At 38.5% G+C, this 288358-nt stretch overlaps 13 protein-coding genes and 3 pseudogenes across 18 annotated transcripts; 8 read left to right on the top strand and 8 right to left on the bottom strand.

Annotated features, from left to right (window-relative positions):
- The first annotated feature begins 4966 nt into the window (after window positions 1–4966).
- Window positions 4967–10881, top strand: ABCG25 (ATP-binding cassette family G25). The gene is made up of 4 exons (XM_077392592.1): window positions 4967–5225; window positions 5744–6551; window positions 9235–9378; window positions 9721–10881. The coding sequence occupies exons 1-4, from the start codon at window positions 5130–5132 to the stop codon at window positions 10572–10574; spliced, it is 1902 nt and encodes a 633-aa protein (XP_077248707.1). The 5' UTR covers window positions 4967–5129; the 3' UTR covers window positions 10575–10881.
- Window positions 10882–20082: 9201 nt separating this feature from the next.
- On the bottom strand, window positions 20083–20752 carry LOC143888815 (uncharacterized). Its single transcript, XM_077393211.1, has 2 exons — window positions 20315–20752; window positions 20083–20154 (listed from the first exon to the last, which is right to left on the bottom strand). Exons 1-2 carry the CDS (start codon window positions 20750–20752, stop codon window positions 20083–20085), a joined length of 510 nt encoding a protein of 169 aa, XP_077249326.1.
- A 2550-nt stretch (window positions 20753–23302) lies between these two features.
- On the bottom strand, window positions 23303–25277 carry LOC143888814 (uncharacterized). The gene is made up of 2 exons (XM_077393210.1): window positions 23487–25277; window positions 23303–23353 (listed from the first exon to the last, which is right to left on the bottom strand). Exons 1-2 carry the CDS (start codon window positions 25275–25277, stop codon window positions 23303–23305), a joined length of 1842 nt encoding a protein of 613 aa, XP_077249325.1.
- Window positions 25278–37733: 12456 nt separating this feature from the next.
- Window positions 37734–38403, bottom strand: LOC143888813 (uncharacterized). The gene is made up of 2 exons (XM_077393209.1): window positions 37966–38403; window positions 37734–37805 (listed from the first exon to the last, which is right to left on the bottom strand). Exons 1-2 carry the CDS (start codon window positions 38401–38403, stop codon window positions 37734–37736), a joined length of 510 nt encoding a protein of 169 aa, XP_077249324.1.
- Window positions 38404–40952: 2549 nt separating this feature from the next.
- On the bottom strand, window positions 40953–42927 carry LOC143888811 (uncharacterized). The gene is made up of 2 exons (XM_077393208.1): window positions 41137–42927; window positions 40953–41003 (listed from the first exon to the last, which is right to left on the bottom strand). Exons 1-2 carry the CDS (start codon window positions 42925–42927, stop codon window positions 40953–40955), a joined length of 1842 nt encoding a protein of 613 aa, XP_077249323.1.
- Window positions 42928–63253: 20326 nt separating this feature from the next.
- RPS17 (ribosomal protein S17) lies at window positions 63254–63940 on the bottom strand. The gene has a single exon (XM_077391459.1). The coding sequence runs from the start codon at window positions 63910–63912 to the stop codon at window positions 63448–63450; it is 465 nt and encodes a 154-aa protein (XP_077247574.1). The 5' UTR covers window positions 63913–63940; the 3' UTR covers window positions 63254–63447.
- A 28650-nt stretch (window positions 63941–92590) lies between these two features.
- LOC143888810 (cystathionine beta-lyase, chloroplastic-like) lies at window positions 92591–113212 on the top strand. Its single transcript, XM_077393207.1, has 10 exons — window positions 92591–92812; window positions 103828–103898; window positions 104028–104119; window positions 104209–104267; window positions 105036–105132; window positions 105245–105326; window positions 108663–108780; window positions 112014–112121; window positions 112190–112274; window positions 113037–113212. The coding sequence occupies exons 1-10, from the start codon at window positions 92591–92593 to the stop codon at window positions 113210–113212; spliced, it is 1110 nt and encodes a 369-aa protein (XP_077249322.1).
- A 6497-nt stretch (window positions 113213–119709) lies between these two features.
- Window positions 119710–134893, top strand: LOC143888231 (protein PSK SIMULATOR 1-like). 3 transcript variants are annotated; one of them, XM_077392591.1, is made up of 13 exons: window positions 119710–119857; window positions 120401–120780; window positions 125456–125781; window positions 125902–125994; window positions 126088–126178; window positions 126492–126585; window positions 128323–128420; window positions 128789–128858; window positions 130680–130780; window positions 133173–133289; window positions 133486–133562; window positions 133680–133724; window positions 133806–134893. In XM_077392591.1, exons 2-13 carry the CDS (start codon window positions 120436–120438, stop codon window positions 134332–134334), a joined length of 1986 nt encoding a protein of 661 aa, XP_077248706.1. In that variant the 5' UTR covers window positions 119710–119857; window positions 120401–120435; the 3' UTR covers window positions 134335–134893. The 3 variants fall into 3 exon arrangements, with proteins under 3 accessions (XP_077248706.1, XP_077248705.1, XP_077248704.1); XM_077392590.1 differs by having other exon boundaries at window positions 119712–119857; window positions 120156–120780; XM_077392589.1 differs by lacking the exon at window positions 119710–119857 and having other exon boundaries at window positions 119921–120780.
- A 4508-nt stretch (window positions 134894–139401) lies between these two features.
- On the top strand, window positions 139402–140247 carry LOC143888232 (dirigent protein 22 pseudogene; annotated as a pseudogene).
- Window positions 140248–142981: 2734 nt separating this feature from the next.
- On the top strand, window positions 142982–143736 carry LOC143887358 (dirigent protein 22 pseudogene; annotated as a pseudogene).
- A 1564-nt stretch (window positions 143737–145300) lies between these two features.
- On the bottom strand, window positions 145301–160792 carry LOC143888230 (zinc finger transcription factor YY1-like). Of its 2 annotated transcripts, XR_013254510.1 has the most exons (8): window positions 160517–160792; window positions 160294–160352; window positions 159400–159599; window positions 149891–149980; window positions 147497–147640; window positions 145638–146188; window positions 145491–145560; window positions 145301–145400 (listed from the first exon to the last, which is right to left on the bottom strand). XR_013254510.1 is itself a non-coding variant. In XM_077392588.1 (7 exons), the coding sequence occupies exons 1-6, from the start codon at window positions 160723–160725 to the stop codon at window positions 145661–145663; spliced, it is 1230 nt and encodes a 409-aa protein (XP_077248703.1). In that variant the 5' UTR covers window positions 160726–160792; the 3' UTR covers window positions 145359–145560; window positions 145638–145660. The 2 variants fall into 2 exon arrangements, 1 of the variants encoding a protein (XP_077248703.1); XM_077392588.1 differs by having other exon boundaries at window positions 145359–145560.
- A 1073-nt stretch (window positions 160793–161865) lies between these two features.
- LOC143888229 (transportin-1-like) lies at window positions 161866–219763 on the bottom strand. Of its 2 annotated transcripts, XM_077392587.1 has the most exons (29): window positions 219405–219754; window positions 211041–211328; window positions 209046–209135; window positions 208869–208946; window positions 208680–208760; window positions 205652–205702; window positions 205244–205329; window positions 204881–204947; window positions 204659–204715; window positions 204384–204413; window positions 204203–204262; window positions 203127–203240; window positions 200682–200795; window positions 190827–190925; window positions 187627–187752; window positions 187430–187504; window positions 187155–187226; window positions 181438–181548; window positions 175985–176068; window positions 175207–175314; window positions 171338–171439; window positions 171160–171222; window positions 171005–171079; window positions 166296–166367; window positions 166072–166196; window positions 164689–164740; window positions 163882–163950; window positions 163716–163775; window positions 161866–162654 (listed from the first exon to the last, which is right to left on the bottom strand). In XM_077392587.1, exons 1-29 carry the CDS (start codon window positions 219573–219575, stop codon window positions 162568–162570), a joined length of 2667 nt encoding a protein of 888 aa, XP_077248702.1. In that variant the 5' UTR covers window positions 219576–219754; the 3' UTR covers window positions 161866–162567. The 2 variants fall into 2 exon arrangements, 1 of the variants encoding a protein (XP_077248702.1); XR_013254509.1 differs by lacking the exons at window positions 161866–162654; window positions 163716–163775; window positions 163882–163950 and having other exon boundaries at window positions 170974–171079; window positions 219405–219763.
- LOC143887904 (serine/threonine-protein kinase AFC1 pseudogene) lies at window positions 212380–213486 on the bottom strand (annotated as a pseudogene).
- An 8735-nt stretch (window positions 219764–228498) lies between the features above and the next one.
- PTP1 (protein tyrosine phosphatase 1) lies at window positions 228499–256990 on the top strand. 2 transcript variants are annotated; one of them, XM_077392586.1, is made up of 9 exons: window positions 228499–228846; window positions 238483–238579; window positions 238723–238805; window positions 238953–239093; window positions 240842–240976; window positions 255547–255695; window positions 255788–255929; window positions 256353–256441; window positions 256574–256990. In XM_077392586.1, the coding sequence occupies exons 1-8, from the start codon at window positions 228658–228660 to the stop codon at window positions 256422–256424; spliced, it is 1008 nt and encodes a 335-aa protein (XP_077248701.1). In that variant the 5' UTR covers window positions 228499–228657; the 3' UTR covers window positions 256425–256441; window positions 256574–256990. The 2 variants fall into 2 exon arrangements, with proteins under 2 accessions (XP_077248701.1, XP_077248700.1); XM_077392585.1 differs by having other exon boundaries at window positions 256549–256990.
- Window positions 256991–266592: 9602 nt separating this feature from the next.
- On the top strand, window positions 266593–268992 carry LOC143888227 (myb-related protein 308-like). Its single transcript, XM_077392584.1, has 3 exons — window positions 266593–266951; window positions 267686–267815; window positions 268405–268992. The coding sequence occupies exons 1-3, from the start codon at window positions 266819–266821 to the stop codon at window positions 268919–268921; spliced, it is 780 nt and encodes a 259-aa protein (XP_077248699.1). The 5' UTR covers window positions 266593–266818; the 3' UTR covers window positions 268922–268992.
- A 9520-nt stretch (window positions 268993–278512) lies between these two features.
- On the top strand, window positions 278513–287867 carry PDIL5-2 (PDI-like 5-2). The gene is made up of 5 exons (XM_077392583.1): window positions 278513–278837; window positions 282976–283079; window positions 283236–283609; window positions 284335–284642; window positions 287340–287867. The coding sequence occupies exons 1-5, from the start codon at window positions 278631–278633 to the stop codon at window positions 287658–287660; spliced, it is 1314 nt and encodes a 437-aa protein (XP_077248698.1). The 5' UTR covers window positions 278513–278630; the 3' UTR covers window positions 287661–287867.
- The last annotated feature ends 491 nt before the right edge of the window (window positions 287868–288358 follow it).

The following is a 288358-nucleotide window of genomic DNA, read 5'->3' as shown; positions in this document are numbered from 1 at the left end:
AGAGAAAATTGCCTTGAAAGACACATCCTTTGGAAAACAAGATACATAGAAGTTGGTGGGAGAATACTCTAACTCTATAGATAGAGTGTAAATCATTGAAAATTAAGAAGAAAAATACTTAAATTCTCCTTCTCCAATAGTACTCCGATTCAAATTCTGCGCTCTCTAAGTCTCTTCCTATTATTATTTTCAAGTGCTCTTGTTGACTTTATCCCTACCCATATTATTATTTTTGTTTATTTTTGTGTGTTTGATTCATTGTTAATCAATGGATTACAGCCATTGATTTTACAAGAGTGTACGTGCCGTGCATTGTATCCTAAGGGCAAAAATTCCAAGAGTCACTTGCATTTATTTTTCATATATAATACTTTTGTGGAGAAATCTTTTAATTTAATTATTATGACATATTTATTCCTCCAATCACCATCATTTTCAAATCCGTTCACCGCCTTAGTCTATTTCCCCAACAATTTTAAGACAACAGAAATTCCTATTCCAATGACAATTCGAAGTGTGAAGCTTCCTATTGTTAAGTTTGATATGGCCTCTACTTCAAGCGATAGGATCTGAAAATTCATTACTTCTTGACAATGCAAAAGGTGGCATATGTGCTTCAAATATCATATCCAGATAGTTCTTTGGATAATGAAGGCGGATCTTCAAGTGATAACACAAAGAATGATACTTGTACGCAGGAACAAATAAAGTGGTAGGAAGATGACTACATATGTCGAAACACCTTTCTCAATGCAATGCCAGATACTCCCTTCGACATTCTATACCTTCTCAACTCTGCATCGGAAATGTGGAATGCGCTTCATGAGAGGTTTGTCACCGAACATGCTGGAAATCGCTCTTACTTGATTAACAGGTATATTGAATTTAAAATAATAGCTGAGAATCCTATACTTGGGCAAGTTCATGAAATGCAATGTATATATCAAGATATAGCGGTGATAGACAGACTAATGACTGAGGACTTTTAAGCTTTGAATATTGTTGGAAAACTTCCACCTAATGCACAAACTTTAGAAATTATTTTCTGTTAGAAATTTTAAAGCAAAACGTTACTTTTAGTGTAAAATTTGGAGGAAAGATTCAAAATTGAAAGATCCCTTCAAAAGCAATTGTCTTTTGTGGTTTAGGGGGGCTTGAACCAAAGACCAAAGGGTGTGTGGAGAGGGTTCTCAAATCAAAACCAAAGACCAAAGGGTGTGTGGAGAGGGTTCTCAAATCAAATGCAAAAACTTTAGTCCCACATTGGAACTTTTGAGAGAATTTTACATCCATATAAGAGGTGGAGTGGGATGAAAGGCTCGAGCCTTTTAGGGGCATTGTAATTTGTTGGGTGACCCAGTTTTATATTAACTAGAGTGCATATATACACATACACGCATGCGTATCGAGCCGTGGCTCGGGCTCCTGGTCCGGGTTTGGGTTTGGATAAATTAAAATATCTTTTTGACAAAATTAGATTTGATTTTTTATTAAATCCTAAATTAGTTTTTATTGTCCCTAACTTTGTTTTTGTTAATGGCACCCATTAGAGGAGAACCATTTCAAATCTCCAAAAGTCAGAAAAAGTGACTATTGGGAGATAAACGTTTTAGCCAGTTAATGAGTGTTTATTTCTCCTCAACAATCACATTTTCTCTCTATAGAAGAGAGATGCCAGCACTGTTTTGAAATAGATCTACACACACAAACACATATTGTTTGCTATGGTTTTACACATAGATATCTAGATTTCCCTCCCTCCTCCTTTCGTTCCATGTCTGAGCACAGTTTCAAGGTGGTTCTAAGTATATTAGTCAGTGAGTGCATGTGGACTGGAGCGTTGTTTGGGCTGTTTTATCTTGGAGCGTCGATTCGTGGATTCCGGTTGTACAGAAGGGGGTGGATACAATTCTTGAGGAGAGTGCCATATGTCATGACTCAGCCTTCCTTCCTTAATCATCAACAATATCTAATTTTTAGAAAGGGTTTTCATCAAAACGAGAAGTGCAATCTATTTTTTCCAAGTTTTATTTCAATTCTAGAATTTTTAAGATTACACAGTTTTAGGTCCGAGTAACCAAGTTAGGTCCAACTTTCATCAGTTCCTCTTTATATCATCAGTTCCAACAACCTTAAGAACTGTAGTAATCCGATCCCTTATATCTGCAACATTTTCATAAACTAATACTTTATGTAATGGAAATTGTTAATCAAAATGAATGTGTATGGTTTATGAAAAGTCTTATTGGTTTTCTAGGATGGTTCTTACTTGTCGAAAATGTAAAAGTCATTGTATGTTTTCTAGAGTTCTTAATGTCTAGGGTAGATTATCAAATAGTCAATGGGGAGTTCTTATGATGTTGCTTAGGATACCTAAAAGACTCATGGGACTACAACAAAGTGTTTAATGTATGTAGCAATTTTAGGAGTGTTTTTTTATCTTTATGTATAAAGTCACTCGTGTAGAGATTGTAAGGTAAAAGAGTAAAACTTCAAGGGTAAAGGTTCAAGGGAGAAGAAGTGTGAAGATTCCAAGGAAAAAAGGTTAAAGAACATAGTCACTTCTAAGTTGTTTCGATAAATAAAACTTCTTTTATTTTGGTGTTTTATTTATGTTTTTATTGGAGCTCTATACTGCCATTTGGCCATGTACTTCCAATCTCCCTCATATGATCACAACATTCAATAATCGATCCATCTAATTGGGGCGGCGTCATGAAAAAAAAAAAAAAACCCATGATTTCCAACATGGCCTAAATGTAGACATTTTCAGAATTATGTAGGAAAGATAGCCTTAACCATTGATATTTGAAATTTTGAGAACTATTTTTGAGTCAAACTGATTAATTAGATTAAAATATCTGGCTACCGTGTTTTAATAATTGCACTAAGTCATCTTGTCTTTTATTATTTAAACAGCTGTCAAAGGTTATTACAGTTCCCAAAAAGTTCTCAGCAGCCAAATAAAACAAAAAAGACAAGCTGAGTTTGTGCAATTATTAAAACATAGTAGTCTCAATATCCCAAAATCAATTATCAAAATGTAAAGCGAGCATGGCTTCAGTACCATTTCAAAGGTAATATCACTTTGTGGAAGGTTCAGGATCATGGAGACTTAAATAAAAAGAGTAACAAAGTTAAGGCAGAAATGACGAATGATGCACATTTTAATAGGCAAAAGAAATAGCAATTAGATCATCACTAATCTTCTAATCGCTAGGATAGTTCTTTGTATAGCAATCCAGATGGTGGCCCATCAGATCGATCGATCCAACGCTCCTAATCAATGCACAGAGCAAAGAAGCAATACAAAGTGGGTTTTTTATTTTTATTTTTTTCCATACATTTAAGAAGGGGACACGGTTGTCATTCTAATAAATACTAAGACAGAGTTGTATTTTCGACATGGAAACATCACAAGATTTACATGTGCCAGAGCCAGATTGCCAGTGCCAAAATCTCGCAAATATCAGTTAAAGGAGAAGAAGGTCATCTTTATGGAAAGTGACATTAGCACAATCATGTTTTGATAATTGCACAAACTCAGTTTGTCTTTTCTTTTCTAATCGGCTTCTAAGAGCTTTTTGGGGACTATAATAATCTTTGTCAGCTCTTTAAATAATAAAGACAACATGATTAGAGCAATTATTAAGGGAAATGATATCACACAACCATCTTTTGATTTTTCACTAACTCATCTTGTCTTTTAGTATTTAAAGAGTTGCAGAGCATATTAGAGTTCCCAAAAAAGCTCTCACAAGCTAATTAAAGGGAAAAAAAAGAAACTGGGTTTCCGTAATTACTAAAGGGATTTGCCAGGGATCATCGTACAAGGCATTTTGCATGTCAGCTGTTGCATGAAAAAGCAGCCACCTCATTAATAAGACAAAATTGTTGAAAATTTTGCCTATGTAACTGGTCTCACATGCAACAGCCGCCCCACGAAATACCTTCTGCGATGGTCCCTATCAAATCCCACTATAGTATTAAAACATAGTTGTGGTGATATCATTTGAGAGAAATTATATAATGACCGACGATGAGAATGTAAAAAGGCGGGTAGAGACAAAACCTGATGCCTTGGTTCAAAGTAAGAAAAAGAGCTTTCTCTTAGATTAAAAATCAAGAGAGAGATGATTTTCTCTTTCCGCCCTTTATAATCTCACGGTCGGTATCGTGTAAGTTCTCATCATTTGAGTCTTTTCCCTTATTAAAAACATCATTGTGCTGATATCATTTCCTTTTTTAAACTACGAGATATGTAGGAAAGTAGTTTTACAAGTTCATAAGCCAATAAATTGCTAGGCAATTTCGTAGAAAGCCATTTGGCAGCTGGGTTTTGCAAGTGAGAACACCCAGCTCAGATGAATTGAATGAATAAGACAAAAGCTACCAAAAAAGTGAAAGCGTGTGGCTTTTCTAAAATGCAAAAGCCTGCCTCGAAATGGCTTTCCGCAAAATTGCCTAGCAAATCCCTGCGATCGATATTTCAATTTCTTCGGAAACGGAAAATATCATGTCACGATATTTTGGGGATATTCGGCCGCTTTTCGGAAGTGGGTAGCACGTTCCGTGCTCACGCCACGAGCCGTATCGAGAAGACACGCGTCCATGCTTTACGATCGGTGGCGGGTCCCACACCATCAAAAGCAGAATGGCAGACGATGACGTGGTGCTTCAGGAAGCCACCACGAGACCAGGGGTGGATCCATTGAATATAGTGGGTTAGTAAATAAGAGGAAAGTGAGTGGAAATATAAAAAAATAGACTCCCATGAAATCAATGCATGCCTTTGTTAATTGCCACGCTGTCATAAGTTCCTTCCCTAAAACCTAGTTTTGGGAGCGATGGAACTGCCACGTAGCACTTGCGCTGTGGCCGTTTCGGTTTGACGTGGCAAGCATTGGAGCCCTTAAGTGTATAAATATAAGCAAGGGCGAGAGCAGGGGAAATCTATTTCTCTGTATAACTTTCTATCCATTGTTGTTAGCTTTGTATTATTGCTTCTCTCTTTCCCCTTTCTATTCTATCTTCTTCTTGTGTTTGTGTGTGTGTGTGTGTGAGAGAGAGAGAGAGAGAGAGAGAGAGAGAGAGAGAGAGAGAGAGAGAGAGAGAGAGAGAGAGAGAGCATGCCTTTGTTTGATGGAGAGGATGGCAGTGGCCAATCGGACGTCCGAGATATGGAGTCTATAATCTTATCTACTAACTATCCGATCACTCTCAAGGTATGGATGAAAGAAAGAGCTTTAGTTTCTTTAAAGAGGGTGGTGGCCTTACTAAAGATCGATCTAATCAATGATATTATGTTAGCTTGTAACCTCTTTGCCTCTCTTTTCTTTCTTTGTTTTTGTCAAAAACTTGTTATTTAATAGGAACTCAGAGTTATATCTGAAATACTGAATTACCCAGCTGCTGTTCCGTTGCATATTTCCTATTTTTTTCCCCATAAGCCGAGTTAGGTATGTGGTCACTGAGTTTGACTCGGCAAGACTTTGATATGTGAGATAAGATTTATAAATAGTAAGGTTAGCAAATTTTCATTCATTACTATAAGAGACCCCCCAACTGTCATTTTCTCTGGGTCTTTTAAGAGGTCTGTCAATGTACACAAAACCACCACTTTTCTAAGATTTTCTTTTGATGTTTGGGGTCCTTGCCAAACCCCAGCTTACCTACTAAAACAATGATATTAAGCGTTCTACTAGATTTGATACAAGGAAAAAAATTTCCTTCTGTTTTGCAGTTTGTTGACATCATTTATCGCGTAAAATTCGGAACAAAAACTACTGAGAAAATCTCAGGCTGGAAAGTAGAGCAAAAATCTATGGAGGAACGAACGATTCTAGACAAGATAACGGGAATGGTATCTCCGGGGAATCTCCTAGCAATCCTCGGCCCTTCCGGCAGCGGAAAGTCTACGCTTTTAAACATTCTCGCAGGACGACTCACCGGAAATTACACGGGCACTGTCTCCGTCAACGGGCGTCCTCTATCAAAATCCACATCAAGAAATATCGGTTTTGTCACACAAGATGACACACTCTACCCTCATCTCACCGTTAAAGAAACACTAGTCTTTTGCTCCTTGCTTAGGCTCCCCAAAACATTGTCCAAGAATGAGAAAATAAGGATGGCTGAATCGGTAATTACTGAGTTGGGATTGGGCAAATGTGAGAATACTATAGTGGGGAATAGTTTTATAAGGGGGGTGTCTGGGGGAGAAAGGAAGAGGGTGAGTATAGGGCATGAGATGTTGATGAACCCTAGTTTGATTCTTTTGGATGAACCCACATCGGGTTTGGACTCGACCGCGGCTCATAGGATGGTTATGACCTTGAAGGGTATGGCTCAGAAGGGTAAGACTCTGGTTACGTCTATGCACCAGCCTTCTAGCCAAGTTTATCAGATGTTCGACTCGGTTTTGTTGCTCTCTGAGGGTAATTGTCTCTACTTCGGACAGGGTTCTAAGGCCATTGAGTACTTTTCTTCAGTTGGGTTCTCTCCTTCCTTCCCTATGAACCCTGCAGACTTCATGCTTGATCTTGCAAATGGTTAGTTATCTCTCTCTCTCTCTCTCTCTCAAACGGTTGACTTGACTCGGTCTGAGTCGACTCAGAGGGCCGAGTTGGTCTTTTTCTTTTTTGGCACATAGAGAAGAACTAATAATGGTCATAATCAGCCACTTTTAATGTCTTTTTCTGGAAGTGTTAGTGTGGGACTTCATAGTGGACCCCACCATTCTTACTGACTCGGTCTGAGTCTACTCAGTGAGCCGAGTTAGTGTTTTTTCTTTTTTTGGCACAGAGAGAACTGATAATAGTAATAATCCACCGCCTTTTCTGTCTTTTTTAAAGAAGTGGGATTTCATAGTGGCCCCCACCATTTATATTGCCCAAAGATTAGGCCAAACAAGTGGGTTTGATTGCAACGTACATCGGCGCTGGGTGTCGCTGGTGATTAAAAGGTGCGTAAATATCACTTCCCCAAACAAGCCATCGTAAATGGGAAGTGAAATAATGGCCCCCTTTCCTTCCCTGGGCGTGCCCCATTTAGAGTACTTATGACTACATTTTCACACTAAACGGGGGTGGCCCAGGGAAGAAAAGGTGGCAGATATATGATTTCCCCTCGTGAGATCCAATAATATGTGTTATTTGTCATTGAATGTGAGCCGTTGCATGTAAGTAATTTTGGCCGTCGATCTATATTCAGCGACAAAAAAACACGTTGTTTGGTGTTTACAATTGGATGATTGGGTTGATTTTTAAGTCCTAAAAGATCCTAAGCTAGGCTTATCAAGTGCACGGTAATGATAAGTCAAGGACGAGGCCAAGCATGCCTCTTTTGAATTTTATCAAATGAAAAACTAAAGAGTGTGGGAATATCACTTTTCTTACTATATATATATATATATATATATGGAGCTCTCTGTGTTTTTTTTATTAACTTCTTCTCTTTCATGGGATATGGTCTCGCCTTTGCACACCCTTACACCCCTATTTTTTAGTGGATAAAACCTATCCTTCTTTTTTCTAATTTTCTTTTATAAAGCTTCCACAATTCACATTAAAAGGGGTGTGAATTATACTACAAGGGGTGCGAATTTATCATTACCCTTTATATATTTATTTATTTTTGTGAGAGTTCCATTAAGTGGGAAATAATGCTCTATTGCATTCCACGCGTCACTTGGACGGCTAGGAACGCATTTTAACATTTCGCCTTTTTTTACACTTCGACCACCTGTTTTAACTCTTCTAAATCTTTTTAGGCTCTGTTTACTTGTTTTTCCGAAAAAGGAAAAGAAAATGTTTATCGGGAGATCATGTACCAATGAACATACATTATTTGAGATCCTAAGATGCTAAAGGGCCCCATCCCAAGTCAAACATATGATCCTTGAGACAAAAAAGGTATTTTCTTATTCAACATGGACCCACAAGCACCCAACCAGATCAACGGCTCAATCACTAGAAGGCGGTTTCAAAGTATTATAATGGGACCCACAATAGAGACGAATCAATAGATATGCTCACTGTCAATATATTTTAAGTAATTATGTTGGTGGGAAGCATTTTTGACTACTGTTTTCTGCTTATAAAATTTCATTTCAAAGCAATATGGTTTTTTTAATTTGATTTTCGTTGGTAGCATGATAGTCCCGTGGAAAAGATGACGAAATGAGTGGCGTGAGAGAGCATCTATCTTTCTTTTCTTTGCATTTTATATAGGGAATTCATATATTCTCCCACTTTTCTTCCCGGGGCCACCCCCCTTTACTAGAGTAAAAAGGCAAGTCATAGATACACTAGAGCAGGTCGCCCGGAGAAGAAAAGGGGGAGAATATTTCAATCAGTTCCCTTTATATATCTCCATTGAAGGGAAAGAATTAATAAAAAATAAAGATATTGGATATATCTTATATTGGGTCGATGGACCAAACTTTGATACTACTGATTGCACAAACTAGGTTTGTCTTTTCTGTTTTAATTGGAGTCTGGGACATTTTGGGAACTGTAGTAACCTGCAGTTAGTGTAATGATTAAAACATGGTAGTGCTATTTTTAAAATAGGAAGAAGAATTTCCGAATCCCCAGCGTAAGGTACCGAGGCTTCTTTGGCTTTTTCCGCAATCCCTCGCTTTGATATTTCCACTCCTCTAAGTAGAAGGCAGTGCACCTATCATCATCATCTCCCAACGAAAAGGATGGTACTCCAATATCGAAATCTAAGTGGGAAATGTCACGAGGCCTTTTTAAATTGATGACTTGCTCCATAACACTACATATATGGTTAAAATATTAGTGAGTATGACTGTGTGAGGTGCATTTTTAAGTGAGTAAAATTGTCCAATGCAATGGATGTTAAAGTGTTTGATCCTTGTAATCTTCTATTGGAAAAATTGCCAATGGGGGACACCAAAATACAAGAATTGTGAAGGGGGGCGACACACTTTTGAAAAATTATTAAAGAAGGACGAAATGGGGGTTATTATCAACCCTCTTTAACAATTTTTCAAAATTGTGGCCCCCATCACAATTCTTGTATTTTGGTGTCCCCCGTTGGGAATTTTTCCTAATCTATTTTATTGGGGATTTATTAAGGCAATCTCACGGAAAGCCATTTCGTGGCTTGCTTGACTCATCTGGGGTAGCTGTTTTCTGCTCCAAAAGTGAGCCACAAAATGTTTATTGATAATTAACTTTGGCTAATTAAGGTAGTTTTTTTCAACAGGCGTTGCTCAGGTGGATTATCAAGGTGACGCTGAGAAATCCAATGTAAGACAGTCCCTTTTGTCGTCCTACAACAACGTGTTAGGTCCAATGGTGAAGGTCTGGATCGACGGTGACATCACGGCCAAAGATAGAGCCCCAAGCGGTAGGAAATCATGAATTTTTTTTCTCACAAGGGCCCATCACCGCTAATTACACCCACGGGTGTAAGACAACTTCCCTCTCACTGGGTAGGATATTGCCGACCATGAGTCACCTAAGTCATCAACTACTCCAATCATTCTCTCCCAAAGTCCCTAATGCACATGTCACGAAATTAACAGACACCTATTTGAAAATCAGTTTATTTACACATGGTGATCTTCACTAACGGCCACGATAAGATCATCATGATTCAAAAGCAAGAGTAGAGCCACACACACAACAACAAACAAACTAATTATGAAAACCTAATTTTCTTCTTTATCACGCTTTCTTCTTTAATCAGGGAGCCTAAGATCAAGTGAGGAAGAGAAGAGAACCAACAACAGCATAAGCTGGTTCAACCAATTCACCATCCTCCTCCAAAGAGGCATCAAAGAGAGAAGACATGAATCCTTCAACTCTCTCAGAGTTGTCCAAGTACTCGCGGCCGCAATATTATCTGGCTCAATGTGGTGGCACTCCGACATTCACAACGTCCATGACCGCCTCGGCCTCCTTTTCTTCATCTCAATCTTCTGGGGAGTCTTCCCCGCCTTCAACTCAGTCTTCACCTTCCCCCAAGAACGTGCAATCTTCATCAAAGAAAGATCCTCTGGAATGTACACTCTCTCCTCTTATTTCACAGCCCAAATGGCCGGGGACTTGCCCATGGAACTCATCCTTCCCACAGTCTTCATTACAATTTGTTACTGGATGGCAGGGCTTAGGCCCGATGCTGCTGCATTTCTACAAACACTTGGTGTGCTTCTAGGCTACGTGCTCGTGGCTCAGGGTTTAGGGCTCGCACTTGGGGCAGCTATCATGGATGCTAAACAAGCGTCCACCGTGGTTACTGTTACTATGCTGGCATTTCTTCTTACTGGTGGGTTTTATGTGCAGAAGGTCCATGCTTTCTTGGCTTGGCTCAAGTACGGTTCGTTTACGTTCTACTGCTACAAATTGCTTATTGGGGTGCAATATGGGGAAGGGAAAGTGAGTGCTTTGTTGGGTTGTTCACAACATGGAATGATGAACAATGCTGCTTGTGGGTTTGTTGCTGAGGAGGTTAGTCCAGGGTTAAGCGTTTGCGCTTTGGTTGTGATGTTTGTTGGGTACAGGTTACTGGCTTACACTGCTCTCAGACGAATCAAAGCGTGATTAGCAGAAACAAGGACACAAGGACTGGGCTCTTTGGGTAATGACTTGCGAGAGCAACCCAAGCCAGCTTCCAACTAAACCAACTATTTTACATAACTTTAAGAGCTGCCTACGTACCCAAAAGTGGGATCAAGCCTATGTTTGTTACTCACGGAGGTGGTTGTTATTCAAGACATTGGAACCATCTTCCTCTTTCCTCAGCTATAGCTTTGTAGATTTAATGAAAGTACTCTTTCCATATATTTCCTAAGGATTTATTTGTAATTAAGAGTATGCTTCCTAAAATTAGGGAAGTTTGTTTCTATTCTACACTTCTTAGGAATTTCCTCGCAAGAAAAACATTCCAACATAAAAAAAGTTTCTTAGGAAAATTTTATCTTCCTAAAATTTAGAGCAAAGTGATATGATTATGGCTAATTTTGAGGGACCTCATAAATTGAAGGTCCTCCAAGTAAAATTGAATAGGGTTGATTCAAGTTATCTTTTTCGTGTGTATAAAAATAAGGAAATTTAGAAATATTTTTCCTTTCCAAGCTTTCCCAAAAAATTCCTGCCTACCAAACCCAAAACCGTGTCTACGTGCACACAGAGGAGGACCGACCCGGCCTTGAGTCTGTTTTACACTTTACCCCTGTGGACCCCGATCCGAGAGAGGCGGCGGTGGACGTGTGCCCCCACGCGAGTCAGTCTCAGGATCATCCACGTGAATGGAGAGCTCTACCAAGGAACTCTCGAAAGAAGAAATGCCTCTCACAGCATGAGTGGCGATATAAAAGGTGAGATACCTCTCAATTCGGGGACTAGCCCAGATTCGAGGCGTACCTTAAACAAAGAAGAGTCGCCATCCAAGGAAAAAAACAAATGGGCCCTGGATCCCATACTATGCTCTGTTGCAACGGATAACCAGAGATATAAAATAAGGTTCGTGCCTGGTTACGAATTCGGAAGGTCTAAAGAGCACCTCATCCGCCCAAGTGCAAACACCTGGTCTCTTATGCCATTTACTTAATAATTTTGAAGAGTTTTGGACGAGAATCATATGAAATGGGAACACAAATCTCCGAGAAGACGTCTATCTAATCATGCATGTCTCGGAGGAATAATAAACACACATAAAAGAAATAAAAGTGTCACCTGAGAATAACTAGGTTATGAATGTCAAACCTAAATTGGTGTCTAAGTTCTGATGAACAAACACATGCATGACATACCAAAAAAGTATAAGGTCTGCGCAATAAAATAAGAAAACACTGCAAAACATAGAAAATGACTCGATACCATACAACCCTAAGACTCTAATCTATACCTAGGCCCGAGTCTTTAGATGATCTGATGTTCATCCAAAGAAGCCTACGTATCCCTGCCTCCACGAGAATCAAGGCAACGTAGTTCTTCGCACCTATTCTAAGCTATGATGCCTAAGACATCTAGACCTCTATCCTAGACTCGATCTAAAAGACCAGACTAGTTCTTAAAGCTTCTTGTGTGATTATTTAAATTCCAATGGATTGTAGATTTTAGGACACCCTATATGCCTTAACTAAATGCAGGTTAGCCCTCAGCTAATGCAGGTGGTTCCTATAATCTATGTGTAGCTAGGCTGTACGCCCTAAGGGAAACAATGGGATCACTAGCGTATCCAAGACTTAATCATCAGTCGGCGATATGAATCGCCAACGGACTGGACGGAGGCGCTCCTATAACTCTAGGACAAACTCCTAACTCTAACACAAACACAAACAAACCACACAACACATCAAAGACAAACTCAAAACTCTAAAACTCTTTATCTAGGACAAACTACTAACTCTAGAGGAAGATCTTGTTGAAAACAAGGTTTTGAAGATTTTTGGTATTTTTTCTTAAAATGGGTAAATGATTTATTTACAAAGGTTTGGCTGGACCTGAGATAAGAATCTCAAGCTGCACTACGTACCTCGTGGAAGAGGATCAAGCCAACGTAGTTCGAAACAGAATTCCTAACTACTCTCCTAATGACTCAAGATTTTTGAGATTTTTGGTTTTTCAGATGTTTTTGTTGTTTTTAAGTGTTTTTGACTCGAGGGGAATAAATCCTATCATCATAAGGGGAGGACAGACTCCCGATATCCCGCAAAGGTTGGACAGCATCCTATGCTTTGCGGGGGAAAAGAACAGAAACACAGCTCTGCAAGGGTTGGACAGCATCCTATACCTTGCAGGAGCGGACAGAAAAAACATGATACGATGAGAGGTTGGATAAAATCCTAACTCCTATGATGATAGAATTTGATTCCTGAACAAGAGGACTGACTCTCTAGACTAAGGACGGATTCCTATGCTAGTGGGCTATCAAACTAAGATAAAGCTCAACAAGTAACAAGGAAAAGAGACCTTGCGCATATTTAACAAAGGTAAAAACATCCAGCCGGGCCGGACAGCTACCTAGCCCTAGGGTGCAACAAATGTGCAACCCAATACCCATAAGGGTAAGGGGTATGTTGCCAAGCCGAGTAGGATGTTCTCCCAAAACCAAATGATGTACAAAGAGGAGGTTTAGCAAGAAAATGAGACTAGGTAAGTCTCTTAGACACAGAGGTGGGATAGAGAAAATACTAACAAGGAAAAAGAGACCTTGTGCATATTTGGCAAAGGTAAAACACCCAGCCGGGCCGGACAGCTACCTAGCCCTAGGGTGCAACAAATGTGCAACCCAATACCCATAAGGGTAAGGGGTATGTTGCCAAGCCGGGTAGGGTGCTCTCCCAAAACCAAACGACGCACAAAAAGGAGGGTTTAAGACCTATGAGACTAGAGGTAGTCTTCTAGAGGTTAACTCAGGTTGATTCATTAATGAGACAATGCCTGTCTCCAAAGATTTGGATCTAAAAGACTAGGCAAGTCTTTTGAGAAAATAGAATGCTATTCGGACTGCGCAAGTCCCCTAGAGATGGGCTTGGGCTAGCGCCTTCATAGCCCTACAAGAAAAGGGGATTCTAATATCTAAAGAAAATTAACAGCAATCTATAAGACTGTGTTAGTCTATCAAAGAGAGAAGAAAAAGCTGCCAGATAATTGCAAATTTCACTCTATTTTTATAAAAATAAATCAAGTGCTAAGCAAAGAAGAATTTTCAATAAGAAAACAATACACAATCTAAAGCAATCATAAAATGATAAACATCATTAATTAGTCCAGACCAGCCGCTGGATAGCCTAATAAAGTAAAATAAAACAATATCAAACACTTCTAAACCAACCACAAACCCCAATACGGGGACTCCAATGAAATCAGATGATGCCAAAGTAATCATCTGATATCATATACACATGATAATATTTCTAATCCCGCCTTGAGATCAGACAGTACTCATGTCGATGATATCGAATAGAGTAGTCATCTGATCTCCTTCTTCCTATTAACAATTCATTTAAAATAAAAGAGAAATAAATATCATAAACTTCTAGATAGTCTCACCTGAATAATCCATTCATTACAATCTTCAAACCCTAACTCAAAGCTTAGTATAAGAGAAGAATATTTAAATTTTTAACAGATTATAGAAATGCATCAAATGATATTTCCAATTTATTGAAAGAAGCATTTATTTAATATAGCTAACCAGTCAAGTGCAACTAGATTTAAAATATGATGGTCGCTAGATCAGTGAATGAATTCTCTATTTTGGAAGATCTTTCCTTTTTCCTTTAAATAAGAGTAATAAAAAAATAAAATAAAAAAAAAAGATGTGAGAGTTGTACATTTTAAACAAGTGTTAGGGGCTGCTATGGTATTGCTATTATGAGTCAATCCACACAAAGAAGCAGTTGTCCAAAAAGATAAGACAAGGTGGCCCAATGCTCTCAACAGAACACGACTGTGTTGACATATTTTTGCAAAGAAAAGAATTACAATAATGGGAGTTATGTTTATGTAGTTAAGAAAACATAACTATTATAGTATCAACTATCAATATGCTAGAATATGTAATTCATAGAGAGATAAAAAAAAAAGAAAATCATTTGAACCATACAATTGCCTAAAACATGAATAATTTGATGCTTTTCGATTAATTTCAAACATGCCATCTCTCTGAAACTAAATAATGATTGTCAAATATTTCTAAGCATTCCATACGCATCATAAAAATTCTCAACCACGGATTCATTACTGTATCATGATTCTAGAGTGAAGTGATTGCTAGTGATTCAAATTCTCATTTCTCAATTCAAAGAATCGTGTATAAAATGAGACATTCTATCCAAAACCACAAAATGAACCTAAAAAAGAACCTAACAGTTGATGGAAAAAAAAAATCACTGGTCAATAGACCATTAAACCAAGAGCAACACCCTTAAGAAACAAATCCAATATGATACTATGTTCTATTTCTCATGTCTACTGGCTTAATCTATTCCCCTATATATGGAAGGATATGAGCAAGAATCCAAGATTAACTTAAGCACTTAAAATTGAAATCATATATACTAAAAAAATAATAATAATAATTAGAAATCTAACATAGAACCTGGAATTAGATCTAACATTTAAAGCTCTTCAATGACTGCTGATGGAGATAAAACTGATGGAGATAAAAACATGATCTTAAAAAAAAAAAATTACAAATCAATACTCTGTTAAAAACATGATTTGAATTTGTAATGAAGATTACCTCTTTAACGACTGCTGATGGAGACAAAAATGATAACCTTTGCCGGAGCACGGATGAGATAGCCGGAGAAGGGAAATTTCGAACGTTTGCCGAAATCCAGCCGGAGAAAATGGGAAAGAAGAGATTAGGGTTTCAGATCACCGGTTGAATTACCAGCAAAGTTGATCGGAGAAATCGGAGAAGAAGAAATCCGCCGGAGGAGGATCGGAGCCGGAAGTTGCAGAGGAGTTAGGGTTTCAGTTGATTTTGGAGAAGAAGGTTGGATCCAAGCTGTAGCAGTGGAGGTTGGAGCAGAGGATGGAGTGGATGGCCGGATTTCGTGGAGATCCGCCAGATTCCGCCGAGTATCCTTGCCGGATCTCGCCGGAGAAGAAGACTGAGAGCCTTCTCTCTCTCTCTGCTATTGAACGGAAAAATGAGAGCCCCCTGCTAACCCCAATCAATCAGCTATTTATAGAATTTTTCTCTTTTCTCTCTCAGAATTTGGGGAAACAGAAACCCTAGCTTCTTAGAGGAGATCATTGATCTGCCGGAGTTTCAGATTTCGTCGGAAAAGACGATCGGAGATGGATCGGAGTTGACGGATCTCGGATCTGAAGAGATAGCCGGAAAGGATTGCTTGGAGAAGATGCCAGAGAAGATGGAAGCCGCCGGAATCCGATCGGATTCTTGCCGGAGAAAGGAAAACACGGATTCTCTTTCTCTGCAACTCACTCTCTCTCTCTCTCTACCTGAAGATCTGAAGGAGAAGATGCTGCTAACCGGAGAAGAAGGAGATGACCGGATCTCATGGAGATCTGCCGGATTCCGGCGGGATATTTAGGAAAAAATCAACGAAAATATCGCCGGAATTTGGTCGGAGATGGTCGAAAAAACAGAGATCTGTTTTCTCTCACTAGAAAACCGAGAGCTTCTCTCTCTAGGAAATGCTAAAAAAAATCGCCATTTTTCTTCTTTTTCTAAATGAGCTTAAGTTTTTATTTATTTATAGAAAATGGTGGAATTGATATTTACACTCAAATTGATAGGCGCACAAATGTGCGACCCTATCAGGATAATGCACCCCTGCTTCCTGATAACTGTACAAACTCCGCTTGTCTTTTCCGAATTTTTTTGTCAGATTTTTCTGAAATTCTGCCAGGACATTTCTAAGGTCCTAAGGCTTCTAAAAATGTATTCATGGGCATTTAGGGGCTTGATTTGACTTGGATTTTTCCTAAAATACAAGGTTTTTAGGGGAAAATGAAAATTTAGTGGGCCACCCTTCATTGCACTATACATGCTCTCTCAGCCCGATTGCTGGGCAAACGAGCTCAGATCAAGATGAAATTTTGCAGGGGGTTAGAAGAGACCCTCATCCAGCCTAGGATGAAGTTTGGAACCCTAATGCTGAGATTCGGATGGATTTGGCACGAGCCGGGAAGGTTTAGGGCTTAGTCAAAATGGGGTGTCTACAGATGCCCCTCTTTGGCAGAGCGTGCTTGTCGCGCGAATGTCAAAGCTGAACAGACGTCACATTTTGACTAGCCCCAAAATTGATTTAGAGAACGGGATGGAGAAAATGACTTGGTGAAGGTTGGATTATAAAAGGGTTGGTTTGTTAGGAATGTTGGTTTTCTGCTCAGAGGCGGATGGTTTTATGCTCAGAGGCAAAATGGTTTATGCACGGAGGTTGAAAGGTTTTAGCTTAGATGCTAGGGAATTTTAGCTCGGAGGCCTGAGTCTTTGCACAGAGGCTTGTTTCTATGTTCAAAATCATGGTTTTATGCTCAGAGGCGAGGATTTATGCTTGGAAGCAAGGTTTTATGCTCAAAGGCAAGGATTTATGCTCGGAGGCAAGGAATTTATGCTCGGAGGCAGAATTTAAGCTTGGAAACAAGGAATTTATGCTCGGAGGCAATGATTTATGCTCGGAGGCAAGGATTTTATGCTCGGAGGCAGGGTTTTACGCTCGGAGGCACGGATTTATGCTCGGAGGCAAGGAATTTATGCTCGGAGGCAGGGAATTATACTCGGAGGCAATGGGTTTATGCTCGGAGGCAGAATTTTTATGCTTAGAGGCAGGATTTTATGCTCGGAGGCAGGGTTTTATGCTCGGAGGCAGGGAATTATGCTCAGAGGCAAGGAATTTATGCATAAAAGCTTGATTTTTAGCTCGGAGGCTAAATGGTTTATGCACAGATGCAGATGATTTAATTTGAATGCTTGGTTTATTTACATTTTGTGGATAGAAACTCCACTGGGGATTATGAGATAGATTTTCAATAAGATGATAAGAAAGACTCTCAGAGGAATTTGACCAAAAACTCTACTGAACCTCTTCTTATCTTCATTTAATGAAATTAATTATCTCAATTATCAGAGTTCACTTGATATCTTTTATAACCTGAACAGGTTATAAAAGATGCCCCTAGTACGAATTTACTTCCATGACAAATTCGTAGGAAAACAAACATAGGGAACATTGTAGAAAAGGTTTTCATTTCCTGAATTTTTGAAGTTACAAATCTTTTCAAATACAACAGACTGAATCTGATAATTTTCTTCTCTTTCTGTCCGCTGCCAATACTTCGAATGGTCTGAGTACTATCCTTCTGAACTCTGCTCTGCTCTGTATCACTTTCGAGAATCTACAACCTCATCATTTTTCTATCACTCCAACCTTGGAGAGACATTGACCACACAGGACTCCCCACACAAGACCTTGGAGTTTAACCCTGACTTTGACAAGGACTGAACTGTGACTAACAACAAAAGAAGACTTTGACCATGACATGACTTGGGTTCTAAGAGAAACTGAATCTGCTTTTCAGCCTGATAAGTATTTTAAAATGGTACAGTCTACCACTTCTTAGAATCTTTCGAAAACCGTATTTAAAGGTATTTCATCCCTCTTTTCAGGTTTTCCGTCATGGTTATTATCCCTTTGGTTTGCTTAGTCTCAACTCCTTAGCTTATAGAGTGTCAGAAGAATCTCTACTGGCGCTTACTCAGACTTCAGAGTAATGCCTTAGAAGAAATAAAAGTCTTGCTGGCATTCAGAGGTTTTATCTTTTTGAAGTCACTGCCATGACCAAATCACCTTTTCAGGTTTTTGATTTGGCGGACCGCATGCCTTATTTTTTTTTGCCTGGACTGTCTGCCCTTGCAGATTTTCCATCCAGCAGGCTTTGCACCTTGATTTTTGCCTAAGCCGCCCTTTCGGGTTTTCAACTTAGCAGGTGAATGACCCTAATTTTTGCCTAGACCGCCCTTTCGGTTTTTCAGTCTAGCGGGTCTAAGACTCCATCATTTTTTCTTTCTTTCTGTTTCTCTACAAACCTGGACCTAAAATACACCAGAAGGACTTTTAGGTAGGCTTGGGGTTCAAACAAGTTACATATTGGTGATTTTTCATGTATTTGACCGAATCTGGCCCTCCAGACTGCCTACGTATCCCCAAAGAAAATGGGAATCAGGTCCGCGTAGTTCGCCCATTTTTTGGGGTTTCAAGGATTTTTTGTTTTGTTCTTTTCTTTCATATTTTCAAGGATTTGAAAGATTTGAAAGATTTGAAGAATTTGACCGAACCCGAATTAATCAGGTGGCCTACGTATCCTGTAAAAAGGAATCAGGTCAGAACGTAGTTCAAGCTTACTATCTTTTATGACGCAAGTCATAAAAGATGCCCCTGGTTTGTGTTTGTCAAGAAAAAGGGATTTTTTTTTTGTTATAGGCCCAAAGGGTTTGCAAACGGTATTTTGACTTTTGGGTTGTTAGCTTTTGGCTCTGATCGATCAAGGATGGCCTCCTTGTGTATTTAAGCATGATATTTTTTTAGTTGGTCCAGATTTGTAGGTTCTGTTAATTTTTCACCATTTTCATTGAGGAGTCTTACGGCTTTTCCAGGCAGGACTTCATCAACAATGTAAGGACCAGACCAGTTTGGCCTGAATTTTCCTCTGGGATCGAACACCGGTGCTCGATAAGATTTTAAGACGAGATCTCCTGGTTTCAGGTCTCGAACCTTGACTTTCTTATTGAATGCCCTTTCGATTCTTCTCTGATACCCTTGGATGTGGTATAAGGCTCTGAGCATCTTTTCATCAATCATCTGCAATTCATCATGTCTGGCTTTGGCCCACTCAGACTCTGGCAGATTCGCTTCCATCATAACTCTTAAAGACGGGATTCTCACTTCAACAGGGAGGACCGCTTCCATTCCGTAAACTAGAGAGTACGGAGTTACACCTGTAGATGATCTGATCGACGTCCTGTAAGCCCACAAAGCATACGGGAGTTTATTCGACCAATCCTTATAAGTTTCTGTCATTTTGCTAATAATAACCTTGATGTTCTTATTAGCTGCCTCTACAGCACCATTTGTCTGCGGTCTGTAAGGAGATGACTTATGATGCTTGATTTTAAATTCTTCGCACAGGTGCACTACCTCTTTCTTGAAGTGAGATCCATTGTCAGAAATCAACTCATGAGGTACTCCATATCTGCAAATGATGTTTGCACGGATGAACTTCGCAACTGTATTGGAAGTTATGGAAGCATATGAAGCAGCTTCTATCCACTTCGTGAAATAGTCAATGGCCACCAAGATGTACTCGTGCCCACTTGACGACTTAGGATAGACTTTGCCAATGATATCAATCCCCCATACTGAAAATGGCCATGGCGAGGTCATAGAATGCAGCTCTGACGGAGGCACATGAATAAGATTCGCATAGACTTGGCATTTATGACATTTCTTCACAAATGCGAAACAATCTGTTTCCATTGAGGGCCAATAGAAACCGAGTCTAAGGATCTTCCTTGATAGCATTTTACCGTTCATGTGAGGACCACAAACACCTTCATGTGTTTGTTCTATGAGCTCCGCAGCCCGATCTTCATCAACGCACAGAAGCTGAATCCCATCAAAGGATCTTCTGTACAATTCTTCACCACAAATGATGAAGTTAGCGGCGAATCTCTGAAGAGTTTTTCTCTCTTTGCTGGAAGCTTCAGGGGGATGCCCCTTGCCTGAAATGAGATTTCGGATATCAGTATACCACGGTTTTCCATCTGGACATCGCGCTGATATTTCAATGGCATTTACATGCGCTGGAGCCCATTGCGACCTCACAGCTAAAGGCTGGACCTCCATTGTCTCAGAAATATCCAACATCGAGGCTAAAGTAGCCAAGGCGTCTGCAAAATGATTCTTGTTTCTCGACAGATGGGTAAATGTGATACTCTTGAATTTCTTGGCCAGAGACTCGAGATAGAAATTATACGGGATTAATTTTGATTCTCTTGTCTTCCAATTACCATTGGTTTGACAAATTATCAGAATTGAATCTCCAAATACATCAATCTCTTGGACTTTCAAAATTAAAGCTGCCTCAAGTCCTGCGATACAAGCTTCGTACTCTGCCATGTTATTTGTACATTCGAATTGTAACTTGATGGATATCGGGATATATTCTTTCTTGGGAGATACAAGCACTGCTCCTATTCCTTGTCCTCGATTGTTTACGGCTCCATCAAAGTACATTGTCCATCTGGTACTTGGAATTTCTTCTTCAAGTTCCATGATCTCTTCATCAGGAAATTCAGCCTTCAGAAAAGCATTCTCCTCAACAGGAGCATCAGCTAGCTGCTCAGCAATAACCCGTCCTTTGACAGATTTCTGAGTGACGTATGTGATGTCAAACTCAGATAACAATAGCAACCACCTTGCAGTTCTTCCTGTAAGGGCGGGCTTCTCGAATAAGTACTTCAACGGATCCATCCGTGAAAGCAGAAATACCTTATTCGACAAGAGATAATGTCTTAGTCTTTGAGTCGCCCAGACTAATGCTAGACAAGTCTTTTCCAAGATAGTGTACTTTATCTCGTACTCTAGCATTTTCTTGCTGATGTAGTAGATAGGCTTCTCCTTCTTAGATCCTACATCTTGCTGAGCAAGCATACAACCCATTGCTGTATCTGTGATGGACAAATACATCAACAATGGTTGACCAGGAATGACTGGGGATAAGACAGGAGGCAAAGACAAACACTGCTTGACCTTTTCAAATGCTTCCTGACATTCTTCATTCCATTTCTTGGAGGAATTCTTTTTCAATAATTTGAAGATGGGTTCACATGTCATAGTTAAATGAGATATGAATCTCCTCAAGTATTGCACCTTGCCAAGGAACCCACGAATTTGCTTTTCCGTCTTTGGTGGTTGCATTTCTTGGATAGCCTTGATTTTCTGAGGGTCCACTTCGATTCCTCTTTCACTGACCATGAATCCAAGCAACTTCCCTGACGTGACCCCAAATACACATTTATTTGGGTTTAAGCGAAGTTGAAACTTTCGGATTCGCTCAAAGAACTTTCTCAAAGCGACTGTATGCTCTGGCCGAGTCCTGCCTTTGACAATCATGTCATCGACATAGACCTCGACCTCCTTATGAATCATGTCATGAAGAAGAGTAGTCGCAGCTCTCTGATAGGTGGCACCAGCATTCTTGAGACCAAACGGCATCACTCGGTAACAGTATGTACCCCATTGAGTAATAAATGCCGTCTTCATCATATCCTCAGGCGCCATCTTGATCTGATTGTAGCCTGAAAACCCATCCATGAAAGATAACAGAGCATGTCCAGCAGTGTTGTCTACCAGGATATCGATGTTCGGAAGAGGAAAGTCATCTTTTGGGCTCGCCTTAATTCAGATCTCTGAAATCAACGCACATCATGACTTTTCCATCTTTCTTGGGCACAGGAACTATATTTGCAAGCCATTCGGGATATTCCACTACTTCAATGAATTTTACTTCAAGTAGTTTCTTCACCTCATCATGAACCTTTAACTCCCATTCTGTCTTGAGTTTTCGGAGTTTTTGCTTCTTCGGCTTGATGCCCGGAATTAGAGGTAATTTGTGTTGCACAATGTCTTCACTCAATCCCGGCATGTCATCGTAAGACCAAGCAAAAACCTCCTTAAACTCTTTTAGCAAAGTGATTAATTCTTCGCGTTCCTCAGGAGATAAAGTTTTGCCAATCCGAATCTCCCGAATTAAGGTTTCATCACCTATATTTACAGTCTCAATTTCTTCTTCGAGTGGTTTTGCTCGGCGAATCTCCTCTTGTTGAATCATGTATTTGATTTCAAGAGGAGTTTCGTCAGCTTCCTCGTTTGAGGGGGAGTCTTGATTATTATTATTATTATTTATTTGATCAGGCTTTGAAGCAGAATCAGAAACAGAATTAGAAATAAAGACAGGATCGTACACAAATGAGTCTTTTATTTCTTTTGCAGAATTGATGATTACATCGAATGATTCACCCACATCGGGCGTTACAGACTCAGAATTCAAATGAAATGACATGTCGACATCAGTATCAACATAGACAGGACTATGTACAAATGAAGAATCAGCGAAAACATCCTCTGACTGAGACTTGACAGGGACTGACTCTTCACCATCTTCGAGAACCACTCCAACCCCTATGGTACCTGCATTAAAAGAAAAGTTAGAAATGACAGACTTTGGGTTGAACTCAGAAACTGACACGTTTTTTGAAATGACTGACTCTTTTGAAAGGACTGGACTATACTGGAGGACTACTTGGGGTATAACCTGTGCGGTCCAATTGTCTAAAGGTCCAGTAGCTGGAGTAATGCAGCTTTCGGGGCTCACGAAAGGCACATCTCCTCCAATCATAGCGATGATTGGGGCCTCGACCTGATATAGGGAGTCTAGGAGATGCGGCTCAATATTTTCTACCCAATCTGTAGCTGATTTTTCTGCTATCGCTGGCAAGGTAAACTGCTCACTGTAAAAGTCTTCTGGTAACTCATCTGTGAAGAAGATCTCTAACCCTGGAAGCCTTTTCCCAGTCTTATCGCACCAGGTCTCAGAAAAACCATAGAACGGACAGTCTGCCCCTTCTCTTCTGAATCGGCCGTTCATAATCATGCTGTACGGTCCTGTCGAAAATTCTATACCCCGACGACGGCATTCAGCCCTCTTCAACATATACTTTCTCATTTCTTGAACCTCTTTTCGGGTTGGCTGATATCCTAACCCGAATAAGCCATCTACTGCTTTCAACTCTGGCCACTCAGTTGGGCCCTGTAGATTTCTTCCCAGGCCAGCTCCTGGGACATAACCATATTTTCTCATTATCTTTACTACTTGAGTGTTTGTGCTTGAGAGGAACATTATTTCTTCATTCATTGCTTCCCCAAAGGAAATAGTAGAGACTTCTAAAGAAAAGCCGGTTAAACTAACATCTATTGATTTTTCAGTGATCAATTCAGATGTTATTTGACCAATTTCCGGTTCAGGGTCGCCTCGCACTGTGATCACCCGATTGTTTCGGACGAATTTCAATTTTTGATGAAGTGTGGAAGGAACGACTCCAACTTTATGAAGCCACGGCCGGCCAAGCAGGAGAAAGAAAGATGTTTTGATGTCAAGAACCTGAAACTCTATCTCGAAAGTTTCACCTCCTATTTCGACTTCTGTGGCGAGTGTCCCGATGACATCTCTTCTGGTTCTGTCATATGCCAATATCCCCTGTTCCGACGGGATAAAATCGGCTGGCCCAAATCCCAGGGTAGTGGCGGTGCTTAAAGGACATACATTTAAAGCTGACCCATTATCCACTAATATCTCGGGGACCCTCTTCTTGTTGCACAGTATGGTGATACGGAGAGGTCTTGTGTGATCTCTTCCTTCTTGAGGCAGATCCTCATCAGTAAATGACAATGTTCTAGAAACCCTGGCCATTGCCACGAGATTGACCAACTCATCGGGGGTAATTTCAACTGATACTTGAGAGGCATTTAATTCTCGAAGCACAACCTGTCTGTGTTTCGGTGATGCCATTAGTAAACCCCAGATGGACACGTTAGCTTGTGTCTTCTTCAGTTGTTTCAACAAATTTTCTTCCTCTTCATCCACAGTCTGCTTCTGTTTCAGATTCTCTGCAGCTCTTACAACTTCAGCAGGATTTTCTGCTCTGAGTTCTGCAGGCTTGAAGACACGACCACCTCGTGTGACATGGCGGAGCTCGTCACACTGATCTTCCAGAAGCAACAAGTCTTCTTCTTCCAATCTTAAAACATAAGGGATCTTTTCTTTCATCTCTTCCTCCTCCTCACTCTTGAGGACATAAGAACAAGAACACTCAGAGGATCCTGTTAATCCTTCGTCTAGAGGGGATAGTATATAAGGTTTCTTGTTTTCGATCGCTTCATCTTCATCATCCCATCTCAGAACATACGGTCTATCAGAAATAACCGCACAAATACGGGAGTGATCTAAGAGGATTTCTTCAGTGAAAATGGCATACACGTTCGGGGGAGGCATTGCATGTGTAGGCAATGGGTTTCGAGTGACGTTCGGTGCTTCAACGGCAAGATCCTTTGCTTCTATCATGTCTTGGATCTTGTGTCTTAAAGCCATGCATTTGTCAGTCAAATGCCCTGAATTCTGATGATAATCGCAGTATTGGTCCTTCCTCCAATACTTGGGCAAAGGGTTAGGAAGCTCTCTAGGTTCCAACAAAGTGATTTTTTTATCTCTCAGTAACTTCTTCAAAGCCACTGATAAGGAGTAAGGGAGAGGGTCGAACTGACGAAAGACCTTCTTTTCCATCGGCCTCCTGACCTCGGTCACCGTTCTGGATGGTGGTCGGTCATAACCTGGTGGTCTGGCATAACTGGGAGGCCCGGTATAGTTAACACTGTGCACCTCCTTCGGTGCCACAATAGGTCTTTTTCCCTCTCTCACATCAGACGAAGGTCTTGATCTCAGCCCCTTGGACAAAGCATCTTCGATTTGAGTTCCGGTTTTGATTAGAAAATCAAAATCAATGAAGTACTGGATTGCCATGTGGTGATAGTATTGAGATGATAAGTTTTTCACAACAATCTTGATCTGCTCTGAGTCAGGCAAACGGTGAGTCATCTGCGCTGCCTTTCGCCTCCATCGGCGAATGAAAGAAGTGAAGGTTTCATTGTGCCCTTGTTTCAGCGCCTTCAGATCTCTTTTTGTCACATCTATTCCCTCCTCCATGGAGAATTGCTCAACAAATCTATTGGCAATATCCTCCAGAGTTCTGATCTCTTCGGTTTTCAAGCTTAAAAACCATTTCTTTGCTGTTCCAGTAAGAGATCTAGGGAAAAGAAGAGCAATCTGCTCTGGAGTAAGCCCATGCTGCGAGGAATAAGGGCTTTCAGATGACTCTTGGGACATCCTGTCCCATCATACTTATCATGATCCGGCATCTTGAAATTAGGAGGTAGCACAACTCCCGGTATTATCATATACTCGGCCATGTTTAATTTTTTCGGACCCTGCATTTTCATGCTCTCCATCTCCTGGGCCATCTTATCCAACCTATCGACTATCCCCTTGCCTTTATCCAGATGGGGGAGACAGTTCTCTTCTTCATATTGCTCGTCATCAGAGTTGTCAAAGACTGGCAACACAGGAGGCTGAGCCATCATAGGAGGTGGGCGAGGCATGATTGGGGTTTGCTGAGGTGCAGGATTTTTGGAAGTAGATTCTCTGTCACTCTTTAATCGGGCTATTTCTTCATTAATGGTACTCAATTGTAACATTATAGCTTTCATCATCTCATTGGTGTCCATACTATTTTGCCCATTCTCTGCCATCATTTCAGGGGTTGGTTGGACTGGTGAAAGTATTTCTTGAAAATTCAAGGAAGGCGATAAAGGAGAAGTAAAAGAAAAAGGTGACAAGGATTGTCGGCTCAGCCTGGAATCAGATGTCTGACGGGACCAGGTTGGTTTTGAAACAAGGATTTTCTTAGGAGCAATGGCTGCTCAATCAAGAATCCTGAAATGGAAGTATAATCACTAGATTAAAATTTTGATAATCGAGATAAACTATCTTGATCAAACAATGACAAAAGAAACAAAAACACACTTTCATTAATAAAATCCAAATTGTGATTACAACGGATGGAAAAAAAATAATCTCTGATCACAGCTGGATAAACAGACTGACAAGAATGGGAAATGCAGAAATCGGAATAACAAAACATGATATGGATCTTCAAGGTTCCTCAATCCGAGCTCTCCGGCTTGCGGGCTCTTCCGATATTTCTCCACGTCGGAATTTGCGAGATAAACCTAACCTCCTTTCTATATTTTTGTTTCCCCAAGCAGCCACAATGGATCGGACGAGATCAGGAGTAAGATCTTCACAAAGAGGAGGGACTATGATTCCGGGAGGACATGGAATTCCCGTAATCTGATGGAGAATTCGAATGGGTGCATAAAAAGAAGATTTCTCGGTACCCATGAGGTAAACAAATGAATGCGGGTAAGTGCTAGTAAAAACATGGAAACATGAATGACTTACCCAGCGAAACTGGCTCTCCTCTACATGTTGTAACCAATTGTGCCATTCATCAATGGACTGAGGTTGGTTGGCTATTGGTTTCCATGTATGGAAATTCTTCAGGGTATACGGATTTTGTTTTTGTCGCTGAAGAATTTGAAATTTTTCACCAAGCCAGACATACAACAACTTCACACACCCACAGAAATTGTCTTTGATATTTTGGGAAGCAATAAGATCTAGTCCCAAAAAGGTCTCTGCTAACATGGTAGGAATGGGATTCCTCCCTTTGTTAATTTGGTCTACCACAGTTAACAAGGTTAACGGAGCAACACGAGGGTTTTTCCGAATGACATATCGCGCAAAGACACTAAAAATCAAAGCATTGCGTCGACAACTCTGAAAACGAGAGTTAGTAGGATCGACGTTTTCAGAAAAAAGGGTGATGAGGTTTTGAACTTGTACACACGTATCCGTTAAGCATGAAAGTGCATCAACGGTTTGATTTTTGAATAGCTTGCAAAAAATGGAATGAAAGGAATCTATGTTCGAAGATTGTATCCAAAGTCCATCTGTTGGGAGCTCTAATAAAGCACACCAATCTTCGAATATAGGACAAAGCTCGAATGATCCAAATCGAAAAACATGAAGATTAGGATCCCAGAATCTAGCGGCTGCTTGGAGAAACTTCCAATTTATATCGGAAACACTTAAATGACTGAAGGCACAGATGAACCGATCAGCCATACTCCTATCCGAGGATTCTAGCGGAAGAGCCTCAATAGTCTCGCTTATCCAGCCTTTCAACAAATTATTCGCCATGATTTAACCTAAACACAAAGAATAGGATGGGATAATTAGGGAATGGAGAATAACTTGGAATAAACAAAGAATAAAGATGGACTTAACCAATAATCACAAGAAGGATATAATTGGCGACATCAAATGTTCCATTGATGATCAAAGATGATCAGAAACTCAGGGAAGAGACCACGGTCATAAAATGACAAAAGTAGATCATAGACCGGATCTAAATCTGAAAGGTGGACGACAAAAATGTACGATCAAGAAGATCAATAATGATAGACTATGGTCATAGAGACAGCAGACAGGCTATCTACCATATCTAAGACAGGACGAACAATAATTTGAGTAATACAACAAAAGAATGGATAAATGAGGCTTGAATTTAAAGGATGAAAACAGGTAATACTTATCATCATTAGGTCAAGGAATAAACCATAGCTATGAGTGTGACAGGTAGAAGACACTAGCTAGGTTTAGATCTGAGAGATGAATATACACGACTGATTGATTCAAGCTAGGAATCTCTACTAGAAAGTAGGTCCTAATCTTATATCAAAAGATATATGGACAAAATCTCCATGACTAAAGCAAAAGATAGGCCACGACCATGAGAGGGCAAGTAAAAGCCACTGGTCGGGTCTAGATCCGAAGAACAGACTGATATGACTAATTTGATTAGATAAGGAAGCCTCACTAATGAGTAGGCTCTAATCTGATAATCAAAATATAGATATATACATATATATCCTAACCAGGGGCACCAGCCCTAAATATGATCCCATAGAGTCAAGAAGCTTGACTCAAGACAGACATGTGAGTGTATTAGGACTGCGTCTGTAGCCACATAAGGTGAACTGCAATAATCTACGGATAGGACATGGCTCCTAAATCTAAGCTCCAACATGTGTAAGCAACACATGTTCGTCCTTATATGAATGCAATATATATATAAGCACATGCAGATCCTAATTGGGTTTTACTAAATCAACATATATATCCATGTACATAATATATGTAAAATGAAAGTAGAGCTCCGGACTCTATCAGGTACTATGCATATGATCCATACTTTAAGTATATAACACAAGTACACCGAGTGTTATATACAATATGCTTCATTGCTCAACGGCTGCTGTAAACACAAGTACACCGAGTGTTTACGACTGCAGCACTGGCGCATAGCTTGGTAATAGATACAACAGCACCATCTGGATAGTGATATCCCATGAGGCACGCATTATATCTATCCCGTGGAGCCAATAATAAGAAAATCAATAAAAGAAAATAAAGAACAAAATGATGTATGCTGTGCAATGTGTGAATCCCTTGTTTTAAACACCTATCTGGTGCCCCTGGATTCTAAGCAATTACATTCCCATTTATAATGATTTTAGCTCAAAATTCTTCAAAATTAATAACAAATGGCATTTTAACAGAGTTAGGCAATGTTCCAAGAACTCCCCAGCAGAGTCGCCAGCCTGTGGACCCCGATCCGAGAGAGGCGGCGGTGGACGTGTGCCCCCACGCGAGTCAGTCTCAGGATCATCCACGTGAATGGAGAGCTCTACCAAGGAACTCTCGAAAGAAGAAATGCCTCTCACAGCATGAGTGGCGATATAAAAGGTGAGATACCTCTCAATTCGGGGACTAGCCCAGATTCGAGGCGTACCTTAAACAAAGAAGAGTCGCCATCCAAGGAAAAAAACAAATGGGCCCTGGATCCCATACTATGCTCTGTTGCAACGGATAACCAGAGATATAAAATAAGGTTCGTGCCTGGTTACGAATTCGGAAGGTCTAAAGAGCACCTCATCCGCCCAAGTGCAAACACCTGGTCTCTTATGCCATTTACTTAATAATTTTGAAGAGTTTTGGACGAGAATCATATGAAATGGGAACACAAATCTCCGAGAAGACGTCTATCTAATCATGCATGTCTCGGAGGAATAATAAACACACATAAAAGAAATAAAAGTGTCACCTGAGAATAACTAGGTTATGAATGTCAAACCTAAATTGGTGTCTAAGTTCTGATGAACAAACACATGCATGACATACCAAAAAAGTATAAGGTCTGCGCAATAAAATAAGAAAACACTGCAAAACATAGAAAATGACTCGATACCATACAACCCTAAGACTCTAATCTATACCTAGGCCCGAGTCTTTAGATGATCTGATGTTCATCCAAAGAAGCCTACGTATCCCTGCCTCCACGAGAATCAAGGCAACGTAGTTCTTCGCACCTATTCTAAGCTATGATGCCTAAGACATCTAGACCTCTATCCTAGACTCGATCTAAAAGACCAGACTAGTTCTTAAAGCTTCTTGTGTGATTATTTAAATTCCAATGGATTGTAGATTTTAGGACACCCTATATGCCTTAACTAAATGCAGGTTAGCCCTCAGCTAATGCAGGTGGTTCCTATAATCTATGTGTAGCTAGGCTGTACGCCATAAGGGAAACAATGGGATCACTAGCGTATCCAAGACTTAATCATCAGTCGGCGATATGAATCGCCAACGGACTGGACGGAGGCGCTCCTATAACTCTAGGACAAACTCCTAACTCTAACACAAACACAAACAAACCACACAACACATCAAAGACAAACTCAAAACTCTAAAACTCTTTATCTAGGACAAACTACTAACTCTAGAGGAAGATCTTGTTGAAAACAAGGTTTTGAAGATTTTTGGTATTTTTTCTTAAAATGGGTAAATGATTTATTTACAAAGGTTTGGCTGGACCTGAGATAAGAATCTCAAGCTGCACTACGTACCTCGTGGAAGAGGATCAAGCCAACGTAGTTCGAAACAGAATTCCTAACTACTCTCCTAATGACTCAAGATTTTTGAGATTTTTGGTTTTTCAGATGTTTTTGTTGTTTTTAAGTGTTTTTGACTCGAGGGGAATAAATCCTATCATCATAAGGGGAGGACAGACTCCCGATATCCCGCAAAGGTTGGACAGCATCCTATGCTTTGCGGGGGAAAAGAACAGAAACACAGCTCTGCAAGGGTTGGACAGCATCCTATACCTTGTAGGAGCGGACAGAAAAAACATGATACGATGAGAGGTTGGATAAAATCCTAACTCCTATGATGATAGAATTTGATTCCTGAACAAGAGGACTGACTCTCTAGACTAAGGACGGATTCCTATGCTAGTGGGCTATCAAACTAAGATAAAGCTCAACAAGTAACAAGGAAAAGAGACCTTGCGCATATTTAGCAAAGGTAAAAACATCCAGCCGGGCCGGACAGCTACCTAGCCCTAGGGTGCAACAAATGTGCAACCCAATACCCATAAGGGTAAGGGGTATGTTGCCAAGCCGAGTAGGATGTTCTCCCAAAACCAAATGATGTACAAAGAGGAGGTTTAGCAAGAAAATGAGACTAGGTAAGTCTCTTAGACACAGAGGTGGGATAGAGAAAATACTAACAAGGAAAAAGAGACCTTGTGCATATTTGGCAAAGGTAAAACACCCAGCCGGGCCGGACAGCTACCTAGCCCTAGGGTGCAACAAATGTGCAACCCAATACCCATAAGGGTAAGGGGTATGTTGCCAAGCCGGGTAGGGTGCTCTCCCAAAACCAAACGACGCACAAAAAGGAGGGTTTAAGACCTATGAGACTAGAGGTAGTCTTCTAGAGGTTAACTCAGGTTGATTCATTAATGAGACAATGCCTGTCTCCAAAGATTTGGATCTAAAAGACTAGGCAAGTCTTTTGAGAAAATAGAATGCTATTCGGACTGCGCAAGTCCCCTAGAGATGGGCTTGGGCTAGCGCCTTCATAGCCCTACAAGAAAAGGGGATTCTAATATCTAAAGAAAATTAACAGCAATCTATAAGACTGTGTTAGTCTATCAAAGAGAGAAGAAAAAGCTGCCAGATAATTGCAAATTTCACTCTATTTTTATAAAAATAAATCAAGTGCTAAGCAAAGAAGAATTTTCAATAAGAAAACAATACACAATCTAAAGCAATCATAAAATGATAAACATCATTAATTAGTCCAGACCAGCCGCTGGATAGCCTAATAAAGTAAAATAAAACAATATCAAACACTTCTAAACCAACCACAAACCCCAATACGGGGACTCCAATGAAATCAGATGATGCCAAAGTAATCATCTGATATCATATACACATGATAATATTTCTAATCCCGCCTTGAGATCAGACAGTACTCATGTCGATGATATCGAATAGAGTAGTCATCTGATCTCCTTCTTCCTATTAACAATTCATTTAAAATAAAAGAGAAATAAATATCATAAACTTCTAGATAGTCTCACCTGAATAATCCATTCATTACAATCTTCAAACCCTAACTCAAAGCTTAGTATAAGAGAAGAATATTTAAATTTTTAACAGATTATAGAAATGCATCAAATGATATTTCCAATTTATTGAAAGAAGCATTTATTTAATATAGCTAACCAGTCAAGTGCAACTAGATTTAAAATATGATGGTCGCTAGATCAGTGAATGAATTCTCTATTTTGGAAGATCTTTCCTTTTTCCTTTAAATAAGAGTAATAAAAAAATAAAATAAAAAAAAAAGATGTGAGAGTTGTACATTTTAAACAAGTGTTAGGGGCTGCTATGGTATTGCTATTATGAGTCAATCCACACAAAGAAGCAGTTGTCCAAAAAGATAAGACAAGGTGGCCCAATGCTCTCAACAGAACACGACTGTGTTGACATATTTTTGCAAAGAAAAGAATTACAATAATGGGAGTTATGTTTATGTAGTTAAGAAAACATAACTATTATAGTATCAACTATCAATATGCTAGAATATGTAATTCATAGAGAGATAAAAAAAAAAGAAAATCATTTGAACCATACAATTGCCTAAAACATGAATAATTTGATGCTTTTCGATTAATTTCAAACATGCCATCTCTCTGAAACTAAATAATGATTGTCAAATATTTTTAAGCATTCCATACGCATCATAAAAATTCTCAACCACGGATTCATTGCTGTATCATGATTCTAGAGTGAAGTGATTGCTAGTGATTCAAATTCTCATTTCTCAATTCAAAGAATCGTGTATAAAATGAGACATTCTATCCAAAACCACAAAATGAACCTAAAAAAGAACCTAACAGTTGATGGAAAAAAAAAATCACTGGTCAATAGACCATTAAACCAAGAGCAACACCCTTAAGAAACAAATCCAATATGATACTATGTTCTATTTCTCATGTCTACTGGCTTAATCTATTCCCCTATATATGGAAGGATATGAGCAAGAATCCAAGATTAACTTAAGCACTTAAAATTGAAATCATATATACTAAAAAAAAAATAATAATAATTAGAAATCTAACATAGGACCTGGAATTAGATCTAACATTTAAAGCTCTTCAATGACTGCTGATGGAGATAAAACTGATGGAGATAAAAACATGATCTTAAAAAAAAAAAATTACAAATCAATACTCTGTTAAAAACATGATTTGAATTTGTAATGAAGATTACCTCTTTAACGACTGCTGATGGAGACAAAAATGATAACCTTTGCCGGAGCACGGATGAGATAGCCGGAGAAGGGAAATTTCGAACGTTTGCCGAAATCCAGCCGGAGAAAATGGGAAAGAAGAGATTAGGGTTTCAGATCACCGGTTGAATTACCAGCAAAGTTGATCGGAGAAATCGGAGAAGAAGAAATCCGCCGGAGGAGGATCGGAGCCGGAAGTTGCAGAGGAGTTAGGGTTTCAGTTGATTTTGGAGAAGAAGGTTGGATCCAAGCTGTAGCAGTGGAGGTTGGAGCAGAGGATGGAGTGGATGGCCGGATTTCGTGGAGATCCGCCAGATTCCGCCGAGTATCCTTGCCGGATCTCGCCGGAGAAGAAGACTGAGAGCCTTCTCTCTCTCTCTGCTATTGAACGGAAAAATGAGAGCCCCCTGCTAACCCCAATCAATCAGCTATTTATAGAATTTTTCTCTTTTCTCTCTCAGAATTTGGGGAAACAGAAACCCTAGCTTCTTAGAGGAGATCATTGATCTGCCGGAGTTTCAGATTTCGTCGGAAAAGACGATCGGAGATGGATCGGAGTTGACGGATCTCGGATCTGAAGAGATAGCCGGAAAGGATTGCTTGGAGAAGATGCCAGAGAAGATGGAAGCCGCCGGAATCCGATCGGATTCTTGCCGGAGAAAGGAAAACACGGATTCTCTTTCTCTGCAACTCACTCTCTCTCTCTCTCTACCTGAAGATCTGAAGGAGAAGATGCTGCTAACCGGAGAAGAAGGAGATGACCGGATCTCATGGAGATCTGCCGGATTCCGGCGGGATATTTAGGAAAAAATCAACGAAAATATCGCCGGAATTTGGTCGGAGATGGTCGGAAAAACAGAGATCTGTTTTCTCTCACTAGAAAACCGAGAGCTTCTCTCTCTAGGAAATGCTAAAAAAAATCGCCATTTTTCTTCTTTTTCTAAATGAGCTTAAGTTTTTTATTTATTTATAGAAAATGGTGGAATTGATATTTACACTCAAATTGATAGGCGCACAAATGTGCGACCCTATCAGGATAATGCACCCCTGCTTCCTGATAACTGTACAAACTCCGCTTGTCTTTTCCGAATTTTTTTGTCAGATTTTTCTGAAATTCTGCCAGGACATTTCTAAGGTCCTAAGGCTTCTAAAAATGTATTCATGGGCATTTAGGGGCTTGATTTGACTTGGATTTTTCCTAAAATACAAGGTTTTTAGGGGAAAATGAAAATTTAGTGGGCCACCCTTCATTGCACTATACATGCTCTCTCAGCCCGATTGCTGGGCAAACGAGCTCAGATCAAGATGAAATTTTGCAGGGGGTTAGAAGAGACCCTCATCCAGCCTAGGATGAAGTTTGGAACCCTAATGCTGAGATTCGGATGGATTTGGCACGAGCCGGGAAGGTTTAGGGCTTAGTCAAAATGGGGTGTCTACAGATGCCCCTCTTTGGCAGAGCGTGCTTGTCGCGCGAATGTCAAAGCTGAACAGACGTCACATTTTGACTAGCCCCAAAATTGATTTAGAGAACGGGATGGAGAAAATGACTTGGTGAAGGTTGGATTATAAAAGGGTTGGTTTGTTAGGAATGTTGGTTTTCTGCTCAGAGGCGGATGGTTTTATGCTCAGAGGCAAAATGGTTTATGCACGGAGGTTGAAAGGTTTTAGCTTAGATGCTAGGGAATTTTAGCTCGGAGGCCTGAGTCTTTGCACAGAGGCTTGTTTCTATGTTCAAAATCATGGTTTTATGCTCAGAGGCGAGGATTTATGCTTGGAAGCAAGGTTTTATGCTCAAAGGCAAGGATTTATGCTCGGAGGCAAGGAATTTATGCTCGGAGGCAGAATTTAAGCTTGGAAACAAGGAATTTATGCTCGGAGGCAATGATTTATGCTCGGAGGCAAGGATTTTATGCTCGGAGGCAGGGTTTTACGCTCGGAGGCACGGATTTATGCTCGGAGGCAAGGAATTTATGCTCGGAGGCAGGGAATTATACTCGGAGGCAATGGGTTTATGCTCGGAGGCAGAATTTTTATGCTTAGAGGCAGGATTTTATGCTCGGAGGCAGGGTTTTATGCTCGGAGGCAGGGAATTATGCTCAGAGGCAAGGAATTTATGCATAAAAGCTTGATTTTTAGCTCGGAGGCTAAATGGTTTATGCACAGATGCAGATGATTTAATTTGAATGCTTGGTTTATTTACATTTTGTGGATAGAAACTCCACTGGGGATTATGAGATAGATTTTCAATAAGATGATAAGAAAGACTCTCAGAGGAATTTGACCAAAAACTCTACTGAACCTCTTCTTATCTTCATTTAATGAAATTAATTATCTCAATTATCAGAGTTCACTTGATATCTTTTATAACCTGAACAGGTTATAAAAGATGCCCCTAGTACGAATTTACTTCCATGACAAATTCGTAGGAAAACAAACATAGGGAACATTGTAGAAAAGGTTTTCATTTCCTGAATTTTTGAAGTTACAAATCTTTTCAAATACAACAGACTGAATCTGATAATTTTCTTCTCTTTCTGTCCGCTGCCAATACTTCGAATGGTCTGAGTACTATCCTTCTGAACTCTGCTCTGCTCTGTATCACTTTCGAGAATCTACAACCTCATCATTTTTCTATCACTCCAACCTTGGAGAGACATTGACCACACAGGACTCCCCACACAAGACCTTGGAGTTTAACCCTGACTTTGACAAGGACTGAACTGTGACTAACAACAAAAGAAGACTTTGACCATGACATGACTTGGGTTCTAAGAGAAACTGAATCTGCTTTTCAGCCTGATAAGTATTTTAAAATGGTACAGTCTACCACTTCTTAGAATCTTTCGAAAACCGTATTTAAAGGTATTTCATCCCTCTTTTCAGGTTTTCCGTCATGGTTATTATCCCTTTGGTTTGCTTAGTCTCAACTCCTTAGCTTATAGAGTGTCAGAAGAATCTCTACTGGCGCTTACTCAGACTTCAGAGTAATGCCTTAGAAGAAATAAAAGTCTTGCTGGCATTCAGAGGTTTTATCTTTTTGAAGTCACTGCCATGACCAAATCACCTTTTCAGGTTTTTGATTTGGCGGACCGCATGCCTTATTTGTTTTTGCCTGGACTGTCTGCCCTTGCAGATTTTCCATCCAGCAGGCTTTGCACCTTGATTTTTGCCTAAGCCGCCCTTTCGGGTTTTCAACTTAGCAGGTGAATGACCCTAATTTTTGCCTAGACCGCCCTTTCGGTTTTTCAGTCTAGCGGGTCTAAGACTCCATCATTTTTTCTTTCTTTCTGTTTCTCTACAAACCTGGACCTAAAATACACCAGAAGGACTTTTAGGTAGGCTTGGGGTTCAAACAAGTTACATATTGGTGATTTTTCATGTATTTGACCGAATCTGGCCCTCCAGACTGCCTACGTATCCCCAAAGAAAATGGGAATCAGGTCCGCGTAGTTCGCCCATTTTTTGGGGTTTCAAGGATTTTTTGTTTTGTTCTTTTCTTTCATATTTTCAAGGATTTGAAAGATTTGAAAGATTTGAAGAATTTGACCGAACCCGAATTAATCAGGTGGCCTACGTATCCTGTAAAAAGGAATCAGGTCAGAACGTAGTTCAAGCTTACTATCTTTTATGACGCAAGTCATAAAAGATGCCCCTGGTTTGTGTTTGTCAAGAAAAAGGGATTTTTTTTTTGTTATAGGCCCAAAGGGTTTGCAAACGGTATTTTGACTTTTGGGTTGTTAGCTTTTGGCTCTGATCGATCAAGGATGGCCTCCTTGTGTATTTAAGCATGATATTTTTTTAGTTGGTCCAGATTTGTAGGTTCTGTTAATTTTTCACCATTTTCATTGAGGAGTCTTACGGCTTTTCCAGGCAGGACTTCATCAACAATGTAAGGACCAGACCAGTTTGGCCTGAATTTTCCTCTGGGATCGAACACCGGTGCTCGATAAGATTTTAAGACGAGATCTCCTGGTTTCAGGTCTCGAACCTTGACTTTCTTATTGAATGCCCTTTCGATTCTTCTCTGATACCCTTGGATGTGGTATAAGGCTCTGAGCATCTTTTCATCAATCATCTGCAATTCATCATGTCTGGCTTTGGCCCACTCAGACTCTGGCAGATTCGCTTCCATCATAACTCTTAAAGACGGGATTCTCACTTCAACAGGGAGGACCGCTTCCATTCCGTAAACTAGAGAGTACGGAGTTACACCTGTAGATGATCTGATCGACGTCCTGTAAGCCCACAAAGCATACGGGAGTTTATTCGACCAATCCTTATAAGTTTCTGTCATTTTGCTAATAATAACCTTGATGTTCTTATTAGCTGCCTCTACAGCACCATTTGTCTGCGGTCTGTAAGGAGATGACTTATGATGCTTGATTTTAAATTCTTCGCACAGGTGCACTACCTCTTTCTTGAAGTGAGATCCATTGTCAGAAATCAACTCATGAGGTACTCCATATCTGCAAATGATGTTTGCACGGATGAACTTCGCAACTGTATTGGAAGTTATGGAAGCATATGAAGCAGCTTCTATCCACTTCGTGAAATAGTCAATGGCCACCAAGATGTACTCGTGCCCACTTGACGACTTAGGATAGACTTTGCCAATGATATCAATCCCCCATACTGAAAATGGCCATGGCGAGGTCATAGAATGCAGCTCTGACGGAGGCACATGAATAAGATTCGCATAGACTTGGCATTTATGACATTTCTTCACAAATGCGAAACAATCTGTTTCCATTGAGGGCCAATAGAAACCGAGTCTAAGGATCTTCCTTGATAGCATTTTACCGTTCATGTGAGGACCACAAACACCTTCATGTGTTTGTTCTATGAGCTCCGCAGCCCGATCTTCATCAACGCACAGAAGCTGAATCCCATCAAAGGATCTTCTGTACAATTCTTCACCACAAATGATGAAGTTAGCGGCGAATCTCTGAAGAGTTTTTCTCTCTTTGCTGGAAGCTTCAGGGGGATGCCCCTTGCCTGAAATGAGATTTCGGATATCAGTATACCACGGTTTTCCATCTGGACATCGCGCTGATATTTCAATGGCATTTACATGCGCTGGAGCCCATTGCGACCTCACAGCTAAAGGCTGGACCTCCATTGTCTCAGAAATATCCAACATCGAGGCTAAAGTAGCCAAGGCGTCTGCAAAATGATTCTTGTTTCTCGACAGATGGGTAAATGTGATACTCTTGAATTTCTTGGCCAGAGACTCGAGATAGAAATTATACGGGATTAATTTTGATTCTCTTGTCTTCCAATTACCATTGGTTTGACAAATTATCAGAATTGAATCTCCAAATACATCAATCTCTTGGACTTTCAAAATTAAAGCTGCCTCAAGTCCTGCGATACAAGCTTCGTACTCTGCCATGTTATTTGTACATTCGAATTGTAACTTGATGGATATCGGGATATATTCTTTCTTGGGAGATACAAGCACTGCTCCTATTCCTTGTCCTCGATTGTTTACGGCTCCATCAAAGTACATTGTCCATCTGGTACTTGGAATTTCTTCTTCAAGTTCCATGATCTCTTCATCAGGAAATTCAGCCTTCAGAAAAGCATTCTCCTCAACAGGAGCATCAGCTAGCTGCTCAGCAATAACCCGTCCTTTGACAGATTTCTGAGTGACGTATGTGATGTCAAACTCAGATAACAATAGCAACCACCTTGCAGTTCTTCCTGTAAGGGCGGGCTTCTCGAATAAGTACTTCAACGGATCCATCCGTGAAAGCAGAAATACCTTATTCGACAAGAGATAATGTCTTAGTCTTTGAGTCGCCCAGACTAATGCTAGACAAGTCTTTTCCAAGATAGTGTACTTTATCTCGTACTCTAGCATTTTCTTGCTGATGTAGTAGATAGGCTTCTCCTTCTTAGATCCTACATCTTGCTGAGCAAGCATACAACCCATTGCTGTATCTGTGATGGACAAATACATCAACAATGGTTGACCAGGAATGACTGGGGATAAGACAGGAGGCAAAGACAAACACTGCTTGACCTTTTCAAATGCTTCCTGACATTCTTCATTCCATTTCTTGGAGGAATTCTTTTTCAATAATTTGAAGATGGGTTCACATGTCATAGTTAAATGAGATATGAATCTCCTCAAGTATTGCACCTTGCCAAGGAACCCACGAATTTGCTTTTCCGTCTTTGGTGGTTGCATTTCTTGGATAGCCTTGATTTTCTGAGGGTCCACTTCGATTCCTCTTTCACTGACCATGAATCCAAGCAACTTCCCTGACGTGACCCCAAATACACATTTATTTGGGTTTAAGCGAAGTTGAAACTTTCGGATTCGCTCAAAGAACTTTCTCAAAGCGACTGTATGCTCTGGCCGAGTCCTGCCTTTGACAATCATGTCATCGACATAGACCTCGACCTCCTTATGAATCATGTCATGAAGAAGAGTAGTCACAGCTCTCTGATAGGTGGCACCAGCATTCTTGAGACCAAACGGCATCACTCGGTAACAGTATGTACCCCATTGAGTAATAAATGCCGTCTTCATCATATCCTCAGGCGCCATCTTGATCTGATTGTAGCCTGAAAACCCATCCATGAAAGATAACAGAGCATGTCCAGCAGTGTTGTCTACCAGGATATCGATGTTCGGAAGAGGAAAGTCATCTTTTGGGCTCGCCTTATTCAGATCTCTGAAATCAACGCACATCATGACTTTTCCATCTTTCTTGGGCACAGGAACTATATTTGCAAGCCATTCGGGATATTCCACTACTTCAATGAATTTTACTTCAAGTAGTTTCTTCACCTCATCATGAACCTTTAACTCCCATTCTGTCTTGAGTTTTCGGAGTTTTTGCTTCTTCGGCTTGATGCCCGGAATTAGAGGTAATTTGTGTTGCACAATGTCCTCACTCAATCCCGGCATGTCATCGTAAGACCAAGCAAAAACCTCCTTAAACTCTTTTAGCAAAGTGATTAATTCTTCGCGTTCCTCAGGAGATAAAGTTTTGCCAATCCGAATCTCCCGAATTAAGGTTTCATCACCTATATTTACAGTCTCAATTTCTTCTTCGAGTGGTTTTGCTCGGCGAATCTCCTCTTGTTGAATCATGTATTTGATTTCAAGAGGAGTTTCGTCAGCTTCCTCGTTTGAGGGGGAGTCTTGATTATTATTATTATTATTTATTTGATCAGGCTTTGAAGCAGAATCAGAAACAGAATTAGAAATAAAGACAGGATCGTACACAAATGAGTCTTTTATTTCTTTTGCAGAATTGATGATTACATCGAATGATTCACCCACATCGGGCGTTACAGACTCAGAATTCAAATGAAATGACATGTCGACATCAGTATCAACATAGACAGGACTATGTACAAATGAAGAATCAGCGAAAACATCCTCTGACTGAGACTTGACAGGGACTGACTCTTCACCATCTTCGAGAACCACTCCAACCCCTATGGTACCTGCATTAAAAGAAAAGTTAGAAATGACAGACTTTGGGTTGAACTCAGAAACTGACACGTTTTTTGAAATGACTGACTCTTTTGAAAGGACTGGACTATACTGGAGGACTACTTGGGGTATAACCTGTGCGGTCCAATTGTCTAAAGGTCCAGTAGCTGGAGTAATGCAGCTTTCGGGGCTCACGAAAGGCACATCTCCTCCAATCATAGCGATGATTGGGGCCTCGACCTGATATAGGGAGTCTAGGAGATGCGGCTCAATATTTTCTACCCAATCTGTAGCTGATTTTTCTGCTATCGCTGGCAAGGTAAACTGCTCACTGTAAAAGTCTTCTGGTAACTCATCTGTGAAGAAGATCTCTAACCCTGGAAGCCTTTTCCCAGTCTTATCGCACCAGGTCTCAGAAAAACCATAGAACGGACAGTCTGCCCCTTCTCTTCTGAATCGGCCGTTCATAATCATGTTGTACGGTCCTGTCGAAAATTCTATACCCCGACGACGGCATTCAGCCCTCTTCAACATATACTTTCTCATTTCTTGAACCTCTTTTCGGGTTGGCTGATATCCTAACCCGAATAAGCCATCTACTGCTTTCAACTCTGGCCACTCAGTTGGGCCCTGTAGATTTCTTCCCAGGCCAGCTCCTGGGACATAACCATATTTTCTCATTATCTTTACTACTTGAGTGTTTGTGCTTGAGAGGAACATTATTTCTTCATTCATTGCTTCCCCAAAGGAAATAGTAGAGACTTCTAAAGAAAAGCCGGTTAAACTAACATCTATTGATTTTTCAGTGATCAATTCAGATGTTATTTGACCAATTTCCGGTTCAGGGTCGCCTCGCACTGTGATCACCCGATTGTTTCGGACGAATTTCAATTTTTGATGAAGTGTGGAAGGAACGACTCCAACTTTATGAAGCCACGGCCGGCCAAGCAGGAGAAAGAAAGATGTTTTGATGTCAAGAACCTGAAACTCTATCTCGAAAGTTTCACCTCCTATTTCGACTTCTGTGGCGAGTGTCCCGATGACATCTCTTCTGGTTCTGTCATATGCCAATATCCCCTGTTCCGACGGGATAAAATCGGCTGGCCCAAATCCCAAGGTAGTGGCGGTGCTTAAAGGACATACATTTAAAGCTGACCCATTATCCACTAATATCTCGGGGACCCTCTTCTTGTTGCACAGTATGGTGATACGGAGAGGTCTTGTGTGATCTCTTCCTTCTTGAGGCAGATCCTCATCAGTAAATGACAATGTTCTAGAAACCCTGGCCATTGCCACGAGATTGACCAACTCATCGGGGGTAATTTCAACTGATACTTGAGAGGCATTTAATTCTCGAAGCACAACCTGTCTGTGTTTCGGTGATGCCATTAGTAAACCCCAGATGGACACGTTAGCTTGTGTCTTCTTCAGTTGTTTCAACAAATTTTCTTCCTCTTCATCCACAGTCTGCTTCTGTTTCAGATTCTCTGCAGCTCTTACAACTTCAGCAGGATTTTCTGCTCTGAGTTCTGCAGGCTTGAAGACACGACCACCTCGTGTGACATGGCGGAGCTCGTCACACTGATCTTCCAGAAGCAACAAGTCTTCTTCTTCCAATCTTAAAACATAAGGGATCTTTTCTTTCATCTCTTCCTCCTCCTCACTCTTGAGGACATAAGAACAAGAACACTCAGAGGATCCTGTTAATCCTTCGTCTAGAGGGGATAGTATATAAGATTTCTTGTTTTCGATCGCTTCATCTTCATCATCCCATCTCAGAACATACGGTCTATCAGAAATAACCGCACAAATACGGGAGTGATCTAAGAGGATTTCTTCAGTGAAAATGGCATACACGTTCGGGGGAGGCATTGCATGTGTAGGCAATGGGTTTCGAGTGACGTTCGGTGCTTCAACGGCAAGATCCTTTGCTTCTATCATGTCTTGGATCTTGTGTCTTAAAGCCATGCATTTGTCAGTCAAATGCCCTGAATTCTGATGATAATCGCAGTATTGGTCCTTCCTCCAATACTTGGGCAAAGGGTTAGGAAGCTCTCTAGGTTCCAACAAAGTGATTTTTTTATCTCTCAGTAACTTCTTCAAAGCCACTGATAAGGAGTAAGGGAGAGGGTCGAACTGACGAAAGACCTTCTTTTCCATCGGCCTCCTGACCTCGGTCACCGTTCTGGATGGTGGTCGGTCATAACCTGGTGGTCTGGCATAACTGGGAGGCCCGGTATAGTTAACACTGTGCACCTCCTTCGGTGCCACAATAGGTCTTTTTCCCTCTCTCACATCAGACGAAGGTCTTGATCTCAGCCCCTTGGACAAAGCATCTTCGATTTGAGTTCCGGTTTTGATTAGAAAATCAAAATCAATGAAGTACTGGATTGCCATGTGGTGATAGTATTGAGATGATAAGTTTTTCACAACAATCTTGATCTGCTCTGAGTCAGGCAAACGGTGAGTCATCTGCGCTGCCTTTCGCCTCCATCGGCGAATGAAAGAAGTGAAGGTTTCATTGTGCCCTTGTTTCAGCGCCTTCAGATCTCTTTTTGTCACATCTATTCCCTCCTCCATGGAGAATTGCTCAACAAATCTATTGGCAATATCCTCCAGAGTTCTGATCTCTTCGGTTTTCAAGCTTAAAAACCATTTCTTTGCTGTTCCAGTAAGAGATCTAGGGAAAAGAAGAGCAATCTGCTCTGGAGTAAGCCCATGCTGCGAGGAATAAGGGCTTTCAGATGACTCTTGGGACATCCTGTCCCATCATACTTATCATGATCCGGCATCTTGAAATTAGGAGGTAGCACAACTCCCGGTATTATCATATACTCGGCCATGTTTAATTTTTTCGGACCCTGCATTTTCATGCTCTCCATCTCCTGGGCCATCTTATCCAACCTATCGACTATCCCCTTGCCTTTATCCAGATGGGGGAGACAGTTCTCTTCTTCATATTGCTCGTCATCAGAGTTGTCAAAGACTGGCAACACAGGAGGCTGAGCCATCATAGGAGGTGGGCGAGGCATGATTGGGGTTTGCTGAGGTGCAGGATTTTTGGAAGTAGATTCTCTGTCACTCTTTAATCGGGCTATTTCTTCATTAATGGTACTCAATTGTAACATTATAGCTTTCATCATCTCATTGGTGTCCATACTATTTTGCCCATTCTCTGCCATCATTTCAGGGGTTGGTTGGACTGGTGAAAGTATTTCTTGAAAATTCAAGGAAGGCGATAAAGGAGAAGTAAAAGAAAAAGGTGACAAGGATTGTCGGCTCAGCCTGGAATCAGATGTCTGACGGGACCAGGTTGGTTTTGAAACAAGGATTTTCTTAGGAGCAATGGCTGCTCAATCAAGAATCCTGAAATGGAAGTATAATCACTAGATTAAAATTTTGATAATCGAGATAAACTATCTTGATCAAACAATGACAAAAGAAACAAAAACACACTTTCATTAATAAAATCCAAATTGTGATTACAACGGATGGAAAAAAAATAATCTCTGATCACAGCTGGATAAACAGACTGACAAGAATGGGAAATGCAGAAATCGGAATAACAAAACATGATATGGATCTTCAAGGTTCCTCAATCCGAGCTCTCCGGCTTGCGGGCTCTTCCGATATTTCTCCACGTCGGAATTTGCGAGATAAACCTAACCTCCTTTCTATATTTTTGTTTCCCCAAGCAGCCACAATGGATCGGACGAGATCAGGAGTAAGATCTTCACAAAGAGGAGGGACTATGATTCCGGGAGGACATGGAATTCCCGTAATCTGATGGAGAATTCGAATGGGTGCATAAAAAGAAGATTTCTCGGTACCCATGAGGTAAACAAATGAATGCGGGTAAGTGCTAGTAAAAACATGGAAACATGAATGACTTACCCAGCGAAACTGGCTCTCCTCTACATGTTGTAACCAATTGTGCCATTCATCAATGGACTGAGGTTGGTTGGCTATTGGTTTCCATGTATGGAAATTCTTCAGGGTATACGGATTTTGTTTTTGTCGCTGAAGAATTTGAAATTTTTCACCAAGCCAGACATACAACAACTTCACACACCCACAGAAATTGTCTTTGATATTTTGGGAAGCAATAAGATCTAGTCCCAAAAAGGTCTCTGCTAACATGGTAGGAATGGGATTCCTCCCTTTGTTAATTTGGTCTACCACAGTTAACAAGGTTAACGGAGCAACACGAGGGTTTTTCCGAATGACATATCGCGCAAAGACACTAAAAATCAAAGCATTGCGTCGACAACTCTGAAAACGAGAGTTAGTAGGATCGACGTTTTCAGAAAAAAGGGTGATGAGGTTTTGAACTTGTACACACGTATCCGTTAAGCATGAAAGTGCATCAACGGTTTGATTTTTGAATAGCTTGCAAAAAATGGAATGAAAGGAATCTATGTTCGAAGATTGTATCCAAAGTCCATCTGTTGGGAGCTCTAATAAAGCACACCAATCTTCGAATATAGGACAAAGCTCGAATGATCCAAATCGAAAAACATGAAGATTAGGATCCCAGAATCTAGCGGCTGCTTGGAGAAACTTCCAATTTATATCGGAAACACTTAAATGACTGAAGGCACAGATGAACCGATCAGCCATACTCCTATCCGAGGATTCTAGCGGAAGAGCCTCAATAGTCTCGCTTATCCAGCCTTTCAACAAATTATTCGCCATGATTTAACCTAAACACAAAGAATAGGATGGGATAATTAGGGAATGGAGAATAACTTGGAATAAACAAAGAATAAAGATGGACTTAACCAATAATCACAAGAAGGATATAATTGGCGACATCAAATGTTCCATTGATGATCAAAGATGATCAGAAACTCAGGGAAGAGACCACGGTCATAAAATGACAAAAGTAGATCATAGACCGGATCTAAATCTGAAAGGTGGACGACAAAAATGTACGATCAAGAAGATCAATAATGATAGACTATGGTCATAGAGACAGCAGACAGGCTATCTACCATATCTAAGACAGGACGAACAATAATTTGAGTAATACAACAAAAGAATGGATAAATGAGGCTTGAATTTAAAGGATGAAAACAGGTAATACTTATCATCATTAGGTCAAGGAATAAACCATAGCTATGAGTGTGACAGGTAGAAGCCACTAGCTAGGTTTAGATCTGAGAGATGAATATACACGACTGATTGATTCAAGCTAGGAATCTCTACTAGAAAGTAGGTCCTAATCTTATATCAAAAGATATATGGACAAAATCTCCATGACTAAAGCAAAAGATAGGCCACGACCATGAGAGGGCAAGTAAAAGCCACTGGTCGGGTCTAGATCCGAAGAACAGACTGATATGACTAATTTGATTAGATAAGGAAGCCTCACTAATGAGTAGGCTCTAATCTGATAATCAAAATATAGATATATACATATATATCCTAACCAGGGGCACCAGCCCTAAATATGATCCCATAGAGTCAAGAAGCTTGACTCAAGACAGACATGTGAGTGTATTAGGACTGCGTCTGTAGCCACATAAGGTGAACTGCAATAATCTACGGATAGGACATGGCTCCTAAATCTAAGCTCCAACATGTGTAAGCAACACATGTTCGTCCTTATATGAATGCAATATATATATAAGCACATGCAGATCCTAATTGGGTTTTACTAAATCAACATATATATCCATGTACATAATATATGTAAAATGAAAGTAGAGCTCCGGACTCTATCAGGTACTATGCATATGATCCATACTTTAAGTATATAACACAAGTACACCGAGTGTTATATACAATATGCTTCATTGCTCACCGGCTGCTGTAAACACAAGTACACCGAGTGTTTACGACTGCAGCACTGGCGCATAGCTTGGTAATAGATACAACAGCACCATCTGGATAGTGATATCCCATGAGGCACGCATTATATCTATCCCGTGGAGCCAATAATAAGAAAATCAATAAAAGAAAATAAAGAACAAAATGATGTATGCTGTGCAATGTGTGAATCCCTTGTTTTAAACACCTATCTGGTGCCCCTGGATTCTAAGCAATTACATTCCCATTTATAATGATTTTAGCTCAAAATTCTTCAAAATTAATAACAAATGGCATTTTAACAGAGTTAGGCAATGTTCCAAGAACTCCCCAGCAGAGTCGCCAGCCTGTGGACCCCGATCCGAGAGAGGCGGCGGTGGACGTGTGCCCCCACGCGAGTCAGTCTCAGGATCATCCACGTGAATGGAGAGCTCTACCAAGGAACTCTCGAAAGAAGAAATGCCTCTCACAGCATGAGTGGCGATATAAAAGGTGAGATACCTCTCAATTCGGGGACTAGCCCAGATTCGAGGCGTACCTTAAACAAAGAAGAGTCGCCATCCAAGGAAAAAAACAAATGGGCCCTGGATCCCATACTATGCTCTGTTGCAACGGATAACCAGAGATATAAAATAAGGTTCGTGCCTGGTTATGAATTCGGAAGGTCTAAAGAGCACCTCATCCGCCCAAGTGCAAACACCTGGTCTCTTATGCCATTTACTTAATAATTTTGAAGAGTTTTGGACGAGAATCATATGAAATGGGAACACAAATCTCCGAGAAGACGTCTATCTAATCATGCATGTCTCGGAGGAATAATAAACACACATAAAAGAAATAAAAGTGTCACCTGAGAATAACTAGGTTATGAATGTCAAACCTAAATTGGTGTCTAAGTTCTGATGAACAAACACATGCATGACATACCAAAAAAGTATAAGGTCTGCGCAATAAAATAAGAAAACACTGCAAAACATAGAAAATGACTCGATACCATACAACCCTAAGACTCTAATCTATACCTAGGCCCGAGTCTTTAGATGATCTGATGTTCATCCAAAGAAGCCTACGTATCCCTGCCTCCACGAGAATCAAGGCAACGTAGTTCTTCGCACCTATTCTAAGCTATGATGCCTAAGACATCTAGACCTCTATCCTAGACTCGATCTAAAAGACCAGACTAGTTCTTAAAGCTTCTTGTGTGATTATTTAAATTCCAATGGATTGTAGATTTTAGGACACCCTATATGCCTTAACTAAATGCAGGTTAGCCCTCAGCTAATGCAGGTGGTTCCTATAATCTATGTGTAGCTAGGCTGTACGCCATAAGGGAAACAATGGGATCACTAGCGTATCCAAGACTTAATCATCAGTCGGCGATATGAATCGCCAACGGACTGGACGGAGGCGCTCCTATAACTCTAGGACAAACTCCTAACTCTAACACAAACACAAACAAACCACACAACACATCAAAGACAAACTCAAAACTCTAAAACTCTTTATCTAGGACAAACTACTAACTCTAGAGGAAGATCTTGTTGAAAACAAGGTTTTGAAGATTTTTGGTATTTTTTCTTAAAATGGGTAAATGATTTATTTACAAAGGTTTGGCTGGACCTGAGATAAGAATCTCAAGCTGCACTACGTACCTCGTGGAAGAGGATCAAGCCAACGTAGTTCGAAACAGAATTCCTAACTACTCTCCTAATGACTCAAGATTTTTGAGATTTTTGGTTTTTCAGATGTTTTTGTTGTTTTTAAGTGTTTTTGACTCGAGGGGAATAAATCCTATCATCATAAGGGGAGGACAGACTCCCGATATCCCGCAAAGGTTGGACAGCATCCTATGCTTTGCGGGGGAAAAGAACAGAAACACAGCTCTGCAAGGGTTGGACAGCATCCTATACCTTGTAGGAGCGGACAGAAAAAACATGATACGATGAGAGGTTGGATAAAATCCTAACTCCTATGATGATAGAATTTGATTCCTGAACAAGAGGACTGACTCTCTAGACTAAGGACGGATTCCTATGCTAGTGGGCTATCAAACTAAGATAAAGCTCAACAAGTAACAAGGAAAAGAGACCTTGCGCATATTTAGCAAAGGTAAAAACATCCAGCCGGGCCGGACAGCTACCTAGCCCTAGGGTGCAACAAATGTGCAACCCAATACCCATAAGGGTAAGGGGTATGTTGCCAAGCCGAGTAGGATGTTCTCCCAAAACCAAATGATGTACAAAGAGGAGGTTTAGCAAGAAAATGAGACTAGGTAAGTCTCTTAGACACAGAGGTGGGATAGAGAAAATACTAACAAGGAAAAAGAGACCTTGTGCATATTTGGCAAAGGTAAAACACCCAGCCGGGCCGGACAGCTACCTAGCCCTAGGGTGCAACAAATGTGCAACCCAATACCCATAAGGGTAAGGGGTATGTTGCCAAGCCGGGTAGGGTGCTCTCCCAAAACCAAACGACGCACAAAAAGGAGGGTTTAAGACCTATGAGACTAGAGGTAGTCTTCTAGAGGTTAACTCAGGTTGATTCATTAATGAGACAATGCCTGTCTCCAAAGATTTGGATCTAAAAGACTAGGCAAGTCTTTTGAGAAAATAGAATGCTATTCGGACTGCGCAAGTCCCCTAGAGATGGGCTTGGGCTAGCGCCTTCATAGCCCTACAAGAAAAGGGGATTCTAATATCTAAAGAAAATTAACAGCAATCTATAAGACTGTGTTAGTCTATCAAAGAGAGAAGAAAAAGCTGCCAGATAATTGCAAATTTCACTCTATTTTTATAAAAATAAATCAAGTGCTAAGCAAAGAAGAATTTTCAATAAGAAAACAATACACAATCTAAAGCAATCATAAAATGATAAACATCATTAATTAGTCCAGACCAGCCGCTGGATAGCCTAATAAAGTAAAATAAAACAATATCAAACACTTCTAAACCAACCACAAACCCCAATACGGGGACTCCAATGAAATCAGATGATGCCAAAGTAATCATCTGATATCATATACACATGATAATATTTCTAATCCCGCCTTGAGATCAGACAGTACTCATGTCGATGATATCGAATAGAGTAGTCATCTGATCTCCTTCTTCCTATTAACAATTCATTTAAAATAAAAGAGAAATAAATATCATAAACTTCTAGATAGTCTCACCTGAATAATCCATTCATTACAATCTTCAAACCCTAACTCAAAGCTTAGTATAAGAGAAGAATATTTAAATTTTTAACAGATTATAGAAATGCATCAAATGATATTTCCAATTTATTGAAAGAAGCATTTATTTAATATAGCTAACCAGTCAAGTGCAACTAGATTTAAAATATGATGGTCGCTAGATCAGTGAATGAATTCTCTATTTTGGAAGATCTTTCCTTTTTCCTTTAAATAAGAGTAATAAAAAAATAAAAAATAAAAAAAAAGATGTGAGAGTTGTACATTTTAAACAAGTGTTAGGGGCTGCTATGGTATTGCTATTATGAGTCAATCCACACAAAGAAGCAGTTGTCCAAAAAGATAAGACAAGGTGGCCCAATGCTCTCAACAGAACACGACTGTGTTGACATATTTTTGCAAAGAAAAGAATTACAATAATGGGAGTTATGTTTATGTAGTTAAGAAAACATAACTATTATAGTATCAACTATCAATATGCTAGAATATGTAATTCATAGAGAGATAAAAAAAAAAGAAAATCATTTGAACCATACAATTGCCTAAAACATGAATAATTTGATGCTTTTCGATTAATTTCAAACATGCCATCTCTCTGAAACTAAATAATGATTGTCAAATATTTTTAAGCATTCCATACGCATCATAAAAATTCTCAACCACGGATTCATTGCTGTATCATGATTCTAGAGTGAAGTGATTGCTAGTGATTCAAATTCTCATTTCTCAATTCAAAGAATCGTGTATAAAATGAGACATTCTATCCAAAACCACAAAATGAACCTAAAAAAGAACCTAACAGTTGATGGAAAAAAAAAATCACTGGTCAATAGACCATTAAACCAAGAGCAACACCCTTAAGAAACAAATCCAATATGATACTATGTTCTATTTCTCATGTCTACTGGCTTAATCTATTCCCCTATATATGGAAGGATATGAGCAAGAATCCAAGATTAACTTAAGCACTTAAAATTGAAATCATATATACTAAAAAAAAAATAATAATAATTAGAAATCTAACATAGGACCTGGAATTAGATCTAACATTTAAAGCTCTTCAATGACTGCTGATGGAGATAAAACTGATGGAGATAAAAACATGATCTTAAAAAAAAAAAATTACAAATCAATACTCTGTTAAAAACATGATTTGAATTTGTAATGAAGATTACCTCTTTAACGACTGCTGATGGAGACAAAAATGATAACCTTTGCCGGAGCACGGATGAGATAGCCGGAGAAGGGAAATTTCGAACGTTTGCCGAAATCCAGCCGGAGAAAATGGGAAAGAAGAGATTAGGGTTTCAGATCACCGGTTGAATTACCAGCAAAGTTGATCGGAGAAATCGGAGAAGAAGAAATCCGCCGGAGGAGGATCGGAGCCGGAAGTTGCAGAGGAGTTAGGGTTTCAGTTGATTTTGGAGAAGAAGGTTGGATCCAAGCTGTAGCAGTGGAGGTTGGAGCAGAGGATGGAGTGGATGGCCGGATTTCGTGGAGATCCGCCAGATTCCGCCGAGTATCCTTGCCGGATCTCGCCGGAGAAGAAGACTGAGAGCCTTCTCTCTCTCTCTGCTATTGAACGGAAAAATGAGAGCCCCCTGCTAACCCCAATCAATCAGCTATTTATAGAATTTTTCTCTTTTCTCTCTCAGAATTTGGGGAAACAGAAACCCTAGCTTCTTAGAGGAGATCATTGATCTGCCGGAGTTTCAGATTTCGTCGGAAAAGACGATCGGAGATGGATCGGAGTTGACGGATCTCGGATCTGAAGAGATAGCCGGAAAGGATTGCTTGGAGAAGATGCCAGAGAAGATGGAAGCCGCCGGAATCCGATCGGATTCTTGCCGGAGAAAGGAAAACACGGATTCTCTTTCTCTGCAACTCACTCTCTCTCTCTCTCTACCTGAAGATCTGAAGGAGAAGATGCTGCTAACCGGAGAAGAAGGAGATGACCGGATCTCATGGAGATCTGCCGGATTCCGGCGGGATATTTAGGAAAAAATCAACGAAAATATCGCCGGAATTTGGTCGGAGATGGTCGGAAAAACAGAGATCTGTTTTCTCTCACTAGAAAACCGAGAGCTTCTCTCTCTAGGAAATGCTAAAAAAAATCGCCATTTTTCTTCTTTTTCTAAATGAGCTTAACTTTTTTATTTATTTATAGAAAATGGTGGAATTGATATTTACACTCAAATTGATAGGCGCACAAATGTGCGACCCTATCAGGATAATGCACCCCTGCTTCCTGATAACTGTACAAACTCCGCTTGTCTTTTCCGAATTTTTTTGTCAGATTTTTCTGAAATTCTGCCAGGACATTTCTAAGGTCCTAAGGCTTCTAAAAATGTATTCATGGGCATTTAGGGGCTTGATTTGACTTGGATTTTTCCTAAAATACAAGGTTTTTAGGGGAAAATGAAAATTTAGTGGGCCACCCTTCATTGCACTATACATGCTCTTTCAGCCCGATTGCTGGGCAAACGAGCTCAGATCAAGATGAAATTTTGCAGGGGGTTAGAAGAGACCCTCATCCAGCCTAGGATGAAGTTTGGAACCCTAATGCTGAGATTCGGATGGATTTGGCACGAGCCGGGAAGGTTTAGGGCTTAGTCAAAATGGGGTGTCTACAACCCCTGACCCGGAAATGAATATTTGATGATCTGGGAAATTAATATTGAACACAGCTATGAGAAAAACATGATGAATCACTTTGAGGGAAAAAAACTTGACCAATGCATTGCTCCACACATTTTTTTAGTTGGTTTTGACATGTAACATAGACACATGCACTACAAACATAGACTCAGACACACTCAAACACACAGATAGACACTCCCAAACATATCTAATTAAACTTTGTTGAATCTCTCAAAGTAGATCCATGGTGTCTTATATAGAGCTTTTATAGAAACAAATGGGATTAAGAAGATGAAATGTATTGTGTATGATCCTTCTCATGCAATTAAATCGTGTAATTATTATACCTAAAGTGGGATGGTGTCGCTTCCATCCCACTAGGTTTCGATGTTTCAACAGTTCCCAGTCAGCACTAGAGTATTTGCACTAGGGTTAATCAGGGCCGGGCCGGCCCAATCAGGGCGGGTTAGGGCTGTGCCGAGCCCTGCAAGGCGGGCATTGGGTTGAGGATTCTTAGGTCCTGATCAGGATCAGGGAGGGTTAGGGCCAAGAAATTAGGACCCAGGGTTGGGCCAGGGTTTTGAAAAACCCGACCCAACCCGACCCTGTTGTAGCCCTAATGTTGATTGAAAGAAGATGGCATAGCTTCTAGAGAATTCTAAAGCAAAAAGGCCATCTAGGTCATTGATGGTAAATGAATGGCTCAGATCAATTTTCCAACTTAGGGTTATATAAAAATCTAAAATGCAATTAAAAGATGGGACTTCTAAGGTTTGCAAGGAGAAGAAGAGAGAGGAGAAAGGAAGAGGCCGAGACACCATTCTGGCATTCCTTGGTGCCCCGTGGCCCCCACAAAAATCCACTGCCATCCCTCTCCACCTTCTCACGGCCACCTCCATCACCGCCAGTCACGTTCATATCTAACCTAATCCCCATCTCCATCCCTATTTCTCTTCATCTTCCACCATCAGTACTCCCACTTCCCCTGTTCAAAATAGCCCAAACTCATTCCATCATATACACGAAAAAAGAAAAAAATAAAAAACCCAAAGACTACTACCAACACCATCATCCATCCCCACCACATCTCTCTCTAGACCTAGCAAAATGGCACCCGTACAGGGGGGTATACCCGGCCCGTAGGTAAATTTGCGGGTACGGGTACCTATTTTGTAACGACCCGATTTCCGTCGAGTCGCTACGAGCAAAAGAACGCAAAAATCATAGAAATAATTTTTTTTTTTTTTATACGCAGCAACCACGATAGAATCTTATTCCAACTTAATATGTCTTACCATAACAATTTCAATACTCATACTTCAAAAGAAAAGCGAAGTTTTAAATTACCAAAGTCCAAACTAAATAAAGTCTTGATAGAAATAAAAATGGTAAATGACGCAAGACGTCAAAATGCAAAAACCCCAGAAACGAACTCTCTGATCACACAGTCCCTTATCCCAAGGTTCCTTCATTTGCAAATGCTCCACCATCTAACGCCTCAACCCCTGTGGTGGAGTAAACAACGTCAGAGCAGGGTCCTCCAGAGACCAAGCAGAGTAAGAGAGACAATATAAAAAGTACAGGCAATATAATCCAGATCCTTAATAATATCTAGGAACAATAATAAAGACTGAAATAAATTACAATATCCACGGCAATATAAATAAAAGGAGTGGTAATAATTCAAATTTATACTATGTATGCAACAATTTTATAAATTGAGACAGCACATTCCCCACGTACATCCGGCTTTTCCCCACTTTATTTTTCTGTCAGTTCTTTTCTGACTTTCCCATTTTTTTTTTCTTTTTGCCGGTGTCCTTGGCGCACGACTACCCACTACCCCTGTCTAAAGGTAGTGGCGTTATGGACTCGGATTTCGGTCTCGCATTTAATGCCGAGCCGTTTCGGGGATACTATCCCTTTCTGGATGGTTTGCCAACGAAAGGCTGTACACGCTTCTCGCGTTGGCCTTTGGACCTTAGGTCCCAGGATGATACCACCACACCCTTAATTTCTCCTTCACTCTCCCCCATGTATGATATGCAATTAAGAATTTAAGTACATTACCTTTGCCTTCCTTCCTGCATTACTTCGCATAAGATTTTAGAACAAATCATTTTTCATTTCAATTCATTTGATTCCAGCCAAGCAAGTATAAATTAACTAAGCAGGTATTAATAAGGCAAAATTTATAAGTAGAGCTACATTGCATAGACAAGTTATATTGAAAACTATTACAAGGCAAGGTCTAGCTGTCACCTGCCTTCTTTCATTTTTTTAAACCCGGAGATGTGTGAGATTAAGATGGCCCCTTTATGTGGGAGAGGGAAGTAGTAGGCCTGTAGATCAATTATTTAAAAAAAAAATTATAAACGTCACTGATGAGATCTTAACCCTACATAAAATTACATAAAATTTGTACTAAGAGGGCTGCTAGCGTAGAATTGATTTATTGAAAATTATACAAGAAAAGTCATTTTGTAGAATTTATTAGGAACTGATAAAACTGTGTATTACCACTTTTTAGGAAATTAAAAGTCCTTTATATAGGTTTTATTTGTGACCAAAAGTACAAAAATGCAGGAACAGACGTATGTCTTTTTTTTTTCTTTTTTTTCTTCTTTTTTTTAAAACAACGAATAAACAAATAGGGGGGGTGTCCCAAGGTAAAAACAAGGGCATAAGCATGTACATATTTCGTTCTTTCTTTTCTCTTTCTGCCTTGCTTTATTCGATTACAGCATCTCTAATTTCATTTTAACGAAGATAAGGGTTTTTGCAGGTGATTAAATCGTGAGATTTGGCACGGAAAAATCGTGGAATCGATATGGTTAATGTATAAATCATTTTATTTATTTTATTTTTCCTTTTTGCATCTGCTTCTTTGGTTTGCAGAAACCCTATTTCTATTTTTAACGAGATGAGGTTTTGCAGGTTTAAACATGAAATAGAGTATGAAGAAATCAAAAAATGGAATGGGTAAGGTATAAATCACTTTATTTATTTTTCTCATTTTGCATCTTGCTTCCTTTGATTATAAAATCCATGTATTTCTTTTTAACACAGATTGGGTTTTTGCAGGTGATGAAATCGTGAGATTTGAGCATGGAGAAAAATGTGAAACGAGATGGGTAATGTATAAATCATTTATTTATTTTCCTTTTTGTATCTTGCTTTGTTAGCTGCAAAAACCCTAATTTATTTTAACGTGGATGTGGTTTTCTGCAGGTTTTTGGAGCTTGAGATATAGGGCATGGCAAAATTCGTGAAATTGAAATGGGTTTTACAGAATAACAAGAAGGGTTTCATCGCATACACAGTTTTGGGGATGAAATTCCATGATTTCAAAAATTTGATGAAGAAGATGCAAGGGATTTCAAGAAATTAAAAAAAATCAACATACCTCTCGGTGGCGATGAATGGGGAAAACGAAGAATCAAGATGGGATTCTCGTCCAAGAACCGTCCGAGCCTCTCTTTTCTTCCTCTCTCTCTCACTGTATTCTTTCCCCTCTTCTTCTCTTGATTTTGCTCTTAACAATGAGGTATGTAATTGATTTGGGAGAGATTTTTATGTATTTCTAAGCAAGGATGGATGTTACCACCAAATAAATTCGATCCATAAAGAAATCTTCCGTTTTGCCCATATTTTTCTAAAATTTTGAGATCGTGCTTTCCTTCCTCATAATTTCCAACGGTTTTTCCTTTTAATTGATACTAGTCTTTTTAATTTAGTCATCAAATGCCCCTAATTACTTCCCTTAATTATGAATAATGAACAGCTTAATGCAGTTTTTAGATTTAATTTTAGATTTAATGAGGGTAGTCTTTACATATTTCCCTACCCGTCAAAAAATATACCCGTACCCACTCATACCCGTGACCAGCGGGTGGGTCTGGGTCGGGCCCCGGTGCCTGTGGGTTGCCCGCGGGTTACATACCTAGGGTTAGTAAATACTAAAAAACAGTAGACAAAAGTCGATTCATTTGTTTTTTTCTTCACTTCTCTCCTTCCCTCTCTAACCAATCACCAGTGACAAAACAAGAGACTAAGAAAGTTGGAGTAATGGAGAAGAAGACCACCACTTCGCTGCAGCCACCACCTCTCCCATCTCCGGCCACCGTCGACAGCCACGCCGCCGCCAAACCGCCTGTCCTATCACCGCCTTCACCACCTCTACCCATGCAAATCCTAACCCAACTTTGCCGCTATCACCATCCGCCTCTAACCACCACCATCCGCCACCGGCCCAATTGCCATTGAACCCCTACTTCATCTGCCATCTCCCCAAACCCTAACACCAAAACCCAAAGTCCCGAATCCACTCATAAATTATAAACCCATCAAAACCCTAATCGATTAGATCCCCTTAATTAGAAATAATTGACAACACTAGAATGACCTTTACTAGAATTATCCTCATCAAGATTCAACAATTAGGTAATTTACATTTTGTGCAGTAGAAAAGTTGCTGGGCAATAGAACTATAGAAGGGCTTCTACATCTCCTGAGAAAGATAAAGCTTGTAAAAATCAAAACATAAAAAAAAATTCAAAAAAAAAAATTGCCGGGTTACCCGCGGGTTTACCCAACCCGCGCGGGTTGGGTCTAGGTACATAAAAAACCTACCCGTAGAATCACAGGTATTTTTTACCCGTACCCGCCGGTATCGTACCCGCACGGGTCGTACCCGTACCCGTGCGGGTTACCTGTTTGCCGGGTCTCTCTCTCTCTCTCTGCATTTGTTTTAAAAGGAAGAAGAGGATCTCATATATTTTAGGGTTTGAGTGTTGATTTTGAGAAGAGAAGGTAGATGTCTAGTTTTAGGGTTTGAAAAATTCATTCAAGGAGTAAGAAGGGGAAGAAAGATAAATTGCTGCAATAAAATGTTCGAATTTACCGGATAAACGGATACGGATAATATCCGAATTCGAACAATATCCGTCGGAATCGAATTTGGTAATAGATATTAAATATCCGTTGAATTCGAATCCGAATCCGGATAGTGTATACTGTAATCGAATTCAGATATAGCCATATCCGATTCGAATTCAATCCGTTTACACCCCTATCTGGAGGTAAGCAGAGAAAAGGAGAGAATCCGCATAGAAGAATTGGGAGATAAAGTGTCAGAAACAACTATGTAGAGGGTGAATGGAGAGTAAGTTGTTAATAGTTATTTGTAAGTGTCCATTCTCACATCGATTATGCTAGGCAATCCATAATTTAAAAACTCCCCCGCGTCATCATGGACTCTCTCGAGTTGACTCCCTTTTACCGTGGCCGCATTTTACATTTTGCCTCCGTGTTCCGCATCATGTCCTACAGTGTCAATAAAAACTCTTTTGACCCTCCCGAATTATGACCGTGTCAACCGAGTACTCAGCAGCATCAATCAAGTACTTGAAGGCATTGTGCCGAGTCAACTAGGATTTTCTTCGGCCGTGTTCCGTACTGCATCCGTGTTTTTAATCACCAAGGCACATTAATTGCTTTGGCCTTTTCTCGGGTGTTCCAAAGAGTACTATTGAATTGGAGTAGTGGACTGTTATACAAAGTGGTTCAGCCTATATCGAGACTAGTACTTTTTGCACTTGTTTGGCACATTTGGGAGGAGAGGAACAATAGTGTATACAAATAGAAAAGAAAAGTTGGGGAAAATCTCATTAGAAATCAAGATCGATCTCAAGTGGTAGATTGTTGCTCTCTTTTTCAGGATCAGCTGGAATGTACAACATTAACGAGGCTGAAGCAAAAACACTTCTTCGGGGTTTAAGATGGTAAGCAAATAGAATCTTGGACCCCTGATTATTGAAGGTGATTCAGCTAACGTTTTAGAATGGGCAAGTAACAAATCAAGTGGTCCTTCGAATTCTGATTCATATCTTTAATATGGAAATCTCCAATGCCATTAAAGAAGCAAAAGATATAGTGGACTGTCATGCTAAAGGGGATGTTCATAGAGATGTTTTAGCTTTGGAACAATCTCTGCTCCCTAAGGTAATTTTTTTTTTCATTTAATAAAGTGCCTTTGTTATTGTTCAAGGGAAAAAATGAAGAACAACGATAAGAAAAAGAAGTTCCTGCATTTGAATAGTGAAAACACCTCAATTCACCAAACAAGAGAAACATTTTTAGTATTTGTTCTCACTCCCTGAATCTAACTTCAACATTCCCACCCTATTAATTACACACCACATTTTGATGTGGGAAATCGATATTGCGCTTGGACCATCCATCTCACCCAATTCACCTTTCCCATGATAGTACATCTTCACAACCAACAATTTTTATATGCCCCCTCACCAAATGTGCTCCTTTAGACTCTGTTTGGATGCCAATTGCATGGGAGCCTTAAGCAACCCCAAGCAAAATAATGCACTTTTTGATGTTTGTTTGCCAATTTAGCATCACAATCCATTGAGACTACCAAACAAGAATCATATTTAATTATTGCTTGTTTGGTGATGTGGTGCCCATGAGCTCTCCTTTTCTCTTTCTCTCTCTTCCCTCTCTTTATTCTCTTTCTATATATTGGTAATGACACCCCCTCCCATTACTTACGAGATTGGAAACCAAACACTGCTTATCACTATTCTAGCAGGTAAATCCTTTGTACATCAAACATTACAAAAGTTTGTCTCCTCCCTAGTGACTACTTATACCACTAATCAACACGGTATCCATCTGCATCCAAACAGAGCTTTATCGAATGAACACACTTGTCAAGCACAATTCTGACCAGAAATGCATTCTTGAGTATTGTGAAGACGTGAACACCCTTGGTGAATGTGCTTCATTTCCTAGTGTGAGTCATCACAATTAAATTACTCTGATCCTTTTGCAAGCATCTAACCAACAAGGTCCTCCATAACTATGCACTATTATAACATCATAATCATGAACAACACATCCCAAACCCACCTATCTGACATTTCCAATGCTCTTGTAAAATTAAGGCACAAAATACCAATTGAATGGAAAAACAAAGCCCGTTTGATAGGAGGGCTCCTGAAACAATGCACACAAGATTCAAGTCGACATTGGCCTAAAAAGAGGAGATTTTTTTAGACACCTCTCTTTTCAAAAGTTATACTTTTTTCTTATTAGCAAAATGCTCCAAATACCAGAAGAGAAAACTTCTTGGAAGGATCCCAAAATATTCATCCCCTCCACCCTTCAACAAATAGATCTCAGAGCAGTCCTAGCCAGCCAAAGAAGGTAGCTATTCAACAACGGATTCAAGAGGCCACAAATGGGTCGAATTCTCTGAAAAGAGGGCCATTGACCCAAAAGTTTGGTCTCACGGTCCCTATATAACCCACAAATGGAAATACAGTCTCACTCCTTTTTGCCCCATCTAGAAGACTAGCCTCGAAAAAGGGCACAAAAGGCCTCCAGATGGATTTAAGAGGGCTAATCTACCAAAGCCATTAGAGATAGGTATGCAACCGGATTGCAAAATAAGCCGAGGAGGTGCAAATCCGGAGAGGCCTTTCTTCTAAGGGTGGTATCACGTTCTAAACCAGTTCCAATTCCCCCCGTAAACGGATGACGATTCCAATTCTAGTGTTTGTGGAAGCGCTGGAATTTATTTATGGAATAAATCGTGATTCCCATTCTAGTGTTTGGTACTGTGTAGAAAACGTCGGAATGGAATCAACTTTCAATAATTATTTCAATCAATAATCGCCAAATGCTATCCCCTGTCAAATGGTCATCAATTGTTATTGTTAACATAAATCAGAACTCAGAAGAAATTAAAAAAAAAAATCATTTTTAATGGCTTGCAATGATCAGGATGCCAAAGCCACGATTCCAATCCTAGCTTACCAAACCAAAAAATTAAAAAAGCAAAATATCACAATTACAGAAAATCTAAAATAGAGACAGAGAGATACCCATATTTGGGTTTCAACCAGAGAGAGCAACCCATATGTAGGTTTCAACTAGAAGCAATCAGATTGAGACTCATATTTGGGTTTGAGAGAGAGATTTCTCTTTGCATTTTTTAACTTTCTTCTAGTAGAAGGGGGAGGGGTTAGTTTTCCAGTGCTGAGAAAGAAGAAGATGAGCGCGAATCTGGTACCTTCCAACTCACATGGCAACATCGAAGATCAAATTTCGCAACACATGCTGTAGAAAATCAGAGAAATACTTCTCAACACAGATCGAACACGATGTGCAACAAAATAGCAAAAGAACGATGCAGAGAAACACAATCACATAAAAAACACAAGATTTTACGTGGTTCGGCACTGCCTCCGTTCACGGGGGGAAGATTTTCACTATTTCGGTCTAGGGTTACAAAGTCTCTTCTTCTTGGCCAAGAATACACAAAAGAATAAAAACCTAATCCCGCAACCCTAACATGTGGCTTATATATCAACGCCACTACCCGCGTGTGCGTCGCGCACATTAGTCCGTCAGGGTCCTGTAGAATACAAGACATCTGCACAACACGTGCAATGCAAGCCTCTCTTCGAGCAAGAGGTTCTCTCTTCTTCCCTTCAAAATTCCACTTTTTAAGGAAACAGAGGAATCTCAAAACAGAAAAATTCCCAATTCACAAGAAAATCCGAATTTCTGATGAAAGATGGCAACTAATCTGTTCGAAATCCTGAAATAAAAACAGAGGAACGGAAAAACACCAAAACCCAATATAGAGAGAGATGCATACCCACCTGGTTTGATTTGTAGGGCAACCAAACGAAAGAGGAGAGGAAGATGACGACGTTATTTTAGAAGCTGGAGAGGGACGGAGGTTTGAAAACCTAATATTGGAAGCAAGGTAAAAAAAAAATCGAGCAAATATCGATATTATCTTTACGCCGTTTTTTTATCTGATTCTGGGAATCATAATACCTCCCCTATAGGTGGGTATCACATCCCACCCGATATTCCGTTCTTTTTTCCGCTCGGGGTCATGCGTCTTTTCTCATTCCATTTAGTCAAATGAAACCAAACAACGGAATCGCGTAAATTGGTTTCAGATACCAATACCTATTCCCGATTCTGACGAACCAAACGCACCCTAATAGGTTCCTAGGTTTGTATACCAACTAAAGGAGCTCATTTAAAAAAAAAATTTCTGCATGTAGCAGCCCATGCCTAGTGCTTACTAGCTACCCATCACCCATCCACTAAAAAGATCCTACATTATTTTCCATCTAGAATCAAAACATCTTGCTATAACAATTATGAACATTTATCTAACCCTTACCTGTCAATATGTTCGATCTCTATCCCATCCAAACACCTGAGCTTACAACCTTCTCATCACCATGTTCTAATGTATAATTCCTTTAGGGCATGCTTGGCAAGAAATATTATTACCCACAACTCAACGTAAGCTTCAGAGATCCACCACCACTAGCAAACAAAGACAGCTTAAAAGTTTGAAGGACATGGTATCTCCCTAACTCAACATTCCTTTACTCATACACACTTCACTTAAATATCAATTCCATATATGATTTAAGACTGTATGGGTCTACGGAAGGGTATCAGTTATACAATTTTGAGGAGTTTTCACAAGAAAATAACTTGCCGAAATTTTAACTATTGAGTCTCAATTTCCAACTAGGAGACAACCCAGAGTCTTTTTAACTATAGAGTCTCAATTTCCAACCAGGAGTCAACCCAAAGTCTTTTTAACTATGGAGTCCCAAATTTCAACCAAGAGTCCCTTATCCAAAATCATCGCATCAAAATAGCATAGGAAGCACCTTACATCAAAAAATTCCATCAACATAATTTCATCTCTCCTACATAGAACGGGTGCTAAAACCTCCATTTTCTATGGAGTAACCATTTACCCATAATTCCTTCGACAAGGATCATGCTTGGGCAATTGATGGCATGCTACCCAGCGAAGTCTCATCAAATCAGATTCTTTGCAAGACCCAACATTGTAAAAGTAACTAGCAAATTTAGTCTCACTTGCTTCCTAATCGATCTTACTAAGGGGAACTTCCTAATACATGATCTCTTCTTTTCAAGTGGATTTCTTAAAGATCGCATTGATCACATGAGCACCAACTTGGACATTTGATGCTTCTCCAGCATTTAGCATTTCTATCCAAATAAAATACTTCAAAGGCCCAATAAAGTACAGATAATTAGAAAAACAAAAAAGTTTCACTTGCTTCCTACTACTTCCTAGTTCCTACCAAGGGGAGCTTCCTTCCATATGGCCTCACATTTCCAAATGGCCTTTTTAATGATCTCAGTGACCCCATGAGTCCCATCTAGGGATGAAAATATAATATAGAGAACGCATGGACTGGTGGGAAACAATCAACATAACATGACGGGATCAAATGAAAGAAAAGAAATCAATATAACATCAAAATTCAAGATTAACAATATTGGTCTAATAAATGATGATCAAGGCAACAAACTTAAGCTCCTGCATCAAAGTATAAACAAGCTTTTAGTAAGCAAAGAGTAACAGCAAATTCAACAGGGTGTCCCAAAAAATAAAGAGCCACATCCAACTTCTAACGGTCACGGTAGAACAACATTATGTTGTTAGTGTGAACATGATTATAAAGAGCCACATAATAAAGGTAGAGAGGTATACCAATCATATTGAAGGGTTGAGGATCTTTGAAGCTGAATGCTCTGCCCAAATAGAGGAGGATATAAGACCAAATTTATAGAGGAAAATGGGGAAAACAAAGAACAAATGTGAATCACCAAAAGAATTTCATCACCGAAGATGAAATTGAATGTAGATCTACACTTAATGTCGAGTGAATCAACCCAACCAAGCATGAAACCATTCACTGCAAAATCTCATCAATGTGGGTTCACAATGAATCTACCTCTTAATTCATATTTTGAAATGAGAACAGGCTGTGGGTTAAGATCATAGATAATCAATTCCAAACTGACACGCAGGAAAAAATCCGAATTTGGCTCTTTCAAGCCATCAAGGCAACAAAAAAATCCAATCCAATATGGAGGCAATCCGAACTCATGGAACACTTGTGTAATTACAGGTATTGGGTGTGAACATTACAGTCCAACAGTTTTAGATAATGTAAATGAGTAAGGAGATAGAAATTCTCAATATCCAATTAATCCTACCCAATAGCTGTAATCCATGCCCAGATGCTAGCGACACGCAAGACCCACTTCTGTTACAAAACCAGAACGACCAAATACACAAAAGAACCACAATATAACATCACCAATTCAGAAAATTCTACCACTCAAAACACTAAAAAAAATCCATATAGTTCAAACACAAGCTAAAACCAAAAGGCATAAACTACTTTGAGCAAAACCCAACTCAATCTACATAAGAAACATAACAAGTACCCATCCCAATAACACTAACATTGTTTTTAACATCAAACAAACCAAAATGCCCATCAACAAACAAGGACACAAAAGATAGAAAAACCAAAAAAAAACAAGAGATGGGTTTCGTTACAATCGATTGTCTAATTCTGCTGAGACTCCATTGGAATCATAAGCTCTTCTGGCACGGCCTCGACGGGTTTCGGCACCTTTCTCGCCATTACAGGTACTGCAACGAAGGCCTTGGTCTTGCTGATGGGTCTACTCTTTTCCAATTGTACGAAATCCCCAACCTTGAACTGGTTTTCAGGATCATGGGCTTGGTATTTCTTCTTCTTCCTAACCCTCCTCTTGTATTTTGGATGGGGTGCGAGTCGAACCACCTCCACCGCAACAGTCTTGTTATTGGTGGCACAAACTACTCTCCCCTGCATTTTTTTCATGGCTCGAATGGTGGGGAGAAAATTAGGGTTTGGGGGAGTTTGGGAGAGGGAAGAAGTGGGTTTTGGAGGGAGAGTGAGGGAAGAAGATCCATGGAGGAAAGGGCAGGTTTTGGGGGATTTCAATGGAGGGATTTGGAGAAGAGGGGAAAGGTTGAAGGAGAACATGGTGCTTCTTATCTTTGGGGATGAGGTTTTGCTTCTATTTGAAGGTGTGGGTGTGTATAATTACGACATTGCCCTTGCTGAGAGGAATGGTATGTTTGGACCTGGGCCCACCCAACACATGTGGCACACCAATTTGATGATTTGGACTGTTGATGTTGTGGTCCACCACAGGATTAAGGCCAAAGTGGAAGGAGATCTTATTAGGGTACCAATATAGATTCAGTATTAATTAGTGTCTATTGAGCATATAAGTATGATACCTATGCTAGTAGACTCCATGCCTAAAGGCTTGCCATGTATCAGGCATAGGATTGGTAGATATGTCTAAGTGGGGATTTGATGGTTTAGACCAAGGAAGCATGAATCAAACCCTGCATTGGGGAATTGTGATTCCGAATCGGGAATCTCAACGCTTCCCCAAAAAGTGGGAATTGTGCCTCCCCAAAATGAGAACGCGCTCCTATGTCACTTCCCATCGTTTTAATTTTATGGGAATCACAAAAATGAAAAACATGCTTCCCGCTTCCCACAATCCCGCTTCGCTTCCCGCTCAGAGAACCTTGGTTTAGACATTTGTATTGTGATCATATTTACGTTTTGATTCTTATATTTACACTATTTGTTGCTCTATTAATGCTATGTGCATATTAGTGGATGTTACAAAAGAAGTAGAATATCATTAAATGACATAAGGATGTCCATTTGTCTCCATATATTCATGTTTGTGAAGGTGTTAATTCCGTTATCATGGATCATTTAGAAGGCTGGATGAATAATCTAATGATTATATGATCTCTTGTGTGTAGCTTCATTGAGCAGAATGTTTACAAAATTATTTGGATATGAATTGGGCATATATTGTATGATTATCATATAGTATCTATAGGTTACGACCTATGCGGCTAAGTGGAAGAATGTGAAAAAGTTTGCAACTTTGTTGTGGCCTTGGCCTTGCCCAAGATGGGCAAACATGTTTTTAGGAGCTCGTCATTCATGGTCTTTAGAAGCTTGCCTTTCACTGATCGATATACTTGGCAACTTTCTAAGCTAGGTGATAGAGGAAACTTTAACATCAAGTCTATTCTTGGGAAAGGTAGAGCTTAAAGCCCCTCTTCCCGCATTAATTAGAAAAAGCCACCCCAAATAAGAGAGATTTTCCTGTCATTTCTTAGGGAAGAGAAGGGCTTAGGCTAGCTTGGACACATCCAAAGCTAAAAACTGAAGGGTAAAGTGAGTAAAAGCCACCAACACAAGAGAAGTGATGTCAAACAGTAAGAGCTTGTATTTGCATTAAAAATTGTTTCATTTGATTAGCATGGCCAAGGAGCATTATAAAAGTCTCCTAAGAACTCTAGAAATTTAAGTGGATGGCTGTCGTTAACATATGAAAGCCGAAACTATTACCGAGTAAGATTTTTTAAGGCATCTCCTTGGTTGGAATTTGTGTTAATATATTTAAGAATCCATGTTGTGAAAAACCCCCCAATAGCAATCTACGATTTCAAGAGCTTGGTTCGGCAAAGCCTACATTCACGGCAGAGAGGCTGACATGAAAATCCACTATAGAAACAGGAGATTACATGAGAAGGTCAGTATCTCTCACCAAAACCCCAAGAAACCTAGTATACCCTTTTCCCCTTTTGAGCTCTCAACCCTCTTCTTAGATAAGAGTACGAACATAAGACCTACAATCCCTTTATATAAAGCGGGCCAAAACTTACTCAAATCAGGTTAAATCACTTAAAATGGGCAGGGCTGAATAATTAAACAGAACGCATCCGGGTCACAGAATATTTCAGACCCCAACCGGGTTTAATTCAAAACACCTAACTCAACAATATAATTCCACTTAAACAATGGAAAAAACTTTGACTGAACCATCATCTTCATGGTGGATATTTTCAAAGTCTCTGATTGAGATTTAGACATCGGCTGAAGGTGCTTTTTCTGATAGCATTGGAAGTTACTAGAGAGAACCGAAAGCACTTTGTCAAATGGCCTACCTTCGCATATCACTTGCATCAGATTCAACAACTTCAAGATGTGCCTCGATTACATAACATGAACCTGCATGCTTATGCTGGTAAAATTCAAATTGTTTATCATAGTACTTACTGCCCTGGTGATGGGCATTTTTTTACACCAAATAAAATATCATCGATTGTTATCTGGTGAAATTGAATGTAAATTTAGACACTGTTGGTTAAATAATGGGCAAGTACATTTGTGGGCTCTGAGCTTCGTCGCACCGCGGACATCTTTCAGGCCCAGTTCTCTACTATGGTCCCTTTTTATTGGGTATTTTGCTGATTTTAAATGTCTAAAAGGACATCTTTCGGACTACCTTATATAGAAGATCATTCCTGGATTGGGTTTTAGGGATCCATAACTTTGCGAAAAGGCCAAAATTGAAAATTAGTTTGCTGTTAGCAAGCTCGTTTGCCATTTGCATTAGAAATCCGGTGGTATAAGTAAAACATTAGTAAAGACAATGTGTGGTTGGAGAATTAAACAAAACTTCAAACAACTATAGACTTGGCAGTTAATAATCGTGGAAAAATAAGTCTCGTACCCTATTCAGTTCATATATCTTGTACCCAATTCAGTTCATATATAAATTTCAGTAAGAGAACATAAATGAAGTGGTGCGATCATAAAACAAAGAAAACATTGAGGAAGACAATGGTATTCAATAAGAGTCCGTAGTATCGGAATAAAGTAGTAATAACATGGAATTCTTATTTAGGTTAAGGATTAGCATGGAATCCCTTCTGATTCATATAAATCAAACACCTTTGATTGCATCTATTGAAAATAACTAAAGCTGTCATTGTATTTATCCCAGATAGGACTTTTCAGTTCCTTTTCGATCTCAAAGATGCTGCAACCATATTGTCTTGATAATGCACTCGTGGTTGTTATTATACTTAACAACCACGAGTGCATTACTTTACATGGTATCAGACAATCAGATCTTGTTCGATCGCGCCTACTCAAGTTCATTTATGTAAAGCCAACTTTTAATCTAATATTATAACATATACTAGATCTTTGGAAATCCATAGTCCATAGAACAATCAACAATGGATTTTAGCTCTAACCCATTTCAGGGCATAGAAAAAAGAAATCTAAAATGAGTTCAAAATGCAGAAAATAAGAGAGAAATAATAATTCAGTAAGGCTCCATTTCTTTCGATTTACATCCATTTTTAGCTTGAAGAAAGGGAGCCTAAAGAAAAAAGATCAGTTGCAGATGGAGCCCAAATTGCGAATCACAGTGGCAGGATGCTGCATTAGTTGCTGTAATGACATGCTCTTCTCAAGAACTACATGGGAATAAGTGCTGGGATAGTAGCAATAAACTCTAGGCGGGTCTTGAAGGACACCATCCCACCCAACGTCTTTAGAGTCAAAATGGGTCAGTGGCTTTTTGTGCTTGGGTATAGTCTGAGGGTCAGAGGGGAGAAGGTTAGGGTTTGGGCGATAGTATAGACATTACCTATATTATTCTCCAAACTCTAATCCTCTCCCCTCTGACTATTCTGAACCAAAAGCCACTAGTAGGGTTGCAACAGGGTCGGGTTGGGCCGAGTTTTTCAAAACCCTAACCCAACCTTGGATCCCATTATTTTAGCCTTGACCCGCCCTGATTCTAAGTCAGTTCCAAAAAATCTCAACCCAATACCCGCGCTACAGGGCTCAGCCCAACCCTTGCACACCCTGATTGGGTCGGATAGGACCGGGCAATTATACATGTTTTAGGTTTATATTACTGTCAAAATACTTCCACACGATCTATTTGATATATGTGATTTTTGGTCACATAAATACATAACCAAAACCAAATAGATCGAAAAATGAGAACAGAAAAATCAATTTCCAATACAACATTACAACGTGAAAACAGTGGTATGCTAATTGGCACCAATAAATGAAGAGAAATGAGGTTGTTGCATATAATTTGAGAATGAGATAAAAAATACATTTATGTAAAAGTGTAAATAGGGTCGGGTCGGGTTGGCCCTAGGTATCAACTCTTAGCCCAACCTGACCCTGAGTCAGGGCCTAAAAAATGAACCCAAGGGTTGGAAAATCTAGCCAAAACCCTGTTCGGGCTCAGGACGGGTCAAGGCTCACACGGCCAAACTTGCACCCCTAGCCACTAGCATAGGGCATGATGGCGAATCCATCCCTATGATCCCTACGTTTTTTTCCCCACATGAGTTTTGAAAGACATAGGCATTTTGTACTCCCACTACAACCTGTGAACACTTGCTCTCGTAGAGTTTTTATATGATGAAAGGCCTTAGAGTCCATTATTTTTCAAAAAATACATAGATCAGATGGTTAGGACTTAGGACCTACGGAAATGATTTTTGGGGCACAACCTATTTAGGTTTTGTCCCATCTTATGGACGGTTTGAATCATCCTATGTATGGTGTGTGCCGTATGGTACTTTTTTGAAAAATAATGGACTCTAAGGCCTCTCATCATATAAAAACTCACTAATTGATTTCTCTTGATATAGGTGAGTGAGGAGTGACGTAACCAAAACAAGAGAGTGCATATAACTTTTTAAGTACCGGAAGTTTTTCCCTTTCGACAAATACCATCTATTTACTGAATTCTCTCTTTTATAGGTGTGTTGAATGAGAAATGCAAAAAAAATCTGTAAAAACTTAAACTGACCCGGTAAGGTACGTTTCTAAAATTATGCATGCTAAAAAGTAGGATTCTAGATACCTACTTGTTCGGCAAGGCTTCTCATTCTCGCCTCATGAGGAGCCTTGCCAAACACATTTACAAAAAGTATCTTGGGTCGATAACTCTCTATCTCTCTTTCCTCTTACCTTTTTATTGTAGAGTTTCTATTTCTGTTTTCCAGTGTAAAATTAATAGAGGGAAACTCCTCTCTCTTTATCAATGATAATTTTAAGAGTTTTCTGTTAGGGTTCTGGATGCTCAACCAAAATTAGCTTTCTTCTTTCTTTCTGAAAGTGAAAGAAAAATCAATGGGGGTGGGCTGAACTTCCCACAGCCATCATGGTTCTCATTCTCTATCGGCTATCCCTCAAAGATCATATCCGTTGCGGTGCTGTATGCATGCGGTGGAGAGCGATAATGACAGAGAATCCTCACCCAGCATCTCAATTACCATGGCTTCTGCTCTACCAGGCTCAAATCGGCGAGACACGGAGTTTTTGCAGCCCATACGACAGCAAAGTTTACGAGTTCAAGTTGCCAGAGGCTCGTGGAGCTTATTGCTGTGGATCTTCTGGTCAGTGGATAATAATGATCTCCGGAGATCTGGTAAAGAATGGGGTTAAAGACTATTTTCTCTTGAACCCGTTTTCAAGAACCAAAATCCAGCTTCCATGCAAAATTTTATTCCATAAAATGTTACATCAAGATTACGTTCAATACCCATGTTACATCAAGAAGGCAATGGTATTTTCTCCACCCACTTTTGATAAAACCATGGAGAACTGTGTAGTTGTGGTCCTTTCTCATTGTGGAAGATTATTCTCCTATCGAATTGGAGAAAAAAAATGGACTTCCATTGGAAAAAAAGATTGTGAGTACGATGATTTCATATTCTATAAGGGAAATTTTTATGCCATAACTGTTAGTGGGGATCTTGGGACTTCTAATCTGGTACCCAAGCGTAGACATTGGAGACAGTGGTGCAGTGTTGTGTCAGAATTACCACCCAAACTAATGCAGTTGATCAAACTGAAAGACGGTAAGCAAAGGATGTAAGATCTTATGTGGTCAATCATTGATCTAAGATCGACGGTCTAGATTGAAGAATGAGATTAAATGTGAAATTACTGGAGTTACCTGTTTCCAAAGTGATTAGTTAAGGGTATAAGGGTAATCAGTGCATCTCATCCCTATCGAGACATGGATGATTAGTGTAGCTTTAGATTAGCAATTGTATCCGTTGATTAAATAGATTAAGTCAATTAGAGTTCTATTGTGGGCGTGACTCTAGGAGATCTTTATCTATAAGTAAAGGGGATGGTCTCTGCTACCGTCTAACCTGTCATAAAGAGATCTCCCCCACGAGAGATCAGGCAAACTAGAGAGGCAGTAGAAGATCATCCCGTTTGATCCACCACCATGGGAGATCGAGGTAAGTTTCATATTCCTTTTGTATTCTAGTATATTTGCACGGCTTCATATGCATAGTACTAAACGATCTAAAGTCAACAAAGGATACAACGCTTCTATTTGATAGAATCATATGGAGATTTGCTGGTTATTTTAGGATATTGCTTTCCACCAGCATATGCTAGTAAAACCTCTCATGTTTTCAAACTATATTGCAGTTTTCCGAAGTTGGTTTTGTTGGAAAGCATAGGTTACACCACCAGGTTCTTGGGGGACAGCTGCTCCGTGTTGACATTCAATGGGAACTGCACTTGTTTAATTCAAGGTGAAATTTGGGGACGGGATCTAAGGATGTTTTACTTAGAGAAGTACGCGATCAAGCAACATTTTGGAAGGTATCAATATCCCCCTCGGCTTCGCAATCCTTCGAAGCATTCAAACTTTTGGGTTAAACCACATCCATAGGAAGACCTTGTCCTTAGTTTATTTTTCTATTTTTAAGTAAGATTTAAGATTTAAATTGAATTTGTCTTCTTCTTTTTATTGTGCTCGAAGGGGTTTGATTTTCTCACAAAAGGGTTCTTTGATTGCCAAATTTCTTATTTGGATGCGATTCTAATTTTGGCAACTCCATGGTTTGAGAAGAAATCAAACTCATTCTACATTGGTATCTTCTCTTTTTGCAGAGGAAATAAAAATCGTTGACAGGTTTCTTAGGGCGCTGATATTCTCTCTCTCCCCCCCCCCCCCCTGGGCTGGCTAAATTATTCTCACCATTTGACCGCTCTCTCTCTCTCTCTCTCTCTCTCTCTCTCTCTCTCTCTCTCTCTCTCCCTCTCTCCACACACACAACAGGAACAGTTGGTGGGCCCAACAGAAACCATTGGTGGAATGGTGGGCCCATCTTTGAACAACGTAGGCCCCGCCCATACCACACTATATATAGGATAATCCAAACCGTCTATTTGATGGGCCATAAACGTAAATAGGTTGCGTCCCAAAATATTTTTCCATAGGCAGATCCTAGCCCTCCGATCTAAATAGAAACTACATCTTATGCAACCTCTATAGATTGTAGGGTATTGATCGAGATGATTTTTGGGGCACAACCTATTTACATTGTGGCCCATCAAATGGAAATGGACAGCTCGGATCATCCAATGGTCTGGACGGTACACTTCATTTTCAAAAATATGGGTGGGGCCTAAATTGGTACGAACCACACCATAGGATGATCCAAACCATGGACGGCTTGGATCATTCTATGTTGTGGACGGTACGCTTCAATTTGAAAAATATCGGTGGGGCCTACGATTGGGCCTTAAAGTTAGTGTACGACCAACTCCATAGGATTATCCAAACCATGGACGGCTTGGATCATCGTATGTTGTGAACGGGCCTTAATGTTACTGTACGACCACAGGATGATCCAAACCATTCATTTGATGGGCCAACCCTTTTGGGGGCACAACCCATTTACGTTATGGCCCATCAAATGGACGGCTCGGATCATCCTATGGTCTGGATGGTACACTTCATTTTCAAAAATATGGGTGGGGCCTAAATTGGGCCTTAATGCTACTGTACGAACCACACCATAGGAGGATCCAAACCATGGACGGCTTGGATCATCCTATGTTGTGGACGGTACGCTTCGATTTGAAAAAAATCAGTGGAGCCTACGATTGGGTCTTAATGTTACTGTACTACCAACTCCATAGGATTATCCAAACCATGGACGGCTTGGATCGTCCTATGTTGTGGACGGGCCTTAATGTTACTTTACGACCAACTCCATAGAATGATCCAAACCATTCATTTGATGGGCCACAATGTAAATAGGTTGTGCCCCAAAAATCATTTCCATAGGATGATCACAACCCTACAATCTATAGAGGTTGCATAAGATGTAGTTTCTATTTAGATCGGAGGGCTAGGATCAGCCTATGGAAATCTTATTTTGGGACGCAACCTATTTACATTTATGGCCCATCAAATGGACGGTTTGGATTATCCTGCGATGGTATGGGTGGGGCCTACGTTGTTTAAAGATGGGCCCACCATTCCACCAACGGTTTCTGTTGGGCCCACCAACTGTTCCTGTTGTTTGTGTGTCTGTGGAGAGAGAGAGAGAGAGAGAGAGAGAGAGAGAAAGTGACACATCCTAACGTTTAACGTTAGCCAGCCGTCAAGGGGGGAAATAGCCTAAGGGGGGCGGGGGGAATATCAGCGCCCTTTTTTTAACTTTAATATGAAAGAAGGATATTAGAGTTATTTTTTCTAATGGGTGTCTTGATAAAACTGGTAGGTCGGCATATTTATTTCACGTGTGAATTTGAGTTGGGTAGCCTGAAAGTTCAAGCAATAATCTACATTGGGCCAGTGTTTGGACCAAATTTAAGCTTACTCAAGTTGGGTTTGGGCCAATTCCTACTATTATAGTCAGAGAAATGATAAATTGAAGGGGTGCCCTTTCAAAAAAACTAGCTACAAGGGTTCTCCTATTGCTCCCTTTCAACATTGCATTTATTGTTGCATTAATCTTACACTTACCTGTTTCATTTTCATATTTTTTCTGTAGGAAGTGATGTATTTCGCCCCCTTGTATTCTTTGTCCAATCCCCTCTTAAGTGTTTTATGACTGCCCCATTACACTACAAACGGGTGACCTAAGGGTAAAATATTTCATTTACCCTTTTTGTACCCTCATAAATAAAATTTGTTGAGATGGACCAATGCGGGAGACCTTGTAGCTGGTTTTAGCAAGGAAGCTAAGATGGACCAATAGGGGTGGCCTTGTTGCTGGTTTTTCCGAGGGCGCCTTTCAGTTTATCATTCCTCTCATAGTTATTGTCCTCTAATATTAGCTCACATCCTTATATCGCTTTTAATATATTATTGGTTAATTTATAATGAACATCATATTCTTTATATATATTTGAGTCTTTCATGATGCAACATACTGGTATTATATTTATCTTCCTCTAATAATAGATTCACAATTTTCTGTATCTTTAAATAGTCTATTGCATTGTTTCAACGCAAATGTAGGTTAAAACACGACCAAAACAAATCCTAGTGGGTATGACTCAGTCGAGTACTCGGTTGACATGATGAGTTCTTAGTTGAGTCAAAGGAGTTTTAATTGACTTTTTAATTAAAAAGGTGTACAAGACTCGAAGAGAAACAATAACGCGGCCATGGTAAAAAATAAATAAAACGTAGTCAACTTGAGGGACCCCACAATGACATGGGGGAGTTTTTAAACTATGATCCATTGATTAATTTACATTTTAGGGTCGGAAATGCAGAATACCACAAGTGAATACTCACTATAGCGATTTACTTATGGTGACATTTTAATTTTTTTACGGTAGCTCATATGGTATTTGTTACCTATTCATGTTTTTTTTGCTCCCTATTTTTTCATTTAAAGTTGGTATGTATATACTCGCAATGTTTAATTATCACCCTTCTATTACAATATATATTTTATTGAAAATGTAGTTGTATATTGAAATTGAGCGTAATTATAAAAATAAGGGATAATTACATTTACACCCCCTCTAGTTTCTGACATATCCACTTCCACCCCTATAGTTCAAAACGTGACAAATACATCCCCGTAGTTCAATTTGTTTAAGGTTTGCCCCCTCAGCTGAAGGTTCGTCCATAGATTGAAGGGTTAGGATGATCCGATGGAGCTGATTTTTTGGGCACACCCTATCTATGTCAGGACCCATCAAATGAACGCTTTGGATCATCCAAATAATGTGGGCCCATACCCGAATCCAAACACTACCAAAAAATCATCCAAATAATGTGGACCCACATTATTTGGATGATCCAAAGCGTTCATTTGATGGGTCCTGACATAGATAGGGTGTGCCCAAAAAATCAGCTCCATTGGATCATCCTAACCCTTCAATCTATGGACGAACCTTCAGTTGAGGGGGCAAACCTTAAACAAATTGAAACTATAGGGGTGTATTTGTCATGTTTTAAACTATAGCGGTGGATGTGGATGTGTTAGAAACTAGAGGGGGTGTAAATGTAATTTTCCCTAAAAATAAATATTTAATAGCAAGTATTAGCTCGTATCTAAGTCCCTACAAATAAACAACGATGATATAATAGTATATGTATCTAAAATAATCAATAATAACTTATTGCGTAGTAATAATTCACCACCTTGTAGGCTAAATTCACCCCCCTTACCAGTTGTAGCTCAGCCACAACCTGTACAACGCTACTACAAACTTGCTCTCTCTCTCTCTCTCTCTCTCTCTCTCTCTCTCCCTCCCCCCCCCCCCCCCCCCCAAAATGAACAGTTGGGAGGCCCAAGAATTTTTTTTTTAAATCCTTGAAGAAGGAATCCCCTACCCATATTTTTGAAAATGAACTGTAAATGGGCCACAATGTAAATAAGTTGTGCCCAGAAAAATCATTTCCATAGATGATCCTAGCCCTCCAATCTAAAAAGAAACTGCATATTATGGAAACCTCTGTAGATCGGATTGTGCCCAGAAAAAACATTTCCATAGAGGATTCTAGCCCTCCGATCTAAAAAGAAACTGCATATTATGGATTCCTCTGTAGATTGGATCGTATGGAAATGATCCTTTGATCTATAAATAAGATCAAAGAGATAGGATCATCCAATGAAGATGACTTCCGTGGTAGGAAATATTTATGCTAGGGTCTACTAATTGAATTGTTTAGATCTTTGAAGAAGGTGGACACCACTTGATTTTGAAAAAAAAATGCGTGCACTTCCGTACAAACACCATATAACACATATTTATTAGACAATTCATTGCAACCTTTATTCCAACTTGTTGCAGACCCGTGCGATGCACGGGGCGGCCAAAAAAGAATGCTTTATAGCTTATTTTTTGAAAAAGCTAATTAATAGGAGCAGTTTTCACACTAACTGAATTAATAGGAATTTCAAAAGCTAATTAATAGGGATGTCTCTTAAAAAAAAATTGAGAGTGATTTTCTAACTGAATTAATAGGAATTTCAAAAGCTAATTAATAGGGGTGTCTCTCAAAAAAATTTGAGAGTGATTTCTCTCCTAGATGATTTGTTTATCGTTAAAATTAATAACCTAATGAATAGGGGCATGTTTCATATGAAGAGAATTAATAGGAGACGATTATGTTACTTGAACCAAAAGTAACTTATTTTTAAAAAGAGCAAAGTGTTCATAAAAAATCTAGTAGATATGAACCAACACAAACGAATAGAAAGAAATAAAGAATAATAGAAGTAACGTATCTTGGGACTGAGTAGATGAGATGGAATATCCCACCTAATAAGCCTTGTAAAACTGCTTAGAATATCCATCGGTTTAAGGGGCTGCTGTTGGATCAAATATCAAGGGTGGAGCCTTTTTCAAGGTGGGCCCCACCCATTCTCTCACAGTACTCCCTCCCTTCTCTATTATGAACACTTGAGATCTTTGAAAAAAGAGCACACCATAAATAGTGCATCTTAAAATATATAAAAAATCACATGAGGTCACTTTATTCGAAGATCCAAACCGTTCATTTGTTGCGACCCACCATACAGGGCCTTGCCCAAAAAATAATCACCCTAATATGATCCTAACTCTTCAAACTATAGAGATTTTTATATGAGCAGTTGTCGTATTAGCAAAAAAATATATATATAAAAAAAGGGCAGTGATAAATCGACTCCCCAAATGGATAAAGTGACTCCCCATGTGTCTATCTCTCTCCTCTTTCTCTCTCTAACCTAGAGGAGAGAGAAAGACACATGGGGAGTCGATTTATCACTCCCAAAAAAATAGCTACTTTTTCAAATCTCGTTGGTGATAAGAGAAATATAAATTATGGCATTAAATTATAGAATTCCTTTCTATACACAGAAATACAGTGTATATTACCATTTCTCTTTAAAATGAGCTACACATAGAAGCTGCCATGTATCCCCAAATGGATAAATTGACTCCCCATGTGTCTATCTCTCCTCTTTCTCTCTCTAACCTAGAGGAGAGAGAAAGACACATGGGGAGTCGATTTATCACTCCAAAAAAAAAAGCTACTTTTTCTAATCTCGTTGGTGATAAGAGAAATATAAATTATGGCATTAAATTATAGAATTCCTTTCTATACACAGAAATACAGTGTATATTACCCTTTCTCTTTAAAATGAGCTACACATAGAAGCTGCATGTATAGGGGGGACACATGGCAGCACCACGTTGTCCCACATTCAGCTTTACTTATATATAATTAGATTAGATTAGATTAGATTAGATATGGAGACGATTTTCAGGTAAAAGCCTATTTATATTGAGCCAAAGTATTTTTCAAAGTTGACTCTACAGCCCACACCATAGATGATCGAAACCATCAATTCAATTGATGGGCCACAATGTAAATAGCTTGTGCCCCAAAAAATGATTTCCATAGGATGATCAGAACCCTCTGACCTATAGAGGGTGGGGCTAAGTTCATCCTATAGTGGTAATTTTTTGGGGCACAAGCAAATGGACGGTTTGGATCATCCTGTGGTGTGAGCCGCACAGTTCATTTTGAAAAAAAATGGGTAGGGCCTGCCTTCTTAAAAAGTTTAGGGACATGATAAATGCGCCGATTCTGAATATCTTCATATGCTTACTGCTGGAAAGGGGAGCTGTATATGTTTTTCCATATTTATAGCTATTCACAAAATCTTTATGAGAAGAATTAACATAACTTGGGAGTTCTTTCTGTCTCGCAAGACTATCTATGACAGAAAAAAAAAAAAGCATGACCAAGCCAAAAAATTGCTTGAAAAAGTGTCCCTTGTGGATCATCCTTAGCTGCCATAGTCATTACCTTCATCCTATCATCATCAAAAGCATACAGCCCCCCATGCTCCCTGCCTTTACTCATAAGTTTCCCCTGAGGTCCTTCACCACAAATGCATTAGGAGTGAATTCAAATTAGCATTGTAAATCCTTTGTAAATTGACCAACTCTCCTGGTTCTGAATATGATCCAAGCTCTGATCAATCGGCACAGAGCCCGCCCAATACGGCACTACCTGCTACCGGCCGGAGAGGAAGGCGAAGTCTCTTAGTTCCCCCTCTTCTCTATCCGGCCCCACCTTTCTATTCGATCCAATTTCCACCAGTCTTTTCTTTTGCTCCCCTCTAAGCTGCCAACTATCGGTCCAATAGTTCCCCAATCAATGGATCCAAGCCCGAGGTAAGCATCTGAACAAGAGGAAGGGTAATCATCAGAACCAAGAACCAGCTAATCTCCATCTCCATATTCGAGTCCATCGACAGAATCCACTGCTTCTTCCCCTTGCGATTCACCGGAACTGAAGCAATCAAATGAACATCCATCTGCCTCTTCTATATCTTTGTCTTCGATACCTGGGCTGGTGACACCTCTTCTGGTCCATCATCCAATGCAGTGGAAGCCCGGAAGTGAAAAGTGTCTACCTGGGCAGCGACGAGTGAAGCATCTCATTCGAGTTCTCCATTTGTGACCAATGAACCTCCATCTGACCCACCGGAAGAAGCTAATAAGCAGCATAGGCCCCCATAAGTAGCTCTATCTGACCTGTGTCAGTGCATCAATGACTAAAGAGGGTCGTGAGAAGAATTCAATGGGTCGTGTATTGGGGTGGGTGTCCCTATTAATTATCACTTCCCTTATCAAAAATTGGAGGGATGACATCACACTACAAGAAAAAAGGTGATTACCGGCGTTAACAAAAAACGTCCCTAAAACTATATATACACTAGCGTTCATAAACAAAACGACGGTGAAGGGTTATTTCCGCGCTGCTAACTTCTCACGCCCAAAAAGATACCTGTATATATTTACCGACATTTACTGAACGTCGCTACATATATGTATTCACCAACGTTTTGTGAATAAAACGTCGGTAATCAATTTGGTAATTGTGTTGGGAAATACTGACGTTAGATAGCTATCGGTGAAGTAAGAACCACCGACGATATTAATTGAACGTCGGTGAATCAAATAAAGATTAAAGTCGATCAAAAGTCGATCCTGTTTTCGCACACGCGCGCCATTTTAATTTTCCCACAGACCCTTCGAAATTGAAACCCTAGAAAGACCCTTTTTCCCCTCCAAATTGAAATCCTCAAGACTCCCTATTTCGTATCACCTATTTTTTTTGTTTTTAGGGCTTTCTGAAGTAGAGGTTGGCAAGGGTTTTTAGGGTTTGAAGGAAGAAGAAGAGGTTTTGGAACCCCCAAAACACGGCCTCCACCACCACCTCTATCTCCGTGCCTCTCCACCACGACTAGCCACAAACCCCATCCCAAAGTCAGGGATCAAACCATTCCACCTCCATCAGACCCCATTTTTTTCTGGAAATACCCCCAAACCGATTTAGCATCATCTAGAAATCACTTTAATTTGAGCAACAACGAGTATTTTGTCATTTGTTTATGTTGTTCACAGATCATCGTGCTTCCTTCCAACAAGAAGAAGACAACGAAATAGGTAACATCCCTCTCATTCTTCCTTTCTAATTCCACTCTTATTTTGTCATTTGTTTATGTTGTTTACAGATCCCCTTTCGGACTTCTATTTGCTTTCTATTTTCTTAATACCTAGTCGTTTGCTGATGTCTTTGATCCTTGCTATTTGATCTCTGTTTTTGTCTTTGTATCGTCTGTGTTGCATTCATTTCTCTCTCAATTTCAAAAAGTGTAAGAGGAAGATGATAATAGAGTGGATGATGAGATAATATATTTCAGTTTTTGGTTCGAAGTTTTGGGCAGTGATAAATTCACACTCATTTGAGATCTGGCTGGGTATGAGCATTTTTTAGTTGTTCAGGGTTTCAAGAGAAAAAATGTTCCAGCAAGAGAAAAAATTTAAGATCTGGTTGGGTATGAGCATTTCTTAGTTGTGAGGGCTTGATAAATGTTCCATTCTTAGTTGTGAGGGCTTTATTTTAATGCATTTACTCATATTTTTAGCTTTTATATATATATATATATATATATATATATATATATAGTTTAAAAGTCATTGTTCGATTTTATTCAGTCTAGCTAGGGTTTCTTCTAATGCATTTAATATTTTGATTCTTTTTTCGTGTTTCAGTTTGGGGTTTATCATCTGTTGTTTCATGTCAATATGGGTTTTTTTAGGGATTATCAATGAGTTTTCTTTTTCAAACCAATGGAATTGGGTTTTTTTCTTCTTATTATCATGGGGTATTTTTAATGGTAGAATGTGGGAACTATTTTCATATAATAATTTGGGTTTTTCTAGGAATTATCATGGGTGATTTTGAAACTTTTATGGGGTTTCTGTTGGGATTTTCATGGGTTGTTATTTTTCAAACGAATATCATGATTTTTGTCTTCTAAATGTGTCTTATTCACCTGCAAATCTTTTCTCACCATTTCTCCCAATGGGTTGATCATCTTCCTCACTGTTTTACTGCTGGTCTGGGATCAATAATTGAGGTAAAAACAAGGTTAGTTCTCTTTCACCCTCTTGTTGTTATCCCTATAAAGCATGCCATTTGGGGGCCAATCGAATTAGTGATTATAGCACCTATGAAGAACCAAATCAGTTGGGTGATTTCAGGATAGCTTTTTTGCGAGTTTTGCCCTTGGTTGTGTGATCACAAATGGTGTTGGTCTTGCATCCTACCCTATTGACACCGTTCGTAGAAGAATGATGATAACCTCTGGTGTAGCCGTTAAGTACAAGAGCTCCATGGATGCATTCTCTCAAATCCTTCAAAAAGAAGGGGCTAAATCTCTGTTCAAAGGGGCGGATGCAAATATCCTACCTGCTATTGCCGGTGTTGGTGTGCTCGCTGGTTATGACAAGTTATAGATGATTGTGCTTGGGAAGAAGTATGGATCTGGAGGTGGCTAATTGGTATTTGTCCCTCTTTATCTTTTAGCTAATGTTGATGAAAAACTACCTCTTTTTGGTGATTGGCATCGAATAAATTAGCTTTAGCGGGAGCTGAACCGTAATTTTTGGTTAAAATTGTATCCCATATTACATGTATTATAGGTTGTTTGTATAATAAGATTGTATCCCATTGTAGTGTGAGATTCAATGCCATTGTAGATTGAGGTTGTTTGAATGCCATATTACAGGTTGTATCCCAATACGATGGATTGTAGTGTGAGGTTGTTAGAATGCCATATTACAGGTTGTATCCCAATAAAGAGATTTAAAAAAAAATCAATATTTACCGACGGTCAGGACCGTCGGTGATTCTCACAATCAAACTACGGCCATACTGTGGACCCCGATCCGAGAACGGCGGTGAGGGAACAAGTCCCTACCACCCTCTGGATCATCCACGTGTGAAGGAGAGCTCTACCAAGGAACTCTCAAAACGAATGCCACCCTCATAGCATAGTACGAGTGGCGATATAAAAAGAAAGAGATATGTCTCGATCCGGAGCCAAGGCTCGAAACCAAGACATACCTGAAATAAACTCAGAGTCGCCATCCATGGATATGCCATGGAACCCTAAAATCAAATCCTCTGTGCAATGGATAACCAGAAATATATATGAGTTCGTGCCTGGTTACGAATGGGGAAGGTCTGAGAGCACCCCCAATTCGTCCGAGTGCAAACACTTGGTCTCTTATGCCATTTTTATTAACTCCAAAGAAGTTTGGGTAAAAATCATGTGAAATGGGAACAATCCTCAGGAGTCGTCTACCTAAGCATGCATTTCCTGAGGATAAAGATAATAAACACATATAAAATAAAATGAAAGATGTGTCCCCTAAGCATAGCTAGGTTATGAGTGACATGCCTAATGGGTGTCTAAGTTCTGATGTGCAAACACATGCAAGCTATAGCTAAAGGTATAGTATCAGTACAAGAAAGTAAGAAAACACATCAAAACATAAAATACAAATCAATCATATATATATATGACAGGACAGAACAAATCCTAACTCTAATGCGACCTGACTCGGACCAAGATGGCCGTCCATCCCAACTGCTCTACGTATCCCGGCCTCAGGAAGAATCGGAGTCCACGTAGTTCGATGACCTATTCTAACTACGATGCCTAACCATCTAGAACCACTAACCTAGACTCGATCCACTAGACTTGACTGATTTTTAAAGCTTTTTGTATAACTGCTTAAATTCATGTGAATTGTAATTTTTAGGACTCTCTATATGTCCTAACTAATGCAAGTTGATTAGCCTTAAGCTAATGCAGGTGGGTCCTATAACCTATGTGTATCTAGGCTGTACAACCTAATGAAAACCATGGGCTGACTATATGCTTCCTAGTCTAGCCATCGGTTCGACTAAATGTCAAACTGATCGACTCGAGGCCTCCTAACTCTAGGGACACTCACACGACAGGACACACCATATCAAACAAATCAGGATAGACTCCTAACTCTAAAACAAACCAAACGGCTAGGATGGACTCCTAACTCTAGGGGAAGATCTCTTTGAAAAAGGTTTTGAAGAAGTTTTTGCATTTTTGGAAAGTTTGACAAATTTATTTTTAAAGGTTTGGCTGGACTTGGGATAAAGATCCCAAGCTGCACTACGTACCTCGTGAAAGATGATCAAGCCAACGTAGTTCGAAACGAACTCTCCTAATTACTATTTTTAAAACACTCAACACTTTAGATTTCTTTTGGGGTTTTCAAATGTTTTTTTTTTATGTTTTAAATTTCTAATGTTTTTGAGTTTTAAATATATTCAATGTTTTTGGGTTTTAAAGCTTTTCAAATATTTTTGGATTTCAAATTTCTGATGTTTTTAGATTTTTAATTTATGATTTCACCCTTTTGGTCAGAGACGTAAGGGAAAATGCAAAGCAACACCCTAGGGTCAAACCCTAGGGCTAACGGGGGAAACCCCTAAACAAAATAAGCTAACTATCAAGAATGACGAAATGATCTAAGACCCAAAAGGCAAAGCTCTAATGAGACTGGACAAGTCTCAGACAAACAAGAGTGACTACAACACTAAGGAGAAACTCCTAAAAACAACTATAGAAAAGGGGAAAATGAGTCAAAGACTCTCTAATATCGCTATCAAAGGACGAGTGAATCAAAGACTCTCTAACAATGCCATCCAAAGGACGAGTGAGCCAAAAGCTCTCTAATACTACAACTTAAAGGAAGAATGAGTCAAAGACTCTCTAATACTACCACTAGAAAGGATAAATGAGTCAAAGACTCTCTAACACTCAATAAAAGGGGACGAATAAGACATAACATGTCTTCTAACTCAAAAGAGAGACAAACCGGGAAGGTTCTATAAATGAGGCACTGTATGCCTCCAATGGGAAAAGGCGGACTCTAAGCCACGAGGCTTGCTCTCAGAGGAGAGCTGCCTAACGAGACAAAGAGTGTCTCCTATGATGAAACTCGCTAATAAGACCACAATGGTCTCCTAAATGAGGAAGAGAAACTATCATCTAAAGGTTTCTAAAAAGACTAGAGAAGTCTACTAAAATAGAGAGGGGGACATTACTTGGACCAAGCAAGTCTCCGGAGGTTGGGCTTGCTCTATAGAGACACAAATTGTCTCTCTAAAGGGGAGGCTCCGACTATCGTCCTCATTGCCCTTACCTAAACAAATTTTACAATTTCAAAGGTAAAGAATACTTGCAAAACAAAAGAAATAATGTGAATCACAAAGAGGAGCTACATATACTTACACTATAGTATTCTCACAACAACATCATACTTGTCTTGCTACATCTTAATCAGTTCAGATATCAACTTAATCGGAAATATGTTGCATTAGAAACCATTGTCAAAAGAAAGTGAAACTGATTTAGAAAAATGCAAAGTAATAGAGGCATATCATAAATTTATGATAGTATAAATACTGTGTTAACTGTTAACACAATATAAGACCAAAAGGATATAAAGACAATGCTAAAAGGAATATACAAATTCTGCAAATGAACATGTATAGCTCAATGAACTCAAGCAGATGTGCCCAACTAGATCGTTTATTACCATTTTAAGCAGCCTAAGTGATGACTAATCATGGCAACATTCATATCTGTAAATCAAAATATTCTTATAGTTATTACACCATTTCTAATAATATGAAATTAGTGTACTGGATATTCTCAAATCAACCAGATAGCGTTGACATCATTCTTAAGTGAACTGTAATAAGCAAGGAAACCTTCCTAAAAAGTATTCTCATCATGCTTTGAGGGTTACTATGCTATCATTCAAAGGCCAAGATCACTCAATAAATCTATAAAGAAGAACAATTATCGCGGAAACTCTTATTTCTCTATATGATGGAGAAGTACCATGAACAACCTCTACATGCATAAGCGGCACAAAAGGAAAAGAGCATTACATACAATTCTTAGAAACACTGCTTTGATAACCACTCAGGGTCTATTTCTAAGACCCTTCTACAAGGATTACAATGTATAAATATGGTTCGAACAATAGTAATGCAATTGGTGAGTAAACCAACGAATGCAATAAACTGTCTTCATTCTTTACAGATCTAAGAAATGACATATTTGAAAATAAATACTCCTTGATCTTTAATATCATTTGGACCTTTGCTACTATTAAAACATGATAGTGTCACTCTTAGTTTATACAAGAATAGCTACAGACACTACCCTGTTTTAACAAACAAAATTTCAAATCTACTTTATAACCAAAATCCTACAGTGTCTTATCAAGGTTATAAACTTGCTGAAATAGACACTTCTCATACACATTTCAGATTTAAACAAAAATGGATCATCCTTTTAAAATAAGGTAGGATTAAACATATGACCTTTTTCATTATCCGTGAATCCCAAGTAAAACAGAATTACCAAAATTTGATTATCAAATAAATTGCTGAAACTTGTAAAATAGTCTATGCATCTCATTCTTCTTCTTCTTCTTTTTCTTCTTTTTTTAACCCAAAATCACAAATCCTAGACCATGTAACCTGTTAGGACAACAATTATGTAATGAAGGACAACAGATGCGCTTTTTTAGCTCAACTAAAAATCACAATTTCAAAGTAATGAAATTATGGGACAACAGATATACGATTTAGCTCAACTAAAAATCACAATTTCAAAGTAATGAAATTATGGGACAACAGATATGTGATTATGGACAGCAGATACGCCTTTTAGCTCGACTAAAAAAATCACAATTTCAAAGTAATGAAATTATGGGACAGCAGATATGTGATTATGGACAGCAGATACGCCTTTTAGCTCGACTAAAAAATCACAATTTCAAAGTAATGAAATTATGGGACAGCAGATATGTGATTATGGACAGCAGATACGCTTTTTAGCTTAACTAAAAATCACAATTTCAAAGTAATGAAATTATGGGACAGCAGATATACGATTTAGCTCAACTAAAAATCACAATTTCAAAGTAATGAAATTATGGGACAGCAGATATGTGCAACTGTGAAATGCATGAGCATACGGTATAACAACTGTGTCATAATATCATCATTTTAGAGCATGATAAAATTTGCTTTCTCATTGCAACTTTAGGATCAGATCATGAATTAATCAATGTAAATGATCACCTAAAATGCAATCTGACACCAGTCCATCTATTCAGTAATGTCCTAAACACTTCAATTGCTACAAGGTAATTTCGGGCAGTGCTATCCTAAACAAAAACAAGAATAAAAATAAGATTTATAAAATAAATCTTTTACTCATCAAACGAATTTCAAATATTTAGTACTCTTTTCAAGGACAGCAACCATACAGCTCATTTGACTCCCAAATTCCAAACAAGCTCAATGTATACAGTTGAAATGAAAATTCGATACAACCCCATGAGAATGAGAACAGATTTTCTATGCAATGTTTACAGAGGTACATTGGCAAAGGAATTCCAATAGACAAACAAAAAGGTTATTGCTACCCAATCCTTTTTATTTACATAACCATCAAGGGGTCACTTCAATACACCAAAATCAATTTTTAGACAACAAATAACTTGGACATTTATCAAGCTTTAGCATTTTAAGATCAAATCTAAGGTAACTACTAAAAATAAAGCTTACTTATCCTCATCCATTATATTTTTTTTTTCCTGTGATGACAAAGAAAATACGCACACACACTCGTTTATACACGTAAAAGACACACAACATAGGCTCTCTGACATATACATCCAAGAATTTCAGCACACCTCAACTGAGCTACAATCATACACCTGAAATGTACATAGGTGACAGATTGCCACATTATGAGTGACCTTTCGCAGCTATTTTCAAATGGAACTACAGCCCACTAATATTAAATGAATCTCACGGATCACAAAATCTCATCCACAAATCCAACAGTGAACAACTAGAGAAAATTACCACAAATTACAAAAGCCTTATTACAAAACCCAAACAATGAACTAATCATTTGCTGCTAACTAAACATTATACGAAAACAGATCTAGATTATAGAAGAAGTATCACAATTTTTAACTAAAGATCATGACCGTGTATCACCAAATAAAGGTCTCAAAGAAGACTTTTCATCTACAGATCAAAACATTTTGCAATTCCCGATAACTTGAGACTGAAATCAATATAAGCTCATTCACCGATTATCCAATAACTAGGATATGATAAATCATAGCATAGTAACATGCTTGGAACTCAAATTTCCATAAATAAATAATATATATATATATATATATATATATATATATATATATATATATAAGCAAACTTACCTCCTAAAGCCTCTTCTACCTCTCCAATTTTAACCTCGGAAATGCTCAGATCCAAATGAATTGAAGGCCGATGATGATTAAGATCTGCTGAAGCATCAGATCCAAGGCTCTAGGGTTTAGATCTATCAATGGACAATAAGGATCTAGGATATTGGATGGAAAATGAAAGCTAGATCGGATTTAAGATCGTAATGGTCGGATCTAGTTTCACAACTCAGATCTAGGGTTTCGAATGTAGAAAATGGGGTTTATATGAAGGACATGATGACAAATCTTGAAGGAGAAGATCATGGAAAGGTTTTTAATGGAGGAAATTAATAGATTGGGGTTGGATCGGATCTCAGGTGAGATCAATAAGAAATTTGATTTTCTAGATCCAGATCTACTCTCTTTCTTAATCTCTCTCAGATCTTTCAAATAATATTTTGAGCAAGAACAAGAGTAGAACTAAATCATTTAGAAAAATAAAAGATATCTGACCTGAGAAGAAGAATTCCACCGAAAAATAATTGGAGATCCACCGAAGTATGACCGGAGCTAGATCGGAGAAAAAAGAAAAACCCAAATCTCTCTCTCTCTCTCTCTTTCTCTCTCTCTCTCTCTCTCTCTCTCTCTCTCTCTCTCTCTCTCTCTCTCTCTCTCTCTCTCTCTCTCTCTCTCTCTCGGATCGGAGGTTGGATCTCCGACTAATGATCGGAGGAACGATCGGTGGAGGGAAAAGAAAAAAAAATGAAAGAAAACCCAAATCACTCTCTACTCTCGCTCTCTCTTTTCTCTGCTTTTTTTCAACGAGAATGAACAGTCCTCCCCCCCTTCTTCGCGATTTTTTTATATATTAAAAATGAGGGTGTTGATATCCGCACTACCCATTTGATGGGCCCACAAATGTTGATGGGCGCGCGAATCAAACCCAACCCGGACGGAATTATGCACCCCCCTTTTATATGAAAATGATATATTTGCCTTGTTTTTCCCGCGGACAACCCCCTTTTCAGATAATTCACCCCCCCTATGCCCTTCTACTACGCCTCCTTCTCGGCTCGTTCACTGAGCAAACGCGCCCGGATCTCGACGAAATTTTACAAAGACTTATGGGAGATCTCAAGCTACTCCAGGGTTCAATTTGAGACCCCAACTCACTGATTTGACGCGGCTTCGCACAAGTGACGCAAACTCGGGTCCGGTCAAAATGGGGTGTCTACACATACATCTTCAGCAACGGTCACAAAACGTCGGTGTTCATACCAACGTTCACAGAACGTCGCAGAATTAGCATATTCACCGATGGTCCTAAACTGTCGGTATATTCACCGACACTCACAAAATGTTGCTAAATTTGATATTCACCGATGGTCTTTAGCTTCAGTGTAGTTACCGACGCTCAAAAAAACGTCGCTGAATAAGGTATTCACCGATGGTCCAAAACATTGCTGTATTAACCGTCGCTAAAGACATGTATCGAAAGGCTCATGTGGATCTTTTAATGACGGTCTTGACCGTTGGTGTAATATTACATACACCAACGGTTTACTTAAAACGTCGGTGATAGCCTTAACACCAACATTTGTTTTCTATTTTTAACAACGGTCATAAACGCCGGTATTAATGGTAGCACTGACGCTTTGCAATAAACGTCGGTAAATACCTTTAGGCACGGTAGTATCAGTGACGTTCACTAAAAGTGTCGGGGTAAGTTACACCGACATTCATTGGTATATGCACCGACGTTCATGACCGTCGGTGAATGTCACTTTTCTTGTAGTGTCATTTTTCTTATACTTATCTAAGTTTGATTGGTTGCTTCTCTTATCTTAGTTGCCATTGGTTGTTGAAATTTCCTTTAATTTTGATTGGTTTTTGAGAGGATTTGCTGATACTTTCCTTTTATCTCTTTCTCGATGACATCATTTTTCTTATCCTTCTTATCTTACTTTGATTGGTTTCTTCTCTTATTTTAGTTGACATTGGCTGTTGAAATTTCCTTTAATTTTTGATTGGTTCTTGAGAGGATTTGCTGATATCTCTTTCTTTATAAAAAGAGAGAGATACGTGTGCAAGAGAAGAGAATTGGTGTAGAAAAGCTTTCGATTTTGTGGTTGTGTTCTTGATTTTCCTTCTTGTTTGAGCTATTGAAGAAGATGTGGGATGTAAAAAACCAAGTTGCGAACTTGGTTTTTTACATCCCACTTCTTTTTTTGGTAGCAATGGCGGCAGGGAAGCATCGAATCACTCTCTCAACTCTCCTTCTCTTCAAATTCTCTCTCGTCTTTATTTGATTTTCTATTCAAAGGAGTCTTTTCAGATTTTTGTTGTCTTCTGTAATGAGAAAGAGAGTGGCCTGATCTTAGCTCTAGTTTTGTTTTGTTTTCCTTTCAGGTAAGTAGAAGAGAGAGAGAGCAGAATCCAGAGATTTGCGCTCAATTGCGAAATTTGGGGGCGATTTTGATGAATTGCGAAATTTTGGACTTTCCCTCATTCATTCATGTTGAATCAATCAATACATTAATTTTTTTCTGTAATTTTCACTAATTCGGTTGATATTTGGAGATTGTGAAGAACCCCAAACAACATTTCTAACATTACCAATTGCATCAAGGTGGTCTGCATCCTGAACAACCCCAAACTCTAGAGAAGAACTTCCATGTGCAATCTCTGCAAGTTCACCTTTGAAACCTGAAATTAAATGGTAAAAAAAACAGCTCATACTCCAGACATTAACACAACTTTGCAATTCAAAACACAATTAAAAGAGAGAGAGAAACATTTAATCCATGGCAGATTCTAGAAAGTATTAAAGGGCAAAATGGTTGTTAAAAGGAATTTTTTAAGTTTTTATATGGTGGCCGACCGTGAAAACAACAAGGGCAAAGTGTCAAAACTCTGCCCCTTATTTTTTATCTAAGTGGAAAGTAAAAAAAGGGGCTTTGACCAGGATAAAAAACAAGGGTCGGCCACTCTGCCCTTTTTGTTTTCACGGTCGGCCACCATATAAATTCTCGTTTTAGTCCTCAAAAGTCAAAACTTCTGGCTAAGAAACCATTATGAAGTTTTTCTCCATTAGGATCGCTGCAGGTCAAAGCACTTCTTTTCGGCATTCCCAGTTGGAGAAGATTCCACAGATCCTAACACACTGTTTAAAACAATAATACCCTAAAAATTAGCATGTAGACGGGGATAGATGCAAAAATGGTGAGAGAATAGACATTTCCCTGTTGATTATGCTTCGAAAACTGCCTTTTTCATTGAATAATTGGAATTTTGGAATGCGAAAGGGCTAAAATCAAGGGAATAGGAAAAGACGCCACATAAGAAGTATAATAAGAAGAAGCTGCCTACTTCGGTAAGGTTGAAGCAGACGAAAGAGCATATATGGGGGGTTTGTGTGAGAGAAAATGGAAACGTTATTAACAGGGAAGTTAAAAATGTGATTTAATGGGATTTGTGTGCCACATTGTACCGTTTTGGAAATGAATCACCCAAGGGAAATGGAATTCGTTTTCTAAAGGAGATAGTGCCACATAAATGAGAGGTTGAATAGGAAACGGTAGTTTCTACGTGGGAGAGAAACGTGGGAATAGAAAATTACTGAAGATTTCCAAATTAATCTAAAAACTGCTAAGGCAAATATTGTTCTTTTGTTTCACCCATTAATAGTCCTGGACAGTAGAAAACAAAAGAAATCAGCTCAACAGGACTCAAATGATCCACGATTATTTCATTTGAAAGACAGAGGAAGGTATTATTAACTAAACAAGGGCAAAAATCATCTCTTAACAAGAAAAAAGGGGGAATGAAGTCCCAAAATTAATGAAAATTATTCCCACCATTTCTCTGTACAAGTTCCAAAGCCTTCCAGCCTCCTCTTCCATGGGTTTATCAAGCTTCTGGCCAAAACATACTCTCCCTCTAACACTCTTCATCGATTGGTTCATATGCTTTCAAATTCCCGAACCACTGAACCGAGGCTCGTAATCCAACAGAACTGCAAAAGTCCATCCCTCTACTCGAGCACACCTCATCAAAATCCCTTCAAGGATGCCGAATAAACATAGTTATTTTTCATATTGCCCACAAAATCACAAAATCACTATTCAAATAAAACATAAACCCAAAAAATAAGCACAAAATCTCAATAAGAAAGGACAGAACACTGCTATAATTCTGAGATTCTGAGAACTATAAAAAAAGGAAAACCCATTACACCTTCTAAACACTAAAAAGAGCATGCATAAACCCATTACACCACACAATCAAAATAATCTACCCACTGAATCCGAAGCTTGAATTTCCTGGAGGGGCTGTAGCACACTTCTCTCCACGTGTGATTAGGGTGACACCCTTGATATTTGATACAACTACACCCTCTTAAATATCAACGGTGGCAGTGGCACTTATGCTGTACCCCCATTAGACGGAGCGTACCCCCCATTAGGCGGAGCAATTTGCGTACTCCACATGCACCATATAATTTAATTTTGGGATTTGCTAGGGGCATCTCAAAAGGCATTTTACCGACGGCGGGCTACCTGGTGCATGATGATTCATGGCTGCTCTCATTTGCAACAGCCCATCCGCGAAATGCGTTTTGCCATGGTCCCTAACAAATCCTCTTTAATTTTACTCATTTAATGTTCGAGGAATGCTAAACTTAAGGGCACCCGTGCAACTATCAGCCGTATGGGTGCCCCAATTGGATCCATGTCAACAACTGCTTTTTTATTATAGCACTAAACGAATAATAAATGCGCTTTGACAATGTGGCACCCTTTAGTGTAGCTCTCTCTCTCTCTCTCTCTCTCTCTCTCTCTCACACAGTAAAAATAGAGACATGGGCTCAATACACTATACAAATATCAATGGTCTCAATTTTCTAGGAATTATGATACTTTAAGTCGAGGGTCTAGGATCTCCTGGGAGAGTTGGGACCCAATCTATATCCTTGATGGGACTAACAAGATCAACCGTCCACAATCACCACACCCACTTTAAGAAGTGCACATTAAGAAATGGGGAAATAATATATTTGCCCTCTTTCTTCACGGGGCCACCTTCTTTATAAAGACTGGTCATAAACATTAGGGGTGGCCAGAACCGAACCAGAACCGAAGAACCGAATCGGAACCGAAGAACCGAACCGGAACCGAACTGTAAAAAAATATTTTTGGTCCGGTTCGGTTCCACTGATGAAGAACCGAAAAATTTCGGTTCGGTTCCGGGTCTAATGTTCTCGGTTCGGTTCCGGAACCGAAGAACCGAACTTTGAATATATATATATATATATAATATTTTTATATTCTATTATATATATACTTAATAATATAAATTACTTATAATATTAATAAGTAATAGTTAATACTATTCTTATAATAAGAAAGTAACTTATATTATAACTTTAATTAAAAGTTTTTATAAATTATAATTAATAATTAATAATTATCCATTAGAACCGAAGAACCGAACCGGACCGAACCGATTATTTTCGGTCCGGTTCGGTTCGGTCCTACTGTGTACTACGGTTCGGTTCGGTTCTTACGGTTCATGGAACCGAGAACCGAGAACCGAAAAAAAATGAACCGAGAACGAGAACCGAACCGGTTGGCCACCCCTAATAAACATAGTTAGTAAAACTTTTGTGAGGAAGTCTAAACTGAAAAAAGACTAGTCATAAACATAGTTATTTAAGAGGGTGTAGTTGTTCAGTCTACAATCCTCAACTTTTTTAACATGTTTGTAGGTTTGTCGTTTAACAACAGGCCATTCGCGAAATGCCATGGACGCTAGCAAATCCCTTAATACTTTGTTTCATACTTTTTGGGCATGTTTGGCCGCCAAGAAAAAAACGACAAATCGCCATCTCGAAGTGTAAATTGGAGAGAAATCAGGAAACAAAATCCCCAAGACAACGCTCCAATGAAGATAATTTGTTAAAAACCAGGAAATGATTGATCTGGAAGACAAAAAAAACCTTGTTTTGTTTAGGGAAACGTTTAAAATGCGTTTTAAACATATTAAATGCACTTTATTTAACCGTTTTTAACTACTGAGTTTTAGTCAATACCGTATTAAACTTCAATTTTTCCCGTCCCTTTTTTTGGCCATATCACAAATACACAATAGGTGGCTGGCCCAGGGAAAAAAAGGGGGCAATATATCATTAAAAAATGAAAGGGTCCTAAGGTGGGCTCTGCATTCCGTCATTTTCAAATGACAATGTTTTCCTTAACTCTCCCTCCACGGCTCCACCACTCTTACCATTTCTCCCCACACTCCTTGTTTTCAATAACGACACCCCAAAACTCTCCCTTCCTTTCCCATTCCTTATTTTCACCACTGCCCATATCTTACCAGTCCCTTCCATTTCCATCCCGAATTTTCACCTCTTCCCATTTCTTACAACTCCTTTAACCTACCAAAATTAAAGCAAAGTTGAAAACCAAAACCTTATTTATTCACAGAACACTAGCAAACCAAAGAGAGTGAACACTAACAAATCAGAGAGAGTGAGTGAGAAAAGCACAGCCATTTATCTTCTCTCATTTTTGTTCCCTCAAACCAAATGGAGTCTGAAATTTCATTCCCCATCCGAAGAAAACCCTCTTCTCTCCATAACAAATCTTTCTCTTACTCATTTCCTTCACCTTCTTCCTCTTCCCAATCTTCCTCTTCTTCTTCTTCCAACCAAGATTCTCCCATGAGTCCAACATCTCTCCTTTTATTCTCCGGTGTCCCTTTCTCATGGGAAAAACACCCTGGAATCCCCAAACAATCCAACTCCCCTTCTTCCAATCAAAACCCTTCTCTAGATCTGCTTCCTCTTCCTCCGGCCGCTCCATCGAAGAAGAAAATTCTTGAAACAATGACTGTCGGAAGAGACCCATTCATCGCCGCCCTCATGGAATGCTCCAAAGACCACCAAAGGCTAGGACCGCCCGGCGACTGTTGGAAGTCCGCCAAAGTCTCGAGATCTCTCAGCGACAGATTTGGGTTCATTGATCTTTACAGTTCTTGCAAGAATACGTGTACTGTTGCGGAGTCCATGGTCTATCTTCCACGGTCGAGCCAGCCGTCTTACAATCCGGTGAAACGCCACTCATTCTGAGTAGTAAATTAGTTCTATTACTAGATGGTACAAAAGTGAGAGTGCAATCGTACCAGTACAAATGCACTATATCCTTTCAGTACTTCGACGTTACGCAGGTGTGATCATACTTGGACTAGATCCTATCAATACTAGAGTTAAAGTTAAGTGTGCTTGTGCCAAAGTAGTACTAGGATGGGTGACCTATTGGGGTGTCAAATAAATAGGAATAAGTTCGGATTTTGCTGGTGTATTTTTCTCATAATCCCTTCCTCGAATCAATCCAGTGAGAGATTTTTATCCTTTTTTCTGAATTTGACATGTGATTTTGTTTCTATCATGGTATCTTTGAATTATTTTTTGTACAGTTCATGGTTTTTTTTATGTTATAAGAGTTAAGAATTGAGTAAAAAATTGAAGACTCTGACGCGTTTGGGAGACTTTGAGACTTAGAAAAATTGAAATTCTGTCTGGTTGTGAAAATGGCAATCAAGCATCTCTGAAACCCAGTCTGTATTCTACTACTTCACTGAACAACCCCTCTCGTTTTTTGTTACTTCCACCTTTTTTCAATATATTATGAACTGTACCGTCGGTTGGTTAGGACTCGTTGGGAAATGTCGGTATGTATATGTCAGACAATGGAAGAAGAGTCAAAAAAAAAAGAAAAAGAAGAGAGAGAACAAAAGCCTGATCCGGGCCCACTCAATGATGTCCGCATGATCTAGTCCCTTCAATTGGTGGGCCCAGCGATGGAGATGGCCTATGATGGCGATTATTCGAGAAAAGTCAGGAATGTTCCTTTCTTTTTCTTGGGTTTGATGCATTTTCCTTTTTTTTTGGGTGGAAAAGAAATGAATCGAGCACGGAATTTCATCATAGTGTTTTACTTTTCATTAGGCTCATAATATGGAATCATGACTCCTAAGTGGAGCATATGGCAATTTTTAAAAATTTAAAGGGCAATGATTCTGGGAGAAGTGCTGGTAATGACTATTGATCGTGTGGCTAGAAATGGGCGGTGACTTTTATGTTATGTTCTCTCTATAGTGGGCCCTCACGAGTGAATGATTTTGATAGTGTTGGTTTTTTGGGGGATGGGGTGGGGCCTGCCCACTTGCCCAGGGCAATTTATTAGGAAAATTTTTTCTTTCTTGGAAAAATGTTGGAGAACTTTTTCTTGAGAAAAAATTGTATGTTGTTTGGTTGTATTTTCTTGAATTTTTTTCCTCTAAATACTGCTGAATTTTTGTGATCAGAACCGTTCGATTGGTAATATAGTCATGGATAGCAATGGCTTGAAAACCACAGTAATAAATGTGGACAATTTGTCAGCTTGGAGTTTCCATCTTGATGGAACTCATGTGATAAATGGACTACATCCTTGGCTCGTTGTAGTTGCCATGTCTATTGTGATTAAAGACACTAACATAGAAAACAAATACAAGGGCTGCTCTCAAAAAGGGGAATCTGTTTTGGGTCTGTTTCTTTGGATGTAAAATGGGCGTAAAACAACTTTTACACCTATGTTAAGTGAAAAAATGGGGGAAGTGATATATCCGCCCCTTTTGATCACCAGGAACACCCCCTGTCAGTCTTTGTGGCAATCAGGGGCATTGAATTCTTCTGACATAAGTACAACAGCCCCTCTTTAGTCATTGATACACTCACAGGCGGTGTTCCTGGTGATCAAAAGGGGCGGATATATCATTTCCCCCATATGGGCGTAAAGTTTGTTTTACATCCCCATTTGTTAAAAAAAGGACTCCTCATGTATATGTGTGTGCAAGAAAAGAGAGAGAGCTCGAATCATTTAAAATGGCCAAACCAGTGGTGATTTTCACTTCTTTATTTTAATTAATATCAAGTAATTACATAAAAAGTATGAATTTACACCCAAAAAAAAACTCCTTAAATCCAAATGATGACTAAAGACGGTTTTTTAAGGTATACATATTGGGATGGGAGATATGGTGTAAATTCTCTTCTATTTTTTTTTTTTTTTCAGATTATAGTCGGACTTTCTGTTAGAAAATATGAGATCCAACCATTGTATTGGGTGTAAATCTCACCATTGGATCATCTTAGTGGTAGATTGCACCCTTAATAAATCTTGACCGTTTATTATATCGTACGGCCGTGGCTTATGCGACGAACCTCTTTCCACTATGTCGTGACGCATGTGAAACAGCCTCATATTAAAAATTAAAGTAATTTTCATTAGAATACAAAAGCGTACAACTCATCTTCCGTGGTATAGTGCGTCCCACTTTTGATTGATCTAAACCATTCACTTTGTAGGCATTGCCTTGTATATCTTCTATCGCTCCCAAAAAAAAAAAAATAGAGACTTCTTTCAAAATATATTTTTAGGGCATATGAGCAGATCTTATTTAATTTTTTATATTTATATATTTATCCGACATCCCGGAACAATATTTTTGAATGCTTATGTTGAGTTAGCTCTTTGGAAGGTGGGTTAGGTAGCTTCATGTCTTAGGTCAAATGAACGTTAGGTATAATTTTTTTGGTTCTAAATCTTTGAAGGCCCAAGCATGCATGTTCCAAGCTTTTAATGCTCTTCATCTTTTTGTGGTGAACCGTAGATGTGAAAGATTGTTCAGGTGTGTTTGGTTGCACATAAGTTGGTATGACTTTAGGGGTTTTGCTTGGCATTTGAAAGTCTCTTGGGATATCAATACTATATTGGCAACCAAACAAGGGTGCTCCGGCTAATCATTACATGATTACTGATGTATCACCCTTGTCCCCTCTCTCTTTCCTCTCTCTTTATCGATAATGACATCCCTTACCTTGTCCCTTCTCTCTTTCCTCTATCTTTATCGGCAATGACACCCCTTACTACAACTCTACGATGTTGACAACCAAACACTACTGTACCACTATTCTCCCGGGTAAGATCCAGGCAAATCCAATGTTTTTCTCCGCTCTAATGACTACTTTTTCCATTTTTTGTTGGAGTCTATGCCGACTCAACCTCAACGTCGCAAAACTCCCATATAGGAGGAGATGTGAAGAACTTAATAGCACTAAACCCTAAATTCATCCTGAAAGAAACTTATGGCCTTTCAAATTTTTATTCCAACTTTTCTGGCTCGGCCATAGTTGTACCTTCTAGCAAATTTAGCAAGTCTAACAGTAACCAAGGAGATGTGAAGAAGTAATCACATCGATCAACAAAACCCCTATACATCATGTAACAAGGATGAACAACAAAAATCCTAAACCCTGAACCCTAAACTCTAAACATCATCACAAGAAACACTTATAGTCTTTCAAAATTGCATTCTAACTCTTTTCCATAGTTACACCTTCTATAGCAAATTAATCTAGCTGAGTATAATGGTAAGCCACCATTTTAATGCTCACAACTACTAGGCTTAGCATTCCTTTGTAAGGAATTAAAACCAAAATTAAAAAAAGCATTTAGAGTTTGAGAAGAGGACTGAAATTTCAAGGATCTCTTTGGATACCCTCTAAAATTTATCTGCACATGTTATATATGTATAATATTAAATCCGAATAACAGATATATATTCGCCACGGTTAACTACATACATAGTACTTTTAGTGTTCCATTTCCAAAGAACGACCTTATTTGCTAATAATGATTGATTTTGGGAAAATGATATCCCCCTCCCCCCGGCGTAAAAAAAAAAATCCCCAACAGATAAAATCCCCCCCCCCCCCTTTAACAATTTATGTGAGAATGGTTCACTGCTTAAGGATAAATTCACCCATTTAACGTTTTTCTTTGCCTTTAAAACTTAACAGATATAACGTTGTGGGGGGGGGGGGGGGGGGGGGGGGGTGTTTATCCATCAGAGGGGCGAAAATATCATTCCCCTTGATTTTGCTAGTAATCAATAGGGCCCAAATCTTTCCATATGTTTTCGAGATATTACAAAAGCAGAGAGAGAGAGAGAGAGAGATGACTTTTCTGGCTCTCAACAGGGAACCTACGTCAAATGGCATCATCTCACTGTCCAATGTCTCCTTCCCTCTCTAGAGTAGTTATAAATACACCAGTGTAAAAAGAGGAAATGTTTGAAGCTACCAATTAGGTATTACTTATATTCGCACAAAATAAATATAGGTTGTTTCTTTGTAAAGGGGTGAGGGATTTTTTTCCCTTTTCTTGTATCTTGTTGGGTTAGAGGCGAGGTTCTATGTCCTTCTCTTCTAACTATTTTTTTCTTATTAATAAAATTTAAGGTGCACCCTTAGGTTCCTAGATAAATTCCAGGCTAAAAAAATACACTAGAGGGGATGGACCAGGACGAGGTAAGCCTGATGAGGATTTTTTTTTTCTGAGGTGAATAATCTTTCTTTAGTTAACTTGTCAAATAAATATGGTCTTAATTAAACTTGGTGAAAGAGTGGGACCGAACTAAAAATTGTGGTCCCCAGCAATAGCCTAACAAAAATCTAGTATTACCCACTGTGGGAGGGTTCTCTAGGGTTTGTTCTAAATCAACCCTATGCCGGATGCCTTCTTGGTAACTAGAGACTCCAATGCCTGTGAAAATACTCTTCTAATCTTGCATTTGGTTAATTTAGAAAAAAAGAAACGATCACACCTTTAATGGAAATGCTAAAAGGGGCGTATCTAATTAGGGAAATGATAAAATCGCACCCCCTGTAGGATGATTCACGGATGATTCACACCCCTGTACACGTAAAAAAAAAACACCGTTAAAAGTCTGCCACAATTCACCTTAGAAGGGGTGCGAATCATGAGGGGAATGCGAATTCATCATGCCCCATAATTATAACATGGGAATTGCTAGCGTCCATCGCAGAAGGGTTTTTGCTGCGGGTCTGTTGCAAGTCAGACCAGCGACCTCATGAATGGAGACATACAAGCAAATCCCTTATAACATAAATAAACACATTTTTTCCCATTTTTACCTCCATTGTTGGATGGGTTAGGATCATCCTATGGGTCTGATTTTTTGTTGATACCCTATCTAGATAAGGGACTTTCAAATGAATGCTTTGGATCACCAAAACAATGTGGGTCCACACTGTATTTAACCCGACCGAATAGAGAAGCTTAGCTACAAGACCGAGTAGCAGCACTTTCCTGATACTAATATGGCTTATCTAGGAAACACAATTATCATATCAACAGAAATATAAATAGGGCGCTGATATGCTCCCACTTTTTTTACCTCCATTGTTGGATGGGTTAGGATCATCCTATGGGTCTGATTTTTTGTTGATACCCTATCTAGATAAGGGACTTTCAAATGAATGCTTTGGATCACCAAAACAATGTGGGTCCACACTGTATTTAACCCGACCGAATAGAGAAGCTTAGCTACAAGACCGAGTAGCAGCACTTTCCTGATACTAATATGGCTTATCTAGGAAACACAATTATCATATCAACAGAAATATAAATAGGGCGCTGATATGCTCCCCCCCCCCCCCCCCCCCCCCCGACGGCTGGCTAACGTTAAACGTTAGGGTTTAACACATATGTCACTTTCCCACCATTTGACCGGTCTCTCTCTCTCTCTCTCTCTCTCCACACACACACACAACAGGAACAGTTGGTGGGCCCAACAGAAACCCCATTGGTGGAATGGTGGGCCCATCTTTGAACAACGTAGGCCCCGTCCATACCACACCATAGGATAATCCAAACCGTCCATTTTATGGACCATAAATGTAAATAGGTTGTGTCCCAAAATATCATTTCCAAAGGCTGATCCTAGCCATCCGATCTAAATAGAAACTACATCTTATGCAACCTCTATAGATTGTAGGGTTGTGATCATCCTATGAAAATGATTTTGGGGGCACAACCTATTTACATTGTGGCCGATCAAATGAATGGTTTGGATCATTCTATGGAGTTGGTCGTAAAGTAACATTAAGGCCCGTCCACAACATAGGACGATCCAAGCCGTCCATGGTTTGGATAATCCTATGAAGTTGGTCGTACAGTAACACTAAGGCCCAATCGTAGGCCCCACCGATATTTTTTCAAATTGAAGCGTACCGTCCACAACATAGGATGATCCAAGCCGTCCATGGTTTGGATCATCCTATGGTGTGGTTCGTACAGTAACATTAAGGCCCAATTTAGGCCCCACCCATATTTTTGAAAATGAAGTCTACTGTCCAGACCATAGGATGATCCGAGCCGTCCATTTGATGGGCCATAACATAAATGGGTTGTGCCCCCAAAAGGGTTGGCCCATCAAATGAATGGTTTGGATCATCCTGTGGTCGTACAGTAACATTAAGGCCGGTCCACAACATAGGGTGATCCAAGCCGTCCATGGTTTGGATAATCCTATGGAGTTGGTCGTACACTAACATTAAAGCCCAATCGTAGGCCCCACCGATATTTTTTAAACTGAAGCGTACCGTCCACAACATAGGATGATCCAAGCCGTCCATGGTTTGGATCATCCTATGGTGTGGTTCGTACCAATTTAGGCCCCACCCATATTTTTGAAAATGAAGTGTGCCGTCCAGACAATAGGATGATCCGAGCCGTCCATTTAATGGGCCACAATGTAATTAGGTTGTGCCCCAAAAATCATTTCCGTAGGATGCTCACAACACTACAATCTATAGAGGTTGCATAAGATGTAGTTTCTATTTAGATCGGAGGGCTAGGATCAGCCTATGGAAATAATATTTTGGGACGCAACCTATTTACGTTTATGGCCCATCAAATGGACGGTTTGGATTATCCTATGGTGTGGTATGGGCGGGGCCTACGTTGTTCAAAGATGGGCCCGCCATTCCATCAACGGTTTCTGTTGGGCCAACAAACTGTTCCTGTTGTGTGCGTGGAGAGAGAGAGAGAGAGAGAGAGAGAGAGAGGTCAACTGGTGGGAAAACGTTAGCCAGCCGATAAGAGGAGGAGGTGACGGCGCGGCGGGCGTGTGGGGGGGGGGGGGGGGGGGGGGGTGTTGGAGGGGATTAGCCAAACAGCTACATTTAAGCAGGTATGTAGAAGCAAGGAATGATAATAGATTTGTAATTTTTGTTTGGGAAACAAGGAAAAATGATATCTTGTCATATATGTTTCGGAAAGACGGAAACAAGGAAAAATAATAGCTTGTTGATAGTTTTAGAATTTAGTGCTTTGATATTATTTGATCAAGCTGAAATCGTATTGTTGTACTCTGGATTTGGTTTAGTTGTCCTTTTAAAACACTTTATGCTTGTAATTTCTACTCATTCTAATCCAGTGTAGAGCAAGGAGCCAATGCCTGATTGTGCATACTTGAATCTGCAATTTTATTTTATCTTTATGAAGATTAAAGAACTTTATAAAGATAACACAAAATTTGCTAAGGCAAGTCATTGGGCAGTTTACTGTCTTAATTTGCTGTATTTTGTCAGCTATATGGGTGTGTTTCTGAATACTTAGCTAAGGCATGTTTGGCTGTGTTGAGATTTTTTTTATGACAATTGTTTTTGCGGGGAAAGCTATAGCATATTTTATTATTGCTTTTGAAGTTTTTTGGTGATTTTTTACCTGTAAAACCTAACAATTGGTTATCAAACCTTGGAAATTGTGATTTTTGCGGCGAATTCTTGACAGGATTTTTTTGTCAGTGCAGCCAAAGCGACAAATATATTTATGGTGTGTTCTTCAGAAGAAAACTAACAAAGTTTGTTGCCATTTAATTCATACTAAGTTCCCTTCAAATATTCATTATGCTCTCCCACTAAAGAATGTTTTCTTATATAAAATAAAAAATGAAGTGCCACAAGGGCTTCCTCATGGGAGGCCCAAAAATACAATGAATCACCTCCCTACATTTGCCACCTGTCATCCTCTCATACAAGCCACACTCCCAAATGAGATGATAGACGAGAATAAAACACAAGATGAAGATGACATGACATGCTGGACCATAATACTCAAAGCATGCTAAATGGCCTGCACCATCTAGAATTTCTTATTTATTTTTTGCTTCCTTAATCATTTATAATGTATATTCACAGTTACAATTGGTTTTGAGTTCTGGTCATGTATGCAGGCATATTTTACATTGAATGCCAAAAAATTACAATTCTATAACTTGTCCCACTATATAACCCCATTACATTGTTTTTTTTTTTAATGATAACCAAGAATTTATTAAAAAAGAAGAGACCGAGATGGTCAAAGTACGAAAGACAAAAGAGGAAAGAAAAAGCTTACTATCCACTTAAAATCAAGGGGGAAGGGCATCGTATAACTCTAGAGCTTCTATGGATACTCCATCACTAGCTAGGTTATCCGCCACCGAGTTAGCCGATCTTCTCACCTGTTGAAACACTACGGGCGATGAGCCGATCCAATCAAACATTTCATCAAAAAACCTGTCGAATCTCCAAGGGTGATTCTGCGATCCTTTTAGCCAACGAATCACATTTAATGAATCCCCTTCCATCAACAGGGAAGACATTTGGTTTTGTTCCACTAATTTTAGCCCTTAGTGAACTGCCTTGACTTCTGCTTCTGATGCATCTGCATTCCCAACAGGCCCAGCTTAGGCCCAAATAACCCCATTACACTGTTATTGCTATATAAAAATAAAAATTTAATATGTTTAAAATGGATTAGTCTTTACTTTTTTCACAGAATTTAAAATGCATATGCTCGAAATAGAGTTTCATTTATTTAAAGCCAAAATATACATTTCAAAGGTTTTTTCTCAAAAAAATTATTAAAAGCCATATTTTTGGAAAGGGATTTGCTAGCGTCCATCGCAGAAGGGATTTCGCGGATGGGCTGTTGCATGTGAGAGCAGCCACTCATGAATGAAGACAAAGCCGATGTGGCTGCTCTCACTTGCAACAGCCCATCTGCGAAATGCCTTCTGCGATGGATGCTAGCAAATCCCTTTCGGAAATGTTTGGTTCATTATGGTCGCTCAGTCTCATAACAGCACTATCCCACTATATAGCCTCATTATATTCTTATTGCTATATAAAAACATAATATGTTTAAAATTGATTTCTCTTTACCTTTTCCGGAATTTGACATAGTACCCATGCATTTGCGAATGGAGTTTCACTAATTTGAAACCAAAAAATATATATTTTAAAGGATTGCACCATTAGAAACTCCTTCTTTTTTCGGGTCCTATTGGGGCGGTTCATCAAGGATTGATTCTTCTGGCCCCTGAGTTGTTTGATAAGTTTGTTGTTGAATGGGACTCCCTCAATGTAATCCGTTGGCTTAAGGGGTCTTCTAAGCATCCTTGGATGTTTAGCAAAAATATTGATGAGATCATAGATCGGACTAGATCTTCTGCGATTGTCTTTCGTCATGTTCATAGATTGGCAAATGATGTCACAGACAGTCTTGCGAGAGAGGGAGTAGCCAAGGATGCTCTCGCCCTCTATGACACTCTCCCCCCTTGATTCCTTTGTGTATCTGTATTTATCTTCCGTTTGTCTTCTTTGAGGTGTTTCCTTTTAGTTTTTCTCTCCTTATCTTTCCTTTACCATGCTGCAATCGACTATCTCAGTCTTGTTTTTAGTAAAATTAGCTGCCATTCAAAAAAGAAAAGAAAGAAGAAACTCCTTCCGTTTTCTTCGGATATCCATAGCAGAAACACCCTGAAAGTCCTTTTTTTTTTGCAAGGAGCCCAACTTGCAATGCAGCAACTTGATCGTCAACAGTGAAGAGGTCATCGATGGCATCTTGTTCTAAAAAGCCTTGCTGTTTTTTCTTTTTCCAAACAGTCCTGATAAGCACAAACAGAATCATTGAGCAGAGGATCTCACCCAAAGTCCCCAATCCTCTCAAATTTCATCCATCAAATAGCATTTTGAGGGTGAATGGGAAAACCCAGCTCAAACCAAACCATGTCAAAATCCTGCTCCAAATATTTCATGATAGATCGCATTGGTTGAAAATATGGTTTAGATTCCTCATCTTCTAAGCAAAGTGGACACCTGTTAGCTAGTCTGAAACTTCTCTTAAGCATGTCTTGGGTATTGATCTTCTCCATGATAGCTGTCCAAGAGAATGCTTGCACCCAAGGAGGGGCTGAGGCACTTTAGATTCTGCTCCAAAAGGATGACAGGGCAGAATATATGACATCAATTTGAATTTTCAAGGACTTAACATAGTAAATACCTTAGTAATGGTTATGGCGTCCAAATGAGTTTCTTCTTCCACACATGAAATGGAAGTCATCTTGAGTACAAACTGGGTTAGTGAGACATGTAATTAATTTCCTCATCATTTAGGCCCTGTTCGGATTGCAGGAATTTTCTGGAAAAATTTGGAAGGGAAAAATATTTCTAAATTTTCCTACTTTTTTTATATACTAAAAATGATAATTTGAACCAACCCTATTCAATTTATACTTAGAGGGACCAATTTATCATAATGTCCTTCTAAATTAACCATAATAATATCATTTCTCTCTAAATCCTGGAAAGAAAAAAAATTCCAAGAAAGATTTTCTGTCAGAAATGTTTTTCTTGCACTGCAAACAGGGCCCTATCTTCCTATAGTGTGTCCAACCACTTAACACTCCTCCTTCCACCCGCTCATAACATTCTCTGCCTTGCTGGCATTTATTTACATCACGTGGACATTTTAATTTACCATGAAGAGCAGATAGGAAAATTGCATATTTATTTCATGTTATATCCTCTACATTTTTAAAAGCATACAAACATTCATTCCCAGATTGGAGTGGTGAAGAAATGAATGTATATTCATTGTCAATGAATCTGGAGATTATTTCGTCATTATAGTCATGTATTCCAGTCGGTTGGTAATTGTGCCCACACGGTCAAGCATATGTATGTGCCCATGTTGAAACAAACCCGCAAACAGTGGCAGGCTTACTGAAAGGTGCCAGCCATGTCACATGCTTGCTCTTTTTCTTGTTCTTTCCTTTCTACTCATACTGGTTTGGTGTCTATATTTATGTACTGTATATGTGGTAGCACACTGCCACGACGTTCTCGGCCGCAAGTCCAATCCTTTTTTATTCTTTTTCATATTGCAGCCTTCAGCCACAAAGAATGGGCCTTATGACTATACTAGAAGTGGAAACCCTACTCGAGACACATTAGAAAGGTCAGAATAGTTCTTGCATGGACTGACTTGGAAGTTGTGTAGCACTCTTTGCATGTAGCTAGTTTGGTCTCTGTTGTTTGGTGCTAGTGTTATAAGCATTCATGTTTTTTTTTTTTGGGTAAAAACCAGGCTCCTTGCAAAGCTTGATAAGGCCGACCAATCATTTTGCTTCACTAGTGGAATGGCTGCTTTGACTGCGGTTGCAAATCTTGTTGAAACTGGTTGTTATCTACACTTTTTAGCTCTGTAATTTGACTGCTAATCGGTCCCACGCAAAAACTGGCCTTACCGTTTGGTGAAATCTGTTAAGGCCAGGAAATTGTTGCTGGAAATGACATATTTGGTGGTTCTGATCGGTTGCTTTCACAAGTGATTCCGAAGAAAGGAATTGTGGTTAAGTAAGTCTTCTGCCCTATCTTGTTATGATTCATTCATCGCGATTTCAGCAGGAGTAAGTCACTAAGAAATTATCTTTATGATGTCTCAGGAGAGTTAATACAACTGATCTGAGTGAGGTTGCATCTGCAATTGGCCCATGGACAGGAGAGTCCCACAAACCCTCGTCAACATATTTCTGACATACGGGTGTGAAATATTACGTTCTTGTATCTCGATCAATCCATATTATTTTTCTTGAATTGATTTATTTTTCTTCCCAACAGAAAAGTATTGATTGCTTATAAAAACAGTTGGTGTGTGTTGAAGACATATTTTTGGAAAGAAAATATTTGGTAGATCATGTGTCGTGTAAGCACATGTGGACCATTGACTGTCACTGCCACCAATCCATTACATTGCCACTGAACAAGAAATGTGTTCAAAGGGAAGAGTTCCTTCTCCTCCTTTTATCCTCCGTCCTTTCTTCTCCTTGCTTCTCATAGCAGTCACGGCCCGGGCCATTTGTGCATTAGTATAGAGAAGTTTTAAACCTATGGTTTACCTGTTCCAGATAGCATTTTCTTTTGTTGTTTGGCTGCTTTCAAAACCGTTTATTTCTATCTATTTCATATTGATATCTGTCTCATTAAAATCTTATTCCCCCCTATACAAGTTTTACACTATGTTGTTGAACTTGTTGTATATGATACATGATTATGTTACCTTGCTAATGTTGAAATGCTTTTTTGTCATTTCCAGAAAATATCAGAGATGGCTCATGCACATGGTGCTCTTGTGATGGTTGATAACAGTATGATGTCATCTGTACTATCCCAGCCATTAGAACTTGGAGCAGGTATATACATATATATGCTGTTGGATGTAAAGTTACAGGTTTTCTAAAATTGAAACTGTTTCCTTCTTCAACAGTCAGTATTTACTTCCGATTGTTCCATTTATTTCTCCAGATTTTGTGATGCAGTCTGCCACAAAGTTTATTGCCAGGCATAGTGATGTCATGGCAGGTGTTGTTTATGTAAAGGGAGAGAGGTTTGCAACTTTTACTTCACCTTTCCAGTCTGAACCTGAGAGAGTCAATTTCTTTTCAGAAAATGGGCATAATGTTCTATATTTTATATAAACTGTAACATAGGCATACCATTTCAAAAAAAAAAAAAAAATCTCTGTAACATTATATTTTGGTTATAGATTTTAACAACAATAACCTGATATAGATTCAATTGTGAAATAATTCTCAGAAGAAATAAATTACATCTCTCACCTTTTTTTTTGTAAAACACCTAAAGTTAAAAATTGCTCCAAAAAAGATCAAAACTAGGTTGATTACAACTGTAGTTGGATCTGATGAAAACCTGCAAATACATTTGCAGATATCTATCGTATGGCAGTTTCCTTCGCAATTAAAAATCTTACGATCAGCTGAAACTGTCACAAAACTTTTCTTGAGTACATGTATATATAGTTTACTGAGATTCACACTACAATGTTTTGATAATGTGGTGAACTCACCTTGTCTTTTATTATTTAATTGGATGTCGATATCTTTCTTGGAATTTTTATAGCCTTTGACAGCTGATAAATAATAAAAGACAAATGTGAATTTGCTCCATTCTCAAATCAATCTAGATTTCTAGTGCAAATATCAGTCGGCTATATATATATATATATATATATATATATATATATATATATATATATATATATATATATATATTGTATATATAACTCTATTATAGTTAGGACTTCTTGCAACATAATAATACAACTAAAAGAAACATAAACGATTCACTAAAGTATTAAAGTAAGGACTCCTTTTAAACACTAACCCTCTATTACTTAAACCTTTAACAGTTGAATTTTAAAAAAAAACATAAATCAACTTTAGCCCCAATCTCTAATCTTATGAATAGTGACATGAACAATGATGTAAATAGTGACATGAACAATAACATAACATGGGGCTCTCTTTCATTCTACTCACTTAAAAAAAATTAAGTGAATCTTTCTTGATTCTTGTGAAGGATGGTCCTCATCTGGATCACACTATCCTACATTGAAGTGGGACCTATCTGCGTCAAAACTGGGCTCCACTCTTGGGTCACGAACAATTATTTTATTTACCCCTCTTTGGCTAATGTTTTAACTCAAATCTCGAGTCAAAATCTAGCTGAGAAGTTGTACTACATCAGGGGTTTATAATTAGAGATAATGAGGGCTCGGTTAGACTAATTACTCCAAGTTGGTAGGTACTAAAGAGTATTGCAGAGTTTTTGGCACTTTTAAAGGGGGTTATAACCTTTAGGTCTTGCTCATTTGGAAGTTTTGATTGTGGAGGGGATTCCAGTAACATCATCAAGTGGACCATTTGGCAGGCGATAGATTCTCTTTACAGCATATTCGCTAGTTGGTCAATGAGGTAGTGGATTCCCCATACATGGAGGGTGTTTGTAGAGATTCTCTAGTCACTTCCTAGTCTTTCCGAATTCCAACTGCATTGGGATCCTGGCATTGTCGAGTTTCTATTTTTCTCATCTTTTAGTTGTATTCTTTCGTAATCAGCCTGGTCTATGAAGGTTTGTTGCCATCTTGAGTTTCTAGTTACGTCTCATTATCATTAAAGAAAATATTAATAACACATCTCATATGATATCCAGAGTCAGACGTTATACTTTGGGGTACAAGTATGCTTTTTATATTGTCATTCATTTCATATTGAAAAATCACAATTGATCTTTGAACTATAGGCTGCAGCTGGTCCTTTTTCTTTGCATAGAATCATAATGGAAAGGTTGGGAAAAATACCATATTTTTTATTGCACATAATAATTTTGTTTAGATATGCATTTACTTCACGTGTAGTGTGTAGTATATTGTTTGTGATTGTGTTTAAATATATATTGTATATGCTTGGGTCTGTTTGTGGACTTCCTAGCCCGTGCCTTCATGATCCTATCTAAATTCTACGTTCTGATTCTACAGAACACTATGCTCTGGAAACATGTTTGCCAATTTTTTGAGGAGTTAAAAATTCACGTGGGAGTAAAAATATGTTTGACAGCCTAGCTACTTAAGACCGTGACTAATAATCATTCTACCTAGTCTTGGCTTTGGCACTTGAGACTTTGTTTAGTAGATACCATGTTTAGTCTTAGTCTTCCGTCTTTAAGTTTCCTTCCACATACAACTAATGAGTAACTTGCATTGCATGTGAAATTGTTTTGTTGAACACTTGTTAAGCACAACCAAAGTTTTATGTTTCGGTATGCGTTTTGGTCGTGATGGAAATGGAAACATGTCGGTTTCGGATAGAAATTTCAATGGAAATCTTGTAAAATCACAGAAACATTTGATAAAATTGAACACCTAGTGCATGTCTGATAATTTAGTACATACCACATTTCACATGCAATTTGTATAAATATAATTATGTAATAATGGTATAGTATATCACTCATACCCTTACAGTTTTGGCTTCTGTGTGCGTTTCAATTTCAATATGCGTGTCGGCGGTGATGGAAACAGAAACATTTCAATCGTTTTCTTTCGGTTTTGGTGGAAATTTAAAACCATGGGCACAAATGGTTGACATGACTATTAGAACAAAACTTAAATCTATTCTCGTTTATGGTGTTAATAATTTTAATGCAGTTTCTAATATCTGGAATTCTGGATCTAGGTTTTTATATTAGAGAAAACGGTTCCTACACATATGTGTAGAGAGTTCTCTACACACCAGCTTAAAATACAGTGGGGGCCCACATTATTTGGGTGATCCAAGCCATCCATTTTAAAGGCCCTCACATAGATAGGATGTCTACAAAAAATCAGATCCATAGGATCACCCCAACCCTACGATTTGTGGAGGTAAAATGGATGTCTTTAAACCTTTACAAATTAGTCCATTTTTTGCCTCCACAGTTCGAATGGTTAGGATGATCCTATGGATCTGATTTTTTATGGACACCCTATCTATGTGAGGGCCTTAAAAATGAATGGTTTGGATTACCCAAATAATGTGGCCCCCACTGTATTTAAGCTAGTGTGTAGATAACTTATCTACACATATGTGTAGGAACCATTTTCTCTTTATATTATATGATTGTATGAATAAATATGTGTAATATTCAAGCACGCATTGCATCATCAGTGGGAGCTCGACTATTGTAGTTGACTTCTTAAAATTCATTTATTTAACTATCTTCAGCACCTATTTGATATCTTCTTGCCATGTCTATTTATGTAATTCATTGGAATCCATCTTAATTATTTAGAACAATTCCCCCTGCTAGACAACTGGAATAGTCACATAATTTTTGTGTGGAGTAGAGCTTATAAATTACAGTTTATTTGTTTGTGTTACCCAAGCCTGGCAAAAGAGATAGCTTTCCTACAAAATGCAGAGGGCTCTGGGTTGGCTCCATTTGACTGCTGGCTTTGCATGCGAGGTATTAAGACCATGGCTTTACGTGTTGAGAAGCAACAGGTACATCATTCCTGCCTTCTATGGACATGTTTTTTTCTTTCTTTGATGCCTTTTCACAGTATGCTTCTTAGTCATTATGGTTGTAGTTATTGAATTATGTTCATGTATTTGTTACATCAATATGATATAAATACGCGGGATGATATTGTTGGTTGAAAACTCAGAGACTTCACTCAGGATGCAGCCGAGTTGATTCAAATCCAATGACTGCCTAAACTGGGTCAAGTTCTTGTATGATTCAATCCCAATAAGACTCAGGCGAGTGTTGGCTCAAACTGGGGGGTGGGTGGTGGGGGGGGGGTGGGGGGGAGGGGAGGGGAGTAGGCTGAGTAAAACTCTCAGCCAAGTCTTGTAAATCTAGTTAAAAGGGAAATTATGGTTAATGAGTCAAGCAAAACTTATAATTCCTGTTATATCAAGTTGCATTTCCTAATAAGTTTGATTGCGTTTGGGCCTAGGCATTTCAGGTTTAACGCTAAGTCTACTGGTTCAAGGAAGAGCAAAACAAAAATTGGAAGACAGATATCTCTCTCTCTCTCTCTCTCTCTCTCTCTCTCTCTCTCTCTCTCTCTCTCACACACACACACACACTCACTCACACACACACACACACACAGAGACTGCTTTCTCAGCCATCAAATTAAGTTGCCTTACATACGAGGAAACATGGTTTTAAATTTCGACCTAAATCCGAAATTTCGGGTTTTGATCGATAACAAAACCCAAATCGGGTATACCCAAAACATTCGTTTTTCCCAAAATTTGTCCGGAAATTTAAGGAATTTCATCCAAAAATCTCAATTTTGTTCATTATTTAATATTTCCCCCAAATTTTGTATGAGAAGATAAAATATTATTTTAATTGATTTCGTCGGATTTTGGCCGAAATTTCGGTTTCAGTGAGGACAGAAACGCATTCCGAAACCAAAATTTGAAACCATGTGAGGAAACCAGACCAATCGAGTTAGACAGCTAGCTTTTTTTTTCCTCCAATACTCAACTCAACTCATCAAAGCCTTTGTCCCAAACTAGTTGGGGTTTTTTCCCCCCTCCAATAATGCTAATAAAATCTCCCTTTCCTCGTTAATGCATGTACTATATCATATTATTCCTTTAATTCTCCAATGCTCTAATTTTTGTTCATTTTTAAGCATACCAACTACTGAGTCAACTTTTATGATACTCACCCAGGTCATCAATTTGACTCACTCAAGTAAATTCTGCCGACTTATTCAAGTCCGAGTTTCGAGTTTCCCAACAATGTTTTCTAGTTTACCACAATATATGCATGATATAATTGAAGTTACTTCTTTTTAATAAAATTATCACACTTCCTTGTGGCTTACTATAATAAAGTGACAAGCTTTAGCCATTTTACTTCTTCTTCTTCTTTTTTAAGTTTTCTGCATGAATTTCAAAGAATCATTAATGTTAATTGTAAACTAGCAATTTGCAATGCAATTTATTTTATTCAGATATTGGTTTCTATTGGTTTTAGACTGACAAGGACTAAGACAGAGTATATGGACTGCAACTTTAGTAATGTAAGGAGGCGGGGCGAGGAGGTAGTAAATATGACTGGACAGGAGGAGGTATTTAAGAGGGATATCTTTCGCTATCTTGGTTCAATCGTAAGGAAGGAGAGATTGAAGAGGATGTTAACCACAAAGTAAGAGCAGGTTGGTTGAAGTGGAAGCACATTTCAGGAGTTCTGTGCGACCGTAAAATACCTATCAAGTTGAAGGGAAAGTTTTATAAGACAGCTGTGAGGATGTTGGGCCACCAAGAAGCAGCATGTGCAGATGCGAATGCTTAGATGGATGTGCAGCCACACAAGGTTGGATCGAATTAAAAATGAAGACATCCATAAAAAGGTGGGGGTGGCACCAATTGAGGAGAAGATGAGAGAGCACCGCTTAAGATGATTTGGGCATATCCAACGTAGGCCTTTGGATGCTCCAGTGAGAAGAAGTGGCTCGTGCCAAGTTGATGGAGTAAAAAGACGTAGGGGTAAACCGAAAACAACTTAGGTAGAAACAGTGAGGAAAGACCTGAGGGCTAGGAACATAACAGAGAACATGACCTTGGATAGGATAGAATGGAAGAAAATGATGCATGTAGACGAACCCAACTAATATTAGGATTAGACTTAGTCAATTTGAACCGGGTAGATCCGTTCACTTTCTTCATGAAAATTTTCTAAGGGATTCATTAGCTGACCCCAACTAGCTAGTTTGGGAAAAAGGCTTAGTTGAGTTGGGTTGACTTGAGTTTTGTGAGTTTTGGTTTCTATTGTCAGTGAAGAATGCAAAACAAAATGCAGTTTTCGGTCCTGGTCTGCTACTTTGTCTACTATTCCTATACTTGTAAATGTTATTGCTTGCAGTTATTGAAATTACTTCAAGTTAATAATTATCGCACATCCTTGTGGCTTACTAGAGTCTAGACTAAAAGTGAAAAGCTCTAGCCTCTCTAGTTACTGTTTTTCTTTGAATTGTTTTTTTCACAAATTTCAATGAACCATTGAAGGATACTTTTTGTAAACTAGAAATTTGCAGTGTAATTTATTTTATTCAGGTCATTTTCAAAAAAAAAAAAAAAAATTTAAAAGAATTTTTTTTATTCGGGTTGTATTGTCCAAGTGAAAAATGCAAAACAAAATGCAGTTTTCAGTTCTAGTTGTTTGTTTATTGTTGGTATACTTGTAAATGTTTAATGTCTATTGACTAAGGTTTAAAAACAATGAAGTTGGTGTTTATTTACTATATTACTAGTAAATGTTATAGGTCAGGGTTTAAAAACTAGAACTTCAACTCTGATTTGATGGTGGCTCTTCTTGACTAGACGCGATCCAGCCTTGTTTCTAGAAATGAAATTGATAAGCACGAAGGTCTTGAAAACTCGTAAAATGAAAAGAGATATGAATCTATGAAACACAAAGATTCATAAAAGAAGTAAAACATGGAAGTGGAAGCATTTTGTATTTTGACTATATCCAAAATAAAAACTCTAGAGAAGGTGGATATATTTTTGATTAAAATGAAAATCCTTAGGGATCAATATTCAGTAGTATATGATAATGTGCATCAGAATGTAATTCATCCTTCTAACACATCTGTTCAATACATTTTACTTTTTTTTCTTTAATTCTAATCTGTTTTTTAACTTCATTGATCCTCCATTGCTCTGATTTGAGATGATTGGTTTGTTTCCTTGGAATGTATTTCTAACAGGAGAATGCACAAGATATTGCTGAATTTCTCTCATTTCATCCTCGGGTCAAGAGAGTTAACTATGATGGTCTTCCAGATCATCCGGGACACAATTTACACTATTCTCAGGTATTATGTCTGGAGCCCAATACCTTACCAGGCAAATTGCCTGTTTTTCTTACATCAATCTCTGGCAGGCTAAAGGTGCTGGTTCTGTCCTTCGCTTTTCGACGGGGTCGCTGTCTCTCTCGAAGCACATTGTTGAAGCCACAAAGTACTTCAGTATTGCTATTAGTTTTGTAATCATTCTTTTGACTTCAATGTGCTCTTTTGGTTGCCAAAATTTACATTCTTATAATCACTAAGCAGAAGATATTTCTTTTGTAAGTTTTTCTTGACAAGTTCTGATACATTTTTTATGAATCTCAGTAATTTTTTGAGAAAGACTGGCATGCTAAACTATAAACAACCAAAAATTCATACATTTTTAAGTATCTTGAAATTTTTGAGAAACGGCTATAATATACTCAGCTAAAAACAACCAAAAGTGGAGGAAACATTGTCTGTTAAGGGCACTTTTGGCTACCATGAATTTTTTTCATGGTAAATCGGTGTCTCCAAGCTGAGAAGAGGGTGAAGTGACTAAAAATCAGGAAACAAAAAACAGGAAGTGATGAGAAGTGGCTAGGCTAAATATCAGGAAACAAAAAACTCTACCCAAAATAGGATCGACTTTTTCCTGATTTTTAGCCACTGCTCACTGCCCTATTCCTCTCTCACCACTTGGAGACACCGATTTACCATGAAAAAAAAAAAAAAAACCTGGCTGCCAGACATGACCTAAATGAACCAAAAGTTAAATGAATTCCATTGTTTCTATCATTGATGTTCAAGAATGACCACAATAACTCAGATTCTTCAGAAATACCATAATTCATTTATGCATTCACTTGCATCTGTTTGTTCGTAGTCATGCTTATGAAAAAAATAAAAATAATGGACATCTTGCTTCATCTCAACGCTTTTGGATATTCTGTGATATAGGAAGTGTGAGGTCGCTGATAACCTTGCCGTGCTTTATGTCCCATGCAAGCATACCCACTTCAGTTCGTGAGTCCAGTGGTTTAAGTGGGGATCTTATTCGCATCTCTGTGGGCATTGAGGATGTTGAAGATCTGATAGCAGATTTGGACAATGCAATTAGTTCTGGACCTTTGTAAGGTGCATACTGCTCTCCTGACTGAATTATATGATAAATTCTGCTGATTCTCCAGTTCATTCTCCCTCTTAGGCCCTGTTCATTTCAGATTGTGACAGCCAATTGTGAGGCCCCCATCCGATTATTAGCTCAAAATTGAATGCAATTTTTTTTTTTGAATGGTAAATAGATAATATATTAAAGAACGAGACCGAGGAAGTCCCGAGAGAAATACAAGAGAAACTTAAAAGATACAGAGAAACAAAAAAACAGAGACTCAGGGAGGAAGATAAGCAAACTGTTCCAATCTCTCCCTAAAGACTCCATCTTTGGCTAATTTATCTGCAGTACCGTTTGCAGATTTTTTTACATGATATGCCTGTAGACGAGAACCTCCAGTCAAATTGTGACTCTCATCAAAGAATGCCGCAAATCTCCATGGGGAGAATGTGACCTATTAAGCCATCTTATGGCATTTTTCCAATCACCTTCAATCTCCACCCTAGATAGGTCAAGATCAAGGAGTTTTATGCCATGGTGAATGGCTCTAACCTCCGCCTCATTGGCGTCCACGATCCCAATAGGGCCCGAGAAGGCCTAGATGACACTCCCTTGATCGCCTCTTAATACACCTTCGATACGGGATGGACCTGGATTCCCCATGCTGGATCTGTCAAAGTTAAACTTTAAGAAACCCTGTGCAGGTGGCTCCCATACTTGATCCACCTTCGGGCTTCCCCTATCTCCATTGCAAATCACCCTCCAAGCATGCCACAAATCGAAAGCCGATACAAAAGCAAAGCTAGGAATGAGTTTCGCCCAGGAGATAATAAGCGCAACAACTTTGTTGAATAGGAAAGAGGGTCTCTTGGAATAACCTTTGAAGACCCTAGCATTTCTTTCCTTCTATAGAACCCATACTATAGCTAGAAAAGAAGTTCGCCACAGAATTTTGCCCTTTCCTTTCCATGGGCACCACTCCCAATGATCAAACAGATCTGATAACTTTGCCGGAAAAACCCAAGAAACCCCAAATCTAGAAGCCATCATTTTCCAAATCTCTTTTACAACCTTGCAATGCAGAAGTAAGTGATCCACTAATTCGCCCTCTTCTATGCAAAGAGCACAGTGATCAACTATTATCATATTCCTCTTTCGCAGGAAATCCACCATTTGTATTCTCTCCATAATAGCCGACCATGCAAAAACTTGCACCCTGGGTGGTACTTGGATGCTCCATACCTTAGCTACTTTAGAAGATGCAGTGTTAGGGGTGTTCGTTCGGTTATAACCGAATAGAATAGACCGAAATTTGATAACCGAAATAATTTTGGTTATCAAATTTCGATAGCCGAAACCGAACCGAAATTTCTAAAAACCGAACCGATTAAAAATTTGGTTAATAGTGGGAGAAAAAGAGGGAAAGAGTAAAATCTCGGTTTGGATCGGACGGCTAGATCATCCTATCTAAATGATTTTTTGAGCACAACTTAATTAAGTTGTGATCAATTAAATGGACAGTTTTGATCATCCTACGGAGTGCACATATAGCACTTTGTTTTTGAAAAATAATGGTTTTTATCATAATTTCAGTTATTCGGTTAACCGAATTTTTTTTTTTAGATAACCAAAACCGAATAACCAAATTTCCAAAAAAAAAAAAAAAACTGAAACCGAACCGAACCGACCAAACCAGTTCGGTTCGGTTCGGTTATTCGGTTATAACCGAATAATGAACACCCCTATGCAAGGTGAGGCATTAGGTGTAATTTTGATCCAATAATTGATTGAGGGGCTCACAATCAGCTGTCACAATCTGAAACCAACAGCGCCTTAATGTTACTGTGGATATTTTAAGCAATTTTTTCCTTCAAGAACTGCTTTTTTCAATATTTACTTAAAATGATCTTTTTTCTTATGCAATTATTTCCAACTATTCAATTTTTTGATGCATGATCCATGCATGCAGGTAAACCACTTATTTCCAAGAACTATTCAATTTTTCGATGCATGAACCATGCATGCTGGTAAACCACTTTGAACAGAAGCTTTTTTATTGGAACAAAAAGTCGTTGATTAGCTTCTCTCTTACATCATCTGTTGAAAAATAAACTAAACTATGAAGGAAAGGTATACCAGCCAGCATTTATTTTTCCAATGTTTCAAATAATAGTAGTTCCTCTATAATGAAATTAATCACTGATTATTTTATTCAATAATATCATTGGCTGAGAAGAGAGAGGAAAACCTAAGCATAAGTTGATTTCTTAAATCAGCAAATTCTTTTGCACGAGTTGATTATGCTATGCAAAACTACAGTATTGATCCAGCTATGATAGTAGAAAATGGAAATGTAGTATTTGGCGACTGGGTTGGTATCCAGCACAGCCATGGTTTTAAACATCTCGAAATATCGGCAGATATATCGATACGGAAATGTTATCCGCACTACCACTCCTCACTTTATTAAAAGTACGGTATGGCCCGCACCATAGGATGATCCAAACCGTCCATTAGATGGGCCACAGCCTAAATAGGTTGGAACCCAAAAAGCATTTCCATAGGTTAATCCTAACCCTCCGACCTGAATGTTAGGTGGTTGATCCTAACCCTCTATAGATCGGAGGGTTAGGATCAACCTATGGAAATGTTTTTTGGGGCACAACCTATGGAAATGGACGGTTTGGATCATCCTATGGTGCGAGCCATAACGTACTTTTAATAAAGTGAGGTGAGGAGTGCCCTCATCAAAATACAGTAGTGTGGATAACATCTTCCATATCAATATATATCACTATCGGCACCTTTCCGATATAGATATAACGGCTGATGTATTGTGAAAATTCTGCGACTCGGAACTCAATATCCAATTTTTTGTTTTTGCCACAGGCCAACCCCGGCTCGAATTGGAAAATTGGGTTAGATGGGTTGGGTTAGGTTAGGTTGAGAGATTTAAAAGGCGGGTCGGGTTAGGGTTGACACTCAACCCAAGCTTTGGGTTGGGTTAGGTTTGACACTCAACCCAAGGTTTGGGTTGGGTTGAGGTTTTGCTACCTCAGGTTGGGTTTGGGTTGGCCTCAACCCGGCCCTTGTAGTGGGTGTTCATGTGGTATGATGAATGAAATGATCCCGTTTTCTTAAAGCAATGCTCATTACAGCACCAATTGTCCTAACATGACCCCAATTTCTAAAGACACTTTTTTCATGACTACGATTTCTTGACTGCTCATTTGTTGTATTAAATTGACTGGGAGCCCTAGTTTAATTGACTGGGCTTCACTTGATATTATATTGATGGGGAACCCAGTGTCTTGGAACATTTCTCTACTCTAATAAATACAAGGTTGAGAAAGAAAATTTGGTTACAATCCACGTTTTTCAATGGATAAAAGTCATCCCCTAGGAATCTCGAAATGACTCCAAAGAACTGAATTGTTAAAGCCCTTTTTTGCTTTGAAATCTCAGGCTAAAATGGGCTTTTCAAATGAGAATATGAGATGGATTCTGTTTGCCAATCGCTTTTCTAGTCTCTGGGGCGGCAGAATAATAAAAATTGCTCCAGAGATTGGTTAACAAACATGCCCACCGGTGAGAGGTGTGAGGATCTTTTCTTTCCAGAGATTTTATATGTGGCTGTGAAGTCTACTGTGGGCGGTATCACCCTTGATATTTGATCCAACCTTAGACCACTTTTACCTTCTCCACACTGGACTTCACTGTCAGGCACCATATAATTTCTCTCTTTTCCGAGCCCTGTCAAACAGACTAAATTGTGTAGATTCTAGAAAATCTATGGGTGTATTTAGGGGAAATATTATCGGCACAACCAAGTTTTGATATTTGTACAAATGCGGCTTTTCTTTTCTTTTTTAATTGGCTTGTCAGAGCATTTTGGGAATGGTAAATGACCTTGGACTAGGGGTGCAACTTGGGTCGGGTTGGATCAGGTTGAGGCCTACCCGAACCCAACCCAACGAACCATTTACTCAACCTGAACCCGACCGAGGAACCATTTACTCAACCCGAACCCGAACCCAACCCAACTTGAGGAACCCTATTTTCCAACTTGAACAAGACCCGACCCGAGTTCCAACCTGACCCAACCGAGGCTTTAAGCTTAACAAAAATAATAAATAATTGTCGGATTTCACTGGGGTCGGGTTGCACAAACCCTCAATTCGAACTCAACCCGACCCGACTTTTTTTCGGGTTGAACCCGACCCAAGGTGCACCCCTACTAGCTTTGACAGCTCTTTAAATAATAAAAGATAAGATGTGTTAGTGCAAATATCAAAACATAGTTGTGGTGATAACATTTCCCTTCTAGAAATCCCACAATTTTCTTGTCAGCCAAGCAGATCTTCATTTGATTAACAATATAAGTTACTCAGCAATAAATACCCATTTATTTATTCATGAGAAAGGATGTTATCCTATGCTAATACTAGATTTTTGACAACGATTGTGAGTCCAAAACTGATTATTGGACTCATATTTTAACTTTCTTCTTTGCGTTTTAACACGGCCAGTGGAAAGTCCACAAATCGGATATTGGGAAATGACTAGAAGCTACTAATTCGACCCAATCCAGCCGTCCGATCTTACAATTTTACTTTCAGACAGCGATATTGACTGGAAAACGATTTTCCCAGATATACGACAGTAGACTTTGACTAAGGGTTTGGATTCTGTCAGCAAGTATAAGATTCCACACGGGATTTCTGTGCAAAGCCTATATTGGCCATGATCTTGTTTTTGTATGGCTAAAATAATCTTTGCTTACCAAGAATGCCCATAGAGAGCAAGTGGTTAGGTCTGTTCATCTATGCATGTGGCCCATCTTATGAATTATGATTCAATGATCTTAGCATCTTGATTCAATGCATCTTTTTAGGGTTTTCCAAATTATGATGGGACCAAGGTTTTAAATTTTGACTGAAATCTGAAATTTTGAAATTGGGTAAAACTCCAAACGTTACAAAATTTTGAGGGAAATTTCGAAATTTCATTTTCCCTGGAATTTAGTTCCGAAATCTCAAAAAAAATCTTGATTTTATTCTTTATTTAATATTTTCCACAAATTTCAGCAATTTCGTTTGAAATTTTGTACGAGATAAAATATTATTTTATTTGATTTTGTTAGATTTCGTTCGAAAGGAACGAAACGCATTCCGAAACCGAAATTTGAAACCTTGGTTGGACTACCCAAATTCACCACTATCCTCTGTTAATGTTAAAGCCAAACTATGTTTTGAACTAATTTTTGTCTGTAATTACCTTTTCTTTTAATGCAAACACTAATAAGAGAGACAAAGTTGTTTATTTGAGCAAGAGCCCCCAAGTTTAGTAGGTACCTTCTTTCATTTTCTCCAAAACATACAAACGCAAGCTTCTGCCTACCATTTTCCCATTGTTTGATTAAATAAATAAGGGAATTGCTAGCGTCCATCACAAAAGGCTTTTCGTGGCTGGTCTATTGCATGTCAGACCAGCCACCTCATAAATGGACACAAAAGCTGTTGTCTTCATTCACGAGGTGACTGGTCTGACATGCAACAGACCAACCGCAAAAAGCCTTATGCGATGGACGCTTGCAAATCCCTATAAATAAAAAGTAAGAAAGAAAAGAAAAGGGAGTTTATAATGTAATTTCCACATAATGTGAGAATTCCATCAATTTTTTCTCCTGATAAAGAAGAGTCAAAAAGTATCAGCCCGCACTGCATGTATTAAAAAAATACAGTGGGCCAACTCAGAAGATGATCCAAGCCATTCATTTGTTGGTCCCAAATGTAGATAGACAGGGCCTCCCCTCCCCACGTGGAAACCATATATCCGTCAGATGATCCTAGCCCTCCAATCTATAGAGGTTTCTATAACATGACGTTCCTCTGCACATCGGAGTGTTAGGATCATCCTACGGACACCTTTTTTGGTACACAACCTATATACTCTGAGCCCAATAAATGAATGGTTTTGATCATCCTATGGAATGGGCACCAGTGAATTTTTATTATAAAAAAATACATGTGTATATAGGTGCGGACATCATTTAAAACTATACACAATGTTATTGTGGTTGTTTCAATTCTTTAAACACTTTAGTTATGGTTTAAGCTATAATATAGTTTTACATATAAAGCTATAATATAGTTGCCAGAGCATCCTGACTGTTCATATTGTGGGACCCATCACAGTTTTTTTTTTTTTTTTTGGTGGGTAGGACCCATCACAGATGATCTTAGGATATGATGTAAGCCATACTAATCGGATGAACCTAACTGTTTGATCAGAGGTTCTATGAATGACTAATTAAAACAAAAGATCAATGATTTAGTGATGGTAGGGATCATCATCCCATTAATATGATCTTTATTTAACCCATCCATGAAAGGGCCAACGAACCTGCCGTACGGACACTCCTGATCTTCTAGATGTAAAACACAAGCCCATCTAAACTGACAATAAATGAGATCTTGTTTAATTAATTATTAAGAAACCACCCCGGTTAAATTTTAACCAGGGAATAGGGTTTGACCAACTCCACCTCAGTGCGTGGGGTTGCCCCATTTTGGTGGGTGGACTTAGTTCTGCTCTAGAACACACAACAGAGCCATTTTTTTGGCGGAAGAAGAAATACCCATTGTCTCTCCTCTTTTTTTTGTTGGTAAGTCGTATTTTTATTTGTACTTTGACTGTTCATCTTTTTTTTTTTCCTTCTCTTTTTCTTGATTTTCTCATGTTGGGTCTCTTCAAAATTGGATCTTTTTCACTGGGTTGTTGTTTGTTTCTACTCCTATGTTGATTTTGGATTTGGGTTTTTATTGCTTCAATCTCTTTTTATTTATCTGATGGTTATGGTTCTTGATTTTGGAGAATTGGGTTCATGTTCTGATTTTTTGTTTTGAGTTTCGTGTTTTTTGTTTGCTTAAAATTGTAATCCTTTTTATTGATTCTTAATGTAGAGGGTGGTTTTTTTGGATCAGAGCTTTGGTAGCAGACGTGGGGGATTTGTTAGATTCTGGGTTTGAACGGATTATATATTGTTAATTTGATTGAATAATATTAATTGTTCTGCTGATATCAGTTGTAACTTGGGTGCTTACAAATTCTGCCTATTTCCCACTGAATTCTTTCCATGGGAAGTCTGTGAAAGTTTTTTAATCTTCAACACTGTTTATTGATTACTGTTTCTTCTATATGAAATGAGTGAGGGGAAACTGAGTTAAGAAAACCAACAGCGCAATGGGAGGGCTTTGCTCTAAGAGATCCACCATTGATTACTTGCCCGGTGGAATTGTCCAACATGCCAACGGGCACATCAACCATGATTCTATGACTAATCATTCTCGTGGGCTCTCGTCAAAGACGCAAAGCACGACTCCAACATGGATGAGGGAAAATATGAACAATCAGTTGCAAGAACCTTTCTCATCTGATTCATCTCATGAGAGTGCTGGACCTGCTGATAAGAATGACAATCGGAATGATACTGATTCTGGGGAGCCACGGTTATCGAGGGCTTTGTCAAATGGATCTTGGTCAACTAAATCAAGGCCGACAACACCTGCAAAGTTGGGCACAACCAAGGCAAGTCCTTCACAGTATCTGTTCTTTTCGTGTTTCATGCATTGCTTTCCTTTTATTTTTGTATCCCATGAAATGTTGAGCAATTGCACAATAATAATCAGAAACAATTCAATTCCATTTGGTCTTATCTAGCGCTTTGTCATCATACTCATTGTTTTGAAAATCTTACGATTTATGATTCAAATCTTATGGATTTTGATTTGAATCCTATGATTGAATCTTGCTATTTTTTTTTATTGAATCTTACGATTCGATGGTAAATCGTACGGTTCATATGATTCATGCGATTTATCCTAATTAAGTTTTGTATAAGAGAAAATAGGACTTTCTTTCAAAAGATCTCATTTCTCCTGTATTAAAAGCCTTAAAAAACACTCTTGTGAGTAGAAAAAAGATAGAGGAGAAGTTTGAATGAATCAAACCAGAGTCAAGCATAATGCGTGTGCTTGACGACATTACTTGCATCAAGAAGGGAGACGACTAAAATAGGGACAACAGTGATGACTTATTTGTATTTTAAAATTGATATATGTCATTTGATGTTTGAGACTTTGAGAATTGATACGATCTTGTGTCTATTATTATGTTTAAGATTATTATCCAATATGCATGGGTTTGGATGGGAAATAGATGATTAGTATGTATTATGTAACAAGTTAGTCAGCAAACAATTCCTACTTTGATATATTTTTTTGGAAAATAATTCCTATTATGATATTAAATAACTAATCTTGGTAGTTTTTATTTATATTAATGGATTTGGATGAAAATGAATAATTGGCTAGTTTATTATTCTCTGATTTGTTTATGATTTGTTTATTTTTTTAATATATATACATAAATCAGAATAAATCTTACGATTTACGATACGATTTATGATCTGATACAATTAGACCCCTATTACGATTTACGATTCGATTCCGATTTTCAAAACATTGATCATACTACATAATTGCTAAAATTCTCTACATGTATGATATGGATGATGTGATTAGATTCATCCATTTTGGTTTCCACACACTTAAAACCCACAACTAAATTTCATCATGAATTCATATTTACTGTTGCAGATAAAGAAATGCATCTCTAGACAATGTTTATTCATTTTGTCTATAATGATGTCGATCAAAAATTCTGTCTTTAGACTTTCCTATATGGGGATAGTTAATGATTTGGCTGCTGGGACATTGTGTCATTTCTTGATTGCTTGCTTTAGATTTTTACCTCCATGCCCAAAAGTTTGACATGCTTCTGTTTTACAGTGGGATGTTGTTATATGCTAATTTTGGTTATTCGTAGCGATTTTGCAGAAAAAAGGTATTGAATTTGTCGGACATGCAGTTATTCAACTAATAAAAATGGAATATCTTCCTCCTCCTCTCTGTCTCTCTGTTTTACTAATAACCTTCTAATGTTAGTGTTATTGTTACACAGATGACACTTTTCTTGTGTTGTCATAAACAGTCACATTGATGTGAAAGAAATTCTTCTACTGTCATTTTATATGTTAATGTTTCAACATTTTTTGTTTTCATTTTTGATAAACATAGAGATTTGTTGTAACCCTTTGGAGAACCTAGTCAATGTAGGTGTTCCATATCCAACCATTTATTACAAAGATGGGCCGTCATGTATTGGCTTTGTTATGGGGTGTCAGAAATGTTATTGCTGGAGAAATATGCAAGCTCCTCATAATACAGAGCATTTTTCTACCAGCTAGGTTTTAGGCAAAGCCCACTCACAGTACTTCCCCTACAAACAACAGCTGGCAAGGGTGTAATGGGATTGATAGCTTGAGTCTTATGATAAGTCCTTGGCTTCTACTGCAATTTGATTGGTTGCACCAAGTGGCAGCCTAAATGAATGTAACGCACCTTCAGAGTTTCTAATTGTCAGGGGAACTAAGTAGCCTGGTTTTCCTTTATTTTCGATCTTGCTAACAGGTGTGCTATATGCAAGGAAGAATCACTGGTGCAGCCAAAAAACCAGTTAGAGAGGTGTTGGAAAGTTGGTAGTGCAAGCATTTGGGGAGCATGGGCGGGATCATACTGGAAATGACTCCCTTGGGTATGTGGTGGGGCCTTTGGAAGGAAAAAATGAGTGTACTTTTCGCGATAGGTACAAGTCATTGAAATCAGTGATCTTGAAGATTTAGTTGGAGTTCATTAGTTGGACTTCGTGCATAAAAAATAAAATTATAGGGTACTCCCATGAGCCATTAAAAAAAAAAGGGTGCCTCCATGAGACAATGCTAAAGAGATGACAAGAAATTTTGCTAGGGAGACGTCTGAAGAAGAAAATTAAATCTAGTTGGAAACCCTTCACTCCAATACGTTGTTAAGCTGAATCTTGATGGTTTCTCTCTTGGTAACCCTGGGCCAATGAGTATTAGGGGAGTTTTTAGGGATGCCAATGGAGAAATTTTTATATCATACTTGGGTCCAATAGGCGATATACATTCAATGAAAGCGGAGGTAAGACCACTTCTAACTGCAATAAGATTATTTAGGACAATTAGGTGGAAGTATATGGAGTGCAACTTTAGTAATGTAAGGAGGCGGGACGAGGATGTAGTAAATATGACTGGACAGGAGGTTCCTAAGAGGGATATGTTTCGCTATCTTGGTTCAATCCTACATAAGGAAGGAGAGATTGAAGAGGGTGTTAGCAACAACATAAGAGCAGGTTGGTTGAAGTGGAAGCATGCTTCAGGAGTCCCGTGCAACCGTAAAATACCTACCAAGTTGAGGGGAAAGTTCTATAAGATAGCTGTGAGGCCAGCCATGTTGTACGGCTCAGAATGTTGGGCCACCAAGAAGCAGCATGTGCATAAGATGAGTGTAGCGGAGATGCGAATGCTTAGATGGATGTGTGGCCACACAAGGTTAATTTGAATTAAAAATGAAGACATCCGTAAAAAGGTGGGGGTGGCACCAATTGAGGAGAAGATGAGAGAGCACCGCTTAAGATGGTTTGGGCATATCCAACATTCCAACATAGGCCTTTGGATGCTCCAGTGAGAAGAAGTGGCTCGTGCCAAATTGATGGAGTAAAAAGAGGTAGGGGCAGACTGAAAACAACTTGGGTAGAAACAATAAGGAAAGACTTGAGGGCTAGGAACATAACAGAGAACATGACTTTGGATAAGATAGAATGGAAGAAAATGATCCGTGTAGAGGAACCCAACTAGTGTCAGGATTAGACTTAGTCAATTTGAGCCCGGTAGATCCTTTCACCTTCATTAAAATTTTCTAAAGCTTTCATTAGCCGACCCCACCTAGTTTGGGACAAAGGCTTAGTTGAGTTGAGTTGAGAGGTGGAAGTATTCTTGTTGAAGGAGATTCATCCATTGTCATTTCTTAGATGAGAGGTGAGAAGAGCACAGACCGTGGAGACTTGAACACTTTGCAAGCGAGATAAGAGAGTCAAGGAGAGATGTCATGGTGGGGTATATAAGCACACCTAGAAGTGTGAATGAATTGGCTGGTAAACTAAGCAAAATTTCGGGTTGATCGTGAAGCCTTATACTACGGGCAGCAGCTGCCCGCTGATGTAAAATTGTAGCCTTTTCTATTCTCTCATAAAGCTACCCTTTTCAAAAAATAGAAAATAGAAGTTAAACTTTTACTCCACCAAGGATAGATCCATACCGTTTTTTATTCTTATTTCTTTTTTTTCCTCTAATGTTGAAAATATCCAAATAAGCATGTATGTAGAGACTGGGGCCCAAACTTGATATGTTTTGGGCCGTTTGACCAATAAGCATGTAATTTTTTTTAATCAATTTTTAAAAAAAAATGAAAACTTAGGGATTCCATCACATTTTCCTCTATATTTTTGTTATTTATTTCCGGTTAAAAAAACATTTTATTTTGATAATTTGTGTATATTTTGTCGTTTGTCTTTTGAGCCCATTGTCATTATGTTATGTCAGCTTCCCAGGTGTCAATTGGTCTGTTTGTTTGTCTGATTTTTTTATCTTCTAACTCGGTCATGATATGTCTAGTTTGCTGTTAGAAACAATCACTACTTACTAGTTACATCTATTGCTAGACATGAAAGTCTATTAATAACACTGACTACAAGCATACACACATAGATCTAGCTCAAAGAGTGTCAATGATTAACATACATCAAACGGAAATGAAAGAAGGAACCACAGTGTGGACTGTGGAGAAACTTACTTAACAAACAAACTTCTTTTTACGAAGGAGTCCACTATAGGGCTTACAAAGGTGATAGAATTCCATTGTGGAGACATCTTTGGTGTAGAGAGTGCCTCTTAAGACATCAAATTGGGCTTTGTCGATCACTTAAGAACGTCGGGCATTTCCTGCATTTCATGCTTGAATTTAATTGATTTCTCGCAGTACTTTTTTTCATCATATTCTCTGTTATTGCAGATCCATCCGTCACAATTTTATTTCCATATCATTTTAAATATCTGTATCCATCCCTTTTTGCGCTTCTTGATTTTGGATATCTCTATCCATCCCTTTTTGCACTTCTTGATTTTGGAGTCTTTTAGCATGCAGATAGGCCATATAATTTGAAATGGTTGCCTCTGATAATTATTAATTCAATGTGTTTTTACTGGGACATATAACACTCTAGCAAAACTCGGTCTATACTTCCTGTTATTGAACTTATGTTGTTGCATTATGGTGTGTAACAGGTTTCTGAAGTAAGCTCACTGTTGGGTAGAGCTGGGACTGCTGGCCTTGGGAAGGCAGTGGGGGTGTTGGATACACTAGGAAGTAGCATGACAAATTTGAATATGAGTAGCGGATTTATCTCGGGGGTGACGACAAAAAGCAATAAAATATCTATTTTGGCTTTTGAGGTAGCCAACACAATAGTCAGGGGTTCCAATCTTATGCAATCCCTTTCAAAAGAAAACATAAAACATTTGAAAGAAGTGGTGCTTCCTTCAGAAGGTGTTCAACTTTTAGTATCCAAAGATATGGATGAACTACTAAGAATTGCTGCTTGTGACAAGAGGTGGATAATGGAGAAATAACTATCCTTTGATTAATTTGCGTGGTTATGACTTCCATATTTGACTGGAATCTACCTTTATATCTAGAGTAATTCTGTTGATTTCTGATTCCATTTCTACAGGGAGGAGTTGAAAGTTTTTTCAGGAGAAGTGGTTCGTTTTGGAAATCGTTGTAAAGATCCTCAATGGCACAACTTGAATCGCTATTTTGATAAGTAATTTTTTTTTTGAATGGTGGCTTTTGTTTGCTTTATTGTTTATGGTCCTCTATTTTTCAGTCTTCTCACATTTTTTTATTGATTCTCCAGATTGGGTTCAGAACTTACCCCTCAAAGAAATTTGAAGCAAGAGGCAGAAGCCGTGATGCAGCAATTGATGACTTTGGTTCAGTATACAGCTGTGAGTATTTCACCCGTTATTAACTGGCAAATGCTTTTCTTTCTATTTTTTACACTTTAATATGCTTGGATCGTGATTATGCATGATTTTGTGTCAAATTAGTGGAAGCAATATTTTGTACTACTGTGTCCTGATGTATTGTTGTATATGCATCCATTATCAAATTAAAGAATCCTTACCACTTCTTTCGTATTTGTAGCATTTGCATAATTTGATTGTATTTTGCTTTTTGACGAATGATTTTTGCAACTTTAGCTCTGTGATATGTTTGTTTTCAGAACTTATGCAATGGAAATACCTCATTTTTTCACAGGAACTATATCATGAGTTGCATGCCTTGGACAGATTTGAACAAGACTATCGGCGAAAGCTTCAGGAAGATGAGAATTCAAATGCGGCTCAAAAAGGTGAGCTGCTCTTGAACTTTGCATCGACAAACTTCCATGTTAGATGTGCTAATTGATAGAGAAGTCAGTTGAAAATTCTTAAAAAGATAATTGATTTATCCTAATATAAAACTTTAATTTATATTAAGTGGTTTTGGAAGCCAAGTTTAGTTAACTTTTTGACGTATTTTGGTGTCGTAAAGGGATGCTGTGTCATTTTTCTTCAACAAGAAGTCCAAGTTGACATTTTAATAACCTTGCACCCTTTTATGTTTTTTTTAACCTTGTGAGTTTAATAAAGCACAAAAAGGCTACAAGGAGAGGTTTTCTATTCTTGTGATTGGGTGGCTGAAGGGAAGTGCCTCTCCCCCCCTGGCGGTTTGTGCATTGATTTGATGAGATTAGGAATCGAGTGGAGGGATCATCCATATCTTTTCAGCATGTTAGAAGGTCGGCCAATATGGATGGCCGATAAGCTAGCAAGAGCGGGGATCGATAGTGAGAGATTTTTTATTTTCTTCCCCCTCCCCCCCCCCCCCCCCCCCCCGATGAATCTCTGGTGTATCTTTTCTATTCTTCTCTTTTTTGTTTTTTGTTCGAACCATCTCAGTCAGGGGGCTGGCCCCTCTTGTTTCATTCTCTTCTCTTTAATGAAATTCTTTACTACCATTAAAAAAAAAATCTTTAGCTTTCAAAAAAAGGCTAAAGGAGAGAGAAGACACGAATAAGGAAAAAAGAAGATATTAAAAAGGAAAAAAAACCATCATGAGATGAAAAAACACTCGTGATTAAAGAAACAAGAAAGACCAAATGTGGCCAGAAAAAACACAAAGAACCAATTATAATTCAGGAATTTTCTCCCTTAACTTTTATATATTTAGAAGAAACACCGAAGTTAACTAATCTATACCATGGACATTTCCTTCTCGTACTGTCGTACGTATCATCTCCATCTCTCTAAACATGTCTGAAAATCTCTCTTGTGGAGTGTGATTTTCCTTTGATCCGCGAGATAGTCATGAGAGAATCTCCCTCTGCCCATAATCTTGAATAGCCTGATGCTGTGAGGCTCTTTATACCAAACCAGGCAGCTTTTACTTCTGCATCAAGCCCACTGCAAGTCTTCAATAATAATTGTTAATAATTTTTCCAAATTTTATACTCTTTCTTATAAAGATTCAAAGGCTTCTTTCATTCTATATAACCTAGAGGACAGTGAGGAAGTGTCTGTAGACATTTCTTCCTTCTGTTGTTGACTATTCTGTCGCCATTTCCAAAAGTCAGAAATGCTGATCAAGTTGCAGTTAAAAATGAAATAATTGAGGAAAAATTTCAAATTTCAGAGATCCAATTACAATGGATGAATGTGTGAATGGTGGTCTTATTTTGATGACCAAAACACACATTCTCTTGAATCAACAGTCCTTGTACAAATTTGGTCCCCGGTTAGAATTTTACCTTGCACTGCTATTGCTAGTCATAAAAGGCAATAGCTTTTGGCGATGGCGTCAGGATCCCAACTATATGGGACCCTTTAATTAGTTTATGCGCTCATCATATGTTGTTTTAAACAAATGTTTTCTGTTAGAACCTTTAGCATACTATCTGGCTACAATTTGCTTTACCTTTTATTTGTCAAGCTTATATTTAGGGAACATGGCATACACGGTTTTTTTTCCAATTTAGAATCTTTTACTAATATCCTAGTAGCGGTCAATAATGACATTTAAGCAGGGGTCTCTTCTTTTTTACTTGTAGGAGACAGCCTTGCAATCTTAAGGGCAGATTTAAAAAGCCAAAGGAAGCATGTAAAAAGTCTAAAGAAAAAATCACTCTGGTCCAAGATTTTGGAAGAGGTAGCCAATCAACACCGCATTACATTTTAGTTTTCCAGTTCATCATGCAAAGAATATTTTCATCCCGTGTTAATTTTCCTTTTATAATCAATTTACAGTTGGCTTTTGGCAACAATTTTGTTATATTTTCAAAGAAAAAAGAAAAAAAAGTTTCTGTTGGTTTGTTTTGTATGTTCTAAATCCTAATTGCTCGGTATGTTTTCTCCCATGATAAACCTTTACTCTGATATTTATGTACAATGGGTCTGCCTGATCCCAAGCTCTCTTTAATCAAGGGGGGAAGAGGGAGGGGGGATCGGCTTTTAGTGAGCTAATTATTTATGATAAAATGGAGTTCTAAAAGACAAATTAATGCGCTGTGATTGCAGGTCATGGAGAAGCTTGTAGACATTGTCCACTCCCTACATCTAGAGATCCATGATGCCTTCGGAAGTGCCGGTATTTATTTGGGCTTAAACAATTCTTTTGTAGTTCATGCTTGTCTAAATCTAGTGTTTTACTAAAAGCTTGAAACTGGTACTTAGTGAAGGGAGATCAAAATCATTAATTCATCCTCCATGATTGGAATTGGTACTGTTGATACCCATTCCCATATTAGCTGCCATGCCTAGTAAAGAGATGATGAAAATAGGAGCCAGCATGAGGAGCCATGTTTTTTAGCGGCACATAAATAAAATCCCTGATGCATAGGTGAATGCGTTGAAGAATCTGGCCTTTAAATGGTTTACCATTGTGACATCTTTCTAGTATTAATTTCGTCAGGCTAGGCATAATCTTTTGTTGATTAATCATCTTTGTTTTGTTGTCTTCTAGAAGAGAACTTATTTCGGTACAGAAGAGAACTTAGTTCTAAATGAAAAGCTATTGCAGGATATATAAAATGAAACTAGGAACATCAAAATGCCCCCGAACATATGCAGGGTGTGGTATTTGTAGTATTCTCTTCAGAGCATTGAGTCTTCTTCCCATTGACATTGGCATTTAGGAGTTTCTGAGTACAAGCTCTCCCTCTTTCTGCTGCAAGTCTCTTCAGGTTGGAGAGGTGCAGTTGTGAACTACAATGGATATTTTTTTAGACTCCCCTTGAAAATATTGGTCTCAAACCTATTCTCCTACTCTATTCACAATAACTGTGGTGTTATTAAATTTAAGCCAATCCAGTTCTTTCAGAGAGCACTACTGGGTTTATTTGCATACCATCATGAGGTCAGTAGGTATCGGTGTCCTACTTTTGATCAATCATTAATTCGTTCATATGTCAAACCTGAGGTAGACCACTTCATGTGGATAGAGCGATGCTCTCTTGATCATTTCATTCTACTCTGTAAATGAGAATTGGAGGAGTATTCTTTTTCTTTTTCTTTTTTTTAGCATGGGAATCGGAGGAGTTATTAAATTACTCTGCGCATTATCCATGCTCTAGCTCCCAGAGCATGTTATTGTGAATCAATTGCGAGGGTAACCCATATATATAACAGTATGACTACTACCCACTTGACACATGCATAGGCTGAAGCTCATGAGCATATTGCTGTTGCTTTGTGCTGCTATTTATAAATCAATTCCTTTGGATCAAAGGAGACGGTCTTTTTTTTATTTTTTTGAGCTAGAAGGGCAGACTTTTGTGGCAAACATTGAATTGGCCTTGCAACTTAATATTGACAAGAATGTGGTGCCCATTTCTTTAGCCAATCAGGAAACCCATTGCAGACAGATGCTTACGGTTTGTCTTTGTAATTATTATTTTTGGTGGATTTTTTTTTTGGAATGATTCTTTAGCCAATCATCTTCTTTCTTTCTTTTTTTTTTGGTTTTTTTTTTGAATGATTCTTTAGCCAATCATCTTCTTTTTTTTTTGGTTGATTATTATTTTTGTAATTATTTTTGGTTGATAATTAACGGTTTTCTATATTTTCCCCATATTTAGTTTTCTTCTTACAAAAAAGTCAAGAATACGATGAAAACTGATCACAAAAGGCCTTCTTTCAGGCCTTTTGTGAGTAGGATAACATCATTCTTTTGCTTTAGTTGTTTATGTTTTATGAGTGTCAACATCTATAGCGATACTTATTATATCTTTTTCCTTCCTCACACATCTATGGCTATTCTCTTTGTATTCTGCACAAACTGGAATATTGTCAGGAACAAATTTATGAACCTTAATTGTTATTGCATGGTTCATCCAAAGTTTATTTATTTTTTGAGTTCGTTATTTGGAAAATAGTTATTTATGGTCGCTTTTCCTTGGCCATGTTGTAGATGGTGATAAACCAGTGACGGGATATCTCAACCATCAAAGGCTAGGGCCTGCGGGACTTGCACTGCACTATGCAAATGTCATCAATCAAATTGATAATATTGTGAGTATGATTCTGTTTGATGCATTATTAACTAACCCATGGGGTCTACTCTTCTCGTTTGTGTTTCTATAATTGTGTTACTATGAAACTTCTAGTGTGCTTATTCTACTAAAATTGATGCTGATCTCTTAATTAAATGAGCAGAACACCTGTCGTTCGGAATTACTGGAAACCTATTAACAGTTCATAAACTTCGGCCGAAATTTCGGAAAAATGCTATATTATTAAAAAAATGGAAATGATATCCCCTCCTCCTCCTCTTAACAGTTTCTGTGAGAATGGTTCCCTTCTCGCGCCTTGACCAATGAAAGCCCGGCCGCCTGGGTAGACGTGGCACAAAGCAACATTATTTGTGCCACATTATCATGCATTCATGCCAAAAGTCCAACCAAAACTTTTCTTCATTCCCATCTCAACCTATACCTAATAAAGGTTAGAAAGAGCTCACCCGAGCCTTTACCCCTACCTACCTTTCTTCCCTCTCAACCCCCGCCCCTCCAAGTATTTATCGACAATAATTCTTTTTCAAAGAGCATCACTTTCCTCTCCCATTCTTTAAAGCCACCTCCCAAGAAGTGGACAATCCTTGTCCATATGATACCAATCCCAAGACCCACTTCTGCTTTTGTTTTGCAAATGGTTTCCCATTTCACCAAGTGTTTCAATCTCTTTCCTTCTTCCCTTCTTTACCTTCATAAAGTCTCTTTGGAGTTTTTCTATCCTATCAGCAACCGCCATTGAAATCCTAAAAAGAGACATGAAGTAAGTTGGAAAACTAGAAAGAAGTCAAGAACCACATTGATACGAGTTAATACAAAACAAAAACTACAAGTAGCTTTTGTTCCAATGGGCCAATCTCTCGCTATAAGACCAAGTTCCACAATGTTTTGAAAGGAATGCCAAAGCCAAGAGGTTAACCAAGGTGGGGAAAGAGAAGTCTTTCAGTTCTGCAACCAAACGCTTCTGCTAACTCAGTCACTCTGTTCCCTTCCATAGAGACACAGCCATAAAGCTTTTCCCACCATTAATCTTGAACTGGATACTTCCTCAAACCACCATAAAAAACATATATGTGGTTGCACACTTGCTCCACCAAGTCCCCACAAAAATAATATTGTCATTGGCAAATTGTAAGTATGATACGGCTATCTCATTCCTAGTGGACAATTCCTTGGTCAGCCCCAACTCCTTGGCTTTATAAATCAGCCTACTTAAGGCTTCATCCACTAAAGTAAATAGAAAATTAAAAGCGGATTGACTTGCCTTAATCCCTTCGAGCTCTTGAAGAAACCAATGGCTTTCTTGTTGACTCAACTCAACTCAACTAAGCCTTTGTCCCAAACTAGTTGGGGTCAGCTGGCTTTCTTGTTGACTAGTATAGATAAATGAGGAGAGGAGATACATCCCATAATCCATCTTTTCCAACGATCACCAAAAGCCATCCTCTTAATTACTCGACAAACTCCCATTCCACCATATATAGGCTCTCCATGTCCACGTTGCAAATAATTCCCAGCCTCTCCTCTCTTTTTCTGGAGTCGATACATCCGTTTGCAATAAGCACCCAGTCCAATTTGTACAGACCTTCTACGAAAGCTCCTTGGTTTGGTGACATCTGCTTCCCAATAATCCCTTTCACAAAAGAACAAACTCAAAAATGCGTTTTCAGATGTAATTGAAGGCAAAGAGGGAAGATTTCGTGAGATTACTTGGTAAACGGGTCGATTATTCGTGGCGTTCCGTCATTGCCTCAATTGGTTCTTCAATCGACAAGGCACTTCCCTCAGTAATTGAAGCAAACACAAGCCCATCGATGATGGGCCATTTAAGGTATCCAGGTCCCTTTAAGCACGTAGTTTAGAGTATACAACATAGCACATACATACTCGAGATATCCCTTGTGTAGTAGACGCCTACGTGTGTGGAACATAAGGATGGTTATGGGAGAGAGGATGATGTCTGTGACAGGTAGTTTTCTTTCATGTTTTGTGTCAAGATGTTATACCTTGGGGCCAGACCTTGAGCACCATTGGGCACTCTGAGCAGCATGATCTCTTTACTAGTCTTGCATTCATTTGAGTTGATTTGCTGTCTTTCAATTTTGTTTGTTTAAGTATCCATTTGTTTTGTCAAAGTATGTAACGAGTGAGAATACTTGTATACTGTCTTTCTCTTTCTGTAGAGCTTAGGAAATTCCTGCACACAATAATTTCTCTGGATATCAGTCTTCTATATAACATCGGTAGATCAATGTACTCCAGAGCTCTGAGATTTCAGGAGCTCTTTCAAGCATTTAATCTGTACATTTTCATATAGATTGGGGTCATCAGAGAGAGGTTTCTGTTGAATTTTGTGGTAATGTTTTTTCTCATGAAATATCTGGTCTGTTCAGGTATCTCGATCGAGTTCTGTGCCTTCAAATACAAGGGACACATTGTACCAAGGGCTGCCACCTAATGTGAAGTCAGCTTTACGTTCCAAATTACAATCGTTTCAGGTCAATGAAGAGGTAGTTCATGTCTTCATGGTTTCAAAACTTCCATCTTGATGGTAACTACCATCGAGTAAAATAAATACGTAATCTACATTTTTTTTATTTTTCATGAGTTACGGGTCTGTGCTTTATTTTCAAGAATTCTTCATTTGTCATATCAGAGTGCTCTAATTTGTTTATTTTTCCTAATCTTTCGGCTGTATGGTTGCAGCTGACCGTTCCCCAAATCAAAGCTGAGATGGAGGGAACTTTGCATTGGCTTGTCCCAATTGCCACCAACACAACCAAGTAAAACAGCTAGATTTTTCTTCGGCTTTCATGTCTCTTGTTAGTGGAAAAATATTTGTTTAATTGATTAAAATATGTTTGTATGTTGTTTGTGGCTGCAATGTTGATATAATCCAGAGCACATCATGGTTTTGGTTGGGTTGGAGAGTGGGCAAATACCGGGTGAGAAAACAGTTCATCCATTTTTTTTATTTCATTTCCGAAGTCTACAAAATCAGTCATACACACGAATGCAGTTTTCAGGTCTGAGGCGAACCGAAAGCCAGCTGGACCCAATGACTTAATCCGGATAGAAACACTCCATCATGCGGAGAAGGAGAAGATGGAAGCGTACATACTTGAATTAGTGGTGTGGCTTCACCATCTCGTCATACAGTCAAAATCCGGCGCCAATGGTGTCAAATCTCCTATTAAATCCCCAATTCGCTCCCCCACCCAGAAGAATAATTTGATGGAGTCGCTGCCTGTGCAAAAGCCCGATAAACTGTGTTCAATGCTAACTTTGGAGGACCAGGAGATGTTACGCGAGGTGAATTTCAGAAAGTTGACCCCTGGAATAAGCAAAAGTCAGGAATTTGACACTGTAAAGACCAGACTTTGTAATCACCATGGACTTAGTAAGAGTAGCAGTCATTCTCCGACCAGCGAAAGTAAGAAAGAGTTGACTAGTATGAGAAGACGGTCATCAACCATTCCTGTTATTGATTTTGACATTGATAGGATCAAGGCCCTAGATGTAATTGATAGAGTGGACACTCTTAGAAGCTTATGAGAAATCATTTGAAGATAGATACTCAGAGTTTGTGCTTTAGACTGTTTGGATGCATTCATCTCAGGAGATTCAATTGGCGGGGAAATTGAGAATCCAGAGGGGATCAATCCGAGGTGCCCGTGGTGGGAGGAGGAGAGGAGACTATGTAAAGATGAATAAAATTGATGGGTGATAGAAATGGATAGGTTTGTAAGTACAGGATAGAGCTGGAACATGGGTGATTTATATTATAAAAAGGGGATGGACTGTTCATACAGCCAAAATGGAAAGGGACTGGGTTCCGAAGGCGCATTTCTTCTACATGTATGTACAATGTATGTGGAGATTTTCTTAATAATTTAAATTCCACATTTTTGTACCTTGGACTGTGTTCCTTTTGGGTACGAGGGCGCTCGCGGAAACCTGCCATGCTGTGCTGTTGTGGGGCGGGAGTCGACGCCAAGATCCTGCTGCTTCGTCGCAACACTGCTATCACTTTACTTTGATCAATCAAATGATGTATTTGGGGGTATAGAATTATATTTTGTTATAAGATAATTATTATGGCTGGCCTTGTGAATGTCTGCTTCTTTGTGTCCTTCCTTTGGAAGCTTATATGTCATTGGAAAATGTTCAGAAGAGTGGAGGGACAGTCATATTGGCATATTGATCCCACTAATGGATGCCAAAAGGCCTTCTCTTAACCAACTGAATGCCTCCTTATGAGGTTCTGTAAAGCTTCTTGATAGCTCAAGTTATTAGAAAGCCTTCAAAAATTCTCTTTATTTTATCAGCTTTTTTTATATATAATTTAATTATTCTACTCTCTATAGTCCATGTGGAAAAACAGGTATAAAGCAAAACAAAACAAAACAATTCATATAAAATGACATTGCTTTTGTGACAGGGGAAGAAGGGTTCTTTTCTGATACGTTTTGGCTATAACAAGGCAACCCGTTGTCCACGTAGTGTTCTACTTTGGCCAGTTCAGTCTTATAAATAAAACCCAAGTGAAAAAACGATCCCCACTTCTTATAGAATGTGTGCCTATATGTTGCTGAGGTCATTGTGATGCAAAACGTGCGGCGTGGATCAAATCTTTTATTTTTTATTTCCTATTTTCGTCATTTTATCTATAGTATTTTTTTTTTGGGGCGTTAAAACTTGTATATTTAGCTTGCTTTTGGTTTTTTTTTAGAAAAGTTTTTCGATTACCTATCTAAAGAGCTCAAGATTATGCGATTTGGACTTGGTTTGTCTAAGTTATAGGCAGTTTTAGAGTATTGTAAGTGTCTATTACAGGATTACTATTTTAGTATTATCTTAGTCATATGTGTTGCTTCCATGAGATTCCTCTTTCTTATTCTTAAACAAGCCCCCGAGAGGGCTTAGTTGATCCATGATTTATGTTTCATCTTTCTTTTCCTTTTCATTTGTTTCGAGAAAGAGATCGATCAATTCCGATTCTTTCTTTTTCTATTGATTCTTTTCCTATCGAGATGTATGGATCCGTGGATCTATGTGTCTATATAGATCCTTATTTTTGTTGTTTTAGGTAGAAGATGGAGAATAATTGTTAGGCAAGTATTTAATATTGCTATTCTTAGGTTCTAGCTCCCTATATAATGTATTGGCATGAGGAAAGAAGAAATAGATTAAATAAAGTTTATTGGTGGGATATCACTTGTGAAGAGAGCATTGGCTCTTTCATGCGGGTGAAGGAGCTTGGCTCCTTTCATATGTTATATTAAAGTTTTTCTCCAGAAGTTTTTCTCCAAACTGTGACATGGGTTTCAAACCCCATGAGATTATTTTAGTCGCTTTTTGTGTTGATCTTCATCTTTGTGTTGCCGCACCACGCTCCCTGCGTCACATCGAATCCCAGAATCATCTGGATCTCAATAGAAATAATTGCCCCAATCCACAAGACACACCCAATTTATGCGACAAGCCTATAAAGAAGGAAAGATCTTAGGCATACTTAAATTTTATGCAATACACTTGTAATCCCTGTACTATGTATTATGATCATGTAGCTACTATGGATATACACGGCGTGACTAGTCTGCACCGATGGTTCAATGGACCATCTAAATCAGAACTTCAATGGACACAAATTATCAGGATCCATGGATTTTGTATACACTATCATAGGATCCAAAATTATAATCCGAACTTTAATGGACAAATCTAGACACATTATCCGGATCCATGGACACTTTCGTATCCCATCATAGGATCTAAAATTATTTTCCATAGGATCCAGAACTCTAACAAAGACCTGCCGGACATTCTTAAATCCTATTTTATTATACTATTTTAGGAAAATACCCTCTAATTTTTAGAACTTCAAGTATTATTTAAGAGTGTTTTTAGTAAAAATAAGTTGCATTTTTTCAAACAGTTCCTATTTTACTTTGCCATTCATCTCTTGCAAGGGCTCGCGATTGCCCTTTCTTAATTTTGAGAATTTTAACAGTGTACAATGCATCTAGGACCTACTAGGACACTCCGATAGAAGATCTGATTTGAAATGGATTCTGATTATAGGAGATTGGAATAGGAGGCTGATTTTGATTCCTAATTCTGGCAATTGAAAGGCAGTAATAGTTAGGGGTGCAACTTGGGTCGGGTTGAGGCCAACCCGAACCCGACCCGAGCAACCATTTGCTCAACCCGAACAGGATCCGACCCGAGGTTCAACCCGACCCGAGTTCAACCTGACCCAACCCAACCCGAGATTTTAAGCTTTAAAAATAAAAAAATATTAAAAATGTCGGGGTCACTCGGGTCGGGTTGCCAAAGCCATCAACCCGAACTTAACCTGGGTTGAGAAAACCCAACACGAACCCAAACCTGATCTGAACTCAACGCAACCCGACTTTTTTCCAGGTTGAACCCGTCGGGTTCAGGTTGAGCCCGCCCAAGTTGCACCCCTAGCCATATTGTTGTTCTAACGATAATAACTCCAAGCATCGATCGAGGAGATGATCTTACATTCAAGATGGGACCCACATGGGCCCGTGGTGGAAAATAAATCAATGGTCCTGATCACCCATACACAACATGGGCCATCTGATGTTTTCATTGCTCCACCACCCCCTGTAGTTCTTGCATTAGGCCATGCGTGGATTTCCTTTCCCAACACGCATTTACACGCATGTCCGATAATATATTGACACTCCTTTTTTTTAATAATGGCACTTCCCTGTCTTCTAGTATCCATTGGCAGAAAGTGGGAGTGGGTAGGTTTCTTTTTCCACCTGCCTGTTGCACTTCATTTTCTACTGCCCATGTGTCTTTTAAGTCTGCTGCACCGTACCATGCTATCTGTCTTCCCTTCTCTGTGTTTGTGTTGGAATTAAAATAGGTAGGAAACTTACCAAATCCACATCAAGCTACTAGAGTACTAGAGAAAGAGATCGTTTGATGCCCAATAAATCAACGGTCCTGATCACCCAAACACAACATGGGCCATCTGCTCTAATGTTCCCTTGCCCCATCCCATTTTCCTTGTACAACGATAGAAAGGCATGTGGAGAATGATGACACTCCCTTCCTTTAATAATGGCACTCCTCTCTGACTTGAAAGTTGGAGTGGAGGATGGTGCTTGCGTTTTTGTTTTCTTTACGTTGGGTTTCTTTTTCATTTTCTACTGCAATCCTTGCCAAAAACTTTTGGGCTTTCACTACCAATTTCGCCAACAAAATCGAACAAGGTGGGTCCCAGAACGGCAAAATCTCTACAACGTGCCACCCCTCGTGACATATACGACAGTAAAAAAAGATACACACGCCATTTGCCTCTCCAACGACCTTACGTTTGGTTATCTTCCGTTCTGTCTTAACCTATTTGTTGTGTCCCAAAAGAGAATCACTAGGCAGAAAGTCACCAATGGTAAGAGGCAATTATTGAGGGCATAGGGGGGTGTATATTGTATTTGAAATCATAACCATTGTTCTTGTACTATAATAGCTACCACCTAATGTTCTATCACTATTACTCAATTCAACTCAACTCAACTAAGCCTTTGTCTCAAACTATCTATACTTTATATAACTAGAAAACTAAAGTTGCCATGAGCAATCCCAGAATATTTAGTACCGACAGGGACGGTTTGGAAAAGAGGATTTTAGAATCTTAGATTTCCTCAGAATCTTGGATGGGTGATGATAGAAGGAGACCGTCCGATTTCTCGCCCTTCTTTCCGTCGAGGCGAGAGTATGTAGGAGGCCGTCCTGAGTTTCCAGGTTTTAGAAATCTCATGATGGCGGAGAGATTTCTAAAACCTGGATTTCTTACTTAAAATCCAGAATAATGGATTATAAAATCCAGAATTTTACAGCGCTTTCAACCTAAAACCCGGATTCCAGAATCCATGTATCCAGACAGCCCCATAGAGTTCAAATAAATGGAAAACTTTAGTTGTCTTCACTGGCGCCTAGGTTATATGAAACCTTAAAAATATAAATCCTTATATATTTAAAACCTTATAAATTTAAGGTTCTTTTTAGCTATTAAGTACCTTACCTATCAAATAATTAAATCAAGCAGATCTATAAATTATACTAGGGGAATGCAAAAGTCAAGGGTGCCCTTTCAAAAACCAACCCAAGTGCAAGGGTGCCCCCATTGGACCGACATCACCAAGTCAAGCCCAAGACCACATAAGGCGATTCGTGTGAACCACACACATCACACCTTTGATAGCTGTTTAAACAATAAAAAACAAGCTGAGTTAGTGTAATTATCACAACATGATCGTGCCAATATCACTGGCCAAAAAAAGAAATATTAGTCGTAAAAGCAGATATTTGTTGCACAAATCACTTTCCCGCGTAGTCCTGGGTACACTCTCTCGTTCCATGTTAGAGGGAAATGGTCCACACTCATTTTTGATGGTCACTTCTCACTTTATTAATTACTTTCCTAAATCACAATTAGCTACTATGAGTATGACTGCCTTTTAAAAGCAAGTTAGAGTGCCATTATTAAAACAAGAGAGTGCGGTGCATATACACCCCCTTTTCCTCCCGGGGCCACCCCATAAATACACTTCCCATACTAAAACCTCAAACTATGGTCCACGTTCTCGTACATTTCTCCCAAGCCACTATATAAGTAAGACCCATAACTACCAAAAAAGCAATCAGTACTCTCTCAAGAACTATTCAGCTCCCTCTCCATGGCAACTAAAATCCATCCCAAATCTCCTTCTCCATTCATATTCTTCTTCTTCCTCACCCTCGCCCTCTCTGAAAAGCCCCTCCGATCGGCAATTCGGAAAGAGAAGCTAAGTCACCTTCAATTCTACTTCCATGACATTGTCAGTGGCCCAAACCCGACCGCCGTGCCGATCGCCTCCAGTGTAAAAACAAACAAATCTCCAACACACTTCGGTGCCGTGTCAATGATCGATGATCCCTTAACAGAAGGACCGGAGCCCACATCGAAACTGCTAGGAAGAGCTCAAGGTTTTTATGCCTCAGCTTCACAACATGAATTGGGGTTGTTAATGGCTATGAATTTTGAATTTGTTGATGGGAAGTATAATGGGAGTACACTTAGTATTTTTGGGAGAAATACTGTGTTTTCTCCTGTGAGAGAGATGCCTGTGATTGGAGGGAGTGGGTTGTTTAGGTTTGCTCGTGGATATGCACTTGCTAAGACTCATACTATTGATCTCAAGAGTGCTGTTGTGGAGTATAATGTCTTTGTCATGCATTATTGAGGTTTATTTTTTATCTCTTAGGCTTAGTGTTTTGTCGCTCGTATGTGCTGAGCCTTGGTCTCTCTCTCTCTATGCTTTTACTGTATCATCTATCTCTTTGTCTAATAAATCTGTAGGGGTCCCTGCTGAAGCCCAGCTTACCCATCAAAAGAAAAAAAAATGTTACTTTTTTATTTTATTTTAGGTGCTCTCATTGGTCATTTTTCTTTTTATTTTCCTCTCTAGAGCAGTGTGTAGGCCCCACTCTAATTTTATGGTTATGATAAGCATGGTTACCTTTTTTAATAATTCCATGACCAAACCATTGATTTTATATGTAGCACTGTATCTTACGCATGGGAAGTTGATTGAAAATGGGACCAAGATCTTGTGGGTTGTCTCATGTTGTTCTACAAGATCAACGGTCTTGATTACACGCAAGAAACCGAAAATTCTGTTACATATCTCAAGAGTGTTGCTAGGGCGAGAGTGGGTGCCTAGAACCAATTGGAAAGGATTTTAGTGGTGTTACACAAAAGTGAAAGTGGAATATTAATGTCAAGAAGAGTTTAGGTTAGTGCTGTTCATGATTTCACTGTCTAGGGTCCCTTCTTGCTTTGAAACAAAGTATTTTTGGACTATTCTTTTTTCTTTTCTCTATTTTCACTGGGGCTATGCCTATGTAGAGACCTGACTTTCCTCTTTTTTGAGTCTCTTTCGGCGACGGACCAGTTTTGGCTACTGATGTTGGCACTATCTTGTTTTAAATAATTGCACCAATTCAGCCTCTCTTTTTATTATTAGTTATTACAGTTTTTCGAAAAGCTCTCTTAGAATATCAAGGGCAGAGATAAATTCACCCCAATCTATTACAATATTCACCCCCTATTTTTCAAAATGGACTGTACAGCCCACACCATAGGATGATCCAAAGTGTCCATTTGATGGGCCACAATGTAAGTAGGTTGTGCCCCAAAAATCATTTCCATAGGATGATCCTAGCCGTCAGATCTATAGAGGTTTGATTATATGGAGTTTCTATATAGATCGGAGGGCTAGATCATCCTATGGAAATGATTTTGGGGCACAACCTATTTACATTGTGGCCCAAAAAGAAAAGATAGTGCTAATATCAGTTGCCCCCCAGGGAAATGATTGCAACACAAACATGTTTTTATACCATGTTTCTTGTTCTTTATATTTATAGAGCGGTAAAAGGGTTTTTACGGCTCCCAAAAAGCACTTACGTGACAATTAAATGCTAAAAGACAAGATACATAGAAGGAGACCGTCCGTCGTTTTCTGATTTCTCGCCCTTCTTTCCGTCGAGCGAGAGTATGTAGGAGGTCGTCCTGTGTTTCCAGGTTTTAGAAATCTCATGATGGCGGAGAGATTTCTAAAACCTGGATTTCTTACTTAAAATCCAGAATAATGGATTATAAAATCCAGAATTTTACAGCGCTTTCAACCTAAAACCTTGATTCCAGAATCCATGTATCCAGACAGCCCCGTAGAGTTCAAATAAATGGAAAACTTTAGTTTTCTTCACTGGCGCCTAGGTTATCTGAAACCTTAAAAATATAAATCCTTATATATTTAAAACCTTATAAATTTAAGGTTCTTTTTAGCTATTAAGTACCTTACCTATCAAATAATTAAATTAAGCAAATCTATAAATTATACTAGGGGAATGAAAAAGTCAAGGGCGCCCTTTCAAAAACCCACCCAAGTGCAAGGGTGCCCCCATTGGACCGACATCACCAAGTCAAGCCCAAGACCACATAAGGCGATTCGTGTGAACCACACACATGTAGGACTGTCAATCTGGCTAGAGGTGCTCAAGCTCAACCCATGTCTATACAACGGGCTTCGGGCCCAGTTCGGGCTTACCCATCACCTCTTATTTTCTCCACGAAAATAGACTAAGGCAAGCATTGAAAAGCCAATTTCACAGAAAGCCATTAAACTTGTTGGCTTTGGCATGTAAGAAAAGCCACACCGATTGATTTTTTGCCAGATTTTGTCTTATTCATTTAATAAATCTGAGGTCGAACTATAGCCTATAGGATATGATGAACCAAACTGTTCATATGGAGTGGGCTGAAGAGGGGCAAAATAAAGAAAGAAAAAAACCTATTTAATGTCGAACTATAGCCTATGGGATATTAATGTTTAAGTAACCTATTTAATTAATATCTATTGATTTTTAATGGCATAAAAAATGTTGAAAAATTATATAGTAAATATATTATCGGGCCCGGGCCTATGAATGGCTGGACGACCCTTGATCAAGCTCAGCCCAAATTAGAGTTCGGGCTTCAACTTTTGACCAAGCTTCGTTTGTCTTGTTTTCATTTTAATTATGGGCGGGCTTTTAGCGGGCCGAACGGGCGGGCTTCGAGCTTGCACATCCCGATTGAAAGTCCTACACACATGTTATGTTGGACGACCCGAGGTAAAATAATTGGGTCTGAAAAATCTCAGCCTCTCATCTTGGACATCTAAAAACTTTTTTGGCAACTGTAACAACCTTTGACAGCTGTTTAAACAATAAAAAACAAGCCGAGTTAGTGTAATTATCACAACATGATCGTGCCAACATCACTAGCCAAAAAAAAAAAAATAGTCGTAAAAGCAGATATTTGTTGCACAAATCACTTTCCCGCGTAGTCCTGGGTACACTCTCTCGTTCCATGTTAGAGGGAAATGGTCCACACTCATTTTTGATGGTCACTTCGCACTTTATTAATTACTTTCCTAAATCACAATTAGCTACTATGAGTATGACTGCCTTTTAAAAGCAAGTTAGAGTGCCATTATTAAAACAAGAGAGTGCGGTGGATATACACCCCCTTTTCCTCCCGGGGCCACCCCATAAATACTCTTCCCATACTAAAACCTCAAACTAAGGTCCACGTTTTCGTACATTTCTCCCAAGCCACTATATAAGTAGACCCATAACTACCAGAAAAACCACTCAAGAACAATTCAGCTCCCTCTCCATGGCAACTAAAATCCATCCCAAATCTCCTTACCCATTCATATTCTTCTTCTTCCTCACCCTCGCCCTCTCTGAAAAGCCCCTCCGATCGGCAATTCGGAAAGAGAAGCTAAGTCACCTTCAATTCTACTTCCATGACATTGTCAGTGGCCCAAACCCGACCGCCGTGCCGATCGCCTCCAGTGTAAAAACAAACAAATCTCCAACATTCTTCGGTGCCGTGTCAATGATCGATGATCCCTTAACAGAAGGACCGGAGCCCGCATCGAAACTGCTAGGAAGAGCTCAAGGTTTTTATGCCTCAGCTTCACAACATGAATTTGGGTTGTTAATGGCTATGAATTTTGCATTTGTTGATGGGAAGTATAATGGGAGTACACTCAGTATTCTTGGGAGAAATACTGTGTTTTCGCCTGTGAGAGAGATGCCTGTGATTGGAGGGAGTGGGTTGTTTAGGTTTGCTCGTGGATATGCACTTGCTAAGACTCATACTGTTGATCTCAAGACTGGAGATGCTGTTGTGGAGTATAATGTCTTTGTCATGCATTATTGAGGTTTATTTTTTATCTCTTAGGCTTAGTGTTTTGTCGCTCGTATGTGTTGAGCCTTGGTTTCTCTCTCTCTCTCATGTTCTGAGTTAGGGTTGGTTTGTGCTTTTATTGTATCATCTATCTCTTTGTCTAATAAATCTGTAGGTGCTCTCATTGGTCATTTTTCTTTTTTTTATTCCTCTCTAGAGCAGTGTGTAGGCCCCACTCTAATTTTATGGTTATGATAAGCATGGTTACCTTTTTTAATAATTCCATGACCAAACCATTGATTTTATATGTAGCACTGTATCTTACGCATGGGAAGTTGTTTGAAAATGGGACGAAGATCTTGTGGGTTGTCTCATGTTGTTCTACAAGATCAACGGTCTTGATTACACGCAAGAAACCGAAAATTCTGTTACATATCTCGAGAGTCTTGCTAGGGGGAGAGTGGGTGCCTAGAACCAATTGGAAAGGATTTTAGTGGGGTTACACAAAAGTGAAAGTGGATTATTAATGTCTAAGAAGAGTTTAGGTTAGTGCTGTTCATGATTTCACTGTCTAGGGTCCCTTCTTGCTTTGAAACAAAGTATTTTTGGACTTTTCTTTTTTCTCTTCTCTGTTTTCAGTGGGGCTATGCCTATGTAGAGACCTGACTTTCCTCTTTTTTGAGTCTCTTTCGGCGACGGACCCATTTTGGCTACTGATGTTGGCTCTATCTTGTTTTAAATAATTGCACCAATTCAGCCTGTCTTTTTATTATTAGTTATTACAGTTTTTCGAAAAGCTCTCTTAAAATATCAAGGGCAGAGATAAATTCACCCCCTAATTTTCAAAATGGACTGTACAGCCCACACCATAGGATGATCCAAAGTGTCCATTTGATGGGCCACAATGTAAGTAGGTTGTGTTCCATAGGATGATCCTAGCCGTCAGATCCATAGAGGTTTGATTATATGGAGTTTCTATATAGATCGGAGGGCTAGGATCATCCTATGGAAATGATTTTTGGGGCACAACCTATTTACATTGTGGCCCAAAAAGAAAAGATAGTGCTAATATCAGTTGCCGCGCCCAGGGAAATGATTTCAACACAAACATGTTTTTATACAAGACACTCATGTTTCTTGTTCTTTATATTTATAGAGCTGTAAAAGGGTTTTTACGGCTCCCAGAAAGCACTCACGTGACAATTAAATGCTAAAAGACAAGATAGACGAGGGCATGTATCAAAACAGAGGAAATCATTTCCTTTCTTTTTTGGTATATTTTTGTTATTTTTGGGGTGCTTTTGAGCCTTTGACGGTTTCACCAACCATTTTCTATACATAGACGAGTAGACGAGCTATACCTATCACCTAGACTCCTTGGCTCAAAGTCCAAGGAGGTGGGGCCACAACTAATGGAGTCTTCAGTCTTGGGACTCTTCTGTCGTTAATGGAGATAGGGCCCACATTTACTTTAATCTCGTGATTCCCGTATCCTCACGTCCTTTTCCACGAAACGGTCAAAAAGTCTATCGAGGGCCGGGCCCACCTGACACACCCTAGGCGAGTCAGGCAATCAATTTCATATAAAGTGATAGGAATATGCATAGGTAGACAGAGAGGGCCAATCTATATAAGCTCTTTAGGTTTAAAATAGTAGTAGCACCGTGCCCTCTCTACTAAACGCTTAAACCTAGGGTGGTCATTCACCAACTACTGAACAGCTTGAAAGAACCGCTTGGTTTGGTGAGATCCGTATTTAATGAAAATTTAAGATTTCTTTAGCAGAGACATTTGAATCTGCCATAAACGTGACTCATCGGAAAGCTTGATCAAATGCTTTCAACAAAATATATAGCTACACAAAAAAGCAATATACATATTTAGCTACACAAAAAAGAAAGAAATCAATGATTGGAAAATAAAATATGCACATTCATCGACTCACCTTAAAGTTCATGATCCAAAAAATTCTTTTGATCTCTGTATGATGCCATGCCATATCATCGGAGATCTAGCTGCAGTAAAATCCATTGATCTTCTATTAGCATATTTAAATAATGAGGCTGATGGGCTTATACTACTTATAATGTACCTGAAAAACGTGCAGAATCCACATTAGTCATCATACTCCGTTTCTTCGTCATCTTCTGCATACCCCCACGCACCTTCTTCGGCATTTTCACGGTCTTCTTCAGTTTCTTCACTGTCTTCTTCATACATCTCTTTGCTGGGCAACTGTTTCTTTGTAATATTCAAGTTCACAGGGGCCACACTCGAGCCTTTCGGCCGTGCCATTTTAGAAGGTGGCACCATCTTTGAAATTGACTTTGGTTTGTTACGTTTTGGGTTCTTCTCATTGCCACCTTTCCTCAAATAAGCATCTTGCTCACTGGCCTCATCCATTTCAGTATCCATCCCAGGAGTTTGCTTACTGTTCTCTTCCGAATTATGACCTGGATGTTCTCTTCTCAAATGGAGGTTCAGCTTATACTCATGAATGTAGGCTTTCCCACAGCCTTCATAAGGACAGGCATAAGGACGGTCAGAGGACGCAGAGCCATAAACTGCCACGGAAGGAGCCTTTGGGGTACTGTGTAGCTTATCAGCTGGTGGAGTGTGCTTCATCACATCCATTGCCATGTTCTGTGAAATTATTGGAAAATAAATTTATATCAAAATCGTGTTACCAGTATTATATAACCAGGAGGACTACAAGATTGTGTTTTTTCCATAGTTGCCGGAGTGGGAAGTGAGTGCGAGAATCGATGCAGGAAGCGAAAGCGGGAAGCGAGGGGTTTAGGAAAGAGAAAATACGGGAAGCGAAAAGCTCAAAAGAAAGTAAATAAAAAAATTTAGGGCAGTGATAAATCGACCCCAATATATCTTAAATCGACCCCATATATATATATATATATATATATATATATATATATATATATATATATATATATATATATAGAGAGAGAGAGAGAGAGAGAGAGATTAATGTAAGATATTAGGGGGTCGATTTATCACTGCCCAAACTTTTAAGGGAATCATCATTGAAAGTTAACATGAAGCATGTAATAAGCCTCATTAGAAGCAAACTAGTACATAGATAGAATAGGAGTATAGTGGTTAGGGAGGAAGGATTAATATAGGTAAGGATTACAACTTTTGGGAATTTGCAGTTTCACATGTTTTATTCATGTATATTTATTGTCAAGTTTTTAGAAAAAGATCCACATTATTTTCATTTGAAACATAAGATGAATATCAAGTTTCAATTGCATCGTTTTTTTTTTAATACGCTCCGTCAACATTATCAAAAAGAGATAATGAGAAAGTATTCTTTTAGGAAGAACAAATCACCTAAACAGAAAGTGTACTATTAATTAAGTGGAAACACATAGGAAGCAATTAGGAAGCGCACTTCTCCTAAATTTGAGAAGTGAGAAGAACTTAGCTTCGAAAGCGAATTTTTCCCATCTAACTAGGAAGTTTCCGGTAACTATGGTTTTTTTCATACGAGCAAGCCTCTCATTTGTAGGAGCGAAGTGCTCATGCTTAGTAGTTTGTTTTTTTTTAATGGTTGTGCTTAGTAGCTTAAAAACATAACAATTTATGCTTAGGTATATGGTATTTTTAGTTTCAGCTACAACAAACAATCCAAGAAGCTTGAAAAAAAATGCATGGATATTTGAAATGACCAATAACACCCAACTTAAGTAAAAAAAAAGATGTCATAGTTATTTTGGTGTAAAGGTATGCAACAGGCTAATATTAATTTGGTTTAGATAAGTGATTCAGTATGAACTTGCCTCTGGAAGTATGCGTTGATCATTTCATGCCCAGCTTCCACAAAAATATCTTCCATTGAAACATGAAAGAACAAGCAAAGCAGCAAATGCCACATAACAATAAGAGACTACAAAGAAACTAAGGTGGAGAGGGTTAACAGTTGACACTGACCTTTTCATGATGTTGCTTGATGTGGCCTTTTAACTTGTACTCGTGTGCATATCTCTTTCCACATTCTTCATATGGGCAAATATGATAGTTCTCTTGCGAGTGTGTTCTCATATGTGCTCTCAAGTTAAAATCCAGTGAGAACGCCTACATTCACAGATTGAAATGAATGAAACATGACATGAGATATTTCACATTCGATACTGCTAAGGACACAGAAAAACTGGAAGATATACACATTCGATGCCTTGGATGCTCAATTATTTGAACAACACAAAGAAGAGATGGATAAGATCCCATTTTTTTTTTCAAAAGAAAAAAAAAAGAGATGGATGAGATCAGATACTACAGTAGACAACTGAAAATGGCAGTTAATGTCCTAATGTTAATGGCAAATACCAGATATTAGAAGTGAAAAATAAAAGGAATAAATTTCAAGCATCTTAAACTGACATCGTGATTTGAACAACAGATATATACACATACTCTCTATTAATATTCTGAAACATGAAAAAGTAGCAACTAAGTGTTATTCTTCTTTTACTAGAAATTAGTACTTGAACAAATATAGTTGATGTACTTTCTATTAAAGTAGGGTCTCAATCCAAAGGAATGCTAGAGTGATGACTACCTTACTGGTAACAATTTGAAGAGGCGTTATGAAAGGTGTAGAGTTTTGCAACAAAACTTATATAGGCCCTGCCCCATAAAGTAGAGTGGGCCCAACCTTATTTAAAGATCCAAATAGTTCATTTGGTGGGCCCCATGGTAAATAGGCCCTGCCTCCAAAAAAATCATCCCTTGTCAGATCAGAGGATTAGGATCATCCTAAGGGGATGCTTTTTTAAACAGGGCCTATTTACGACGGAGCCCAACAAATGAATGGCTTAGGTCCTTTGAAAAAAGTGATCCCTGCCATGTTCTAAAATAATACATGGTTGTATGATTGGAGAAAGCAAAGTTCAGGTCATCCATTATGGTGGGCCCTTCCATTTATGACCTATGGTTTATTAGATGGATTTTGTGATGCAATACGACCAAAAGTGAAAAAAAATGATAATAGAAGATTAAATGACATTGGGTTTTAGAATTAATTTTTTTTATAGGTAAGCTGGGATCGAACCTGGGTTTTAGAATTAATTCAATCCATAAACTTCCATTTCAAAAATAAATAAATAAATAAAAATCAATCCATATGCCACAAATCTTGAGAATTTTCTCGTCCAACTATGTGAGCATATTTTATAAAGATTAAATCATGGTTTTAAATTTCTGTGGGCCCTTCCATTTGAAAAAGACTATTTGGTTCTTCTTTTCTTTCTTTTTTTGAAATGAAGACTATTAAGTTCATTAGATACAAAATCGGGTACGTATTTAATTATTTTTCGGTGGGCCCTTCCATGTATGGTGCATGCAAACGAACAAATGGAAAAGCTTCTGACATTGGAAACTTTCATATTGGGAAAAAAATTTAGATAAGGAACAAAGGCCCATACAAAGGACTCTAGTGTATATTTTTATTTTTTGAGTTGAAACCTCTAATTATTGTAAGACACGAAGGGGTAGATATCAGTTATTTTTACAACTTTTAGGGATTCTTAGGTAAATTCTGTTTGAAAAAGAAAACACTAAAGTGGCTTATGGTTCACAAGGGTTTGATTTATTTCAGGAAGCATATGCCGACTGTGTTGGAAAGAGGAGAATGAGTCAACTTGGAAAGAAGAAGGGTTTTCCTTGATAATGGCTACGAGTGACGGGGATTTTTTGAATCACAAAGAAGAAGAAGAAGAAGAAGACTGCACGGAAGACAGCCTTCAGAGGACGGAGTTTCATGTACATTTTTCCTTTTTTTACAGATTTACAGTAATAGTGCAGGGTTTTTTGTTTTTTTCTGGAAAAAAAACAGCTTTATGCATACATTTAGTACAAAACCTGCAGTAAAGTCTTGCTTATTTAATTATTCATTTTTTGGCCGCTGTTTCAATCATTTCGATTGAAACATATCTTCTGCAACCCCGACTCAATGATATTTGGACCGAAATAATAGGCTAACACGAATCCACTTGGATTTTGTGTCAGTCACCGACTATACGAAAATTTAAAACCATGTTTGCTGGCATAGATGTTATGATTTGATGCCCACATCTTGCATCATGTTCTTTCCAAAGAAAGTGGAATGGAACAAATATTGTGCGAGCCAATGGAATATATATGCCAGTAAAGTGTCTCCCAACTGTGCTAGAAACAAGAAGGAAATAAAATGTGCAAGTATGCAGGCAACTAGCAGATGGTAGATAAATACTGTTGCAAGACTCATGGGATCAAGAAAATAAGGCAAATTCCTATAATGGCAACATAAATTTATAAAAAGAAAATTATGGTGAGAAGGATGATCACCTTTCCACAGCCCTCGTGAGGACAAACATAATCCCTCTCTCCTGTATGAGTAAGAAAATGTCTTTTCAGCTTGGAGCTATCCAAAAATTTCTGCAAGATGCACATAAAACAGTAGAATGATTAGGAGACATTTCATCTTGACAGGTTTATAAGCTTATGGTTCTATAAGAGCTGGCAAAGCATGTATGTGCATGTACAGCGTAACAACTGAAACCATATATATATATATATGAGAAAACGGTTCCTACACATATGTGTAGATAAGTTATCTACACACTAGCTTAAAATACAGTGGGGGCCACATTATTTGGGTGATCCAAACCATTCATTTTTAAGGCCGTCACATAGATAGGGTGTCCACAAAAAATCAGATCCATAGGATCATCCTAACCATTCGAATTGTGGAGGCAAGAAATGGACTACTTTGTGAAGGTTTAAAGACATCCATTTTACCTCCACAAATCGTAGGGTTGGGATGATCCTATGGATCTGATTTTTTGTAGACACCCTATCTATGTGAGGGCCTTTAAAATGGATGGCTTGGATCACCCAAACAATGTGGGCCCCCACTGTATTTTAAGCTAGTGTGTAGAGAACTCTCTACACATGTGTAGGAACCGTTTTCTCTCTCTCTCTCTCTCTCTCTCTCTATATATATATATATATATATATATATATATATATAGAGAGAGAGAGAGAGAGAGAGAGGAAATGAAGTATGTGCAGCTGCACAGATAAGCTATCTGTGCATGGCTGCACAACCCATAGTGAGGGCCACATTTTTTGGGGTATCCAAAGCATTCATTTGGAAGGCCCTTCCATGGATAGGGTGTGTACCAAAAATCAGCCCTTTAGGATCATCCTAACCCTGCCATTTGTGGAGGGAAAAAATGGGCAGAAACAGTGTCTGTCCATTTTCCCCTCCAACTTTGATTGGGTTAGGATGATCCTATAGGGCTGATTTTTGGTACACACCCTATCCATGGAAGGGCCTTCCAGATGAATGCTTTGGATCCCCCCAAAAATGTGGCCCCCACTATGGTTTGTGAGTCATGCACAGATAGCTTATATGTGCAGCTACACATACTTCATTTCCTCATATATATATATATATATATATATATATATATATATATATATATATATATATATATATATATATATATATCTGTGTGTGAAAAGCGTAGGGGGCTTAACTGCGCTTAAGTGGTTTAAAAAGCCTCCCATTGGTTCCTTTCTTGTGGACCCGCTATACATTTCAAAGGGGGACCCGCTGTTCGAACCAATGGGAGGCTTTATAAACCACTTAAGCGCAGTTAAGCTCCCTGCGCTGCAGCGCAGGAACGCTTCTCCATATTTGTTAATTCATTTCTGGTTCACACGACTTCAGGTCTCTCTCTCTCTCTCTCTCTCTCTCTCTCTCTCTCTCTCTCTCTGTACACACACACACAAACTACGCAGCTGACTTTCCAAAATGTCATTCGCTTTTTCCAAGGAATAACAATTTTGGAAAAGTTTTTCCACCCCAAAAATCAACTTGGCGCCCCTTTTGACGTGAAGTCTGCCCATACTTCACACTATAAGTAGTGTGTTTTTGGGGCAGAGTTCAAGTAATTGTTATATTTTGATGCATTATTTGTGTAGTTTTTTCCGTAGTTGTCATATAAAGGTACCTTTTTCTGTACTTTTTCGACTTTGTAGCCCTTTTCCGTAATTGTTCTCAAAATTTATGACTGACGCCATGATTATTATTGCTAGCCTACATTGAGGGGATGGGGAATTAGTGTAGCGTCCACCATTTTACACCTCATGTTATTGATGGGATGGGGCTGTCATGTTTAATGGGGTAGGGCCTAGCACTTTACATGATCTTTTTTATTGGATAGGGCCCACCTTTTGCACATCATGTTTTGATACATGGGCTTTTTTATTGGATAGAGCCACCTTCTGCAAATCATTTTTGATAGTTTGGGTCTCACCACTTTAAACCCATGCATAGCATGGGCCTGGATTACTAGTGTGTGTGTGTGTGTGTCCATTTTGGAAAACCAAAATCGGCACACACATCTTTGCAAGAGAAAGACCGGCTACACAATAAAGATAAAAGCTAAAATGACTATTAAGCTAAACCGGAGATACGACAAGGGCAACACATCAAGGCAACATGTAATGAGAAATTGAGTAGCCACGACAGCTTATATAGCATGGAGGTCTTACTATTACATTATATTAGTAATTAATAATATGCTTTACCATTAAAAAAATTATATCAATGCTTCAAAAAGTGACTGAGACCTTCCTGCGCTTCATAAAATTACCAAAATACTCGCACAGTTGTTTCTCTATGATATAACTGGTTCTCTAAGGGGCCATTTGGATACGCGGATTTTAGAATCTTGGATTTCCACAAAATCCTGGATGGGAAACAAGAGAAGGAGGCTATCCGTTTCACTTCTCTTTAGAATCTTGGATTTTAAGTAAGAAATCCAGGTTTTAGAAATATCTCTCCCATCCTGGAGACATGGGATGATCTCCCACTCTCTTGCTGACGGAAAGAAGGACAAGGAATCAGAAAAGACGGTTGGTCTCCTTCTCTCGTCTCCCATCTACGATTTTGAGGAAATTCAAGATCCTAAAATCCGCATATTCCAACGGCCCCTAAATGAACAAAACTTCACTAAGCCTTCCTACAAGTTCTGAATCTCTTTAGGATCCAACACACTAATTAGACGTAAACAACTAAAATAATCCAAATTCTCTAAACAATCCCACAAGACCCCCTATACATACAGACTCTCTCTGGCTATTCTTTTAATTTACAAAAATATATTGAAACCTCCCTATTTGTTGATAGAATGGCCATCCCCATCTCGAAAACAACCAGCCGACAAACTCTCTCTCTCTCTCTCTCTCTCTCTCTCTCTCTCTCTCTCCTATGGCTTTTTTAATTACTAAAATATATTGAAACTTTCCTTCTTTTTTTTTAAAGATGACAATTTTCATTGATATTAGAAAGGCAGTAGGGACCAGGGGCCCCGTCCTGCATTACAAAATACCCGTAAATTGGACTGGGCATACCTCGAACCGGAAGAAGGACACTTAACCGGACCCATTCAAGACCAAGGAGAGGTTATATTGCACCATACCATTACCTATCTACCCTATATAGTCCCAACGATTCCTATGGCCAACCTAAACACAAATCCTCCTCTAGCTAGTAACCCAAATATATAGCATCCCCCATAAGGATAATGCAATCAAACGTAAACCCCAAAAATCTCCTTCTCCAATAATCCTTGCAACTGTGCAAGGCCAAAAAATAAAGCATCCCTTCTAATCAGCACACTTCCTAAGATCCAAAAGAAGATTCAATTTCATTTTCAAGTTGCTCCTCCACCAAGGAGTCCGCGGAATCATCCTCCTTTCGATCCTCAACGCTGGCAACCCGTTTCGGGCTAATCAAAGCCTCTAATCTCTTAATCCCTGCCACCCTATTTTCTTCCCAATGAAGTGACCGTTCTTTCCTTTCATCTCCCAGAAGCTTGATGAACAAGGGGTGTTTATGTAACGGCGAGTGGGATTCCTTCACATTAGCGTACTCGAAATTTCGAAGAAAGTAGCCGGCCTCCTATTGGCTACCTCTTTAAAAGATTTCCACTGTCTTTTAAGAAATATATTCGTTTTTTCTCTTGGGGTTCGTAGGGACAAAGACGCCAATTTTTCATTGTAGACCATATCTTTTACAGTTGATAAAACCTCTACAATTTCTAGCACCTCCAAGGGGCGCTTCCTGCAAATTGGGTACAAAGGGGAGGGGGTATCATATGAGTCCCTGTCTTGGACATCCATTTTAGTAAGATACTTGTCCTTGGTTCTTTTCTTTGGTGGTAAAATAAACCCCATATTTTCTTCCTTCAATATAAGAGCCGCCACCCAACTCCAAAAAAACAGATGTCTTTTACACTTCTCAATCACCTCCATCATTACCTTTCAGCAGCAGCTACACATTAATATAGCCTCGTAAGCAAAATTCCATAAGGCCAATTGACTTCCCCAGGAAAAAGACCTCCTGGGTCTGACAAGTCTACTCAATCTTCCAAGATATCCTTTTACACTTTTGACACCAATATACAACCTCTTTTTGACAGCTGCACAAAAGAAGGACGCCAGAATCATCAAACAATCCAATTGTCAGGAAGAAAGACAGCCCCAGAAGCTTTCTCTTATACCGAACATGCCACGTATGAGGGCCCACCCTCTTCTAAGGACTAACAAAAATTACCGGGATCTCGATTAAACCTGGGCAGAGATAGCTCACCACTCAATCTATTATTCCAAGTTAATCCAGGACCCTGCTCTCGCGACCCTGATTTGAGACTGAGATGTCCTTTCAGACCAGGCTTGGGAAACGAGCCTTGCAAATTTCCAAATCTGACCTTTGGAAATTTGAATTTTGAATCCTGACGATGGGGTCTAGCGTGCCAATTGATCGCCTGGTCTGAATCTCAAGGGGGGGCACCGACAGTCTATTCGCCGGTGGGGCATTCCACGAAGGTACTCTCTGACCAACTCCAGGAGCCAAAAGGAGGCCGCTGGATCCCTGAATGGAGACTCCAACTGTGTAACAATGGTTGGAAATCCGAAGCTTCACGGAGGGAGAAAACTTCCATCGTGGAGCATAGATTTTAGCTGATACAAAGCACATACACTGGTTATGAAGACTCTCCATCTCAACTTCCATCACCTGCCCAAAAAGATTTCCCAGGGTTTCAACCGTCGATGAGGCCTACACATGTAATGGAATACCGAAAAAGTTAACCCATAATGTCTTAGAGCCCTGAGTGTAATCTAGGGACCAAGGGGAAAGAGACGATAGGCGTACTCCCCAGTTTTCGACTCCCAAATCCAGAATCCTTGAGGCCACTTCTTCGGAATCAAAAACAAAAAAGATCTCTTCATTGGAGAGCAAACAAGGGCAATGGAGGGTGGGAGAATTCCGGGACTTTTTGGCCCACTCCCAAAGGTCTTGAAGGGATCCAGGCGAATCATTCCTTCTACCCACCAGACATGCCTCTAAAGAATCCATTCTTGTTTTTACCTCCTTTCCAGAAATAGAGATCAACAGAGATCCATCTTCCACCAGAGAGGGCGAAATTACCCAGGAATCAGGCCATGGATCAGATTCCGAAACTATCAGACCTCCAGCCCCTGATGTGGTGGGGAATGGATGTGAAGGGTTTTGTTTACGATCCAGGTGACAACAACGACATTTAGTCCGTCGTTTAAAATCGGAATAATGACAGGACGAGCAGGACCAATCCCCCTATCTCCACCACTGATCAAACTTTCTAGTTTCGTCCTGAACCACAGCCACCGGGCGATAAACTGAGGATGATGAAACCTTCTTTCTCTGAAGGCACCATCGACACCTATTCCTCCATTTGAAGTTATAATAAGCACAGGATGAGCAAAACCAATCTCCTTGCCTCTGATATTTCGATTTCCACCTCCCATCCACCTCCATCCTTAAACTTGTGGTTATTGGATCTTATCCTTTCTCAACAAAGAGTTCATATTTATTTTTTTGAAATGGCAAGATAATTTCATTAAAAAGGGAGAAGCCCAAGATGGACCACTCCAAAGAATACAAGGAACAACCAAGATACAAAGAAACCTAAAACTTTCTTATTTATTGACAGAATGACATGCTCATATGATTTTGAACGAGCAAGATATGTCAAAATGACAAACTAACACTATCCCCATCTCAAAAAGAACAAATCCCTTTTAGAATGTCTAAAGTACCCTTTCAGATGACGAAATGCCATGACAACTTTATCTTGACAACCAATCTATGTGTGCTGTCCACTAGCGGTATACGCTAATTAATTTAGAGTAGAGTCAGAAACACTGATCAGTCTTAAGCACTAACAGGCTGTACTTTTATGACATTCCATCCAGAATTTCCAATCACACACAGATAAATTATATAGTCTGACGACGTGAAACACAGCGGAGCCCATGTTGTTGGGTGATCCAAACCATTCATTTGGCAGGCCCTGACATAGATAAGGAGTGCCCAAAAAATAATCTCCATAGGATCATCCTAACCCTTGATTTGTGGAGCCTCCACAAATCAAGGGTTAGGATGATCCTATGGAGATTATTTTTGGTCACATCCTATCTATGTCAAGGCCCATCAAATGAATGTGATCATCCTAACCCTTGATTTGTGGAGGTTTAAAATGGACAGCTTTTAAACCTACACAAATCTGTCTATTTTGAACCACCACAAATCAAGGGTTAGGATGATCCTATGGAGATGATTTTTTTTGCACACCCTATCTATGTCAAGGCCCATCAAATGAATGTTTAGAATCACCCATCAACTTAAGCCCCACTCTATTTCTAGTCAATGGAACAGACAACTTATCTAGTCCGACGGACTAGAAAATGTGAGCCCATTATATATATATATATATATATATATATATATATATATATATATATATATAGAGAGAGAGAGAGAGAGAGAGAGAGAAAACTGTTGGTGAGCTTAAGCACACCAAACCTATGGTGCGCTTAAGCTCCCCAATCACATGGGGGCCCACATTGTTAGGTGATCCAAAGCATTCATTTTAAAGGCCTTATGATAGATAGGGGGTGTACCAAAAATCAGCTCCATAGGATCATCCTAACCCCTCCATTTGTGGAGGACAAAAATGGGGCAGATTTGTGTCTGTCCATTTTTGTCCTCCACAAATGGAGGGGTTAGGATGATCCTATGGAGCTGATTTTTGGTACACCCCCCATCCATGTAAGGGACTTTCAAATGAATGGTTTGGATCATCCTAACAAAGTGGGCCCCCATGTGATTGGGCTAGCTAGCTCACCATAAGTTTGGTGAGCTTAAGCGCACCAACAGTTTCCTATATATATGAGGAAACTGTTGGTGCGCTTAAGCTCACCAAACTTATGGTGAGCTAGCTAGCCCAATCACATGGGGGCCCACTTTGTTAGGATGATCCAAACCATTCATTTGAAAGTCCCTTACATGGATGGGGGGTGTACCAAAAATCAGCTCCATAGGATCATCCTAACCCCTCCATTTGTGGAGGACAAAAATGGACAGACACAAATCTGCCCCATTTTTGTCCTCCACAAATGGAGGGGTTAGGATGATCCTATGGAGCTGATTTTTGGTACACCCCCTATCTATGATAAGGCCTTGCAAATGAATGGTTTGGATCACTCCCCAAAATGTGGGACCCATGTGATTGGGCAAGCTATATATATATATATATATATATATATATATATATATATATATATATATATATAGAGAGAGAGAGAGAGAGAGAGAGAGAGAGGAAAGTGAAGCTACACCGCCGGCTTAAAATACAATGGGCCCACATTGTTTTGGTGATCCAACGAATTCATTTGATTGGCCCTCACATAGATAGGGTGTCCACCAAAAATCAGCTCCATAGGATCATCCCAACCCTACGATTTGTGGAGGCAAAAATGAACATGTAAAAATCTTCACAAATTTGTCCATTTTTGCCTCCACAGTTTGAAGGGTTGGGATGATCCTATCGAGCTGATTTTTGGTGGACACCCTATCTATGTGAGGGCCAATCAAATGAATGGTTTGGATCACCAAAACAATGTGGGCCCATTGTATTTTAAGCCGGCGGTGTAGCTAAGTTAGCTACACCGGCGGTGTAGCTTCACTTTCCTCATATATATATATATATATATTTTAAATTTTTTGAAAGATGACCAATTGTATTTATATTCAAACCGTATATACATAAAGAAGGGACCGGGAATCCCATATAGCTACAGCATAAGATGGCCTGGGAAGTAACCCCAGGCTCCCCAAAATTTTCACCAACCAAACATAAATACCATCTACACTATCTACCTTGAGAGTTCTAGAAGATAAGCAGGACCACCCTTCTTTCACAAAAAACTCCTGAGTAAAAATCACAAGGAATTGCTCCCCTAAGAGGAGCACTTCTCCAACTCCCCCAAAAGATGCTGGATTTGGTAGTCCGGCATGTCTGAGGGGGTCCTCCGGTTCCATTTCCATAAAAACAAGTTTCTTTCTACTGGCAATCCTTTCTTCCACCAGTCGAATTCCCACCACCTTATTAGCCTCCCATGGAAACTTCTTCAAACTCCTCTCGTCGGCCAGAATTATATTGAAGAAGGGGTGTTTGTGCAGAGGCGAATAGGTGTCTTTTACATTAAGTGACCTAGATAGACGATAGAATTCCTCATCACTATCTTGGGCCGCCTTCTTAAACAGTTTCCACTGCTTCCTGAAGAGGTCTTTGTGCGCTCTAGCGCATATAAGCTTATATGTGCTCGAGCTTCAAAAACACATGGGGTTGGGCCCACATTTTTTGGATCATCCAAAGCATTCATTTGAAAGGCCCTTCATAGATAGGGTGTCCACAAAAAAACAGTTCCATTGGATCATTCAAACCCTTCCATTTGTGGGTGTGTACCGAGTACGCACCCAAACATCATCGAGAGGATGAGGGCGTACCCGCACTCTCTGGAGGCCCAACGTACCCGTATCCTATTTTTATAAATCCTCACTGTTGAACATCTTCAACATGGAGTTAGGGGCCGTTTGAATACGCCGATTTTAGAATCTTGAATTTCCTCAAAATCGTTGTTGGGAGATGAGAGAAGAATGAGACCGACCATATCGCTTCTCCGGAAGAGACTGACAAAATCGTACTTGGGAGACGAGAGAAGGAGACCGACAATTAAATTTCACTATTTTATTTTTTAATTTTTATAGATATATAATAAAATATAAAAATATATTACATTCAGCGTACCCCCAACGTACCCGTATCCTTCTTTTTTTTAAATAATGTATCCACATACCCGTAACGTGTCGTACCCGCACCCCGTACCCGTGCTTCACAGAGGATGATCCTATGGATCTGATTTTTGGTACACACCGTATCTAGGTAAATGCCTTTAAAATTAATGCTTTGGATCACTCCAAAAATGTGGGCCTACTCTGTTTTTTGCACTCGAGCGCAGATAGCGCAGGAAAAATGTGTGTGTGCGCGCGCGCGCGCATACACACACATAAGGGTGGAAAAATCATCTGAACTGGACCGAAACCGAACTGAAAATTCGGTTTCGGTTTGGTTAAACCAAACCGATTCAAATTTAGGCTCAGTTTCGGTTCGGTAGAACCAAACCAATGATCGGTTCGGTTTGGTTTTGGTTTCGGTTTGGTTTTATCGGTTCGGTTTCGGTTTTCGGTTTTTGGTTCGGTTTCGGTTTGGAGTAAAGCATGTTCGGTTTCGGTTCAGTTTGGAGGTAAGCATGTTCGGTTCGGTTCGGGCGTCAAACTAAACCGAACCGTTGCCACCCCTACACACACAGTGCGCGCGAGCAAATGAGTCATGCACAATGCTACCATATTTCAAGTCCTGTGAATATACTGAACCGTGTATAAGTTTTTTAACACTTACCCGTCCACATCCCTCGTAATGACAAGCATATTGTCTCTCCCCATGGATGTGAGAATGCTTCCTCAAAGCCCCAGCATCAATAAAAGTTTTTCCACATCCTTCATAGCTGCAAAGAAATAGAACTTCTGTAGTTGCTTCAGGTTCTAGATCTTCTTGTTCTGGCTCTCTATACTTCTCTTTAAGGGCTTTCAACATGTCCTCTAAAAAAATGATGTATTAGATAAGAATTCAAGGGGTAGTGAACAATGAAAGAAAATCACGACACTGCCCCACCGCTAGCATAGGATCTGTTAGAATATGTGGGATCCAACGGTTGGATTGGGTTAAGATCTCACCGTTGGATCATCTTGGAGGTAGATTGGTTAAGTTGGCTAAATGAAGAGACAAGATAAATTAGGCGAGTGGATAAGAAGAGGCAAGCAAGAAAGATTAGGAAAGTAGATTTAATTAGGTCGATTTGATTAGGATTCCTTCCCTTCCATAATTATCTTGATTTCCCTTCTATGCTTATCATGTAAGTGCTTTATATAAGCACCCTTTGATTACTGTAATTGCATCCAAGAATTAGTGAAATTTCTGAAATTTATCATGGTATCGGTGCTTATATAAAGCACTTACATGATAAGCATAGAAGGGAAATCAAGATAATTATGGAAGGGAAGGAATCCTAATCAAATCGACCTAATTAAATCTACTTTCCTAATCTTTCTTGCTTGCCTCTTCTTATCCACTCGCCTAATTTATCTAGTCTCCTCATTTAGCCAACTTACCCAATCCAACGGTGAGATCTTAACCCAATCCAACCGTTGGATCCCACATATTCTAACACAATCACTCTACTGAAGAGCAGATCTATTATCATAAATAGGAGAAGAAAATGAGAGAAATATTTACCTGTAACCCATTTTAAAAGGAAGCATTTTCCACCAGTTGAAACAACATCTTGGGGAACCCTAGAAGATAAAGATAGTTTATCAGTAAGAATTGAACGGAATAAATTTTTTTTTTTTTTAAAAAAAAAAAAAATCCTCCAAATATGAAGAGATTTGAAGTGTTTTTAGTTGCAGAGAATCATAAATATAGAACAATTTGAGAAAGTGAGAGGAGGGATAATTACCATTCCTTGAACCATTTGACTGAGGGAGTCTTGTTCTTGAGAATCGGACGCTTCTCAAAGAGATGATGGTTCATCTGCAGCTCCATCTCTCTCTCTCTCTCTCTCTCTCTCTCTCTCTCTCTCTCTCTCTCTCTCGTTTTAGAAGGAGTATTGAAATCGAGGGATGTGGGATTAGGGTTTGGAAAGGAAAACGAAAAATACAGAACCATCTCTTGGTAAGGATAGTCAAGAAAACGAATTTTAATGGTTGGCTCGAAATAGGTACGGATTGTTAGGAAACCGAATTTTAGATGGATTACTATAAAAGGGGAATGATAGCGGCACAACCATGTTTTGAAATTTGCACTGAACCATCTTGTCTTTTCTAACTGACAGCTCTTTAAATAATAAACGACAATAAGGCTTAGTGCAATTATTAAAACATGGTTGTCCTTCACTTCATTAAGTGCAACCGAATTCAGCTTCTCAACCAATTTTAAAAATGACGTGGATCTATTCAAGAGCTCTTCTCCAGCCCTTGCGTAAAGAGAGCCCTTGCATCTATCAGTCCTTGATTTAAAAAAGGTTACCAAAAATGGTATAGACCCAATCAAGGGCCCTTCTCTGGCTCTTTATGAAGGGTGTCCTTGCATCTATCATTCCTCTTATTTTATAATTCATTTAAAATTCTTTTTCCTAGCAATCCTCACCGTATGGGCCAGCCCGTTGGATACGAGGATTTTATGTTCCATGATTTTAAAATCCTGAATTTAACAAGCTATAACCTGGATTGAGCTTATAAATTGAGGTTTTAGCTTGTAAAATCCAGGATTTTATAATCCTGGGTCTATTTTATCTTTTGATGGACCTGCTATTGGTCTTTAATTAAATAGGGAGTTAACCATTTGAAACATCAAAATTTCACTACAGTCCCCTTTATACATGAAAATTTCAACCGAGTCCCCTACATACATTCTAGTTCTAAAAAATACCCTCACTGTAGATGGGGAATAGCTGTTAAAACAAGTATTCTACAGATGAGGGTTGCATTTATAACGGCATTAAAACTATAAAAGTAAAGAAATAGTAAATGCAACTAGGCGAGTGGATCCAATGGGGGAGCGGCGCCCTTCAGTTTTGCAGTCTCACTAAGAATATCCTTATTTTCAGAGAGTTTAGAAAAAAGAGGTCCCAGAACCAAGCATACAACACACTTTATGACTCCATACATGTGATAGCCCGCAAGATCAATGGTCTGGATCAATTTCTGGTTTATGACTCATACATCAACTAGAAAATCTCAACCATCGGATTTAGACAATCAAATAACTGACATTACCTACCATGAAGAAAGTGTAGATCACGATCCATCTAAGAACTGGGCTATGGATTTGATAATGAGAGATTGTACTAATAGATGTGTGAGATTACAATCCAAAAATACATAATTAAATATATTTTATATGCTTGCTTAAGCATCCCCAAGGACCACAAATACATCAACTTAAACTCAACAGACCCATATCCCACACTACACAACATAGGAGCAAACAACTCCATGTTCACAATGGCAGTAAAAAAATAATGAAACCCCAACCCAAAGAAAAACAGTCCACTAACACTATAAAGACAGAAAACAGAACTGAAGAAAATGGTGGAAGATAATTTTTATGACTACGGAATAAATACTCAGAGGGTTCAAACGATCTTGATCGGTCGTGCTTGAAAAAATTGCACTCCTGACCCATATCAATCTCCACTCGAACTCGGTTACTTTAGGCATCATATATCAATCGATACTAAATCAACAAGGTGAGAAATTTGGCAGCAGTGCAGATGGGAGATGCTGCTATACTGAACTCTGCAAACAAATTTCATCCTTGCTTGGAGCTCCACAGTCGGCTTTTGCCTTTACTCAAAGAAATTATGGGAGCCCCGCCGCCTACCTTCATCTCAAGATGCACAAATGGAAACACCCACGATGCAAAAGTATATAGCTCCGAAGCAAGCACCCAGATTGGAGTTGACGACCACCAACAGCGTGAAGATTTTTTTAAATTTATTGGACGTGATTACACTTGATACTTTGATGATAACTTCTCCCACACAGTTGGCTCCAAAGCAGACATGCATTGTTCCCATGCTCCATTCCTCAACATCTGTTTCAGCCATCGTGTTGAAAACTCTCACAGAGAACATTATATATATATATATATATATATATATATATATATATATATATATATATATATATATATAGAGAGAGAGAGAGAGAGAGAGAGACATGAAAAAAGTGTTCCTAAGCTATAGCTCGGATAAGCTTATCTAAGCTATAGCTCAAAACCACATGTGGCCCCACATTTTTTGGGGGATCCAAAGCATTCATTTGGAAGGCCGGTGTGTACCAAAAATCAGCCCTATATATATATATATATATATATATATATATATATATATATATATGAGGAATATGTTCGTGCCCTCAAGCTCTATTAAGGAATGGTGCGCTTGAGTGCACCAATCACATGGGTCCCACAATTTCTGTGAGGATCCAAACCATTCATTTGCAAGGGCCTATCATAGATAGGGTGTGTACCAAAAATCAGCTCCATTGAATCATCCTAACCCCTCCAAAAGTGGAGGGCAAAAATGGGCAGATTTGTGGTCTGTCCATTTTGCTCTCCACAAATGGATGGGTTAGGATGATCCTATGGAGCTGATTTTTTGTACACACCCTATCTATGTAAGGCCCTTTCTAGTGAATGCTTTGGATCATCCTAACAATGTGGGCCTCAATGGTTTTTGAGCTCAAGCTCACGATTATGTTCCAATGCTCAAGCTCACAATCCTTTTCCTCTATATATATATATATATATATATATATATATATATATATATATATATATATATGAGGAAACTGTTGGTGAGAAAGTTTATATATATATTTATTTTTATTTTTAAAGATTATCAGAAAGTTTGCACAAATACACAGGCATGGACAAAGATGCTGTAGAGGGAACAAAGACGTGGAACCATTGTTTTAGATTTTGGTTGGGACCGAAATCTGAAATTTTCGGATTTCAGTTTGGATTTCGGCCGAAATTTGGTCATTTTGACCGAAATTGTAAAAATTTTGGCCGAAATGACAGGAATTTGAAAAAAAATATCGGTTTCGGTCACTAAACCGAAATTTAAATCCATGTGTGGAACAAAGAAGTACCTGTTTATACCCATTCAACACCTGGCAAACATCATTGTGTAGATCTTCACTCCTTATTTCCTAATAAATCAACATAAAATCAGTGGCCCTGCTTAAAAAGAGCAAAAAAGATAATTGTAGATTTCCAATCATCATAGTTTGGAGCTAGAAGAAACGTCATTCTTACATGCCAACTAGCTACGGCTTTGCAGAGGTAAACAAGTGAGCTCAGAGCACCTGATGGGTTTGTTCTCACCTGCAAAAGTTGTTGACCTTGTAAGCATTTAAATTACCAATGTAGGTAAACTGAAGCACCCAGAAAAGCATGTGCTTACGATGCAATAAAACAGACTTTTTCCCATAAAATTTTCACTCGGCCTCTAGTGCCAGACACTAGAGAAGATGGCTACAAGAACAAAATCTTGGGACCTCTTTGGATACCTCAAAATTACTTGCATTTTATCTTACATGCAAATGGGTTTGCAGTTAAATATGTTTTTTTTTTTTTTGATAGGTAAGCTGGGATCGAACCTGCGAACTCAAGGTTAAGAAACAAAGCCTCAACCATTGAGCTACAGGCCCAACCCCACAGGTACATATCATTATTTGCAAATAACTGTTATAATAGTCCTAGAAATGCTATAGTTAATGGCTTCTGAAGAGGCCTGAATGTCCACCTACAAATAAGATTAACAAAAAATAATCTTATTTACAAATAAGATTAACCAAAAACAATCTTATTTACAAATAAGAACTAAATTTGATGGCATCCAACCAAGCCCTTATTGTCTTATGTCATATGATTTAATTAATTTAAGTATTTCTATTTATCTAGATATGCTATTTTACATCTAGACGAAATAATGCATTTTATAATAAAAATTGCTTTAAACATTATCATATTTACTGTATAGGAATGTCACTATGTCAGACTTTTGGGTCTGTGCCTGAAAATAACCCAGGTGTCAGTGTCCATGTTACATAGCATGCGTACCATTGCACAAAGACCCCGAAATGCATCCTCTTTCTCAACATCATCACGTATCCTGCACATGTGATCACTAGTCAGAAACTTTTGAAGAAATAAGCCTACGGTTATTAAAAAAAGCCGACTGATGACTTATATTTATAAGTAGACACAACATAATTTGTAGCATAAATGTTATGGCCCTATTCGTTTGAGATTATGACAACCGATGATGAGCTACCAAACCAATTATTGGACTCAAATTAAATTCCAGTAATCAGTTTAGTGCCTCACCATCAGTTATCATAATCTCAAACAAACAAGGCCGAAGGAGTTAAAGAGCTCAAAAGTGTCCAAGGCTTGCCTAAGTTCTTCTCTGATAATCTGTTCAGTTACTAACGCCTCAAGAATGACGGTGAATAGCAGACCTCTATCTAATATGGGAATAAGGAGTTACCGATTTAGAGGACATATTCTACTCCATGGACAATTTAATATAATTTCTCACTGAAATCCAGATTAAAGCTTCAAGAAGAACAAATAAATGAAATGTACATAAGGGAAAAATGAAGAAACTTTACATACAATGCCTCTTCTTCATACAACTAAAAACCAGTGTCAATTGTCAGAAGGCCCATCAAACTCAGCCATAGAGATAACTGGAAAGGTACGGTACAAAAAGTGGTACTTTCCAACTAATAATTCGTTAATTACTTTAGGATACAAGATGGAATACACACTACTTAAATTTTCTTGCCTCTTTGATTGCTGGCAAGTGGCAGCAATGTAAACACCTCCTCTCATGTACAATAAAACAAGCCTATAGTTGTAACTTGTCGAAATGAAATAGTATGTAATGAAATGGCAAGTCGTGGAGGCTATCTTGATTCCCTATTTCTCTATTTTCATTTGTGTGACTTGCTTTCTAATACTTTCTTCATACTTCTTTAAGACAGGTTGATTATGCAACTACTGTCAATTGGGCCCCTAGAAACCCAAAGCCATGATTCATGGATCAATTGATTTAACCACTAATAGAATGATAATGCTTAATTGTTGCAACTCTATCCCACAAGTAAAGAAAACATCTCACATGCCATCATAAATGTGTCGTGCGATAGCAATCAAACATACCCTTATTTATCTACAAATAGCTTATTTTTTTGGTTTGAGATATATTAGAAAATCAGTTTGTACTAAAATAAAAAGAATGAGGATTTTTCTTTTGGTAGATAAGATAGGATTGAATACTGCATGAATTACACAACTTCAAGTTTCAACCTTCCATAATCTCTAAAATTGCTATCATAGATTAGGGCCTCGTTGGAAACTTTTTCAAACATGTTTAAATAACTGATGTTAACATAAAAAAGGCATTCATCTTCAATAGTAGATATATACTTATCTTACATGCATAAAGCAGTACACCATGATTGCATGAAATGTTCCATATGTGGCGATACAAGCTCTGGGCAGACCCACCCAAGTCTTCCAAGAGTGATGGCACTATTTTCTAAGAGTGACTTGTTGAGGCCCTGTACAGTATAAGGAAACACAAATGAAGAAAATGCAGAAGCAAAGAAAAAAAGAAAAGCAAATACGAATAGATTGCAGCAAAAGAAAACGTGGATCACCTCTGCATTTTGAAGGATTGGGACTAAGCACGAGATAACAGTCAACACAATGGGAGAAACTTCTTGATGAAACTGAAATTTGGAGGTTAAAAATCATGATCAGAATCCCAACTTTCACGGGTACAACAGAAAAGGTACTTGCACACATGGTATAATCTTAAATCCAAAGAGTGAAATGGATGACCACCAGCGTGAAGCTGTAACCACATAATAGCTCTCAGACATCATGCAGTAAAAAACAATATGAAGCAAAACAGATATCATGCACAGGAACTGTAAGATGAATCTAAAATGGCACAAAATTCAATAATTTAGGGCCTCTTCGGTCTAAAGATCTAACCCCTAAACACTACAAGAGATTTGAGCGTGATTAAAAGTAAAAGAAAACAGAAAGTCGGAAAAATGGTATAGAATAACTTCATAGCTGTCTTCCTGCCAAATATGTTGGAACTTGGAAGTCTGCCAAGTTGCTATTCTTACATTTTCATGATTACCAGAGTAAGCAAAGGTAATTAAATAAACAATAGAGAGATGCAATGCTGAAATAACTAATGGTATGGAACTATCGTGTAAGAGAAGAACAAAGTATATGAATTCCATAAAATAAAAAAAGGGCGGCCCAGTGCACAAGGCTCCCACCATTACGGGGTCTGGGGACGGGGCTAGATGTACGCAGCCTTACAACTGCTTTGCAAAGAGGCTGTTTCCGTGACTCGATCCCATGACCACCAGGTCACAATGGAGCAACCTTACCGTTGCGCCAAGGCTCGCTCCCATGAGTTCTATAAAATAATTGAACATAAATGATATCCTAAGCATAACATATCATGCCTAGATATGGAAATAGATACATTCAAGGACAGAGGAAAGGGAATTCAGTATGAAATTTCCCAAAATTGCAAGAGACACGGATACAGATATTTCATACCACGAGATAAGACATGAGACATGTTTAAATAAAATACCACAAAAGTCGGGCACAATATGTTGGGCCTCTACAAGTATCTGGGCATTAGAATATAACATAGAAAACGAGCTAACTGCATAACTCAAACAATACATATAAGGGTCCCTTTCTTTCGACGTAAAAATGGACATAAAATTTGTTCTATGTTCATTTTTACAACATAAAACAAAGTTTACGTCCATTTTTACGTCGAAAGAAACAGAGCCCAAGTGAAAACCATAAAAAAAAAACCCTAAACAATAGAGTTTTCATAAATACAGTATATATAATAAGCTAACCACGTCTCGTGAAAACCATAAAAAACTAAACATTAAAGTTTTCATAAATACATTATAGTTAATAAGCTAACCATGTCTCTCAAGTCAACCACCATAAATACAATATATAAAAGACAGACTAAATCAATCTATACAAGGATGTTCTTCTTTTGAAGAAAAGGCAAAACAACAGAAGATAAATAGAAAATTCTACATCCCTGCTAGAGACTAAAAGATCTATCATATATATGGGAAATGCTAAATCTCACTTTTGGGTTGGAATGAGAAATTAATGAGGGTGAAAACTAACGAGGGGAGCTGATAGTCCAAGCGTTTTGGCTTTGGCAGTGTGAATTCTCACTCGTCAAGTTTTGGCATCTACTGGTTTAGTGGTGATGTGCAACCTATTGAAGTAAGAGCCATTCTAGAAGAGGGTTAATTCGGAGAGCTTCAATCAACCAAAGTTGGATTGAAGGAGCCCTTAATATTTAATTGGCTAAAGAAGATTCCCATCCTCCTTGGGTGTTCATGCAACATTTCAAAATAGAGAATTTGTTGAGCAGTATGAAGGTATCTGATTGTGGCCATTTTAAGTGCAACTTGCAGAATGGGCCGGGGATGGAGATGGACCCGCCCCGTTTTACTATGCAAGCCATTATCAATATCCTCTTATTTTAGTATTGTTTTAGTGTTTTTTAAGTTAACAGTAAATATTTTTTTATGCTAGTGATATTGGCACTACCATATTTTGATAAGTGCGCAAATACGGCTTGTCTTTTTCTTTTTTTGAGGTGTTAAAAAGCTTTTTTGAGGTGAGGATTTTTGTGTGAGGCGAGGATGGGGATTAAGTATTCCCCGCGGGGCGGGGCGGGGACGGGGAATGCAACATCCGGCCTGCCCTGCCCCGCCCCGTTGCCAGCCCTAGGCGCAGGCATTCTTGGGGCTTTGAATTACTTATGGGGTTGTCAATGCGAAACTAAGAGAAAGGGAAGCGAGGAAGAAAAAGGACAGAAGAGGAAGATGTAGGAGAGAAGAGAAAGATGACGAGCAAAAAAAACCCTGATCAGAGCCATGCAAGATCGACCCCACAAATGAGATAGGATCCATATGAAGGTTCCCCCACCAACGTCGCTAATCATTTGTTTGGGGACTGCCAAAACAATGCTACCAGTTGCCAAACCAAGCCAACACTACCTATTGTGGATGCCTCAAGGTTCAATGCCATCCCAAGAAACATGTGGTTCTTTTTTTCTTTTTTAAACAATGTCAATTTTATTAAAAATAAAAAATCATATCAGAGAGAAGAGCGAGCCACAATGCTATCAGTTGCCACTTGCCAAACCAAGCCGTCACTATCCATTGTGGATGCCTCAAGGTTCAATGCCATCCCAAGAAACATGTGGTTTCTTTTTTTAAAAAAACATGTCAAGTTTATTAAAAACAATCATATTAGACTGAAGATTTAGCAACCAAGAGGACAATAAATCATATACAGAACATTAGGCCGATGTCAGGCCATCTCATACATCAGGGATATATGAGTATGCGACTGTAACTCCAAACCATTACAGCCTATGCCATGTTTTACAAAAACAGCAACTTTTGAATTCCCCTCCCTAAAAAAGAGTAAGAGAAGTGTTTACTTCAGACCTTCTAGCATTAATTCTATTTTTATGAGCTTGGACAGATATCACACAGGCAGAACTTTTCCAGCCATCTAATTACCAAAGATTGAATCCCATTCTATCTGAACTTTAAAATTCTATATATCATTGGAGAAGCTTTATACCATTTCATAATGCCAAAACCTTTCTCTCTATAGCATCAGGTCGTGCACTGAGCCATCACCTTACTTCATGTCTTACATATTCTCCTCTCATATATATGGGAAATGATGTTTCCACACCCTTTCCCAGCATTTCCATCCCTTTCCTGAAAAATATTTTTTTCGAAAAACAGTAGAAATACCCTTCCAATCTGTCATCCTCACTCCACACGGAATCCCTCTCCACATCCTCCCCACAAACCCAAAACCATACGAATATTAAAAAAAATGCAGCTCTCTCAAGTTGTCTGCCAGCTTCAAAGAGTAGAAACTCTCGTGGAAACCGACCTCTCTGTGCCATCCTAATAAATCTAACTGTCAGAAAATCGTCCCAGGCCCCATCGGAAATTCTGAGATTAAAATGCCTCCACTATCGACACTCAATATTCTGATAACATGAATCAGAAACTTCGCAGACATGCAAGGATTGGATAGCTTTCCCACTCATAGAAACTCAATGTTCCAAAGCAATTACACAATGACATAAAATCCATTTGTGGTAACGCCCAACTTCAATAGTGCAAAACCAGCACCCATTATATAATCAACAAATAAAAAATGTGTGGGTAGACAAAGAACATGTTTCTAGCCCTCTGTCTCACTCATGGAAGTTGACGGAGAGATTGGTATAAAGCAAAACATGAAAGAAAGCACCAAGAGAATGGCAAGGAGAAGAGTAGATCTGCGCTCATATCTATCCTACAAAAAGCAGATGGTGGGATGAAGACTTTTAAACCAGTTCAAGGTTCCTATATTGCATACTTATTTCCTATGATTTGGCCGACACTTCGAATTTATTGCCGACTCACGTGTCCGACACGACACGCATGTCCACACTCCTTTGGACACTTTTACTTGTATTGCTAGAAGTGTTAGACTTAATGTGGCTGTGTGGACCTTTTTTGTACCGTGTCAAGTGTAACATTCTGTTTTTTTTATTGAAATTGTGTTTACCTCATTTAGGCAACTCGTATCCATGTCGAAACTGGACACACGAATCCATATCCACAAATCATGATCACATATACTTTCTATTTTAGCTGCGTCTCCATTTCTAAAGTTTGGGGGTTTGCCGTGTCCGTGTCCACAAATCATAGCTTATTTCAGAAATTGTAAGCCAGAAATGAAAGTAAACAGTTCCAGTTTCAGTATCATACTAACCCCTCACCTCATCTCTAAAAAAAAAAAAAAAAACCTCTCCTCATGAGTATTCTGCAGAGGCTATTGACCCATACATGTCTAAAAGTGTCATGTCTTTTTTATGAGTGTCCAAGTGCGCCCCAAGTGTTGGCTCGACAAAAAAACGGAAAGTAGAACTGTCCAAGCAACACCACATGGGAGGACAATTCAATCCTAATTGGGTAAAATCTTGGTTGAGATAGCTTCCAGAAAACTTTTAAAATGCCCACAACATAGGTTTCAGAAGTTCTCATTAGATAGGCAAGGAGAAGAGTAGATCTCAGCTCATATCTATCCTATAAAAAGCGAATGCTGAGATGGAGGCTTTTTATCCAGTTCAAGGTTGGGTGCATCTTATATTGCATGCTTATTTCAGAAATTGTAATCCAGAAAACAAATTATACAGTTCAAGTTTTAGCAGCATTTAAGACAGCATGGATGCCAGTTTACATGGACTAAAGATATCAAATGATGAACTGGCCTTAATTGCTAGCTCTCCAATCGCCCAACATGCATTATTTGCCACTGAAACACTCTCCTTTACGCCAGGAGTATTCTGCAGAGGAAAATGTATGAAAGGAATCAGAGCACCACATATTATGCTTTTCTTTTTCATTGAAAATGAACTTTTCTTACCAGCTGTTTGGCTGCAACACTAAGAAATTCAGATAAATGAGGACGCAGATGTACAGGACAGACCTGGTTGTAAATCATCACATCACAAGATATATCATATACCTCAAACATGAAGAGAACCAAAGGCACAAGAAAAGTTTAAGTTTTGAATAGACAATGCTTTCAAATTTCAACTCACTCTTGCAAGGTCCCCAAGAAGTGCAAGGGCACTTTGTCGTACATCAACAGCATCATTCCCACAACATTGCAAAAGCAAGTCCCTCAAATTGCTTTGTGCAACCTACACATGAATATTCATCAAAACATATGACCCTCATTTGTCTGCATGCATGTAGAAGTGACTGAAAATCACTTTAATGGCTGAACTACTATCATGAAAAACTGAATTTTCGGCCAAAAAAAAGTATTATTTAATAATTTCGTATTTCGGACGAAATTTAAAACCATGACTACCATATGGCCAGATATGACTGGGTCAAAGACATCCATCTGACTGCATTCTATAGATAAATGACATCTACTGGAAGAATATCCATTAAACACACGCCGTTTCAAAATACAATAATAAAGAATAAATAAAACCTAATAACATGTGCAACAGTAAAAACATAACGATGTACTGGTGTGAAGGCATTCATATTAGCGTATTGTAGCTATAGTTTTCTACATAGCCTTTTGAGAGTTGGCACATTAAACAGAACACATGTTTGAGCACATGCATAGAGTTGGCACATTAAACAGAACACATATTTGAGCACATGCATAGAGTTGGCACATTAAACCTGAATAAAAAACGATAGTGGCATGCTATACAGAGCATTTCAGAAAAAACCCAACATTATGGGAGCAAGAACTTCCAGTTAGTGCAGTAATCAGAAAAACCAAATCAAGAGGTTAAGCTTTTTGTTGAGCTAGCATAAAGATTTTCACCAGGTATATAAGTATGAGGAAACAATATACGTTCACAAAAAGCCGGGATTGTTTGCTATATTCAAAGCTTTTCAAACCTCCTTTACATCATGGCTTCCCAAAGTACACCTTTAAGAAATTTCAACTTAATCTTCCCATTTCAACCTGAGTCAGAATGTCTAGTGGCAAGAAAAGGTCCTGTTTGTAAAGGACCAATAAATCAGAGACTGAAGGAACATTCTCAAAATACACTGATTATAAACGAAGTCATTAAAAAATATGGGGATGTCAAAAAATTCTCTGTTAAGTTGCTTCCATCCACAGGCATAGAGGATGGCTTTCCTAAATTTAAGAGTTAAGACAATAAAAGTTCTTCCACTGATGAATTTATGAGAGCTGCTAGGAAGACAAGCCCATGACAGGGAGCTTCCACTAACCAACAATACATTAAATCCCATTCTTAAATAACAAAAACAACACTACATCTTAGATAAGATGACAAATACACCCATATTTAAAACTTTGACCTCACATCCCTTTTCGACTCAAGCCCTCTGTTCTCATTGTTTATTCTAGCATAGTTAATCTCATAGTTTAGCATTCCAAAGTCTCAATCACCCTTACCTTTCATTAAGCTGACCCTTTTTTGCCCGTTAATGCTCCCCCCATTTATCTTTCCTATGTGAATTCCCATTTGCAGAACATTTTCCACCCCCACACAATTTCAAGTATCTTGGCCTTGTCCTTTCTCAAGTGTATCAGATAACTAGCTGACCCTTTTTCGCCTGTTAATGCTCCCCCCGTTTATCTTTCCTATGTTCATTCCCATTTGCAGAACATTTTATGTCCCCACACAATTTAAACTATGTTGGCCTTGTCCTTTCTCAAGTGTATCAGATAACTTTACAGACAATGACCTTGATTCCTCCAATGACATGGACCAACCATCTTCCAGTCTCCATTTTTAGTTTAGTGGTATGGACCTAATTGGGGTAACCACCAAGTTGAAGGGACAGGAGTCTTTTAATGCATTCCTCGCATGAGCTACTCGCTTCATTAGACACCTACTCGACCTTTTCTTCACCTACATCACCGCTATCAAAATCTCCTAATGTGCATGTCGGCTACCATTCCTATCAGGAATGCAGAAGTTATAGTTTAGTTCCTACTACATATACCTTTCAATTCCATGTAGTGGGACACTAGATCCTCCTCAGTACGACGAATTGGTATGAGAGTAGTACCATTGCCAACAATAGTAGCAAATTGGGCTTTAGCAACACCCTCAAGGACCTCCATGTCACATCGATTCCTAGACCTGGCCTCACAGTTGTTTATTTTACTACTTGAGTGAGCTTTTAAGTGTGCCAATTTGTTAACTGAATCCACCAAGTTCTACTCAACTCCGCTATTGAAATTGGCAACTCATATAATAGCCACACTTAGGCCACGTTTGGATACTTACAAGATTTAGATTTGGATTTCTCACATTTGCATTTGAGATTTGGAACTGGATCAGATCCTTAGATTTTCAAATCAGCTACAACAGTGAAAAAAATCTGATTTTCGTGTCTGTTTCGCAAGACATTATTTGGAAATCCATATTGTGGCAATTACCTTCACCCTCGCTGCTCCTCGACCTTGCTGCAGCAGCGAGGGGTGACTGATTTATTTTGTATCCAAAACTCAAATCCAAATCCGAATACAAATACAAAAACATGAGGTGTCCAAACATGGCCTTAGAGATTGCCAAGAATTTTGCCACCAAATCGAATTCCCTCCTCTCCAAACATGCTTGAAATTGATTAGCCCATATATGAGGTCTCCCTCTCATCCCTTCCCAGTTTAAATGTTACCTTAATGAGAGTGGGTCTCTAAGCGATAACAGCTCCTTTCCCCTTCCCTGTTGATTGAGACACAATTATTGAAAAGCACTTTTCAGATTCTTAATCCCGACTTTCTCCCCTCTAAGATTCCTTTCCATTTTTCCCAGCGCTATTCTTAAATTCCTCAGAACTCCTCTAGATCAACGCAAGCATCCCTTACACCTTTAAAAATTCCTACTGCCTTATGTTTAAGAGATCTTCCACCTGAGTAATGTGCGTCCATGACCTTAATATAACGCCGACCAATTTCCTTCTTGTCAAATTACCAGATACATTTATAAATCACCTTAGTTTTGATTGACCACCTCCAACTAACTTTTCTGGAAATTACACCAAAGATGTTCAAAAATTTCACGCACAAAAGATGCACCAAGATTCCTCGCATCTCCTCCAAACTTCCATGTTTTTTCCTCGGGAAACTTTGTACTTCAGATCATTCCCCACAACGCAATTACCTCCTTGGGTCCGAAGGGTTCCTCAAAGCCTAACGGATTGTGAGTTCATCCTTTTTTTCCTTCCGACCAACAACAATAAGTTGCATGCCACCTTCATCTTATGTCAATAGATGGGTAGGTACGCATCCCATTCCCCTTTACTTCTCGTGACATTAAATGCCAGATGACATCACTCCCAAATGACAATAACTAATTGGATTTGCAAACGTCATAGTTTTTTGGGTTTTGCTACAATGTTCCTCTAGTGCATCTAGACTTGTACTAAATCAACATCACTTTTGTTTAAAATTCAACAAGCTATTGTGGTTATGCCACAATAAATTTGTTTAATAGATCAATAGATACAAGACTTTCTTTATACATTGTACTTCATGGAAAACTGGTTTTCTAACCAACTAAGCTATTTTATCGTTTCACAAATGAGAGCACTTTAAGTTAAGACTTGCTATAAATGGCAATGTTTTTAGACTTGCTACAAACGGCAACATTTCACAACTCAAAAGTTCAAAAAAAAAATTATTAATTATGTGACCCATACATTGACCTGCTTTTATGCTATTCACATCATTAATTTGAAGCATTGAACTCTACTAATGTCTAGATTCTAGTTCATTGGCAAATAATAGCAACCAATAAAACTTACCTTTGCCACTTCTATTATGTTATTGGCATTCTTTTCCATTTCTTTAGGGTTATTTATGTCATTAATCTAGAGCATTGAGAAATGTGCACTTACACAAAAATTAAGGTAATATAATGCTATATAATGACTAAGAGAACTTTGAAAAAGGGAGTACCAAACTCTCTATCCCACTACCAAGACCTTCCGCAAGCCCAGAGAGCAGGTCCAAAGAGCAGACAATAAATTCTTTATCATATTGAACACCAGCTGCAGAAGGATCAACCTGCGAAGAAGCGTTAATTGTGAAGGTAAACCTAATATAAAAAACTGTCATCAAGCGATAATATCCAGAAGATAGAAGAACTTCTTCATCAAGAGAAATTTGTAGTAACAAATTTCAAGAAAATCTGAGCATCTAGAGGTACCAAACTCTTTTTCACAAGTTTTGCATTATAGGTTAGCTATGATACTGTTAAAGTAGGGATTTGCTAGCGTCCATTGCAGAAGGCATTTCGCAGAGTGTCTGTTACATGAGGGAGCAGCCACATAGGCTCAGATTTTGTCACTCTTTTTCACAAGTTATGCATTAAAGGTTAGCTATGATACAGTTAAAGTAGGGATTTACTAGCGTCCGTCGCAGAAGGCATTTCGCAGAGCGTCTATTGCATGAGGGAGCAACCACATAGGCTCAGATTTTGTCTTATTCATTAAATTCATCTGAGGTGGCTGCTCCCTCATGCAGCAGACGCTCTGCAAAATGCCTTCTGCGATGGACGCTAGCAAATCCTGTTAAAGTAATATGTAGAGAGTAATCTCAAGAAAATCTGGGTAGCGGGGGATACAAATATGGTTTACAGATATATGTTCATAGGTATTGGTGTTATGCAGCTTGTCAACATAGCAATGAAGTAACACTTAATGAGTCTTCTAGAATTCTTCTAGAAAAAAAAAACCTCTGCCAATTGTTGGGTCTTGATGAGGTTGATGCACCTCTGAAATACTGGTTCTGCAAATGGAGAAAATCCAGGACCTAATGCCTGAAACACACACACCCAAAAAAAAAAATCATTCAATTATTAATTTTATAAGACTTCTTCATAACTTCATATTTCAAACAAATGAAACTCACTGAAGAGAACATAATGATTCTAAGAAATAAAAATGATAATTAGCAAAAACAACTAATGCAAGATTGGCAGAAAGAAAAGATATAAGGAATTTGAACAAAAACTGATGTTGCAAGATCCATAACAATCAGAAAGTTCTCGCCACCCAAAATGTAATCTGAAATACTGAAATTAGTCAAACATTTAAAGAAAAGTTGTTTAACAAACGCAAAACAAAAATTCTAGCATCAAGGTTGTCAAAATTGGATGAACTGGAGAAGTATACAAATACAGATTTTACCAGAAGGTCCACACCACCACAATCTTTCATTTTCATTAAAAACTAAAATCAGATCAAAGGTGCAACAATATTCAGCCAGAATGTCCTTTGCACTCAGAAATTAATTCCACCGGCTTAGATTTTCACGTAATAACCGAGAATATATATGACCAAAATCCAGACAGACTTGCATTTTGGTTACACATAGATTCATGCATGAATAGCTAACACTGCAATTTGTTTGTTATCTTCCTGTGAAAATGATGCTGTACACCTTCGTTTTCCTTCTAGTGATCACAAATTAACTAGCATTAAGCCTGCAGAAGCCTTAATAAGCATGGCTTATAACAAATAGTTCTACATCATGGAAGTGGCATTATTTTAAAAATGCATCTTACTAACTTATTGCAATTTATAGTTGTCTTTTGATGGATGTAGGAGCATTGTTTTGAAAATCTTACGATTCACGATTCAAATCAAATTTTATGCATAACAATTTGAATATCATGATTGAATCTTAATTTGCATGAATCTTACGATTTTCGATTATGATTCGTTCATAAATCGTACGATTCATGTGATTTATCCAAATTAAGTTTTATATTAAAAAAAAAGAGAGAGATTTTCTTTCAAAAGATTTCATTTCCTTCATACATTACAAGAAGCCTTCGAAACCCCTCTCATTAGAAGGAAGAAGGCAAAAAAAGTAGGAGTTCGAACGAATCGAACCAGTCAAGCACAAGCACAGTGCATGTGCTTGAAGGCATTACTTACATCGAGGTGGGAGAAGACCATAATGCATCTTACTAACTTATTGCAATTTATAGTTGTCTTTCAATGGATGTAGGAGAATTGTTTTGAACATCTTATGATTCACGATTCAAATCAAATTTTATGTATAACGATTTGAATTTCATGATTGAATCTTAATTTGCACGAATCTTACTATTTTCGATTATGATTCGATCATAAATCGTACGATTCATGTGATTTATCCAAATTAATTTTTATATAAAAAAAAAAGAGAGAGATTTTCTTTCAAAAGATTTCATTTCCTTCATACATTACAAGAAGCCTTCGAAACCCCTCTCATTAGAAGGAAGAAGGGAAAAAAGTAGGAGTTCGAACGAATCGAACCAGTCAAGCACAAGCACAGTGCATGCGCTTGAAGGCATTACTTACATCGAGGTAGGAGAAGACCATAATGACGACAACACCGACAACTCCAGTCTTTTATGATTGATATTTGTCATTTGATGTTTGAGACTTTGAAAATTGATATGAGCTTGTGTCATTTTTTATTTTTAAGAATATTAACCAATATGTATGGTTTTGGTAGATGATTAGTAGGCGTCAAGTTTGTTAGCAAACGATTCATATTACGATATTGAATAACTAATCATGGTAATTTCTAATTTAATTAATGAATTTGGATGAAAAATGAATAAATGGATATTTTTTATTCTTTAAATTGTTTATAATTTTTCAAAGCATCAAAACTTCTTTATCATTTGAGGAAAGTGTTCCTAAGCTATAGCTTATGTGGCCCCACATTTTTTGGGGGATCCAAAGCATTCATTTGGAACGCCCTTCCATGGCTAGGGTATGTACCAAAAATCAGCCCTATAGGATCATCCTAACCCAATCAAAGGTGGAGTGGAAAATGGACAGACACTGTGTCCATGTTTCTACCCATTTTTTCCCTCAACAGATGGCAGGGTTAGAATGATCCTATAGGGCTGATTTTTGGTACACACCCTATCCATGGAAGGGCCTTCCAAATGAATGCTTTGGATCCCCAAAAATGTGGGGCCACATGTGTTTTTGAGCTATAGCTTAGATAAGCTTATCTAAGCTATAGCTTAGGAACACTTTCCTCATATTATTTTATTATGGGAAATGATTTCAGTGCTCCAATGTTTTGATAAACATGCGCTCCCATCTTTGTCGTGTAGTATTTAAAGGGCTGTCAGAGGAATATTACAATTCTCAAAAAGCTCTTAAAGCCCTTTAAATGCTACACGACAAACATGGGAGTGCATGCTTATCAAAACATTGGAGCGCAGAAATCATTTCCCTTTATTATTATTGTTAACTTACCAACTTCTCCAAAAGCTTAAGCTGTTAGAGAAAGGCGTTATTTATCTTTTATACTTTAACACTCCCCCGCACCTGTGGCTCACTTGGCAAACATGTGGCACATGTGGTCCCACTTTGGGACGACCATCGCATGTCGATTTTTGGTATCCGGAAGGTTTGAACTCGAGACCTTTGGCTTTGATAACATGTTAACTTACCAACTTCTCCAAAAGCTTAAGCTGTTGGAGAAAGGCGTTATTTATCTTTTATACTTTAACAATTATTATTATTATTATTATTATTATTATTATTATTATTATTATTATTATTATTATTATTATATTTGAATGAATCTTATGATATACGATACGATTTACTATTCAATCCCTATTACAATTTACGATTCGATTCTGATTTTCAAAATATTGTGTATGAGAGCTTCAAGATCTGAAGCTGGAAACTATGGATCGACAATCTCATCTAAAGATCAAGCCAGGCTTGAATGAAAGATGGCACAACCTCCTGTATGTCACCTAACCTGATGATCAAAATACCTCAAACTAATGATGTCATGAAATTTCATGAAAAAATTGACTTACAGAGAATTTAAATGTAGTAGGAACATCAAAAGGACTTCTTTGTCACCAATATTTTCCACTGAATAAATGATATTCACCATCAATGAGATTGTTGGAATTCTCTAAGAAATTACCTTCCTCATCCGAATATGCATCAAAGACGACCCATCCATCACATTCAGACCCGACATTAAGATAGAGATGGCAGGTTGGACCATTCAACTATGATTTCCCTTCTTCATCATGCTTGGTTCATCATGTTACAGGTAAAACCAAGTAGAATTTCTGCTTAGCTTCTACAGGATACATTGCCAATTCCCAAAATGAGTTTCTAGGGGTCTTCAACTTGCACTCGTAAAATCCAAAGTTATTCCTTGGGCAAAACCACCACATTAACTTGCCTATAGATACATTGAATTTATTCCATCCATCAAAACAGATGATCAGCAACTTTCCATACACTTGGTTTCTTGCTATGGCTCAAGTCAACCATGAAGGCCATACAAGTAAAACACCAGGGAATAGAACTTGCATCTACCAATTTGACATAGTGAAATTTGGAGCGTAGAATGTCTCAACTTCCAGCATAAAAATAAATAAATAAATAAATAAATAGGGCTCAATTATAACCTAAACTTCCTACAAGATCTCTACTATTGATCCAAATCTTTATCCTAGCCCTTGAAACCCACTAAATAGACCTAAAAAGAGTTTCATAATGACTTACTATACCTAGAGCAAAAAAAAATACAAATTAAAGCAGTATCTAGTCATAAAAAGTTTCCAAACTAGAGACTTTCCAGAAACTACTAGAACTAAGTGTGAAATTAATAAAAAAATTATAATTTTCACCACAGAACTGTGTTACTTTTGAGCCAAAATTAAATAAAATCCTGCCAGATCTATAGAAATAGTAGCTGCAACACTCAACAATCATAAAAACTAGGAATAGAATGCTGAAAGTAGACATTGAAGTGACCCGATATGAATGCCGGTTTCAGCACATAAAACATGAATGTCAATTTAAGCCTCCCTATCTCTATTAAAATCTCATATGCTGATAACAAGTCCACGAAGACCAAGTGCATCTCCCATGGAGAAATAGTAGGTATGAACTCGAGTAGAAGATGAGATCAGAAGTGTCATTAGAGTGGCAAATAATTGAAAGCATTTGGGTGTAATACCCTGTCGAAGACATGATAGTATAGGGTTATTCTTGCCAATAGGGGTGAAATAGGTGAAGTATTAGAAGTCCAAGTTACTGATCAAGAGAATTAAGAAATGATTATCACAACGAATGTGTGGTGGAAGAAAACAAAGCAACACAATTGGGGCATCCAACAAAGGGCAATAGATTGGCTCCCTAACTCAGCCCAACACAACATCTACCAAGTGCATCACCACGAATGCATATAAGAAACTCCAAAGAAGAAGATTTTTCCATTCAAGATTCTCAAAATTCCAAAGCACAATCTTTATCAAAGTCTCAAAAGACTCCCAATATGGCCTTACCCAAGTCACTGGCATCAAGATGCATTTTTTATGCCCACCAATGCAACAATAGGATCAGTCATTTGAATAGTGACTTAATCCTATGCTTCTTCAAACAACAAGAAAGTAACATCAAATGGTTGGCCCTAAATCAATTCACCTATTTTACAGTAAAGAAATAAATTCAAGAAAACAGAAGAGGGACAAGGGGGCCTTCCTTCAAAAATACATGATGTATATATAAATATGTGCATCATAAGTATCTACAACAATATATTAGATGTACCTACATCTTTAGAATTATATGTATCTACTACCCCAAATAACTAAAAGAGTACAAATTCATGCAAAATACAAACAAACTACACGGGCATTCATGTATGCACATCAATGGGTAAGGCATTCGTGGCCACACAAAATAGGGGTCATAAGAAAGAGGCCCTTGCGCTTGAAGATATGCCAACCGCCACCAACATCTCCCTCCCTCCCTCCCTCAGTAATTTCCCCATAAAACCCTAAACTCCAGAATGAAAAGAGACATGATGATTCGAAGGTTTGCATCTGACGAAAAAAAGGATGGCCCTATACAGAGGTTAATCTACTCTACTCTGTCTAGTTTTTTTTCTGAGTGATTAAATGTCTGATATAAATAATGCATATTTCTTCCAAAAAATTGGAAGCTAAGATTTACTAAAAGCAGTATTTGGGAGAACTGATGCAGATTGTATTGAAGCACACATCCAACCCATGATACTAACATTTTTATTGAAGCACAAATCCAACCCGATAACAATATAAATAATTTCTTCTGCAACAGTAGCATGTTTTGAAGGAATTTTACTAAACATGGCACATAAGAAACTTAAGTATACCTGTGCTATTGATGTAAAGCATTCAAGCAATGGAAACAGATCCTTATCGGAGTTAGAAAGTTGCTGCCACTTCGAGATTAGAGGTGGCATCAAAATGTCAAGATATTTCGGCTGCACAAGATCAGAATATGACAACAAATGATAACTGGTATAGGAATAAACCCAGGATGCATATGCTTTCAGTAAAAATCTTAACTTTACCCATCATGATATGTGTGTGTATATACATATCTATATATAGACTTATATGGGATTTGCTAGGCAATTTTGCAGAAAGCCATTTCATGGCTCATTTTTTTAGAAGAGAACAGCTACCTCAAAGCAGATTTTGTCTTATTCATTTAAATCATACGAGGTGGCTATTCTCTCATGAAAAAGGTGACCCGAGAAATCGCTTTTGGCGAAATTGCCTAGCAAATCCCTACTTTATATATAGAGAGAGAGAGATAGAGAGAGAGAGAGAGAGATAAGTTATCTACACAATAGCTTAAGAAACAGTGGGGGCCACATTGCTTGGGTGATCCAAAGCATTCATTTGATAGGCCCTCACATGGATAGGTGTGCCCAAAAAATCAGCTCCATAGGACCATTCTAATCATTCGAATCGTGGAGGCAAAAAATGGACAGCTTTATTATTTGCTAAAGCTGCACGTTGGTAAGGCGAGAGCTTCAATCCCGATTTCTGGTCTATTATTTTGGAGATTTACAGTGCTCATTCTATCTCAACCGGAAAAGCCAACTCATGTTTCCACAACGATCTTCTGGGCTAGATAAAGAAGTATGCCAGCTGATATAACTTTTCAACAACGAGTGATTCCATTGACCGGTACAAAGGCATCTCGACTATGGAGGCCAGGGTAGCTAGAGCATCGGCTAGGCAACAGTGGTGGGACATCCGATTGCTATGGCCATTCCTGATTCTTCTTCTAGGTATAGGGCCGAAAGAAGAAGATGGACCGTTAGGTTCAAGACCGGTAGACCGCATTAGATAAAAAAGTTGATGCTAACATTCGAGTGGGAATGGGAAACAGCGGTTTTTCTATGTAGGGTGTTCCCCCTTGACTCTCCTAACGTCGAGCAATTAATCAAAAAAAAATTATATTATTGTTTTCTTAAATTAGGTAAGGGTAAAGTGTAGGGCTTCTTAAGTTTTTTTATTTGATTTATTAAAAGTAACATGGAACACGTTCGAGTTATTGGCTAGTCCGACCCTTAGAAGCACGAAGCGGGTGCGGGTGCGGGGGCGGGGAAGCATGGGGTCTAGAAGAGTCTAAGTTTGGGAGCGCCATGGGAGCGTGTATGCAATATTTTCTTTATATATCTTTCAAAATTCAAGTACATTAAAAAATAATAGTTTCTAACCATTTTCATATGTATCTTTCAAAATTCAAGTACATCTAAAAGCTAATTTCTAACCATTTTTACCATCTTCATTGGTGTGCACTCGTTCCTCGTGCCTTCTGAAGTTGCACAAGCCTTTGTGCTTGTTCCAATTAAGTACTTTGACGAGTTGGAGGAGTTTGATGTAAGGAAGTTTGTGATGGTGGGACTTATAGAGTAATAGAAGTAGTCTGGGCGCGTCATTAGAGCGGTTCCCGTCTATATGGGGTCGCGCTCCCTGGAAGCTCCTTCTTAAGGAGCGCCGAATCGAGGTTCTGAGGTGGGAGCAGCACTTCGAGAGAAGGTTCCTGCTTCTAAGGTCCAACCCCGCAGCATTCATGAGTTGCTGGTTCAACTGTCCCTCGGAGACACGGTTGAGAAGTGCCATGCATGGTCCCCCCCCCCCCCCCCGGTCCTTTCTTTCTCTCGGTCCAGAACAATCTATTTTTGTTACCACGAGATGTATTGGCTGCTGCGGATCATTTGATCGGAATGAAATAAGGATGTCGCTTCTGAAGAGGAGGCGGAAAGCCATAGAAGAGATAGCAAGGACCAGGTGTATGAGCTCCTAAGAAAAGGAATTTGTCCATTTTTCGAGGTCTCAAAGGGCGTGGAAACACAAAAGAACTCTTGAATGGAAATTGAAAAGAGATTAGTCTTTCGTGAACTCAAAGAATAAGAAAGCATCTCGCCACTCTCATTCATAGAAAGTAGCCCTATCTAGTAAGTTCAGTTGGCAAGTCAAGCCCCCTAAACGCCCTTATTAGTATGTATTTGAAGCTAAAGTCCCTAGAAGCGAGCAACAGATACATGAAGAATCGCTAAAAGCAGAGGAGCATGATCCCACCTTCCCTTCAGAATTTGGTTAGTGAACCAGAGTAGAGGGAACGGAACATTGGCGGACGTGGCCACTTAGGGCTTAAATACTTGAGGTGGAGCTTGGAATTTTTTTTTGAGGAAGGGCGGGTGCAGATGGCTTACTTCCAAAGAATCCATTTTGGACTCGCTCAATACTAAAATCAACAATTGAAGCATCTGAGGCTGCATCAATCGAGGATACACGTCAGAAGGAATTGTCTATCTCTAAATTTCACCTTCACCGAGCGTAGGTTTATTTCAAAAATCTTTTTTCTTTGTATTACGAATAGTTGGACAATATTGGAGAGGAACGGGTGCAGATAACCCCACTCAGACGCTCATCACGAGTCTGAAAGAGCCTAATCAATCATATTTGGATGCGGCTTATGCCGCTCCTGGCTCTATCTTCTCAAACATCGCTCTTAAGTATTTGCGCGCTTCAAAGACTTTTCACTTTATTAATATAATATCAAATCTACATAAATGCAGAAGAGCAATCATAACCAGTTTTTCCATTCATTCATTCTGGAATTCGGAAACTACCAGGAATGAAATGGATTCCCTTACTCGAATAGGGGCGCCATAGTCAGCACGACAGCCCACACATGGTAGCCATGGATACTGCTGCACTAGAACGGATCCGTAAAGGATCGAACGGGCTAGATGACAGCCCTCCCTTATCTTATGGACAGGATTCCGTTGACATTTCTTCTTCGGTCCGAACCAAGGAATCCGTAAGATATGATGCAGAATGGATCTTGTTCTATCGTTGATCAGAGATTTCTATACGAAAAATACGAATCGGAGTTTGAAGAAGGGGAAGGAGAAGGAATCATAACCATAGAATACGACCCTAATCGAAATGCATACATTTGTCTCATACACTATGGCGCACCGCTTGTTACCGTTGCTGCTATGAGTCTTGTCTAGTATGCACTGAAGCAGGAATGAAAGAAGAAAGATCTCGTATACATAATGGGCTGGTTTAGATCGATCCTAACTGGATGATTATGAATTACTTCCATTTCATATAATATTTTACTAGGCGCCGGCAAACTCCGTGCTAGCAGACGCGGTAAGACCGGGGGGGGGAGCAAGTGTTCTTCAGAATGACTAGACCACCTAAGGTTCCCACAAAAAGGATGAAATGATTTTTTATTATCTCAATTGAAGTAATGAGCCTCCCAATACAATATGGGAGGTTCATTATTTCAAGTAGTCCCCGTGTTCCTCGAATGGATCTCTTAGTTGTTGCGTCTCCACTAGATCTGTTCCCGGGAGTACCCTCAAAAAGGATGAAGAAGTATGCCGACTGATATAGCTTTTCAACAACAAGTGATTACATTGACTGATATAGCTAAAGTCCCTAGAAGCGAGTGACGAGACAAGCTCACGAAGCGATCTGGGAGCGAAGCGGGTTAGTTCTATCCGTCGAGCGAGAGATGAACTGAATCATTTGTCGTCAAGTAAATATCAAAAAAATCCACGGGACGATTCATGAATTTGTAATAGATCCAGCATAGATCCGGAGATTCCCGAATAGGCCAACCTTTCAAACTGCTGCTGAATCCATGGGCAGGCAAGAGACAACCTGGCGAACTGAAACATCCTAGTAGCCAGAGTAAAAGAAAGCAAAAGCGATTCCCGTACTCGGGAACGCAGACACAGGTGGTGCATGGCTGTCGTCAACTCGTCCCGTAAGGTCTTGGGTTAAGTCCTGCAACGAGCGCAACCCTCGTGTTTGGGCTCTTTCGGGTATCCTGCTTCGTCTACTGCGTCGAGGATCTCATGGCTTGGTGCGCTCTCTTTTTGTCATCTTTATGGTCTAATCTCAATTATGGAGAAGTACTCAATAGTTAATCAAAGAGTATGCCCTGTCCATTTTTTGCCTCCACGATTCAAATGATTAGAATGGTCCTATGGAGCTGATTTTTTGGGCACACCCTATCTATGTGAGGGCCAATCAAATGAATGCATTGGATCACCCAAGCAATGTGGACCCCACTGTATTTTAAGCTATTGTGTAGGTAACTTATCTACACTAGTGTGTAGAAACTCTTTTCTTTTATATATATATATATATATATATATATATATATATATATATATATGAGGAAACGGTTCCTACACATATGTGTAGATAAGTTATCTACACACTAGCTTAAAATACGGTGGGGGCCACATTATTTGGGTGATCCAAACCATTCATTTTTAAGGCCCTCACATAGATAGGGTGTCCACAAAAAATCAGATCCATAGGATTATCCTAACCATTCGAACTGTGGAGGCAAAAAATGGACTAATTTGTGAAGGTTTAAAGACATCATTTTTACCTCCACAAATCGTAGGGTTGGGATGATCCTATGGATCTAATTTCTTGTAGACACCCTATCTATGTGAGGGCCTTTAAAATGGATGGCTTGGATCACCCAAACAATGTGGGCCCCCACTGTATTTTAAGCTAGTGTGTAGAGAACTCTCTACACATGTAGGAACTGTTCTCTCTCTCTCTCTCTCTCTCTCTCTCTCTCTCTCTCTCTCTCTCTCTCTATATATATATATATATATATATATATATATATATATATATATATATATATATATCTCTCTCTCTCTCTCTCTCTCTCTCTCTCTCTCTATATATATATATATATATATATAGAGAGAGAGAGAGAAAGAGAGAAAACGGTTTCTACACACGTGTAGATAAGTTATCTACACACTACCTTAAAATACAGCAGAGGCCCACATTATTTGGGTGATCCAAACCATTCATTTGATTGGCCCTCACATAGATAGGGTGTCCACAAAAAATCAGCTCCATAGGATCATCCTAACCCTTCGATCCGTGGAGGCAAAAAATGGATAGATTTGTGAAGGTTTATGCACGTCCATTTTACCTCCATAAATCATAGGGTTGGGATGATCCTATGGAGCTGATTTTTTGTGGACACCCAATCTATGTGAGGGCCAATCAAATGAATGGTTTGGATCACCCAAACAATATGCCCTCCACTGTATTTTAAGGTAGTGTGTAGATAACTTGTCTACACATGTGTGTAGAAACCATTTTCTCATATATATATATATATATATATATATATATATATATATATATATATATTGTGTGTGTGTGTGGGTGGGTATGGGCCGGGGGGGGGGGGGAGATTTGCTAGCGTCCATCGCAGAAGGAATTTTGTGGATGTGGATACAAAATCGGCTGAAAAGTGAGCCGGTGTGGCTGCTCTGACAAGCAACAGGCCATCCGCGAAATGCCTTCTGCGATAGACGCTAGCAAATCCCTATATATATATATATATATATATATATATATATATATATATATATATATATATATGCGCGCGCGCGTGTGTGTCGGTATGTATTTATATGTTTGTGTATATGTATATGTATGCACATGTCTGTAAGTGTGCATCTGTATACATGGGAAGCATATTCTGCAGAGCAGGAGGTAATACCTGATTAAGCTCTGCCCCAACCGCATCTGCTAGAGTACCAATAGCATCATACACAATCCGGAGGTTCCTCTTCTGGAAAAAAATTACATACAAGAGAAAGAATGAACAGAAATGAACAGAGAAATACAATAACATAAGAAGACCATGTAAACAGTATCACCATTTTAACATTTATTAGTTGGATCAATGAATTACAACTTTCATAATCATATAGTACAGTTTATCCTGAAAAAAAAAGAGTATTCAAATAAACATATGAAGAGCCAGTAGAAAACCTGATACTTCCCAAAAGCACACAAGAGGTGCTGCAGAATAATTTCCAACCGTGGTGCCAACTCTTCTGCAGCCTCCTGCAATTAAAGCAACACAAAGTTCAGTTCAACTTAAAAGTAGAGCTGTCAGGATAGCAATCAAGTTACGATTCGAAAAAAAAAAAAAAGGAAAGCCATCAAGCCATTATTGCAGAAAAAACCTCTTCAAGTGTAGCAAAAGCGGAACAAGCGGCTTCTTGCACCCGCTTGTTGGTATCTAATATTCTTCGTAGAAGACCCATAAGAACTTTATCGAATTGCTCATGACCTTTCTGATGGCCAATGCCCTACATTGGACAGATCAAACGAAATGGTACAAGACACTTCAGAAAAACAATAAAAAATACCGCATGATTTCATGATTTAACGAAAAGTGAATGATAAAACTCAAGTTCCATAGAAGTGATCAATGTCCATGCACCCTTCAGGCAATCTATAAAATGCTAAGTAGCAGCCATATCCATAGGCAAGTTCTTCCAATAACCGTGGAAGGTTACTTTTTAGGTATTGGAAAAAATTAAAGGATGGTGCATGGCTCCTTCAAACATTTGACGCCATTAATCAAATTATGGGGACCATTGTAGGACCCATATTCTAATTTTTATGTGTCAATTAGGTGTCTTTTAAGTCCCTTGAGTTAAAAGAGGGGTGCCACTGTCTTTTCCCACCAATATCACTTGGTTTCTTTGAGTTATAACTATGAGTGTTTTAAATAGCCCCCCACGCGTATTATGAAAATTTTAAGGGGGGGTGTTTTAAGTCATTAAAGTGTTTTTTAGCCGTAAAGTGTTATGTTTTGTTTAGGGTTTTAAAACTTTCTAGTTCTCTTTCTCATAAATTGTAAGCCTAAAGGCACTTTTTTTATGATGCTATAATAGAATGATGTAGATTATGATGATATTTATGCCATGGATGATGCTAGATGCTATGGATGAATGAATGGAAATCAATTTTTTCTTGCTTTCTTGAAAATCATGTGTGAAGTCTACTTTCCCAAGGTGTGAGGCCTTGAAACATTGGTGCGATGCCTTCCTATTTTTTTTTTTTGAACGGTAATTTTAATGCCTGGGGTTCCTTTGGTGTGATGCCTCCGGATTACTAGGGGGATTCTAGTACAACCCTCTTCAGGATGCAAAGCTTTGAAAATATAGGTGTGATGCCTCGGCAAGATCGGGAGTGGTTACAGGTCTGATCTTTCTTTCTAATTTCTTGCTTTAATCCTCCATATTTTCAGTTATTTAACTTTACATATAATTCTTTGATGCCTGCACCCCTTAATCTCGCCAAAAAACCCTTGCTTGCACCTTCTCAGCATGCGCTTGCAAGCTTCTAAACCTACCCTAAATCTAATACATTTTTTTTTCCAAAATCACATATTTTAGAATCTAAATTCCTAATTTTTACCCATCATTTTCATCTCTAAGGTCCTTCCATAGATCCATCCTACATAAGTTTGGTATCATCCCAAAGCAATAGGCCTTCCACCGATACACATAGTTTAAAAACTCCTCCGCGTCATCATTGACTCGCCCGAGTCAACTCCTTTTTACCTTGGTTGCGTTCGTATCCGAATCCGCATTTTTACCATACAAAGTCAATCCAAAACTCCTTTGACTCTCCTATATCAAAAAAGTGCTCAGCTACGTTAACCGGTTAATTGGTCGTGTCAACCGAGTACTCGGTCGTGTTAAGCCGAGTCAACTAGGATTTGCTTTGACCACATTTAGACCTACATCCGTGTTTTGAAACACGGATCGTACTGCATCATCAATATATTGCAAATCAAAGTTGCAAAGAAACCCTTTTTAAAGCCTGATAATCCCAGGCAGTAAAAGTTTTGGCCAATGCTATGAAGTAGAAGCACGACACAAGCAAAGGGTTGAGGATGTAATGGACCAAATGCAATCCCTCCAGGGATCATTTCATCTTTTGTGGTTTGCATTCAACCTACTACATTGTCCCACAAGAAACTATTAAATACAAGCATAGGTGTGCAATGGAAGCGATGATTCTAGTCTTCTAAACATGTGATGGGTAGGCATCTTCACATAATGACACGGATTCAACTTATAGGAAGCTATGTGCAGTGTTATGGTTATACAAAGGTCATTCTTATGATGACGGTAATCCACTAGTCCTATGGGATGTATTCACATATACGATGATGATGATTGCCTCCCCTCAATTACGAATAAGGAGGTCCATCCATACTTGCATGCGTAAGAGATCATTCAAATGGAATGGGGAAGAAGTGGACTCACGGGGTACTACTAATCGAGTCATCGAATTTTATCAATTGTTTATTAAATCGCTCTGAATTGTTTTCTAATGGTAATCCACTTGTCCGATGGGAGGTACTCACCCATATGATGACAACAACTGCCGCCCCTCAATCACGACCAAGGAGGTCCATCCATACTTGAATGGGTAGAGATCATTCAAATGAAATGATGGTAGCTAGCATTCACATAAGGATTCAAATAACTAACATGTCTCTCTCACTGGGGATACAATATTACAATGAATGACTGTGAGACTACCAGCACCCATCCCAGGAGATAAATAGATTCAATGAGAAACACTGAAAAACAAAAGATAAGCTACCAAACAAAGTGTATTGAAGGGCGGAAGCAGTAAATTATCCAGCTATAGTTTTGATTATGAATTGAGGAAGAGTTGGGTTACAGTTTTGCAATGCAACATTTTCAAATGACCTAGCAGAACAAACTTTTTTACACTTTTACAATTTGGTTTAAAAGGAATTTTGCAAAGTAAGAAACCATATTAAATTGGTTAAATAAATAATAAAGTAAATAGTGGAAAATCCTTTTTTTTAAATTGTTGTTCCTTGAAAAGCAAAAGAGCATCAGTACAGAGCAACCGAGGGAAAGGATAAGTCACATGCATATGAAGGGAAGTGGGGGAGAGATAGTTTCGCCATGGAACTGCCTTGAGCCAGCAAAAGCGCTTTGAGTGGCAAAGCATGAGATGTGCCTTGGTTGAGTGTCTCGGGAGGAAAAGTGAAGAAAATAATGCATTCCAACTCTTTTGTTATGGACAAGAGGGCGTCGTTGCTCGATCTCAATTGGTTATCAGACACGTGACTGAGTTCTCAGTTTTGGCAGTTCCACTTTTGGGCATTGGTTCACAACTGTGCTTTTAAGATGATGCTCTCTTATATGTAAGAATTTTTGCCGTTACTATTTTGTATTTTCTACTAATGCATTTTTCTTACGGGTATCACATGCTTTCACCGAATACCATCAAGCTATATGATAAGCAATAGAAAAAATACAAAGATAATAAAAGTTGGATGCTCTTTAGTAACTGGTTATAAGTTATAACAGCAAAGAATTTGTACCTGAACCACAAATTTGCTATAACGTGAAAGTGTCCAACAAGTAATACTTCGTATAAGAGGAAATTTATCATCTAAAAGTGGTATGAGGAATGCTACAATCTGCACATAAGAATATTCAACTAACGTCCATTAATCATACATATTGAAAACAAATGTTGACAACATGAACAGTATAAGCTAACAAATACAGAACAGAACCTTGAAACAATGAACTATACACAGAATTAATTATCTATGCACTCAAGCTGGAAAGAAAAACAAAGCGGAAAAAGAATCTGACAAGATCAAATCTAAGTGATCAATTAAATCCAGAAAAAAAAAATCAGAAGCAATTGAAAAATTAAAACACTAATGGATAGCCAACATTTATAAATTTCAATTTCGGTTTTGGGAGCCATAAAAAAGGAAACATTTTGGTTTCGATTGGAATTACAGAGGAAATCTTGTAAAATCACAGAAATGTATGAAAAAATATGCAAATGATAGAATTTTCAGATGAAACTTTAGAAAATGCTAGAATAAGCATAAATACATACTTGGAAACCATCACAAAAGCAAGTCAACCATCCATAATGGTTAATGACGTTAATCACATCGAACACCAAGTGACATGTGTTGTCGTGTAGTCTGACAATTCAATACATACCACATTTCAGATGTAATTCATATAAATATTTATACATAATATACACACCACATTTCACATGCAATTCATATAAATATAATTATGTCACACGTATTAATACACGTACGATTTTGGTTTTGGTATGCGTTTCAGTTTTGGTATAGTTTCGGTGGGGATGGAAACGGAAACACTTAGGTCGTTTTAGTGTCAATTTAGGAGGAAATTTAAAACCATGTGTATGACATATCAAACTATACAATAGCATAAAGAACAAGAAGAAAAAAATTGAATCAACAAATAAAAAGGTATTAAGATCATATTGACATTTCAAGAAAAAACTACAGAAAAAACATATAAAAACAAACAAGAAGATTCTGTATTAGCTATGAAGTAAACCATTTCTTGGAAGCCTTTGATAAACCGTCCTCTCCTACCAAGTCTGAAGAGGAAGGTCCCCATCCCAGGAAAAGGAAGGGTAACCAGGAATGTTCTTTCAAAGTTGGGGATATCGAGCTGCTAAAGGAGTTGTAGTATGACGAGCAAATGGCTTCGGAGGAGTTTCCCACTCCGAGGGAAATATCAATGGTGATTTTGAAAAGGCAGTGGAAACAATTCAAAAAAGATGCAAGGGACAACGTCGAAGAATTTTTTTCGTTTAACTGGGAAAAGAAATGTCAAGAATGCATATATTCCCGTCTATAAGCTCCCTCACTTTAAGAATGCTTTAGATGAGGAAAGGAATCTCTGTCGTCAGCGCTGAGAAGAGGAGAGGGAGGTAAGTCCGGTAGTGGAATCTAAGGAGTCTCGTGATTCGTTGGATATGTAAGTAAGCCAGGAGGTTCCAAAGCGCTTAGAAAAGGGGGAAGAAGTTAAAGATGAAGGAAAGTTCAGGGCGTGCAGAGGAAAGAGGTTACTTCTCTAATGAATTTGATGAAATGATGGCAAGAGGGGACGTATTTGGGATAGGCTACGACAATGACTTCGAGGCGACAAAAAAGATGTTTGTGGCTATGGCGATAAGGAATTTGAAGGAAAAAGGGAGAAACAGAATGATAAGGACACCGGGACGCGGGTTGAGGAAGGGGAGGGGGCCAAGGGTCGAGAACCCTGAAGTAACTGTTGTCCAGCCCCACTCTTGTAAATAGTTGGTTGTGTGTTTGGGTTAGGTTTCTCTTGTTTTGTGTTCTTTTGAATAGGTGGGTGTTAAGACTTTATTACTATCAGTTTTTAGAAGTTCGTTCTCAGATTAAGTGGGGTTCTAGTTGTGGAAGTGCTATCTTTTTGTATGAAAGTTAGGTTCGATAGGTTGTGGTATCTTCAGAGTGTTTCTGTAAGGACGTGATGATTGAGTTCGGTGATAGGGTGGTTGGTTAATTTACAGGGCGTTTCGTTTTTTAAGAGGATGGATTTTGTTATTCCAGAGGAAGTACATGAGCGAATGAGACGATGAAGATCTTCACCATGATTCAATATCTTTGGCCTTTTTAGGCACTGATCTTTCCTTGGAAGCTGTGAGGCATACACTTGGAAGTTGATTCCCCTTAGCTTGATAGACTTTTTGGTCATTCGCTTCAGGTGATATCCTTCCTTAGAGCCTGTACTTGTCCTCAAGAAGGTGGGAGTGAAGAAAATCTATTGGTGAATTAGGAAGTTGGCTGGGCTTTAGACCAGTATGTTCAAACTGTTAGATCTGGCTGTATGGACTAGTGCTTTTTATCATGTTTGTAATTAAGAGTAGTTTCTATTTTGTTTCATCTATAAGATCAGGAGTATGCTCTTAACCAATTATGCTATGTAAATGCAAGTTGGGACCAGAGGTCCCCCAATGTAATTCTCATAGTATAAATATATACATTTTGTCAATTTTCAAATAAAAAGAAGATTCTATATTATATCAAGAGAATGGTCGAGTCTATACTATTCTAAAAGAGAAGAGCAGGGTACCCCATTCTAAAATTTTGGACCATTCATATTTAAGTAGTATTGTTACGATAGAAAGATACACATTACTTAACAACTTTTGAGTCATATATTAAATTATTTTTTAGGGCATTCTCAACATAATGATAATACTTTGTGCCATGTAACATACCTTATAGCCTTGCATATACAAATATACGCACTTAGTTATTCGAATTAATCATTAAGATGATATGCTACGAGCCTCTTTGAAATCTTTAAAAGTTCAAAACTCTGAATTTATGAATCCAGCTGTCATGAAATTGGTTCCATTTAAGATCTCATCGAGAGGTATAAATGACACCCCAATGGTCTTGCCATTCACTTCCTTGCTATGATTTGTGAACACGGACACGGACACGAATGTCGCGTGTAGACACGGACACCGAGTGTCGGACACGGCGAACCCCCAAAATTTAGAAACGGGGACACAGCTAAAATTCAAAGTATATATATATAAGAGACAAGCGTTCCTACGCTGCAACGCAATTACGCTCCCTGCGCTTTAATAGTTTATAAAGCCTCCCATTCGTCACTTCTTGTGGACCCGCTATACGTTTCAAAGGGGGGCCTGCTATACGAACCAAAGTTGCCAGAGCAGGAATCGAAACGGGAATCGAAGGCTCCCAGGGAAGAATCCTACTCAAGGTTGCCAGAGCGGGAATCGAAGGCTCCCAGGGAAGAATCCTACTCAAGGTTGCCAGGGAATCGAAGGCTCCCAGGGAAGAATCATGCTTCCTTGATACGAACTAATAGGAAATGTTATAAACCACTAAAGCACAGGGAACGTAACTGCGCTGCAGCACAGCGCTTTTATCTATCTATAATTACTGATTACTATCGTAATTTGTAACAACATAAATATGATATTCATTTTAACAAACTAATAAATCTTAGAATTAATCAACTATAATCTAAAACAAAAATGAGATGAACAAATAATAACATATTCATCAATTTAATCTAGTTTTCTTCCATCCCAAATATACAACAAGAAAGGGAGACCAATATGATACAATGAGTATAGTATTGGAATAAGAGTTTGTTTAGGGTTTTAGGTTAATAGGAGGGGGATATAGCAGCAAATATTAGTTAAAAAGGAGCTAAAAGAAGACTTAATAATAAAAGAGGAAAATACAATATTCAATAATAAAACTGAATGTCACACTTGACAGGGTACAAAAATGTGTCCACCTGCCCACATTAAGTCTAACACTTATAGCAATACCTTTAAAAGTGTCCAAAGAAGTGTCGACATGTGTGGACACGCGTGTCATGTCGGACACGGGAGGACATTGGTGTCGGCAATAAATTCAAAGTGTCAGTTAAATCATAGTTTTCTTGATGAGGAAAACCAGATTCGCCTGGAACTGGCCTTCGCATTGAAAGGGGAAAGAGCTGTGTTCAGCGTGCAAGAATATAGAGTGCCCGATCCTAGTTGATTTCGCATGAATTTCTTTCAAGATTGCTGCGATCTCGTCCAAGATAACCTAATGGGGGTCTTCCATGACCGTAGCATGGGTGTTCTGTGTTCGGATGGATGGAAAATGTAGGGTTCTTCTTTATCACGATTACTAGGAAGGATTGTGTGGACTCTTTAAAGCACTTCATGACTATTAATCTTACTGGCAGCATGTAAATGATCAGGGCCAAAGTCCTTGCCTCTAGGGTCAACAAGGTTCTAGGGATGGTTACAGATAAATTTTAGGGTGGTTTAATATCAGGGAGACAGATTATGTGTGATGCCTTAATTGCTCATGAGTACTTGGGGCTTGGGGTGTGCGTTTGGGGCAGGGAAGGGAGGGATTACCCATTTTAAGTTAAACATGGAGAAGGCATATGATAGGGGTGGCTGGGAGTTTCTGGACTATTTGCTTAGTATAATGGGGTTTGGGTCTACATGATGACGGTGGATGAGATTGTCTCGTGGCGCTTGGTTCTCTACTCTTTTTTCTTACACTTGCAATTTCATCCATTAAAAATATGTGCACTTTGAAACAAGGATATGATAATAAGCATTCTTACTGAAATTTGAATCCCAGTTCGTTTCAGTTCTCTTGAGGGTCTGTTTGGATGCAGATAGTTACCGTGTAGATTAGTGGTAAAAGTAGTCAATAGGGAGGAGACAAACATTTGTAATGTTTGATGAACCTAGGATTTACTTGGTAGTGCTAAGTAGTGTTAGGTTGCCAATCTCGTAAGAGTAATGGGAGGGGGTGTCATTACCAATATATAGAAAGAGAAGAGAGAGGGGGGAGAGTGAGAGAAAAGGCAAATTTCTACTTGAAGAATTCCACCATTTTGGAGAAATGGGGCATGGAAGATATAAGGAGAGAATATGGGTGCCACGTCACCCGACAAGCAATAATTTACCTATGATTCATGTTTGGTAGTCTCCAAGAATTGTGATTTTAATTGGCAAACAAACACCAAAAAGTTACCAAAAAGTTACCAAAAAGTGAATTTTTTTGCCTGGATTATCCTTGAAGATGCCAGGCATGCGGCAACCAAACATACCCTAGAGTTTCCAGTAAAGCAGGCTGACTGGTATGTGCCCTGTTACAGACCAATAGTATACAAAGGCAAATGAAAAATCAGGGCCTCAAAAGGGTTGAAAAGTCCAACATGACACTAATGAGAACACAGTAAAAGCAGTGAAGCATGACAACAAGTTGAAATTTACAATTTTCCATATATCTTCTCTTTGGTGCCTAGACAAAAATGAATACATTTGGAAAAATATAAGGCAAATCCAACCTATGGAAAGCATGAAGGCGAGAAGGATTAAAGAAAATACATCCTTCCAATAAATGAGTTTACTGTAAATTCCGATGGCTGCACCTTGTAACTGATCTCATCATGGTCCATAGGGAAAAACTTAGAACCCATGAAAGAAAAATCCTGAAATTAAGAGAAAACGGCATTGATCTTGGACTTCTGATCTTCTGTTAGTGAACTGGGGAACAATACCTCAAATGCAATGTACAAAACGACTTTCTTCGTGCTAAAATGCAAAGGCATCCCCTCCCCTTTGAACCTTCTCACTTCTTTGGGATTAGTAATTCCCTTTGTGCTTGGTTCTTTACTCTCGTAAATGGCACTTTGAAAGGTTTATTCAGAAGTTGTAGGGGCCGCGGCATGGGAATCCCCTTACCACATTGCTATTTACGATTATGGTGGAAACTTTAGTAGGATGTTGGTCAAGGTAAGTAGTGGTGGCTTCAGAAGTTGTAGGGGTCCGCAGCATGGGAATCCCCTTACCCCTTTGCTATTTTTTATTATGGAGGAGACTTTAGTAGGGTGTTGGTCAAGGTAAGTAGTGGTGACTGTATTGATGGTGGGTTTCAGAGTGGATTCAACTGAGATACAAATTTTGTATCAGTAGAGTCTAGATGATATCATCATTTCTTTGTGGCTCCTCCAAACACAAGTTTGCAATCTGAAAATTGTTCTAAGATGTTGATTAAGCTTCTAGTAGCCAAAGGATTAATCTGTCCTAATAAATAGTAAAGGGTATCCAAATCAGTAGTAATGGGTATTAACATTGAGGAGATAAGTTGGAGAAAATTGCAAAGATTATTGGATCTGGCATAGCAAAGCTATTGAATTACCACTTTCGGCTCCCTCAATGTGTTGGCAGGACATCTAAATTGCTTCGAGATACTATTGTTGAAGGATTTGATAAAAAAAAGTTGTGCTCGTGGGAAAAAAGATTGCTCTCTTGGTGGTAGGATTGCTTTGACAAAATCAATCATAGCCAATACGTCGATCTATTCTATGACTTTGTTCCGGTGCTCAGCATGTGTTCTCAATCAACTAGATGGACTCCAAAAGATTTTTTTGTGAACTGATAAGTATGTCGAAAATATCATTTTCTTGATAAGGACTCTTTGTAAGGCAACATAGAAGGATTGGGAATAAAACAACTGAGGATTATGAACACAAATTTGCTTGCAATATGGTGGTTGAGACTTGGAGAATGTTGAAGATTAAGAAGAGGAGAGAAAGATTGTGAGTAGGAGATAGCTCCCCCGCACTTATGCATTTATATAAAGAGAGAAAGATACAAAGAAAAAATTTCCCTTAGGCATATTACATACTTCTAAGTTCTAACACTCCCCCTCAAGCTGGAATGTATATATTATGCATTCCTAGTTTGTTACAAATATCACTTAATTTAGCCTTGCTCAAGGGTTTTGGTGAAAGCATCAGCTATCTGATCTGCTGACCAAGTGAAAGTAGTGTATATCTCTCCCTGTTGAATTTTATGTTGTATGAAATGGCATCTATGTGTTTGGTACGCTCATGAAAGATTGGATTGTAGCAATGTGAATGGCAGTCTGCAATACAACTGAATTGGTGATGATGATGAGAATCCAATCTCAGATAAAAAGGAATGCAGCCAGATAAGCTCATTGCTAGTATGTGACATGGCTCGGTATTGGGCTGCAGCACTCGACTCGGCTATAACTTGCTTGTTACTTCACCAGGACAATAAGTTTCCTCCCACAAAGGTACAATACCCAGTCGTGGATCGTCTATCTGTTGGTGAACCTGCCCAGTCAGAATCAAAAACCCTTCTAACTTCTTTCTTTTTTTTTAAATGGAAAAACCTTCTAACTTCTTATGCCTGTGTCTTTTGAAAAGCAGTCCTTTCCATGAAGTGCCTTTCAAATATCGAAGAATCTAAATCACAGTTGCCCAGTGGGATGTACGAGGAGCACTCATGAACTAGCTAACAACCCCCACTGCATAAGAAATATCAGGGCGAGTGACTATAAGGCATATGAGCTTCCCAACTAGCCTTCAGTATCTGCCAGGGTCATGTAACAAGTCGCCCTCTTCTGGGACGAGTTTTGTATTTGAGTACATGGGAGTAGCAGATGGTTTCATACCCAAAGACCTTGTCTCATCCAATATATCTAATACATACTTCCACTGTGAGAGAGAGAGACTAGTACCCGAGTAAGCTACCTCAATCCCCAAAAAATATCGAAGACGTCCAAGGTCTTTTGTGGAGAATTCCTTTTGCAGAAAGACCTTCAACATCTGTATGCCAACTATGTCACTCCCTGTGATGATAATGTCATCCACGTAGACTATGAGAAGGGCATGGCCAGTGACTAAACATTGAGTGGTCAACAGCACATTGCTGCATGTCGTATCGCATGATACCATCATTGAACTTCCCAAACCAAGCTCGAGAAGATTGTTTGGGACCATATAATGATTTGTGAAGCCGGCATACTGAGGAGGACATCTCCCCCTGAGCAACATACCAAGGAGATTGCTCTATATACATCTCCTCAACCAAGTCTCCATGTAGGAAGGCATTTGGCATCCAGCTGATATAATGGCCACTCATTGTTAACGGCGAGAGAAATAAGCACACGGACAGAGGGGATCTTGGCAACGGGAGAAAAGGTCTCGGTGTAGTCCACCCCGGAAGTCAGAGTATACCCTTTAGCAGCCAGACAGACCTTAAGGCGCTCAACCATCCCATCAGCAAAATTTGTCTCATAGTTTCGTGTCGCTCCTCCCAGGAAATGATTTTTGGCTCCCCCAAATGCACTGGCATTCCCTTGAGCTGCTCTCTCATCATGCTGATGCAATTTTTTTCAGCTTAGTCACTTGATGGACCACAATTTTTATCTTTTTATGATCCAAGCACATTTTTAGAGTCGAAAACCCTTCCACGGTGTCCAACCAATCAATAAAATTTTCAGGTAATTGTATCTCCTCAAAATTGGGGATATCAACCTTATATCGAAATCCGCAAGCCCCTTTCCACGAATTGAGCAAATCAAGGGCTTCCATTTCTCATGTAGCAAAATATCAGCCTGAACTATTCTTTGATACCAATTGATGCAGTCCAGACAAGGGTTTCACATGCTAAATCTGTCCAAGATGTTTGTCGAAACATATCTAAACAATCACCATTTAGATAATATATTAGAAGTTGATTAGGGTATAAAACAATCTCCCAAACTACCCAAAGAACAGATCTAGGGCAGAAAATAAGAGATTTGAGCAAGAAAATATTCACAAGAATAACTACCGAAATAACATATCAAGGGCAAAAAATAAGAGATTAAGTGAGAAAAAATTCACATGAACATCAAAACAGGACCCTAACCTAGAAAAGATGGAAGAGAGAAGAGAATCACATACTAGAAAGAGAATCTCCAAAATCCAGTAAAGCTCCAATCGAAACCCACATTCTGGAGAAGAAAACTACGAGGAGGGCTCTCTCACTCTTCAAAATGAAGTAGAATATTAAAAACTAAAAAATGTGGATCTTGATTCCCCTTATACAGCTTGCACAAATCTGAGTGAAACGACACAATTACCACTCATTTAGGCCCCCCTACTTCCATAAACTAACACCATTTTTTTATTTTTTTTTGCCAATGAAAATAACAAAATAAGATAAAAGTCCAACAAAACTCAAAGAAAATAAAGTTTCGTGTATTGCTATTCAGGGGACAGGCGTGGCATTATCCTCTTAACACCCCCCCACCCCACCCCCATCTCCCCCCCCCCCCCCCCCCCCAACCCTCCTCCTCCTTGCAAGCCAACCTTGGATCGTGGCCCACACATGCACAAAAGAATCATAAGGTACCTGAAGGGAACATTTCATTACGGACTTCTGTATCCTACTACAAACAGATCTGGTTCAGATGGATTTGGTAATGCAGACGACAACAATTGAACCTTTAAGAATTTTCAAACATATAAACATAGAAGAGTCCTGAACTCCAATCCTGGATATTAATCAACACTTCACAATATCGAACCAACAAGCTGAAGACCTCCATATTAGGGATCCTAGGGTCAGCTCTAGTACCATAGAAACACAATTTGAGTCCCAAAATTGATCAAAATCATCAAATTGTATTTCAGCAGGCCTGATAATGGTCAAAATTTAGTTACATCACAGAAAAACATCAGCTAACGATGTTTTCATGTTGATCATTTGGGGTCAATGTGACAATGCCACATGAACTGGATGAAAGCCAGTCTTAAATGACATTAATGATCTTTCCTTATTGCAACAAAAAAAAAATCGTAGCAAAGCAAATTATTAAACAAGCCAAGCATTTTATTTTATTTTAAAAAAAAAACTAGTAGTTTGAAATGAATTTGGACAAAGTAAAACCAAGAGGCATTTAAATTGCATATTATTGGTGCATTTCCATTCAACTATAAAGACGTGGAAAATTTAAAAGTATGCTTATTATGAGTGGCAAATTTAAGCATCAGAGGAATACCTCTGGCAAATGAGGGTAGAGGCCATTAATACAGCCCTCAGCTATGGCACCAAATGCTAAAACCGCAGCTTCCCTTTCCTTCCAGGCAATTTCATCCGTAGTGGCTAGCTGGGACTGCAGAAATTGAAACGAATTAGAAACAAGCGACTGGCAAGAAATTTGTAATAAACATGAAATCGCTTTAAATTTTGGTTCAGTTGTAGAGTTCAGTTGTAGAATGGCCAATCCATTAGACATAACTTTAACAATATTCAAATATTTCAATAGAAACCATTCAAAAAAAATACTTCAATGGTCAACAATTAAACAGCGCATCTTTGTCCCAAAATAAATAGCTTTAAAATTTTGTCCAATTGAGGGACAGCAAAGCCAGTTAAAAATATTTATAATTATATTAAGATAGTTAAATGTGGGGAGATCGGCTAACAATGATGCATATAGGCTAGCATGAGGGGGGTCGGAGGGACAGGATGGCGGTTTTTTCCTTTCTTCCTCCTTGAGGGATCTTATTTTTTCCGGAGTATTCCCTTCTGCTTTCTTTCATTTGCTCCCTTTGTGTTCGCTGATTAACTATAATTCAAAAAAAAAAAAAGGGAAGTTGTTAAAATAGCAGTTTCTCTCTCTTTCGACCAGATTGTTGTTAAAACCATGGTTTTAAATTTTGGCTGAAATACCGAAATTTCAGATTTCGGTTGGGAACAAAACCGAAATCATCAAAATCCGAAATTTCGGCCAGAATCCCAAATTTTGGTTTTGGTAATTTCTGCCGAAATTTCAGGAAAATGTGTTTTTTTTAAGTCTTTTTCCAAAATTTTGACCGAAATTATTGATGAAATTTGCTTCTTTTTTTACCGAATTTTATTTTGGCTGAAATTTCAGTTTCGGCAATGTCCGAAACCGAAACCAAAATTTAAATCCTTGGTTAAAACACCCTCTAATACATGGTTTTCCATCTACTTGAGCAGTAATAGGATCGGCTGATAAGTTCTAACTAAATTCTTAATTTTCAACCAACAAATTCGATCACTAAGAACACCTTCACTCCATGTGATTATCTAAAAAGCAGATTCAAATAAAATCAATCTATAGAATAGTGTCCACATAGGTTGTAGGCATAGTTTGATGATTCGGTATTGGAGGTGTCCTGAACACATCAAATATCGATGATGAATCACCAAATGTCACATATGACTCGCCAATACACCCATGACACTTACGTGCACCCATAAAAATTCAACAAACACTCACAAAAATAAAAAGTGAAATTACAGTAAAGATTACAAACAAGCATATAATATACACTCAATTGTATTGACATAACCAAGTCCTCATTGGATGAATCTTACCTGATAGATAACCTGTTGATTTCAACTAGTTCCATAATTTTACTGTATTAAGACAGCCATGATTCGATGATCTAAATTTAGAACGATGTATCATTCAATGAATCTGAAAACTATTTTGAAGAAAATTTGGGAAAAAAAAAGTGACGAAAAAAGATGAAATACTGTAAGAAAAAATAGATCAAGCACATCCATGCATAGATCTAGCCAAATAACACACCTCTAACATAGATCTACCCATATTTACTCATTTTTTTAACGGCTACCCATATTTAATCATTAGAAACCAAATTATTTAAAAAAAATTACGTGTGCACATCAAAATTGGAAATCACCAAAATCCAACATTTCAATGCTTCTATCCATCCAATGAAGGGTAGATAATACAACAATGTTTCTTCTTCAATAATTTTCAAATAGTGTCAACAATATACTCGTCACACTTTTTACAACTTTGAAGCACAAAAAAGGAAAAGGAAAAGGAAACAAAGGGAGGAAATTGGGTTTTGTAATTCATGTTTGCATGCACCCTGCCCATTCAAGAAACCTGTGATATGCATGTCGCTTGATGGTGTGTATTAGAAAGTATCTTGTGATATGCAAGATGTCTGGGATGGAGCAGAATAAATAAAGAATACCAGAGGAGATAAGATACACCTATGTATCAGGTCTCAGATACTAAAGACTATCTGAGTTGACAACATAATCATGGTTGTTGAAGGTTTCATGGATCATGTTGGTTTCATAACACTCTAAATTGAGTTCATTGAGGAAACTATTAGTGAATGGATTGACAACGGCAAGTCTTGTATTTGTGGGATCAATATTAATGGTCATGAGTTTATTAGTTTGGCTATCATCCTCGGAATAGAGGTTGCCTCTCTCCCAATTAAATATCTGATGTGATGCAGGACTAATTAGGGAAGATGATAGAATGGAAAGTTGAATAAGAAAAAAGGACAATCAAATAATTGTATACAAAAACGGCTGAAAAAGGTTATTTTTGCATAATATGCCACATATACCAGATAATAGAATGCCAAAAGTTTATTTGTAATTGATCAAAACTTAAACGCACTTGAAAGCCACACAGATTAATTACCTGAACCAAAGGCATCAAAGTAGGAAGAATCTCATCCCCAAATACGTTTGAAAGGATATCTAGGGCAGCTGCACTACATTTCCTTAAGTTCCAAATATTGACAATGTCATCATCCTGTAAAAGTATAACACTCCAAATAATTTTAAAAAAATGCAGATAATAAAAGTGTTTTATGCTAAAATAGGAAGTTACCTAGACAAAAACACAGTAAAAAGCTAAAAAGACGATAAATCATCAGAACCGCAATATTCGAAGCTCAAAAAAGTTCAACACACATCAAAATATTAAGGACCTCTTTGGATACCTCTAAAAATTATTCAAATACAATCTAAAATGAATATGGTTTCAACGTTAAACATGAGTATTTGCAAATAATGGTTACAATTGTTATTTGTTTTAGAAAGCATAATTAATGACTTGAGAACATACATCTTCTTCAGAGTTAAGTATAGTTAATGGCTTCCGCAGAGGGCTTAATGTCCCATTTGCAAATGAGATTAAATTATATAAAAAAAAAAAAAAAAAATTTGAATGGTAACCAACTTTATTGTAGGAAAATGAGGGACCGAGATGGTCAATATGTATGATCTGAAGATAAGTAAAAGGAGAAAATAGACAGGATAAAAAACAGAAGAGAAGCTTAAGGAGGAAGGGAATCAAACAACGCCAACTCAAGCTTAGATACCCCTTCCCTAGCTAGGCTATCAGCCACCCCATTGGCGGACCGAAGGATGTGATGGAAAAAAATAGAAGATGATCCCACCCAATCTTGCATTTCGTCGAAAAGATGGTCAAATCTCCAAGGGTGTTTTTGCAAGCCATTGAGCCATCGGATTACATTAAGTGAATCCGCTTCCAGTACCACTTTATCCCTCCTCTCTCTATCCAACAACTTTAGGCCTTGGTGAATTGCGCGAACCTCATATTAAATTATATTATTGATCCATCAGATTAAATTATATAATACTATTAGCAAATAAGCACAATAGCGGTGGCATCCAAAGAGGGCTTAGGAGTGAAAAAATGAAACAAATAGAGAAAAAGTAAACACAGAGATGATAGGCTTGAGAACGTACTTCTTCTTCAGCATTATCTGCTCCGTGAAATCGTGACGTATGGAAACGAGGCTTTAGATCCTGTAGATGAAAGATTGTTCCTAAATAATTTTGTAACATAGTTCGGAGAAAGACGCATCGTCGGTGAAGAAAAAAGACCAACTAAGGAGCACCAAGGAACTCAGCAAAGAGAAACCAAAACCTGATCCCTGTCTGGGAAAGATTCATCCTCCTGCGAGCATGTGCTAAAATGTGAGGTTAATGAAAATAACGAATCAAGATTGCAAAAACTGCCTTTTCAAAATGATAAGGCCCTGTTCGTTTGAGATTATGACAACCGATGGTGACAAACTGATTATTGGACTCAAATTACATTAATTTTGAGTCCTATAATCAGTTTAGGGCCTCATCATCGGTTATCATAATCTCAAACAAACAGCGCCTAAGATAAAATGAGAGCAATCGAGGGAATTCTACCTCCGTATCAAGAAGTGACTCATCATCCTCAGCATAAACCATGTTTGACAACAAAACCTACAGAATTTCAGAGAGATCATGAATAATGAAATATAGTAATAAAAAAAAAAAAGGACAGCCCAGCACACAAGGCTCCCGCCATTGCGAGGTTTGGGGAGGGCTAGATGTAAACAATGCGTAGGTGCATATAATTCAACTTAATTAGCATGGGTATAACAATACTGGGATTAGACGTGGCAAGAACTCTCTTAAGCTTTCAGGACGTAAGTGAGCTTCACAAATTGCTGACCTGCAATCACAATCAACAGTACTTTTTACCACAAAAGTACTAAGAGCACTAGTGACAAACTGCTAATAAATAATCAGAAATCTTTTCTTCTGACCACTTCCAAATCTGTTTTAAAGAAAACAGAGAGTCAAATATTCTGCATGCAATTGCATTGATCGTTTGGGTCAAAGAGCAATTTAGAACCCCCATGTTTAGAAAAAGTCTCATAAATCCACGTTCTAACAACCATGTTCCAACAACCAACACCATACTGAAAACAATTTAAATAGAGCAAAAACATGATAAGGAGTAAATACCAAAATTCACAAGCTTCAAGTGCAACTTCATCATCAGCGTCCTTGCTGGCTTGCAACATGTATTCAATAACATTTCCTAAATGTGGCTGAAACATAACATTAAACATCAGTTTGAGAAGAACACTGGAGACATTGAAATACAAGCAGCATGGGACATAATACAAATTATACGATGAAACGTTAATAAAAACGCCAACCATTGCAAGAAACCAAATCAGTTCAATTCATGTCCTAAATAATCAGAGCTTACTATATATTGGCAATCATTACACAGACCAAGGGACAAAATTTAATATGCAATGTCAAATATATGCATGACAAAATAGATTAGAGCAATTCAGCAAGGATTGTAATATTATAATAAAGAACATTAATCAAAAGAACATCGAACACAATTAAGATGCCCACCTCCAAGAAAGAAGGACGAACTTCAGTTAGCTGAACTAATGCTGAGCAAACCTGTGCATCACGAAGGCAGAAAATATAGACAATAATTAGATGTAGTCAAGCAATAAAGTCAGTGGAAAGTGAAGTATCAATTAGTATCTTGATAGAAAATTACCGAGCAAGCAACTGTTTCACGAAAGAAAACGTCCTAATCATCACATATGGCAATCATAAAAATGTGATGAGAGCAAGATAAGCTTTTCATCGACAGCAAATATTTAACAATCACTGGAAACAGTCTCTTACGATGTTGATGATATTGACAAAAACACTTGGGGTAAAACATGAAATATTTCACGTGAATTTGTTCACAAGGAATTAAAAGGAAGTATTTCAATGGGTGAAGGAGTAGACATGTAAGGGGAATCTAGGAGAGTGGGTTCGGGGGTATGGAGGGCCATTTGTGGTAAATCTTAGTCTTTCAATTTGAGATTAGGTTTAGAGTAGGAGTGGTTGATAAAGTCAGGTTCTAGGCGGATCTGTGGATTGATTTTTTTGGTCTGTTAAAGTTGCTGTTACAGTCCTCCATGCTAGGAATAAGCAAGCTTCCATTGAGAAGTAACTAGAGAGGGGCTGTGATAGCAGTCTAGACAGCAATTTTTCAATTAAACCTTAAGGATGTGGAGGTTAGAGAGAACATTAGGCTTTTGCTGATTTTAGATAGGGTGTATGTCCATAGTCAAGTAAGGATTGTAGTCTAGAAAGGGTCCAGATGAGGTCCTCTTAGTCAGGTCATTTTATCGGTTGTCACACCGTAGATGGAGAGTGGGTGGGTAGGTGCTATGGCACAGAAGAAACAGTCAACCACTTACTACCCATTGAGTTTTTTTTAATGGTAAAGTATATTGAAAGGAGGGGAAAACCCATGACCGGGATGGTCAATACAGACAAAAAAGAAAAAGCAAAAGCAAAAGCCTATATACAATCTACTCAACTAAATACAAGGCTACGGAGGGAGATAATCATTCTACCAATTTATAGTCAAGCTTCAGGTTCATATCTTAGGCTTATTCGGGGTTTCTTGGCCTAACCTTGGGTCAATGGCACAATTTTAAATTTCGGCCGAAATACGAAATTTTGGCCGAAATATTTCGGTTTCGGCCAAGCACGAAACAAAATACACCATGATTCGGATTTTTATAGGATTTCTCCGAAATTTCACCAAACAACCAAAATTGCCGAAATCATCCCTATTTACAAAATGTCCACCGAAGTTTTAAAATTTCTACCGAAATTGCCAAAATTTCCACCAAATTTTTTGATATTTCCACTAAAGTTTAAAAATACCAAAATAATTTTTTAAAATACTGAAATTCTTAATCTAATTTTACATGATTTCGGCCGAAATTTCCAAGGAAACAGAAATATTTCGATTTTGATGGTGGCCGAAACCGAAATCGAAAACTCCAACTTCTACCATAGTATGGTTATGCCTTCCGTTTATTACATGCTATGTTGTTAATGCCTCAGTTCGATTGCCATGCAAAAGTAGTAACAGACATTCTAACCCAATTTTCAGACCTATGAAAATTGTTTGGGTTTAGCAACTGAACTTCAGCAGATCAGTTCTCAAATTATCAGTTGTAAAAGTAAATTTGCATCAAACATAATAATAACTTCAAAGAAATAAGAAAACGTTGATATTGAAAGCAACATTCAAAAACATTCTGAATGACTCGGAACTCGGTTGAATTGATTTGGTTCAGCAGCGAGGCTCCTACGAAAATTTTTCGGGTTGAGCAGCTGAACTTCAGCAGATCAGTTCGGTGGGAGGCAAAAAAGAAGGTGTCTTTTTATTAGGTTTTTGGAAACCTAGTTACAATAAAAAGCTCTTGATTTCTTCCCGGGAGAGTGGGCTGCAAGAGGTGTGTCGGCTACGTCTTGGGTTAGAGAGAGAGGGAGCGAGGGGGGAAGAAAAGGGTTTCTTCTTGGGTCTTTTCTCGGGTTCCTCTTTGGTTTTTTCTATTGCATTTTTTCTCCGATTACTCCCATGTATGATCTTCGGTGAGAGGGCAAGGAAAGGGTTGCAAGATTGTGGGTTTTGTGTTAATCCATTGTCATCCTTGTATATTGTTTTCTCATGGTGAAGATTGTGTTTCTCGCCCGTGGATGTAGGCTTTGCCGAACCACGTAAAATCTAGGTGTTCATCTTGTGGCTTGCTTCTTGCTTTTACTTTTCCATTTATTGTGCACGATCGGATCGGAGTCGCCTGGCGGATTTTCTCAACACTATGAATGACTCAGAGCCTTGGTTCAGCAGTAAGCCTCTCTGTATCAAGCCCTAGTTAAAAGAATGATTAAGTCCACCGGGTCTTTAAGTATACTGCATGATGTGTTGTTAGTGCCTGAGTTTGATTACCCTGCAAGAGTAGCAACAGAAGTTCTAGCCCAAAATTTTCAGACAAATTTTTTTGGGTTTAGCAACTGAACTTCAGCAAATCAATTTTCTAATTCTCAGATAACTAATTTGAATCAAAGATAATGATATCTGCAAAGAGATAAGAACACGTTGATATAGTACACAGTGTTCAAAAACACACTAAATGACTCACGGCTAGGCTGAGTTTACTTGGTTTAGTAGCAAGGCTCCCTGCAACAAGTCTTACCTATAAGAATGATTAACTACGCCACTTTTGTAAAATTAGCAAGTCTTATTGACTTGGCCAACGCAAACAGCGTTCCAATTTCCGAGTTCAGTCGACTTTTCGAAAACTGAGCCAACATTTCCCAAGTCCCAACTATGTCAACAAGGCACCTCAAAACAGACATAACCCACCAGAAACTTGTTCAAGCATGAAAAGTATTAGCCACATCATTTAACTAGGCTAGATATTAATTTGCAAACAACAGTGTGACATAATTTACCTTTCAAAAAAAAAAAAAAAGTGTGACATAATGAATTTTTTTTATTTTTTTTAATAGCAATGACATAATGAATATTACTCTCACGTTGTAGTAAGATGCCAATAGTCGCCGAGAATCTACTTACCAATTTGCGAACCTCTGCAACTGGGTCATGTGCAAGAAGAAACAAGCCCTGGAGGAATTGATCCATGGCTAAAAGTAAAGCCTGTGACACAATAACAGGTTAAAGCAAATATGTCAACCTTATAGAACACTTTAACGAGCTTAAAGGTCCAACTAGAAAGGAAAAATAAACGAGTTGGAAATAACTTACTGTGGGCATCACCACAATAAACTGATTTACAGAACCCAAGGAAAGCTTTCTGAGCGAGGCATGTGGTGACTGGAAAAACTGAATCAGAAAAGATGATAATACAACTATTAAACCAACCAAAACCGCATAAAAGTAAAAACTAAATTATACAACTTTAGCCACTCAAAAACCTTTAACCTGGAATAGTCTGGGTAGGAATATATTGATGGGGCGTTCAGCTAGTCCCGGTACATCTGCATCAAGCTCCTCCGGAATGTCCTCACAAATCTGTGGCATGCCACTAGATCAATTAATATATAATAAATCCATCAGATATTAATAAAAGAAACATGACCCAAATACCATACCATGTCATAATTTCAATAAATGATTAATATAACCACCTATAATGAGTAATGACATTGCACCATGCGACTAAGGATTGAAATGTCGGTTTCGGCCACCACAGAAACCAAACTTTTTTGGTTTCGGCCGAAATTTCAGCTGAAATTATATTTTTTAAAAAAAGATAAAATTTCGGTTTTCATAAAATCTCCACCGAAATTTCTAAAATTTGGGCGGTGGAAATTTCACTGATTTCAGTGGAAATCATAAAATTTTGTTGAAGATTTCCAAATTTCAGTAGACATCCATTAAATTTCGGTGGAATTTTTGTAAAGTTGATTTCTTTCATTTCAAGTACCCCATATGACATCATAGGGTGTGATCCACTACAACATTTCCTCTTTATATATAAAAGGTTCAAAAGGGCCTCTTGACCACCCCAATATAAGTTTCTAATAGAGTAATATATGATTTTATAGATAAAGCTTTATGGCAATTAGAATGTAATATTGAATCACATTTATTTGGTTTTCAAAGCCTGTCCCTATGGCCGGAAGTGCCAATTGAAAACAATTGAAAAAAAAAATGTACTGGTAAATTAGGTACACACCAATGTCAAAATCAACACCATATGATTGATTGTATCCTTTGGCCACCATACGGGGTTAATACTGTCCAATTTTATCGAATTATGACACTAAATTTACTCTCAATAGAGACCAATTATGTGCATATGAATCAAAGAATCAAGTCAAAATCTGCTTCTGATGGAGAGCGTTGATGACATCATACAGCCTCAGTGAAACAGACGAATGATGAAAACAGAAAATGGGTTTAGTGTGGAGGTTATTTCTTATGGATAAATAACCATGCAGAGAGAGCTGAGTGATAAATCAAGATCTAGGAGAAATAAAGGTTTGAGAGAGAGAGAGGAGATAAATGACATCTTAGATTTTTTACGATAATAGCAATGCTGAATTCATTTTCATCACAGATGAGACCTCAAGTTTTTGGAGGAATCCAAATTCAGGGTTTTTTGTGTAAAATGGGCCCCTGGTAAAATAGTTCACAAAAATAACCGATCCAAGCAACAAAAAACATGTTTTCCTAGGGCAAAGAGTTCACTGATTACAAATTTAGTGCATCCAAATGGCCCCTTGAGAATTTTAGATGAGGACTCCATCCCACCTATGGGACATGAAGATTAATTTATTGAGAATGACTAGGCAGAAAGCCACTATCGCAATCAATGCTAACGGGAAAGGGGTAGGGTTTTGCTCTTTGGTGTCAAATAAGATAGTGGAGGAGAAAGGAAGAAGCTAAGAATGAGAAGCACCTTGCTTGAGATCTAGGATTTAGAGGACTATATGAAGGTTTTATCAAAATAGATAAAGATGCTTGAATTCCATGTTGGAATTGGAAAATCATCACTAAATGATGGTTTTCCTAAAATATAATTTGAATAAATAGATAGATTACACAGAAATGACAAGCATATCCATGTACAAGAAATGAATAAATGGAAAGCCTTCATGAATAAATGATTTATTTTTTAACATGCATTTTGTGAAATACTGATGTGTGTCAATGATCAAATTAAATAGCTTTTGAAGTATATAACAATGGATCTTCGCAAAAGATACAATTTGTCAAAAAAAGCCAATCGGCAACAGGTTTACTGGATAAATTAATGACAAAGTTGTAGGAAATGCCAATTTTGGAAAAAGATTCCATGGTATCTTCCATACAGTCAATGTCATTACTGTTAAGTTGATTCTTCCAATGAATATTATTTACAGAACCAGCTAATGATAGGCAGAGAGAGAGAGAGAGAGAGAGAGCGCCTACCTTGAATAAAGCATCCATTGCACCTTCCATGTGATTTAAGTCATTAGTATTCAAGCACTGAACAAGGGCTTGCAACAGCTCCGGCCAACCAAAAATCCGTCCTTCTTGAATGACAACACTGATAATTGTTCCAACAGTAGACCTAATGTGCCTATCAGCTGCCCCTAAACACGGCAACAACTCTGACTTTATATATTGCTGGTAGGGAGAGGCCATGGAATTGAAAGCAGTTCTCAAATTATTTTTCAAAAGCAGGCCAGCTGCCTGTCGTATTTCCACCGATTTACCCTGTTCGAAGAAGCGAAAGGAAAATGTTAACACTTAAAATAGAAACACTAACTAAACAAGGTGGAAGAAATCGTAACATCTCCTGAAACAAGCAAACAGAAGTTTACTTATCAGAGGATATGTCCAAAAAAGTAACATTAATGACGAAATCTGGATGCTGCTATGATAAATGCAGAAAATCTGGAAAAGAGGCAGAACGGTTAATAAAATCATCAACAAATGTTCTCCCGAAAATTAGCACCGAGGCAAATGGAATTTCTCATAAAAATGCGGTTGAAATTCTTAACATTGAAAAAATGCATATGAAATTTGAGGATGATGTGATTTAATAATAGAATTATCTGTTTCATAGATAGATTTAGTTGTTTTTCATTTATTTAGGCTTCATTTACACTAATATTTCATGTTTTCAGAACACAGACATTCAAAAATAAAATCATGTTTTAACAATCCTTGATGTGGGGCTCTGTTAAATGGATTCTTTTAACTGGTTGAAATACCCATGTCAGCCACCTGTCGGGTTCCAATACTTCAGGATTCGCCACGATGACACTTCTAAATCTCTTTTATTTGTTTTTTTCTAAATAATTCTACCACAACTTTACAATTACCGCATGTTTTGAGTTTTATCCATTCTAATAGTAAATTTTTTACATGGATATAAAATTTGTAATTACTTAACCTATTAATTTTAATATATTGCTTGTAATAACCTTTTTTTATGAATCGCAAAAGGGGGAGAATTTAAAAAGGGCGATGATAAATTCGCCCCCCTTGGAGAACGCATTCGCCCCCTTTTAACGCCGCGTCAGCGTAAACCGTCGTTTTCTCCTAAGTAGCCAGGTTAAAAAAAAAAAGGGGGTGGCTCTCTCACTCCTCTCTGTACAGCTGTGCTTTTTCTTTTCTTTTCTTTTTCTTAACAAGACTGTTCCCTGTACCGTAGTAATCTAACAGTTCATTTGAAAGTAGTCAGCAGGACCCTTGCTTTTACTCACCTTATAAACTTGAGACGAACAAGAGCAAACCCAGTTACAAGGGATAACCACATCTTCTAAGATTCTCTTGTAAAGAAAGGATGTCTGAGAGCATCACGTGCTTTCAGTCGCTCGCTCAGATAGATACTCAAGTTTTCATGGGTTAGAAAGAGGACCACCCCCGAGCAAAGCTCAACAAGTCTGCAACCCAATCCATAAGTCGGAATAGTTCCACCATGTCCTAGAATAACCTGTAGTGCACGATAATGCCGTGTGGATTCCAACCCTATGATCTTGATGTTCAAATGTTGCAGTACCAAAATCAATGAGCTGGATCACACTAGATTTTGGCATATTCTTGAAATGAGCTTTCCTTAGTAGATTGTGGTAGGAACTTGTAATCGGGCATCTTGACATATTCTGATTCTGAGGATACGAGAAGAATGTTTCCCGACATCAAACCAGTGTGAATACGTAGTAGCTCATGCATAAATGCTATAGACTCCAAAAGTTGTCTGCCAAGCTCCTGAACGGTCAATGGCAAATGAACGACAGCTGTTTTTCCAAAGAAAATCGTATAAGCTTGATCCAAGCTTCTCAAATACAATACAAATATGATTACCATAGTCAAACCAATTCCGTATCTAAAAAACAACGAGTGCCACTAGGATCATGCTTCGCAAGCTTCTGGAGCACATCAATTTCCATCATGGCAGCTTCGCTATACTTGGGAATCGAATGCACTATTTTTATTGCCACCACTTACCTTTTTTCATGTCCCAGCATTCCAAGACTTGCCCAAATGAACCTTCACCCATTTTGCTTGAGTATCCTGAAGCGAGGGGTTAAGTTCTCTCCAAGCGCATGTGTTAAGCCCATCCTTGTCATCATCTCTCTAAGGAGGAGATGCATTGCGAGTCACTCCCTTGTAAAAATAGTGAAGAACAAGTATTGATTTGAGGTGGTCGTCACATTCACGATTCCTCGAGCAACGTATATCTCTGGAGGAGTCGATATTTCAGGAGTTTATCCACAGTGAAAGATATCAATATCCTTCTTGCTAATTTCTTCGTAGGTCTATGCAGATACTTTCTTGAAATCAGAAGAAATCCCTTTGGATTATGAGGACGAAGAGGAGGCTTGTCCCATGTTAACCTCTGCCTCTTTCTGGGGCGTGTGTCCATGTTTGTCTGGGTAAATTCCGTAATCCATTGCACAGCTGTGTTTCTCTCTCTCTCTTCTCTCTCTGCGAAAAGCCATTTTCAGCTGTGCTCTCTCTTTCTAAAAACACTCCATTGCTGTGCTTCTCTCTTTCTAAAAACACTCCATGACCGTCTTTCTAGAGAAGCATAGCTGAAACTATCTTTTTAGAGAGGGAGAGAGGCACAGCTGTGAAACGTACATCTCCTGAGAGAGGAACAGTTTTGTAAAACAAAAAACAGCTGTACAGAATAGAGAGAGAGGCGCACAGCTGTGCAACATATATCTACTGAGAGAGGAACAGTTTTGTAAAAAAACAGCTGTACATACTAGAGAGAGAAGCACAGCTGTGCAACGTATTTCTCCTGAGAGAGGAGAACAATTTTGTAAAAAACAGCTGCAAAGACTAGAGAGAGAGAGACCACTTCTTTTGTAACCGGCTACTTAGGTGAAATTGACGGTTTACATTGAGGCGGCGTTAAAGGGGGCCAAACAGTCTCCAAGGGGGGCGAATTTATCAGGTCCCATTTAAGAATTATAACCATATTATTATGTAAGAAAATTAAAATTTGAGAATTGATTTAAATATTTTAAAGAATCCACAAATCTTTCTTTTTGAGGTTTGTCGAATCCGACACTAGATATCCGTGTTGGATTCCAACACCTGTACTCATACTGATGCAACATAGATGTGAGGGATGTCGGATGTACACATCAACCCATGGCCCACTTTAGTTGTTGTTTATAGATAGCCCACTACCCAAACCCAAGCGAATCCCACTTAAAGATCCTTATAACCATATTGGTCCTCTACCATGGCCCACCACATAAAACATTTTGCTCCCATCGCCCGCCACTTAAACCCTTCAAAATCCACAAACCTTTTAAACCCATTCTTATCGTATTGGCCAGCCCTATGACCCACCACTTATTTCACTTAACCCTCTTGTTTCTCCTTTCTTTTATCCTATTGTCTAGTCTATAGGGTCCACCACTTATCCCCCACCCCCACACCCAGACAAAAAAAAAACCTTTCTTATAAAACTCTAACACACACCCCCACACCACCCCCACCCTCTCTCTCTCTCCCTCCCAAACCTGTGTCCTTCTCATACTCTAGTTTTTTATCTCCCAATTCTATAGGGTTGTCTTGTAGGGTTGTCTTGCTTTGCAATTCTACGCGTCCAAACCATGGCTAATAGGGCCAATACTCCACATGAGGGGCAAGTGGTTGCGGAAGCATGGGCGGGGAAGCGTGTGGGTCTAGAAGAGCCCAAGGTTGGGAGCGTCAAGAGAGCATTTATGTAATACTTTCTTTATATGTTTTTCTAATTCAAGTACATCCAAAAATATTAATTTCTAACCATCTTCACATGTGTGTGTATTTCAAAATTTAAGTACATCAAAAAGGTAGTAATTTCTAAACATCTTCATTTTCGTCTCCTCTTTTCTTATGCCTTCTTAAGACGTTTTTGTGCTTGCTCCAATGAAGTACTTTTTGAAGAGTTTGATGCAAGGAAGTTGGTAATTGAGGCGTCATTTGAGTGGTTTCCATCTCTTCAGGAGGGCCACGGGAGCGATTTCCTTCCTAAGGAGCACCGAATCGCGGTTCTAGCACAGGAGCAGCACCCATGACGAAGATTCCTACTTCTAAGGGTCTGGCAACAACGCACTCATGCTACGTTGGGCGAACACTCGGACATGTTAACCATGATTAGAGTGGCCCTTAATCGCATTACAAGGCATGCCAGGCTTGAGGCTCAAGAGAACGTCCTAACTCCTACGAATACACGCACGGCCTATCTACATGCGCAAGGCAAAGCGAGGCTGACGGACATTGACAAAGATTCCACTAGTCCAACCATTAAAGGCCCCATAGCTAGTCGACATGACCACACTATCCTTTCTAAGAGCACTACCACAAGGCGGTTGGTAGGGGATACGAGAGCAGGTCGGGTACTTTTAAGATCCAAATCGCAAAATACCACTTTCAAATATTTCAAATGTGGTGGACTGAGTCAAAGATCATCTGATTGTCCAAGTAGGACATTCGATCCTCAAACTAATCCAGCAAAATCAGTAAATGTTGAGGATAGAACTAACCCTGAAGGAGGAAATTGTCCCAATGATGAGAGTGCTCCATATGAGGTGGAGAATGAGCAATTGCATGACGAGCACAGTGAAACCGTACTTGATGGCGATCATGTGGGAACAGTTTGTATCAATTTGCGTGATACAATGCAAGGTAGGACTGAGTCCATTAAAATTCAAACCTACAACATTGTCATGTATTCTCCTATAGTCGCTACCACTGGGAGATTTGAGACCATCATTGCTATTGTTGATATGTTCTCATATGAGTCAGATTTTATGTTGATATGTGTAGCTAAGTTCTCTGGTGTGTCTCGTTTCTGGGTAATTTTGTGAAGCAAAATAAGGGTTATATTTCAATTTGGTAGCGCATACTACTCCTGATCAAATGAACAAACAGAAGTGGTAAATCACAACTTATGGTATTTGTGAAAATACTTTGTTGGCAAGGAACGTCATCAATGAAACTCAATTCTTCTCAAAACAATGTTAACATACTATAGTTTCATTCCCAATTCCTTTGAGTCTATTCATGACCATCCCCTTCCACATCTCTTGGATCATACTCCTGTGTTTTTGTCTTGGGATGCTCATTGTCAATGAAGAGGTGTTAGAGATATTGTGGATGGACATTGAGAGAAATGACCACGTCGTTGATCTGAATCTGATAGATCATTTCTATAGCATGGGATTCTAGAGACCACATTCTTTTGATGTGATCGGTTCAGGATTGGAATCTTTCATCATACCATCATCAACGGACATCCATAGAAAATTTCACCAGATATACCTAGTTCATTGCTGAGGGCGTTCAATGATCAAGTATTTGTGCTTGGAGGCTGCATAGTTATGACTTCGAGAGGGCATGTTTCTACATGTTGCAGAGTTCTACGCGACGGAGTCAAGTTCTTTCCACATGAGGGCCTGATTTGATTTAGTATTAGAATTATTTGTTTCATGGACAAATTTAGTTATTTTTATTTTATTTAGGCGTTATTTAAACTTATGTAATTATACTTCATGTTTTAACTTTTAATAGTCCTAGAAGTAGGGGACGCCTACATCAACCAATTGCTCACTTCAATTGCTTATCACCTTGAGACAACACCCTAGATCCAAGCCCAAGCTCACTTAAAGATCCTTAAAACCCTATTAGTCTTCTACCATGGCCCACCACTTAAAACCTCCTAAATCAAATTCACTTAAAACCTCATTGGCTGCTCCAATGGCCCACCACTTATAAATCCTTTAAAATCCACCTAAAACCATACTACTTTAACCTATTCTTATATCTTATTGGCCAGCCCTATGACCCACCGCTTATTTCACTTAACCCTCGTATTCCCCTCCTATTAGCTAGTCCCTTGGGCCCAGCACTTATCTCACATAACCATGACTGATGACCCCCACCTCTCTCTAATAAAAGCCTAAAGACAACCTCCGTAATCCTAACTTTTTCCAGATCGAGAAAAGATACCCCCACCCCCACCCCTTATGTGAAGCAAGCTCCCCTCCTCTCCTCTCTTCCCTTCTTCCCTTTTCTCTCGTTTTCTTTCCCCCTCACGGCTAGGTGATCCGCCCCCTTTCTTCCTCCTCTCTCTGTTCGTTCCCTCCTTCTCTTCCTCTTTCTTTTCCCTCACTTCTCATCTCCTTCCTCTCACTCTCACGGTTGGGTTAATAAGGCGCCCTCTTTTATCCCTTACTTCACCCCTTCTCTCCCCGCTCTTGATCTGTTTCTCTACTCTCCTCTCCTATTTTCTATTGTGGATGAGATCAACCCCTTCTCATTCTCAAATTCTAGTTTTTCTTCAGATTAAAAAAAAAGGATTCAAGGCCAAAAACCATACAAGAGAGAAAAGAAGAAAAAAAACAGACGTGAAGGTTCCTTCGTACACAGAAAGTCCCAACTGAAATTACACACCTATTCTTTCAACGCAAACCAGCTAAAATATTAATCAAAAACCAAAACCCAGCAAAAATAACCACCAACCAGAGAAAAATAAAAACAAAGAATTAACTCCCCATAATAACAAACATGCAAAATCTCTTAGTCCATGTTCGTTTCGAATTCTACAAATAGATTGAGTCTTAAACTCAAAATTACGATTAATTCTGAGCCCAATAATCAGTTTTGGACTAGTAATCAAATAAATAGAGAACCGATTCTTAATCCAACAACACATATCAACGCATCATACTAGTAAACCACACCAGGCCTACTTACCAAAAAAACACATCATTCAGATAATAGTAAAAATAATAGCAATAGAGCATATATATGGGAATCAAAAGGTAAGAAAGAGTGAGAACCCTAACTAAGAGAGTAGAGAGCAATAGGACCTCGGCATTTTCAGGTCCAAGTCCAGCTCGATTATATTGTGATAACAAGTCTGCAATTTATATTCTTGTCTTCCATGAAAGGACCAAGCACATTGAGGTTGACTGTCATTTCATTCGCCAGAGGATTCAAAGAGGCGAAATCTGTACCGTGTTCACTCGATCAGCAGATCAACTTGCAAATGTGTTTACCAAAGCCTTAGGACCCGCTAAGCTAAAAGATATTTGTAATAAGCTCGGAATGTATGATATACACACTCCGGCTTGAGGGGGAGTGTTAAATAAGTGCACAAGCCTAAAGGGCATTTATGTCATTTCACACACACATAATTATAATATTTTGTGCATGGAGAGATGGAATCTCCCTAACACTCTCTCTCTCTCTCTCTCTCTCTCTCTCTCTCTCTCTCTCTCTCTCTCTCTCTCTCTCTCTCTCTCTCTCTCTCCTTTTAACAACCTCAAACCAGTAACAGCTCAAACTCCTTAAAAACAACTCTGTTATAAGAAGCATAAAATGATTTTTACTGGGAACAAAAACATATAAACAACACCACCTTGAACAGGAACATGACAATAAACAAGGAACATGACAATGATCAAAGAACCTGGTAATGATTTCTACTTGAACAGAAACATATAAATAGCAATAACCCAATGCGTGCTGGAAGGAGGGGCTCCAACAAATAAGGGAAGATGAGCATACCCCGTCTTCATTTTTGGAAACCCTACTCACCTTCATTTTTGGAAAGTGAGACTAAAAATGAGACAAAGAGAGGTAAAGGAGAGAGAGGGGACTATTCAGATTTGGGTTAATAAGACGCCCTCTTTTATCCCTTACTCCGCCCCCTCTCTCCCCGCTCTTGATCTTGTTTCCCTACTCTCCTCTCCTATTTTCTATTGTGGATGAGATCAACCCCTTCTCATTCTCAAATTCTAGTTTTTCTTCAGATTAAAAAAAAGGATTCAAGGCCAAAAACCATACAAGAGAGAAAAAAAAACAAACGTGAAGGTTCCTTTGTAAACAGAGAGTCCCAACTGAAATTACACACCTATTCTTTCTACGCACACCAGCTAAATTAAATAAAAACAAAGAATTAACTCCTCCGAATAACAAACATACAAAATCTCTTACTCCATGTTCGTTTCAAATTTTGCAAATCAATTTTGAGTCCAAAGCTGATTATTAAACTCAAAATTGTGATTAATTCTGAGCCCAATAATCAGTTTTGGACTCTCAAAATCCAAAACAAACAGGGCCATAGTTATAATCAAATAAACAGAGAACCGATTCTTAATCCAACAACACATATCAACGCATCATACTAGTAAACCACACCAGACCTACTTACCAAAAAAAAAAAACACATCAATCAGATAATAATAAAAATAATAGCAATAGAGCATATATATATGGGAATCAAAAAGTAAGAAAGAGTAAGAACCCTAACTAAGAAAGTAGAGAGAGAAATAAGACCTCGGCTCGGGCGAGGATGAAAGCGAGATAATTGTTGAAATCAGGGAATTGGCTGTAGTGTTGGAGTTGCTGCCAAATCCTAGGCTGATCGGAAGTGGGAGAAATATGTTGTTCGAGAAGGCCACATATCTCTCGAAGACCCTCTTCTTTGGGCTGCCACATACCAGCCATGTTTTCAAAGAATGCGAGGAGGAGTAGGGTTTTGCAGAGCGGTGGTGTCGGAGAAACAAGAGGGGGGCGAGACTGGGGAAGAGAAGGGGGCGATTTTCTCTACTTTGTTTCTTTGCAAGCACGAGAGGATAATGGGGAAGGGTTTAGTCTAACAAGGCTTTTTGGGTTGGGTGTTTATTTGGAAAACGATATCTTGACGGGGGTAAGACGGCTGGGGTAAGACGGCTGGGAGAGCTGAGCAATGAGAATGTGCCGTGTGTGCAAAAAAGATAAAAGTAAAACTAATTTTGTTCATTATTCCTACGCCGCAGTGGTGGCTTAGGTCACTCGTCCTCAGGTGTTTGGGATGTTGAGTTGAGAACCCGTTTGTTCGGTGGCACCTTATTAATTTAAGATATGTTGATATTTGGGTCTCACCTTTGATTGATCTGAACCGTCCAATTTAATAGGCCTAGCTTTGAATTTCTATATTAAGTGAACTTTTCTAAGATCAATTAAAGGTGGAGCCCACTATACCGTAGTGGCCATTAGCTCAATTTTATTTTTTTTATTTTTTTTAATTTTTTTTTACAGTTAGGTCACGCGGCATTGAAGCACTCTTCGTTAGGGTGAAAAAATAATGATATTTTATATGGCGCCGGGCTTGATATTGGATCAAATATCAAGGGTGCCTCATGCTTTATGCTTACACGAGCATGCCCAGTCAGGCACCATATAATTTCTCAAGAAAACAAATAATTTAGTGAAAAGAGGAGATTTTATATGCAGTGTGGATGTGAAGTCCAATATTTTTCAAGAAGTACGCTGGGGCCACTTCATTTGATGATCCAAACCGTTCATTTGTTGGGCCGCAGCATGAGTAGGTTGCACTCTATAAATCATCGTCATAGGATGATCCTAGCCCACCGATCTATAATGGGCTGTTTGGATACACGGATTTTAGAATCTTGGATTTCCTCAAAATCGTGTATGGAAGATCAGAGAAGAAGGAGATGGTCCATCGTTTTCTGATTCCTTGCTCTTCTGTCAGTCGAGCGAAAGAGTAGAAGATCGCCCCTGTTTCTAGGTTTTAGAAATCTCAGGATGGGGAAGAGATTTCTAAAACATGGATTTCTTAAACCCTTCATCCTAATCATCCTATGAAATGGGCCCTGCTATACTTTCTTGAAAATATATTCGTGTAAAATCTCCTCCTTTCACCGACATATCAGAAACACTACATTGTTTTTTCCCAAAACTAGTAACTTAATAAAAAAATAGAAATACAAATGGAGCTAGAGATTACACTCATTTGATGAGGGCAGGTGTTGGCTACCATGAATTGTTTTTCCATGGAATATTAGCTTACCCAATGGTGAAGGAGGTTGGGAGATGGAGAGACATGAGAAGGATCAAGGAGATGTGTTCGGTCTAGAATCGATCCGGCACGGTCGTTCAGCGCACCGATTGTGTATTTGTGTGAGTGAAGTGTGCGGGCGTGTTACTCTTGGGAGGCAAAGTCGAAAACTCAATTCGGATGGTCGATGACCCAAACATTTTCGTCCCCTATGACTAGATTTCAAGCGATTGAGAAGAAGAAAGGAACAACAGACACTATATTTCAGGCGATTGAGAAGAAGAAAGGAACAACACTTCTTCCTTGGGCTCATCTACCTTTACACAAGTGAAAGGACATTTTACGATACAGATGTGACGCCAAATGCAGGGATGTCAACACACGCAGAATGTGAACGACTCACAATTGCTTGAGACGTCGATGAACGCAAAACGCAAATGTCGCCGCCGATGCACGTGGAATGCAAGCAACTTTCAGGGTCGTTGACGGACGGTTCAATCTAGCAAACCCACAGAACAACGAAAGTGAAACGCCAATGCGAGGGATGGTCGGATTGGAGAGAAAGATTCACCTTAGAAGATGAATTCATTATTTCCTTAATTCGAGGAGGCTACATCTACGAAAAGTAAAATACGGTACAAGAAAAGTAAATGATAAAAGATAAATGTTAATGCGTGTTTGATTTTGGTTATGGGAATTTCTTCTCGGAGACGCTTGTCTCCGAGAAGAAATACTTTTGGGTGACCACTCCCCATCACTCCACGTTCTCATAGAGGGAATTCTTCTTGTAAGTGCATGTCTCGGGCTTCATTATTTGCACATCTTCCTTTCTTCCAAGTGGTTGACTGGTTGTTCTCCACCTTCCCTCGAGTGACAACTGATGTGCCACTTATTTGACCCAGTCGAACTAGGTAATTCTTGACCGATAGGACTTGTAGGTAGGAGGGAACTTATGAAAACCACCCAATATTTATATTCCACCATTCTCATGTTCTCTCTGCTCCCACTAAATGCCAGCATGGCATATAACTCCCTTGACCTAGTCTAAATGGCTCACCATCTGTTGATTTGGTCTCTCATCACTGATTGTGCCCAAAAATGGGTGTAAGCATTGTCCCCCACATTCCTTCGCTTGACGAATGGAAACTGATAGAATGTCGCCTTGACTGCGTACCGGTCACGAAATTGTTGGAAATGCCAACTCTTTCCTTAAAATTTGGATTCATGACACCTACTTTGCTACACTGCTTCACCTTCAAATTTTAGTGGTATCTTCGGGACACATGCATGTTGTTCCAGGATTTAGCACTCCTTTTTCCAATACTCCTAGAAAATGGAGATTTCTTCGAACGGTTCATTTCACATTCCTCGTCTTGATTACTCCTTCCTTTTTTAAGATTCACTGTCTTGCTTGATCCCTTAATGGCAGCTCCCCCTTACTCGAGATCTTAATCTATGAGACCATATCCCTCGATTCAGTTCATCGACCAGGATTTGAAGTGATTCATAGATCTTTAAAACATATCTCAATCTCCGGGATCAATTCTTTTGGTTGATTCCATCGATATTGATTTGCAAAGATTTATAGATCTTCATGGCATTGATCTGGTCTTCCGTCCTCACGTAGCATTCACCACCATCACTAGTGTGTTTTTCCTTCTTCGATTATTACCTTCTCTTAAAATGAATGGGGAGAGGCTTCCCCATGAAGCCTTTAGGGTCCGGCTTTTGTAATTAGCGCTTGAGCAATAATTCTTCTCATTTCGAACTCTTACATAGGCCTGACGCTTTGAGTTATATAGCAGGCCTAAACTGTCTTTTTTTTTTTTATCACGGTGAGTGGTTTTCGATTACCCATTCCACTAGTCATTATTATCCAAAGCTCTCTAATCCCTTCCTTTATATGAAGTGTTAGGGATCACTGAGGCTATGAAGTGTTAGGGATAACTTAGGCCTCTTAATCTGCTGAATTCCTCCTTTGGAACCAAGTGTTTATCTATTTAAAACATGTTTTATCTTTTTGTTTAAGGCATTTTTATTTGTAATCAGGTGTTTTATTTATGATATAATTAACAAGAGGAAAGGATCTGATGAACTCTACTATGTGAGAGAAATTTCTAGAGAATAGGAAGGACTTTGGTAAAGTGTAAATAACCCTACTCCTTCACAGAGGCTGGCTACGTATCTTGAAAGCGTACTTGATCACACTCCCTTTTTTTTTTCTTTACTGGATCTCAAAATCGTCGTCTCCTCCACAGAAATTCGAATTTTAACATTCACAGCTGCTCCGAAAGCCTCATCAGCATGGGATCCATTGAACGTTATTATCCAAGGATTTAGACTGATGATTACAATATTGATGTCTTCTATTTCGTTTGGTTCAATATCTAGGCAAGGGTGATCGTCTAGAACCTGACCCTCAATCGCTCTCCATGGCATGTATTGAATACAAAATTCGGATAATCTAAGTATCTAAGTATCAAAATTCGGATAATCTCGGTTTCAGTTAGAATTCGGCTCAAATCATAGCTCGATTATGGCTGATGCATGTGAGAGCAGCAACCTCATATGAATTAAACGAATAAAACAAAAATCTGCTGAAAAGTGAGTGTGTGGGTGCTCTAACATGCAACAGCCAGCCACAAAATGCCTTTCTGCAATGGTTCCTAGCAAGTCATGTCAACTAATAACTAATCGATTATAGAAAGAGCAATCAATTTTCTTCTTCCCACCACGAACCACGACCTTGACCGTTCATTTAGATCAAATATATTGGAGGGCTATGATTATCCTATAGAGATGAATCTCGGGTCTTACTTATCTGCTGTGAGTACCAACAAATGAATGGTTTAGATCATCCAAATATGTGGGTCCCAATGTACTTTTTCTCGTTAGTGTAACTAGGCCTAATGCACTACTCATTAGTCATTAGTGACTAATACTAAATACTAAATTTAAAAAAGTACAAATGTTTTCACCTTTTGTTTAGATTATTATATTAAAAATATTATAATGCAGCATTTAAACATGTTTCTTAATAGACATCTCATCTCTAGGATTGAGACCTGAAAAAATTAACGATTTAGATTTGATTGGCAGAGCCCTAAACAATGATCGATGAATCTAGAGGCTATGATTGTCCGATTACAGTGAGGTCAATGGCAATGGGATGGACTTATGTTTGTTAATCAGATTAATGGACATAATCACATGACACATGTGAGACACATAAAGTATATGCTATTTTTATATGGACGACGGTCGAACCCATCCGATTTGAGGAGGTTTAAAATGTACGACATCATATAGAAACTTAGACAAATCGGAGGCAATGGCTCACCCATGCCAGGGTCCAATAAATGAATGGTTTAGATCACCCAATAATTAGGCATTAGTCTTTTACTAGTAAAAATGCACGTGCAAGTCCAATGGTTTAGATCACCCAATAATTAGGCATTAGTCTTTTACTAGTAAAAATGCACGTGCAAGTCCAATAAATGAATGGTTTAGATCACCCAATAATTAGGCATTAGTCTTTTACTAGTAAAAATGCACGTGTGTTGCACGTGCTATCCATTTAAAATTGTACAAACCACATCATAGGTTGATCTAAACCGTCCATGCGATGGAACACAACATTAATAGGTTGTGCCCGTAAAATCATTTCTATAGGCTGATCTTAGCCCTCCAATCTATAGAGGTTTCCATGATTGTTGTTCCTATTAAGGTGCCCAGAATTCGTCAATATTTTTACAGGAGTCATGCACTCATAATATCAACATTTCTGTAATTTGACCCGCACATAGTGAATAAGAAAAAAGTAATTTTTTCATCATCGTTAAGGGTGCAACTTGGGTGTCAACCCGACCTAATTCGGGTTGGGTTGGGTCGGGTTGACTTGACTTGATATGGTACCAATTGTTGACCACCTCAACTCAAGCGGGGTTGTTTGGATTTTGAGAACCAATAGTGAGTCACCAGTAATCAGTTTTTAACTCACAATCGGTTCTCAAAATCCAAACCAGGGACTAACAATTAACAAAGGGAAATATCATCCGCACTACTATATTTTGATGATCACACTCCTCACTTTATTCAAGTACGCCATGGCCCGAATCATAAGATTATCCAAACCGTCAATTGTGGACTGTGGAAACTATTTCAATGTTGAAAAAGAAAAACACAAATATACAAAATTTCTTCAGATGGAACCCAAATTCGGGTTTCAGGTCGGGTCGGGTTGCCCGACAACCCAACCAGACCCAATCCGATTTCCAATTTGGGTTGATTTTTCCCAACCCAACCCCATTTGCGAAAAAAGCTTTACCCGACCCAACCCAACCCAAATTCGGGTTGAACCCGACTTGCGTGGGAACATCCAAGTAACAACGACGGTTTGAAATTATATATGCTGCTAATGTCCTCACTACCATATTTTATAATGGCACTACTCATCATATTTTGAAGATCGCACTCCTCACTCTATTAAAATGTACGGTATGGCCTGTACCTTGTGTTGGTACTTTTCATATGTAGATTATGATTTTACCCTGAAATAATTTCTCATAGAGATAGATGTTAGATATCAACAATGGGTTAATGGTAAATGAGTAATGCTGACGTGTAAATTCCAGATAAAAAGAAAAGAAATTTCTTTTGGATGGGCCACTTTCTACAGAGGTTGTGCCCCAAAAATAATTTTCATAGGTTGATCCGAACCCTCCGATCTACAGAGGGTTATAGGTTGATCTAAACCTTCAATGTGATGGAACACAACATCAATCGGTTGTGCCTGATCCTAACCCTCCAATCGATATAGGCTAATCCTAGCCCTCCAATCAATAGGGGTTTTCATAATTGTTGTTCCTCTTCAGATGCCCGGAATCCATCAATAGTTTGCAAGTGTCATGCATGAGTAATACAAATTAGTTCTTTCGTCATTGTCATATGTCTATGCCTCTTCTTGGTAGTTTTTTGCCGAAATTGTCATAGACAGGTACCCTGTGTCGGTACTTTTCGTATGTAGATTACGATTTTACCCTCAAATATTTCTCATAGAGGCAGATGCTAGACAACAAAGGGCTTAATGGTAAAAGAGTAATGGAATTATGGCAGTGGGACACAAGCGGAAATAACAACAAATGGTGGAACACATTAACCTATCATTTTGCCTTTATATATAGTAGTTATATAGATTAGATTATATTCTTCACGAAATATAAAGCCACCTATCGTATAAAATATCCACATAATGAGATTTTATATTATGTGTGCGTGTGAAAGTTCAGTATTCCTCAGAAAAGTTACAGTGGGCCCACTTGTCAGAATGATCCAAAATCGTTCATTTCATGGGTCACAACATAAATAAGTTGTCCGCTGTAAATACTAATCATCCGATCTCTAGTGAAACTGCAGTATTGCACATTATAGAAACCTGTGGCCATCAAATAAATGGGTTGGATCATCCTAAGAACCGAGCCCCACTGTACTGTCTGAAAAGTACTGGACTTCACGCACACGGCACATCCTATAAAAGGGAAGTGATGTATTCACCCAATTGTTTTACTTGGGATAGCCCGCTCCAGTGTATCGAATTATCTATGACCATGGTTTGAAATTTCGGTTTCAGCTAGGTCCCGAAACCGAAATCCCAAAATTTCGTAAAGACGCACGAAATGATGATTTCTTGGGCCAAATTGCAGGTGAAATTTCAGTAATTTCAGCTGAAATTTGGGAAAGGAATAAAAAATTAATATTTTTATTCAAATTTCTTCAAAATTGACGAAATTTCAGCAGAAATTTCCGAAATAGGTACGTTTGGCCAATTTCAATTTCGGAACGTTTCGGTTTTGGTCTGGCCGAAATTTCGGATTTCTGTCGAAATTTAAAACCATGTCTATAACTACTCTTTTACACTAGAGGGGGTTATCCCTAGCAAGGTTTTAAATTTCGGTTTCGATACCTATTTCAGACCCCACCGAAATTCTGAAATTTCGGACCAAAATTCCAAAATTTGGAATTGAAATTTTGTAACATTTTTTTTTTTTTTTTTTAAATGCCATTGTCTCGAAATTTCGAACCGAGATTACCAAAATTCCGAAATTTCAGCCGAAATTTGCTATTTCGCGAAATATCAAATTTCGAGAAATTTCGGTTTCACTCTCGAAATTTAAAACCATGGACTTTTCAAAGTGGGCTCTTACGTGGGGAGAATTTATATGGGTTACTCCTAGGGTTGCAACTCGGGTCGGGCGGGTCGGGTTTTGAAGAACCCAACCCTACCCGAGAAATATCTCAGGTCGGGTCGGGTCAGGTCAGGTCGGGTTTTTTTTCCGGAAAACCCACGATTCCCAAACCCGGCCCTACCCATGATAAATCTCGGGTAATGTCGGGTCGGGTTTTTTTTCCGTTGACGTAATTTTTTAAGGAAAACTCTTGTTTGGCAAGGCAACTCAACTCATACAAGTAGAAAAACTCAAGCATGTCAAATTCTTTAGTGCATTAACTAATAACTAGTCCATGTGATTGCGTGCGTGCGTGAGTTTTACTTTTAAGTTTTTCACTTTTAAAGTAACAAAATTTTAGAAAAAAAAACTACTATAACATAAGTAACTCGGGTCGGGTCGGGCTCCTTCAAACCCGGCTCGACCCGAGATTCATGCGGGCTTTTGGATCGTAGACCCGGCTCGACCCGAAACCCGAGAAACATGAACCCAACCCATGCTATTTCGGGTCAAGTCGATGCGAGTTGGGTAAAACTCGACCCAAGTTGCAGCCCTAGTTACTCCCTAGTAAAAAGAGGGGAGAAAGCTTACGTGGGGAGAATTTATATGGGTTACTCTAGGGCTGCAATAGGGTTGGGTTGGGTCGGGTTTTTCAAAACCCTAGTCCAACCCTGGATTCCATTATCTCGGCCCTGACCCTGAGTCAGGGCCGAAAAACCTCAACCCATGGCCCGCCCTACAGGGCTCAGTGCTGGCCCTGGCCCGCCCTGATTGGGAAGGGCCGGGCCGGCCCTAACTGGCCCTAGTGCAAATGCTTGTTAAGAGTGCCAAAGATAAAGCAATCACTTATCATATAGAACAAAATGATCAATAAACAGAGAAAGGAAACAAAATAAGATAATATGAATTCAACAACATGACGGGCAACAAAGACAAATTAATAATAATAATCTAAAGAAACACTAATCCAAGATAATAAAAACCATTAGCAAAAGAAACAAGCATAGAGTGATTCAATTCTATAATAGAAAACTTAGGGTCGAGCCGGGTCACGATACCCGAGGCATTAACTCCGAACCCGACCAGACCCGACCTGAGTCAGGGTCTAAAAAAATGAACCCTGACCCGCCCTCAGGGTTGGAAAAACCAGCCATGAGGTTACTCCTTACTCCTTAGTAAAAAGAGGAGAGAAAGCGAATAAATTATTTCCCCATATAAATTCTCCCCACGTAAGAGCCCGCTTTGAAAAGTCCACGCGGAAATACAGGGGAACGTATCATATGCAATCTTCTACATATAATAACGAAACGTCCCATCAGTGGGCCCATGTCAAGCTTCTTATTTAACAACTCGTCCTCAATCCTCAGGTAAAGTAGGGGCCGAATATATCATCACCTAATTAACCGCGTTCATCTTTCGTCATTTTGAGGTTTCCGTCCGTGTTTGTTAACAGTAAATTTCAAAAGAAGCAACGGGGAACTCAACGAGCTCTCGTGGTCGCACCAGAAAGTTGCGATCAACAATGGCTGCATCATCTTCAGGAAAACCCCCTTCTCCTTCTTTCTCACCCCCCTTAGATTTTGCCTCCGATTCTCCACCGAAACTCCGGTTATCGCCCGATCAGATACGATACTGCTCCGAAGCTGTCGGAATCCTCAAGACGAAGCTCCGGAATCCAGGAATCATTTTCCAAGAATTCGATTCTCTGCAGGTATAGAAGAATCTAACTCTTGTTCGATTTCTCTGATTTTTTTTTTTTTTATGTTTTTTGCTTCTCGATTTGTTTTCTCTGTTTGTTGGATGCAGTTTCATGACATCTGAGGGGTAATAAATGGGGTTTTTGTTTTCCGAACTCCCAAAACCCTAGAAAACACATCTCTAGGGTTTGCCGCTGATGGAACGTTTATGAATCGGATAGATTCCGTGTGTTAATTTTTTTTATATAATTTTTGAAGATCATTTGTTTACTTGCTTTTACTTATTGGGCCAATTCCTTCTATTAAAAATTGAAAAGAGAGAGGGAATTTGTATTTTCTCAATTTAACTGGATGAGTTTCATTCAAGATGTAAAATGACTCTAAATCGTTTTGCCTTGTTACCAAACAATTGATTTTATTGAATGAATTTCAGTGTAATGAAAACAAGAAAACAGCTAATTGATTGCTTGGTCTCTTCTGATTCGCTAATAGTAATGGTTTAAGACAGAATCTTGTTTTCTGATCCAATTAAATGGTTTTGTCTGTGATTCCAAGAGCACGGTGTTGTGGGGTTGTAACCCAAATCATAAAGGTTATGGGGGAGGTGAGAGTTCCTTAAATTAGTCTCTCATATTTGTCACGTAAAAGATCTGTTTCTTTGCTTCTCTGATGGAAGTAAGAACAGAGGATATTTAGGAGATGTTAGGTCTGATCTGTTCGATAGCAACGGGTTTCCATCTGTAAATGGAAATCTTAACATTGAAACTATAGCGTGGGGCGATCTAGTAAGTGACTGCTCATGCACTCCCAGACCTGTACAGCCCTTGCTGATAACAAATGGAAGTGAACTGATTCCCAACACTCGATGTTAAAATCTCGCTTTATCATATCCTCCACCACCAAGAACAACACTTGTCCAAGATAGAGAGAGATGAACAAGAAGAGAATATATTCGCAGGGCAGCAAGGAAGAAGAAAGGATTCGTGGGCTGGCGCAATGGAGTTTGGAACTCAAGCCCCAATCCACATAACCTCGAGTTTTGGGGAACCAAACTCAACATGCCGAAATGAAGGATGAAGCCTTAGAGAAGAGGGGGTTCGACTTCATCCAACATGCTGCTGAAGATGAAGAAGGTTATAAAGAATTGCCAGAAGGGGATTCATGATCGGGAATGTTGCAAGTATCTGGAGGCAAACGATATGAAGTTTTTTGGAGAGAGTTTTTTTTTTTTTTGAAAGATAATAGATTTTATTTAGGGTCCATTTGGGTGCCACAAAAAAGTCAGAAAAGGACTGCTTTAGGGGAGCATAATCGGGTCAAACATCGCCCTAATGGCTAAAAGGTTAAAGCTTCCCTCTGTGTTCTTCTATAAGACGCAAAGCTTATCAACTATAAACCAAGGGGCCTGGAATTCCTATAAGTTAACCAATCTCCTCAAGGCCCGCAGGAAACAGTCGGAATTTTCCCCCTTCTACAGTGTTTCAATGGTGTTTGGTTTACAAGGAAAAGACTTTTTCGATTTAAGAGCTTTTCTTTGTTGGTCACCTGTAGGCCCACGTAGCGCCCAAAATACCCTCGAAATTTTCTTCCTAAATCTAGCGAATTTAGGTGGAAAATCTAGGGTTGCAACTTGGGTCGGGCGGGTCGGGTTCTCAAGAACCCTACCCTACCCGAGAAACTATCTCGGATCGGGTTGGGTTTTTTTTCCCCCGAAAACCTACCATTCACATACCTGGACCTACTCGAGATAGTTTCTTGGGTTGGGTCGGGTTTCTCCACATTTCCACAAGATCTGTCCCTAATGGCGAATCCAAACTGTGATTAAGAGTTTAAGACCCTACATTAGTTGATGAAATATAAGACAAGAGGATTCTTTGAAGAAGATAAGGGTTTTTCCAAAGATACTGAAATTACAGATATTTGAAACTTCTGTAACTAAGAAACAAGAAAGCAGAAGAACAGATGCATCTGAAGGAGCAAAAAACAGAGGGCATAAATCAATGAAAATCTTGATTTATAATTCCTCTTTGTTTTGCATGTGAATAAGATAAGGATACATGGAAGAATTCTACATCTCAGAATTACCATGACCCTGTACAAAATCATAAAATCTCATGAACACCTAACCAAAATGTACAGAATAGAATGCTTAGAGCCGTAGACCCATCTTATAATTACCCTTTCCAATTTTCAAATGCCATTAATTTTATAAGAAAACAGAAACCAGTAACACCTCAAACTCCTCAAACCACCAGTAACACCTCAAACTCCTTAAAAACAACTCTGTTATAAGAAGCAGAAAATGATTTTTACTAGGAACAAAAACATATAAATAACAACACCTTGAACAGGAAAATGACAATAAACAAGGAACATGACAATGATCAAAGAACCTGGCAATGATTTCTACTTGGACAGAAACATATAAACAGCAATATCCCAATGATCATTGATATTAACCTAAATAAGAAGCAGAAAATGCAAGAAGAACAGTAAAATTATAATCTTATAAAAGAAAACCTAACAAGAAATCCAAGAAGAAAGAAGTGAGGTCGCAGGTTCGATCCCAGCTTACCTATTAAAAAAAAAAGAAATCAAAGAAGAAGAAGAGAGTCTTAAAAAAAGAACAGGGAAAATTAAAAAAATGGAAAAAGATGAGCATACCTTTGAATCTTCAATTCTTCATGCGCTGGAAGGGGCGGGCTTTGGCAAAGAAGGGAAGATGAGCATACCCCGTTTTCATTTTTGGAAACCCTACTTACCTTCATTTTTGGAAAGTGAGACAAAAAATGAGAGACAGAGAGAGGGGACTATTCAGATTTGGCAAATCGAGAAAGTGAGGGAAAGAAAGAGGGAATTGGTGAGAGTGATTGACGGCATAAATTTTCCAAAAATGAAGGTGGGTAGGGTTTCCAACTGCCCCGACCCGAGATTAGCTCGGGTTTTTCAAGGTCAAACCCGACCCAGCCCAAGAACCGCCATTTTGGAACCCAACCCTTAGTTTTTTCGGGTTGGGTTTGTTAGAATATGGGGGATATCACCGTTGGATTGGGTTGAAATTACACCATTGGATCATCATGGTGGTAGATTAGGCAAGTTGGTTAAAGGAGGAACTTTAATAGATTAGGCACCTAGATTAAATTAGTAACTAGATTAAATTAAAATATTCTAGTATGATCTCTTTCCATGTTTACCATGATCTTCTTTCTATGTTCATCATGTAAGTGCTCTATATAAGCACCATTGATTCTCTTTGTAAATCATCAAAGTTTAGTGAAATCTTCTCTAATTTTACAGGGTTGAGCGGGTCGGGTAAAACCCTACCCAAGTTGCAACCCTACAATTTTGTAACTCATTGACATTTCCTCGGCCTCCCCCAAAATTTCTATGGCTACTTTGCAACCATGTTACTGATACAAGTCCTAAATTAACTTGCTCTGATGTCAATTATGATGGAACCGAAATAGAATGACAATCACAACCTTCAACTTAAATATAAACCTGAAACAAAACCTATCACATATCTCCGTAAAAAACAAGGAGAGCAGAATATGATGCTGCCTTAGAGTGAAAACAACAGAGAAAAGTGTAATATTCTTTGCATAAACTTCAATTTTTGTAACTAATCAAGAATTCCCCAAAGAGAGTACTTTGCATTATACATAGAGATTTTTTTCACCTCCAAAATACGTTTTGTTCTTAGGAATGAACATCCCAGGACTTTCCCACACATTTTCTAACTTTTAAACACTTCTAAAACAGTCCTAAACATGGTAGAATTCTTTCGTAACAAAAAATAGAAACTTTCTAAAAAAAGAAAACAAACTCAATTATCCTCTAGAAATATAAATTTCTATCAAAATATAAACTTTCCAAAAAAAAGAAGAAGAAAACTAACTCAATTCTCCTCTGCAAATATAAATTTCTATAATAAATATTTGCAAACCGATCCTAGTTTAGAACTTAAACTTCTTTAGTTGAAAATAGAAACTCTAAAAGCTTCAAAAAACCTATTTCTCCTAAAGCATGGATTGTCATAACCGAACAAAATATTGCAATAAGTCAAATTAGATCACAAAAGTTCATAAAAGCTTCTTTCTTAGAAAGCTATCCTTCTCCTATTTCTAGCTTGCAGGACCTATGGGTATGTGTTGTTTAAATTCCCTTTAGGTTGGAGAAAATTTGATTCCTATCAAATTGATAACCCAACCTGATTGTCTTCAAGCTTCAAACGAAGAAATTATGGAAACGTCTTCTGCTAAATGGGGTATTTGTACAGAGCCCCTACCTTTCTTAACTAATCCTCTATACATATACTTCTTAAGTTCTTGTCCAAGTAGTTTCTAACAAAACAAAACCATCTTCTTGATAGAATTTCATAGTATCATTATGAACACTTTCAGAAGACTTCATTTGAGAAATGTATTAAAAAACTTTGATTCTTGCAACTCCAAATTTTTGAAATTGAGTGTAACCCCAAAATCAATGATGTCACTCCATCGTCAATGTAATCTTCATCTATTTCATAGATTCATTGATGTTTTCATCATAAATTTGCTTCTCATAATGTTTTTGTAGACCCTCTTGATCTAGGTAAAATTCATCTAAATTAGACTCCATAAAACTTCAAGCGATCCACTTCATCTTCTAGATACTCATCATAGTACGTGATCATGAATTCCTTCCAGCAATTCCTTACAACTTTCTTCATCCGCAGTATCATGCTGGATGAAGTCAACTCTTCTTCTTCGCCTAGGGCTTACTCCCCTCAAGTTGGAGTGTAAATGCCATAGAACTCCAGCTTGGTACAAAGAAAACTATAACAACAACTAAAAATAACAAAAAGTAAATAATATCATACACACATCCATCTTAGTATAACACTGATCAAGCTGATGTGGTAAATATACAATGAAAAGCATAAACAAAAGACAACGATCACCATGAGCAACATCGAGATTAACAACCAACCATTAGAAAAGAGCAGCTCCTCCTGAAGTAGCATGACGACGAGAGTGATACAAAATACTGCCTCCCCCTGAATCAGAGCCCGACAAATACATCTGCAAACCATGAAGGATCGAACGGTGACACCTCAGCAGGGAAATCACAGCGATCCATCGAGCAAAATACGCACTTTAAAGGTGCGCACATGAGCAACGACGAAGCATAACGAGTGAGAACACCGATTAAGCAGCACAACGCCAAGAGGAGATAACTACCAATGGGGAAACCATCGGAGACAAGGTCGACGGGAAAACTGTTGCCTGGAGAGAAGAAGAAAAGGAGAAGATAACCAACCAACGATGGAGAAAACATCATCTAGTGACAGGGTCGACGGCATGAATATCGTCGTCTGAAGATAGGAAGAAAAGGAGGGGGAAGATAACCAACCAACGATGGGGACACCATCGTCTGGAGACAAGGTCAAAGGCATGAACATCGTCGCATGAAAAGAGCCGACCAACGATGTGGACACAATCGCCCGAAAAAGAAGGTCGACGGGAAATGAAGCCGTTGCATGTAAAAGAGCTGACCAACGATGGGGAAACCATCGCCTGGAAAAGAGAGGTCAACGGGAAAACGAAGCCTTCACCAGTAAGAGAGCCGACCAATGATGGGGAAACCATCGCCCGGAAAATATAAGCAACAAAGTCTGAAACTAATGTGTAAACCAAGCAGCACAATACCAACAGAAGATAACCACCGATGGAGAAACCATTGGAGACAAGGTCGACGGGGAAACCATTGCCTGGAGAGAAGAAGAAAAGGAGACGATGACCAACTAACGATGGGGAAACCATTGTCTGTGACAAGGTCAACGGCATGAACATCGTCGCCTGAAAATATGAAGAAAATGAGGGAGAAGATAATTAACTAACGGTGGGGATACCATCGTCTGGAGATAAGGTAGACAACATGAACATCGTCGCCTGAAAAGGGCCGACCAATGATGGGGAAACCATCGCCTGTAAAAGAGAGGTTGACGGAAAAATGAAGCTGTCGCCTGTAAAAGAGCAGACCAACGATGGGGATACCATCGTCCGAAAAACAGAGGTCAACGGAAAAATGAAGCTGTCGCCTGTAAAAGAGCAGACCAACGATGGGGATACCATCGTCCGGAAAAGAGAGGTCGATGGAAAAACGAAGCCGTCGCCTGTAAGAGAGCAGACCAACGATGGGGATACCATTACCCGGAAAAGAGTGGTCGACTGAAAAACGAAGCCGTCACTTGTAAGAGGCCACCAACCAACGATGGGGAAACTATCGCTCGGAAATGAGATGTCGACGGGAAAATGAAGCCATCACCTGTAAGAGAGCCGACCAACGATGGGGAAACCATCGCCCGGAAAAGATAAGGCATAAAGCCGGAAACTAATTTGTAAAACTACATCAAGAACATGGAAAGGAAACAACGAACATGGAGTAGAACATAAGGAGAACACAACAACACTCCCCCTCGGGTGAGACCAAAGTTTCAAATTTCGATTTCAGAATGTGTTTCGGTCCTCATTGAATTTCGGCCGAAATTTCTGAATTTCGATCAAAATGGGACGAAATCTATACGATGGCTATTTTTTCTCCTACTTTATTTCGACCAAAATTTTGATAATTTCGGCTGAAATTTCGGGATAACATTAAATAATTATTAAAAATCTAGATTTTTAGGTGAAATCCCTTAAATTTTGGCCGAAATTTCAGGGTAAACGACCAAAATTTTGAAATTTTCGGTTATAATTAATTTCGGTTTCGTTATCAACCAAAATCTGAAATTTAGGATTGAAATTTCGGCCTAAATTTAAAACCTTGGGTGTGACTACATGAGCCCAGACAAGACAAGAGAAGACAATGAGGAAGGCGGTAACAACCAAGGGGACGAATGAAGATCATAAAGAGAAGATGACAGCACTCTCCCTCAAGAAAAGACAACATAACAACTCTCCCCTAAGAAGACAAAACGAAGAAGAAGACAACATCAAGAGAAATGAACAACTCCAAGAAAAATATGACAACACTCCCTCTCAAGTTGAAGGTTGAATACATTCAATTTGCAACGAATACGAAGACAAACATGGCACCTCACCTCACTCGGACATTTCATTGAACACTTGGTGTGCGCCTTGAAGAAGAAACAAAGAAACGAAAACAAACAAGGCACTACACCTCTCTTAGACATTTGAGCAAACACTTGGTGTGCGCCTTGAAGAACTATATAAACGACATAGAAAACATAGAAGACAATGGAAAGAAGTTCACAACACAAAGGCCCAAAAAGATAGAAAAGAGAAGAATAAAAGTATTTGGTGTTGAGATTTGGGGTTTGGGTGGAAGGCCAAAAGGGCTTTGGGAAGAAGATTTCTTTCCAAATGAATTCAAAAGAGAAAGAAAGGAAAGACTTGGGGTTTTAGGGAGAAAAATGTTTTTTTTTTGTGTTTGGGATTTTCCGCAAAGGTAAAAGGGTTTGCGGAGAGAGACTCGCATCGCAAGGGGGAGAGATGAGAGATATTATCGCAAACAAATGGGAGATCGCAACATGTGTTTTTTTTTTTGGGTGTATATAAACGCAAGACATGCAATAGAGTAATTGCAAGGCACTCGAAAAGGTAATCGCAAGACATGAGGGTGAGACAACATGCGATTAAAAAAAAATCGCAAGTTGGGGAGTTGAAATCGCATGTTGGGGTTCTGGGATTATATAATCGCATGCCCTAAACAAAGCTTGCAATTAATAAAAAAACTTTCGCTTAGAGAAACACATATAGATAAAAACACAGAAATAAAAGAGAGAAACGAGATGGGAGAGATTTTAGGGTTTCTTTTCTTTCTTTTACGGAAATAGTTGGATGTGAGGTGCGATTACTTAGGAGAAATGGGCGTAACACAGAGAGAGAAAATAGGGTTTGAGAGAGATCTTAGGGATTTGCAACCCAAAAATAGAAAAGGAAAAACTGAGATGGAGAGAGTGGCGTGCGAGATAGAGAATGACGTGAGGTATGAAATAAGGATAGATTCTTCTTCTTTCTTCTTTCCCATGGATCTTTGCTCTGATATCATGTTACAAATGAGATTATGGTTAGAGTGAGGAAAAACCGAAGAAGAAGAGGAGTGAAGGGGATGAAGATTCTCCACTAGGAGCTTCTCATGTATATGATGTATATATAGGCCCAGAGTGAAGAGGATGAAGAGTCTCCACTAGGAGCTTGTCATGTATATGATGTATATGTAGGCCCAAATAGGGCATCAAATGTACAAATACTACAATACCCCTAACAATCCCAGTAATACCTAAACTACCCTTACATGTTATTTAACAACAGGTTTCAACTTAAATTTGTACCTGTTAACTTACCAACTTCTCAAAAGCTTAAGCTGTTGGAGAAAGGCGTTATTTATCTTTTATACTTTAACACTCCCGCGCACGTGTGGCCCACTTGGCAAACGCGTGGCACATGTGGTCCCACTTTGGGCCGACCATCGCATGTGGATTTTTGCTATCCGAGAGGTTTGAACTCGAGACCTTTGGCTCCGATACCATGCTAACTTACCAACTTCTCCAGAAGCTTAAGCTGTTGGAGAAAGGCGTTATTTATCTTTTATACTTTAACAGTACCCAAACAAAACTAACCCCATGTCTCAATAAAATACAAGGAAAGTAGAATATGCTGCTGCCCCAAAGAGAAAACGACAGCGAAGAGTAATACTCATTGTATTAGTTTCAATTTTCATAATTAATCAAGAAACTCTCCAATGGGTTTTACATCACATGCATAGATTCTTTTCACCTCGAAAACACTTTCTTCCTAGACACAACATCTTAAACTTTTCCTGCACAATTTCTAACTTTAAAACAGTCCTAAACAAGTTAGAGTTCTTTTATAACAAAAATAGAAACTTTTGGAAGAAAACTTACTCAAATCTGTTGTTAAATTGTAACTTTCTTTGCTAAACTATTTCTAATTATGAACCAGTCCTAATTTAACCTTCCTACTTTAATTCAAACTTTCTCAGTTCAAAATAGAAACTCTAGAAGCTTCAAACAACACCATTTTCGCTCAATCCCAACAACAATATTCCAAAAATTCAATTTAAATTCCCAAATTCTTAAAAATTTCTTTTTTCAAAAATCATTTGTCTTTCTCCTATTTTTGGCTTGAAGGACCTATTGGTATGTGCTGCGTTGCTGCGTCAATTGCCAATTAGCAAACGGTAAGAACTACTTTTTGATTGAAGCCTTTCTCCTGAATTTAGAAAGGAGCGCAACACCATGTTGGGTGGATTCTTTTCTATAACTTATTTGCTTTTCTTTGTTGGCTTAATGAGCCAAAGTATGGATGGGAGTGCTCTTTGAGCATCCATCAGATATCTAATTCTTGTTAGAAGTTCATATGCTATGAGCCCATGCTTAAGAACTTTAAATATGATGGTTATTCTCTTAAATTGTTGCTTGGTATGTTGCATCATTTTCATTATGCTGGAATAACAACCATAGGGTTGTCTATATAGTGAGGCTTATTATAACTCTATGTGGAATTTGTCTTCTTTTCTTTTCTTTTCATATTTCATTTAATGCAGATGTGGTTATCATAATGCTTTCATAGCTCCATAATTATCTCTTTAATATACTGAATATTTAAGCTTCTTGCTCCCAGGCTAGGAGGATAAAAAAGAATGATATGATGAGAAGCTGCAGCGTGGCTCTTGAAGCAGCCAATTTAAGAAAAAATCGCTACACAGATGTCTTGCCATGTATATTTTTTAGTCACACAAGTTCCTTTTGTTGAAAAGTTGAAATTATTATAACGGGCAAACAAAAAGTTCTTTGTGGAACTTTTGACATCCCCATAAATAAAATCCTTGATCAACTTATTTTCTTTTTTATTCATTTTCAGTTGATAACTCCAGGGTTGTTCTCAACTCAACTAAGGATTGCAAATCGCTGGGGAGTGGCTATATCAATGCAAGCTTGATTATGGTAGAGAATACTTTTTCGGGTGTTTTGACAATTTTATGAAATCACGTGAACTATTTTGAGTACATAGTACCCCTACATGGTAATTTGTGTGAGGTATTTGGAATTACATTTCCATGTTTGACCTTCAAAAATTCTTTTTAAATGTAGACTGCTTCCGGTGGAAGCCGTTTTCAGTTCATAGCCACCCAAGGTCCACTACCACATACCTTTCAAGACTTCTGGGAAATGGTAATCCAGTATCGGTGTCCTGTGATTGTGATGCTTACTCGACTGGTCGACAATTACAAGGTACTTCACTGTGTGAGCTTAAAGCTAATTTCCTATAGAAGCCATAGTTTCACAAAGTCCTGGTAATACCTGCGTCTGGAACTTAGTTGCATTCTATATCTCCCAAGTTGTTTTATTTAAAGGTAGATGCCTAATGGCACAATTTCAAATGTCATGATACAATTCTTTTTGGAGTTAAATTTCTTTTGATGCTTTAGCCCATTTATATGGAGAAAATGCTCTCTCTCTTCAGTTTTGTTAATCGGTTTCAAGATTTCGATGCTCTGTGTGTAACAGATGGTATGCATTTTCTCGCAAAAATAATAATGTCTTGTGATGGTCCATTTTCACCTGTATGTGTCACATGGTAACAGAACGTTCATGTCAGGCATGGTAACAATTGCTATGCCTTCTCGTGTTCCATCTTCCTATGTATCTGTAACATATTGGCCGTAAATTCATGGGTGCATATTTGAACTTATAAGTTGCGCCTATACCAATTTTTAATGAAATTGGAAGCTCATCTATATGATGTTATCAAATTTTCACGGGTCTTCATGAATCGTGAGAGCTGTTCAAGACAGTGATCATTCTTGATACTTGTGGCGTATGCATTCTCATTGCAACATTGTTGTGCTCTCATGTAGTTTCTGACATGTTAATACTGTTAGAGTTTTTCTGATGGTGGACATGTTCGGCACCCGAATTTTTTAATATTTGTAGAAGATGACTACTCAAATGATATTAGAATGATAGAAAACACAAACATAGGATAGGATTTTTCTTTTTGGAAGACGACTACACAAATTTCATTAGAGGGAAAAATCGAGTGGGTTCACGAGCCTCATTAACTCTTTAAGGCGCCTCAGCCAAAAGGGAGAAGCATGAAGAAAAAAAGGCACAATTAATCCAACTGATGACATAATCATGAATCTGCTGATGTCAGCAGGGGCCATTGTGGTTTGGTCATTTTTAACATTGGAAAAATGGCCATTTTTTATTTTATTAAGATATATGTTTTTTCCTTGATTAGAAGCTTCTAGGTTGGGTTTTTAGAAAGTCAAGTTTCTAGAGATTTAGGTTTCTTTTTTTGGGCAGGTAAGCAGTCTTGAGTGCACACTCTTGTGGTTGCAAGTTGCAATACAAAGCACCTTCCAACTGAGGCATGGGCCTAAGCCTAAGAGATTTAGGTTTCTTAATCAGCATGTTAATGTAATGGTGTTTCTTATATGCTAGAATTTGAGTGTAGCGAAAAAGGACTAAAATTAATAGTATGGTTAGATTAGAAGTTCGATGTTCGTCTTAAAATATATTGGATTTTCATATATAAAAGTGATCTTCTGGTATTAACTGTACGGTTCTCAGGTCTTTGTTTTAGCTTCTGCTATACCAATAGTTCAAGTAAGTGTTTAGTGGTTTTCTTCTTTCTTTCAATTGCTACTTGCTTAAACTTTTGCATATCCATTGCATTGTTGCAGTAGTGAACACCTTTCATTTGAAAATTATATTAGCTGTAGAAGGGATACACAATTATCTTGTCTATCCTTTCTTTTGGGTTGACATGATGCTCAACAGCTTCGATTGTATATTGTCGTGAAAATTCTTCACTTTTCCCTATAGATGGGTGTATAACCCTTGGAGAAATTCAAATTTCTTTTACATCTGTTCACCTTCTGTCTATTTGAGCATGCAGTGTATTCTTTCTATGGATATCCAATCTTCCCATTTCAATGATTCTAATTTTCTCTTGTATCGAACTATGTCTGCAGATGGTGAAATGTGATGATTATTTTCAAGCAGAGGATAGGCCTAGAGAATTTGGAAAAATATGTCTCACCAACAGGTGCACAAGAGAAACTGATAATTCATTATTGTTGCGCAGTATGGAGGTGAAATACAAAGAGGTGACGTGACTTTGTGAGAATCTAGTTCTCCCTTTTATAGATAACGGTTTTATATTGGGCAGTTGCAAATCATTTTGGATATGTATGTTTTTTCATTTATTTGTGCTTGTTCTCATTTCACGAAATGGATCTTGTTAAAGTATAAAAGATAAATAACGCCTTTCTCCAACAACATAAGCTTTTGGAGAAGTTGGTAAGTTAACATGGTATCAAAGCCAAAGGGCTTGAGTTCAAACCTCCCGGATAATAAAAATCCACATGCGATGGTTGGCCCAAAGTGGGACCACATGTGCCACATGTTTGCCAAGTGGGCCACACGTGCGGGGGAGTGTTAAAGGATAAAAGATAAATAACGCCTTTCTCCAACAGCTTAAGCTTTTGGAGAAGTTGGTAAGTTAACAGATCTAATTTAGTTTTTTGTAACAAGCGGTGCTCTTAGATATTTCCTTCACGATGACTCGCAGGTGAACTCAAATTCTCTTATGTTTTTTTGTTTATAATTGAAAAAAGTGCATATCATGTCACAAAAAATGGAATGGGACTCTGTAACGACCATAAAATCTTTAAAAAACTTTAATGATAATTATAATTTAGGGATGCAAAACACTGAAGAGTTATAATGATATAAATTCTTTTTCTTGGAAACCCTTTTCCATAGAAGGGATTAGTTTAAGACCCGCGATAATCCCCTGATTTAGCTCCATACTGAGCCATTGACATCGTACCCTGCTTCAACCTAGCAAACTCTCTAGCTAGCCGATCCTTGACATGCACAAGGGAGTATTGATTGTTGAAGCGGGTCTTAAACTGATCCCAAGTTTCATTTTCTGCAGTCGGATAGTTTTGCTCGACGGATCTCCACCAGACTCCTGCTTCCCCTACTAGTAAAAACGAGGCAAGACATATCTTTTGTGCATCATTGCACCTCATAACCTTAAATATCCTCTCTATCTCTACTAACCAGTGATCAGTAGCCAAAGGGTCACCCGCTCCTTCAAATTCAGGGGTGGTGGTAATCCCTGAATTTCCTGTGCAACTGCGAAGCATCGTCCCTAGCCCTCGGCTCCTGACGAGCTGCCATATTGGTTGCGATAGCCTGCAAAGTGGCCTAACTAGCAGCCTAGGCCTGCTGCTGACTCATCAATATCTTTGCAAGCATCTGAAATCCTTCCTGGTCATTGGGCACTTGCTCAAGTACAGGCACTTCATCATTGCCTGCATTTCCAATATTCTCATTTGCACGACTTGCATTATTTCCACAACCAGCGGTATTCCTCCTTTGATACATTCTGCCTAAATAGACAAAAGCTTTATTACTTATTATTATATAACTTAAAAGAAATCTTAAGGTCTACACAAGTGACAAGTTTTGCATGTTATTTCTTCTTTTATGTCATGTGAGGGTCTTTCACTCATGTCATAGTTTGTTTTAATATTCATTTAACTACCCCTTTACAACAGCCTACCCATATTCACACGCACCAAGTTTTACTTAAACCTGGCTCTGATACCACAATTGTAACGACCCAAAAACCGTATCGAGCCGTTACCACAAAGAGACATAAAAACCTGTAATAAATTTACCAAGAATTTTTTTTAAATCATAAGGGAACAATTAATATCTATGGCAACTAATTTAACTAACATACTGAATGAAACCATCCAAATGAAATATCACCACATTCAAGATCCAATCCCTCCAAATTGGGATAATTTAAAAACTTCTAACAACTTAAACAAGCCTTAGATATTAAACATAAATGAAAATAAAGTAAATAAATGACGACATCTGTCATGACACTATGTCTTATTCCACAACTCTGCGCATTTATCTAAATGCCTAATTTGAGTTTATCTCGTTATCGTCCAATGTTGCGAAACCTGTAGGGTATATTTTTTTTGTTAGTTCATAGAACTATGCACAGTCGTTCGGTATTCTAAATAAGTACAAAAATAATTACTAAATGAAAGTACATAATTTGAATCATTAGTGAGCATATATTAATAACAATATCTGAAAGAATATGTCATCTAAATAAATAAAATAAAAAATTATGTGTCACGATATAATCGTAACTACACTAGCATGACATAGCAAATCAATAACTCTAAATATGCTATGAATAGGGTCATAAGAATTAGGAAATTATGAAGTATGAGACAGTTCTCCCAAGGTACTTCAGCTCCCTAATAACCTATTACTTTGCCCACCAATACGTTCCACTATCCCTGCCTAAAGGTAGTGGGCATGAGAGACTTTATGCTGCGTCTGTTAGCCGTTTTGCCTCTTGATATTATGGTCTAAGAGGATGCATTTACCGCCAAGGGGATGTGCTAAAATCCATGGCCGGCTTGGAATTCTATGATTCCTAGACGACTCATCCGCCACCCTAACCACCATATACCCTCATGCTCATGCATTTGTTTCTCTAGCCAGTGTATTGGTATTATTTACCAATCATTATTTATAAATCAGTTTAAGCAATTTCTTTGCTTCAATTTTTTTCAGTATATTGTAATAACATGGAATCCATATTTAATAATTCTAACATAACATGATATGAAAACAAAGTTTGCATAAGAAACAACTATTATTCAATGATTCTGCAGTTCAACCATATTAGAATAACCTCATGCTTGCTAAAGAATTCCTATCATACACATTTTAGTCAATAATTATTTAAAGTACTAAAATAGGTTACCGTCACCTGTCTTGAATTTAACCTGACTTGCAAGAGTGCAAATTTCTATGAGAGAAAGGAAGGAATGCGATATGAAAAATAAGACATTTTACGTGTTAAGTTTTTCCCAGGGTTACTATACTTCTCCTTAAGTTACATTTTGGGGACTTTTATGTGTCCATTATACTCAAGTTATTGTTATTGATACCCATGTCTCTTAGTTCTAGTTTATTTAATTTCATGAATTAACGTGATTGTAAAATGGTCTTTATTTTGAATTTCAAGCACCTTATTTAAAATTTATAACTTAGGTATTTGCACTGTTGCTTATTCTTATACATATATATATATATATATATATATATTTATTTATTTATTTGGATTTAGACGACTGTTACACAAGCTTGGAATCATGTCCACGTGAAATTATATATTTGCCCTTATAGGTGTATATCACTGTTTTTCTTATTTTTTTAAATGATATGTACATATATACAAAAAATCATTTTCCTTAAATATTTATTAGGCTATTATATATATAAATATTTCAAAGGTATCACATATATGAAATTTTTTTGTTCCTTTCATATATGTAACTGTTCATACTTACATTTATACATACGAATTTATAACTATGCATATATGTATATATATATATATATATGTGTGTGTGTATGCATGTATACTTATAGATACAGACATATTTAAATACATGTATACACACATATATACAGACATATACATATGTATAGATATATTTTCATGTATAAAATATTATGATCTGCTTGATTTATTCCTACTGTTAGAATTCGTACCTTATAGACTTATAAGGATTTTAAAAGGTAAAAATTAAATTAACATGTATTTCATCCCTTGAACACTTACATACACACATATATACATGTCTGTACATGTATACGTAGGCATAAATTTGTATGTGGGAATGTAAGTGTGAACAATTACAGATATGAAAGGAAAACGAAAATTTCATATATATGACACCTTTGAAATATTTATATATATAATAGCTTCGTAAACATATAAGGAATATGATTTTATGTATATATGTATATATATCATTTAAGAAAAAATAAGAAAAACAGTGATATACACCTATAAAGGCAAATATGTTATTTCACGTGGACATTATTCCAAGCATGGGTAACAATCGTCTAAATCCTCATATATATATATATATATGAGGAAATGGTTCGTGTGCAGCTGCCCAGATAGCTTATCTGTGCATGGCTGCCACAAACCATGGGGGGGGGGGGGCATATTTTTGGAGGGATCTAAAGCATTCATTTGGAAGGCCCTTCCATGGATAGGGTGTGTACAAAAAATCAGCCCTATAGGATCATCCTAACCCTTCCATTTGTGGAGGGAAAAAAAAATGGGTAGAAACAATGTCTGTCCATTTCCCCCTCCAACTTTGAGTGGGTTAGGATGATCCTATAGGGCTGATTTTTGGTACACACCCTATCCATGGAAGGGCTTTCCAAATGAATGCTTTGGATCCCCCAAAAAATGTGGCCTCCCCATGGTTTGTGGCAGCCATGCACAGATAAGCTAACTGTGCAGCTGCACACAAACCATTTCCTCTCTCTCTCCACACACACACACACAGATATATATATATATATATATATATATATATATATATATATATATATATATATAAGAATAAGCAACAGTGCGAATAACTAAGTTATAAATTTTAAATAAGATGCTTGGAATTAAAATAATGATCCCTTTACAATCACATTAATTCATGAAATTAAATAAACTAGAACTAAGAGACATGTGTATCAATAACAATAACTTGTATATAATGTACAAATAAAAGTCTCTAAAATTTAACTTAATGACAAGTTTACTAACCCTGGGAAAACCTTAACATGTAAAATATCTTTTTTTTTCCAGGTTGTGTTCCTTCATTGTTTTTGATTGAAATTTGCACTCTCCTAAGTCAGGTTAAATTCAAGGCAGGTGACGATACTTTAAATAATTATTTACTTGAAGGTGTATGCTATAAATTTTTTAGCAAGTATAAGGTTATTCTAATATGGTTGAACTGCAGAATCATTGAATAATAGTTGTATCTTATGCAAAGTTTGTTTTTATATCCTGCTATGTTAGAATTATTAAATATGGACTCCATGTTATTACAATAAACTGAAAAATTTCAAGCAAATAAATTGCTTAAACTGATACATGAATAATGATTGGTAAATAATACCAATACACTAGCAAGAGAAATAAATGCACGGGCATGAGGGTATATGGTGGTTAGGGCGGAGGATGAGTCGTCCAGGAATCATTGAATTTTAAGCTGGCCTTGAGTTTTAGTGCACCCCCTTGGCGGTAAATGCATCCTCTTAGTCCATAATGTCAAGAGGCGGAGCGGTCAACAGCCGCATCGTAAAAAGTCCCTCATGCCCATTACCTTTAGGCAGGGATAGTGGAACGTATTGGTGGGCATGGTAGGGAGCTGAAGTACTTTAGGAGAATTGTCTCATACTTCATATTTCCTAATTCTTATGACCCTATTTAGAGCATATTTAAAGATGTTATTGATTGGCTTTGTCATGCTAGTGTAGTTATGATTATATTGCAATACATTGTTTCTTATTTTATTTATTTAGATAGATGCCATATTCTTCAGATATTGTTATTAATCTATGCTCACTAATGATTTAAATTTTGTACTTTAATTTAGTAAGTATTTTTGTTGTTTAAAATACCGAATGACTGTGCATAGTTGTATGAACTAACATAAAAAACCCACCGATAGGTTTCGCAACATTGGACGATAACGATATGAACAAAAATAGGGGTGTTTAGATAGACGCGCAGAGCGGTGGAATACGACATAGTGTAATGAAGGATGTCATTTATTCACTTTATTTTCATTTATGTTTGATTTCTAAGACTCGTTTAAGTTTTCTAAGACTCGTTTAAGTTGATAGAAGTTTTTAAATTATCCCAATTTGGAGGGATTTGATCTTGGATGTGGTGATATTTCATTTGGATGGTTACATTCAGTTTATTAGTTAAATTAGTTGCCATGGATAGTAATCGTTCCTTTTTGGTTTAAAAAAAAATTCTTGGTAAATTTAATACTGGTTTTTTTGTCTCTTTGTGGTAACGGCTCGATACGGTTTTTGGGTTGTTACAGACACGGGTTTGGGGAGGTGAAATACAAAGAAGTGACGTGACTTAGTGAGAATCTAGTTCTCCCTTTTATAGGAGATCATCCCAACCCTACGATTTGTGGAGTTAAAAATGGACGTGTATAAACTTTCACAAATTTGTCCATATTTTGCCTCCACAGTTTGAAGGGTTAGGATGATCCCATGGAGCTGACTTTTTGGGCACACCATATCTATATGAGGGCCTATCAAATGAAAGCTTTGGATCATCTAAATAATGTGGCCACCCTAAGGTTTGTGAGCTCTGCTCATATAAGCTTATCTGAGCAGCTGTTCACAAACCATTTCCTCATATAGAAACTCTTTTCTCACACACACACACACAAATATGTATATAGGGAAATGTTATGAGCACTACTGTATTTTGATGAGGGCACTCCTCACTTTATTAAAAGTACGGTATGGCCCCCACCATAGGATGATCCAAACCGTCCATTAGATGGGCCACAACCTAAATAGGTTGTGGCCCAAAAATCATTTCCATAGGTTGATCCTAACCCTCTATAATCATTTCCATAGGTTGATCCTAACCCTCTATAATCATTTCCATAGGTTGAGCCTAACCCTCCGATCTATAGAGGGTTAGGAACAACCCTCTAACATTTAGATCGGAGGGTTAGGATCAACCTATGGAAATGATTTTTGGGCAACAACCTATTTAGGTTGTGGCCCATCTAATGGACGGTTTGGATCATCCTATGGTGCGGGGTCCATACCGTACGTTTAATAAAGTGAGGAGTGCCCTCATCAAAATACAGTAGTGCTCATAACATTTCCCATATATATATATATGTATGTTGTGATAAAACCCCTCTTCTTACGCGATCTACGATTTTAATGACAAAGTAAAACGAAAGAACACCCATTCTCCCCTTTCTTTTGAGCTCTCAACCCTCTTTACAAAACTTGCATACAAAATAAGCCCTAAAAGCCCCTTTATATAAAGCGGGCCATAAATTAGTCTTATCGAGCGAAAAAAAGACATAAAACGGGCTGGGCCAAACAGATAAACGGGCCTCCCGGGTCGCACATAATCTTTCGGACCCTAAACGGGTTTGAATTCAAGACACCCAACTCAACAAATCTCCACCTTGGCTTGAATTCTCTCCAATCACCTCTGCAACAGCCCCCTCGAGGCACTCACAATCTGCTAACACCAACCAAGTCCAAGTAATGCTTGAACTTGGCCACAGGAATAGGCTTGATCACCATGGCTGCTGGATTCTCTGTGGTACCAATCTTCTTCACAGCAATATGTTCCTTAGACACAACTCTTCAAACAAGGTGATACCTGACATCTATATGCTTCGTCCTCTCGTGATACATCTAATCTCTAGTCAGATGGATAGCACTCTGGCAGTCACAATACACAACTGTAGACTCTTATGGTAATCCGAGGTCACCAAGTAGCCCTCTCATCCAAATGGCTTCCTTCACTGCCTCAGTCACTGCCATGTACTCAGCCTCTGTGGTAGAAAACGCAACTGTAGATTGCAATATTGCCTTCTAACTAACAGCAATACCACAAAGAGTAAACACATACCCTATCAAAGACCTCCTGTGATCCAGATCACCAGCATAATCTGAATCCGAATATCCACAAACATTTCTACCAATACTACTGCTCCTGTCAAACACCAAACCAATATTTGAAGTTCCACGTAAGTACCGAAGTATCCACTTCACTGCCTGCCAATGCTCTTTTCCCGGGTTCCCCATGAACCTGCTAACAACACTAACTGCATGTGAAATGTCCAGTGAGTGCAAACCATAGCATACATGATACTACCAACTGCACTCACATATGAAACAAGTGACATGTGCTCCACCTCCTTCTCGGTCTGTGGTGACAAAGCTGATGAAAGTCTAAAATGGGTAGCAAGTGGCATACTCACAGGCTTACACTTCTGCATAGCAAAACGCTCAAGCACTTTGACAATGTATTTCTTCTGTGACAAATACATCTTGCCTACTTTCCTATCCCTCATGATTTCCATCCCCAAAATCTTCTTTGCCGCACCCAAATCTTTCATCTCAAACTCATCACTAAGCTCGGCTTTCAACTTGTTAATTTCTGACATGTCTCTAGCAGCAATGAGCATGTCATCATGAAATCCCAATAGGCAACACAAGGAGGGGGTGAATTGGGTAACTAAAATTTTTGCCCTAATTAAGTGTAATGTTAAAACCAATTTTAACAATTAGCAATTATAAGTTCAATTAGGATTTTGACATCAACACAAGTCTAAATCTAACCCTTGTTCAAATAATTATAAATATAAATAAGGGTTAGATATTACCAATCATCACAAGGAGGAGGAAGAAGATAGGAGACGACGCAATCATGTATAGTGATTCGGTCACAAATGGAACTACTTCACTACGCAAGTACTTGGTCTTTCCTAGGGATTTTCTTTCACTATTTGAGATTCCGCACGCCGAATCTCCGAGCTTTACAATAAACTCCTTCAAGGGAACAAACCCCCTTTTTACAAATCGCCTCCAAGAAGCAATCCCTCTTTCGCAATACCGCCTCTAAGGAAATCACTCTTCTTCGCAAACTGCCTCTAAGGTAATGATTCCTCTTCGCAAACCGCCTCCAAGGAAATCACTCATCTTCGCAAACCGCCTCCAAGGAAATCACTCATCTTCGCAAACCGCCTCCAAGGAAATCACTCATCTTCGCAAACCACCTCCAAGGTAATGATCCCTCTTCGCAAACCGCCTCCAAGGGAAAAGCTCATCTTCGGTAGTACAATGAATAATAAGGAAGTTTAAGCTCTCTCAAGCCTCTAAATAGCCAAACAATACAATGAATAGCTCACCAATCACTCCAAATGATTACAAATAAAAGCCCTAAGGAGTGTCTCTTGTTGAATGTAAAAACACAAATCAAAGCATAGAAGAGGATTTAAGAACAACCTTAGATTTGAAAGTGTAGGCTCAAGATAGATGTTAAATGATCTTGCAAAAGGTTATTTAGTTGGTCATGGATAGGGTATAAATAGCCTAAGTAAAGATATGACCGTTTGGGGGCAAAACCGTAATAAATTGGCCAAGAAAGAACTAGCTGTTTGAGCCCCAACGGCTATTTTTCCTGACGGGCGCGGTTGACCGGGGTGTCGCGGTCGCCCGCCCTTTCGGGCGCTCACTTTTTAATTTGATATTTCTTACCGCCGAGGTCGACCGAGCCTATTGCGGTCGCCCGTCGTGAGCTTTTTGGACATTATTTTTGGTCCAGAACCCTATCTGCAGTCTCCCGGCCCTATGGCGGTCTACCGGCCAAACCATGTTGGATTGTTTCTGGATTTCCAAAAACACATCCGCGGTCGCCCGGGAGAACCCCAATCGACCGGCCCACTAAGTTTTGGTAGGTGCTGGAATTCCAGCACACTTACCGCGGTCGCCTAGGAGACCCCGATCGACCGGCCCTGGTTGAAAATATTGTTTTACATATTAAAATTCTAGGGCTTTGGGCTATGGTCTTTGGGCTTTTGTCCGAGGTTTCCAAACACATTTTGGGGGAGTGTAGATGGTTTCCAAAGATGTTAAATTTGTTTATGTAAACCTTTTGAAAGTGCAAATATATTTTAACAAGAGGACTCCAATACAATCTAAAAGAATAGAACCGTGAGTTTTCTTGGATTATCTTGGCTCCTTAGCACTTTTTTGGACATCTTTGACTTGAGAGTGAACTCAACTTTCTTTGGGTCTTATGACTTCCTCCATTCTTTGAACATCTCCAATGGTCCATGAGGTGGTCACCAATGCTAGTTCATCTCCAAGCTTCTACTGGCACTTGCTAGGCATGCTTGTGGGATCTTTGACTTGAGCTCTTGACTTGAATATATTTCGAGGATGATCTCTCCCATGTGTGTACAAGCTCTTTGGTTCATTGTGCATCTTGATCCTCCAGCGATGTGTTGTGTTGTGTTGTGTAATGACGATATGACATGTAAAGTTTTTATTTAAGGCAGAACACTACAAAGCAACACATTAGTCCATAAAGACTAATCAATTTGAGTATGCTAGCAAGGTAAAGGTGAATGATTGAACCCATGGGAACCCTTAGGCTTATACATCAACATACAACAACAAGTATACAAATGTCCCATATGAGAGCCTCCTCAAATATACACAACTGTCATGCTCACTTCTGGTGTAACCGTTACTAAGCATGAAAGTGTCAAATCGCTTGTACCACTGCCTAGGCGACTGCTCCAGGCCATACAAGGATTTCTTCAAACTGCAAACATGGTCCTCCTTTCCCTGGATAACAAACCCCTCTGGCTGACGCATGTAAATCTGCTCATCAAGCTCACCAGGCAGGAAGGTTGTCTTGACATCAAGTTGCTCTAACTCCAAGACTTGCATACAAAATAAGCCCTAAAAGCCCCTTTAGGGCGTATTTTGTCTTGGATATGCATGTTTCTTCATTTATTTGTGCTTCTTCTCATTTCATGAAATGGATCTAATTTATTTTTTTCGTAACAAGGGGTGCTCTTATATATTTCCTTCACGATGACTCCCAGGCGAACTCAAATTCTCTTATGCTTTTTTGTTTATAATTGACAAAAGCGCATATAATTTCACAAAATATGGAATGGGACACGAGTTTGGGGAGACAAATATAGCCTAATTTTGGAAGTAATGGGTTTAACATCCTCGCCAAATATATTGATCTTTAAGCCCTACACAGACCAAAGTACCCACCAAAGACAAATACACAGACTGTGGTTGTAGGGAAACCCATTGATCTTTGGATCAAGGATAAAAACAGAAAGTCCCATCTTCACTTGATCCTATATTATCTCTAATGGAGAAAGAAAAACATACTAGCCTCTTATTTTCGTGGAGAGGGAAGAGGATCTTCTTCTTCCTCTTCCTCAGTGTAATTCATGATTAGCCATAAGGACCCAGAGCTTTATCTCTTCTCTTGTCAACACTGCCTTCCACACCTATTCTCAATCATACTCCCTATATAGCCATGCTATAATTTTAAAACTCCCCCCTGTCATTGTGGATTCCCTCGAGTTGACTCCCTTTTCCCTTGGCCATGTTCTGCGTTTTACGGCTGCGTTCTGCATTTTACGGCCGCGTTCCGCATTTTGCCCTAACTGTCAATCATAGTTTTAAAACTCCTCCGCGTTCACGTCGTCTCCCCCGAGTCACCTCCCTTTTACCTTGGCTGCGTTCCGCACTGCGTTGCATCGGCGTTCTATGTTTTGCCCTACAGAGTCAATAAAAACTCCTATGACTCTCGAATTATGACCGCGTCGACCGAGTACTCGATTGCGCCGTGCCAAGTCAACTAGGATTTTCTTCGACCGCGTTCCGCTCTACATTTGTGTATTTAAACACTGGTGTCAATAAGTACTCAGCTGCGTCAGTCGAGTACTCGACCGCGTCGTGCCGAGTCGACTAGGATTTTCTTCGGCCGCATTTTGACCCGCATCCGCGTTTTGAAACACTGGCATGCAACCCTTCAATTTGATAAACCTTTGAATTTCAATCGTTTTAACTTGGGTGTGGCCTGTTTGGATTAGGCGAGCAATAATTACGGACGGGGAAAAAATTATCATGGAAAAAAAATATTTCGACGGCTATTAGGGTTGAAACTTCCATAGATAACAAGGATTTTTTTTTTTGGAAAATGAGTTAGCCAAAGTTTGGAAAAGTCATTTTCCAGTGGGATATTTTTCCAGGAATTTTTTTCCTTACACCCAAAGAGCTACCTAGTTTAGAGTGGCTTGTAGAAATGCACTATTGTCTATTGCTATTCCACATCTTTCTTTTCCTCCAAACTACTTTCTTTCATGATTTTTCCAATATAAAAATTTTCCTCCGAGTTTTTCCCACTGTATCACGAAATCAGTATTTATGCTCCTCTCCTATAATGCTTCACTCTTGAAATTTGCCTCCAACTAATCTTCACCATCTAATGAGGTCTTCAAACTTCACATTTAATTCGACTCGTTTATCATTTATCTGTGTTTTTGCTTTTGTGGTAGGCTAATGGTTTCATGGACCCTTTATAGGGAAGATGTGGACAACTCAATTTTGTGCATTGCACAATCTCTCTCTCTCTCTCTCTCTCTCTCTCTCTCTCTCTCACACACACACACACACACACACACACACACACAATGTAAATAAGTGATGCAGATATTAGGATTTATTTCTGTATTATTTAATTTGTAGTATTTTTATTTTCATGTTATTAGTTTCTAGGATTTTATTTTCTATATTATTTAGAATTAGGAAAGTTAATTATTTTCCGTTGAATTTTATTTCCATCCTATTGCCTATATATAGGTCTCATTGTATTTGGAATTAGAACTTTTGATGATTTATTAATTGAATTGATATTTCTCCCCTAGGATTCTTTCTTCCTCTATTCTTCTCTTCTTCTTCTCCTATTCTTCTTATTCTTCTCCCTAAATTCGCCTCTTCTTCTATTCTTCCCTCTTCTCTTCTCCCCTAATTTTATCTTCTTCTCCCCCTATTCTTTGTCTATTCTTCTCCTCCTTCTCCTCTTCTCCTCTTTTTCTCCCCTTTCTTCTATATTTCTCTCCCGGTTCTACATCAAATTTGGTATCAAAGCCAAAGATCCAAGTCTTCCAAGAATTGTTCCTGCAAAAATCACGGCTGAAAATTCTCTCCTAGCCACAACCCACGAACCAATTTCAACCAAACCCTAAAACCCTATCCGAAACCCTTGCTGCCTTTTACCCAAAGATTGCATGAACCCAATCCCACCAACAACCCAAATACCAACCCTCTTGTTTGCAACCCTTTGAAAGACGATTTGCCACCCCCAAATCCACCTATTTACTTGTGGTTTAATAGCCCAACATCTCAAAACCTTCAGCCCTGCATTCTCCCCGAAAACCCACATCCAAACATCACAAACAGCCCCACCTTGCTGCTCAGAAATTTACCATGACCTCACTGTTCCTTCATTTTCTGCAACAGCCCATGACCCCACTGTTCTTTCCCATCGATTAGCACCCCTATCACTAATCACCATTGCCTGCCGTATAACCTCTTCAAAACCAGCAAGACACCCAATTAGCTCGAACCCGAATTGGAAAATCCGCCGTCAGAATTCTTGGAAAGCTTCCTGTTTTGGATCCGTCACGTGAACAATACGAGATATTCAGAATATTGAAATAGAATCGTGCAAGTGGGGGCCACCAATAAGTAAAGAGACCTTATCAGTTGCGTTACATGCAAGGTATCCTTCTCCTTTTAAACAGTTGCATGAAGGCAAAGTAACCCTTAGCCTTATGTAATTTGTTACCCAAGAGACCCAGTTCCCAAAAAAAAAAAAAACTTTATTAGTGGCTGCCTAATCAAGTTCGAGTTTGAAAAGAAAGTTTCCTTGACAGTTACAAATAAAAATACTAGAAATTAAATAATACGGAAATAAATCCTAATAAAAATACTAGAAATTAAATAATACGGAAATAAATCCTAATATCTGCATCATTTTCCCCCGTTTGAAAAGAACTCAACCTCGAGTTCTAGTCCACCTGGATCAAATACGTAGACAACCCACTCAAGCAGCGTGAGTCGCCATCCGTCGAACTCTGGAATGTTGTACAATGCTCGTGATGACTTGGAAAGTGGTATGGAACGCGAGCGTAGTAATACAGAAGAATCATCCATGCAGAATCATAAAGATGCGAACTTCTCTTGACAATCAAATAAGGTGGGAAGATGGCAACGTACTCCTGTATCGGCATGATAACAGTCGGTAGTACCAAGCTATGACCATCCTCCAAAAGATCAACATCCGCTGGTATCTCATCAGGCTCAATGTGACCATCAATAAAATATCTGCTATGGGCGTATCTGGCTCAATGTTGTCGACTAGTGTGCTAAAATCCTTTGTCGACATCAATAACCCACTCAAGTAGGCTTCAGTTCGGCTCAATCTCTGGAATTGAGAATCATAAACCAAATTTAAGCTTTCTCTGCTAATGCAAGTTTATTGGGGGAAGCAATGACAATTATTTAATTTGTTATTCTTATTGGGATGGCCACTTCGCTTTACCTCCAACTAATCTTTGCCATCTAACGAGGTTTTATAACTCCACCTCCAAGTTCACCCTTTGCTCCTTTTTCTGTGTTTTGACTTTTGTGTTGGGCTAACGAGTTTCTTAACCCTTTAACCAGGGAAGGTCTGACAGGTCAATTTTACGTAGTTGCCAATCTCTGCCAGCCCTGTAGCCTATTTCTTTCACAAGGTTGTTATGCATTAAATAAATAAATAAGCCACTCAAGTAGCCTTCATTTTGCCAATCTCTACCAGCCCTGTAGCCTATTTCTTTCACAAGGTTGTTATGCATTACATAAATAAATAAGCCACTCAAGTAGCCTTCATTTCTGATCAATTACTTCATTTCGGATCAATTTCTGGTTTTGAGTCTGAACCAAACTTAAAGCTTTCTATGCAAGTACAAGTTTATTGGGAAAAATGATTGCTTAATTTTTCTGTAATTCTTTTGTGGCAATGTGAGCCTGAGTTCAACCTTAAGCATACTCATCCCATATAATAGAAGGTAATGGAATTTGGTTATTATTAACAGTTCATAGTTCTCAATTAGAAGGCGTATTTCTTATGATGGAAAATGATTGGATTTGTACTTTCTATTCTCGGTTATTGTTGCAGTCGGAGGACCCACCGCATTCTGTTCTCCACATTCAGTACCCTGAATGGCCTGATCATGGAGTCCCTGGGGACACGCTAGCTGTTCGTGAAATTTTGAAAAGAACATATCATGTACGACCTGATCTTGGCCCTATAGTTGTGCACTGCAGGTTTAGCTCGCCATTATAACCCCAATACCTGTTGGAAGTCCACTGAATATTATATCCATTTACATCTGAAATTGTTCTGCTCTTTTTCTCAGTGCAGGTATTGGGAGAACTGGTGCTTTTTGTACAATTCACCATACAATCCAGAGAATCCTTACTGGTGACATGTCTGCTTTAAATCTTGTTAATACCGTTTCCAATTTCAGATCGCAGCGAATTGGAATGGTTCAAACAATGGTATCTTTTTCCTTTCTGTTTGAAGCTTCATGTCATGGTCCTAAATTGTTATGTAATTCATCAAATGCCACCTTTATCAACTACTGACCAATTGCACAGCATTTCAACAGCATTAAAACTGAACATATATATGTTGTCTGGATTCAAATTTTTGCTTATAGTTTTCTTTGTTTTGTGATGACCAAATGAAAACCTATGATACCTGATAACTTGAAAATTGTTTTAACATATTCATGATCTATGGAGTGATTACTTCAATATCAGATGTAATGCCTGCGTGTTGTGTCTCAGGGTATCATAAATTATAACTGGGATATAAACTAAGCAGCAACAAATCATTCAAAAAATAATAATAATAATAATGCGGAAACTTAGTCTTGGATGTTGACATTTTTATCCTGACTGCTCAATGTTTATGATCAGGAGCAATTCGAGTTCTGCTATACTGCCATTGTTGATGAACTGGAAGACCTCATTGCAAAGTCCAATTGCTAGCAAGGAGCTCAAAGAAGGTACTTGTACTACACGTTCGGAGTAGTGCATGCTCCCTAATAGAAGATTTAAAAAAAAAAAATGTTTATCTTGATGTTGATGCATGATGTTCATGCATGATGCTCAGGAACTAATACATGTGATTGAAGCAGAAAGGGAGTTCTTCAGGAAAGAGAACTTGGTCACTTAAATCCTTTAGAAGAAGAGAATTTGAAAAATTCAGTATGACTTTGGAGTGAAGCAGGCTTCAAGCATATACAGAAAGTTTATCAGTGTAGAGACTGCTACTTTGTTAGCTAGGAAGAATGCTGGCAAAAATACATTTAGCTATTTTGAGGACCAGAGGGCAGCAAATTCAGTTCATTGATTGCCAACTCTTCTCATTTCCTTATTATGTACCCAATAGAGGTAAGTTCCATACCTTGAAGCACTTTTAATGTGGACATTACTATTTTTTCTCAGTTAATAGGTCTGTTCTCCATAGGGATAGAAATCCTTGGACAAGCTGTTCCTGGAATTGTTTACTCTGCTTTGGTAAATTATCTTGAATAAATCCCTTGGATTGGCTACCCTGTTTGTATAGTATAACCTATCCATGAGGGCTGTTCTTGACATGTGAACAGAGGATAGCAAGCCTATCCAGGGATAAAATAAACCTCGGCTTCCTATCCCTATCGAGAAGAATTCCAAATGGTCTGAGTTTGGGACAGACCTATTTAGAAGGTAGGCTACAGCTTACCTTGCCTCAAAAAATTTCACCAGTGTTCCTAAACCTTGTTTTGTGTAGGTTTCTGTGTAGAGCCATTTTTAAACTTTCTGAGCCATCCGTTCAATTCCCAAACATATTGAAGGGTTATTGTAGGGAAGATTTTTGGTACCTGGCCTATTTTAGGGGACAACAAATGAATGGTTTCGATCATTCAAAGGGGTGGGCCTCACCGTAAGGTAAATTACAGTGAAAATGGGGAATGCTAAATTGAAGGGTGCCCTTACAAAAACTAGCCGCAAAGGCATCCCCATTAGATCTATGCCACCAAACGGCCTTAATTATTCCTTTGCTTTTACATTTTTCATTACTATTATAAATGCTATTTGATAATGCGGATCAAGGGGAGAGGCCTTGCAGCTGTTTTTTGCCCGTGCGCTCTTCAATTTAGCATTAGTCATGAAAAATCTACATTATATATAGGGAAATGATTTATGCGCTCCAACGTTTTGATAAGCATGCGCTCAGTTTTTTGTCGTGTAGCATTTTAAGGGCTGTCAGATGAATATTACGGTTCTCAAAAAGCTCTTAAAGCCCTAAAATATTACACGACAAGCATGTGGAGCGCATGTTTATCAAAGGAGTGCTGAAATCATTTCCCTATATATAATGGGAAAACTAATGGTTTCAAGGTTATTTAAAACCTTATAAATGGGAAGTTTCTTTTAGGCTTCTGATATCCGGATTCCGGACGAGCATGGTCACGCCAATATCATTTCCTGTCTTTTAAAATTCAATATATACTACATATAATGGGAAGAGTTCAGTTATTTAAAACCTTATAAAGGTAAATTTTTTAACTATTAAATATAGTTAAAAATACCTTATGAATGTAAATTTCCTTTATAGGTATGAAATATCTTATAGATGAAATTTCTGTATTGCTATTAATATCCTATATTTTAGGGAAAATTACATTTGCACCCCCTCTAGTTTCTGACACATTCAACTCTAACCCTGACTTTCAAAACGTGACAAGTACACCCCCTGAAGTTTCAAAACGTGACAAGTACACCCCCTCAGTCAATGGTCCGTCAGCTTAACCTGACAGAAAGACTAAAACTAATTATGGTTAATATATTGAGGACATAAATACACTCATTTGCAGAGGGATTAGGGTTACGCCATTTCCCACCGCCGTCGTAGCACCTTCGGCCACCGCCGCCGTCGCCATCTCCGGCCACCGCCGTCACCTCCACCATAAACAATGAAACCCCACCCCATGGCTACATCAAACCCATATTTCAAGAAAAAAACATTGATAAAAACAAAAAAAAAGCCCTCAAATATTAGGTTTTATGTGCAAATCATGATAATGGTGTAAATGAAAACAAATAAAACTCATAAATAGAGGGTTTATGTTGATAAATAAATAAGGGGTTGAATCAAACCCTAATTTTCGGTTTTCAAGTATGAAAACCCTAATTTTCTGTTGGGGAAGATGAGGGCATTTTTGTCACTTCTGCCTTGCCGTCTAGTCCGTCACTTTAAAAAAACTTCAAGGGATGTACTTGTCATGTTTTGAAAGTCAGGGTTAGAGTTGAATGTGTCAGAAACTAAAGGGGGTGTATCTGTATTTTTCCCTATATTTTAAAGTTGTGGGTCTCTATTTTTTTTGCATGAGTTCCCACATTGCTCGTGCCGTTTTCTGTTTTAAAGTGAAAGAGAAAGTTGGTTGGCAATTATCATAAACTCTAATCTATTTTCCTCTTACTCTAAATTTAATAAAGTGACGTTTAACAAAGTGACGTTTGTCTGCATGTATCGTTCAAGAAATTTTTGCTTGTCACTTCAAGCAGCTAGTAATAATCTTTCTTTGAAACTCGGAAAATGTGATAAATGTTTTCTAATAAGCTTTGTTTTTTTTCCTCTTCTTTTTATGTTCTTAATCAAATGGAAGTCAGGTTTATAGACAGAGACCTTTTATTTTGGACTCTGAGAACCGATTGTGAGGCCAAAACTGATTATTGGAATCAAAATTAAAGCCGTGTTTGGCAACCATGAAAAATAATTAATTGGAATATTCGTGGCCCCATTGTGTGAGATGGGTAGAGAATGAAGAAGAGTGGGAGAGACCTGAGTACTTAGTAGGTAAGACTGGAGAGAGCATAAAAAATCCCTACAAAATAGTGAGAAAATAACTTACTTCAAATTGGCTTTTTATTTTGCCTAATTTTAGGAGCTTTTCATGCTCCCCTCACTCCAACCCTCCCAACTTCCTCTTTATTCTGCAATCTCTGAGCTACTCCAACAAATATTCCATGGAATATTTTTTCAAGGTTTCCAAACATGACCTAAAGAGTAGTCATACATAAATACACTAAAAGGGGTGGCCCAGGGAAGAAAGAGGAAGATTATATCACTTATTTTAAGAGGGATGATATTTTCACCCCCTTGCATTACCTATGCGCTCCTGATAATGTGATTTGACGTCAAAAAGCGTTAAAGTTGCCCACTTTTCACGTCAAATCACATTACAGGGGGGGCGCATGTGTAACGTAGGGTGAGTGAAAATATCGTCTCCCTTTTTGTAATTTGGAATATAACCTGAGCACAGGTTTGAGAGGAAGGGATCCTTACCAGTTACCCCCCAAAAGACGAGGAGACATGAATCTGACAGGAGACCGACTTTTTGCAATCACACATGCATTGAAGGCATATCTTGACTTGGAATAAAGTGACTTCTCCATGGTGGGGCCCACACAAGGGTTAGTCTTCTTAATCTGCAACTCTGTTTTTGGTGATCCACCACTACCAGACTACTATTTTAGATGGTCCCATTTACTAGAACATGCAGACAGTGGGACCCATGATGTAAATTGAGGAAATCCCTTAATGGGTCCCACAAATTTAGACAAATAGGAGCTTGTTGAAGAAATAAGTGACTTGCTGGCCTCTTAGAGTAACACATGTCGAACGGTGAGACCCATTTGGATTTTAAAGTGGGACCCATTTGTATATTGTAGTGGGATCCATGAAGGAATAGACTATAGAGGAAGTCTCACTGTGGGTCCGGAGCTTGTTGGGTGTAAATATCAATTTCTCCTTTGCAATTATTAACTAGCTTTTCCAAGGGAGGGTCACGGGGCGAATTTTGACTTGGTCAGGAACATAAAAAGAGAAGGAAAGTAGTTGTGGGAGATGAGGGTTCGTTAGCGTCGACTTCTATACCATTAATTCGAACATTCAAGTAGATCCTCTCAACAAAATGACCGTTAGAAATGTGGTTGGAATGCTGTTTGGATGTTTGGGAAAAATTATGGAAAATCTATTATCAAGGAAAAAATAAATCTAATGCCTAGTATGGTTTCAATTTAAAAAAAAGAAAGCAAAGAAAAGTTTTCTGATTTTGGATAAATTGTTAATGAAAAAATTATAAGATAAAGTTCGCGTGAATGGACGTGATGAGCACATTTATGTGTGAATCTTAGTTGTTAAGAATACATATTTTCATACTTAGAACATTGCTACCTAAGATATTTTTCCTTGTTTTTTATGTTTCATGTTATTTTCAGAAAATTCATGAACAATGGGTTTGGAGGGGAAATTAATTCACATTTGTTGACCATCGTTTGAATGATCCAGATCAGCCTACAAAAATAATTCAAGAGGTGCGTTCATTGGTAAGATTCACATTGAGGCCTACAAATTTAACGGTTCGGATCATCTAATTGGAATGATTTAGTGGTGCAATTAATTTACAAGTTGACCGTCAATTGGATGGCTTGGATCGTTCCTTGAAGATCAAGAGGGGGAAGGAAATTCTTAGTTGTTTTATGTGTAATACAAAGGAAGGGTAGATTAGTCATTTGCAAAAGTATATGTCATTGTTGCAATTAATTAGAAAGGTGGGAATAATGTGGTAGTTTCACAACACAACCAAGAGAAAAACAAGGAGAAAAAACAACGACTTAGCGCTCTCTTTCTCATCCCAAAATGTTTTTAGCTCTCTATCGCTCTCTCATTTTCGTCTCTCTTTCTCCAAATATATCACATCCCTATTCGGTGTAATCTCTCACTCCATCTCAACCTTACATCACTAATTTAGTGGTTAGGATCATTCAAGAATGAGATATGATAATTTTCAATTTTGATGGGGACTCTTGAAGAGATAGCAAGAGGAGAAAATATAGGAGTTGTGCGATAAGTAAAGAGGGAATCGGTTTCTCTCTTTTGTGTTCTCTCTCTTCCCTATCACTTGATCTTAGCCATTTATCTTATAGAGAAAAGTGATCCGTGGCTGAAAATTCAAGAAAGCAAAAAAGTGATTGAATTTTGAAAAAAAATATATAAAAAGGGTAAGAGTTGATCGAATTGAGGATGTTGGGATTTACTCTGAACTCTTCTCTCTCAATCGCAACTGGCACTCTGCCAAAAAGATTAGAAGAAAAGTGACGTTTTATCTGGCTATTACGAAGGGGCAATTTTTGAAGAAGAAAGAGAAGAAGGATGCAGCCATTTAAAGACTAGGTTTCCCTAGCTTGTTCTTTAGTTTCAATTTAAATTTAAATTTCAGTGTATTCAAATTCCCAATCAATTAATAAAGTTATTTTTATTTCGTTTTCAATTCTCAAGTTTTTAATGGCATGTTATTTCTTTGATTTTGTGTGTCTCGAATTACCCATGAGTAACTAAATTCCATCTTAGGGTTTAGATGAAGCCTTAATGGTGGATTGAATTTATTAGTTTGTGTGATCTAACGGTCTAGATTCAATTTTGTTAATATAATTTTAATATACAAGGAGTTGTAAATTCGAATTATAGATCATATATGCCATTGATTATCTCTTGTATATGTGATTATTGATGATGATTTATCAAGCCTTGTATAGATATTAAAAATTGTTTGTGTATTTGATTGAACACTCATGAGACATGACATCCGTTGATTTTATCTCTCATTGACCGGATTGATCATCTATACAATTCAATCTAATTCAAGATTGTGATCGAACCTTCTGTATATACAAACTAATAATTTTTATCTAACCTATGGTGGATTCTAACCCTAAGACTTTTATTAATTTTTAGGCAACATTCTAGTAGTTTTACAACTTTGCACCTAGATAGGTCTTTAAGTTTTTTCATTAAATTAAATAATTACTGTGTTAGATTAGTGACTAAATTAGTGGTTAAAATTTTTAATCAAATCAGTCATTTAATTTATTTATTTTCTAAAAATTAGTAATTAAATTGTTTGAATAAGTTTCCCTTAGATTAGTGAAGTTGTTTCTGTTAATTGAAAAATTGTTAGACTAGTAAATTAGCTTTAAATTAATCATCCAGATTAGATAATCAGTAGATAATTAGTAGTAATATTTGGATACTTGTTCATTTTGCCTAAGTTAAGAGGTTTAATAGCTCTTCCCTGTGATTGACCCGTAGCTACAATTAACCCATACGCTTGCGGTATAATTTTGTGCAAACAGGAGGATTGCAGGCCTACTCAAACCCAAATTAAACCCTGGCTTGTTTTAATGGATTCCTCATGAAAAACAATCCAAACAGATTTCACGCCTATTCATCATTTCTATGGGAAAATATGGGCGGGCAAAGGTACGTACAAGTTGTGAACGTGTCTTCACCGTGTCTTCAAAACCGACTCATACGAGTCCTTATTTTGTTTGGTTTTACACGTGCTTATCATTTTAGAGTTTCTGTCGATCAGTAGATATATTAGATAGGGGTATTGAAAGAGTTAGGTGTTTATCTAAATTCCTAGAGTCCTAGGTGAAAGTAGTTTTCTTTTCTTTTGAAGTTGCATCAATGGCTATTTCTTAGTCCTTGTATCCCCCTTCATGGGTTAGGGGTTGTCCTCTTTTGCTCTTCATGATGTATTTTTCTATCTATTTTAATATATCGGGTAGGGGTCAGCCTAACCCCAGCTTACCCATAAAAAAGAAGAAGTGACAATGAATAAAGTGAGTCAGTGTCTCACGGCTTATTTCTTCTCTCCTATTACTTTCAATAGTTTGTTTGTTTCTTCTATAATAGCAAAGAAAAGTCCACAAGTGGTATCAAAGAGAGTTTACGCAAGTGTCACAACTTTCTCAATGATTGAATTCAATTTATTTCTTAGGCCTTACTATGGTAGTCCATGGATCAAAATCCGCTCTCATGGGACGATTTTAACCGTCCAATATAGATGGTGCCAAAGTAAAAAAGCAACGGACTGTGTTCATGAAATCCTCTACAATGTGGCCAATGGGATTAGATTTTGATGCATGGCCTACCTATAACAAGGTCTAATAGATAAATTGTTTGGATCATTGAATAAGTAGGCCCCATCACATAAGAACCCTAAGGGGCTGTTTGGATACACGGATTTTAGAATCCGGGATTTCTTCAAAATTGTAGATGAGAGACAAGAGAAGAAGCGGACCCGCCGTCGTCTTCTGATTTCTCGCCACCGTCAGCAAGAGAGTAGCAGATTATCCCATTTTTCCAGGTTTTAGAAATCTCAAGATGAGAGAGATTTCTAAAACCTGGTTTTCTTACTTAAAAAATCAAGGTTTTAAATTTCGCTTTTGGAATGCGTTTCGGTCCTCCAAAATTTCAGGATAATATTAAATAATCAATTAAAAACTGATTTTTTAGAGATATTCCTTAAATTTCGGAGGATCGAAATTTTGTAACGTTTGGACTCTACCCTATTTTGGTTTCGGTCTCCGTCGAAACACAAAATTTCGGATTTCGGTCGAAATTTAAAACCTTGCTTAAAATCCAAGAAACGCTGTCAGAACAACATACAACAACTTGATCATGAACCATCTTTTACACTGTTTGCAAACTAAAAGCTGGGTTCTAAAATTTCGCATATCCAAACGCCCCAAACAAATGAAGTTTTTACAAGATGTATGCACGCGCAATGCATCTTCTTCTTCTTTAAATTACGGTGGACATTCTAGAAACCTCTACAGATAGGAGGGCAAGGTTCATCCTATGGAAATATTTTTCTGGCATGATCTATTTACGGGGCCCAACAAATGATTTGTTTGGATAGTCAATAATGTGGGTCCTATTAAGTAGTGGGACCCAGCTTTGGTTGACCCAAACCATTCACCCGACGGGCCCTACAATTGGACCCCAGCTTTGGTTGATCCAGATCATTCACCCGATAGGCCCTACATTTTGATCTCCAATGACCCAAAAATCACATCAATATGACATTCCTAATGTTCAATAATAAGTACTTTTGGTTGTTGAAGGTGGGCAGCTGCTTATACAGTTTTTGCCCATAGACATTTCCAATGAGGTCGTGCCCTCCTAAATCAATAGTCTTCATCCTAAGCATACTCCTATTTGCTTGAAAAAACTAAAATCCTCTAAATAAGTTGCTTTCTTTTTAATTTTTTGACATGCATGCTCTAGACCCTATAATCTCTCTCTTAAGCCCTGTTTGGATTGTAGGAATTTCCTTGAAAATATTGGGAATCAAGGCCCTGTTTGGATTGCTGGAATTCTGTTCTAAAGTTTGGAAAGGAAAAAAATTTGTAAAATTGCCTACTCTTTTTACCCGTGAAAAAAATAACTTGAACCAACCTTGTTCAATTTTTATTTAGAGGGATCTTCAATTTATGCTGATATTCCTCTAAATTCACCATAATCACCCCTCTAAATTGCGGAAAGAAATTAAAAAATAAAATAAAATTCCATCAGAAATATTTTTCTTGCAATCCAAAAAGGGCCCAAGGAAACATATTTCTAAACTTTCCTAACTTTTTCACACACACAAAAGAAAAAGATGATTTGAACCAACCCTATTCAAGTTTTTTACTTCAAGGGACCTTCAATTTATGGTAATATCTAGGGGTGGCAACGGGGCGGGTCGGGGCCGGATGTTGGGGTCCCCTTACCCTTCCCCTTTGCGGGGAATTTTCCCCCTCCCCTTCCCCTTCCCCTCTGCGGGGATGGTGGGGAATCCCCCTCCCCTCCCCGCGGGGAATATCTAATCCCCTTCCCCTCCCCGCATCCTTCGGGGACAAAATCCCCGCCCCGCCCCCTCTTTGGAATCCAACCAAACCAGCAAACAGAGCTTCTTTCTTCTACGTCCATTACAGACAATATTGTGATGAATGCTATGATTCTATTCATGTGATCAACAAACAGATGGACAAAATCAGAAATGCATGGATGAGACAACAAACATAAATAACAACAGGACCTCATCTTTCAGCAATTTTCTGCATAAATTATGGAATGATAAATAGGAAATGAGCACCAGGATTACCTTCATTAACAGGCAGCCAATGTGCAAAAAGTAACTATTTCAGTAGTCACAATGAACTTTAAAAGTCCATAAGTGGGCGCTCACACACGCAAAATAATGTTCATTAGTTCATTCTGTATAGCATGTTAACCCCCAGATGAGCATGAGAAATGAGAATGGAGAAGAGAACAAAATCAACAAATGACTTATTTCTTTAATTGCAATTCAGTCTAGTGCTGACATGAAACAAATTTCTAGTAGCTAAATTTTTCTTGTTGAAAATTAAAACCTGCAATCCAACCCTAAAATTCTGTTGGCACTACGATTTTTTGATAATTGCATACACTCAGCGTCTCAGGCTCTCAGCTTGTCTTTATTATTTCAACATCTGTGAAAAGGTTATTATAGTTCCCAAAATGCTCTCAGAAGCTAATTAAAAGGAAAAGACAAGCTAAGTTTATGTTTGGGGGAATCTTGTAGCCGATCCACAGAGTTTCTAGTCGTTTTCCTTAAAAAAAACACTTAAAAATTTACAAAAAAATGGCATTGATTAGCGGCGCGGGGCGGGGCGGGGACAACTCCATCCCCTTCCCCTTCCCCTCCCCGCACCGGGGAATTTTTATATTCCCCTTCCCCTTCCCCTTCCCCTTTCAAATCGGGGAATCCCCTCCCCAAACGGGGCGGGGCGGGGCGGATCCCCTCTTTTTCTGGTGAAATTGCCAGCCCTAGTAATATCCCTCTAGATCATGGAAAGAAAATAAATTCCCAAGAAAATATTTTCGTCCAGAATTTTTTTCTTCCAATCCAATCAGGGCCTTAGATTAATTTTTCCAAGTCAAAAGAATCTGAGATCTCATAGACTCGAATTCAATAGAAGAGCCAAAAAGGAATGAGGTTAGTCAGGCCCAGAAAACAAAACAAAAAAAATCATAAAAGAAAGAAAGTAAGAAACCCACTAGCTCCATAAGAAGAGGGCAGGAGTTGGGTCACCAAACAAACAGATTCTCTCTCTTTTACCGTCCTTTCTAGAAACCTTAAAAAAGGTGTAGTGAGTGCAGCGTAAAAAAATGTCGGTAGGAGAGCAAAAGAAAAGGGAAAAAAAAACGTAAAAAAATGACGTAAAAGTAGAGTTATATACCTACCAAATCCAGTCCTTTCCCTCTTATTCATAACCACTCGTCTTTCTGACCAACTCGGTCAAATACCCCTTCAAAGGGATCGAGTCAATTGGCCCTCCTATTTTCTTCCTTCACGTATAAATCTCTATCTCCTCTTATTCCACTCTTTCAATTAACTGCACACAACAACAACAATCAACCAAAACAAAACACACCAAACAAACCCCAATCTTTCTCTTTCTCTTTCTTTTTCTTCTTCTTCTTTTTTCTTCTCTTGTTTTAGAAATCATAATAGGTAACACACATGGGTCGTTCTCCTTGTTGTGAGAAAGCCCATACCAACAAAGGAGCCTGGACTAAAGAGGAAGATCAGAGACTTATCTCTTATATCAGAGCTCATGGAGAAGGATGTTGGAGGTCTCTCCCCAAAGCTGCAGGTTTCTTCTATCTTCCCTTTTCTTCTGTTAGAATTCCTTTTTTAGTCTTATTTGTTTCAATCCTTTGTGGGTTTTTGTTATCTCATCAGATATTACAATTTTTTCTTTTTCTGTCTTCCATTCATCTATGTCACCTTTTTTAGTCTTATTTATTTCAATCCTTAGTGGGTTTTTGTTTATCTCATCAGATTTTAAAATTTGATCCTTTTCTATCTTCCATTATCTTATGTCACAGATTCTAGCACCTTTTTTAGTCTCATTTGTTTCAATCCTTTGTGGGTTTTTGTTTATCTCATCAGATTTTAAAATTTTATCCTTTTCTTCCATTCTCCTATATATACCAGAGATTCTAACTCCTTTTTTAGTCTTATTTGCTTCAATCCTTTGTGGGTTTTTCTTATCTCATCAGATATTTAAATTTTATCCTTCTCTATCTTCCATTCACCTATGTCAGAGATTCTAACACCTTTTTTAGTCTAAATTGTTTCAATCCTAAGTGGGTTTTTCATTATCTCATCAGATTTTAAAATTTTATCGTTTTCTAATTTCCATTCCCCTATGTCAGAGATTCAAACACCTTTTTTAGTCTTATTTGTTTCAATCCTTTGTGGGTTTTTTTATCTCTTCAGATTAAAGAATTCTTGTCTTTTTCTAACTCATTGTTTGTTGCTTATTTCATCTAATTCTTGCACCTATTTGTGGGTTATTTCTTATTTCTCTCTCTGGTTATCTAGGCTTGCTTAGATGTGGAAAGAGTTGCAGACTGAGATGGATAAACTACCTCCGGCCTGATCTTAAAAGAGGAAACTTCACCGACGATGAAGACGAGCTCATCATCAAGCTCCACAGCTTACTCGGAAATAAGTAAGCTTTGCTCTTTTTAAACACCTTTGGACAAAATCTTTTTCTGTCATGATAAGACCCCAATAGATTTCCAATCTCTCTCTTGTAACATGCTTTCACAAAGCCCAATTTTCTTTTTGGTAGGATACAAAGCATACTTCTTTTCCATTTGAATCTTAGCTTAGGCTCAGTCTAGATTAGGCTATTAAAGATAGTTAGATCATCCCAATTTTGCTAGAGAATTAGGCAACACTGTCTGATTTGCACTACCAATCTAGATGAGTGTACTTAAATTTTCTTTGTCGAATGCCTTTAAATTTAATTAAGTCCCAGTTAATTCACAATTAATATAAAGACTCCAAAAGCTTAAGCTGTTAAGTTTGTGTCCCTCTTTTTTTTGGGTTGGCCGTACACGTGAATTTTTAATATCAAGGAATTGTTGGGTTTTGACCCAGTACCTGTCGTGAGGCAATAGCTCTGATACCATGTGAAAGCTTAAGCTGTTAGAGTTGGTGTTATTTAACCACTTATACTTTTCTTTTGAATGATAAAGATTAATCACTTATACTTTAACAACTCATTATAGTTGCTTTTGTTCTTCTTACTTTAGGTGGTCTCTAATAGCGGGACGCTTGCCTGGAAGAACAGACAACGAGATCAAGAACTACTGGAACACCCACATCAAAAGAAAGCTCCTCAGCCGAGGGCTCGACCCTCAGACACATCGCCGCATCGGCGAGTCTTTTTCCGACATGTTGAATTCTTCTCCACGGGAAATCTCAGCAACACCTGAACCAGAAATCTTTGCAATCTCAGCAAAGCCAGAACCCAATTTTTTAGCTATTTCTTCACCAAATAACAACAACAGAAACCCGGTTGATTCCGTGGAAGAGGCGAATCGCAGTGGCATGAGTGAAGAAGAACAAATATACCCTGAAATCAATCTTGAGCTCTCCATAAGCCTCCCATTCCAATCTCAGCCTCCACCAACAAATTTAGACGAGTCTAAGAATCAAACAACAATCTGTCTGTGTTGTCATTTAGGGTTTCAGAGTAATGGGTCTTGCACTTGCCAGAGAATACCCAATTCTTATGATCTCAGATATTACAGACCTATGGATTGTTAGCTCTCTCTGTATTGATAAAACCTTTTGAAGTTATCCAATGAAAAAAGGAGTATATTTGTGTTTTGAGGGAAGGACTTTCTTTATGTTTGATCTTTTTCTTATTCTCTTTTATTATAAATTATCTTCCATAAAAAAGACCAAAGAAGAGAAATGCCAAATGGGTTGTGAAATTTTTTGAGAAGATAGATTGGTGGGGTTTGGGTTTCATCTTCTTTTAATCATCTTGAGATTTTTTAATAGTTTCTTGGAATTTTGGCACTTGGGTTCCATGTTGGAGGAGTGCGGAGAACATGTGATGTGTTTGGGTAGGTAAAGGGTAGGTAACCGAAATGCAATTAAAGAAAAGTGAGTAGGAAGTTCGTTAGTTAGGGAGGGTCAGAAATGGTCATGTGCACCATTATTCATGGAGATCCATGCTTTCACCAATGAATCTCCATATATACACATGGGAGAAAACCTTATCCACAAGGTCAAACATGATGTTTTAGCAAAACATCAAGGAACATTGCAAATAAACACAATCACACAAAAAAAAAATACAAGATTTACTGTGCCTAAGTCCACGGGAGAAAAGTTTTCTTCTTGGCCAAGAAAACACAAAGAATACCTTGCCCTTGAATTCCTAATAGTGGCTTATTGTCAATGCCACTACGTTAGAAAATTACCGAAATACCCTTCGAAGCAAAACCAAAAATTAAAATTTTCTTCCAGGACATGCTTCCCTTGCACCCTAGAGAACTGACCACACAGCTCGACCTGCATGTATATTGTGCACATAAGTCCGTTGGGTTCTTATACAATGCCAGAATACAAGACATCTACACAGTATAAGAGATGAACACAACCAGGGAGAAGCAGCCTAGAACAAGATTAGTTGCGGCTCTTCATTGTGAGACATATATTTGTTTCAAGATCGAAAAATAAATTTTTGTTATTTTTTTTTTGTTGTTGACGAGTTAATGCTGGAGAAAACTAGAAAAATAAATATTTAGAAAATGCATGATGGTATAATTTTATAAGAAACAAATAAAAAAAATAAAAATAAAAGCTGCATTGTGTTTATTACAACAAAAAATAAAATAAAATGAACAGAGTATTTGTAAATGTTCATTACTATGCCTATTTTCAGTGAAGGGTGTATATATAAAAAGGGCATACATGGTGTTTCTATCAGAACGTACAAGAGGGTGAGAATAGGGTTTGATTCACACCACGCGTATTGTGGAACCCACTTGTTATCTCACACCACCGTCCCAAGTACCTAACCTAATCACGCAACTCCTTTTTTGGGATTTGTTTGAATTTACTATACTACATACAGATGCTTCACTTTCCAAATCCTATCTCTCTCTCTCTCTCTTTTTCATTCCTTTTTCTCATTGACCACTCGTGAAAAGGAAGCTTCCAAAATCAACTTGGCCACGTGAAAAAGTCATGATTCCAACTCACCATTGTGGGGTTTTCTACTTCATTTCTTCTTTTGTTTTTTACCACCCAAACTCTACCAACTTGGACAGACGTTATAGGCTCTTTGCTCTATTGTATTGTAGTGATGATTTTATAGAGAGAAAGAGAAAAACATGAGGCAGTGGTGGTTGATGGTTGGTACTACGATGACGTGGAAAAGACAACTACCTCTTGTTTTTTTCCATCAATTGCCGGGTCTCTCCCCTTTCAATCTCTTTCCACTTCCTTTGAATGGATGGAAAATAAAATAAAATTTTTAGATGATGAGATATCTCTTGAAATTATTTCCCATATTTTGTATGTGTATATATGCCATTAGTTTTGAAGTTCACTATGATTATTTGCAAATAATAGTTATAATTGTTGGGGATAAAATTCGCCACCAATCTGGAGTGGACACGTGGCTCAAATCGGGAGAAGCTACGTGGCACCAATCGAGGGCACGTAACATCAAATCGCACATAATATTCTTTTCTACAGATAATGACAAAATTTAGTGGAAAATGCTATCACTTTTCTGCTGATTCCTAAAAGACATATTGGGACCCACTTCGATTGTGTTTAGCCCCATTTTTTTTGGGGAATGATATTTTCCCCTCAGAATCCCCTCCCAACCCAACCCACCGTTATTCGTTAAGTTTTAAAGGCAAAGGAAAACGTTAAAGGCCTTTAACGTTTTCCCTAGGGGGTGAATTTGCCCTCAAGATCAGCGGTGAACCATTCTAACAGAAACCATTAAAAAGGGGGGGGTTTATCCCTCATTTCCTTTTTTTTTAACCTAAAACTGGGTGTAAAATTTGTTTTACCCCCGTTTTACAACCAAAGAAACAGATCAAATCTAAAAAATCTAATTTGCAGAGAACTGTTAATCATGATGGCACCCAAGAGGTTCTAATATTTTGAACAAACACAAAAAGGTGGTGAAAATGTAATTATTTTTAAGAAAAGAAAAAAAAGGGGTCGGGAATACTGACAAAAAGGTGAAAAATATCATTTCCCTCCTTATAAAAATAAGTGGGAAAAGAAAGTAAAAAAATGGAAGAAAACAAGAAGTGGGGTTCTTTCTAGAAGGCGACCGTACTCCACCTAATACAATTGGGTTTGCTTAATGAGGCTAAGTGTCAACCGTTAAGTGACATTATTATATTTATGCTCTGTCTGTAATGCTTATTTGTTTAAATTTTCTTTTTTACATATAATATAAGAGGATTGCTTTGGTAGAGAGGAGATGGGCTTTGTTATCTGCTTGTGAGGAGATGACGAGGGTGGTGGGGTCATATGCTTTCCCTTATCGTACCAACCAGTCGATCTTAGTCATGGCTAGTGTTATATCCTAACATAATGACGAGGGCCATGTTTTTTGTTGTCTTTGTTTTCTCACTTTGATAAACCTTTTTCTCCTTTGTGTGTTTGGTCAGATAAGGATTTGTTAGTTCAAGGAGAAATAGAATTTATATATATAGTCTTTGCAGGCAAGGCTAACATGCATGCCATGTGACATTAAAGCCAATGCCCACTTCTCTCTCTCTCTCTCTCTCTCTCTCTCTCTCTCTCTCTCAATTGACATGTTCATACCATAGTACTAAAACTCGCCGAGTCAGGTCCGAGTTGATCAGACTCGCTGGTCAAACCAATTTTTATGATCTGGAATTTATTTAGTAACCAAGGGACGTACGTAGGTTAAACTTGATTATTAAGAATAAACGATACAAGAGCAGCACATAAAACCTTGCCTCTAACCCATCAAAGTACGAGAAAAATTAAACAGTGAAACACATTCCCACCAAAAGAAACAACATTAAGTATTGCGAGTATGAGGAATATATAGTTGGTCATATCTAGTAGCTCCTTAGGAAAGGTAATCTTGTTGCGGATAGTCGGACAAATTATGCTTGGGACACCAGCATCAATTTAGTCCTTTTGGAATTGAGCCAACCAATTTACTCACAAATAATGCAATTAATAGACTAAGTAATAATTCAATGAAATTGAAAAATGAATGAATGCTATAAAAGGTTATAATTCATGACCCAACTGCCAAAGATATATGGCCATAGCACTGCACCTTACAACATTTATATGTTAATTATTGAGAAATGTAAATATATTGTTAGAATGTTTACATCTTTCATTACAAATCAGTGAATCACTAAGATTAGCAATCGGCTCCAGTTCCATTAGACCCATGGCAACTTGCTAATTCAGCTTGGAATTCATTGGAAAGTTGATAAAGTATGCTAACCACTACTAAGATTGCTACTCACTAAGATTGGAATTCATTGGAAAGTTGCTAATCACTAAGTTTACTGGTGATTGCGTGCATCCAAAGGGATTAGTCCCACCCTAAAATGGGGTGGGGAACTGGGGATACCCTATGTCATAAAAATAAAATAAAATAAAAAATTTAGCAACCTCCTAAGCTTGAGGAGAGTGAAGATATGAATAGCATGTGCTATTTGGGAAGGAATGAGCTTGATGGAAGTTCTTCATCCCATCTTCATGAGGGAACACCTGAAGGTTGCTCTACACTTGTAAACACGGGTTCCCAAAGCTTGTGCGAGGGAGGAGAAGGCGTAGGGGATCTTGGAGCTCAAGAACACAAGCCAAATGTAAAGATAAAGCTTGGTGAATCTGCTTCAAAATCGGAATCTCAAAGGCAACAAGTGAATTTCTTCACTCTTTAATTTGATGGCTAAAGATCATTTAGATCTAATCCCTAAGGCATTAGAGGTTATCATACATATATAAATTGAGTTAACTGTTAAGCTATAGATTCTTAATTAGTTAGTGTGAAGAGTAGTATTTATGCTTAATTTGTACCATCCAAGGTCATAATTCTCTTAAAGCCATAACAATAATTACTTAAACTACTGAAATTATTAAGAATAGAGTTAGCAGGAAAGTGCATATGGGGGAAATCTAGGGAGTTATTGGGTAGTTCTAAGTTTTCAGTTACAGGAAAGTTGGCTAAAGGGTTAAGGAGATTGTGCCAAGTGGCATGTTCTGCTTAGTGCTTATGTACTCTAATTCTAATAGTTGCTAGGGAGTTCTAATCTATTGCTTGAACCATCAACTCCGGTCCAGTTCACCAAACAAGTGATATGTGTCAAGTTCCAGAACATTTGGAGGCCCATCAAATCCAGAAATTATTTGTATTTTGTTTATAAGGCCAGGTATGAACTACCAAACCAAACTTCTTAAACTAATTTTTACTGTATTATAAAAGAAATTGTAAGGTGGCCCCTTGCTCTTGGCTACTTTATTTCTTTCAAGTTTATGGATAATATAATATTTCTACATTATCAATTTAATTTAAAATTCAATTATTCAGTATGTTTATTATTTTTATTTTACATGTATGAACTACCAAACCAAACTTCTTGAATTAATTTATACTATGTTATAAAGAAAATTGTAAGGTGGCACCTTGCGCTTGGCTACTTTATGTCTTTCATGTTATGGGTAATATAAAATTTATACATTATCATTTTAATTTAAAATTCGTTTATTTAATATATTTAATATAATAATTATTATTATAGAAGCAACTGCCATGGTTCTAGAAGGACTCCTTTATGGTTGTTTTTCTACTCCCTTTCCCCTGCATTTGGATTGTAAACTTATCCTACACAAAAAATAAACAATATTGTCTATCTATACTATACTACTAGTAAAAGTCACATATATTGCTCGCGGATAATAATTTTAGAAAAAAAAAAATTACAAAAAATATACTTTATTTGATTTTTTTACCACTAAAATATAAAAAGTTGGTTAAAGAGCAAAGAAGATTATTGTTTCTTTTTAATATATCTGGTCGGGATCTCGCCTAATCCCATAAAAAAAAAGATTATATTTTGCCAAATGCCCAAATAGGAAAGTCGTACTCGCGATGATTAAAGAAATTAAAGAAATTAAGACCACTTAAATCCGATAAAAGGATTTGCTAGGAAATTTTGCGGAAAGCCATTTCGCGGCTCACTTTTGCAGGAGAGAACAGCCACCGATGAATTAAATGAATAAGACAAAATCTCTTGTAAAAGCAAGCCACGAAATGGCGTTCCGTGAAATTCCCTAGCAAATCCCTTCTAAAAAACAGTATGCTAATAACGATTTAATGGTGTTCTTGATTAGAGAGCACCTTCGAATTACATAATTTGTTGTGGGAAATGATATATTCGTCTATTTTTTACAATTGGGACAGCGCCCTCTATTTTAAAGGACTAATCATAAATACACTAGAGGGGGCTGTCCCAAATAAAAAAGGGGGTAAATATATCACTTCCCTTAGTTGCCCGGATCATTATCTTCCCTAATTTTGGCGGTGAAGTTAGGTATTTTTTGATAAGTATGCTTTTAGTTTATTTGGACAATTATATTTAGCTCATTTAACAAATTAATTTACCATATTTTCTACCACCAAATTATATTTTGAATTTCAATAAGAAATTAAAAGGCTTTACTTAAATTCTTTTGCAATAAAAGAATTTTGGGTACCAAAGTTGGATGCCCTCCCTAATCTATTTATTCTACACTGTGCCGATTGAGAATATTATGCTAGCACTTTATGGAAATGATATATTCGCCCCCTTTTCTTCCCCAGGCCGTCCCCTTGTAGTGTAAAAAGAATAAAGATAAATACACTTGAGAGAGCGGCCCGGGGAAGAAAAAAGGGGCGATATAAGTTACCTTACTAAAAATAATCATAATACCCTTCAGAGCGTCTTGTGGGTTGGAACTTGGATTTCAAGAAAAAAAATGTTGGAATTTTTGTTCAATTCATAGAGAAGATTGAGAGTAAGAATCTCCCTCTGTTTTTTTTAAAAAATTCCTTATCTTTTAGTATTGCCTTGAAACTTGAACCCAAGACCATGCATGTTCTGAGTATGTGTTTGAAATCCAATGCAAAAAATTTAGTCCCACATTGGAAAAAAAACTGAAGAAGCTTTTGCCACCTTATAAGATGTGATGCAGAAACAAAGGCTTGGTCTGAGGTCTGAGTTTTGGGTTGGAACTCAGCCTCTTTTCTTCAATAGTCAACAAACTGATTTTTCTTTCAAGGGTTTTTTCTCCAAAATCTATAAGTGCATCTGCCTCCATAAATTATTTCGTAAGCTGTTTTGAGACTTTCTAATAGTCTCAAAACTGTAGTAACCGTATATATCAGATCATATTATTATTATTAGGGAAATGATATATCCGCCCCTTTTGATCACTAGGAACATCCCCTGTCAGTGCATCAGTGACTAAAGAGGGGCTATTGTACTTAATTATGTCGGAAGAATTCAATGCCCCTGATTGCCACAAACACTGACAGGGGGTGTTCCTAGTGATCAAAAGGGGCGGATATATCACTTCCCAATTATTATTATTATTATCTAATTTTTCCTACAAAAACATTTTATTTGGTTAAGAAGGAAAAACTTTAACTGGAAAGTAGGGAAAAATATTTTTTCCGGAAAATAATTCTGTTGAAAATGAGTTAGCCCACTGGAAATCTACTCGTAGGCCATGTCTGGCAGCCAGGAATTTTTGTTAGTAGAGAGGGTAGGAGGAGAGAAGTTTGAGGGTACGATTGAGATGAGGGTGAGAAGTGGCTAAAAAAAAATCAGGAAAAAGTCGATCCTATTTTGAGTAGACCTTTTTGTTTCCTGATTTTTAGCAACTTCTTACCACTTGAACACACTAGTTTCTTGATTTTTAGCCACTTCACTCTCTCAACCCCTGTCTCACTACTTGGAGAAACTAGCTTATCATGAGAACAAATTTCATGGCCGCCAAACACGCCATTAACAACTTTTCTTTACGAGATTTTTTTTTTTTTTTTTACCATAGGCCTAAAGAGACCCTTTGCTTTTTGCATCCCAAACCGATTTGAGAACCGAGTATGGGACCAACAATAGCCTCTTAACAGGTTAGCAACCACTTGCCGTTATTTTAAACTTTTTTGTTTTAATGACAAAACGACCCTTCCTCATGCCATGTGGCATATAGGGATTTGCTCGGTTATATTCTTGGTTTCATAGCAACACCCTTCAGCACCCTAAATTCCACACTTTCGTTGATCAATTTATAGATTACCCCTGTTTGGATCGTAGGAATTTTTTTTTCCGAGGGTTTATTTTTTCGTTTCCACCGTTTAGAGGGTATTGATGAATTCAATTGGTATTGTAGTTATAAATTACAGTTCACTGTAGATAAAACTTGAGCTGCGGTGCAGTGGTTCAAGTTATTTTTCTCATATGTAAATAGGGGTGTAAACGAGCCGAGTGGAGCTGAGCTTGGCCAGGCTCGGCTCGTTAAGTTCAAAAGCTCGGCTCAGCTCGGTCAGGCTTGCGAGCCTTATCTAGCTCGGGTTATATTAAGTTCACACCCCTCATCTTCCCTGGACAGCCCTATCTAGTGTAATTTAACTACTCTTTTTACACTACGGGGGGTGGTCCAAGTAACAAATGGGGTTCCAAAAAAGAAGTGACATATTTTGCCTCCCCCTTTCACTCCCTGGACAATCCTTTTAGTGTGTGTGTGTATATATATAAATATATATTAAATTCTTAACGAGCCTTAACGAGCTGAGCCGAGCCTAGCCTAGCTCGGGCTCAGCTCGGCTCGTTAAGGATTCGAGCAGAGCTCGAGCCGAGCTCGAGCGAGATTCCGAGCCCGAGCCAAAATTGACACCCTTATATGTAAATATATAATCAAGCAGGGGAAAATTTTTCTTTTCCAAACTTTTCTAGAAAATTCCTGCTGCAATCTTGAAAGGGTGACCCCGTGAGAGTTTATGTAATGAAACATTCTAAAATGAATAGATGAATGCTAGACTAAAGGGCGCCCTTGCAAAAATTGGATGAAAGGGCGCCCCCATTGGTGGAAAGTCACCAAAGTACATTTATGAATGAACTCCGGGGACTTTCCACCAATGGGGTCGCTCTTCATTTTTTTTTTTTTTGCAAGGGTGCCCCTCACTTTAGCATTCCTTCAATGAATGTCCACTTTTTAGGGATTTGCTAGGGACCACCGCATAAGGCATTTCGCGGACCAGCTGTTGCATGAGAGAGCAGCCACTCTCCTTTTGTTTTATTCATTTAAATCGTCACTAGTGGGACCATCAGTGCGATGCACGGGATGGGAGTAATTTTAGAACGAAAATAAAATGCAAGAAATTGAAAGTTGAGTTAATTTTTTTTGAAATGGGGGTGAAACGGATGTGTGTGCCGTTAGTCTGTAAATGGGCTCAAACTGTATCAAGCTGATGGGTGTATGGGGGGTTTGTAAATGGGCTGAAATGGGGTGTAGCAGCTAGTCCGTAATGGGCTGAAACGGGGTGGAGGATATGAGCTCGAGCACAGGGCCAACATCTTTAGGATGATCTTTCATTTGAAAGGCCCTTACATAGATAGGGTGTCCACAAAAAAAATCAGCTCCATTGGATTATCCTAAGATAACTTTGATCGGATTATTCTAGAGCCTTGACCCAGCACACGTTGCTCAAGATTTTTCTAGAAATTATGCCGATAAAAGCTGAACCGTTGATTTTTATAGTCCTTTGTCTCCATCGTAGATAGGCCATGTTCCAAAAAATCTTCTTTGATCCTAATCCTATGCAAAATGGACGGTACATAAAGATCAGACTCAGCTAGCCATGGCCCATGAGACAACAAAAAAATCTATATGCTTGTGTGGGCATGAAGGCCAATATTTTTCAAGAAGGACAGTGAGGCCCACTGCTTAGGATGATCCAAACCGTTCATTTGATGGGCCACAACATAAGTAGGCCGTATCTCCATAGCCCTCCAATTTGATGAGTTTTCTATAATGTGCAGTCCCTTTTCAGATTGGAGGGTTAGGATCATCCAATGGATATGATTTGTAGGATACTGCCTATTTATTTACATTGTGGCCCATCACATGAGCGGTTTGGATCATTCTGCCACTATATTATTCGTCCCTCTTAGAATTAGTGGCTACGATCTTCCCTTCAATGTGGGACCGGGACAATCACTGTCACCAATCAACAATGCTCATATAGAGTACATGCTCGCGCGAGTGAGCTTAGCACTCTAGAGAAGAATTTTATGAATTTAACGTTACCCTATTCGGTTCTCTTCTTTGACCTATCTTAAGACTATATTTTGTAATGTAATTCAATTCGTATACAGAGAGAGAGAGAGAGAGAGAGAGAGAGAGAGAGAGAGAGATCTTCGATTCTTCTCTTGACCGCCTTATACAAACCCTAACGAACATGAAGATGCATCGTCCACCGTTGATTCTTCCGATCTTGACGATCTTCCTCTCTCTGAAACCCATATCTTCCCACGAGTTCCCAACAGATAGAACCGTGTTAGAATTAGACGAATCGAACTTCGATTCCGCAATCTCCACCTTCGATTTTGTTCTTGTAGATTTCTACGCCCCTTGGTGTGGCCACTGCCAGCGTCTTGCTCCTGAGGTCCGCTTTAATTAAGTTATTTGTTTGTTTGTTATTTATGGGTAATTTGCTGTTTATATTTTTCTATTACTTGGCTTCAAATTTTTAATTTTTTTTTTTGAATTTTTTTTGAATTTAATAGATTGTTTATTAGGTTGATACTGGTTTTAGTCTATTACAAGTTATGTATGATGTTTAGATTTTAATTCGTGTCATTTCTTTATGATCTATATGGTCTCTGTTCTTTTAGGGTTGAATTGTCACAAATTCATACTTTGGGACTATTATTTTTTTAGCTTTATGGGTTGTTTTAGATATTCCATTTACTTGAATCACGCCCTAGAGCCGCAGGTCAATACCGCTATCTTGGAGCTCCCATTAATCCAGACTCAATGTGAATATTACATTGGTTTGCACTTTGCACTACCCAATTTAGTTTCGGTTTAAAGCGGCCAAAAAAATAGTATAGTCCCTCAGTTTAATAGAGGAGACGAATGAATTGTTTACATTAAATGCAAAATAGAAATGAATTAGGTGAGCCCAAAAAATGAGAAGTCATTCAGTCTTAGACTAACCCTAAACAGGGAATAACCCTAAAAATGGAAACTAATCGGTATACGACGTATTGATACATGCATGGTTGACCACATGTCAGTAGGTCCCCATGCAACAAATGTCGTGTTTTAGCGGGAGTTGGTTCGGGTGGTTGCTAATTAGTGGTGGTGTGTTGTAGTGGAAGTCATGTTGACCAACGGAAAGCATGGAAGAAAGATGAAAAAAAAAATCTTTAAATAAAAAAAGGGAAGGGGGAGTAATCCGACTCCTTAAACGAATGAATTAGAGGGTCAGGTCCTCGAATATAGAACTAAAACACCATGGAATTGAAACGGCGCTTCCAATCCTTTGCCCATTGACGGAGCTAATTAATAGGTATAATGTGTTGTAGTGGGGGGAGTCAATTCGGATAGTTTTTAATTAGTGGTACATCAGTTAGTAGGAGTCATGCATGGCCGTGGGAAGACGTTGAGTCCATGTAGAGTTTGACAAGAAGTTATGGGCTGTTGCATTGTATCTCTGCCAAGTGGCATGGTTGTTTTTAGATTCATCACTTTCTATCGGAATAGACAAGAACTCCAACCAAATAGTTTCAGGAGGATTTGGCTTCCCTTGAATACAGAATAGCAAGAATTCGCAGATCTGCTTTGGTTCTCGGTTGAGCGGTTCTCGGCCACCTATATTGTGCTCCCTTTGTGTGAAGAGAAGCCGAAGAAGATCATTGAGAGGGTGGAGAAAAGATTGTCATCCTAGAAGTGTAAGCTAGTGTCTCTTGGGAGTATGATCACTTTAATTAAGGCGGTACTTTCCAATATTCCGGTTTATTACTTTTCTTTGTTCAAATGATCGATTTGGGTAGTTAAGCGCAAGGTTGCCAGAGCGGGAATCGAAAGCAAGAATCGAAACGGGAATCGAAAGCGGGAATCGAAGGCTCCCAGTGAAAAATCCTACTCAAGGTTGCCAGAGCGTGAATCAAAAGCGGGATTCGAAGGCTCCCAGGGAAGAATCCTGCTTCCATGGTTAAGCGTATCGAGCAACTTCATAGGAATTTTCTTTGTGGTGACTCACTGGTGAAGAGAAAGTTTCATTTTGTACGGTGGGAGGAGGTGTGTAAGCCGGTCAGAGGAGGTTTAGGGCTAAAAACTTTAAACTCAATAACAAAGCACTCCTTGGAAAGTGACTGTGGAGGTTTGGGGAGGAAAGATATCAACTGTGGATTAGGAATAGGATGATAGAGAGCAAATATGGATCTTCCCAGGGCTACTGGATTTCTGATGATAAGTACCGGTGTAATGGGCAGATAGTGTGGCAGGATATTCTAAGGCAGAAGTATCAGCTTCAAGAAGTAATCATGTTTCAAGTCTATCAGGGGGATATGATCAGTTTTTGGAATGACAAGTGGTGTGAGGAGGGCCCTCTAAAAGAATAATTTCCCACTATGTTTTGCGTGATGATTGATAAAGAGGCTTTGGCTCAAGATTGTGTAGATTGGTCAGAGGGGCAGATATCTTGGAAGATCATATTCAGATGCTAGTTCTTCGATAGAGAGCTGGATTGCGTAGTGTTGTTCCTTCTGGAGGTCTTGCCGCCTTGGATCCCGGTTATGTTAAAACTTTGGTAAGATAAGAGGGTTTGGACTTGGGACTCATCGGGATCTTTCACCGTCAAATCCTTCTACCGCAACCCTATGCCTAGCTCTCCTACCTCGTATGTGTACAGGGTTTAGGGCATCCCAGCTCTTCTCTGTGTTTGTGCTTTTGGATGGACTGCGTGCCAGGACACGATCTTAACAATCGACCATGTGAGAAACAGAAAGGGCCTCATTGTGCTCTTTGTGTGGGGGTCGAGGAGTTTGTCGACCACTTGTTCCTTCATTTGCAGTGTTGCTAGAGTCATTTGGAGCTGGATTCTGAGGAGATTTGGGATGACTTGGGTCTTTTCCTCTCGGCTATCTGATCTCCTTGAATCCTAATTCTTTGTGCCGTGGCCAAGAAGAGGTTAGATTTTATGGAGGCTAGTGTTGTTGGCTATTCTTTGGGTGTTGTTGTGGAAGGAAAGAAATGCTCACTGTTTGTACACGAAGGTAATCTCGACGGTGATATCTTGGGCTAAGACCATGCCATGCTTCGACTTTATTTCTTCTATTGACTTGAGGCGAGGCTTGAAGAGTTTTGTTGGAGCAAGGAGAGGAGGAGAGGAGATAGCCTCCTTCCCCTAGCCTCCTTCCCCTAGATGGAGTCCCCAGCTAAACTTTGATGGATCAAGCATTGGGAATCCTCGGCTGGAATGCATCAGGGGTGTCCTTAAAGATGAGTATGGCTCCACCCATTGGTCTTTCTTTCGCCCGATCGGGGTTAGGGACTCGAATGAAGATGAGGTCAGGGCAGTGCTGCAAGGCATCGGATTCATAGCGAGAGATGATTGGGCTAGGCTAGTAGCGGATGGGGACTCCCTAAATGTCATTAGATGGCTCGAGGGGAAAACTCTGTGTCCCTAGAGGTCCGCAGACTTCTTTGATGAGATCCAGAAAGGATTCCCAATTGATTTCCTTCCTGTCAGGAGATCGGCTAATTGAGATGCTGACCTTGGCTCCTATTTGCGTGTTTGATCATATCTTAAACAGAGGAGTAGGTCTCCAATGCATCATCGACAATGATCATACCGGACTGTTCAGGATAGTTAAATCAAGAACTTTGATGTCTAGCTCAGAAATTGCTTGAAAATGAAAAGCGATGGATGAGTGTTTGTTTAGAATGGAGACCGTGGGGGTCCATATATACCTTTTTGGTACCTGGTGGTTGCGAAATCTGTATATAAGTGTTCTTTAGAATAGGGATGAGTGTGTGTGTTTAGAATGGAGACCCTGTCCATTTATAGCTTTTTGGTACCTGGTGGTTGCGAAATCCAGCTAGTAAGGGTTTTCAGACAGTTATCCAGCAGTTATGGACAGTTGGATGTACATGCAAATTTGAAAGGTCGTTGATCTTATGTGGAATCTTTGTGCAAATTTGTAGCATCACTGACTGGACCACATGAAGCCTTTTGCAACCAAAAAGTACCTCAAGTGTTTTGCGTAGTTTTGTCATCAATTGTCTTGACATTTGTTGCTTTACAGACAAGGTTACCTGTTGTTGCTTGTTGAATATTAAGAGTTCCTAATATCTTGTCCTGAAATTTCAGTATTTTGATTATCTCTGATGGTGTTCTTTCTTCTCTTTTACCCCTCCTACGGTAAATTGGGATTCTGCATTGCTGAAGTGTCCTGGTGTGCCCGTTTATATTTTGTTGCCACTAGACCTGATGAAACAAACTTGCCTAAGTGCATGAGCTTATTTCTCTTTGATTTTGTGCGCCTTAATTAATTCTTTTATCTTATATGTTAACTTCTTTTCATGTCTCTGACAGCCAAACTGCAGCTTGCTGTGTTTCATTGTATTTGTTTATTAAACATTATGTGTGTCTGTGAGACACACACACACACACACACACACACACACACACACACACACACACACGCATATATGTTATTTCCATCTTATTTTGAGAACCCATGTTCTGAAGAACTGACTATTGACTAACATACTTATAAGCTCTTACTTTTCAGTTGGATGCAGCGGCTCTGGTACTTGCCAAGTTGGATAAACCTATCGTGATTGCTAAAGTCAATGCCGACAAGTTCAGAAGTTTTACTTCCAAATACGAAATCGAGTATGTTTTCCATGCCTTAATTTTCATCTGTATCCATAGTTATCAGATAGCTTTAGATTGAAATATTTTAAGAACAAGTCACTTTCTTTCTATTGCAACCCTAGCTAGTCAACAATTTGATGATAGACTGATTAAATGTGCTCATGTGTGATGTAGTGGCTTTCCTACATTGAAGCTTTTTATGCATGGCGTCCCAGTAGAGTATTCTGGTCCAAGGAAAGCGGATTTCATAATTCGTTACCTCAAAAAGTTTGTCGCGCCTGATGTTTCCCTTCTTGACTCAGACTCCGCTATTAGTAGATTTGTTGAAACGGCTGGTACACAGTTTCCTATATTTATTGGCTTTGGCTTGGATGAATCCTCAATACTGGAGTTTTCGAGGAAGTACAAGAAAAAATCCTGGTTTTCTATTGCAAAGGATTTCTCTGAGGATATTATGGTAGCATATGATTTTGACAAAGTTCCTTCTTTGGTCTGCATTCATCCAAGGCACAATAACGAGAGAAGTGTCTTCTATGGCCCTTGGGAAGGTGAGTTGAATTGCAGGTTTTCAATTCTTTCTATAACTATCTTTTACCATGTTACTGTTAGCAATTGTGTGTTAGCGTTGGACATGGAAATAAGGCATCAGACATGTGATCTTGGCCCAACATACTTACACACCATAGATCCATAATTCTATTATAATATATAGTGTAACATCAATGAAACATATGTAAGTCTTTTTTTATATTAATTAAGCTTTTTTTTTTCTCCCTCTCAAATTAAACAGAGGTGAAACATATCTAAACAAAGTGAAGCTTTGATCTGATATTCATCTCTGCATGTGGTTCATTCAGCAAGTCTTTCACATGTCTGACTTGACAACTTTTAAATAACAAAGTCTCTTTACTTTATTAATAGCTTTACCTTTATGCTACTTCAAACTTGTAGAGATTTGCTTCTGCGAAATGACGGAGATCTTTCTTTTGCTTCCTATGCAAAAAATGTTAATTTTCTGACTATGTTAAGTTCATATTCTTTACTGCTTTGTGACTCACACTTGGTACATTTTCTTGTACTATTTCGCTCATGAATTTTCTCTAAAGTCCTGTTGGATATGCTTTCTGTAGTGCATACCTTTCTTCACTTATCTGGAAGTGGTTTGCCACTAGCTAGAATTCCTGCTACTTCCATAAATTTGTTGTTCTAAGTAAATATATTTACTTGGCTTACATACAAAGGGAATTTTGAATTTCCTGTTTCAATTTTGCAGGGAAGTTCTTAGAGGAGTTCATTATGCAAAATCTATTGCCCCTGTCTGTGCCCATAAACTATGATACACTCGAGTTGTTGGCAGAGGATGAGAGGAAAGTTGTTGTAACCATCGTGGAGGATGAGTTGGATGAAAAATCACTGAAATTGATCAAGTTGTTGAAGGCTGCTGCGTCTGCAAACCGTGACTTAGTATTTGGATATGTTGGATTTAGGCAATGGGAAGCCTTTGTTGATACATTTGGGGTCAATAAGAGGACAAAACTCCCAAAAATTATTGTCTGGGATAAAAACGAAGAATACTTGACAGTAAGTTGATTTATTTCTTAGAAGGTTATCTCATTTTGCCTTACATTCATTTTGTGTCATTATATAGTATATGATGTAAATTTCTTTTATGCTATAACACACTTGAAAGATACTCGTAAATGCATCAAAACAGTTTGCATTTTAATAACAATATGAAACTGCATTCCTTAAAGTCTAGTTTATTTACAATGAGATCAGAGACTAGTCAATTAATCACACACAATCACACACGACACTTCAGGTATTAGAATTGTCTCAGACCCTTCAAAACTGGAGATGTATTGCCAAAACGGGAGACCTTTCACCAATATGCTAGAGACACCTCAAATATACCTGCAAAAAATTTCAAATATGATCACAAAAAATAGTTTTAAAAAGGTAAATAATAATAATAAAACTAATCGATAAGATCTACTTATGTATAATTAAGGGAAATGTTATTCACCTGACGTGAATACAATTACAACACGAAGTTCTTTGTAATTTTCTATAAAAACAAAGGCTGGTGGGGTGGTAAAAGTTGCTCTCAGCCGATATTTCCTTTAAAATATTAAAAAAGAGAGAAACTAATACAAAACACAGAGCATGAAACTCACCCCAATCATCTCTATCCCTATCCCCATCTTTTAATTTCAAACAGGAAACAAAGAACTTTAATGAGAACCAAACGAGGAAGTAGTAAAAACATAATAGACTTCATCTTTTAATCTCATAAGATATACCCCAAGTGCAACGACTAAATTCATCCACTACAGTTACAATGTAATGAGAACCAAACGAGGAAGTAGTGGGAGTAGGTCCCCAAACATTAGAATGAACAAGGGCAATGGAACGCTGCTTTTATTATCACTTGAAGGAAATGATGCACGATAATGTTTTTCAAGTTCAAATATCTTGCAATACGACTCTATGATAGGAAAAGAAACAAACTCAGGAAACAAATATCTCAACACCGAAATAGGCAAGTGACCTAATCAGTTATGTCAAAGCATTAGCTAATCTTTATTGACGTGACTCTATTATTAGTACTGGATTGATGCTCTTAGGAAATGTAAGTAGCTTGCGTGTCCAAATGGTAGAAAGCACCATCATCATGATCACATCCAATCGCCTTCCTCGTTTCCATGTCCTGAAACACACACACAATGAGTTGGAAAAAAATGTTACACTACAATTCAAAATTTTGGTGATACTACCAACAGGCAACAAATTACTCGTGAAGTTTAGAGCATGCAAAGATGAGAAAGAGTTAAAGACAGAGATGCAAGTGCATTTCCTTTTCGGGATGCTGGAAAAATTTCTCATCACTGATCCTAACCTGTACAAACTCTATAGAAGGAGAATAAGGATGACATAATGGTCATGTGATTGTGGGCCCTGAATTGATGGCCCAAGATGGTCCAGAGGAACTAGAAGATGCATGATAAGCTGATAAAAAAGTACATGTGTGGGCAAATGTGGATGTGGATGTGGTCCATTGTCCTTCAACTTGAGCCATCAGACGACTTAGACTCTCCAATTCCTCTTTGAAAATTGTTATAATTTCTTTTGAGGGAATTGAGGCATGATGAGACGGTGCATGGGCAGCTGTGGTAGAAGGGTGTCATATATTACCTCTTTGTGAAAATGTCGCAAGTGTTGATCGATCTTGTCGCGGCCTCAGCCTCGGCCTCGGCAGCATAGCGCACCCACACACTCTTCACTTTGAATATAGGAGTAAACTTGTTCCAGGGAGGTAGGAGAAGGATCACAACCAAGGATCTGTATTGTTTGGCTTGGATTATGTAGTCAAACCTTTAGAGCTTATGATATCCATAATGAATTAACTGTTCTTCATTTTCATTTCTTTATTTATCGTTATTATTCTAATTATTATTAGTATTATTGTTAGTAACGAGTTTGTATGACCATTATTCACATTTTAAAAAGGGACTTGCCTTGCATCCCTTATTTTTATACTTTCCATATAGTTGGATTTCAGTCTATTATTATGGAACATGTTTCTTCCTTTCATGAATCATAATGGCTATTGATATGATAAAGTAGTAAGTTTAGGCACATCTTTTTGGTGGTTTTTTCCAATTTTCATACATGTGGACAATTTCTATTTTTGTATCAAAAGGCACAAATTTTCTGCCCTGCTTTCTCTATCCTTCTTCGTTGCCATTGGAAAACCTGGTCTTTGTTAGAAAGTCGTCTTCTTGCAAAAGCACATTTCTGGCTAGTATGGTTTCACTCATGCTCTGGTACTGGAAATAAAACTAATTATTAAATGATGGATTTTGTGTCTGGATAATTTTCTCCTAGGCTCTGTTTCTTTCAACGTAAAATGAGCTTAAAACAAATATTATGCACAATGAATGGAGCCTTAGGAAAAATTGGAGCGGGCAACACTACTAGTGGGTTCCACCTGTTTGATGGTCCAATACTCATCTGCTCGATCCATTCTGGATGAGCCATACACCAAAATCCCCCCTGTTGACAATCCTAACCTCTGATTCATGGAGCTTTTCCCACTGAATGTGGACCTTGTTGCCTTTTTATTTTTATTTTTGGAAACTCTTATCAGAGTTCTCTTTCTTGAATCATTGCTATTATTCAATACTTTTGCTTTGCTGTCTTGGAAGCGAAATGAAGCATTAATCCATGCCATTTGGTGTGGCTATGTGGGTTTTTATTAGATTATCTGTGCAACAGGTTGCAGGTTCAGAAAGTTTAGATGAGGAGGATCAAGGGTCTCAAATTAATCGGTTCCTTGAAGGATATAGGGAAGGAAGAACAGTTCGGCAAACAATTAGTGGTCCTTCATTGATGGGCTTCATCAATTCACTAATCAGCATCAGAACTGTATACCTTATCGTATTTTTGGTGGGTGTCTTTATGCTCATCCGACACATTAGCCAACAAGACGACGAGGATAGTCGTGAGAAGCGACAAACTCGAGCTAAAGATACAGGCAGCTCTGCCACAGAGAGTGAAAGCAGGGAGGGGTATAGACCTAATGACAAGGAAGACTAAGGTGAACCTCTTTCTACTTGTCATAAATGTTTAGAATAATTTTATTATAGAGACAATCATGTCATAACTATCCTTACACCTGTATTTAATGTCGGATGTAATACCAGATCAATGGAGAGTTCAGTTGAGATGTGGGTTATTTTAACACGTAATGTGCTAGTTGAGTTGCTTCTCATGGAGTCAGAAATTAGTCTGTCTTTTGTTCCAGCTAGCTTCAGTTTACCTTCCTTTCAAGAAGTTCTACATCATCTTATATCTCTTATAGTTGGGGCTCTAATAATTCATGCTCCATAAATTTATATTCTCTTATATCTTATTTCCCAGATTAGGAACTGACATTCTTCCTATGCTGATAATTTATAATCCCTTATTCCTAATACTAATGCAGAAATCCAGTGTTATTATAAAAAAAGTACATCCTTAAGAAGCGTTTTTAAAGCACGTACAGTTGAACATTAATGTTGTTCAAAGTACATATAGTACAATGGAAACATTCTTCGGTCTCTTCTTTGGAATCTGTTGTGGTGGTTGCAACAGTCATAGACGGGCATGGCACTGACAACGGCAACAACATCAATGGCAGGCTATAGAAAGGCAGCTGGCAGGATGCAGAGAGGCAGCTACTGGCAGTGGCAGTGGCAGTAGCAGTAGGAGGCTGTCGGGTTTTCTTCTCACCATATAAAACCTAGTGCATCAAA

Source organism: Tasmannia lanceolata, unplaced genomic scaffold (genome assembly GCF_043159265.1).
Source record: "Tasmannia lanceolata isolate RefF3 unplaced genomic scaffold, GAP_Taslan_0.1 ptg000012l, whole genome shotgun sequence".
NCBI classification, from domain to species: domain Eukaryota; kingdom Viridiplantae; phylum Streptophyta; class Magnoliopsida; order Canellales; family Winteraceae; genus Tasmannia; species Tasmannia lanceolata.
Note: the sequence above shows the minus strand (reverse complement) of the source record. Positions and strands in the feature narration are given on the sequence as shown.

Excerpts from the sequence above, each read along its gene's own strand:
- PDIL5-2 (XM_077392583.1), top strand. The coding sequence starts at position 278,631 with ATGAAGATGCATCGTCCACCGTTGATTCTTCCGATCTTGACGATCTTC. Across the intron at positions 283,080-283,235 it reads ACTTCCAAATACGAAATCGA|TGGCTTTCCTACATTGAAGC; the intron begins GTATGTTTTCCA and ends TGTGTGATGTAG. Across the intron at positions 283,610-284,334 it reads CTTCTATGGCCCTTGGGAAG|GGAAGTTCTTAGAGGAGTTC; the intron begins GTGAGTTGAATT and ends TCAATTTTGCAG.
- LOC143888230 (XM_077392588.1), bottom strand. The coding sequence starts at position 160,725 with ATGGTTCTGTATTTTTCGTTTTCCTTTCCAAACCCTAATCCCACATCC. Across the intron at positions 160,353-160,516 it reads GTCAAATGGTTCAAGGAATG|GGTTCCCCAAGATGTTGTTT; the intron begins GTAATTATCCCT and ends TTTATCTTCTAG. Across the intron at positions 146,189-147,496 it reads TCAAGCAACATCATGAAAAG|AACATGGCAATGGATGTGAT; the intron begins GTCAGTGTCAAC and ends ATAATTTCACAG.
- LOC143888814 (XM_077393210.1), bottom strand. The coding sequence starts at position 25,277 with ATGGAGGAGGGAATAGATGTGACAAAAAGAGATCTGAAGGCGCTGAAA. Across the intron at positions 23,354-23,486 it reads TCACTGAAAAATCAATAGAT|GAGCTGGCCTGGGAAGAAAT; the intron begins GTTAGTTTAACC and ends GTTATGTCCCAG.
- PTP1 (XM_077392586.1), top strand. The coding sequence starts at position 228,658 with ATGGCTGCATCATCTTCAGGAAAACCCCCTTCTCCTTCTTTCTCACCC. Across the intron at positions 239,094-240,841 it reads GACTGGTCGACAATTACAAG|ATGGTGAAATGTGATGATTA; the intron begins GTACTTCACTGT and ends CTATGTCTGCAG. Across the intron at positions 240,977-255,546 it reads TGGAGGTGAAATACAAAGAG|TCGGAGGACCCACCGCATTC; the intron begins GTGACGTGACTT and ends TTATTGTTGCAG.
- RPS17 (XM_077391459.1), bottom strand. The coding sequence starts at position 63,912 with ATGTTCTCCTTCAACCTTTCCCCTCTTCTCCAAATCCCTCCATTGAAA.
- LOC143888229 (XM_077392587.1), bottom strand. The coding sequence starts at position 219,575 with ATGGCTGGTATGTGGCAGCCCAAAGAAGAGGGTCTTCGAGAGATATGT. Across the intron at positions 190,926-200,681 it reads TCTACCCTCATTTGCCAGAG|ATTGTAGCATTCCTCATACC; the intron begins GTATTCCTCTGA and ends TCTTATGTGCAG. Across the intron at positions 175,315-175,984 it reads AGACCCAACAATTGGCAGAG|GTTGATCCTTCTGCAGCTGG; the intron begins GTTTTTTTTTTC and ends GCTTCTTCGCAG.
- LOC143888231 (XM_077392591.1), top strand. The coding sequence starts at position 120,436 with ATGGGAGGGCTTTGCTCTAAGAGATCCACCATTGATTACTTGCCCGGT. Across the intron at positions 125,995-126,087 it reads TTGAATCGCTATTTTGATAA|ATTGGGTTCAGAACTTACCC; the intron begins GTAATTTTTTTT and ends TTGATTCTCCAG. Across the intron at positions 126,179-126,491 it reads CTTTGGTTCAGTATACAGCT|GAACTATATCATGAGTTGCA; the intron begins GTGAGTATTTCA and ends ATTTTTTCACAG.
- LOC143888813 (XM_077393209.1), bottom strand. The coding sequence starts at position 38,403 with ATGTACTTTGATGGAGCCGTAAACAATCGAGGACAAGGAATAGGAGCA. Across the intron at positions 37,806-37,965 it reads CGCAATGGGCTCCAGCGCAT|AATTGTACAGAAGATCCTTT; the intron begins GTAAATGCCATT and ends TTTGTGGTGAAG.
- LOC143888227 (XM_077392584.1), top strand. The coding sequence starts at position 266,819 with ATGGGTCGTTCTCCTTGTTGTGAGAAAGCCCATACCAACAAAGGAGCC. Across the intron at positions 266,952-267,685 it reads GTCTCTCCCCAAAGCTGCAG|GCTTGCTTAGATGTGGAAAG; the intron begins GTTTCTTCTATC and ends CTGGTTATCTAG. Across the intron at positions 267,816-268,404 it reads CACAGCTTACTCGGAAATAA|GTGGTCTCTAATAGCGGGAC; the intron begins GTAAGCTTTGCT and ends TTCTTACTTTAG.
- LOC143888811 (XM_077393208.1), bottom strand. The coding sequence starts at position 42,927 with ATGGAGGAGGGAATAGATGTGACAAAAAGAGATCTGAAGGCGCTGAAA. Across the intron at positions 41,004-41,136 it reads TCACTGAAAAATCAATAGAT|GAGCTGGCCTGGGAAGAAAT; the intron begins GTTAGTTTAACC and ends GTTATGTCCCAG.
- ABCG25 (XM_077392592.1), top strand. The coding sequence starts at position 5,130 with ATGCCTTTGTTTGATGGAGAGGATGGCAGTGGCCAATCGGACGTCCGA. Across the intron at positions 5,226-5,743 it reads ACTATCCGATCACTCTCAAG|TTTGTTGACATCATTTATCG; the intron begins GTATGGATGAAA and ends TCTGTTTTGCAG. Across the intron at positions 6,552-9,234 it reads CATGCTTGATCTTGCAAATG|GCGTTGCTCAGGTGGATTAT; the intron begins GTTAGTTATCTC and ends TTTTTTCAACAG.
- LOC143888810 (XM_077393207.1), top strand. The coding sequence starts at position 92,591 with ATGACTGTCGGAAGAGACCCATTCATCGCCGCCCTCATGGAATGCTCC. Across the intron at positions 92,813-103,827 it reads GCCAGCCGTCTTACAATCCG|CCTTCAGCCACAAAGAATGG; the intron begins GTGAAACGCCAC and ends TTCATATTGCAG. Across the intron at positions 105,327-108,662 it reads GTTTATGTAAAGGGAGAGAG|CCTGGCAAAAGAGATAGCTT; the intron begins GTTTGCAACTTT and ends GTGTTACCCAAG.
- LOC143888815 (XM_077393211.1), bottom strand. The coding sequence starts at position 20,752 with ATGTACTTTGATGGAGCCGTAAACAATCGAGGACAAGGAATAGGAGCA. Across the intron at positions 20,155-20,314 it reads CGCAATGGGCTCCAGCGCAT|AATTGTACAGAAGATCCTTT; the intron begins GTAAATGCCATT and ends TTTGTGGTGAAG.